A 256,182-nucleotide genomic window follows, 5' to 3' on the forward strand; every position below is an offset into this window, starting at 1 on the left:
CCACGTGCATTCAATTATTTAAATACAAAAATAAATAATTAAATATTTCTTAAAATTTTTAAGAAGAATTTTATAATTTATGAATATAATTGAATTCTTGGGACGAATTTTAATAAAAAAAATTTTTTTTAATTCTTTTGAGGAATTTTATTTAAATAGTAAATATTGAAAATAATTGAATTCATTAAACGTTTTTAAATTAATTCAATTTCTACGAACAAATTTAATAACATTTTTTTGATAATAATTGAATTGTTACGAAGAATGTGATTGAAATTATTGAAAATAATTAAATACTTTCAAGAAATTTAATTAAAAATGTATTAAAAACAATTATTCAATTCTAATCAACAAATTATATTACAATTTTTTTGAATAATTGAATGCCTGAGAAGAATTTTATTATTTATAAAAATAATTGAATTCCTGTTAGAATTATATTATTTATAAAAATAATTAAATGTTTTCAAAGAATTTTACTAAACATTTTTTTTAATAATTGAATTCTTTGAATTTTGACAAATTTTTTAAATTAACTAAATTTCCGCGCACAGTTTTGTCAAAATTTTTTGAAAATAATTGAATTTTTACGAAGAGTTTCATTACAATTGTTCAAAATATTTAAATTCTTTTAAGAAATTTTATTAAAAATGTATTGAAAATAATTATTAAATTTTAATAAATAATTTATATCAACATTTTTTAGAATAATTGAATTCCTGGCAAGAATTTTATTAGTCATAAGAATAATTAAATTCTTGTGAAGAATTTTATAAAAATCTTTTCAAATAATTAATTTTTAACGAAAAATTTTATGATAATTGTGTTTAAAATAATTGAATTCCTATGAAAATTTTATTATTTATAAAAATAATTGAATTCTTTCAGAAAATTTTATTACAAAATTCGTTTATTCATTCATTCTTTTGGAAATTTTATTTAAATACCTAGTAAATATTGAAAAAATTAAATTTCGACAAATTTTTTAAAATAATTAAATTTTGTACCACGAATCTTATTTAAATTTTATTGAAAATAATTAAATTCTTACATTTATTTAATATAATCATCTGAAAATTACCAGAGTTCTAGTAGGGACTGAACCCTACACAATCCTGAAGAATAGAGAATTTCATTTCAATTTTTTAGTAGTAGCAGGTCCACCCGTACGCCATCAGACAATTAAAATTTGGTAAAAACGAAAATAAAAATTTATTTTAACCAAATTTATTTAATCTAATCATCTGAAAATTACCAGAGTTCTAGTAGGGACTAAACTTTACACAATCCTGAAGAATAGAGAATTTTATTTCCATTTTTTAGTAGTAGCACCCTCACCCGAACGCCATCAGACAATCAAAATTGGTAAAAACGAAAATAAAAATTTATTTCATCCAAATTTATTTAATCTAATCATCTGAAAATTACCAGAGTTCTAGTAGGGACTGAACCCTATACAATCCTGAAGAATAGAGAATTTCATTTCAATTTTTTAGTAGTAGCAGGTAAACCCGTACGCCATCAGACACTTAAAATTTGGTAAAAACGAAAATAAAAATGTATTTTATCCAAATTTATTTAATCTAATCATCTGAAAATTACCAGAGTTCTAGTAGGGACTGAACCCTATACAATCCTGAAGAATAGAGAATTTCATTTCAATTTTTTAGTAGTAGCAGGTAAACCCGTACGCCATCAGACACTTAAAATTTGGTAAAAACGAAAATAAAAATGTATTTTATCCAAATTTATTTAATCTAATCATCTGAAAATTACCAGAGTTCTAGTAGGGACTAAACCCTACACAATCCTGAAGAATAGAGAATTTTATTTCCATTTTTTAGTAGTAGCACCCTCACCCGTACGCCATCAGACAATCAAAATTTGGTAAAAACGAAAATAAAAATTTATTTCATCCAAATTTATTTAATCTAATCATCTGAAAATTACCAGAGTTCTAGTAGGGACTGAACCCTACACAATCCTGAAGAATAGAGAATTTTATTTCAATTTTTTAGTAGTAGCAGGTCCACCCGTACGCCATCAGACAATCAAAATTTGGTAAAAACGAAAATAAAAATTTATTTCATCCAAATTTATTCAATCTAATCATCTGAAAATTACCAGAGTTCTAGTAGGGACTAAACCCTACACAATCCTGAAGAATAGAGAATTTTATTTCCATTTTTTAGTAGTAGCAGGTCCACCCGTACGCCATCAGACAATCAAAATTTGGTAAAAACGAAAATAAAAATTTATTTCATCCAAATTTATTCAATCTAATCATCTGAAAATTACCAGAGTTCTAGTAGGGACTAAACCCTACACAATCCTGAAGAATAGAGAATTTTATTTCCATTTTTTAGTAGTAGCAGGTCCACCCGTACGCCATCAGACAATCAAAATTTGGTAAAAACGAAAATAAAAATTTATTTCATCCAAATTTATTCAATCTAATCATCTGAAAATTACCAGAGTTCTAGTAGGGACTAAACCCTACACAATCCTGAAGAATAGAGAATTTTATTTCCATTTTTTAGTAGTAGCACCCTCACCCGATCGCCATCAGACAATCAAAATTGGTAAAAACGAAAATAAAAATTTATTTCTTCCAAATTTAACAAATCTAATCATCTGAAAATTACCAGAGTTCTAGTAGGGACTAAACCCGACTGAACACTAGCATGTGTATCTTAACACTTTTAAATAATTATTCTAAAATAAAAAATTATACAATAGGTATATATTGTATTGAGGAAGCTAAATGATCATGAAATGATCAACTTGTTTAAATTATTTTTATTAAATGGCATTTATATTTTTAGGTATTTACATAAAAAATCAGTGGTTAGATAATAAATTTTTAAAAATATTTTTGAGATATATGTACCAATAGATGTAAAAAATTGAAAATAATTCGTCTTTAAGTTAACGAAAAAGTTCGGATAGTAAAAGTTCGGATAAAATGATTTACAGTTCGAATTACAGAGAATTCTGATAACACAGGTTCGAAAAATCGAGGTTCCACTGTAGTAAGTTTTCGTAGGTATGAACGAAGCCTAAGAGTGCTAGAGTATATAAATTTTACTAATTTATTAAAATAAAATTTTCATTCTTTCAATTTCAACAATTTTTACAGAATTCTACATATCCCTCTCGATATTTATCACACACACACATCACTAAATCACAAGTGCAAGAAAAGTGATGAAAAGGGGTAAAAAAGATGGTTCACCTTCTAATATCTCAAAAACGAGCCACGAATTTCGATCCTGCTCCTCTGCTTTTTCTTTGCTAGAGGGTGCGAATCGAGCTGTTCATGGACAGAGTTTAAGGGGGTGGGTGAGAGAGCGAGCGTGGGTGGGTGGAGATGGAGAAAGGGGCAAGGGGGTGAAGATTCGAAGGGATCCAGGGCGGCATAAATTTTCCGAGGTTGCGCGACGATGTGTTCGGGTCGGAAAACGGAGCCGGGAAGGAATATACCCGGCAGATCAGTTCGTTCGAGTTCAGTTCGTCCCGCGCGAGCGTCGGTCGCTAGGGTTTCACACTACTACTATTATAGGTGTTTTCAACATTTTTTTTTTCTTCACAAAAAAAGAGAAAATCTTTATCGAACATTCAAAACTTGAAAATTAGCAATTAGCAAATTATCACGCTAATTTTATTGTATTTAAAGAAATAGTTATACAACTGTTCATTGACGAATTGTCGTCATCATCATCATCATCATAATATTACAACCTTAGGAGATTATTAATTTCTATCAAATTTCTCTCTTTGAGTAAGTCTCTTTTTATTTTATAAAATAATAGTTCGCTAATAGTTTACTCTCCACCTACTAGTTGTCAATGTCACGACATTATGTGTTCGCTTATCCATAATGTGTCACTTATCTTTTATCGAATAATTCATTGTCGAGGTCAATGTTGTAACAATTCTCTGTAATTCCAAATATACACTTTTTACAATGTCATTGTTCAATTCGCCCCCGATTTATCCTTTTACGACAACATTTCATCTTTCAAATTTATTATATTATAAAAGAAATTATAATTAAATGAAAATTTTAAAATTGAGCACAACAAAAATTCGCCTCTTCCGCATATAATTTTTTTTTTTTTTTTTTTTTTTTTTTTTTAAAGCGTTAAGAAAACTTTAAAAGGTTTATATGCAATGTTTGACGAATAGTGTAATAATAGTTTCGATTACGATGAGAGTCAAATTTTCAGTTAAACAAACTGGAAAAAAGTAAATAGCAAACAAAATAAACACAATGAAGAATTAAAAAAAGAAACTTTTTTTTTATAAATATTGATATATGAACTTTAAGGGCAGTTGTACAATGAACGTATTGACACAAAGTAATGAAACGTAAATGATATATATGAATATCGAACACTTGGTTGTTTACATTTCATTCACATAATCTATATCAAGTGTTACATAACGACTTTGTACTTACGCTTCCGGAGTTAAAGTACTTGTGAAAATTGTACTTACACAATTATGTATTGTACGCTATACTTAAGCATTTGCATACATTATTATAGTGCTTAATGGATTTTAATCACAAGACTTAAAAAATGCATTGTCCCGCTTGTTTATTTGAAATTTTTTCCAATTCTAGAACAAGGGCATACAAATCAATGATTGTTCACGTCAATGCAACATTTGATGTCCCTTTAAATTTTCATGAATAACACTGAACATTTATTTTTTAAATATTAATCATATTAACTCTTTACCCGCATCATCAATATAAAATCCGCTGTGTGTGTGTGGATTAACAAAGCAACAAATATCAAGTATTTAAACATTTTCGTTATTTTATTATTAATTTTATTAATGCTATTAGTGTCATTAAAGTGTCATTATTTATATTAGTGTTATTAGTGTTATTAATTTCTATTTCATAAAGAATTCTTTTTTTAGTTTCATAAAGAAATAAAAAAAACATGCTGCAGTATTAATTTCTATTTCATAAAGAATCCATTTTTTTTTCTTGGTTTCATAAAGAAATACAGGGTTGCCACAACTCAGGGAAATCAGGGAATTCAGGGAAAAGTCAGGGAAAGTAGAATTGGTCAGGAAAATCAGGGAAAAGTCAGTGATTTTTATTAAAAGCGCTGGAAAAAATTAAATTTGTAGAATTCATAAGAAAACTCTGAATTTTTTATGACTTTTTTCTTTTTTGTTTGCCTCATAAACTATGAAACTACCACGAATTTTAATAGGAAACCTTCAAAATTTTTTTCTAATTCTGACTAGAATGCATTTTTTTAATATTATTCAATTATTTCAAAAGTAATAAAATTCTTCGAACAAATTCAATTATTTTTTAAAAATGTTAGTAAAATTCTTTTCAAGATTTCAATTATCTTTATAAATAGCAAAATTCTTTGCAAAAATTGAATTATTTTCCAAATTTTTTTAAAAATTCTCATTATGATTTCAATTATCTTTATAAATAGCAAAATTTTTCGATAGAAATTCAATTATTTTCAAAAATTTAAATAAAATTCTTTGCAAAATTTCAATTATTTTCAAAATTTTTTCGCAATTCAATGATTTTCAATATTTACTATTGTCATAAAATTTATCAAATAATTTAATTATTGAAAAAAAATTTTTTGATGCAACTCTACGTAAACATTCAATTATTTTTATAAATGATAAAATTTAATTTAGGAATTCAATTATTTTCATAGCAGAATTTTCCATATTTTTAATACAATTTTAAATGAATTTAAGATTTAAATAAATTCAAATTTAAGAAACATTCCATTATTCAATAAAAGAATAAAATTCGTTGCAATACTTCAATTATTTTTATAAATAACTTTTCATTTGTCACAGGAAATTAATTATTTTCAAAAATTTGTAAGTAATTCTGCAAAAAAATCCAATTATCTTGATAAACAAAAATTTGTTCCACATAAAATCAATTATTTTAAGGAAATTTAATAAAATTCTTTTTCCAAAATTCAATTATTTCGATAAATATCAAAATTCATCATAAAAAATCAATTCTTTTGAAAACTAATAAAAGTACCTTCTAAAAATTAAATTATTTTCAAATTTTTTTAAAAATTCTTCGCAGGAATTCAATTATTATCCAAAAAATTTTAATAAAATTCGTTGCAGCAATTCAATAATTATTTTTAAATAATTTAACAAAATTTTTCCAAATTTCAATTATTTTCAAAAATTTTAATAAAATTCTTGGGAAAATTTCAATTATTTAAAAAAAATTTAATAACATTCTTCGCAAGAATTCAATTATTTTTAAAAATTTTAATAATATTCCATTTTAGAATTCAATTATTTTTATAAATATTTAAACTCATCGCAGGGTTTCAATTATTTTTAATACAATTTTAAAAGATATCTGCGAAAAATGTAATTATATTTAAAATGAGTTTGATATAATTTGTTTATTAGTATTTAATCATTCTTTCCAATTTCATTTTTAATTATATATTTCTTGAAAGAATTTAATTGTTTTCGAAAATTTTAATGAAATTCTTCGGCAAAATTCCATTATTTTCACAGATAATAAAATTATTCGCAGAATTTCAATTATTTTCAGAAATTTTTATAAAATTCTTTCCAAGAATTCAATTATTTAAAAAGAATTAATAAACTTCCCAACAATTCAATTATTTTTAAAAATAATAAAAAATTCTTCTCAGGAATTCAATTATTTTAAAAAATTTTAATAAAATTCTTCAAAAAGTTTTCAATTATTTTCAAAAATTGTTATAAAATTTCTTTAATATGAAAAATTTCAGTAAAATATTAATTAAATTCCTTAAAAGAAATTGATAATTTAAAAAAATTGTTAATAAAATTCTTTGTAAAAATTAAATTCTAAGAAACCTTCAATTATTCAATAAATAATTTTTTTTCTATTTAAATAATTGAACTTTAGTAGAAATTTTTAATAAAAATTGATTTAAAGATGAATTTCATTTAAAATTTTAGTCAATAATTAAATATTAAAAGCATTAGGGGGGAATATTTAGAAATAATTGAATTTTGAAAAGGTTTCGAATTCAAATCTTTGAAAATCAGAATTTTTCGTACTTTTAACTAATAATTCTTCTAAGAATTAATTTTATTTTATTATTAATTCACTGGGTTATCTTAAATTATTATTAAAACATGAGGAAATCGATTACTCCGACTCGGCGTAATCGATTTCTTCATTTATAATAATATTCTTATAAGTTATTGAATTTCAAAAAGGTTTGAATTTGAATCTGTTGAAGAATTTTAATTTCTATGGAAAAATAACAGTGATTAAATATTTATTTAGAAAAGAAGTTGTTGATGTTAATTTTACTTTTGAAGAAATTTGTAAATAAATGTCAGAACATTTTTTTGAGTATCTAATAATTTTTAGAGTAAATCAGAATATTCTTTTTTGTTCAGGGAAAAACGAAATTAAATTTTTGTGGTAACCCTGAAATAAAAAAGAAAACATGCTGCAGAATAGGCTATTAAAATAAATGCTCTATAATGAAAATAAAAATGACAGTACTTTAGTGTAATAATACAGAGTCTAACGGAGTAAAAGAGTGATCAAGGGACTTGATACACCTTAATTCCATAATGTATATTTGAATTTAATATTTTATGTTATTTACGTACACGAACTTACATTTATGCTCGCATTTATGACTTTCTTGTGTACATACACAATGTATTTATATTTTATACACGAAACATGGAGTAATAAAACTGATAAAATTTATTATCCTAATACACAGTTTTCTTTAAAGTATCAAATTTATACAAAAATTTTTCATTTTGGGTTCAAAATAATGCGAAAAATGTGGATCAATTTTTTATTTGATCCACATTTTTGGTGTCAAGTCGTTGCAATTTGATTCTTTTTAGTTAACAGTGTATGTGTTAATTAAAACCAAAGGATACTAGACATATCTAAAATTTTTTTAACAGAAAAATTTTAACCTATTAAGATATAGAACTTTTTCATGTATTGAAACTCTTCAATTAGTTCTAATCTGATTAAATTAATTTAGTTTCTAGAGAAACAATTTTACAAAATTGCCTTGAAAATCTTTTTGTGATATCACGAGACTCTGTCAACGTCATTACATATATGTATTTAGAAAATGTCATAAATGTCATAAATGTCATGAATGTCATGAATGTCATGAATGCTCATACGGAGGCAAGTTTGTTTCGCCCTTTTTTACACGAAGAGAAATTACACTAAATATTTTAATAGACATAGTCTGCAGGTTATATTGTGTGTATAGATATAACTAGAGCCGATCATATAAAATATATATAGGTATTGACACAATTACCTTCCGTATAGCTTCCATTTGTAACTTAAAAATAAATCTATTAACCTTGAGTACTTCGCATGTTAGTTTTTTTTTCTTTTTTTTCCCTAATAGTATATGACGAGGGAAAAAAAAACATTCGGAACAATTACTTATTTGTGCACCCACCCACACTCGCACACACACACACAAAAACGAAATTATACAAATTAATCCATACAAACACATGATAACCCATTTCTCTAGGATGATAAACCATCCCCGCGGTTGACACATTTATACCATTTATACGCATATCTTTTTTTTCCGTGCATGAATTTTAATCCTTTAATTAACATTCATTTTATCTTGCGATCATGTATCATTCACCTCTACTCTTTCAGCTTATACTGAAACGTAAGCTGAAGCGGGTGCTTTCATTCGAGAGCACGCAGAAATATTAACTTTGTAAAATTTATCTATTCAGTGTTCGTGAAAACGGTAGATTTAAAAAAAAAAAAAAGGTCGAAAGCTTGAAAATCGGATAGGTTTATATTTGTGGAACATAAACTTGTTGGGATGAAAAAAGCTACTCAATTGTTTGATTTTTTATATGTAGAAATCTCTTATGGATCCCTTATAATTATCTCTTATAAAACCATTTTTTTTTTTTTTTTTTTTTTTTTTTTTTTGAATAAACATTTTCTCAAATATGTCTCTTATTGTTCGAATTCGAATTGTTCGAACTGCTACAAAAAGGGGATTCCAACTTTACATCAAAAACAAAAAACTAGAACGATGTTGTATGAATGCTGAATGCTCGCATTTCATTAGTTCAAAATCTATAATCAAATACAAGTATTCATACTTTTTTTTTTTTTAGACTGAAACTATATAATTTTCAGCTATTTTCTACTTGTTTTATAATAATTAAAGATGCCCGAGTTATAAAATCGTTATTTTATATTATAAGCATATATTGTTACTGTAAGTTCTTCAAAATGATTTTGAACATTTCAATTCAATTATTTTCTACAATTTTTAACTAAAATTCTTCTTTAAATAAATAGTTTTTGATAATTTTAGAAAAAGTTCTAATTTTCAAAAGCATTTGTTTACAATTAAATTTTACGAAATTTTGATTATTCGAAAAATTCTTCAATTAAATATATATTAGAAAATAAAAACTTAAAATAATATAAAAAAATTCAATTAAACTTTTAAAAACAAAATTAATTCTACAGAAATGATAGTTAAGGGCATTTGAAACATGATGACGTCACAGCTTTAGAACACATGCTTTGCACAACCTGTGACGTCATAAAGGTTTAAATGCCCTTAAAAGTATGAAAAATTCAGATTATGAAACATTATTAATTTGAAACCTTTTCAGAATTCAATTATTTCTAAAATATTCATGCTACGATGCTTTTAATATTCAATTATTATTATAAAATATTAAATGAAATTCATTTTTAAATACATTTTTATTAGATAATTCTACGAGAATTAAATTATTTAAATACAAAAATAAATTATTGAAAATAATCGATTTACAGAAGAATTTTAGTTAAAAATTCTTGAAAATAATAATTGAATTGATTTTATCACTCGGTCGTCTTTAATTATTATATTAAAACATGAAGAAATCAATTTAATGAATATTTATCAGAAAATTCTACGAGAATTCAATTATTTATTTATTTTACAATCAATTAAATACAAAAATAAATAATTTCTTGAATAATTGAATGTTTTTTAAAATAGAATTCTCATAAAGAATTTTATCATCAAACTTTTAAATAATTGAATTCTTTTGACGAATTTTAATAAAAATTTTATGAATAATTACATTTTTCGAGAAATTCGATTAAAATTGAATTAAAAATAATTGAAATTCTGCTATGAGTTCTTATTAACTCTGAAAATAATTGAATTCAAAAAAAAAAATTTATAATTTACGAAAATAATTGAATCTCTGTAAAAACTTGTATAGTTTATATGGAAAATAATGAAATTATTTGAAAGAAATTTCTAACAAATTTGAAAATAATTGAATTGTTTGTAAATAAAAGTAATTGAATTCCTGTGAAAATTTTATTATTTATGAAAATAATTGAATGTTTGTAAGGAATTTTATAAAATTTTTTTAAAATTATTAAATTCTTTTGTGGAAATTTTTTATAAAAATATAGAAATTCAGAAGATATTGAAAGTAATTGAAAAGTTTGAAAGAATTTTATAAAATTTTTTTGAACGTTTCGAAGAAATGTATTAAAATTTTTTTAAATAATTGAATTTTAAAGAAAAATTTTATGATAATTGTGTTTAAAATAATTGAAATCCTGTGAAAAATTTTATTAATTATGAAAAAAATTTAGTTCTTGCAAATATTTAAAAATTTTTAAAAAGTAATTGAATTTCTGCGAAGAATTTTACAAAAATGTTTTTAAATTTAAATAATTGATTTTTTTCGAAAAATTATATGAAAATTGTATTTTAATATTTTAAATAATTGAATTTCTGTGAAAATTTTATTATTTATAAAAATAATTGAATGTTTGTAGGAAATTTTTATAAAATGTTTTTTTAAATTATTAAATTCTTTTGTGGAAATTTCGTATAAAAATATAGAAGATATTGAAAATAATTGAATGGTTTGAAAGAATTTTCTAAAAATTTTTTGAACGTTTCTAAGAATTATATTAAAATTTTCAAAAATAATTGAATTTTGGAGAAAAATTTTATTATTTATAAAGATAATTGAAATTTTGACGAGAATTTTTTGAAATTTTTGGACATAATTGAATTTTTACGAAGAATTTTATTTCTTTTGAAAATTATTGAATTTCTGCAATTATTTGTAACTTTTCCAAAATTTAATTTTTTTTGTGTTTTTAACTAGAATTCTTTCGTTATTTTTAATAATTAATGAAGTACCTACATACATTAAAAAATTTAACTAATTTCAGATGAATTTGAAACGTTTTCCAAAAAAAACCTCTTAACAGCATGTGTCTGTTAAAAATTCAATGGTAATTTTTTCGACCACTTTTCTCTTTAAATATTTAATAAATTGAGCTGAAATTTTGTACGAAAGTCTAAAATACAATAAAGAAGGTCAGTGATGTGTAAAAGTTTTAATATTTCCAAAAGTAATTATTACAAATCACTTATTAAAATTATCAGTTGTCACGGTCACTCTTCTAATCAATTTCTCGTCTTAACCGATTTCAAAGTGTTTTATTATAATTAATTTTTAAATTATTAAAACTTTCCCACATCACTGACCTTCTTTATTAAATTTTAGACTTTCCTACAAAATTTCAGCTGAATTTATTAAATATTTAAAGAGAAAAGTGTGGTCGACAAAATTACCAGTGAATTTCAAACAGTCACATGCTGTTTAAAAGATGAAAAATTTTAAATATTTCATAAAAAACATAAAAAAAAATACCTATAGCGTATGATTGGTTGCAAGCTGTAAACAGACTGAACTTTTATAACCTTATTTGCCAATACCACTTTCTTTAGTGTGCTGGCACCACCATGCATCTAGTACTAGTTGAAATACCCGAACTGTTTGACTGTAAGTTTCATGATATGCAGGAATATAGAATCTAGATTCCCTTGGGTATATAGATGCATACATGGCACTATAGATATTTTATCAACATGGTAGTAATGCTCGAGATGCTGTACTATATAGCGACCGCATTGTGCCTTAGAACATATACACATAAGCCTACACATATCTCCTTTACTCGTATCAAATAGTGTTTTTAGTTTAAAAAAGGGGATTTTAATTTTTAAAAAAAGGGATTCAGTTTAAAAAGAGTTAGAGTAGGATTTGTGAAAAGAATGATCTTAACTTAAGATTTTCTTATTTCTGTATACGTGGGGAGGAGCAAATTTTCCGAGAGCATTTCTAATATTTTCATTAGCAACATTTTTAAGCAACTTTCCTTATGTTGAATTTATTTTCAAATGGATTTTACATTTATGCTGATTTTAAAATAATGTCTTTTAAAATCTGCAGCTCATGATGAATTTAATAATAAGTACCTAGAATTCATGATTCGTGAAATTAAATGCCTTATATTCGGAAATAAATCGACAGATTCCTATCGTTTCATTCGTTTCGAATCGTAGGTAATGGAACTGTCAATATTAAAAGAGTTTCTCATTCATTATCATAGCTCGACACATATATTATAACAATATTACTAAAGACCTATTACACATTAATTATAATCTCTATAAAAATAGCATTTTTCATACATTTATAGTTTCAAAAAAATATTACGAAAAAAAATTAATATGCAAATTATGCAACAATTAATTTTTTGCCTGAAATCCTGAAAGAATGGAGCACGTGCTTCATAATAAATTTACGGCTACAATTAACGAGCATTTTAATAAGGTAGTCGCTTAACTCGTGCATTCTAAGCAGAGGTTAAATCCAAATGTTAATTTTACTATTTTATTTTACATTCATTAAATTAATTTTTCCCTCGAAAAGCGTATAAATTACAAAGAAAATCACAATTAATGATATAATATTCTTACGCAAAAAAAAAATTTTTAATTATTATTTTCTTTCTTTAGAAATAGATTTCAGAAAAAATTAAGAACATATATTGATTTAGAAAAAAAAACTTTGCGATTTTATATTGAGGAATTGAGGAGAGAAAAATAGAGTTGACAAGAGCATTAAAAATGAAGGAGAGAGAGAGAGAAAAAATGTGGTTAAAAACTTGCCAAAGAGACAAGAAAAAATGTATATAGTATGCTAGATGCAACGACGGTAAGACCCAAAGAATAGCTTGAAAATTGCGAATTACGATCCACCACTACTCTTTATAGAGACTTGTATTTTCTTGCTTTATTGCTTCACACTTTTTTTTTTGTTCATAAAAAAGAAAAGCTCATCGACTTTATCATATGCAGATATTATAACATTTTAGCCTCGCTTTTAAAAAAAAAAAGATAAAAAAGCACGATCCAGGTGCCTCGAATTTTCCGCATGTTTTAATCATATTTTCTTCTACATTAATGCTCATCCAATAAAAAATCTAAGAACGTGCGCAAAAGAAAAAGAATTCAAATTATAATTTATTGAGTTTTATAATTAAAACGTCAATTTTCGCGTCTTTCAAAGAAAAAACTTCTTTAAAAGAAATAATTAATACCAAATGTATCGATTTTTAAACTAATTAACATTCACTTTAGAGTTCTACTATTGATTTTTAAAATCATTTTCTTTCTTCAAATACAAAGCAATTTCAATAACAAGAATAATTATAATAATAATAATGATACTAATAATTATTATTATTATTATTTATAATAATGATAATAATTATTATTATATATTTAACAGCATTAAACTTAATCAAGCAAATAATTTTGTCGAATATGTAGAATTAAATCATAGAATTAGTCAAACTACTAATACTAACGATGCAATAATTGAATGAGTAATCTAAGCACTGGAAGACAACTCCAATCAACGAATATAATTTTCACCGATTTTCGATTACATAATTAGTGAATTTTCAATTGGATATTTATAAATAATTTTTCCTTATACTCCAATTATGGCGTATTCTTAATAAATAGTGTTAATATTAATTATTAAAATTAACGAACGCTATCAGACAATCAAAATTTGGTAAAAAAAGGCACTAACAATTTATTTTCTCTAAATTTAATAATTGTAAGCTTCTAAAAATCACCTGTGTTCTAGGAGGTACTGAGCCCTACACAATCCTGAAGAATAGAGAATTTTATTTTTATTTTTAAGTAGTAGCACCATCACCCGAACACTATCAGACAATCAAAACTTGGTAAAACATATATTAAAAATTTATTTCTTCCAAATTTAATAGTTCTAATCATCTGAAAGTTATCAGAGTTTTAGAAGGGACTGAGTCCTACCTAATCCTGAAGAATAGCGGATTTTGTTTTAATTTTTAAGTAGTAGCACCCTTACCCGAACGCTATCAGACAATTAAAAATTGGTAAATAGTCATTAAAAATTTATTTCTTCCAAATTTAATAATTCACATGATAAACAGTGTTAATATTTATTATTAAAATTAATCCTACATAATCATTATAATTTAATTAAATATTTACACAAATTTCAAAATTCAAATCCACATTTTTTTCTCTAACTTTAATGAAAATAAAACATTTGTATATCAATTACGAAATGCTTCAGTTTTTTTTGTTTCAACAAAGGCAATACACTTATATTCAACAAAGAGTAGAAAAAAAGAAGAAATATATATTAAATGCAAGGTAAAAGAACCTTCATAAAGTTTTCACCTCAAACGATCCACTCTCTCATAAAAAAGGAAGGCAAAAGAAAACTGCGTCAAAAAAAGAACCAATTTTTATTGCCTCTTCAAAATTTAATATTCTCTTCTATATAAAGAGAAGAATTTTTAAAAATAACAATAAAATTCTTGAAATCATTAGCGTGTTTTAATGAGTTTTATATATATATTTATATAATGACAAAGATGTAAAATATAATTAAAAATTCTTTTCTAATAAAAAAAATTTTTAAACAGAAAAAACAAAGATAAGGGACATTAAAAAAGAAAGTGTCATAAAGAAGAAAAAATGTTCTACACAAAGAGATGGAAAAAAGATGTGGAGAATAAATAGAAGTGGTGGAAATTTAAAATACACAATGGATGAAATGGATATACATAACAGAAAGACACAATGTATACAAAACTCAATTTTCTATTCCGTTTGCATTTGTTGATTTCAATTGAATTGTGCAAAACCTACTCTCGGATACAAAAGAGTCCCTTTAACTGATGTATTCACAATTTCTAATCTAGAAAATAGGTTTAGTTTCTCCTGATATAATCACGAATGCTCGACAAAACTTTTACACTCAGATAGCAAATTATTTAATATTTTCCTCCATTTTTCGATTTACAGACAATTTGAGAAAATACAATTTTTTTTCAATAATATCAATTTGGAAATAAAAAAAAAGTATCAGTGTCATAAATGTTCGTATAAAAGTTACAAATACTCGCACATTATTTATTTACAAATAATGAATAAATAACAATATTTTTTTTACGATTTCCTATACTATTTGGATACTTTTTTTTTAGATTTGTGACAGTAAAAGAAGCTACTTTTTTTTTAGAATTTACACTACTTTAAAATCCTCTAATAATTAACATAAAGAAATTATTCTCAAATATTTTAATAAATTGTTAGAAACACCTTAAAATTTTTTAATAAAATTCTTAATTTAATTTTTTTAAATAAAAAACTACTGAAATTTGTGCAAATTTACCGACCCTCTAAAGGTTAAAAAGCTATACTCAGTGTTGTGTTGCTTTAAATTAAAAATATTTTTAATGAAAGAAAAATATTAATTTTTTTCTTCTTTTGAATTGAGAGGAGACAATATTATCAATTTCAAATGTATATCGGCTATTCTTCGTTTAACTTGTCCGCCCACTCAGAAATTAATGTTTACGAAGGTATGAACGCATTGATTTTACGTCAACAAAGGCTTTTTGCACTCCCCCAAGGCCCTAACTAAAAGTCCTTATCGTAATCTATCAACGAATATTTATTAAGCTTAACCCCATCATTTACCGAAATTTTTCACATCATCTATAAACCCCTTTTACTTACATAAGAAAACAGGCCTTTAGTTATTTTTCAAAAATTTCGAAAAAATTATTCTTTCGACAAATATTTATATATAGAAACATAATTACGTTATATTAATTATAAAATTTAACTTTATACTCAAGAATATTTATTTTTGCTTCGTGATTTATACAGTTATAGTAGAAAGAAGATTACTTTGCAGAAAACTTGTTTTCGAATAACAAAAGAGTAAAAGAGGCAATCGAGGTCAATTAAAAACTTGCAATCAACGTGACAAACTAAGAAAAGATGTAATTCAATTGCAAGTTTTGTTGTCGCGCGGGCTAACTTTCAAGCGGTGGGAATTAAATCTCGAGATATAAAATATATTAGAAAAATTTATATTATAAAACTTTTGAGTATGGTAGTCAATTTAAAAACAAATTTATTTTATTAAAAAAGTATTCCACTCTTTTAGTCGTATGAAAAATATCTTCAAAAAAATTGTTTTAAAAATAATTCATATATACCTAATAATTTTCATTTTCATTATATTATCTAAAAATTCTATTTTAAAAGAGAGCTGCAGAATATTGAAATCTATATTCGTTTTATTTCTTTTTAAAAAATCTATGAACTGTTAATTGGAATATATTCTTTTCGTTTTATTTTTATATTTAACGAGATAGGGGAATAAATAGAATAAAAAACAAATGTATGGAAAAATTGCGTTTTTAAGTCTGTCTGTTGCATGCGTATCATTTTGCAATTAGAAAAGAAGATGTAAGTGAATAAAGAGTAGAGAAAAAAATTTCGTAAAAATAATATATAGTTCAATTTTTAAAATAATAGAAACTGAGAAGATTTTAATTACATAATTACTTATTTAATTATTCATAATTATACCAAATATTATTTTTTTTAAATCGGCTTTGCTACAAAAATTGGATTTTATTTTTCAATGATTTCCTTGATTTTTCTGACCTGTGTAAATCCTGTTATAAATTGTTATGCACACACACTCTTTAACAAAAACTTTAAAATATTTAATTAATATGTACAACACGATTTTCATTATTCTGTTGCTTGTTCATAATATTAACGCGTTCCGTGTGTAGCTAAAATTTATATATATAAATATTTATTAAAAATAGCGGATAAAATATGACCGATAAGAAATATAGAAATTATTGAAATTCACTTGAGAGTTTTTAGGGTCTTTAATAGTCAAAATAGTCAAAACCAAAAGTCACAATTCGATATTATTTTTAAACGAAAAACATTTTTTTCAATTATTTTCAATATCTACTGTTTCAATGAAATCTTACAAAAGAATTCAATTATTTATTAAAAAAAATTTGATAACATTTGTTTATATAAGAATTAATTTATTTTCAATACAATAATTATTATTTTCCTCAAAAGTATTTAATTATTTTCAAAATTCTTAATCAACACTTCTTCACAGGAATTCAATTCTTTCAAAAAAGTTTAATTAAATTCTTTGAAAACATTCAATTATTTTCAAAAATAATAAAATTTTCACAGGAATCCAATTTCTTAAAACACAATATTAATTAATTTTTTTTCAAAAATAATCAATTATTTAAAAATATTTTTTGTAAAATTCTGCGCAAGAATTCAGTTACTTATTAAAAAAAAAACTAATTCGTCCCAGGAATTCAATTATTTACAAATTTTTTACATATTTCTTCGCAATAATTCAATTATTTTCATAAATAATAAAACTAATCGAAGATATTCAATTATTTTTAATACAATTTTAATCGAGTTCCTCGAAAAATGCAATTATTCTTAAAAAATTTCTTAAAATTTTTTGAAAGAATTAAATTATTTTTTAAACTTTTGGTAAAATTTGTTTACAAGAATTCATTTATTTTCAATACAATTACAATTTATTATTTTCTTCAAAAAAATTTAATTGTTTTAAAAATTCTTATTACAAAACTTTTCAAAAAAATTCAATCATTTAAAACAATTTTAATAAAATTCGTTGCAAGCATTCACTTATTTTTTATAAATAATAAATTTCTTTACAGGAATTAAATTCTTCTAAAAAAATTTGAAATAATTTGTTTATTAGAATTCAATGATTATTTTAAATACAATTTTAATTAAATTTCTTGAAAGAATTTAATTATTTTCAAAAATTTTAATGACATTCTTCGTAACAATAGGAAAATTATTATTTTCAGGAATTCAATTTTTTTTAATATCTACTATTTTAATAAAATCTCAGAAAAGAATTCAATTATTTATAAAAACAATTTTAATAAAATTCTTTGCAAAAACTCAAATTATTTTCATAAATTAAATTAATAAAATTTTGACAGAAATTCAATTATTTAAAATACAATTTTCATTACATTTTTTGAAAGAAATAGATTATTTAAAAAAATTTTTATGAAATTTATCGCAAGAATTCAGTTTTTTAAAAATAAAATTTAATAAAGTTATACACACAAAAATGTTTCCAATACATTAATTTGTGAATATCTTCCATTGATTTAATTATATTTGTATTTTTCCACAAAAATTAATATTTTCAAAAAATTTCAAACTTAAAACCTTTAGTTTTCGTAAAATTTCGTAATCCTTAAGTGATCCTTAAGTTTTTAAACATTTAAATGAACGAAATATTTTTTTATTAAAAATATTTACAAAAATTACTCATTACAATAATAATCAAAAATTTTTATTTTTCATTTAGGAACTTTACGAATAATTTTTTTGACAGTGACGCAAAATTACTATGTAACAAAAATTTAATTTTACAGAAGAAATAAATAAATTTCTATCATTCAAACGTTCAGAACTTTGGGATAATATTGCATTTCAGAATTATTTTAATATCAGGTGAATTTTCCTTTTTTCTTTGAATAATTGAATTCTCAAAGAACCTTTCCAAAAAAAAATATAAAAAATAATTGATAGAGAAGAATTTTTATGTTAAAAATTTTATTTGATAATTGAATAATTTAAATAATTGAAAAATATAAGCTAAAAATTCTAGAAAATAATTATTTTTATTTATAATTTTAATTAGAAGAATTTTAGTTGAAAATTCTTCTCAAATTCAATATTATTTTTAATAATTTTTAAGGAAGTTCTTTATTATCATTTCTAGTTATGATAAAATTTTATAAACATTTTTATCACTGTGTTTTCTATAAATAATTTGTATTTTACTCTCTAAATTTGAATTAGTAATTTTTTACTAATGGAATAATGCGGATTAAATAGTAAAAAATAAGAAGAGATTGAAAATATTCCAAAGATTAAAAAATCCAATATTCTAAATCTCTCTAAAAAGACCTTGTTCTATTTTTAACAAGAAAAAGTAAAATTTTATCGTTTCTTTCAAGATAAAACAATGTAATTTTATCCCTTTTTTGTCAAATAGAACAATGCTTACTGAAAATTATATAGCAAAGTTTTAGAAAAATAAAAAAAAAGAACAGTTTTCCGAACACAATGAAAAAGTTAATAAATTTGAAAATATAAATTAAACCCAAAAAAAAAAAAAAAAAAACGTTACAAATTTTATGAGGATCAGTAAAACTTGTTTCTAGTTAAATGTGCACTCTAGTCTCTTTTATTTGTTTCAGTAGAAGCTTTTTTATTATCTTTGCTTTTGGTGGTTAGTACCGTGAAGTTAATTAGATACAGGTACCTAAATATACGATACTTTTTAGAAATAGCTATACACTGTGTTTTTTATAAATATTTTATAAATTATATAATATTATAATAAACATAATATTATATTTATTTATTTTTTTTTTTGCGTTATTTATTCATCTTCTTCTTTATTGTTATCATTTTTCTTTTCGAAGTGTAATCTATTAACTTCCAACAATAAAATTCTTGAAAATTGAAAATTAAAAGATTAGATATTGAAATTCTATTATATTTATTATTATAATATTCATAAAATAGTTTTTTAAATGTTTCCCCTTTATTAGCGAACAATTTTTATCTACCAGAAATTTGTATTCTGTGCGACATTCGGATGTAATAAAAAAAAAATTTAATATCCAGAGGATATGAAACAACCGAAAAAATAATTTTCATACACTACGTATTTTAAAACTTTATTATTATGTTGAATGCATATTGTATATTCAATTAAAAAAATTTTTCTAAAGTTTTTTAATTAAAAACATGAGTTTTTCTCCGTTCATTTCAAAATGGAAAATATCTTTAAAAATAACTAATTTTTTTAAAAAGCTGCTTATTCAACAACTTTTTTTCAAACCAAAAGAAGAGTAGCATTTAAAGTCGTTGGATGTAGTTGCTCAACGAATTTTGCATATTCAGTTTTTCTTATCGTATAACAGAGTATCTTTTTTTCTCTCTATATTTTCTCTCTAAGCTCTATCATGCTGCCTTAACTTTTCACATATTACATTTTTCCTCCCTAACACAAATATAATCTCTCAAGTGAATTCTATATAAAATATATATATATTTCTAGATGACATGGGTACGTATAATGTTATTCAGAAAAAAAATTCTCGTTTCTTTAAAAAAAAATATATATATATATCTTTTCAAAAAACTGTCTTCTTTATGTTTGGATGGCACAAGACTTACTCCAACCAAGTCCCGATTAATGTTTGAAATTTGCACCACACGGTCGCACATGTCGAGTTTTATGACGCGAGTAAGCTTCTAAAGACCGACCAAGCAGGGCCAAAGCTACTGAATCTCGACATAAAGTCGATAAAATGACTTTCTCTATACCTTTGCAAGTATTGCATTCTCGATATCGACTCTATTTTCTTCAATTCTTGGCCCATCAGTTTCTGTATTAAACTTATAATTGAAAGGAAAAATTTTTCAAACTTGCAAAAAGAAACTGATTGCAAAAATCAACAATTTTATTTCCCTGACTTTTCCCTGATTAGATACTCAACAAAAATGTTTCATTACATTTATTTACGAATTTCACTAATTGTAAAATTATTCGAAAACAACAATAACTTCTTTTTTAAATAAATATTTAATTATTATTTTTCCACAGGAATTAATATTCTTTAAAACATTCAAATTCAAACCTTTTTAAAATTCAATAACTGATAAAAATATTATTGCAAAACTTGAAGAAACTTCATGTTTTATAATAATAAAAGATGACCGAATAATAAAATCATTATTTTATATTATAAGAATACTGTAGTTCCTTCAAAATTATTTTACTTTCAATTCAATTATTCTTTTCTACAATTTTAAAAATAAAATTCTTCTTTAAATCAATTATTTATCACAATTTTTGAAAAACTTTTTTCAGAATGTTCAAATCCTCTTGTTTACAATTTAATTTTACGTGAAATTTCGATTATTCGGAAATTCTTCAATTAAATATAAATTAAAAAATAAAAACTTAAAATAATTTTAAAAATTTTCAATTAAGTTGATTGAAAAAAATTAGTTCCTAAGAATTTTTAATTAAAAGTATGAAAAAATCAGATTTTTAAAGAATTTAATATGAAACCTTCACAAAATTCAATTATTTCTAAAAATTATTAGTGAATTCTCCAAAATTCATTTATTATCTAAAACTTTAACTGAAATTAATTTTTAAATCAATTTTTATTAAAAAGTTCTATACGAGAATTCAATTATTTAAATATAAACTCTATAACTTCTTCAAAATTATTTTCATCAATTCAATTATTATTTTTTAGAATTTTTAACTAAAAGTTTTCTTTAAATCAATTATTTTTAATAATTTTTGAAAAAGTTTTTTAATAATTTTCAAATCCATTTGTTTACTGAAATCCATTTTTTAATTAATATTTATTAGAAAATTCTACGAGAATTCAATTATTTATTTATTTTACAATCAATTAAATACAAAAATAAATAATTTATTGAATAATTCAATGTTTCTTAAAATTAAATTCTCACAAAGAATTTTATCATTAAACTTTTAAATAATTGAATTCTTTCGACGATTTTTAATAAAATTTTTAAGAATAATTACTTTTTTTCGAGGAATTTGATTAAAATTGAATTAAAAATAATTGAAATTCTGCTATGAGTTTTATTATTTATAGAAATAATTGAATTTCAAAAAAAATTATAATTTACGAAAATAATTGAATCTCTGTAAAAAAAACTTTATAGTTTATGAAAACAATGAAATTATTACAAAGAAATTTCTAACAAATTTGACAATAATTGAATTCCTGTGATATTTTTATTATTTATGAAAAATAATGAAATGTTTTCGTATAATTTTTATCAAAATTTGTTTTAAATTTCTTTTGCAAAATTTTTATTAAAATAGTAGATATTGAAAATCATCGAATTGAGGAAAATTTTGTGAAAATAATTGAAATTTTTTCTGGAAATTTATAAAATTTTTTTAAAAATAATTAAATTTGAGAAAATTTTTATTATTTATAAAGATAATTGAAATTTTGACAAGAATTTTTTGAAATTTTTTGGCATAATTGAATTTTTACAAAGTATTTTATTACTTTTGAAAATAATTAAATTTCTGCATTCATTTGTATAACTTTTCCAAAATTCAATTTTTTTTTAGTGTTTTTAACTAAAATTCTTCCATTATTTTTAATAATTAATGAAGTACACGTGTTAAAAAATGTAACTAATTTCAGAAGAATTTTAAATTATTACATTTTTTCAAAAATTTTAAGTTCTTTAAAATTTCTAATTAAATTCATTCAAAATTGAAGTTTTATAAAACTTCAAATTAATACCTTTTGAAGTTCATCGATTTATAAATGGAGTTATTTAATTAGAAATTATTGTCAGAAATAGAAAAAATTGAAGGTTTCTTAGTAATTTTATAGTTTATGAGGCAAACAAGAAAATACAAAAATTATAAGAATTTTCTTATGAATTCAAAAAATTTAATTTTTTCCACTACTTTTAATAAACCCTAACCAATTCTACTTTCCCTTACTTTTCCCTGAATTCTCTGATTTCCCTGACCTGTGGCAACCCTGAAAAATGATATTATTTCAAACGATTAGAAATTAGAATTATAACTTTATTCCAAAAGTGAATTTAATTAAGGCCAAAAGGACCATAGTGGAAAATAAAATTTATAATTATATTCTGAATGTATAATTAACTGTGAATGTGTGATGCAATTTTCACCTTCATGTTAAATGATTAAGACAAACAAAACGTTTGCAATAATACATCGATTAGAAGTTCTTAATGAATTTGCTCACGACATCACTTTTACTTAATTAAATCACTATGGGGACGTTGGTTTATTTACAGCGCAGAGTGTTCCCTCTCTCTCACTCTCTTTCTCTTTCTACTCTCTTTGGAATAATTATTAGGCCATAAATTTAAGAGGAATTCAAAATTACGACTTAGGATGGTATTGCAACATCACCATTTGAAACGTTCACGCTTATCTAGCTGAACGAATTCGATCGAGAAATTCTGATAAGCTGAATGAACGCACCACCAGAACATGCAAGCTGATCATTACCCTCAAAATATATATATAATCTCAAATTGCCTTTCAGTACAATCTGTTACGCAATAATCAAATTGGAAATGTTGTCCCAGTTCAATGAGACTAGAAAATTATTTTTCTATTATTGTTAAACGCTTCGTTTTAAGGCAAAAAAATCCATTTAAATTTCAAACCTCGGATCGATTTTAAGCAAAAAAAAAGCAGGGTTGCCACAAAAAAATAATTTTTCCCCCTGACTTTTCCCTGATTTCCAGACAAACTTTTGACTTTCTTCCTGACCCTAAAGAATATTCTGATTCACTATATAAAAATAATTACATACTCAAATAAAATGTTCTATTATATTTATTTACGAATTTCTCTAATTGGTAAATTTTTCGAAAACATCAATAGTTTTATTTAAAATAAATATTAAATCATTATTATTTTTCCATAGGAATTAAGATTTTCAAAAATTTCGAATTTAAACCTTTTCAAAAATTCGTCGAAAGAATTTAATGATTTAAAAATTTATTGATAAAATTGTTTATCAGAATTATATTTTAAGAAAAATTCAATTACTTATTCAATAAATTATTTATTTTTGTATTTAATTGATTGTAAAATAAAAAATAAATAATTTAATTTTCGTAGAATTTTTTGATAAATATTGATTAAAAAATGGATTTCAGTTAAAATTTTAGATAATAATTGAACATTAAAAGCATTTCTGCGTAAAATTCTACGAAAACATTTAATTATTTTCATAAATAATAAAAATATCACAGGAATTCAATTATTTACAAAGAATTCAATTATTTTCAAATTTGTTAGAAATTTCTTCCTAATAATTTCATTATTTTTATATAAACTATACAAGTTTTTACAGAGATTCAATTATTTTCGTAAATTATAATTTTTTTTTTTTTTTTTTTAATTCAATTATTTTCAGAAATAATAATAACTCATAGCAGAATTTCAATTATTTTTAATTCAATTTTAATCGAATTCCTCGAAAAATGTAATTATTCATAAAATTTTTATTAAAATTCGTCAAAATAATTCAATTATTTAAAAGTTTAATGATAAAATTCTTTATGAGAATTCTATTTTAAAAAACATTCAATTATTCAATAAATTATTTATTTTTTTAATATTGATTTGAATTTATCACTCGGTGGCATTTAATAATATTGATGAATTTATCGATCACTCCGAGTCATTCAGAATGACTCGGAGTGAATGACTCGGAGTGATCGATAAATTCATCAATATTATTTATTTTTTTATTTAATTGATTGTAAAATAAATAAATAATTGAATTCTCGTATAATTTTCTGATAAATATTGATTAAATTGATTTCTTCATGTTTTAATACAATAATTAAAGACGACCGAGTGATAAAATCATTATCAATTCAATTATTATTTTTAAGAATTTTTAACTAAAATTCTTCTGTTAATCGATTATTCTTAATACTTTTCGAAAAAGTTATTTGACAATTTTCAAATCCAATTGTTTATTCGTAAATTCTTCAATTAAATAGGGGAATGTAGTCAAGGTTGGCCTACTGTCTAGGTAGGCCACTCGCGTTTTTTTGTCAAGTTCACTAGCGCCACCTACGCGCATTTTTGTCGAAGCTTGTCTTAGTGAAACCTAACTTTTTGTTCAATTACATTTTCGGAAAATCGAAAATTGTGTTTTCTGTGACGTCGGTACAAAAAAAGCTCAAAAAAAGTTTTGTGCATAATGTGAAAAACCATTAATAAAAGATAAAAAACAAATTGAATCCTCAAGGCAAGTATGCAGAAAATTTGTGGGACTCATGGTTGAAAGGAAAACAAAGTAAAAATCGAATCCCGAAACGTATTTCTTTATGGTTACAACAATTCGGTAATGTTACTTACTGTCAAGGTCGGCCACTATGTGTTTAAAATGCGCAAAGTTGAGGACGAGCTACTTCATTTGCAAAAACTGCAATTCTGTATAACTCATAATATAATTGATCATCTTATTAATATTTTTATTTAATTTTATTAATATTTTAGTTCAAAACTTTTTTTTATTTATATTTATTTTTTTATATTGTTTATTGTTATTATTTTGTTATTTCATTAAGTTACAAACTGTAAACAATAAAGAATCAATTTTCCGTAACTCCAAACATGTTATTTTATTTTTTAACGATTAATGCCCTTTGAATTTTAAACATGGCCGACCTTGACTGTAATGGCCAACCTGGACTACAAATTTTTTTTTTTTTAAATCTTTATAACTTTTTCATTTTTAAACCTGTCAATTTACTTTGTACAGAAAAAATGTTCCTATTAAACAGGACTTTCCAACCATATACTTCAATTGTCCAAATTCATTTTTAAAAAAAAGTTATAAACAAAAGTCAAAAAGGTGGCCGACCTAGACTATGTTCCCCTAAATATTAGAAAATAAAAACTTAAAATAATATAAAAAATATTCAATTTTAACTTTTTCAAAAAAATTAATTTCATAATTCAATTATTTCTCAAAATTCACGTTATATTGCTTTTAATATTCAAATATTATCTAAAATTTTAACTGAAATTTACTTTTAAATCAATTTTTTGTAGAAAATTCTATGAGAATTATATTATTTAAAAAAACAATAAATAGAAATTGAATAATTGAATGTTTTTTTTTATAATTCAATTCTTATAAAGAATTTTTTCAACAATTTAGAGCAATTCTTTTTCAAATAATTGAATTTCCAGTGGAATTTTTATTATTTATGAAAATAATTGAATGTTTGCGTAAATATTACAAAATTTTTTTTAAATAATTGAATTTATTTGTAAAATTTTATTAAAATAGTAAATATTTAAATTATTAATAAAAACGACACATTCGGACAACAATGTTACTTTTTATTTTTTAAAAAATTTAAAATCCTTGAATTGAGAAATATTTTTGAAAATAATTGAAATTTTGTCAAGAACATTAATAAAATTTTTGAAAATAATTGGAATTTTTGTGAAGAATTTTGCTATTTATAAAGATAATTAAAAAATTTGACGTGAATTAAAAAAAAATTCCTGAAAATAATTGAAATTCTACGAAGAATTTTCTTACTTTTCGAAAATAATTGAATACTTTCGATAAATTTTAATAAAATTTTTAAGAATAATTACAATTTTCGAAGAATTCAATTAAAATTGTATTAAAAATAATTGAATTTCCGCGATGAATTTTATTACTTTTAAAATAATTTGAATTCTTGTGGTCAATATTGTTATTTAAGAAAATAATAGAATTTTTTCAAAAGTTCCTAGAGAATTTTCAAATTACAAATTACAATTCAATTTTACGTGAAATTTCGATTATTCGGAAATTATTCAATTAAATATTTAAGCAATAAAAACTTGAAATAATTTTTTTAATAAATTCAATTAAACTTTTTCAAAATTCAATTATTTCTAAAAAATTTAAGCTATACTGCTTTTAATGTTCAATTATTATGTAAAATTTTAACTGAAATTCATTTTTAAATCAATTTTTATTAGAATATTCTACGGGAATTCAATTATTTAAATACAAAAATAAATATTTTATTAAATAATTGAATGTTTCTTAAAATTGAATTCTGAAATTTAATTAGTTAATTAATTTAATTTATCAACAAATTTTTAAATATGTAATTGAATTTTTTTCGACGAATTTTAATAAAATTTTAAGAATAATTACATTTTTCGAGGAATTCAGTTAAAATTATATTAAAAATTATTGAAATTCTATGATTTTTATTATTTATGAAAAATAATTGAATCTCTTTGAAATCTTTTGTGTTTTATGAAAATAATTAAATTATTGCGAAGAACTTTATAAAAACTTTGTAAATAGTTGAATTTCTGTGAAATTTTTATTATTTATAAAAATAATTTAATGTTTGCTTGGAATTTTGTAAACAAAAAAAAACAGACACCGAAATTCAGAATTTTCTTACGAATTCTAAAAATTTAATTTTTCCATTACTTTTAACAAAAATCCCTGACTTTTCCCTAAATTCCCTGACCTGTGGCAACCCTGAAAAAGTTGCTTTAAATTAAAAATACAAAAATGCTATTAAAAAAATTCACTCACCGATTCAGGAATTCTCATCACATATTCCAATTCACATTTTGAAACGTCGTTCAATTTTCCAACCATCCTCTTTTTCCTGTTCTTCAAACAGTCTGAAAAAAATAAAATAAAAAAAAATTAGAATATTTAAAAATAAATGTTAAAATTTCTCATGCAAATCGGTTTTCTACCCTTAAAAAAAATTTTATTTTAAACGTAAATAAAATAAAATGTTCTATATTTAGTGTCAAGAGAAAGTCATGTCAGTGGCAAAAGAAAAATTTTAATCAGGCAACACTTAAAATTCAAATGGCGACTGAAAATTTTACACGCATACACATTTATAAAAATAACAAAAAGAGCAAAAAAAAAAAAAAAGAAATTTAAAGTCGCTTTTTTAATTATAAAACATAAAATTTTTCCAACGTTAAAAAAATCTGTGTGTTTTCTTTTTCTAAAAAAGAAGCGCATTTCATAATTTATCGAATAATTTAAAGCTCCTTCAACAACTTGGTCCTAAAAGACATTGATGTTCGTTTATAGCTTCACTGAAGATAACTACTCGGGTAAAGAATTTTCCAAGTCTCTTGTACTCTTCAATGCTAAGACTCAAAAGTGGGACACCTAGTATAAAGAAGTGTTGGATGAATAATATTTTACGTTGCGGAAAATATAAATTCTGCGGAGATATCGCAGGAATTTTTTTGAGAAAAAAAAAAGAAACCATTATACACTTCAATTAATATTCGAAATATAAATGAAAATTACAATATGTTTGCAAAAAATACATAATAAAATAAACATTGAAATTTTTTCAATTTGGTCGACGGAAAAATAATTAAAAATTTGTTTTCATTTTTCCAGGGAGGGTAGAATGTCAGAAGAGCAACCACAGTACAAATTAATATATTTCAATGCAAGAGGAAGGGCGGAACATATTCGTTATATATTCGCCTACGCTGGCATCGATTATATCGATGAACGAATTCCAAAAGAACGTTGGCCGGAAAATAAAAGAAGTGCGTATGATCTGTTTTCATTTATAAATAACTTCAAAACAATGAAATAACTACTAATTCAAAATAACTACTAAAATATTGAAAAAAAAATTAAATATTAAACTTCATCTCGGATTCAATTAATTTAAATAATTTTCTAAAAGTTCTTCTAGAATTCAATTATTTAAATACAAAAATTCAATTTTTTTTTATAAAACAATTCTAATAATTAGTTTTTAAAAATATTTTAATGTAATTTTTCGAAAATAATTGAATTTCTTAAAAGAATTTTTGTATAATTTAAAAAAACTAATTAATTTTTTGATGAATTTTAATTAAAAATTTTAAACATGATTTTTCATCAAAATTTTTGATATTTCAATTATTTTCAATTAAATTTTACAAAATTTCAACTATTCAAATAAAATTGTATTATAGATATATTTGAAAAATGATTCAAAAACAATTTTTGAAAGATTTGTTTATAGTTATTTTTCGCATTATAAGAATAAAAAAATTGCACTTTTTAACTAAAAATTGTTGTATTTTGTTGCAATGTTTGGAAGAAAAGTCGGACAAGTCGCAATTTTTGAAAATAAGTCGAAAAAAGTCTCAATTTTTTTTAATTTCCCTGGCAAAAATTTTTTTCCTGACATTTCCCTGACTTTACTGACAAAAAATTAGTTTCCCTGACATTTCCCTGACTTTACTGACAAAAATTTTGTTTTCCTAACATTTCCCTGACTTTACTGACTTTAATGACATGTGGCCATCCTGTATTTATGATAGAAGTAAAAAATATATTAAAATATTTGTAATATTGTTTTTTAAAAACGTTTTAATTTATTTAAATAAATTTATTAAATTTAAACCTTTTGAAATTCAATAACTTTTAAGAATATTATTATAAAACATGAAGATATCGATCACTCCGAGTCTTCGACTCTGAGTAATCGCTTTCTTTATGTTTTATAATAATTTAAATTTTGTATAAAATTTAAAAAAGAAAATTAAATTATTTACAAAAATTTTAATAAAATCTCAAAAGAATTCAATTATTTTCCTAAATAATAAAATTCTTCACAGGATTTCAATTATTTTTTTTAATACCTACAATTTTAAGTAAATTCTTCGAAAAATGTAATTAATTTAAATAATTTTTATTAAAATTCTTCGAAAGAAGTAAATGAACAATCATCAATTATTTTAAATTTTTTATCTGAAATTTTATTAAAAATAATTAAAATTCTATGATGACTTTTATTATTCATGAAAATAATTGAATCTTTGTAAAAAAAAAATTTATTATTTATGAAAATATTTGGATTATTACGAAAAAATTTATAAAAAATTTGTAAATAGTTGAATTTCTGTGAAATGTTTATTATTTATATAAAATAATTTAATTTTGAAGAAGAATTTTATTATTTTTAAAAATGATTGAAATTTTAACTAATTTTTTTTTTTTGAATTTTTGAACAAAATTGAATTTTTGCAAACATTTATAACTCCTCTAAAATACAATTTTTTTTAGTGTTTTTAACTAAAATTGTTCTAGACTATAAATCCATATGATTTTTAATAATTAATTAAATATGTATTAAAAAATAAAATAAAACTAATTATAAATCCTGCAAATTTAATTTTCTCCAGTACTTTGATAAAAATCTCTGACTTTTCCCTGATTTCCCAGACCATTTCTACTTTTTCTGACTTTTTCCTGAATTCCCTGACCTGTGGCAACCTTGATTTCTCTTATGAATTATTCATATTTTTTTTTATTTATTTAATTCGATAATTTTAATTCCAAATTGAATTTAGTAATTCCTTATGGAATGCGTACGATTTGTTTTCATTTAAAACCACTTTTTTCAATAGAATAAAATTCAAAACTAACATATTTTGAAAAAATCCAAATATTACAATTATTATAGTAATAAATGTTATAATTACTAAAAATATCTTTTTTTTTCTTCAAAAACGAGCGAATTTTGATTTGATAATTTTAATTCCGAATTGAATTTAGCAATGCCTTATGGAATGCTACCAGTATTACAAATTGACGGAAAATTGATAGCTCAAAGCAATGCCGTTGCCCGTTATTTGGCACGTAAACATGGTCTTAATGGAAAAGACGAGTGGGAAGCTATGTTATGCGATGTTCTTGTTGACACCCTCGGGGATCTTAAACATGGTATGTATATGAGAATAGTTATTTTCGTAACAAGGGCGCAAAATAGGTGATTGCGACGATGGCGAAATGAAGGGACCGAGGGGACACAATTTCGCGCCCGAGGCGAAGCCGAGGGAGCGAAAGTGTCCCCGAGGTCCCGAAATTTCGCCAAAGTCGTAATCACCTTTGCGCCCATGATGCGAACATAATTTTTTGTCCTAACTGCATGGAAAGTATGGCATTGAGGGCACGCACGATTAAACTCTCATAGTAGTTAAAAATTAAGCTTTATATAAACATTATATTGAATGAAGTCTCTAATGATAGAAGTTTTAAAATAGAAATAAAAAACAATGTATTCTGGAAACATAGTATTTATTTAGAACGTAGTAATTAATAATTAAACAAAACTGAAACAGGAACTTTTAAAATTGACAATTTTGATAAACGAAATGGGAACAAAACCAAATATCTCATTATTTTTTTTAGAGAAAATAAAAAAAAATTGCAAATTTTTATAGACAAAATAAAACAAGTTGAAAATGTTTGCAGTTTTATAGTCAACATAAAAAGAAAGTCGAAAATGTCGCATTTTAATGAAGAAAATCAAATAATTAACAAGCGGGCGCAAAATACTTTTCAGCCCGCTTCTCCCACTCCCGGGCGTAATGTGTTACTTTGCGCCCGCCTTAAGTGCCCGAAATGACATACTTTCCGTGCAGGTAGGACAAAAAATATTTTTTTCTCTTCTTTTTATATTCCACCCCCATAAACATTCACTTTTCATATTATTTTTATTACTTAAAAGAATTCAAAAACCAGCAATATAAATTTATTTTCTAACTTTATTCATATAAATCTTTCTTTACTAATTTTATAAATACTCTCTAAATTTAAAACAGTAAAAATGTTTACTTTAAATTAATGAGCAACTTTATGCCAAAGTAACATAATTTACTCAAATTTATAAGTACTCATTAATAGCATTCATGTAATTTTACTTTCAGAATTATTTCAATACAGAACAGAAGAAGATATGTTTAAAAAAGAAGATAAAAAAATAAAGCTAATGAAGGAAACCATTCCATTTTATTTGAATAAATTCGAACAAACAATTGCTGAAAATGGTGGCTACGCTGTTGGCTCAAATGTACGAATAAAATTCTTTAATTACTAAACTCATCTAAATTTTTCTTTTAAAATATTATTATATTATTGATTAATATTTACTTTTTGTCAAGTTTTTGATTTATATTTAATTAATAATTATCTATTTTATAGACAACATGGGCAGATTTTGTATTCGCAGTAGCATTGGAAAATTTTGAGCAAATTTTTGGAAGCAACGCCCTAGAGAATTATCCGGCCCTTCGCTCATTAAAACAACGTGTTCACGAAATACCTGAAATCGTGACCTGGTTAGCGAAAAGACCACAAACTGAATTCTAAAAATCTTGTTAAATTCAAGAAAGTCCATCACTCTCAAATTTTCAAGTTCAAATTTCATCGATGAAGAAAATTTTCGATTAACTGTTACAAATAATATAAAATTAATACAAAAAAAAGAAAAAAAAACAATATATGCATATCTGTGAGCACATGCAGACGATTTTAACTGGATTGGCGTGAGTCTTGTTAAAAAAAAAAAGAAAAAAAAAGGATCGATTTCAGAAACGAATAATGCGACCCGCATCGAATTGCAAAATAAAAAACGCTATTTATATAAATAAAAAAAATTGTTATTTAAAGAAAAAATTTAATTAAAAAAAACAACTAAAGTATCTATCCTTTTCTTTTAACATTCGACATTCGCAAATCCTCTGAAAAATTATCATTTCAGTCAATATTTCATAGACAATAAGAGACGATCTATTTATTTAAAAGAAATAAATATAAATAATATATATTTGAAAAGAATACTGTAAAGTAATTTCAAAAAATGCAATGTGTATTTAAAAAAAAAACTGTTTCACATTAAATATTTTAATAATCGAATGTTTCAAAATATTATAAAGAAAAAAAAAGATGTGTAGAATATATCTATTGTATCTAAATGATTTGTTTATTATACACTGGAAAAAAATTTGGTTCATTCAAATAAACGACTATTTGTCTATTATCATATAATTGTTGATCAAATAAATTTTGAATCAAATAATTTTTGATCAAATAAATTTTAAGTCAAATAATTTTTGATCAAATAAATTTTGATCAAATAAATTTTGAATCAAATAATTTTTGATCAAATAAATTTTGAATCATATAATTTTTTATCAAAAAATTTTGATTCAAATAATTTATAAGTCAATTGAATGGTATTTGCTTCAAATACTGAAACTATTGAGTCAAATACAATTTATTTGATTCAAGTAAATATTTATTTGGTAAAGTAATCGATTATTTGAATCAAATAAATATTTTTTCACTGTATTGAAAATTACAGAAATCAGAGATTTATTTTTCCGATTGTTAGATTCCATAATTTTATAAAATATCAATTAATAATAACATTTATATAGAAAATAAAAATGAAGCGAAAGTATTTTCAAAATAAAAATCTTACTAAGTCGGTTCTAATGAGAAAACTAGGTCATCAAATTATTATTAATTTTCAATTATGTACTTAAACTAAATCAAGATTATAATATACAAATTTGGATGTATGAAAGATACTCACTGGTTGTGACAGGTCAACAAGTGAATGCAAATTATCATTTTAATTAGATAATTATTTTCCCTATACTTTTAATTTTATATACACAAAAACCATCCAAATTTTGTATTTTTATTATTTTCTTTCCATAAATTTTATCTTTATTTATAATTCAAAATATAATTATGTAATTTTAAATTGAATTTTAAATGTAATTTTATTGAAACGATAATCAATTAAAGAAATTGTATTTTAATAATTATAATATCAATTTTTGAAAATTGTGATATATTTATCTTTTTGCAATAAAATTTTAACGAACGGAGTAAAAACCAAAAAAAAAAACACACACACCTATAATAACCCATCAACAAAAATATAAAAAAAAAATAGTACTGTATTTTGTTTTGTGAGGATCTACGAAAATCTTGTGTCTTTATAAATAGAAAAAATTAGAAGGGGTTTAATTATAAAAAAGACTCTAATAAAGTTTAAAAAAAAAAGACAAAAAGATTAACTATGGTTAAATGTATAGATGTTATCAGTGTAATGTTGTCATATATAAAAGTTGAATCGATGAAATAGTGTAAGTTTCTATAATGGAAAGTCTAACAGAAAATTTAAAAAAAAATTACATTTACAAATTTACTTGTAAAAATTAATTTTGTAATTAATTATATGTCAAAAGAAAATAATTTTCTTAAAGACAATCCAACATTCATTTCAATAATTCAACTTATATAATATTTATATAAATATGCTAAATTAAAAAAAGAAAAAAAAACAGTGGTACAAAAAAAAGGTACTGATTATTCAAAAGAAAACTATATAAATTTTTCATTTTTGCGATTTTTCTTTTCATAATTTAAAAATAAGAGAAAAATGTAAAAAAAAATTATTACATAATAATAAAGAAGAAAAATATCACAAAAAAAGAAAAAAAGAATCACAAAAAAGAAAGATAAAAATTATTCTCTAATTAACGACAGATAATGTCAAGTGATTAATAAGTCATTTTATTATTTAACCCTTTTTATACGAAAAAAAAAAATTGTCAATAAATTAAAGATAGTTGATAATTAAAAGAATGTTTCCTTTAAATGTAAAAATCATTTTCAAAATAACATTAGTTTTGTGTTTTGTAAAAAATAAATTATAGATATATAAAAAAAAATCACACAAAATATATAAAAAATAGTTAATGAAAAAAATATAATATATATATTTGAAAAAGGCATCTGAAATATATACCTATGTGCTTCATAAATTCATAAACAAGGAAATTTTAATTTTTTTTTCTCGAGAAAAATAATATACATTATCTCGATAAAGAGAAGTGTTCAATGCTTGTTGCATTATCAGTGTGCTGTATGCGAAATAGTTAGAGATTATAATTAAAAATGTGTGATTGCTAAATAATAATAATTAAAAAAGAAAAAAAAAGAAATTGATATATTAGTGACGATACTACTGTCAAATGTATAGAAATACACAAATTATTTACGAATTACGCTTAATAAATTTTCATTTAATTTTTATTTTTACTTTATTTATTATTACTTTAATTTATTACTTTAATTTATTACTTTAATTTTTTAAATACTTTTTGTAATTTTCATTTTATCATAATTTATTTCTTTTTTAATTTTTGCTTCTATTTTAATTTTTATTTAATTCTATTTTTAAAAAATAAAAATAGTTATTTATTTTTATTAAAATTTTTCAAAATGTTCCGTAATAGTTATTTTTTTATGTTTGTGTATAAATTTTTGTTTTAATTGTACATGCAATGCAAAGTATAAAAATAAAGATAATATAAATATAAAATAATATATACAATACAGAAGGCAAAATGTTTGTTATAGAAATATATTAAATATTTTCTTGTGGAGAAAATAAAAGATTAATAAAAAAGATGAGAAAAATTATTTTATTTCCCCGCATTGATAATAATAAATCACAATGAGAAAATAATTGACTCACCGATCACGAATTCGTATTTCCGTTGTGTAAATAATGGCAATATTTCATCTCTCTGAACCTCCAGTCGTTTTTGTATTTAGAAAATTATTTCCTCTATTTTCCTCAAAATGTTTTCGAACTGCCTGAAACAAAAATTGTTACAAAAATTATTTAATTTTAGAGAAATTACAATAATAGTAATTTTTGGACATAATTGAATTTTGAAAAGGTTACAAATATAAATCTTTGGAAAATCAGAATTTTTCATACTTTTAATTAATAATTCTGTAGAACTCATTTTTTTGAAAAATTTTAATTTTAATTATGTTATGAATATAAAAATTATAATATGAAAATATTATTCCTAGAAATCCAATTATTTTTATAAATAACAATATTCATCACAAAAAATCAATTATTTTCAAAAGTAATAAAATTCTTCGCTAAAATTCAATTATTTTCAGAAATTTTAATGAAATTCTTTTCAAGATTTCAATTATCTTTATAAATAGCAAAAATTCTTTGCCGAAATTCAATTATTTTCAAAAATTTTAATAAAATTCTTGACAAAAATTCAATTATTTTTAATACAATTTTAATTGAATTCTTCGACAATTGTAATTATTCTTAAAAATTTTATTAAAATTCATGGAACGTATTCAATTATTTTCGAAAAGTAAGAAATTTCTTCGTAGAATTTCAATTATTTTTAGAAATTTTTTTTCAATTCACTTCAATTTTTTAATTATATTTATAAATAACAAAATTCTTCACAAAAATTCAATTATTTACAAAAATTTTATTAAAGTTCTTGAAAAAATTTCAAAAATTTTCAAAAATATTTCTTTACTTTAGAATTTTAAATATTTACTATTTTAATAAAATTTCCCAAATAAATTCAATTATTTTCATAAATAATAAAAATTTTACTAGAAATTCAATTATTTGAAAAAGAATTGGCATAAATTGGTGAAAAAATTCTTTATAAGAATTGGATTTTAAAAAATATCCAATTATTTAATTTTTACTTATTTTCTTTTTAAATAATATAATTCTCATAAAATTTTGCACAAAAAATTGATTTCAAAATAAATTTCAGTTAAAATTGTAGATAATTAAATAATAAAAGCAATATAGCGTAAATTTTTAGAAATAATTAAATTTTGAAAATAATTTTTTTTGAAAAAGTTTATTTGAATTTTTTTGATATTATTTTAAGTTTTTATTTTCTAATATTTATTTAATTGAAGAATTTACGAATAATTAAAATTTCGTAAAATTGAATATTGTAAACAAATGAATTTGAAAATTGTCAAAGAACTTTTTCGAAAATTATTAAGAATAATCGATACATCATTTTATTTTCAAAAATTTTAATAAAATTTTTGGCAAAATTCAAATTATTTTCAAAAAATTTTCTCAATTTAGTGATTTTCAATATCTATATTGTAAAAAAATTTCTAAAAGAATGCAATTCCTTAAAAAAAATTTTGATAAAATTGATCGCAAAGATTCAATTATTTAAAAAAGAATTGGTATACATTTTAAAAAAAAAAATCAATTGTTTAAAAATATTTTTATAAAACTTTTCGCAATAGTTTAATTACTTTCATAAATACTGAAATTTTTTACAGGGATTCAATTTTAGGAAACATTCAATTATTCAATAAAAATTATTTATTTTTGTACTTAAATAATTGAATTCTTATAGAATTTTCTGATAAAAATTGATTTAAAAATGAATTACAGTTAAAGTTGTAGATAATAATTGATTATTACAAGCATTTCTTTCAAACAATTGGATTTGTATTTTTACCAATTTTATTATTTTTATCTAATATTTTCATTAATAATATAATTTTTACAGGAATTCAATTAATATATAATTAATTAAATTAAATTTAATTATTTAATACTAGAGTTAAATTTTAGGATATGTTTGCTAATAGTTTTCCATAGTTTCCAACTTATTTTTATTCGAATGCCCAAGTTAAATTAATGTTTAAAATATTTTATTTATTACAAAAATATTTAAATACTCGAGAATTAAATTTGGGGTTATGTTAACGATGTTAATTAAATTGTTTTTCGATTTTCCATTGTTAAAAAATTGTTATTTTTATTTAAATGCAAGTTAAACTGTTCAAAATATTTTATGTAATGAAAAAGTGTTTTTAAATATAAAATAAACACTGAACACTAGAGTTAAATTTTAGGTTATGTCAGCAAATTGTTTTCCGGTTCTCATATATAGCGAAAACTAAATTAGTTACAATTTTGCTTATTTTTTTACTTCCGGAATCCAAAAAAATAGTTTTTCTGTTACGTCCATTCGACCTTAATGAAAAAAATATTCCCATAGAAAAAATTCTTTCGGTTTTTAAAACAAGATTATTTTCACTTTCCCTAAGAAATATTTTCACTCTTTTTTATTTTTACGATTAACAAAATCAAAATTTTAGGGAAAGATCAATTTCATAGTCGCCGGGAATATTAATCAATATATTTACTCACGTATATATTTTCTTCCTTATTTTCGAATAATATCTAACGTAATATTTACAAAAAAAATAGATTAAATAATAAGAAATCTACAATTAGGAGAAACACATTTGCATTTTACACACTTACTCAGAAACAAAATGGCGTCTCGACGTCTTCTCTCCGCTTATGAACAGTGAGTGGAGGGGGAAGGAAATTTTTTGCAACTTATTCATGAATTTTAGGAAAAATTTAATCGTTGTTGGGTTGTTGCGGATTGTCACACCTGTAAACAAAGAAAAATATGCATTTTAATTACATTTTGCAACAAATAGTGCAAAAAAGAAACACAATTTCTTGAAGCACAACGCTGAATGACGCCAAAATGAAAACCGAGTTGACAGTCATTTTAATTGATAATTAAAAGTTTTGATGTCGAAAATCATATTGCAAATGATTATTTTCTTTTAATACTTGATTATTTTCAAACATTTTTTAATAAAGAAAGGAGGATTATTCACTTTTTTGTGAAACAAACAGACGAACTCGGTCAAGTCCCACCTGTTCAATGCAGCAGCCATCGCCCGAATGCCATGAAGTTAGTCGCATCCAGTCGCATCGACTATCGAACTTTCGATGAATCGATATTCATCGAAAGTTACTTTTTGATCTCAGCGCTCACGTCGATGGCAATTTTTGGAACTAACGAATAATTCAGAAACGCCACATGATTTTATATTATCAGTTTAATTAATGACGATAAAACTGCCGCATCTGCTCTGTATACGTGTAACGCGGTGTCAGTGTATGTTTGACATTTACATTCTTATCCATCTGTTAGTCTGTTACTAATTTTACTCCGATTTTGCACGTTTTTTATATACTTAATTTTTGCTCTTCGGATTTATTTTTAATTTAATAAATATGACAGCAGATTTGGAGGATATAAAACTTTTCCAAACAATTGGATTGAGTGAACAAAAAGCAATAGAGACGCTAAAAAATGCACAAGTTACTAAACATTTAAAATTTACCATCGCTGAGGTAAGCATAACCAATAAATATGTTAACATTTCGTCATGTTTTTCATTAAATATAATTCGCAAAGTATAATAATTATTATTTAGAAAATCGATAAATATTACAAGTTTAGTAATTATATTTTTAAGTTACTATAGGTAACTGCAATTCTTTGTGTATCAATTAATGTTTAATTAAACAATTAATGTTCCTTTATCAATTAATATCATTGTTTAAGATAATTAAATTTTTCAAATATTTCTAAAAAAAATCTTTTTAAATAATTGAAATTTTGTAAAATTTAATTGAAAATAATTCATTTTTTCAAGTATTTTATTACAATCTTTGAAAATAAACTTTTGAAAAATTAATGCAAATTTTGAAAATAAATGAATTATCAAAAATGTCAATAAAAAATCTTTAAATGTAAATTTAAAAATGAAAATTAATGAAACTTAGCTTCTAATTTTTTTAAATTCAATATTTTCAGAATTTTCAATTTCTTTTTGCCGAAAATTCAAACACATACAAAAAATAATAACATTTTAGAATTCTTTTTAACATTTTGGAGAAAAAAATCATGTTCAAAAATTTTAATTAAAATTGAAATAAGTTTTATATTTTAAAAAAATTTATATTTTTGCTTTTAAACTTGTGACCACCCTGACAAAACAAACAAATTTATCTACTAATGTATATTTTTAGGCTTCAAAGCACGGAACTGTTAACAACGAGAATGGAACTTTACTGTATCACTTGGCAACAAAAATAAAAGCTCAAATAATAGACAAAGTACCATTTATATCTGAATCGATAGTGAATAAAAAATTGGATACAGTTCAAAGGGTCGACGCAGCTTTAAATTATTTTCTAAGCAACATTAAAGAAGCAATTGATATTAAAGCTTTCGAGGAAGCATGCGGTGTTGGAATTGAAGTAACTCCAGAACAAATTAAACAAGTCGTTGAGGCAATAATTGCAAAGCATAAGGATGAAATTATTGAAAAGAGGTATCGCTTTAATGCCGGGCCTTTAATGCAAAAAGTACGCACCGATTTAAAATGGGCCGATGGAAAATTAGTGAAAAGTGAATTTGATTCACAGTTAATTCATTTATTAGGTGAAAAAACGGCAGCTGACTTGGCCCCACTTCCGAAAGAGGGGAAAAATAAACAAAAAGCACCGGAGAAAGAGGCTAAAAAGAAAATCGAGAAGGAAAGTGAAGCTGTGAAGGATAAAATTGGTGCACAAACGATAAGTGAACTGATGAAAACGAAAGTTAATTTTCACAAGACTGGAGAAAATTACAAAACGGAAGGTTACGTGGTTACTCCCAATACTCATCAATTATTAAAGGAACATCTTCGCATCACTGGCGGAAAAGTAAGAACGAGGTTTCCACCTGAACCAAATGGAATTTTACATATTGGACACGCTAAGGCCATTAACATTAATTTTGGGTACGTACTATAAAAAAATCGAAAGACAAAAAGAAAAATTTTAAAAAACGTGTCTTTTACAAATTCTTCATCGGAAAGTCTTAGATTTTTAGTTTAAGATTAAAGTTCGTGACTTTTTTTTCCAGTTATGCAGCTGCTTACGATGGTACTTGCTACTTACGTTACGATGATACAAATCCCGAAAAAGAGGAGGAAAAATTCTTCGTTGGAATTCGAGATATGGTGGAATGGTTGGGTTATAAACCACATAAGATAACGCACTCTTCTGATAATTTCCAACAATTGTACGAATGGGCAGTGAAACTTATCGAAAAAGGTATGGCTTACGTTTGTCATCAAACCAGCGATCAAATGAAAGGTTTCAATCCACCGCCGAGTCCATGGCGTGAAAGACCAATTGCAGAAAATCTACAATTATTCCAGGTAATTAGAATTTCCAATTATTAAAATTAATAATCGTTTACTAAAATAAATTCTATTCGTTAAATTTAAATCGTTTTTTGATTTCCAAAAATTGTTATTATCGTTTATATATTTTTTCATCGTAATTATCGTTTCGATGTTGAACTATTAAATATATTTAATAGTCTATTTAATCTCTATTTATTAGGATATGAAAGAAGGTCTAATGGAAGAAGGAGAAGCGACTCTCAGAATGAAAGTGACACTTGAGGAAGGAAAGCAGGATCCAGTTGCTTACAGAATAAAATACACCCCTCATCACAGAACTGGCGATCAATGGTGTATTTATCCGACCTATGATTTCACTCATTGCTTGTGTGACAGTATAGAAAATATTACTCACTCGCTTTGTACGAAAGAATTTCAATCGAGAAGATCATCGTACTATTGGTTGTGCAATGCTCTAGATATTTATTGTCCCGTTCAGTGGGAATATGGAAGACTCAATGTTAGTTACACTGTTGTGTCGAAGAGGAAAATCGCTAAACTAATCGATGAGGGAATCGTTTCCGACTGGGATGATCCTAGGTAAAGAAAAATCATATTTTCAAAAATTAGAAACAAAAAATATAATGTTCAGAGTTGTCAAAATTGGGTCTGGAAATCAGGGAGAGGCAATATTAAATTTTTGTGAATTTACCTTGATGTTGTTTTTGAATTAAGTGGTGTGTAAGTCTAATAAATATTTATTATTTTTCAGACTTTTTACTTTAACTGCTTTGAGAAGACGTGGATTCCCCGCGGAAGCAATCAACAATTTTTGCGCTCAAATGGGAGTGACGGGTGCTCAGGCAACGGTTGATCCCGAAGCTTTGGAAGCATCGGTTAGAGATGTTTTGAATCTCACAGCACCTCGTCACATGGTTGTTTTAGATCCATTGAAAATTACCATTTCTAATTTCACTGGCGATTCGTCGATTAATATTTCCGTTCCTGATTTCCCCAACGAGCCAGAAAAAGGACAGCACAATATCACCTTCGACGAAATTGTTTACATTGAAGCTTCCGACTTTAAGGAGGTTGGTATATTAATTAAAAAACAATAATTAATTAAAAAACCATAATTAACATAATGTATTGTAAAATATGAAATAAATATTCAAAAAATGCAATATTAAAAATAAATATTTTCAGAACGAAGAAAAGGGATTTCGAAGACTGACACCGAAGCAATCGGTGGGTTTAAAACACACGGGCGTTGTTATTACTTTACAGTCTGTGGAAAAAGACTCAACTGGTAGGATTACGAATATAATTGCCAAACAGGAGCCAGTTTCAGATAAAAATAAACCCAAGGCATTTATACATTGGGTTTCGAAACCATCTCTCGCTTCCGTCAATCTTTATAGTCGATTGTAAGAATTAAGGCTTTTTATTAAAAAAAAAATGTAATTTAAATTTGAAAAAAGAAGAATATTTAAAGAACTGTTTTTTTTTCTTCTTTGTAGATTTAAACACAGAAATCCAGAAGACACGAACGAAGTGCCAAATGGATTTCTCAGTGATATAAATCATGATAGCAAGAAAGAAGTTGTCGCCTACATCGATTCGTCTCTAGAGAAAGTTTCGAAGCCTTTGGACAAAATGCAATTTGAGAGAATTGGATTCTTCTGCGTGGACTTTAATTCTAAACCCAACAAGGTAAGAAATATCCAACAAAATAGTTTTTAATTTTAAATTAATATTTCTGACGCTCTCCAAAGAAAATAAAAATTTTATTTACAAAACAATTTTAAAGTAATTGAATTTCATGAAGAATTTATTTATTTTCAGTAATTGTAATAAAATTCTTTAGTCAATTTGTAAATAATAAAAATAGTAAAAAATTAATTCATTTTTATATAAATAATAAAATTCTTATCAGGATTTCACTTATTTTCATGATACAATTTTAATTAATTTCTTCGAAAATTTCAATTATTTTTAAAAAATCTTGTAACAATTCTCCTAGAAAATTTAATTATTTAAAAAATAATTGAATGTTTCGCAAGAATTCAATTATTTAAAAAAGTTTTAATAAATTTTATTCAAGAATTGAATTATTTTTAAAAATAATGAAATTTTCGCTGGAATTCAATTATTTTAAATTCAATTTTAATTCAATTCCAGTGAAAATTAAATTATTTTTAAACATTTTTTTTTCAATTCTTCGATAGAATTCAATAATATCAATAAATAGTAAATTTTTCACAGAATTTCAATTATTTTTAATAAAATTCTATTCAAGAATTTAACTATTTTCATAAATAATAAAATTTTGACAGGAATCCAATTACTTAAAAGACAATTTTCATGAAATTTTTTTCGAAAATAATCAATTATTTAAAAATATTTTTGTAGAATTCTGCTCAAGAATTCAGTTACTTATTAAAAAAAATTTAATTCGTATCGGGAATTCAATTATTTACCATTTTTTAAAAATATTTGTTCGCAATAATTCAATTATTTTCATAAATAATAAAACTTATCACAGAATTTCAATTATTTTTAATACAATTTTAATAAAATTCTTCTCAAAAATTCACTTATTTTTTAAAATTTTCCAATAATTCAGTTCTTTGTAGAAATAATAAATTTTTTCGCAAGAATTCTATTATTTAAAAAAGTTTTAATAAAATTCTATTCAAGAATTCAATTATTATCAGAAATAATTAAATTGTCGATGTACTGAAAATCATTAAATTCTTGTAAATAATATTTATAAAAAAAATTTGAAAATAATTGAATTCATTCTATTATTTCAATTTATATTTCAATTTTATTCATTTCAATTCTATTGAAAATATTTTAATTCTTGGCAAGATTTTTATTAAATTTCTTTAAAAACAATTTAATTCTTCTAAAGAATTTATTTCAATTTTCTTGAAATTAATGGAGTTTTTTAAAATAATTTTTACTGAAACTTTTGAAAATAATTGAATTTTAAGAAGAATTTTATTATTTACAAAAATAATGGAATTCTTCTCAAGAATTTTACAATTTATAAAAATAATTGAATTGTTTCGAAGAATTTTTTATCAGAATTGTTGAAAGTAATTGAGTTTTTATTAAAAATCATGAAAATAATTGAATTTAAATAATATTTTTAAAAATAATTGTATTCTTTCGAGAAATTTTATTAAAATTGTATTGAAAATATTTAATGGAATTCCTCCGAAATATTTTATTATTTATGAAAATAATTGAATTTTATTATTTATGAAAATATTTTGATTATTGCGAAGAATTTTCTTTTTTATGAAAATAATTGAATTCTTACGGAGGATTTTACAATTCATAAAAGTAATTGAACTGTTTCCAAGAATTTTATCTGAATTTTTGAAAATAATTGAATTTTTTTGAAGGAATTTGATTAAAAATTTGGAAAATAATGAGTTTTTAAAAAGAATTTCATCAAAATTGTTTAAAATAATTGAATTTATATTAAAATTCTTGAAAATAATCGAATTCAATTAATATTTTTAAAAATTCTTGCGAGATATTTTATTAAAATTTCGTTATTAATAATTATTAATACGAAATCTTAATTAAAAGCCTTCTTAGGTAGCTTTCTTTGAAGAGCGTCACATTTTTGTTGTGAAAAATTATTATTATGTGTATTAATATGATACAATTATTTTCTAGGTTGTTTTTAACAGAACTGTCACTTTGAAAGAGGATGCAGGAAAAGTCTAGAAAAAACTAATTGAATATGTTATTTTTTTTGAAAAATGGCGTAAGTTCAAAATATTTTTAATGTACGCAATTCTCGATTTTCTATTTAATAAATTTATATTTATAAAGTACCTATGTAAATAATTATCAAAGTTATTTCTTTCATAGAAAATTTTCAATTTCTTCTTGTTTCGTTTCTTTTCAAAACATTCTTTTTTCTTTAATTCATAACGCATGATTCATAAGTTGGGACCATATATTTGATATTTATAAATGCATCCTCACCGCCGTATCTTTCAAGAATTTCCAGTGTTTCCTGAATTAAATCTGATGGATTTTCACCTCGTTGCTGAGAATAGTCGATTCCTTCTCCAAGATTTACTTTAAATAGAAGAATTAAAATACAAGAATTAAAAATACAAAGTATATTTTTTTATTATTCTTTTTACTGAAAATTTTTATCAATTTACCATTTTTGTCTTTGAGCAAATTAGGAATGGGGAGAATTTGACGAAAATATGGTACCAAAGATTCTCCTATGCATTCACCGGAACGAACTAATCGTTGAATTGCTCTCATTGTCATGCAGATTATTTCTGGAATTTTCGTGTTGAGTGCTTCTACAATTGATAAATTTTTTATTTGAGTGATTTCTGAGTCACGGTGAGAAATTTAATTGTAATTAATTGATTAATAGATTACTTTTAATTGGAATAATAAGTTGTGGTACGACTGGAAGAATTTTTGGACCGCCATGTTCAAGCATTTCGGTTGTTCCTTGTTCGACGAGAAATTTATAAGGAGCTTCAGTTTCAGTTAAACCGTCGAAAAACATTGGAAGATAATAATGAAAATCCAAATCCTCTATTCTGACTTTCCAACTGATTCTTTGTCCGTTGCTGTCGTCTTCAAGGGCAATTGGAAAAGCTCCTCTCTCGTAATATTTTCGGAATGTTGATGTCTTCGGTGGTTTTGGATCGTAAACTCCAATTTTCGGCGGTTTCGCTACTATCGTATTTTCCTGAAATCAGGGAATTTTTTTTAAATTAGTAAATTCAAATTTAATTTTTAAATAAAATCGTGTTTTTTAAAAAAAAAAAGCAAAGTTTTTCGACTTTATTTTCGAAATTTGTGGTTTTTTCCCAAATATTGCAATAAAATACAACTTTTTTATTTGGTAAGTATTAAATTATAAAATTTGCTCTGAGTGTAAATTTAAGGAATGTTTTAAAAATTTAAATAATGAACTTACTTGCATTGCTTGAATTGTGAATGCAGGAACGACTCGTGGTTTTTTCTGTTTATATTTTGGCAAATTTTTCCGAATTTCCGACCAAAATTCCCGTTCGTTCACCATTGTGTGCAAAAATGTAAACAAATATGCAGAATTAATTTTAATTATAGTATTTAATAGTAGTATCGTATAAATTTTCTCAAAAAATTTTAGTTTCTTTTACTTTTTTTTTTTTGCTTTTCATCTCCTGAAAGTGCCTGAAAGTCAAAATATGTAAAATGTAAAATTTCGATAACGTTCCTAAGCAACGAAGTTTGATCAATAAAAAAGAGACGAGCTAAACAAATTTTCTTTGAATACTTTTTTTAAAGTAAAAAGTAGACAATTACAAACATTGATACAAACTAATAATTAATCAAATTTAACACCTATTTATTCCTACATTTTTTTTTACAAAAATTTACTTTACAAGTATTTTAAAAATGCATAATTCAACATGAAGTTTTTATCTACAGTAAATTATGTTTTATGTTCGCATTTTTCGGTTTAAAAATGACAAACTTAAACTTATAATATAAGTATTTATAAATTTGTGCAAACAAAAATTTAAATTCTCCTTCAAGACTTTTCTCCATGGAATTGAGGATCGTCGAAAATCAGACTTCTTTTCTGTGGTTCATCTTTGTTAGCTGTATTTTTCTATTAAGGAAAATTTCAATTCAAATTCGACTAAATTAAATTAAAATAAATTACTTAGATGTAGATTTAATTTTGGTTTCTAGCAGGGCTCGAACAAGTGAAATTATTTTAAAATACGGACTTTACAGACCAAATTATCAATTATTATTTTCAAGAATTTGTAACTAAAATTCTTCTTTAAATCGATTACCTATATTAATTTTTAATAATTTTCGAAAAAGTTCTTTGACAATTATTAAATCCATTTGTTTACAATATTCAATTGTACGAAATTGAAAAAAAAACTTACCTTTACAGACTTCAAGCAAATTTACGGATCTTTACGGTATTTACGGACGTAGTTCGAGCCCTGAATTTCTAGTTAAATTAAAATTAAATTAGTTAGAAAAGGATATTTGTGAAGAAGTTTGAAAATTCCTGTTCCAACAGGAACTTGAATTCCCATGATTATTGATTCCGAAACACCGCAAATTGTATCCTTTTGTCCATAATAAGCTGCATCGAATAAATGATCGGCCGTTTTTTCAAACTGAAAGAAAATATTTTTATTTGCCAATATTTCAGTTTTGCTCAGCAGTTATTTTTTTTTTAAAAAAGAAGAAGTTAATAATTACCGAAGCTAAATTTAAAACGGATTCTTTCATTTTCGCTAAACCTTGTCTTGTAATTCCAAGAACTTCTCCTCGGCTTGTCATTAAATCGGCAACTAACATAGGATGACGTCTATCGATACTCATACCATGGTTCTCCATTACCAATTTAATTTCAGTCATAATTGTCGCTCTTGCAGCTTCGATTCCCAATGTTCGAAATACCTGAAATAATTTTCAATTTAATCTACAATAACCAACTTATTCTTTCCTTCTTTCTTTCTTTTTTTTGTCTCTCTTTTTTCCTTTCTTTCTTTCTTACTTTCTTTTTTTCTTTCTTGAAAAATATTGACAATCAAGAAATAATTGTAAATAATTAAAAATATAACACTATGTTAACAATTAGTATTTAAATTGTAATTTATTATTGCAAACTAACTTCAATAGTATTATTTGAAGTTGTCTTCTTCCCGAGAATTCCGGGTGTCGCCATTACTTCTCGCATGTTGTCACCTTCGACGAATAATTTATATTTCGTTTGTCCACTTGCGTCGTCATTGTGAATGACCGCTCGATTCACCGAAGCAAGACCCTGAAAATTATTAAATTAAAAAAAAATTCAAACAAAAATTTATTTTCTATTATTACCTTTATAACAACATTGCCCAATTGTTCTTTTAAAGTTGTTAATGCTACACTTAGACTATGTTTTTGTTTAGACGGATTCACCGTAAGTATCGAATCTCCCTGAACATTTACCAATTTCGGATTGATTTTTAACTTCGAGGTGCAAATTCTGAAAGAAAAGAATTATTTCATTCAATTTACAGGATTTTAATTAGTCAATTATTTTCATTATAATTTGAAAACGAAGCCTGAAAATAATAAAAAAATACTTACGAATATCGAATCGATTCGGCGTCAACTTCAAGTTTTAGTAAATTAATTCTATCCGTATCGAGTTTTATTAAAAGGAAACAATCATCTGGCAGGTAAACTTCTTCAATATATTCAGAAACTTCTCCTAATGTAGTCTTTTCTATCCTTCCCTTCACTCTCCTTGCAAACTCTGGATCTGTGTCATCTTCCTGGAAAGAAAACGAAAAATAGAAAACAATTTCTAACAAATTAGAAGAAGTTTAATTCTATTAACCAGGAATCGATAGTTAATTAACTTATATCGATAGTTAATTTACTTTAAGAAGAAACGATTGAAAATTCTCACCAAAGCGACGGTAATGATAGGTGTACTAATTTTTGGATTGGCATTAATAATCTCCTTTATTCGAGGTACACCCTGAGTGATATTCATAGAAGCAACACCGGCAAAATGGAAAGTTTTCAATGTCATTTGAGTTCCTGGTTCGCCAATACTTTGAGCTGCTAATGCTCCAACAGCCGTTCCTGGTTCGACAGTTGCTCTCATGTATTTCTCCTTGCACGTGTGAATAAATTCCACTAATTGCGAAAGAGTCAAACGTTCAAGTTCCAATTTCACGGGTGTTTTTGTTGTCATATTCGATCGAATTTTACCAACTTTCTTCGCCACTGACGTCATGAATTCTCTATGAAATTTATAGTTAAATTATTTTTAAGTAAATTTAAATTAAATTTAAGTAAATTATCAAATATTTAATATTTGTATTGAATTGAATAAATATTGAATTATTTAGAATCTAAATAATGAGTCAAAATTACTTAAGTTCATCCTTAAACTCTTCGCTGAGACAGGAATATTCTTCATTTTTCAGTAGTTCCTCGGCGGCTTTTTTAATTTGTATCGGTTCGAGTGGTTCTTCGTCTCTATAGAGCGACATTGCTCTCACGTGATCAAGAACTCGTTTATAATCGACTGGACAGTCTTTACCTGAAAAATTTAAAAGAACGTTATTTTTCTTCGTTTAAGGAAGACAAAAATTTATAGATTATGTTTACGATCCTTAAGCTCAAAGGAATTAAAATTTTTTTTTAGCATTTTGCAAAGGAACGATCGTAGACTTAATCTATTGTTTTTGCTTCTACGGTTGTTTGTTTTGTTTTCTAACGAAAGGAAATTGAATTTTACCTTCCATGTAAGTTGGATCGAGACCATCGGCACCGTATTTAAATTGAACAATATCTCCGACAGAATTTCTAACAGTCAAGTCATATTGTAAACACAGGTCTTCTAAACTCTTCACTAATCGTCTTTGCATGTAACCAGTTTCGGCAGTTTTTACCGCCGTATCAACAAGACCTTCTCTGCCTCCCATGGTGTGAAAAAAAAATTCCGGCGGCGTGAGTCCTGAATAAAAGGAATTTTGCACAAATCCTTTCGCTGCCGGTGTCTTGGAAAATTTCTCAAAATGAGGCAGTGCACGATCTTCAAATCCATCGGGTACACGTTTTCCGCTGATGGCTTGCTGTCCCACACATGCTGAAAATTAGCAAAAATTAATATGATTTTATATTATAAGAATATTGTTACTGCAAATTTCTGAAAATTATTTTCATGATTTCTATCCAATTAATATTTTCTAGAATTTTCAAATAAAATTCTTGTTTAAATTAATTATTTTTAATAATTATTGAAAAAGTTCTTTGCGAATTATCAAATCCATTTGTTATCGAAAATTATCAAAAATTCGAAAAACCGAACTTCTTAAAAATCAACATTTTTCTTCTCTTTTAGAGCTTTTAGCTTCAATATTTTTGGGCTCTTCAAAAACACTTTACTCAATTAATAGTCTCCAACCTTTGATAAAAAATCTAAAATTTTCAAAAATTATCAAAAATTCGAAAAACCGAATTTCTTAAAATACAACATCAGGGTTCTTACAGAAATCCGAACTTAAAATTCCATTCCTTTTCCATGATTTCCTGGTCAAATTTTTATGAAATTCCAGTGGAATTTTAAATTTAATTTCCACGTCGTATAATAAACATAATTATATTATATCTTAACATTTCTTATTGAATTTCTATTGAAGAGAAAAAATGGAAAACAGGAAAAATTTAGAAACTTTTAAAAATTCCAGGCCTTTTCTTTAATTTCCTGATTTCCAGAAGACTTTTAAAAATCCCATACCATTTACATGATTTCCATGATTTCCAGATTCTGTATGAACCCTGATTAAGTTATTTAAAAACAAACTATTGTCAAATATAGAAAAAATTGAAGGATTTGTATTAGAATTCGTGGTAATTTCATAATTTATGAGACAAACAAAAAAGACACAAAAATTTGGTTTTTTCTTATGAATTCTAAAAATTTAATTTTTTTTTCAGTACTTTTAATTAAATTCCCTGAATTTTCGCTGATCAATTCTACTTTCCTTGACGTTTCTTTTGATCTTAGACAACCCTAAACTTTTGATTGAATAAGTATTTAAAAAAAAATTTTTAATTCCTTTATATTACCTATCATTTGAGATATGTTGATAAAACTTCCTTTTGAGCCAGAGAGGGCCATGACAAGTGGACTGTTGCTTGGATGAAGTTCTTTTAAACACGCTTTACCGGCATGATCACGAATAACAGAGAGTTCCTTCAATATAATCGCTTCGAGGGATTCCTCTTCGGAACAACCTGGTTGACACGGCAGACGTCCTTCCTCCATTTGATGTATATACTCGGTACATTTTGAATAACTGAAAAAGTAATAAGGTAAATAAAAAAAAAAAGAAAAGTTAAGTAAAAGTAATAAACTGTTATAATTTAAAAACATTTTCTGCAATTTTTTCTTTTTACATACCCAGCTTGTAGGAGTTCGTGTTTTGCCTTCAATAAACCCTGACCAGGTGAAACGTCACCGATTCCAATCGAAAAGCCTCTATTCATCAGAAAAAGACTCGCCATTCTCGATAAACGCCACATTGCTATAGTTGCCGCATCTTCGCCCCAATCGCGTAATAAAACGTAGAAAATATTTTGCTTTGATCCAGAACCCATGATAGTTTTGTCCATCGATCCAGCAATAAGCTCTGAATTTCGAATTATTACGTCTAAAAATTAAAGATTAATGTAACGTCTCTTCTGTTATATTTTTTTACTGTTTATTCTCACAAAGTAAAATTTTATCGAAAATACAAATAAAAACATTGTTGCTACTTCGATAACTTTTTAAAATTTATTATCGTTTTTAATAACACTTTTTGTTCGTTATCACTGACGGCGGTTCTATTTAGAAAAGTGAAAATACTCACAAGAATCGTTAATACATAATTCCTCGTTACAAGTGTAGGCTCTTCCTTTCGTCTTGAGATTTGCTTTAATAGTGCCATTTTGATTAGGTTTTAAGATTAAACTGAAAATTTGCTTTCCAGTCCACATTTCGTGGGGCTTAAGAATCGCAGGTCGTGGTAAAGTAATCTCTAAATCAGAATCAAGTCCCGACACTAAGCAACCTGCCAATTGATAAGCTTGTGTTTTATTCAAAAAAGTGTCCTTTTGCGTCAGCAAATAACCACCGGTTATAAAATCTTGCGTCGCTGCAATGATTAATTCTCCATTTCGAGGAGTTACCAAATTTGATTTATTCTGAAATATCAACAAAAAAAATTATTTTTAAATACTCATTTTTTATATAAAGAAGTAATGTTAAAAATTATAAATTTACCCCCATTAAGACAAGCGCTTCCGCTCTCGCTTCTTCCGTTTGGGGCAAATGTAAATTCATTTCATCGCCATCAAAATCTGCATTGTAAGGAGTACAGACACATTCATTAAATCTAAATGTCCGATGATCTAATACTTTCGCTTTGTGAGCCATTATCGAAAGTTTATGTAAAGATGGTTGTCGATTGAAGAGAACTACGTCGTCATCTCGTAAATGTCTTTCAATTATATCACCGTACTAGAAAAAAACGATTTTTTTTATATTTATATTTAAATATTATTATTACAAGTGAATAAGAAAATTAGAAACCTACCTGCAGGTCTTGGGCGATTTTTTGCTTATTACCGTATCGCAAATATTTTTTCACCTTACTTTTCGAATGTTGAATAAAATTAGCACCAGGATGAACGTCAGGACCGTTTTGAATCAATTTTCGCATTAGTTCGATATTCGCTTTATTTACTCTCTCCGGATAAGTGAGAATTTTCGCCACATGAACTGGAACTCCAACCTTTTATTAAAAAAAACGAATTGTTACATTTTACAGTAATAAGAATTAAAATTTTTATAATAACAAAATTAATAATAATTACTTGATCAATCCGAAGATTTGGATCTGGGGAAATGACAGTTCTGCTCGAAAAATCAACTCGTTTTCCAGACAAATTTCCACGGAAACGTCCCTGTTTTCCCTTTAAACGTTGAACTAAACCCCTTCCTGATTTTTTCGGCTAAAACAAAATAAGAAGATAAATAAAATATAAACAGAAGATTAACAAAATAAATAAAAGATACTTCCTCTATGAGGAAGTAATTAATTAAATTATTAAATTTGATTTTTATGGACTATATTTAAATTCGTATTTCGGCATGGGCTTTTTATTATTATTTACAATTATATTATAAATATTATAAAATAGTTAAGATGCATAAAACGAAACTTACTTGCATATTAAGGGGAATTCCAGACACTTCGCTATTAATATAAAGAGCGCAGTGCAATTGTAAAAATTCCCATGCTTCATTGTACATTTGCACTCTTGATCCACTAACTCGATGCTTCTGAATAATATCATTGATAAAAACAATTTCACTAAGTTTCATTGTGAGATTATCCTCATTTGTTCCGGCCTTCAAGTCTGATTCAACTCCAGGACGAATACAAATCGGTGGCACTGGAATTCGGGTTAAAATCAAATCTTTCGGATGCGCATAATTTTGATTCATCAAAAGAAGCGGTACATCGTTCTCGGGAATGCGCTCAAATAAATTTTGTACCTTTTAAAAGAAAAAAGAGAAATAACAAAATATTAATTAAAAAATGAAAGTTTTGAATTACAGGCTTCGCACTTAAAAGAATAATTCAATTACTTCGAATAATTTAATTAAAACTGTATTAAAAATAATTGAATTCTTGCAATGAATTTAATTATTTATGAAAATAATTGAATACTTATAAACAAACATCAAAATTTTAGAAAATAATTAATTTTTTCCACAGTATTCTATGTAAATATTTTAAATAATCGATTCCTTTCAAATTTTTTTTTTTGAAATTGTATTTAATTGAATTCCTGTGAAAATTTTATTATTCATATTAATTGAATTTTTGCGAAGTATTTTATTAAGGGATTTTCGAAAGTTTCGATATTTTATAGCTTCTTTACCTCTAATGGATTTAAAACGTTGACGAGTCCACTTTGTAAAATACTTTCCAATTCTTTATTATCCTCAACAGCATTTCTGTATTCTGCTAATTTCTCCTGTAGAACTAAATCAGTACTTTTTTTGCCCTTAAATTTTTCATGAACAATTTTCAATAAACCGGCTTTCTTTACAGTTCCATTTTGTTCACCGCATGATTGGCAAATACTGGTTTTCTTCGCCTTCTCAAGAATCTGTTTCCTTAAAGCTTTGCGACTTAAATAATCTAAATTTGGGTTTAGAACACGATTTAAATAAGTCTTTTTAATATCTTTGGTTAACATTACAGTTGAACATTTCTGCAAAAAAGAAGAAAGAAAACGTTAGTAACTTTAACGTCCTTCGATATTTTATAATTTAAAATAAGAATTGAAATATTATTTACTTTACAAATTGACTGCAAGATTCCAATGATCGATCGAAAATAACCGATATGAAAAACTGGCAATTCAAGATCTATGTATCCAAAATGACCAATACATTCATTTAGTGTTTTATTACAAGTTGTACAATTGGTTGAGTTCGACGAAGTACCCTGAAAATTAAAATTCTCTTTTTAAAATCGTTTTTTGGAAAAATATAGACGAATATTGATTGGAATTTGTAATTACCATTCTTTTATCGAGAACACCGTAAGTGACAGGTGTTCGATTACCATCTTGACAATATAAATTCTTGGCGACGACGTGAAGGTGAGCCTGTTTTCCCATATTGTGTCGACTATCAACACCGAAAGATACCTCCGATCTGAATGACAATAAATTATAAATTTAATCAAAAAAACTTATAGATTTTTTGTAAATTAACTTATAAATTAAACTTATAGATTAAAATTTTAAAAATACACAAAAATCACAAATAATTTATAGAAAAAATAGTAGAAAATCGTACATCTTTCGGGCGACGTCAGTTTCTCGGTACAATTCCTTAACCATTTTGAAGGTTATAACTTTTCCCTGTATACGATTGTGAGTATTCAATCAAAACAATTTGAATAAATTAATAAAAGTCCTTTCTGTACTACCTATATATTACTTTATCTTGAAAAGGCTGTAAAACTTTGTCATTTTTACATTTTTTTATTCAAACAAATATGAACAAATGCAACAAATGATCGGAACCACAACCACCACAAGCACGTTTTTCTAAATGTGTTGACTACGGTTGGGAAGGTGTGAACTAACGTTTTGTAATTTGCGCAGTTCTTTACGTAATTTACCGTACTTTTCAGATTGTGACAGAACAGTGTGACAGCACCTTTATTTGCATTCGCCATGAAACTACGGAAGCGCCTATACGCCACTGTAACCGAATCCCGTATGTGTGCATAAAGTAAGGTACAAATACAAGAATTGCGTGCGAGGGACCCCCTTAGGCTAGCTGAAATTCCCTAGAATAGAATTAATTGCGAGCGAGCCTACCCCTTAGGCTAGCTGAAATTCGTTAAAATTAAACGACTGTGTGAAAAGGAGGTTATGTTTTCTTTCCTGAAACATTAATTAAAATTAATTTTTTTAAACATTTCTTTTTCACAAATTGAAAAAAAGAAATCTTGTGAGGTAATAAGTTAAATTTATTTGGAAAAAAAGTAAAATAATTTTGAAGTTAAATTGATAATGTGTCTACAATTATTCTGATCCATTTTACAAAAAGAAAATTAGTTGTGTTATTTATGGGAAATTTTAAACATGAAATATTTATATTTTTTTAATATATACATACAAATATGTAAGTTAAAACAAAATCGAATTTTAAAAAACAGACCATTGTAGAAACTATTTAATAAGAGTTGAAAAATTATTAATAAATTAATTAAACATAACTTTTTTACAGAGCTAACAATTATCAATTTAACCTCAAAATTATTTTACTTTTTTCCAAATAAATTTAACTTATTACCTCACAAGATTTCTTTTTTTCAATTTGTGAAAAAGAAATGTTTAAAAAAATTAATTTTAATTAATGTTTCAGGAAAGAAAACATAACCTCCTTTTCACACAGTCGTTTAATTTTAACGAATTTTAGCTAGCCTAAGGGGTAGGCTCGCTCGCAATTAATTCTATTCTAGGGAATTTCAGCTAGCCTAAGGGGGTCCCTCGCACGCAATTCTTGTATTTGTACCTTACTTTATGCACACATACGCGATTCGGTTACAGTGGCGTATAGGCGCTTCCGTATGAAACTGTGATCGGGACTTGATATATTTGGCGGCAATTGAGCAAGTTATCCAACCCTGATTCGCATCGCAGTTATGGCAGTTATCAACAATTTGTTGACAAAGCAAAAGAAATAAAAAAATATTCTTGTAATTTAGTGTTTATATATGTAAAAAAAATACAAACATTTATGTGATTTGAAACTTTCACTATTTAGGAAATCTTTCATTAGAAAAGTGGTGGAAACGATTAATCGTAGTGACCAAGAATTTTTATTATAACGACGTTGATTAGAATTTTTAGGTTATAATAAAATGGATGATTTTTCGGCTACTCAACTTTGCGAAAGTAGCAAAAGCCTAAGTGAATTGTCGCAAACACAAACTCCTGAAGGTGACAGGAAAAAGCAGGTAAGAAATATGAATTATTTACATGTTATTGTCTTATCAACAATTTTTTACTTCTATTTAATTTCTTTGCTTCTTTCGAACTATTTCCTTACTATAGTAACTTAGTAAGGAAGCTGTCGGCCTTGTGGTGAAACCGATCTTTGACGGTCTTGATACTTTTTAATAATATTAATATAATTACTAATTTACTACTATTACTAATTACTCTAATTACCAGGCCTCGGACATGATCGTTTATTTAAACGTTCAATTTAATTAAAATAATTAATTTTAGAAGGAAATTTGATAAAAAGTTTAGAAATAATTAAAATTTTTATTATTTTTAGAAATTATAAATATTTGAACGAATTTTTTTAATTTAATTTAATTAAAATAATTAATTTTGGAAGCAAATTTGTAGAAAAGTTTGGAAATAATTTAAATTTTGTAATTTTTATAAATTAATTTTTGAACAAATTTTTTTCTTTAATTTAATTTAATTAAAATAATTAATTTTTTAAGGTAATTTTTGAAGAAAAGTTTGTAAATAATTTAATGTTTATTTTATTTAATTAAAATAATTATTTTTGGAAGGAAATTTGTAGAAAGGTTTGTCAATAATTTAAATTTTGTAATTTTTAGAAATTATTAACTTTTAAACAAAGTTTTTTAATTTTAATTAATCAAAATAATTAATTTTAAAAGGAAATTTGATAAAGAGTTTGGAATTAATTTAACTTTTTGTAATTTTTAGAAATTGTTAATATTTGAACGAATTTTTTCAATAAAATAATGAATTTTGGAAGCAAATTTGTAGAAAAAATTGGAAATAATTTAAATTTTGTAATTTTTAGAAATTCATGTTTGAACAAATTTTTTTAATTTAAATGATCCATAAGTTTTGAACATTCACGTGAACGAAATATTTTTTATGTAAAATATTTTCATGAATTACTGATTGCAATAAAATTAAAAAGATCCAAATTCCACTTAGAATCTTTAAAAATTGAATTTTATTTCTAGTGATGGAAAATTATTGTAACAAAAATTAATTTAAGCAAAAAATAAATAAATTTTGTTCATTTGAACTTTTAAAACTTTAGGACCATTAATTTAATTTGATTTAATTTAAATAATTAATTTTTGAAAAAAAATTTTAGAAGAAAAATTGAGAAATAATTTAAATTTTGCAATTTTTAGAAATTATTAATTTTTGAACGATTTTTTTAAATTTACTTTAATTTAACTAATTATCCATATTCCAGATCGGAACATTAAAAATAAGAAATAAAGAATATCCAATTTATATTGGAACAAATACTCTTGGCAGACATAATTCGAATCAGATTATTATTAAAGATGCAGTAAGTATTATTCAAATTACTAATTAATTCTTTAAAATTAACAATTTTTAATTTGTACATAAATTTTCTATATATATAATTTTTTTTATTACAGTCAGTTTCAAAGCATCATGCTGAAATCGAAGGAAGGAAACGAAGTTGTTTCGTGACAGATCTAAAATCCTTAAATGGAACTTTCGATCAATTTAAGGTAAGTTTTTAAATTAATACAAAAAAATTGTAACAAATAAAAATATTATTATTCGATTTTAGGAAAAATATCTAGAAAATAAGGCGTACATGTTAATGAATGGATCCACGGTAAAATTCGGTCAAGTTGAAGCAACTTTTAGACATTTTCGCTCTGAGGGCAATGTCATAAGAACTCCAGTAAGTGCAAGGATAAATCAACTTGTCGCGAGTACACCGCAATCTGCTTTGGTATGTTTCAATTTTTTCCTTTTTTCTAATAATTACGTTGTAATTTTTATTAAATTCGTATTTAATTTTAAATTCATTTTAATTTCGTTGTTTCTTTTTTCTCAATTTAATATCAAATTTGCTTTACAAATCTCTTGTAAAGCAATTAATTTATTGATTTTTTCGCAATTATTTGATGGTTTAAATTACACGAGTTATTCTAATAAAATTTCTTTTTATTGTGTTTCTTATCTATAACTGACACTAAACCCTATAATTGAAAAATTCTTTAAGACACTCGAAAATATTGAATTCTGAATCCATTTGTACAGAATAGCACCCACGATGAATCGTCGGTAGTTTATGGAACGCAAGCTGCCCAAGAAATTTCAAGTCCTTGTTCAAGTAAATTTGTCAGGCCAAAGAATTTACAAAACGAGTTTTCGAAAATTGAGGATAATTTAGGTGAAATTGAAGAAGAATTTCATAAAGAATTCAGTGTAAATATATCTTCAGCTAATGAAGCAGTTAATCATGAGAATTTAAAACATCAAAATTCAGCAGATCTTGATTTGTTTTCTCATATTTCAAGCAAAGATATTCCAACAACGTCCTTTAAAAATATTGAAGAAGAACCCACACAGGCATTTATTGTAAAAAAACGTTCCGAAACTTTCGATAATCCAAATATTGTGCCTGAATCTGATTCAGATTCAGACAGTGATCACGAGAAAAACATTTCCAGAGGAGATAAAATTTTTGAACTCGAAACTCAGCCAGTTGCGAATTTAATAGATAAGAAAAATACTTCAAAATCATTTAAAAATAATTCAAAAAAAGCAGATACAGATGATGAGGATGAAATTTTCAAACAACAAACACAATTAGTTGACAAAAAACTAATACCAAAAGTTGATAAAATAAATATTTCCCTAAATTCAAGTAATATTCATCTCGAAGTAACACAAAGTTTCGAAAAAGAAGAAGAAAGTAGCGATAAAAATGTGTCTGCAAATTATTCGAGAGTCAAGGATTCCGATAAAGAGGTTTTTAAAGAAACGGTTAAAAAAATTCCCGATAAAATTGATGATATACATGAAAATGCGACTCAAGTATTTTCTACAAAATCAAATGATGTTCATGAAGTGAAGACTCAAGCATTTTTAAGTCCATCTACCCGCGTGCCATTGAAATCGAAAAACACCGCTTTAGCAAAATTGGAAGATTCCGATACGGATGAAGAAGGAATTTTCGAAGGTTCAACACAAAAGGTCGAGGGAAATTTAGATAACATTCACGAAGCAATCACACAAGCGAGTTCGAAATCAAAGGACAATGAAGATTCCGAAACCGATGAGGAAGGAGTTTTTAATGAACCGACACAAAAAGTTTCTACAAAAATTGATGACTCAAAGAATTTAGATTCAAATACTAATAAAGACGTTTCATCTGAATCAAATAAACAACTTTCCGATCACAAAACTACGGCTCAAGTATTTTTAAAACCGGACAATATCCATGAAAATGAAACACAAGCATTTTCCAGTGCCACGAAAATATTACGCGAAGAATCTAAAGATCCACAAGAATATTCGGCGAATTTCGAAGCAGATGAAATTGATTTTGAAGGACCGACTCAAAAACTCCCTCGTCACGTTCGTAATATTCACGAAGATTCGACTCAAGTTTTTGCAAACAATAAAATTCATGAAGATAAAACACAAGTATTTTTGAGTCCATCGAGTAGAAAATTACCTGGAAAATCGAAGAAAGATATAAAAGAAAAACGAAATGAAGATCTCGAAGAAGATGCGAGAAATTTTCAAGATGAGACAGATTTTGAGGGACCGACTCAGAAATTCCCGCATAAAGTTCGTAACGTTCATGAGGACGCGACTCAAGTATTTGCCACGAAATCGGACAATATTCACGAAGATAAAACTCAAGTATTCTCGAGTCCTCCACCAAGAAAATTACACGAAAAATCTAAAGATCTAAACGAAGATGTACACGAATTTTCGAGAAATTTTGAAGAAGATGATATAGATTTTGACGGACCGACTCAAAAAATACCCGAAAGAGTTGAAAAAATTCACGAGGACGCGACTCAAGCATTCGCCACGAAATCGGAGAATATCCATCAAAGTAAAACTCAAGCATTCTCGAGTTCTTCGACAAGAAAATTAGACGGACAATCTAAAGATCTAAACGAAGATCTGAACGAAGATGTAAAAGAATATTCGAGAAATTTCGAAGAAGATGATATAGATTTTGACGGACCGACTCAAAAAATACCCGAAAGAGTTGAAAAAATTCACGAGGACGCGACTCAAGCATTCGCCACGAAATCGGAGAATATCCATCAAAGTAAAACTCAAGCATTCTCGAGTTCTTCGACAAGAAAATTAGACGGAAAATCTAAAGATCTAAACGAAGATCCAAACGAAGATCTAAAAGAATATTCAAGAAATTTTGAAGAAGACGATATAGATTTTGACGGACCGACTCAAAAAATGCCCGAAAGAATCGATAATATTTACGAAGACGCGACTCAAATATTCTCAAAAAAATCAGATAATATCCATGAAGACAAGACCCAAGTATTCTCGAGTCCGTCAATAAGAAAAATATCAAAAAAAGCAGATCTTTCGAAATCGAAAGCAGATCGAGAAGAAGATTCAAGAAATTTGGAAGCAGACGAAATAGACTTTGAGGGACCGACACAAAAATTACCCGAAAAAATCGATAATATTTACGAGGACGCGACTCAAAAAATACCCGAAAAAATCGATAATATTTACCAGGACGCAACTCAAGTATTCTCGACAAAATCCGAAAATATCCATGAAAGTAAAACTCAAATTGTTCCCAGTTCTTCGGGAACAAAATTACTGAAATCAGCCCTCAAAACACATGCAAGAAAATCTCTAATAAAGCACTCGTCTGTTTTTGAATCAAACGAAATAGATTTTGATGCAGAGACGCAAAAAATTTCGGACAATATCCATCAAGACGAGACGCAATTATTTTTAAACTCTAGGAAAAAGTCGAATATTCTCGAAACAGATGAAATTGATTACGAGGGTCCAACGCAAAAATTAATTACGAAGTCTGTTAGAATTGATGAAGCGGCCACTCAATTTATAGGTTGTCAATCAGAGAAGGAGGATTCTGATACTGATGAAGAAGGAATTTTTGAAAATTCCAAAGAAGATGGGAAAAAGGAAGATATTCACGAGGCGGAGACTCAACTTTGTGATAAATCAGAAAAAAATGATTCCGATACTGATGAGGAAGGAATTTTTGAGAATTCTAAAGAAGATGGGAAAAAGGAAGAAATTCACGAGGCGGAGACTCAACTTTGTGATAAATCAGGAAAAGCTGATTCCGACACTGATGAGGAAGGAAATTTTGAGAATTCTAAAGAAGATAAGAAAAAGAAAGAAATTCACGAGGCGGAGACTCAACTTTGTGATAAATTAGGAAAAAATGATTCCGATACTGATGAGGAAGGAATTTTCGAGAATTCTAAAGAAGATGGAAAAAAGGAAGAAATTCACGAGGCGGAGACTCAACTTTGTGATAAATCAGGAAAAGATGATTCCGACACTAATGAGGAAGGAGTTTTCGAAGAACCTAAAGAAGAGGCAAAAAAATCGAATGAACTCGAGGCAAATACGGAAATTTGTGATAAATCAGGAAAAAATGATTCCGACACTGACGAGGAAGGAGTTTTCGAGGGTCTTCCGAACGAGAAATCTACGAAAAATCCAGAGACCACGACAGAAATTGAAAATTCGAGTACAGCAGAAACTCGAAATGAAAATGCGTCAAATTCAAAAATATCATTAGCAGACAATTCAAAGGAAACAAAAATTGAAAGTTCAAGTACAGGAGAAACTCGAAATGAAAATGCGACGAATCTCGATCATTCAAAAATATCATTAGCAGACAATTCAAAGGAAACGGAAATTGAAACTTCGAAATTGCAGACTTCAGTTTCAGGAGAAAAAGAAAACGAAAAAGAAAAGGAAAAAGAAAAGGATAAAGAAAAAGAAAAAGAAAAAGAAAAGGAAAAAGAAAACAAAAAAGAAAAAGAAAAGGAAAAAGAAGAGCAAATAGTTATAGATTCTAAAAAGGCAACTCCAACTTCGAAAAGAAGAAATAAAATTCAGCAATCAACTAGTGATTCGACCTCAGCGTCAACAGTTTCGAAAAAGAAAAAAAATATCTCTGAATCAAAAATCAATACGACGAATATTTCAGAAAATAAAACAAAGAATTCTGACGTTTCTGCAATGCCGGATGTTGCAGAACAAGAGAAATCTAAAAACACCAGTAACGAATCTGATTTTTCCGGATTCAGTCCAAGACGTTCTCGAAGATCCACCGTCATTCACGAAAAAGTCGAAAACTTTCTTAAAAAGTGTAAAACTAGTTCATCAAAATCGAAAACTAAGACCGAATTAAAATCACCGGATAATTCGGAGTCAAACGTAGAAACGTCAGAGAATGAAAATTCAAAAGTATACGAAAATTCCGACGCCGAAGTCGAAGGGATATTCAAGAATAAGAAAGATTCTAAAGAAACTAAGAAAGAGGCGAAACCAAAAAGAAATATTCAGAAAAATTCTCCGATTCCCTCGACGAGCAAACAATTGGAAATGGAAATTAAAAACGACATCGACATCGAAACTTTGAAAGGAAAACTCAAGAGAAAACTCGTTTCCCAGTCTTCGACACGTGAACAAAAAATTTCCAAAACAGTTGAGAAAGAGAAAACTCAAATAGCAAGTTCTAGAAAGTCTCTCAGACTTGACAAAAATATTAAGAAGGATAATGAATCGCTAGCGAAGGAAAAAATTCCGGAAAAATTAAAGAAATCCGATTCGGAAGAGAAAAAGAAGAAAACTTGGAAATTTATCCTACCGTTATCAGCCGATATTCCCCAAAATAATGAAACAAAAGAATCTTCCCCAACAGACTACGAAATGAATTCCCGATTGGCAAGTGTCGAAAATTTAGAATACGAAACATCGGCCACACAACCAATGGACGATATTGCAAAATCTCAAGAGAAGAAAATTTTGTCGTCCAGTCCAAAGAAAGAGAAATCGACAATTAAATCACCAACAAGAAAATCGTTGAGATTGATTGACACCATTGAAGAGAATCTAAACGAAATGTTCGAAGGCGCATCTGAGGAGATTGAGGAACCTCATCAGATGTTAACGCAACAATTGGAGAATATTTTGGAAGCAAGTCAATTCAATTGTGATCAACAACCATCAACATCACGTGGGAGAGAATCAACCGGACGATCACCTAAGGTTGGTAAATTTCATTTTAAATCTTTACAATTCGCTTCAAATGAAACTGAATCATTTGATGAGAGCGACGATGAATTTGTTCCATTTATGCCAAAGCGAGAGTATTTAAATTCAGTGATTAGTTCAAGTTTCAAGGGCCTTTCACATTTAGCGAGAACTTTAGCTTTAAAAAAACAGCTTTCTACTTCCTCGGAATTTACAGAGAGTCCAAATTCAAACTCGAAATCATTCCAAACAGATGAATTTCAAAAGAGAAAGTTGAAATCAATTGAAAATTTCTCCATTCCCGAGGAAGTGGAAAAGCAACAGTCAATTCTTGAAGATGATGATTCGGAGGATTCTGATTTTGAGGATCTTAAACGAATGGCAAATCGGGTTTTAGAAGTGAAAAGTGTCTATGTTAATAATAAGAGCGCGATAGAATTAAAAAAAGTACGCATATGTCTTGAGAGAGTAAATATTCATAGATCCTCTGATTTTCAGGTTAACGTTGTCGGCAATCATTCCCCGAGGATGTCCCAGTTGAATATTCAAGTTGAAAGGCCATTGAAAAAGCGCGCACTAAGAATAAGTGATAACGAAAAACACGAAGAAACAATAATTCAAGTGAAGAATAAACGCGCCAAGCAGGATGAGAATTCTCCCGACGGTATTGTGATTTCGAAAACAAAACTAAGATCCAAAGAGAATGTTAATTCGTCAACCGAACAAGTGACAACGAAAAAGGCGGAGGAAACTATAAAAGTCCCGGCAAATCCAAAAAGTAGAGCAATTTCGTCGAAACTCGAAGACTCTTCAAGTTCCATGACTGAAGATTCTCCAACTACGACGAAGAATTTAAAGGTCCCGCAAAATCCAAGGAGTCGAAGAACGAAGAGAACGAATTCGCCGAAAAATCAAATCATCAATTCCTCGGGTTCCATGGCTGAAGATTCGGAAGACAATTCGATTTCGAAAAAATCGGTTCCGATAAATTCGAGAAGTAAAAGAATCAAGAAAAATTCTCCAAAGATCGATGTTACCAATTCTTCAAGTTCAATACTCGAAGATTCGGACTCGACTTTAAAAGATGAGAAAAAAAATTCAAAACTACCCGTAAAGAGAACGAATTCAAGAAGAAAGGCTAATGAATCTTCAACGAACGATTCGGCGAATATTTCGAACCAAGCGAAAGAAACGATACCGAATCCGAGAATTTCTAGAAGAGGAAAAATTCCCACTACTTCACCTTCAACTTCTTTGATTGACGAAACAATGAAAACTGATCCGAATTCATCAGTCGCATCAAGCTCGAAAACAAATTTGGCAGACACTTCGACGAAGGAATTGGTAAAAGTGAATCCAAGAAGAGGAAGAGCTAAGAAAACGAGGAATGAGGAAGAAATGAACAATACCTCAATGTCGTCGAATTTAAATGAAACTTCTTCAACGACACTCGAGAAAACAATTATCACTGAACCAAAGAAAACTCGTGGGAGAAAAACAAAAACTCCTAATCAATCTGCTAATCAAGAAAATTTATCTGCGAGTTCAACGATTCTTTCATTGCCTGACAGCGATTTGAATTCTTCAACTGCTTCAACTCCGACCAGGGCAAAAAGATCCAGACAGAGTTCTCCTCTCAAGCATAAAGTGCTTTTTACTGGAATTCCCGTTAAGGACTATCAAAAACAATTGACAAAATTAGGTAATATTTTTATTTATTCTTATTATTGTTTCTGGACTTCTTGAAAATTTTATTTACTTCTATTATTACATTCTTGACAAAGTGAACGTCTCTTATTCATCAAGTTCGTTTGGCAAAGACTATATTTTTGACTTGCATTTGTAAATTTTTCAGGATTAAACGAGACAGATGATGTGAACAAATGTACGATTTTAGTTACTGATAAAGTGAGGAGAACTTTTAAATTCCTCTGCGCCGTATCTCGAGGGATTCCAATATTGTCTGTAAAGTGGATTACGGACAGTGCAAAGAAATCAAATATTCAAGACTTAGAAAATTATGTTATTAATGATCCGACCGCAGAAAGTAAATTTAACTTTAATTTGAAGGAGAGTTTGCAGAAGGCTAGAGATCGAAAGATGTTAGAAGGTTACACAGTTATACTTACGCCAAATATTAATGCTCCACCAGTAGCAGAACTGAAAGGTAATGAATTTAATTTGTTAATTAATTACTTATAAATACTTTAATGAATAATTTAAATATTTCAAAATTAATTGAATTTTAAAAAAGTTGCGTTTACCAATTTTCATAAATAGATGAACTTCAAAAGGTTTCACTTTAAAATTTTAGAAAATTTTAATTTTTAATTAATTTAATTAGAATAGTTTTTTGAAAAATTTTAAAAATTCAAATTCTTCGGAAATTAGTTAAATTTTTTAATATTATGTTTAATTAATTTTTAAAAATAATAGATTTATAGAAGAATTTTAGTTAAAAACAATAAAAAGAATTGAATTTTAGAAAAGTTACAAATTATTTCAGAAATTCAATTATTTTCAAAAATCATCGTCAATTCAATAATTTAAATATCTACTATTTTAGTAAAATTTTTCATGAGAATTCAATAATTATAAAAAAAATTTAATAAAATTCGACGCAAACATTTAATTATTTTCAAAAATAATAATAATTTCCCAGGAATTCAATTATTTAGAAAAATGTTAATAAAATCCTTCGCAAGAATTCAATTATTTTTGCAAATAAAAAAATCTTTCACAGGAATTTCAATTATTTAAAAAAAATTTACTGAAATCTTTCGCAAGAATTAAATTATTTTCATAAATAAAAAAAATATTTCATTGAAAATTCAATTCTTTTTCGCAATAATTCAATTATTATTTTCATAAATAATAAAATTCTTCTCAGGAATTCAATTATTTAAACAAATTTACTGAAATTCAATTCACGAATTTAATTCTTTTTATAAATAATAAAATTCTTCACAGAAATTCAATTATTTAGAAAAATTTACTGAAATTCGTTTCAAAAATTCAATAATTTTTATGCATAATAAAATTCTTTACAGGAATTCAATAATTTCAAAAATTTAAATAAAATTCGTGGAGACAATTCAATTAATTTCATTAATATTAAAACTCATCATTCGAGGAATTTTAATCAAATTCCTCAAAAAAAGCAATTATTCTTAAAATTTGTATTAAAATTGTTCAAAACAATTCAATTATTTTAATAAATTTTGATATAATTTGTTTATTATTATTATTTATTTATTATTTGTTTATTATTATTTCTAATTTTGAAAGAATTTTATTTTCAAAAATTTGAATTAAATTCTTCGTAACAATTTAATTATTTTTAAGAAATTTGGTAATTATTATTAAAGGTAATTATTATTATTAAAGCTTTTTCAAAAAGAATAAACCATTTATCTTCAAAATTGAGAAAAGTCCTTCTTCTGCATAATTACCAATTTCTTTTCAGGAATTCAATTATTTTGAACAATTTTAATAAAATTCGTTTCAAGAATTCAATTATTTTCCTAAATAAAAAAAAAATTTTCACAGAAATTCAATTATTTAAAAAAAATTTTACTGAAATTCATTTCGAGAATTCAATTATTTTCATAAATAAAAAAAAATTTTCATAGAAATTCAACTATTTAAAAAAAATTTTACTGAAATTCGTTGCAAGAATTCAATTATTTTCATAAATAATAAAATCACAGAAATTTAATTAGATATGTAAAAAAATGTAATATATAAAAATATATTTAAAAAAAATATTATATTTAAAATATTTTTAATCCGTTGGAAAAACAATAATCATTAAATATTTATTTGGAATTGAAGTTATTGATGTTTTCAAATAATTTTAATTTCTAACAAAAATTTTATTTCTTTTTGAAGAAATGGTGACGGCGAGTGGTGGGAAAGTGGTATTACGACCACCAGCAAAGTGGCTAAAGGACACTATCATTGTTTCAAATGATCAAGATAAGGAAAATGCTAATAAATTTATGGCAAAAGCTCCAAAAACAGTGTCGCTTCATTCCACAGAATTTTTATTGACTGGAATATTAAAGCAAGAAGTTGATTTAAAGAGTTACTTGCTAAAGTTTACGTAAAGTTTAATGTATATACATATATTTATCGTATCACTAAAAAATTCTCTATTTTTTTCTATTAAAATTATAAAATGTTCTTTAAATTACCTATAATAATTTTGTAATAAAGTTTTTTGTAAAAACTTACTGTAGATTAATTATTGTTTTTCCATTTCGACAAAAACCCTTAAAACCTTCGCGAGTAAGAAGTTTTAAGTGAATTTGTTTAAAAAGTAATTGTAATTGTTAGTATTTTTTGTTTCTTTATTTTAATTAAAAAATGGTTTTTTAAATTAAAAATAATAAAAAAAATAATTACTGAAATGATGAAAAGGAAGTTTTTTCAAATAAAACATAAGGGTGCTTAAGTTCAGTTCACAATGAAATTGGCGCGAAATTTAAATTTAAAAATTGTGCAAAAACCGGATGTGGAAGCATAATTAAAAATATATATAATCTAATAAGAAAACAATAAATATAAATGTACTAAAAATATCAGTAAATTAATTAATATTTATAATGTTTAATAAAAAAGTCAATTTCAAATAAAGGAAACAAAAATTGTGAATATTGATTAACAAAAACGTCCGACAGAGAGCGCTAGCGATAGTTTATGGCGGGAATTAAGGAAATGGAAAAAAACACCGGAAATTCAAGGTTTTAGTGTGAGTTTTGCTCGGCCGGCGGTTGCGCGTGGTTTCTAAATTTGGTGCGTCGCCACCACGAAGATGGCGGATGCAGAGCATCGAACAAAGGAGGATTCAACGTCGGCGTCTAAAGAAACGATGGTGAAAGAAGAAAAACGTGAGAACAGTTTAACAAATGGTGGCAAGGGTTCGGGGGACGATGCAGACAGTCTCGAGGAATTGCCATTAGATATTGGAGAGCATTATTTAGTACGAAGATCCGATGATTCTTGGCGTAAGTAAATCTTCATTTTGAGTGTGTAAGCCATTTTCATTTTGTATTCGTTCTTTCGATGTCTTGCTTTTTACCCCCCTCCCTCCCACCTCGGTAATATTCGACCGGTTCCGGTGCCGATCGTCATTTCCACGCGGTACGCCTGACCTATCAATTTCTTTTCTTACAAATTTCACTTTGTTTACTATAAAAAACATGTACAAACAAGTTAAATAGAGGAATTTTCAAAAAAAAAAATTTAATTTCTCTCTTGTATTCCACTCACGAAACTGGAAGTTATTTGAAAAAAGACAATTATACGAATTACGCAATACTTCCATAAATGACATAATTTGCGTATTTTTTTCGCTATTTTTATCAAAACAAATTTATTATATTTTTTTTTCAAAATTTCAACTACTTTAAAATTTAAATTCGCTAATAGTTGAAGTAAAATAATTAAATTATTTATTAGTAAATATTCTTCATAGAAACAATTTAACATTATTTACAAGAATTCAATTATTTTCACAAATAATGAAATTCTTCGATGAAATTCAAATATTTTCAAAATCTACAATTTTAATAAAATTTCTCAAAAGAATTTAATTATTTAAAAATAAATTATACCTAATAATTTTTAACAAAAAAAATTTTGAAAAAAAATCAATTTAAAATATTTACATAAAATCCTGTGGAAGAAATTAATTATTTTCTAAAATTTTAATAACATTTGTTTATATGCATTAAATAATTTTCATAAATAATTAAATTATTCCATGTAATTGAATAATTTTTTTAAATTTTCATAAAATTTTTTAAACAAATTCAATTATTTACAAAAAATTTTAATAAAATCATTCGCAAAATTAAATTATTTTTACAAATAAAAAACTTTTTCACAGAAATTCAATTATTTCAAAAAAATTCGTTGCAAGAGTTCAATTATTTACATAAATGATAAAATTCTTCACAGAAATTCAATTATTTAAAAAAATTAACTGAAATTCTTTGCAAGAATTCAATTATTTTAATATAAATAATAAAATTCTTCACAGAAATTCAATTATTTAAAATTAATTAATGAAATTTGTTGCAAGAATTCAATTATTTTTATAAATAATAAAATTCTTCACAGAAATTCAGTTATTTAAAAAAATTTACTAAAATTCTTTGCAAGAATTTAATTATTTTAATATAAATAATAAATTTTTTCACAGAAATACCTACAATTATTAACGAAGATTTTAATAAAATTCTTTAAACAAATTCAATTATTTACAAAAATTTTAATAAAAGCCATTGCAAGAATTCCAATTATTCTAATAAACAATAAAATTCTTCACAGAAACACAATTATGTAAACAAATTTACTGAAATTCAATTCACGAATTCAATTCTTTTTATAAATAATAAAATAATTCTTCATAGTAATTCAATTATTTTCATAAATAATAAAATTCTCTAAACAAACTCAATTATTTACAAAAATTTTAATAAAATCCTTTGCAAGAATTTAATTATTTTCATAAATTTATTACTTAATTTCAGTTTGCACCTGGAGATTTATTTTTTTTTAATTCCAATTATTTCCGGTTAATTTTCGAAAATTCAAATATCTGAAAATTTAATTTGAATTGTATTTTTAAAAATTTCAGATCCTGCCGAAATTATTCAAACCCGTTATAATGAAGGGGAAAGTCATTATGAATATTACGTTCACTATGAAGGTTACAACAGACGATTGGATGAATGGGTTCCTAGAGATAGAATTATGTCCAGTAGATTTGACATGAGCGATCGTTCATGGAAAAATAGCGATAGAAATCCAGCGACTGATTTACTAGCAGATTCTACAGATCGAAAAATTACGAGAAATCAAAAAAGAAGACACGATGAAATTAATCATATACAAAAGGTTAACATTTCTTTTATTTTAATATTCTACTTATAATTTCCAACTTTTTAATCTTTATATATTTTCGAATCTTTTAGTCTAGATATTTTCAAATTTTTTAATCTTTTTTAATCTATACAAATATTCGAACCTTTTAATCTATATAAATTTTCGAACCTTTAAATTTATGTATATTTTTTTCTTTCCTGTAATAATTGACGAAATTAAAAATATTGTTTATTGTTTTTTTCTTTTGCTTTAGACTTATGCAGAAATGGATCCAACTACTGCGGCACTGGAAAAAGAACACGAGGCCATCACCAAAGTTAAATATATCGATAAAATACAAATAGGTAAGAGTTTATTTCCGTTTTGTTTTCTTGATAACGTAATTGCATTTTATGAAAGAACCTCACGATTCTTAAAAGTGGCCTTTTAGGTAAATATGAAATTGACACCTGGTACTTCAGTCCTTATCCGGAAGAATATGGCAAGCAACCAAAACTTTGGATTTGCGAATACTGCCTCAAGTATATGCGCTTGGAAAAGACCTACCGTTATCATATGGTAAGTTTTTTTAATTTCTATTGCTAGTAATTAATAAATTTAATATTTAAATAATGAATAAATGTAATATTTTAAATAATTAATAACTTTGATATTTTAGTATAATCATCAACTTTGATTATTACAGAGCGAATGTATACACAGACAGCCAGTTGGAAAAGAAATTTACCGCAAAGGAACACTGAGTATTTGGGAAGTGGACGGAAGAGAGCACAAGATTTATTGTCAAAATTTGTGTCTACTCGCAAAATTATTTTTGGATCACAAAACATTGTACTTTGACGTGGAACCATTTCTTTTCTACATATTGTGTGAAGTCGATAAACACGGAGCACATATTGTCGGATACTTTTCCAAAGAGAAAGAATCACCGGACGGCAATAATGTCGCTTGCATTTTAACTCTGCCACCATTTCAACGTCAGGGCTATGGAAAATTATTAATTGCCTTCAGTTATGAATTGAGTAGAATTGAACAAGCCGTTGGCAGTCCCGAGAAACCATTGAGCGATTTAGGAAAACTCTCTTATCGAAGCTATTGGAGTTGGATTCTATTGGAGATTCTCCGTGATTTTAGAGGAACACTCAGCATTAAAGATTTAAGGTGAAAAAAAAATTGTCAATTATTTAAAAATTAGCAAATTCTTTAAAAAATTTGTTTTTAACGAAATTTCCTAGTGGCTGAAATCTGAAAAAAATACCAAAATTGTAGCACAACGTAAAAAAAAATAGTAAATAATAGGTTTTGATAGACGAGTGCGAAGCCTGGGATTTTCGGGAATAAAATCATTTCAATTTAATAAAATTGAATTATTTCTTAAATTCTCTGTCTTTTCGTTACTTGAAGAAATTTTGTTTTTTTACAGTCACATGACGAGCATATCGCAAACGGACATAATATCAACACTTCAAAGTATGAATATGGTGAAATATTGGAAAGGACAGCATGTTATTTGTGTAACGCCGAAACTCGTGGAGGAACACATGAGGAGTAGTCAATACAAAAGGCCAAGATTGACAGTTGACAGTAGTGCTTTACGGTGGGGAGCGCCATTGCGAAAAAATATTAAACCAGGAAAAAAATAGCGTGAAAATCAAAACCAGGATTTTTATTCTCAAATTTACAAATTAAGCGTGCCTAGCGGACGAATATCTTTGGCCAGATAATCGTGAGAAAATCTCAAAAATCCATTAGTGCTCGCTTTAATCAATTTTTCGCTGTCTCTCTTCGTGCCCGGTGAAAAGAAAAAGAAAATCATCTCTTTCGGACGAAAAAAAAAAGAAAAATTCTTGAAAGAATTTCAAACAGCGTTTTACGTGCGAGGCTTTGTTTTCCTTTTTTTGATCTTTCAATAGAACAAAAATTTCCACAAACGCTTCTTTTAAAGTCACGTATTATAAATATCTGTGCTTTGTGAACATTGTTTAATTCACAGATTCTCAATTTATTTTTCTCTATTGACTAAACTTCTGCGAATCATTTAATTTCCGACCAAAAATGAAAAATAAAAAACCAGTTGTAAAATCACGCGCGATTATTGCGCATCGCTCGTGGTAAAATTTACAGATGGACGACTTTCTCACCCAGTATTACTGCGCAGTAGTGATTTTCTTGTATAAATTCAGAGTGAAACATGTTTTTTTTTGTCAATAAAAAAAATGTCTGTCTTTTAGAAAGTTTTGTAATTTTCATTTTTATCGAAAGCAATGAATAGATTTTTTTTCTTACTTTTCAATTAAAGTCGAGAGGAGGACAGTCGATGAATTTCTTTTGCAAGTTCAACGGCATATTTTGACGTTCCTGGAGCTGTGGAAATGCCATAACCACCGTGACCGTAATTATGGACCACCTGCAAAATTTAAAAGTAAAAATAGAAGAAAATTTTTATAAAAAAAGAGAGGAAAATTAAACGTGGAAAAAAAGATCATTACTAACATTACTAACATTTTCAAAAAATTTAAAAAAACTCATCAAAAAAATTTAATTTAATTTTTTAATTAAAAAATAAGGGAATTTTACAAAAAAAAATACTGGAAAATAAATTCTCGTACCATTTTTGAAACGAGACCATTAGAAATGCGTTCCAATTCAACACGAACGTGACCCTCGCGATGGGGTCTCAATCCCGTGAGATGTCGTAGAACTTGAGCTTTCGACAGTGATGGAAGTAATTTTAAGCATCTTTCTCGAATTGCTGCCGCATCGTGAGGACAAACTTCACGATTAACTGATTCGAATGATCGAATTCCACCCAGAGTGCAAATACCATTGAATCCTGGAATGATGTAAGTATCATTCTCTCCGTAAAAGAAAGTCTTTATCCATGGAGCTTTCACCTTGAAAATTTTAAATAAAAATTAATAATAATTAGTGGAAATAATAAAAAATTTAAATTCAATAATTTAATCATTAATTAATTAATTAATTATTAGTAATAATTATGTATATAATTAATTTACTTTTGTAACTTGACCCCGAATTGGAACCATGTGTCTATCGTTGCAAAGTTCACGAGCTCCGAGTCCTGAGCAATTTATTATCAAATCATAATCAAATAAATCTTTCAGCGATTTTACTGTTTTTTCAATCGTAGTAACTCCATTTGAATTTAATCTGAATAAAAAAAAATACTAAGTACAATTTTCTCTCACTCAATAATTATAAACTTTCGATAAATTAAAGTCGATTTCGGATTTTTGGAAAAAAAATTTATTTTTAAAAATATTTGATAAAAAAAAAATTCGCGATAAATTGAATTTTATTCTTTGAGATTCAATTTATCGAGAGTCGACTGTATTTAAAAAAAACTCATAGTAACTTACAAATTTTTTATTTCTAAATATCAACTTCAATTCTCGAATAATTTTATATTATACAAATTTTTAAAAAATCAAATAACAAATTAACGAATTATTATTATTTATATTCAAAAATTTTAATAAAATTCTTCCCAAAAATTCAATTAATTTTCATAAATAATAAAATTTATTGCAAAAATTCAATTTATTTTTATAAATAATAAAATTCTTCGCAAAAATTTTTATAAATAATAGAATATTCTTCGTAGAAATTCAATAACTTTTAAAAAGTTTGATATTTGTTTACAAAAATTCAATTATTTTCAATTAAATTTCTGGAAAAAACTCAAGTATTTAAAACATTTTTAATAAAATTCTTGACAAGAATTCAATTATTTTCATAAATTAAGAAAATTCTTCGGATGAAATCAATTTTTTCAAATACTTTCAATAAAAATCATCGGAAAAATTCAATTATTTTTATAAACTTTAATAAAATTATTCCCAAAAAATTAATTAATTAGATTTTTGTAAACAATAAAATTCTTCGCAAGAATTCAATTATTTTTAACACAAATTTAATTCTTAAATTTTTCAAAAGATTTCTAGTATTTTCAAAAATTTCAATAAAATTTTTCCCAGAAATTTAATTATTCTCATAAATAATAATAAAATTTTTCTGATAAATTCAATTATTTTTAATATAATTTTATTAAAATTTTCCACAGAATTTCAATTACTTTCATAAATATAATAGAATTCTTCATAGATCATTTAAAAAAAATTTCCTTAAATTTCAATAATTATTTTCAAAATTTTTTAAATAAATTTATGCAAATATGTAATAATTTCCGATACGAAATTATAAAAAATTCCAAAAAGTAATATAGAAATTAGTATTAATAGTATTAACATTGTAATATTGAACTAAGAATATTAAAATTTTCAAAAAAAAAAAATAAATACTTTTGTTTTGCCCATGGAAGATGAATGTTGGTTTGATTAAGAATCGTTGTAAAATATGATCCATATTTCCAATTTCCTCCAACAATTTGGAATTCCTCAGGAGTCACTTTCCTATAAATTGGAACTAGATTCTCCATCCATTGATTCTTAATTTCACATTTATATGAAGTTGAGATTGTTTTGATTTGAATCATATGAAAATTAGATCGAATCATTGAATTAGAACAATTTACAATTAAATTAATATATATCTATAAATTAATTAAATTCCGTATCTATTTAAAAAATATCTTTAAAAAAAAGAATATTTCCTTAAATGCCCACCTTTACAGCATTTGGAGAAGAGTTTGCAAATATATAGCCAGAGACATTTGTAATACCGGCTAAAGCAGCTTCGTCCGATTTTCTAATTTCATCATAATATTCATAGGAATCTTTCACCCATTTCCTGAAATGTAAAAAATGGAATTATTTCTATTTTAAAATAACAATCAATTGGTTAATTAATTTTATAATATAAATTAAATTAAATTTATAATTTTATAAAATTTTATTTTATAATATAAATTATTTTTAATTATTTGTAATTTTATTTTACACTATAAATAAAATAAAATTATCTACTTGATAATATTACATAAAACATAATTAAATTCGTCGAATCAAACTAAATGAAATTAATATAAAAATAAAATTTATCCGCTTGCACGTGATTTTTAATATTATCAGTGAATTACCAAGTTATCTCGTCAGTGGGTCCAGAGAATGATGTTCCAACTCGGAAAATACCAGCAGCAACATGACTTGTCGTATCTTCAAAACTACTAGCGAAAATTGTAATTTTTGAATCTCTAAATTCATTCTGTAAATTAAGAGCCGTTGATAAGCCAGCAATTCCACCGCCGACAATCGCGACTTTCATTTCTAATTCAATTTCAACTATTTATTGTCACAATATGAAATGAAACGCATCAAATGATTCATACTCACAGTATAATAACAATAATATCCAGATGCGCGCGATTTTCAAATAATTAAAGATAAGATAAATCGTAGAGTACAACATTATTTTTTCAATTATTTATTTCTACTTATATGCAAATTTTTTTTACCTGTTAATAAATTTCATTCCTATTTTCTCACTTTCCTTTTCTAATAATAGTAAAAATATGTTTGCTATTTTAGAAAATATTTTTAATACTAATTTTGATTTGATAGTTAATTAATAATAATAATAGTTCATTTAATTATAAATAAAAAGAATATATTAATTGGTAATAATAAATATATTTTCTAAAATAGTAAAAATATTTTCCAAAATATCAACAATAAATTTTTCAAATAGTAAAAATATTTTCCAAAATATCAAAAATAAATTTTTCGAATAGTAAAATTATTTTCTAAAAAAAAAACAAAAACTAACTAAAAGTTTACATCATTAAATAAAATCGTTTCTAAAACGAAACTACCAGGAAATAAATGCAACTATTCTTTTATAATATTCTGATTGTTTATTTACATCTCACTGTAAAAAGATGAATCCTTTCAATAGTTCTCATCACGAATAAATAATACTAATTTCTTAAAATATAACAATAGTTTACCTTCATAATCAATGAATTATGAGCAATAAATAAAAAAAAAAAAAAAACTTCTTTCGAATACAGAAATTAAGCGCGCTCATGTCAACGAAACACTTAGAGACGAATTTTTATTTCTTTTATGTACACTTGCGCCTCTATGTAAAAATAATATTGCTTTTAAACTTATTAGATTTATCCCTAAAATACTTGACACTCAAAATGTAACAGAAAAAGAAAAATTTGTTTTTTAAATAAAAAATAATGAAAAATTTCCACGAAGCTTTAAATTTACAATCATCTCTCCAAAATGGAAAACGAATTTCTTTTTTAATTGCACGAAAATCGTTTGCTTTAATTCTAAAATTAGTAATTTAAATGTGACTTTAAATGTAAATATAAATTTAAATGTGAATTTAAATAAAATGTAAATTTAAATTTTGAATAAAAATTTAAATTAAGACAAAAAATACAAAATTTTCAAATTTATTAAACAATTAATGTATGAATTTAAAAATTATGTTATTTTTTCCATTTCTAAAAAGTGAGTAAGAACTTTTCCGATTCATTTCTATTTTTCATTTCTTGTAAATTTTTTCAGCTTCATTGAAATTTTCGTATAAAAAAAGAAAAAAAAATTACCTCAACATAAATTGCGTATGTTTAAGATTTATTTAGAGAATTTTCTTTGCACAAGTATCGACTATATTTTTTTAATGAGCAAAGAAATTTGAGTATTTGAAAAAAAACACGTAAATAATAATTAGTCTAGTGTTTTAAAGTAACTCATCTTCACACTCTCCTGCTTTAAAACAAAAATACAAAAACTTAAAGAGCTAAAAAATATTAATACAATTTTCTCGATTTTATAAATATTAATATTATAATTATTAATAATACATTTATATTAATTTGTACAAAAAATCTGGTAACTAGCAAGTTTTTAGCAATAAAATCCAGTAAAGAGAAATGAAAATGTAAAAAAGAATCGAGTAAAAAAATTTAGTTGAAAAGTTTCTGTAAAAAGGATAAGAATGGTAAAAAAATAATGCTTGTAAACGAAAATAAAACTTGCCGTTAAAAAAGAAAATTGTGTTAATGGAAATTTGTTTTCTATTTAAATTTACGGGTGCAATTTTAATTTCAATTATATATAATTGTAATTTCGATTCATTTATATATAATTGAAGTTAATATTTAATTTTATATAATCGAAATTCCGTGTTCAATTTTACATAATCGAAATTATATTTCTATTCAATTTTATAATTGAAATTCGATTCGATTTTATATAATTAAAATTATATAGTCGATTCTAAAGAATTGAAATTATATATTCAATTTTATAGAATTGAACATATGCATTCAATTTTTAGAATTGAAATTAAAAAACTACATTTCGTCGGAGAGAGTGAGAGATCGTTACCAAGATTCACTGTGTTTTTTCATTTTCTTTTTTTTTTGGCGAACGTAATATTTCTGAAAACTACGTGAACACTATTGATAAACGATGGGACCCGGAGAAAGGTCGAAATACCCGCGAAAGCGTGTCATTTTCTTATATTACTTTGTAATATTACTTTTTTGTCTATGTACAAAAAAAAGGCTGTTTTCTTTTATCCACCTGAACGAGTGTTGTCAAAATATGAGTTCAACTCAAGGCTTTACTGCAAGGCTGAATTGTATAATTAAGAGGAGGTGGTGGTACCAGTAGTGGCAATGGCGTTGGCGGTGGTGGCGGTTGAGCAGGTGGAGGCAGTGGATTTGACGTGACAGTTTTCAGAGCTGCATTGTAAGCGGCAAGATAGCTCGGCCACATGTGAGGAGGCGGCGGGGAACCAGGAGGCGGTGGCGGTGGTGAACGATCGTCCGCCTCATCCGAATCCTCCAACATCAATGCAGTCAATGGCGTTATACGTGGTTTCTTCAGTTTTATTATTTTCACCTTTAGAAAAAAGAAAACAGTTTTAATTCACTATTTTTAAATTCACTTTTTGTAAAATAAATAAAAATTCAAAAAAGAGGAATACAAAGCGGAAATTTAAAAAAAAATTAGGAAGCAAAGAAAGCAAAGATAATCAACCAACTAGAAAGTGAATACAAAGATTATTAACAGAAAGATTATTTTGATAAAAAAAGGAAAGAGAGAATATTTACCTTAACCTTCTTCTTCGTTTTCGATGATTTAACCCGTTTCTGCTTCCTCCTGCTCTTTCTGTATCGTGACTTTCTGATGAGTTCGAGTACACTTTCTTTGGAGATTGCCACTTGCGTTGGAGGTGGTGGAGATGGCATTTCACCCTCACCACCACTTGGACTAGTACCCTCGCCAGGCCTTATTCCATCAGCGAATTGAACATTTTTCTTCGTACGCTGAATTCTTCGTGATTTCTTCTTCTTCACTCGCATATTTACCTTCTCATCGTCATTATCTTTATTCTCTTCACGATTTATGTTTTTCATTTCTTCGTCATCCTCCTCCTCTTCGGGTTTCTCTTCGCTCTCATCTTCGGAAGCATCCGCATCACCGTTCGATAATCCACTGTTAAAAGAAATAAATGTCAAAGTGCTTCTTTTTTGGTACTTTTCCCCTTAATATTAAAATAAATAAAAAAAATCCAATACTCCAGGCCTCGCACTCAATAATTAATTTTAAAGAAAGTGTCAAACAGAAGCTTTAAGAGTAAAAAAAGTAGTAAAAAAAGTAGCTATCGAAAAATTAAATTTTACGACTAAAAAACACGTTTTAAATTAACAAAAATTACAAAATAAAAATTTGATTCTGTATTTCTCTAAATTCTATAAAAAAAATATTCACTTTTCTTCTTAACCTAGTAATAACTTGAATTTTAAATTTTTATGAAATTCAATTATTTTACAAACTTTTAGTTAGAATTCTTCAAAAATTCGATTATATTTCAAAATAACTTTTAAAAGTAAAAATATAAATTTTTTTAAAATATAAAATTTCAATTACATTTGAAAAAACTTCCAGTTAATTGGAAATTTAAATTAATATTTTTTTATTTTTGGGCTCTTGAAAAACAGTTTACTTATTTCATATACTCTACCCTTTGGTAAAAAATCTAAAATTATCAAAAATTCGAAAAAATTCAAAAATTTAATTTTCTTAAAATTCAACATTTTTTCTTCTCTTTTATGGCATTTGGCTTTATTATTTTTGTGCTCTTGAAAAATACTTTACTTATTCAATAGTCTTCACTTTTTGGTAAAAAATTTAAAATTACCAAAAATTCGAAAAAATTCAAAAAACCGATTTTCTTAAAATTCAACATTTTTTCTTCTCTTTTGTGGCTTTTGGCTTTATTATTTTTGTGCTCTTGAAAAATACTTTACTTATTTAATAGTCTCCACTTTTTGGTAAAAAATCTAAAATTATCAAAAATTCAAAAATCCAATTTTCTTAAAATTCAACATTTTTTCTTCTCTTTTATAGCATTTTGCTTTATTATTTTTGTGCTCTCGAAAAATACTTTACTTATTCAATAGTCTCGACTCTTTGGTAAAAAATCTAAAATTATCAAAAATTCAAAAATCCAATTTTCTTAAAATTCAACATTTTTTCTTCTCTTTTATAGCATTTTGCTTTATTATTTTTGTGCTCTTGAAAAATACTTGACTTATTAAATTGTCTCGACTCTTTGGTAAAAAATCTAAAATTATCAAAAATTCAAAAATCCAATTTTCTTAGAATTCAACATTTTTTTTTCTCTTTTATGGCATTTGGCTTTATTATTTTTGTGCTCTTGAAAAATACTTTACTTATTTAATAGTCTCAACTTTTTGGTAAAAAATTTAAAATTACCAAAAATTCGAAAAAATTCAAAAAACCGATTTTCTTAAAATTCAACATTTTTTCTTCTCTTTTGTGGCATTTGGCTTTATTATTTTTGTGCTCTTGAAAAATACTTTACTTATTTAATAGTCTCCACTTTTTGGTAAAAAATCTAAAATTATCAAAAATTCGAAAAAATTCAAAAATTTAATTTTCTTAAAATTCAACATTTTTTCTTCTCTTTTATGGCATTTGGCTTTATTATTTTTGTGCTCTTGAAAAATACTTTACTTATTCAATAGTCTTCACTTTTTGGTAAAAAATCTAAAATTATCGAAAATTAGCAAAAATTCAAAAATCCAATTTTCTTAAAACTCAACATTTTTTTTTCTCTTTTATGGCATTTGGCTTTATTATTTTTGTGCGCTTAAAAAATACTTTACTTATTTAATAGTCTCCACTTTTTGGTAAAAAATCTAAAATTATCTAAAATTCGAAAAAATTCAAAAATCCAATTTTCTTAAAATTCAACATTTTTTATTCTTTTTTGTGGCATTTGGCTTTATTATTTTTGTGCTCTTGAAAAATACTTTACTCATTTAATAGTCTCCACTTTTTGGTAAAAAATCTAAAATTCGAAAAAATTAAAAAATCCAATTTTCTTCAAATTCAACATATTTTCTTCTCTTTTATGGCATTTTGCTTTATTATTTTTGTGCTCTTGAAAAATACTTGACTTATTTAATAGTCTTCACTTTTTGGTAAACAATCTAAAATTATCGAAAATTAGCAAAAATTCAAAAATCCAATTTTCTTAAAATTCAACATTTTTTTTTCTCTTTTATGGCATTTGGCTTTATTATTTTTGTGCTCTTGAAAAATACTTTACTTATTTAATAGTCTTCACTTTTTGGTAAAAAATCTAAAATTATCAAAAATTCGAAAAAATTCAAAAATCCAATTTTCTTAAAATTCAACATTTTTTCTTCTCTTTTGTGGCATTAGGCTTTATTATTTTTGTGCTCTTGAAAAATACTTTACTTATTTAATAGTCTCAACTTTTTGGTAAAAAATTTAAAATTACCAAAAATTCGAAAAAATTCAAAAAACCGATTTTCTTAAAATTCAACATTTTTTCTTCTCTTTTGTGGCATTTGGCTTTATTATTTTTGTGCTCTTGAAAAATACTTTACTTATTTAATAGTCTCAACTTTTTGGTAAAAAATCTAAAATTAGAAAAAATTCAAAAATCCAATTTCCTTAAAATTTAACATTTCTTCTTCTCTTTTATGGCATTGGCTTTATTATTTTTGTGCTCTTGAAAAATACTTTACTTATTTAATAGTCTTCACTTTTTGGTAAAAAATCTAAAATTATCAAAAATTCGAAAAAATTCAAAAATCCAATTTTCTTAAAATTCAACATTTTTTATTCTTTTTTGTGGCATTTGGCTTTATTATTTTTGTGCTCTTGAAAAATACTTTACTCATTTAATAGTCTCCACTTTTTGGTAAAAAATCTAAAATTATCAAAAATTCAAAAATCCAATTTTCTTAAAATTCAACATTTTTTCTTCTCTTTTATAGCATTTTGCTTTATTATTTTTGTGCTCTCGAAAAATACTTTACTTATTCAATAGTCTCGACTCTTTGGTAAAAAATCTAAAATTATCAAAAATTCAAAAATCCAATTTTCTTAAAATTTAACATTTTTTCTTCTCTTTTATAGCATTGGCTTTATTATTTTTGTGCTCTTGAAAAATACTTTACTTATTTAATAGTCTTCACTTTTTGGTAAAAAATCTAAAATTATCAAAAATTCGAAAAAATTCAAAAATCCAATTTTCTTAAAATTCAACATTTTTTATTCTTTTTTGTGGCATTTGGCTTTATTATTTTTGTGCTCTTGAAAAATACTTTACTCATTTAATAGTCTCCACTTTTTGGTAAAAAATCTAAAATTCGAAAAAATTAAAAAATCCAATTTTCTTAAAATTCAACATATTTTCTTCTCTTTTATGGCATTTTGCTTTATTATTTTTGTGCTCTTGAAAAATACTTGACTTATTTAATAGTCTTCACTTTTTGGTAAACAATCTAAAATTATCGAAAATTAGCAAAAATTCAAAAATCCAATTTTCTTAAAATTCAACATTTTTTTTTCTCTTTTATGGCATTTGGCTTTATTATTTTTCTGCTCTTGAAAAATACTTTACTTATTTAATAGTCTCCACTTTTTGGTAAAAAATCTAAAATTATCAAAAATTCAAAAATCCAATTTTCTTAAAATTCAACATTTTTTCTTCTCTTTTATAGCATTTTGCTTTATTATTTTTGTGCTCTCGAAAAATACTTTACTTATTCAATAGTCTCGACTCTTTGGTAAAAAATCTAAAATTATCAAAAATTCAAAAATCCAATTTTCTTAAAATTCAACATTTTTTCTTCTCTTTTATAGCATTTTGCTTTATTATTTTTGTGCTCTTGAAAAATACTTTACTTATTTAATAGTCTCCACTTTTTGGTAAAAAATCTAAAATTCGAAAAAATTCAAAAATCCAATTTTCTTAAAATTCAACATTTTTTCTTCTCTTTTATAGCATTTTGCTTTATTATTTTTGTGCTCTTGAAAAATACTTGACTTATTTAATAGTCTTCACTTTTTGGTAAAAAATCTAAAATTCGAAAAAATTCAAAAAAATTCAAAAATCCAATTTTCTTAAAATTCAACATTTTTTCTTCTCTTTTGTGGCATTTGGCTTTATTATTTTTGTGCTCTTGAAAAATACTTTACTTATTTAATAGTCTCAAATTTTTGGTAAAAAATCTAAAATTAGAAAAAATTCAAAAATCCAATTTTCTTAAAATTCAATATTTTTTCTTCTCTTTTATGGCATTTGGCTTTATTATTTTTGTGCTCTTGAAAAATACTTTACTTATTTAATAGTCTTCACTTTTTGGTAAAAAATCTAAAATTATCAAAAATTCGAAAAAATTCAAAAATCCAATTTTCTTACAATTCAACATTTTTTCTTCTCTTTTATGGCATTTGGCTTTATTATTTTTGTGCTCTTGAAAAATACTTTACTTATTTAATAGTCTTCACTTTTTGGTAAAAAATCTAAAATTATCAAAAATTCGAAAAAATTCAAAAATCCAATTTTCTTAAAATTCAACATTTTTTCTTCTCTTTTATGGCATTTTGCTTTATTATTTTTGTGCTCTTGAAAAATACTTTACTTATTTAATAGTCTCAACTTTTTGGTAAAAAGTCTAAAATTATCGAAAATTATCAAAAATTTGAATAACCGAATTTCTTAGAATTCAACATTTTTTCTTTTTGCATTTAGCTTCATTATTCAGGGTGGTGAGTTTTTTAAAATTTAAATTCCCGGTCATTTTCCAGTTTTTCTTTGTCAATTTTATAAAATTTCCCGGTCATTTCCCGGATTCCCGGTCAGCTCGCCAATTAATTTTTACTTCAAATTAACTACATACATTCAAAAAATTAAAATTTTTCAAAAGACTAATTTTTTAAATAATTTTTTAACTATTTGTCCGAATGTTTTTGTTTCATTCTCCTTTACTATAATTTTTTAAATTAAATTATTCATACTTGAATATTTTTTGTCCAAAAAATACATAAATAATTACTTATTTTTCCACAGGAATTAAAATTTTTGATAATTTTAATGTAAAGGTTTTTAAAATTTACCTATTTATAAAAATTCTTACTAATAACGCATTTAATATTAAATAATAATCTTAAATTTTAAATAAAATTCTTTTTTTAATTAATTCTTATTAGAAAATTTTACAAGAATTGAAGTATTTAAATCCAAAAATAAATAATTGATGGAATGAATGATTATCTCTTAGAATTGAATACTTATAAATTATGTTATCGAAATTATGTAAATAATTGATTTTTTTCTAATAATTTTAATAAAATTTTTGAAAATAATTTCATTTTTCGAGAAATTTATTTAAAATTGCATTAAAAATAATTGAATTACTGTGAAGAATTTTATTATTTATGAAAATAATTGAATTCTTGCTAAGGATTTTATTACAATTTTTTTAAATTTTTGTGTAGTATTTTATTAATTTTTTTCATAAGTAATTGAATTCTTTTCAGAAATTTTATTAAAATTGTAGATTTGGAAAATATTTGAATTTCAGCTAAGGATTTCATTCATTTTATTATTTGTGAAAATAATTGAATTCTTGTAAAAAATTTCTGAATTGTTTCTAAGAAGAATATTTATTAATAATTAATTAATAATTACTTTACTTCAACTATTAGCGAATTTAAATTTTAAAGTAGTTCAAATTTTGCAAAAAGAATAGAAAAAAGTAGCTTTTAGTGTCACAAAATTAAAAAATGTATCCAAACAGTAGCTAATGGTAAAAAAAATAGTAAATAGTAGGTTTTAATAGATGAATGCAAAGCCTGATACTCAAAAAAATGAATATTAAAATAAATACTTTTCTATTATTACACAAAAAAAGTATTCCGCTACGCTTTGAACTGCGGACAGAATGAATATTAAACTCACCCGAAACCGGGACAGACGAGAATTCCTTTCAATGGCGCCGGAGGTAAGGATGGCCATTCTCTGGCATCGACTTCCGGTTGGACGGCCTCCTCAGATTCGGCGGCAGTGGCAACGTCGTCCGATTGTGCCAGTCGACTAGATTGTTTATCTTCGTCTTCCTCCTCCTCTTCTTCATCCTCCTCGTCGCCTTCCTCTTCCTCCTCTTCCTCGTGTTCGTCTTCCTCTTCGGCTTCTTCCTCTTCTTCGCCCTCGTTCGCTGCTTTTTCCACATTTGCAATCGCACTCTCATTCTTTTCCTCCCCTTCCTCCTTGTCCTCCTTCTCCTCCTTCAAATTTTCCTTTGTACATTCTGCTTTTTCCGTTTTCTCATCCTCTAGCGATGCCAAAACATCAGACACTGTCACCTCTTCAGTAGGTTGATTCTTTTTCAATTGTTCTAATTTCTTCAACTCGGAATCATTATTACATTTCGAGAGGAGTTTTCTTCCTAAAATTTTATCAGCTCGTCTCTTGGCACGTTCCATTTTTCTTCGCTCCTTCTCTCTCTTGCGTTCCTCGCGAACTCGTTTACGTTCCTCCTTCTCTCGTCGACGCACCTCGAGAATTGCTTCATAATCGTAAACCGCCATTGCTGGTACTTTAGCAAAATAAAAAATAATTAAAAAATTTATTTTCATCAATTAATAATAATTAAATCAATAATTATAATTATTAATTGTAATTCTTTTTTAAATAATTAATTGTAATAATAATTATATAATTATTGTTTAATTATGAACAAGATAAAATAGAAAAAAATGAAAATTACCTTGTGGTGCTGCGGGTTTAGTTTTTGGTGGTGTTGTGATATTCGCGGGAATTGGTAATGGAACGGGAAGACTCAGGGGATTTGTAAGTGGCAGAGTGACGGGTCCAGTAGTTACGGCGGTAATGAGACCTTGGGGATTAACAGCAACAGGACCGGGTACGGGAAGTGGAACTGGAATTGGCACAGAAATGGGAGTATTAACGGGTGAGGGAGGAATAATAACCGGATATCTCGTTGTATTTTTACGATCGATTGAAGATTGAGGATTATTACTCCAATCAATTGTTGTTGTAGGCACGACCTGCAGTACATTGCCAACTCGAACAACTTTACTCGCACCCGCTGGCGAAGTCACAGGCACTTCATTTCTCATCGCTCCCGATGTTGACATTCCCGCAAAATCTCCAGGTACCACTTGCAAAACATTGCCAACCTAAAAGAAAATTATTCAATGAAAAAAATTATTAGAATCATTATATAATAAGAAAACGTTATTTATAAATCCATATTAATAAAATCAGACCTTTGCCCTGTACATTCTTAGAAATTAATTGGTTGACAAAAAACTAATTTTGTTTTTCCCTAACTTTTCCTTATTTTCAGACAAGATTTTAACTTTTTCTCTAAAGAATATTCTGACTCATTCTAGAAATTATTATATACTCAAAAAAATGTTATATTGCAAAATCAAAAATTTCAAATTCAACATCTTATAAGAATATTCTATTATAAAACATGAAGACATCGATTTTTTAGAGAAATGCGATTTAAATTGTATTAAAAATAATTATTAAATTCTAAAAAAGAAATTATATCCAAATTATTTAAAATAGGACAATTAAATTTTTTTTGAGGAATTTTAATAACATTTTTAGGAATAATTCACTTGTTTCGAGGAATTTGATTAAAATTGTATTAAAAATAATTGAAATTCTGCGATGAGATTAATTATTTATGAACATAATTGGATTCTTGCAACAAATTTTATTAAAATTTTTCAAAATAATTTCTGAGGAGAAATTTATTAATTATAAAAATAAATGAATTCTTGCAAAGAACTTTAATAATTCTTTTTTAAATAATTGAATTCTTTTGGTTAATTTTATTAAAATATAAGAAATTATAAATAATTTAACTGTTATGAAGAATTTCATTCAAATTTTTGAAAATAAAATTCTTTCAGAAATTTAATTAAAAATGTATTGAAAAAAATTATTAAATTCTAATAGACAAATTTATATCAATATTTATTAAAATAATTGAATTTTTTTGAAGAATTTTAATAAAATTTTTAAGAATAATTGCATTTTTTGAGAAACTCATTTAAAATTATATTACAAATACTTGAAATTCTAAGATGAGTTTTATTATTTATTAAAATAATTGAATTTCTAACAATTTTATTATTTATAATAAAAATAATTGAATCCCTGTAAAAATTTTTAATATTTATGAAAATAATTGAATTTTGCAAACAATGAAAAATTTAGATTTTCAAAGATTAAAATTTAAAACCTTTTCAAAATTCAATTATTTCTAAAAATTAGGTTTTTTAAGCTGGCTCCACAACTTTGCGAAGAAATTTATAAAAAATTTGATTCAATGTTTTGAACATTCGAGGAGTTGAAAAAAAGTACAAAAAAATTAATTTTACCTGCAAGACTGTAGGTGGCTGATGAAAACCTCTTTGATGCTGAATCGAAGGGGAATACGTATTACAATTGAAATTTCCAGGATTGTAATCTCCAGAAGGTGTTGGTTTCTTTATTCCCAATTCCAATTCAAGTCTGTATTTAAATTCGAAAATATTAGAAATTTATTTAATGAAATAATCACAACATAAGCCTACAGATTTCGCACTCGTTAATAAATAGGAGAAAAAGCAAAAAATAGTATTTACAAAATATTACAGAAGATGAGTGCAAAGCCTGATTATAAAATAAATTGGAAGGAAAATGGAATACGTTACACAGAAGGAAGTTTCTTGACGAAGTCTGGAGAGAGGATGAGGGTTTTTTTTTTTTTTTTTTGGAAAAGAGAGCGTTTAAAAAATAAATGTTTTCATTGATTACCTTTCGTCAAGAGACAGACGCTTTGGAGACGATGGTGTTTCGTCGATACGCGGAGGATAAGTGAGATTATTCCTAGAAAAGTAATTATACTCGTTACCAGTTTCAGTTTCATTGGGATAACGAAAGTGTGAACTATTCATATTGTCAACACTTTCATTGGCAATTCTTTCCGATTCCATTTGAGTGGGGTCAGTCGCGGAATCGTTGCCACCAGTTAACTGTATTATTGTCTCCATGCGCCTGTCTCTATCGGGACAAGATATCGTCGATTCCAAAGGCTTTAGCCTGACATCGTCCTCCCTTAACCTTTCCATATGAACACGTCTTCCTCTCTCCGGTGTCAACGATCTATTATTTCGGAAAATTTTTCATCAAAATTATCATTTTTATATATTTTAAAAAATTACATTTGAAAAAAACGCTTATCAAACAACAAATATAATTATAATAATAATAATAATAATAATAATAATAACAATAAATAGGAAATAATAATAATAATAATCCAAATTATATCGTACAATTTACGAGCTTTTCGTCTTTTCTCAATCAAATTACGGACTTTACGGACCTTATTTTTAAAAAACTGACTTTTACGGACTTCAAGCAAATTTACGGACCTACTTCGAGCCCTCTAATAATAATAATAATAATAATAATGATTATGATCCAGACCATCAGTAAAAAATTATATTATCCGAGGCCTGAAATAATTAATACTACATACCTCGATCTTGACAAAGATCTAGGACGACGATCCGGACTTCTCAGTCTCGCCCTTGATCGTGACAGAGAACGAGATCTACTTCTGGATCTTGTCAAAGATCTCGATCTTGATCTCGTTTTGGACCAAGAGCGAGAGCGTGAGCGCGAACGAGAACGAGAGCGTGATCTTGATCGTGAATCGTATCTAGACAATCGTGCCGGCGATCTTCGTCGTAATGGCGAACGCCTCATTGGGAATTTGTCACCCCTACGTGGATTTAATCCCAAATCAGGTGACAAACGATTCTTCTCCCATCCTCGATCTCTCCTCTCGATACTTCTCGCTCTACTTCTGTAATAACAACAATCACAACAAAATTTAAATACCTCTCTTACTTCAAAAAAAATTTTACCAAATAAATATAGTTTATAATGATTAGAAAAAAAAAAGATTTAGAATTAAGAATTAAAATTACAAAATTAGAGGGAAGAAACAGGGAAAAAAAATAAAAAAAAGTCAAGAATTTTGAAAAAATATATACCTGCATGCCTTAATAGCTATTGGACTTGACATAGGATCATCGAGATTTCTGTCTAAACTTCGATTTTTAATGAAGGATTTCTCTTCGTAATCTAATGCACAATTTTTTCTACTTTTATAAGAGTCTAATGATTCTTCGTCATCTCTTCGACAATTATCATCACCAAATCGCCAATAAGATTTTTGAGATTCGTCTTCATTTCGAAACCTTAAATAGACATGATTCTAAATACTGTACCTTTATTATTTCACAGAAAAAAGAAAATAAATTCGCTCGAAAAAAAAAATTTTTTTTTTCCTACAATCATACCTGTTATTTCGTAGTCTTTCTGGATCTAAACTTTTTTCTCGCAAAATTTCCATTGGATCGTAAGGTTTTTCCCTCTCGCGTTCCATACTATCCTCGTATCTTCTCTTTGGCCGATCGCGCTCACTTCTCAGTGGTGATAATCTTTGTAGAGGTCGTTTCCGATTTTCTGTAAAATGACAGAAAGGTTTTATTTAAATTCAAAGAATTGGAATACTAAAGAAAATTATTTTAATTCTCTTCTTGTGATATGTGATATTCAAAAGGAATTTTCGCAATAACTATAATACATTTTTTACAATAACAGTTTAAAAAATTGTGTTTTTTTATACAAATTCTGTACCAGAAAATCAGTTTTTTCAAGAAAAAAAATTCAATTGTTTTTAATTAACAGAATTTTAGAAGATTTCAATTATTTCAAAAATTTGCCATAACTAATTTATAAATATTATACAACGATTATTAATATAGATTATTATTATTAAATTAAATTATTAAATAAATAAAAGAAATTATATTACCTTTATACTTAGGTGGACTTCGATTTCCCCTGTCTCGACGATCGCTTGTGAATTTGTTACTCTTTGAAAATCGATCATCTTCAAACTTCTTGTCCCTGTCTCTGCTGTCATCCCTTCTTCTTGGACTTGGACTGAAACTTCGAGTTCGACTACGATCCTTACTTCGACTGCGACTTCTCTCATTTTCCCAAGGACTTCCGCCTCTAATCGTCCTTCCTCGATTACACAGTGGACTCGTCGCTCGTCGTTTAGCATCGTGCACTGGTTTCGTACCTCGTTCCTTATCACTTCGACTCTTCTCCTTATCTTTAGTATCACTATAGTGCCCTCTACTTTTAGCTCGATCGTCACCTTCTCTCTTATCACGATCCTTTCTAGGACTTCTTTTTTTCTCCTTAACCGGTGACTTTGATCGTTGAGAATCCGAATCTTTGTCCCGTTTACTCGACACTTTATCACGTGGTTCACTCTTTCCCTCAACTTTCTCAGATTTTACAGTTACTTTCTTCTCTGCTTTTTGATTTTCAATTTTTTCGTTCTCTTTGGCGCTTTTTCCTTCTTCTTGTGCTTTGGAATTTTCCTCATAATCGGAAGGATTTTCAAAAACTTGTTTTAAATTTGAATCGAGATTTGCTGAGGAATCGATTGGTCGACGTATGAGAAGTGGTTTTGACACAAGTTTCAGGGAAATTTTACTCTCGACGATATTTTCCTCCTTTGGAGTATTAACCAATGGAACTTGTTCATCGACTGATGATTCTTTATCGCTTGTTTCGTTAAGTTCAGTTTCCAAAATTCCCGGATGTAAATCAATTATATCCTCATTCTCAGGATTTAGACTATCCAATTGTAAATCATTATATTTGTCCGGATCGTCGTATTTCTTTTCCTCGAGGCGAACTTTTATTTCCTCCTTCAAAAGTGTGGGAGTTATTAAAGATTTAGCTAGTACATCGGTTGGCAAAGGAATGTTACAAAGTGGACCTTTCACAAATCCAGGTAATTCCCCTTTTTCCTTCTGCTTCTCGCCTTCGCTCGAAATCTGTAATTCGAGAAATTTTTGAATAAAATTTAAAGAATTTTTAAATTGAATTATTTAATGCTTCAATGATTTTGTAACATTATTTAAAATAATTATTATTAATTGTTTTTTCGTAAGAATTATAAAATTTTCAAAAATTACAATTTCAAATCTTTCGAAATTTAATTATTTCTAAAAATTACAACTGTAATAATACCAAAATTAATTAATTATTTTCAAAACGTTTTAACTAAAATTTTCTCTTTAACAATTATTTTCAGTACTTTTGAGAAAATTTGTTGAGAATTCATTTATTTATTTATTTATATAAAAGGAAAGTTCATTTAAAATAATAAAATAATTTTAAAGTAATTTAATTTAATTAAATTTAAAATGAATTAAAAATTAAAAAATTTTAATTTAATTAATAAAATTAAATTTAAAATAATTTAATAATTGAATCAACCAAATAGTACTGTAGAAAGAAATAAAAAAAATCTCACCTCGGATTTTTGCGAAAGAGCCGGAGAACTGGGACTGTAAAGACCAATATTTTTCGCCTCCTGATTTTGTAGTTCGACAATCGACTTGAGTTTTATAGTTGCTTCCGTCTCCGATTTCTCAGTCTCCTTCTTACAAACAATTCCCTCCTTCTCAAGATTACCTTCCGCGAGCCAATCGTCCGCCAATCCCATTTTCTGCAATTTCTTCTGAAACACATCCGGCGAATCTGTAATATGAAAATCCTCCAATTTTATTTTCTCCGGAAGATTCTCTAGAATGGGACTAATTTGTTCTTTGACTTTAGCCAAATGCAGTAGGGCTGATTCAGTACCAGAAGTCTTTTTCCAATCCGTACCCTCCTCCTCCCACATAACCGGCGTCATATTAATATCATCCTTATCCTCCACTTGATTTCCAACGTCCCATCGACTTTTCTTTCTCCTCCTATCGCCACTGTCATTCTTCTTTCCCCCCTCATTTTCAATATCAACACTCTTCTCACTCTTATTCTCGTCTTTCAAATTATTCTGCAGCAAATCGTCCGTATTTATTTCCACACTGCCAAATGAGTCACTCCTCGTGAATTCATTCTCAATGTCCCAATTTTGTATTTTTGATTTCTCTTCAATGAGGAACATTTCCTCCTCCCTGTCGCCTTCTTCTTGCTCCTCTTCCCAGATGCGAATTGCCGAGAGTCTCTCCTGTTTTTTCTTGTTATCCCGGGCAACTTCTCGTTCGACAGAAATGTACGTGTCCGTTTTCACGTCGTATTTCACCTTCTCATGGCGCATGGAACTTTTCTTTCGGGACTTTGCATCTCGAATTGATTCGAGACTATCGACTTCCCACTCGTCGGCTAGAATATCACGTTTTCTCGCCTCATCGAGATGAGAGAGTTGCGTCACATTCAAAGGCTCGGTGTCGATTAATTTCAAAACGTTGGTTATTCTTTGACTCTCCTTTTCCCATTCGGTGAGAATTTCAGTCTCTTTCTTTCCGATTTCTTCCGGTTTTTGTTTTTCATCTAGTGTCAAAATTTCTTCCACAACATTTTCTGGTAGAACAATCTCTTTCTTCTCTATTTCTTTTTTCTTCTCCTCCTCCTCTTCTTCTTCTTCTTCGTCGTCGTCGTTTTCTTTTGATTCTTTGACCTTTTCTTCCTTCTTCAAGGCCTCTTCTCGTTTTTTCGCCTCCTTTTCTTCTCGAATTCTTATTTCCTCGCGTTTCTTTAGTTTTCGTTCCTCTCGTTTCTTCGCGTCTCGTTTCTCCTTCTCATCGTCTTTTGCTATTATTTCCTTCTCGGAACTATCGTCGGAGGTTAATTCGTGCTCGAGACTGCCTTCAATTTGCCGTGTCATCAATATTGATTCCTTCTCCCATTCGGAGAGACGATCTTCACTCACTTCGCGCTTCTTCTTCTTTTGCTTTCGGGCCTGTTCCTGAATGAGATTTTGCTCCTTACCGGTGTCGCATTCCTTCAATAGAACACTGTTTGGCGAAAGTGCCTCGGCGAGAATTCTCTTCTCAAGATCGCTGGTTAGTTTTGTGCGTTTCGATTTTTCAATTCGGCGTTTTTTCTTACGTTTCAAATCGTTCTCGATTTTTTCAATATGAAGACGCTTGAGATTTTTGTCACTACTCAGTGATCTTGTGGATGATTTTCTCTTTCGTTTGCGTGACGTCTCCTCCTTGACTTCGGACAATTTTTTCTTTAATTTCTTCTTCTTGAGGCGTTTCTTCTTTTTTGCGTCGTCTGAATCGCTACTTGTCGAAGCGGCACGTTTTCTTGAGCGTTTCTTTTTCGCTTTCTTCAATGACTTCTTCACTCGCTTCTTTTTCTTCTTGATGCGCTTTCGTTTCTTTTTTCGTGTATCGTCCGAACTTGATGACTCACTCGAACTCGAATCACTACTGTCCGAATCGCTACTCGACTGTACGACTCTTTTCTTTCGACGTTTTTTCGTTTTCTCTTTCTCTTCGGAGTCTGAAGAACTTGATGAGGAACTCGATTCACTGCTGGTTGAATACGATCGTTGTTTTTGCTTTCGTTTCTTCTTTACTTTCTTTGTCTCAACATTCTCGTCACTTAATTGCTCAACTTTAATACGAACGTTTTCCCAATCACTGGGAATTGATCGCGAATCAGAATCTTGATCCTCTTTACAATTCTTCTTCTTATTAATTTTCTCCGAATATTCATGAATTTTGGTAACTTCGTCTCGTTCAATATTTTCCGTTTCTTCCTCCATTTTTTCACTCTCTGGTAATTTTCTTTCTTTATGAATTTTTTTCTCACCCTTCTCGATGGGATTTGAAATTTTTTCTCCCTTTTCGTTTGTAGCCAATGTTTTTATTTCCTTTTCGGAAATATTTTTACTTACAATTTTTTCATTCATTTTTTCATCGGTGGGAATTATTTCTTCATTGGAAATTTTCTCCTTTGCTTGTTGTAAATTTGTGGTTTCGTCAACAATTGACGATTGATCGATAAATTTACAATCTGCCGGTTTAACTAATTCTGAATCGAGATTAAATTCGTCGTAATTCGAAGGTGAAATTGTTGGTGTAATTTTTAATGATCTCGAGGGACTGTCATTAGATACCATTTTCATGAATTGTTCATATTCGGAGGCTAATTTTTCATTTCCTAGTGATTTTTCTGAATTTTGGGAAACATCCTTTTTTGTTTCGTTATTATCAACTTTGTCATTGTCGTCTTCAGTTTCATCTTCACTTTCATCGTCGCTATCGTCCTCATCGTCATCGTCTTCTTCGTCGTCATCGTCGTCGTCATCGCTGTCTTCTTCCTCTTGTTCCTCCTTATCAACTGACACTTTCTGAACTTCCTCTTTTTTATTCGCATTCTTTTCCTTTACCTCCTTATTATTTTTCTCTTCATTCACAGTTTCAGATGAATTCGGCACGGGTTTTGCGTCTGAAACAAAAAATTATTGAAATTGTTATTTCAAAATTCAATTATTTCTAAAAATTCACGTTATAATGCTTTTTCTATTCAATTATTATCTAAAATTATCAAAAATTCGAAAAAATTCAAAAATCCGAATTTCTTAAAATTCAACATTTTTTCCTCTCTTTTATGGGATTAAGCTTCATTATTTTTGTGCTTTTGGAAAATACTTTACTTATTTAATAGTCTCGAATCTTTGGTGAAAAAAACTGAAATTAACGAAAATTCGAAAAAATTTTCAAAAATCCATTTTTCCTAAAATTCAACACTTTTTCCTCTCTTTTATGAGATTTAGCTTCATTATTTTTGTGCTTTTGGAAAATACTTTACTTATTTAATAGTCTCGACTCTTTGGTGAAAAAAACTGAAATTAACGAAAATTCGAAAAATTTCAAAAATCCGTTTTTCTTAAAATTCAACACTTTTTCCTCTCTTTTATGGGATTTAGCTTCATTATTTTTGTGCTTTTGGAAAATACTTTACTTATTTAATAGTCTCGACTCTTTGGTAAAAAATCTAAAATTATCAAAAATTCGAAAAAATTCAAAAATCCGTTTTTCTTAAAATTCAACATTTTTTCTTCTCTTTTATGGGATTTAGCTTCATTATTTTTGTGCTTTTGGAAAATACTTTACTTATTAAATTGTCTCAACTCTTTGGTAAACATCTAAAATTATCAAAAATTCGAAAAAATTCAAAAATCCGATTTTCTTAAAATTCAACACTTTTTCCTCTCTTTTATGGGATTTAGCTTCATTATTTTTGTGCTTTTGGAAAATACTTTACTTATTTAATAGTCTCGACTCTTTGGTAAAAAATCTAAAATTATCAAAAATTCGAAAAAATTCAAAAATCCGATTTTCTTAAAATTCAACATTTTTTCTTCTCTTTTATGGGATTTAGCTTCATTATTTTTGTGCTTTCGGAAAATACTTTACTTATTTAATAGTCTCGACTCTTTGGTAAAAAATCTAAAATTATCAAAAATTCGAAAAAATTCAAAAATCCGATTTTCTTAAAATTCAACACTTTTTCCTCTCTTTTATGGGATTTAGCTTCATTATTTTTGTGCTTTTGGAAAATACTTTACTTATTTAATAGTCTCGACTCTTTGGTGAAAAAAACTGAAATTAACGAAAATTCGAAAAATTTCAAAAATCCGTTTTTCTTAAAATTCAACACTTTTTCCTCTCTTTTATAGGATTTAGCTTCATAATTATTGTGCTTTTGGAAAATACTTTACTTATTATATTGTCTCGACTCTTCGGTAAAAAATCTAAAATTATCAAAAATTCGAAAAAATTCAAAAATTCGATTTTCTTAAAATTCAACATTTTTTCCTCTCTTTTATGGGATTTAGCTTCATTATTTTTGTGCTTTTGGAAAATACTTTACTTATTATATTGTCTCGACTCTTCGGTAAAAAATCTAAAATTATCAAAAATTCAAAAAAATTCAAAAATTCGATTTTCTTAAAATTCAACATTCTTTCCTCTCTTTTATAGGATTTAGCTTCATTATTTTTGTGCTTTTGGAAAATACTTTACTTATTATATTGTCTCGACTCTTTGGTAAAAAATCTAAAATGATCAAAAATTCCAAAAAAATTCAAAAATCCGTTTTTCTTAAAATTCAACATTTTTTCTTCTCTTTTATGGGATTTAGCTTCATTATTTTTGTGCTTTTAAAAAATATTTTACTTATTAAATTGTCTCAACTCTTTGGTAAAAAATCTAAAATTATCAAAAATTCGAAAGAATTCAAAAATCCGAATTTCTTAAAATTCAACATTTTTTCCTCTCTTTTATGGGATTTAGCTTCATTATTTTTGTGCTTTTGGAAAATACTTTACTTATTAAATTGTCTCAACTCTTTGGTAAAAAATCTAAAATTATCAAAAATTCGAAAAAATTCAAAAATCCGATTTTCTTAAAATTCAACATTTTTTCTTCTCTTTTATGGGATTTAGCTTCATTATTTTTGTGCTTTTGGAAAATACTTTACTTATTATATTGTCTCGACTCTTCGGTAAAAAATCTAAAATTATCAAAAATTCGAAAAAATTCAAAAATTCGATTTTCTTAAAATTCAACATTTTTTCCTCTCTTTTATGGGATTTAGCTTCATTATTTTTGTGCTTTTGGAAAATACTTTACTTATTATATTGTCTCGACTCTTTGGTAAAAAATCTAAAATTATCAAAAATTTAAAAAAATTCAAAAATTCGATTTCCTTAAAATTCAACATTTTTTCCTCTCTTTTATGGGATTTAGCTTCATTATTTTTGTGCTTTTGGAAAATACTTTACTTATTATATTGTCTCGACTCTTTGGTAAAAAATCTAAAATGATCAAAAATTCCAAAAAAATTCAAAAATCCGATTTTCTTAAAATTCAACACTTTTTCCTCTCTTTTATGGGATTTAGCTTCATTATTTTTGTGCTTTTGGAAAATACTTTACTTATTTAATAGTCTCGACTCTCTGGTGAAAAAAACTGAAATTAACGAAAATTCGAAAAATTTCAAAAATCCGTTTTTCTTAAAATTCAACACTTTTTCCTCTCTTTTATGGGATTTAGCTTCATAATTTTTGTGCTTTTGGAAAATACTTTACTTATTATATTGTCTCGACTCTTCGGTAAAAAATCTAAAATTATCAAAAATTCGAAAAAATTCAAAAATTCGATTTTCTTAAAATTCAACATTTTTTCCTCTCTTTTATGGGATTTAGCTTCATTATTTTTGTGCTTTTGGAAAATACTTTACTTATTATATTGTCTCGACTCTTCGGTAAAAAATCTAAAATTATCAAAAATTCGAAAAAATTCAAAAATTCGATTTTCTTAAAATTCAACATTTTTTCCTCTCTTTTATGGGATTTAGCTTCATTATTTTTGTGCTTTTGGAAAATACTTTACTTATTATATTGTCTCGACTCTTCGGTAAAAAATCTAAAATGATCAAAAATTCCAAAAAAATTCAAAAATCCGATTTTCTTAAAATTCAACACTTTTTCCTCTCTTTTATGGGATTTAGCTTCATTATTTTTGTGCTTTTGGAAAATACTTTACTTATTATATTGTCTCGACTCTTCGGTAAAAAATCTAAAATTATCAAAAATTCGAAAAAATTCAAAAATTCGATTTTCTTAAAATTCAACATTTTTTCCTCTCTTTTATGGGATTTAGCTTCATTATTTTTGTGCTTTTGGAAAATACTTTACTTATTATATTGTCTCGACTCTTCGGTAAAAAATCTAAAATTATCAAAAATTCGAAAAAATTCAAAAATTCGATTTTCTTAAAATTCAACATTTTTTCCTCTCTTTTATGGGATTTAGCTTCATTATTTTTGTGCTTTTGGAAAATACTTTACTTATTATATTGTCTCGACTCTTCGGTAAAAAATCTAAAATGATCAAAAATTCCAAAAAAATTCAAAAATTCGATTTCCTTAAAATTCAACATTTTTTCCTCTCTTTTATGGGATTTAGCTTCATTATTTTTGTGCTTTTAAGAAATTCTTTACTTATTTAATAGTCTCGACTCTTTGGTGAAAAAAACTGAAATTAACGAAAATTCGAAAAATTTCAAAAATCCCTTTTTCTTAAAATTCAACACTTTTTCCTCTCTTTTATGGGATTTAGCTTCATAATTTTTGTGCTTTTGGAAAATACTTTACTTATTATATTGTCTCGACTCTTCGGTAAAAAATCTAAAATTATCAAAAATTCGAAAAAATTCAAAAATTCGATTTTCTTAAAATTCAACATTTTTTCCTCTCTTTTATGGGATTTAGCTTCATTATTTTTGTGCTTTTGGAAAATACTTTACTTATTATATTGTCTCGACTCTTCGGTAAAAAATCTAAAATTATCAAAAATTCAAAAAAATTCAAAAATTCGATTTTCTTAAAATTCAACATTTTTTCCTCTCTTTTATGGGATTTAGCTTCATTATTTTTGTGCTTTTGGAAAATACTTTACTTATTATATTGTCTCGACTCTTTGGTAAAAAATCTAAAATGATCAAAAATTCCAAAAAAATTCAAAAATCCGATTTTCTTAAAATTCAACACTTTTTCCTCTCTTTTATGGGATTTAGCTTCATTATTTTTGTGCTTTTGGAAAATACTTTACTTATTATATTGTCTCGACTCTTCGGTAAAAAATCTAAAATTATCAAAAATTCGAAAAAATTCAAAAATTCGATTTTCTTAAAATTCAACATTTTTTCCTCTCTTTTATGGGATTTAGCTTCATTATTTTTGTGCTTTTGGAAAATACTTTACTTATTATATTGTCTCGACTCTTCGGTAAAAAATCTAAAATTATCAAAAATTCAAAAAAATTCAAAAATTCGATTTTCTTAAAATTCAACATTTTTTCCTCTCTTTTATGGGATTTAGCTTCATTATTTTTGTGCTTTTGGAAAATACTTTACATATTTAATAGTCTCGACTGTTTGGTGAAAAAAACTGAAATTAACGAAAATTCGAAAAATTTCAAAAATCCGTTTTTCTTAAAATTCAACATTTTTTCCTCTCTTTTATGGGATTTAGCTTCATTATTTTTGTGCTTTTGGAAAATACTTTACTTATTAAATTGTCTCGAATCTTTGGTAAAAAATCTAAAATTATCAAAAATTCGAAAAAATTCAAAAATTCGATTTTCTTAAAATTCAACATTTTTTCCTCTCTTTTATGGGATTTAGCTTCATTATTTTTGTGCTTTTGGAAAATACTTTACTTATTATATTGTCTCGACTCTTCGGTAAAAAATCTAAAATTATCAAAAATTCGAAAAAATTCAAAAATTCGATTTTCTTAAAATTCAACATTTTTTCCTCTCTTTTATGGGATTTAGCTTCATTATTTTTGTGCTTTTGGAAAATACTTTACTTATTATATTGTCTCGACTCTTTGGTAAAAAATCTAAAATTATCAAAAATTTAAAAAAATTCAAAAATTCGATTTCCTTAAAATTCAACATTTTTTCCTCTCTTTTATAGGATTTAGCTTCATTATTTTTGTGCTTTTGGAAAATACTTTACTTATTATATTGTCTCGACTCTTTGGTAAAAAATCTAAAATGATCAAAAATTCCAAAAAAATTCAAAAATCCGATTTTCTTAAAATTCAACACTTTTTCCTCTCTTTTATGGGATTTAGCTTCATTATTTTTGTGCTTTTGGAAAATACTTTACATATTTAATAGTCTCGACTGTTTGGTGAAAAAAACTGAAATTAACGAAAATTCGAAAAATTTCAAAAATCCGTTTTTCTTAAAATTCAACATTTTTTCCTCTCTTTTATGGGATTTAGCTTCATTATTTTTGTGCTTTTGGAAAATACTTTACTTATTAAATTGTCTCGACTCTTTGGTAAAAAATCTAAAATTATCAAAAATTCGAAAAAATTCAAAAATTCGATTTTCTTAAAATTCAACATTTTTTCCTCTCTTTTATGGGATTTAGCTTCATTATTTTTGTGCTTTTGGAAAATACTTTACTTATTATATTGTCTCGACTCTTCGGTAAAAAATCTAAAATTATCAAAAATTCAAAAAAATTCAAAAATTCGATTTTCTTAAAATTCAACATTTTTTCCTCTCTTTTATGGGATTTAGCTTCATTATTTTTGTGCTTTTGGAAAATACTTTACATATTTAATAGTCTCGACTGTTTGGTGAAAAAAACTGAAATTAACGAAAATTCGAAAAAATTCAAAAATCCGATTTTCTTAAAATTCAACATTTTTTCCTCTCTTTTATGGGATTTAGCTTCATTATTTTTGTGCTTTTGGAAAATACTTTACTTATTATATTGTCTCGACTCTTTGGTAAAAAATCTAAAATGATCAAAAATTCCAAAAAAATTCAAAAATCCGATTTTCTTAAAATTCAACACTTTTTCCTCTCTTTTATAGGATTTCGCTTCATAATTATTGTGCTTTTGGAAAATACTTTACTTATTATATTGTCTCGACTCTTCGGTAAAAAATCTAAAATTATCAAAAATTCGAAAAATTTCAAAAATCCGTTTTTCTTAAAATTCAACACTTTTTCCTCTCTTTTATGGGATTTAGCTTCATAATTTTTGTGCTTTTGGAAAATACTTTACTTATTATATTGTCTCGACTCTTCGGTAAAAAATCTAAAATTATCAAAAATTCAAAAAAATTCAAAAATTCGATTTCCTTAAAATTCAACATTTTTTTCTCTCTTTTATGGGATTTAGCTGCATTATTTTTGTGCTTTTGGAAAATACTTTACTTATTATATTGTCTCGACTCTTTGGTAAAAAATCTAAAATGATCAAAAATTCCAAAAAAATTCAAAAATCCGATTTTCTTAAAATTCAACACTTTTTCCTCTCTTTTATGGGATTTAGGTTCATTATTTTTGTGCTTTTGGAAAATACTTTACTTATTTAATAGTCTCGACTCTTTGGTGAAAAAAACTGAAATTAACGAAAATTCGAAAAATTTCAAAAATCCGTTTTTCTTAAAATTCAACACTTTTTCCTCTCTTTTATGGGATTTAGCTTCATTATTTTTGTGCTTTTGGAAAATACTTTACTTATTATATTGTCTCGACTCTTCGGTAAAAAATCTAAAATTATCAAAAATTCGAAAAAATTCAAAAATTCGATTTTCTTAAAATTCAACATTTTTTCCTCTCTTTTATGGGATTTAGCTTCATTATTTTTGTGCTTTTGGAAAATACTTTACATATTTAATAGTCTCGACTGTTTGGTGAAAAAAACTGAAATTAACGAAAATTCGAAAAAATTCAAAAATCCGATTTTCTTAAAATTCAACATTTTTTCTTCTCTTTTATGGGATTTAGCTTCATTATTTTTGTGCTTCTGGAAAATACTTTACTTATTAAATTGTCTCGACTCTTTGGTAAAAAATCTAAAATTATCAAAAATTCGAAAAAATTCAAAAATCCGATTTTCTTAAAATTCAACATTTTTTCTTCTCTTTTATGGGATTTAGCTTCATTATTTTTGTGCTTTTGGAAAATACTTTACTTATTTAATAGTCTCGACTGTTTGGTGAAAAAAACTGAAATTAACGAAAATTCGAAAAAATTCAAAAATCCGATTTTCTTAAAATTCAACATTTTTTCTTCTCTTTTATGGGATTTAGCTTCATTATTTTTGTGCTTCTGGAAAATACTTTACTTATTAAATTGTCTCGACTCGAATATTGTTATTTATGAAAATAATTGAATTTTGAAAAAAAATTTATTAAAATACCTCAAAATAATTGAATTTTCGGGGGTAATTTTTTTATTTATCTTTAATAATCTTTAATAATTTTTCTTTCGAAAAATTATTCGTGTAAATAATTGAATTCTTAGAAAAATCTTATTAAAATTGAAAAAATTGAATTATTTCAAAAAAATTTAATTAAAATCGTATTTAAAAGAATTAATTTCTTTCGAACAATTTTATTAAATTTTTTAAAATAATTATTCAATTCTTCCATAGAATTTAAAAAAAAACATTTTATAAAATAATTTATTTTTTCGAGGAATTGAAATTAAGTTTTTAAGAATAATTAAAATTTTTGAGCAATTCCTGTAAAATTGTATTAAAAATAATTGAAATCCTGCTATGAATTTTATTACTTATGAAAATAATTGAATGGTTTTTAATTTGAATAGAATTTTATTATTATTCTCAAAAATAATTGAATTACAGAGAAGAATTTTATTATTTTTGAAAATAATTGAATTATTGCAGAAAAGTTTATTAAAATATTTAAAAAGAATTAAATTTTTGTAAAAATTTTATTATTTTTGAAAGTAAGTGAATTCTTCATTAGAATTTTATAAACATTGTTTTAAATCATTATTTTTTTCGAAATATAATAAATATCATCAAAATTTTATTATTTTAAATAATTGAATTCTTGTGTAAAAACTTTATTTGTGAAAATAACTGAATTTTTCGATTATCCTTTCTTAAAAAAGACATGGAGTGGAAAGGTCGAATGTATCGAAAAGTATCGAAGTAAAGAATGGGCAATGAGAATGTAAAATCTTAATAGAAGGGTGTTTTTAAAATTGTTTGTACATGTGAAGGTGGCGCTGCAGTCGTATGTTATTTAAAAAGAGCGCGAATATATAAATTTTATTTTTTTTAAGAGAAAGTACTCATAATAAATCTTATTTTGCATTGTCAAAAAAAACGTCAACATTTCAAATATAAATAAGCAAATTATTAACTGAAAAAATTTGAATATTATTATTAATGAAATAATGGACTTGGACAATGGACATATAAAAACTAGCACCGTAGACGGCCGCTTGCGGCCGTCGGAGGAGCTAGTTAATTTAAAATAGTAATGAAAATAATTGAAATTCTTCGATGAGTTTTATTATTTATGAAAATAATTAAATTCTTGCTTAGAATTTAATGAAAATTTTTTTTTAAAAATTGACTTTTCATGAAAAATTTTATTATTATTGACAGTAATTAAATTATTGTGAAAAATAAATTGCATAAAATTTTGTTAAATAATTGATTTTTACGAAATTTTTTTGAAAATTAGCGAATTTAAGGTAGTAAAAATTCTCTAAAAAAAATATTATTTATATTCTTTGTTCAGAAAGTTGAAGATTATTTTTAATTTAGGTAATTAATATCAATTTTTGAGAAATTCAATTTACCTCGTACAAGAAGTTTTCACTTTTGAAAATCTGATGTAAAATTTGAAATTAGTATCAAAATTTGTTAAATTTTTTTTATATACTTTAAAGTTTAAAAATATAATATAATTTGAAAATTTAATTCTAATTATTAGTTTTTTAGTTATGTGTCATAATAAGTATTTCTTTAAAAATTACATAAATTAAAATGACTGGAAATTGTTTACAATAAACATTGCAATACAACATTCCCGCGCGCTTGCGCGCGGATAATTTGTCTAGTATTTTTAATAATAATTGAATTTTGATCCAAAAAAATTGTTTCAAATTTTAAAAATTAATTGAATTCTTTAGAAATTTTTCATTATAATTGTATTGAAAATCGTAAAATTTTTGCGTAGAACTAAAGTTTTTTTTTAAATTTAAATATTAATTAAATTAAAATTTTTTAAAATAATAAAATTTTTTAAAGGAATGTAATTAAAATTTTATTCAAAATAATTGAAATTGAACATTTAATGAAATTATTTGAATTCTTGACAAGAATTTTTAACAATTTGAAAACAATTGAATTGGTTTGAAGATTCTTTTTAAAATTTTTGAAAATAATAATTGAACAGTTAGCAAGCGATTTCTTCTTAATTTTGAATCAGAAAATTGTTCAAGAATTGAATTCTTTCTAAAAATATTATTAAAATTGTTTTGAAAATATTTGAATTTTTGTGAAGAATTTTTACTTTTCATGAAAATAATTAAATTTTTCCGAGAAATTTAATTAAACTTGTATTCAAAATACTCGAATTGTTTCAAAGAATTTTATTAAAATGTTTAATAATAATTCAATTATTAAATCAAAAATTTTATAAAGATTTTAAAAATTACTTGAATTCTTTAGAAATATTTTATTAAAATTGTATTAAAAATAATTTAAATTCTGTGGTAAGTTTTATTATTTATGAAAATAATTGAATCCCTATGTAAACAATTTTATTATTTTTGAAAATAATAGAATTATTGCGAAGAAATTTATAAAAAATTTGTAAATAATTGAATTCCTGTGAAATTTTTCATATTTATGAAAATAATTAAATCTTTGGGTAGAATTTTATCAAAAATTTTTTTAAGTAATTGAATTCTTTTGGAAAGTTTTATTAAAATAGTAGGTATTGAAAAACATATAATTGTTGAAAATTTTCGAAAATAATTTAACTTTTGCCAAGAATTTTATTAAATTTTTTGAAAATAATTGAATTTTGGAGAAGAATTTTATTATTTATAAAGATAATTGAATTTTTGACGAGAATTTTTAAATATTTATTAATATACTTGAATTTTTGCCAAGAATGTTATTATTATTAAATTATTTATTTGTTTTTCATTTATTAAAATTGTTAAAATTATTTAAAGTTATACAAAATTAGGTGAAGAGCTTCTCATGATATATTTATACAATTTTTGGAAAATTCTCAAAAATATTGCAAAAATCGAGAAAATATTCTAAATTTTCTATAACAATTACATTATTATTATTATTAAATAAATAACTGTATGAATTATTATTTCATTCCTGCAAGAGTATTGAGACAATTTTTTATAAAAAAAATTTTATAAATTGAATTTTTCGAATATCTCCAAGTGTTTTGCTTCAAGTCTATAAAAATTGGTCTGTTGACATAACCTAACCTACATTCACTTCTTTGATTACTCGCGTTTTTTTCCCCTTCTTTAGAAAAACCAGTGTTTGCCTGTCAGATTCAAAACAAACACAAGTCGTTTCTAACAAAGGATAATAAATTCGACATTTTTTTCAACAAACAAACGAATTTGTTACATATAAATAAACACTACAACAACAAACAAACAACCTTGGTCCTAGTGTCATAAAAAAACCAAAAACATCAACATTAACCATTTTTTCTAAATTCACAATTGAAAAAAAAATTAAATTGAGAAAAAACGATTGAAACATCAACAAAGATTGTTCGTTAATTAATAATAACAACAAGAAAAATGTAGTCAAATTGGCAATGAAAATTGTCCGTTAATTAAGGGGTAAATCCCCTTCTAAATAGTCATTTTTTTCACTTCTTTTTTACACTAATATTGAGAGATAAACATAGGGAAATTAAAAAAAACATCTCGGTCCATTCCCCACCTTATAGAGTTTAAAAAATTTCACTTTTAATAGCACGTGCGACAGGAGCGCAGTGATTGAAAACAAAACATTGAACCAAGTACTCTACTTACGTTTTCTAAGTAATTCCTGAAACTTTAGAAGGAGATCAATATTGTAATCACGTATTTCTGCACCTGACTTATTACTCAACATTTTTGGAAATTTATTTTATTTCCTGTCATGATTTATTGACGAATACAACAAATAATGAACAAACAACACAAAACGGGGTATAAACGCCAAGCCGCACACAATTTTTTAGTTCGATTCCAGGAATTCGCGGTAGAATGTAAGTGTCTCTCTCTAGCGGCGAAATATTCAAATTAGGAAGAATTTTAACTCCATCGCGGTAAATTTAAAAAAAGGAAAATAATGAATATCAAATGAAAAAATTGGTAATAATTCTGTATATTGTTTAAATAATAAAGTTAAATCAAATAAATAAATAAAAATTAAATAATAGTATTTAAATTAAATAAATAAATCGTAGTTTTTTAATAAAAATTTGATCTAAAGTTTCGAAATCGACATGATTCTCTTATCAGGGAGTGTAGCAAATGATTGATTAATCATTATTCAGTAATTATTAAATATTAATGAACAACAAGAATTAACAACGAACAAAAAATTAGTAAATTAGTATAACAATATTAAAAATTATAATAATTAAGAATAATAAGTTTTTAATTGAAAATATTTGTTTTACTTCGTAAACCACAAAAAAAAAAATTTCAATAAATTCAAAAATAATAAAAAATATAATCGAAGTCAGAATCTATAAAAATAATTATAAACACATGAATAAATTTAATAAATAAAGATAAGAATAAATAATTAGATATTAAGAAATGCAAATTTTAAATATAATTAATAAAAAAGTAGAATAAATAAAATAAACAAAGTAAATGAAATAAATAAAATATGCAAAAAATAAAATAAACCAAAACAGAGGAAATAATCCATTTATTAGTAAAAAAAATATATTAAAATAATAACCATTTATTATGGAAAATGGAAATAATCCATTTATTAGTAATAAAAAAATAAATTAAAATAATAACAAATAAATAAACGAAACTTTGGAACAAATTTTTATTAAAAACCAATTATCCTGTATTCGTTTTATTATTTTTCTATAATTTAAATATAATAAACAAAAAATAATTTTAATAAAAATTACGAAAAAAATGGTACATAATACGGACTTCACAACAAAAAATATTAATAAATATTAAGTTCAGAAAAGGAAAATTAAGAGAAATTTAGATTTTAAAAAAGGAGAGAAATATGGAAAAATTTTAAATGTGCATTTTCTAGTTAAATAATAGATTTGATTAATAAAAGTGTATTTTTGCCAATTTACTAATTAGAAATATTTTAAAAATATATGTTTAAAATTTTCAATTATTTGTTTATGAAAATACAATAATCTTAAAAAATAGAAATGGAATATTTGCAAAACTTAATTTTTCCGTATTTTTTAAATGATTTCTCAAAACTTTTATTAAAAAAAAAAATTCGAAGCTGTTTATTCATTTATCTTCTTAAAATTAACTAATTAGTAAAAGTTTAAATTGAAATTCTTTCAAAACTAAATTATTTTAAATGTACTTTAGAACTTTTAATGTAAAAGTAAACATTTTACATTAAAAAAAAAATACATTTGATTCTGACTCTTTGTAAAATTCAATTATTTATCAATTATTAAATTAAACTTTGTTGAAAATTCCATATTTCTAAAAATCTCTAAAAAAAATTCTTTAACAAATTTAAATATTTTCAATTACATTTCACAAAATTAGAATTAATTTGATAATTGTTCAATAATTAATTTTTTTTGAATACTTGAGTATCATTATAAAATTAAATTAAAATTTCCCAGAAACCTAATTTGTCTAGAATTTTAAATGAAATTATCGTAAACTAAAATAATTTTTTAAATAAATATTTAATTCATAATTTCTTCACAGTAATTGAAATTTTCAAAAGAAAAAACAAACAAAAATATATTTCATTTTGACTCTTTGTAAAATTCAATTATTTATTAATTATTAAATTAAAATTTTTTGAAAATTCCATATTTTTAAACATTTTTAAAAAAAATTATTTAACAAATTTAAATATTTTCAATAAAATTTTACAAAATTAGAATTAATTTGATAATTGTTCAATACTTAATATTTATTTTTGAATACTTAAGTATCGTTAAAAAATTGAATTAAAATTTCCCAGAAATCTAATTTGTTTAGAATTTTAAATGAAATTATCGTAAACTAAAATAATTTTTTAAATAAGTATTTAATTAATAATTTCTTCACAGTAATTGAAATTTTCAAAAAAAAACAAACAAAAGTACATTTCATTCTGACTCTTTGTAAAATTCAATTATTTATCAATTATCAAATCAAAGTTTTTTAAAAATTCCAAATTTTTAAAAATCTCTAGAAAAAATTCTTTAACAGATTTAATTATTTTCAATTATATTTCACAAAATTAGAATTAATTTGATAATTGTTTAATACTGATTTTTTTTTGAATACTTGAGTATCGTTAAAAAATTGAATTAAAATTTCACAGAAATCCAATTTGTTTAGAATTTTAAATGAAATTATCGTAAACTAAAACAATTTTTTAAATAAATATTTAATTAATAATTTCTTCACAGGAATTGAAATTTTTAAAAGAAATTCAATTATTTCTGAATATTGCAACAGATTTTAACTAAAAAATTTTCGAAGTTCATTATAATTGATGTTTTTAGAAAATTTATTCTAGAATTTAATTTTTTGAAACACTTTTAAATTATTTACAAAAATAAAAGAAAACGATTAGAAAGATTGCAGTTGTAATTTTTAGAAATAAGTAAATTTCAAAAGGTTTTACATTGAAATTACTTGAAATTTTCAATTAAAATAAACTATAATAATTTTTTAAATAGTTTAACAAACATTATTGAAGTTTTGAATGTAAATGTAGAAATTCTAAAAAAATTAGGTTTTCAAAAAATTGTAATTAATATTTTTTTTTTGAAGATAATTGAATTCTTGAAAATAATTAAAAAAATTGAAACAATTAAAAGTTTTGTCAAATTTCATTGAAATGAAGGATAATTTTATATTTGTAAGAATTTAATTTTATTACTTTTAGAAATCATTTCCTTTATTCAAGTTTAAAAATAAAATAGAGAGAAAAAGGAAAAAAGGGGAAAAATTGATTAAAAATTGGAGAAAAGGTAATTTTTTATAATAGAGGAAAATGACAAGCGCTGTGAAGTCTATACATCAAATAATTTTAAATAAAAGTTTAGATAATTTAATTTTAAATGAAATTTATGTTAAAAAAAATTGCAGATGATATTTTAATTCAGAGAATTTGAATTTTGAGAAAAAAATAAGCAATTAAAAATAAAATTTAAATTCTTACCAGATTTTGCAGGCGTTGCAGAGTGTTTATCATTTTGTCCCTCCTTTATTCTCGGAGTTCCTTGAGTTTCATTTTCATCAGCAATTTCCCCTTCTTCTGCCTCACTGTCCCATTTTGATTTTGGAAATTGAACATTAATCGAAGATTGAACCTTCGTTGAGTCCGCTGTACGATACCAACCTCGATGTTTATTTCCTTCCTCACTATCTGCAGTCACAATTCTAAAAATTAAAAATCACTTATAAGCTTAATATATTTTTCTCTTAAGTGTTTTCGACCTAAAATCGAATTTTCTTTAATACAAAACAAATCCGATCGGTTCAAATTTCAACCATTTGGAATTTCTCAAAAAAAATTTTCCTGTCAAAGGTGAAAAATAATTCCAAGAAGCAAACAGAAAACAGAAAAGAAAAAAAAATAGAAACTTAATTCAAAGAAATTATATTTTTAGACATAAATAAAGAAAATTTCTGAAAGAAACAAGAATTTATTTAAGAAAATAACTAAACTTTAATATTTGTTAACAAATTCGTAAAATGTATAACTTTTAACAAAAAAAAATAAATTCATAAAGTAAAGAAAAATGTTTTTCAAAGAAGCAAAATAAAACTAATAAACTGACTTTATATGAGTTGCTTCACAAATATCGCCCATTTTTTCTCGCCTTTCAGGTGGAACGACGTTTAACACTTGTCGACGATCGAGAAGAAGTGCAACTTCCGGATTTTCTGAATAAAGAATTTGAGGTCGTGCTTTTGTTACACGAACAGTTTCCGGTGGATATTCTTTTGGTCCATTCAGTCCATCCGCGACGTATGAACTACGATGTTTTCGATGATCACCAAGTAGTAACATTTGACCAAATAAATCGGCAAAATCCTGCGGCGTTCTAATAAGTAAAAAATTGACAATTCAAATTAAATTCAAATTTAAAATAATTAAAGAAAAATTTAGTTGTACTCAAACGTTTATTTTCTTCTTTTTTAAATAAAAAAGAAAATTAGCAATTATGCAAATTTTTTCCTTTAATTTCTAAAAGAAAAATTGTGATTAAAAAGAGTACTAACCTTGCTTTCTCGGACTTTTCCACGCTCTCTCCTTTTTTAATCCGAGTAACTTCATCAATCGATAATCCAACTTTTCTCAAATCTGCCCACGAATTACATTTACTCAATTCTTTCTCTTTATCTCGTTTTCCTTTTTCTTTACTCGATTTATCTCTCGTCTCTTTACTTCTTGATTCTCCTCTTTTCTCTCGTTTCTCATCGGTTCGTTTACTCTTTGTTTCATCCTTTTTGCTCTTATCATTCTCTCGTTTTTCTTTTGTGTCGTCGCGTTGTTTCTCTTTATTCTCCTCTTTTGCTTTAATATCGTCTCTTTTTTCTTTCACTTCACCAACACTTTCACCACGACTCTCATCTCTTTTTACTTTTAAATCAGTTTTTTCTTTCGAAAATTCATCATTTTCGAAATTCTCATTTTTCTCCCTCTCATCCTTCTTATCTTTTTTCTTCGTATCTTTATCAGAAGATGGCAATTTTTCAGTGGAATGTTCTTTACTTTCTTTACGATCTTTCTCATCTTTCGCTGAACGCACGTCTGTTCTCTCTCTACTTCTCGGACGTTTTCTAAATGAATGGAAATTCAGAAAATTGCTTTAAAATATTACAAACTAAAAACTATAATGAAAATTGAATAAATATTCTAAAGTAAATAATAATAATAATTGACAATTGTTTCGTGGAAAATAAACAATTTAAATAAATATATTTAAAGTTATAAGTTGTAATAAAAGGGTTGCCACAAAACTTTGGTTTCATTTTTTCTTAACTTTTTTCTAATTTCCAGAAAGAATTTAACTTTTTGCCTAATTGCTAAAAAAAAATTCAATAGGAGTTCAATTACAAAAACTAAAAAAGATCATTTTTAGAAGCACAAATTTAATTTAAAACATTAAGAGAGTCTAATAATAAGTATATTTTAAAAATAAAAAATAAAATTAGCTACACTTCCTTTCATTATTTTCAAAAATTAGAGTAAAATTATTTAATGATTCAATTATTTCTTATCGAATTCTAGGAAACTTCAATTATTTTAAAAAATTTCAATTATTTGCTTATCCAATTCAATATTCTATTTCAATTTAATAATTTTTTTAATAATATGTAACTGGAATATTTTAAAACAAAATTATTTAGTACCTAATAATCAATTTTTTAAAGTTCGAGCAGTTTTAATAATAAGAAAAATAATTTTTTAGAACTTAAAATAATATTTTTACAAATTTTAATCCTTAAAAACAAGCGGGTAAATTTAAATCTTTTTCAAATGAACTAATTAACAAAAATTCAATTGTAATTCTTTCAAAATAAAATTATTTTAAATGCAATTTGAAATTTAAATTGTAATCTAATTAATGCCGATTTTTACACTTAATTCTCTTCAAAGAATTGAATTTAAAATATTCTGAAATTCAATTATTTTTGAAACTTGCAATTATTTTCAATTCAATTTCACAAAATTTCAATTAATTTGACATTTCTTTGATAAAAATTATTTTTAAAAATCCAAGTGTCATTGAAAAATTGAATTAAAATTACTCAGAAACCATAATTTTATGAGAATTATAAATGAAATTATTTTAAAGTTAAATAATCTTTTAAATAAATATTTAATTATTTTTTATTTATTTTTTGATTTAATCTATTTTTAATTAATTTTTATAATCTTTGAAGAATAGAACTTAAATATTTTAAAAACCTAAATTTACTTAATTTTATACGAAATTATTTAAAATTTAAATAATTTTTAAAATTATTGTTAATTACTCGGTAATTATGAAATTCAATTATTTCTGAAAAATTTCCGGTTTGCTTTTTTCATTAAATTTTTTTCTTAATTAATTACAATGCAAATCTAGAATTAAATTAACTCTGTAAATTTGAATTATTTATTATTTGTTCCAAATTCTTTGCAAATTTAATTATTTAAAATCTCTAATGAAACTCAAATTTATTCAAAAATCTTTGAAAATTCAATTATTTAAAATCTCTAATGAAATTCAAATTTATTCAAAAATCTTTGAAAATTCAATTATTTAAAATCTCTAATGAAATTCAAATTTATTCAAAAATCTTTGAAAATTCAATTATTTAAAATCTCCAATGAAATTCAAAATTATCTACTCAAAATTCTTTGAAAATTCAATTATTTAAAATCTCTAATAAAATTCAAAATGATTTACTCAAAATTCTTTGAAAATTCAATTATTTAAAATCTCTAATGAAATTCAAAATGATTTATTCAAAATTCTTTGAAAATTGAATCATTTAAAATCTCTAATGAAATTCAAAATTATTTATTATTTATATAATTATTTTCTATTCAATTTTACTAAAAATTTCAATTAATTTGATAATTCTTTAATAATACTTGTTTATAAATTTGAGTAACGTTAAAAAGTTGAATTAAAATTTCTCAGAAACTTAATTTGTTTAGAATTTTAGATGAAATTATTTTAAAGTTAAATAATTTTTTAAACAAACATTTATTATTAATTTCTTCACAGGAATTGAAATTTTCAAATGAAATTCAATTATTTCTGAATATTGCAACAATTTTGAATTAAAATATTTTCTAATTTAATTATAATTCATAACGTTTTTAAAAAAAATTTATTTTACAATTTAGTTTCTTGTAATAATTTTAATTATTTATAGAAATGAGAAAAACCGACTTATTTCTAAATCATTGTAATTCAAAGTTTGTAAAGTTGAAAAAATATTCAAGACCAATTTAAAGTTTTCAAATTTTTCAAAATTGTTTTTAAACACCAAAAAAAACCAGAAATTTTTGTAGTAATTTTTGAAATTCGATATTTTTCCCATATTTTTAATAAAATTCTGTGAAATTGCCTGATTTTCCTAACTTTTTTCGATTTCGATGAATTTCGTCAACTCGGAATAAATTAATTATTAATTTTTTTTTTGGGTAATTAAAAAGTACTTACCTATCGTTGTATTTTCTGTCTGAAGATCTGGAATGATAATCGTTTCTTCCCTTTCTTTCTCTGCTGTTTGATTTTCTTCGGTAACCCAATAATCCCCGTCTAGCTCGATTACTTCGTTCATCTGATTAAAAAGACCAAAAATTCGTAAGGAATAAATAAATAAATTCAATTTTAATTAAATAACAATGAAGTGGAAAAAAAGATTGAAAAACGTGATTAAATTGTTTTATAAACAATAATAGATGACAAAAACTGAAATCTGAATTTAAAAATTGTTTCTTTAAAATCTAGAAATACATTTAGAATTTTGTTGAAATTAATTTCGACTATTTAATTTTTACAATCATATTTAATTAAATATGAAATTCAATCATTTAGATTAAATTATAGGAAAGGATTAAAGTTTAGATTAAAGTTACGCTGAAAGTTTTATTTAATTAAATTAAATTAATTAAATTAAATTAATTTAATTAAAATAATTAATAAATTATTTTTATTTTATTAAATTTTTTTTAAAGAACTTAATGAAAGAATCACCCTGAGTATTCTCGGGTTAAATCGTTAATTTAATAGGGAAGTTAATTTAATAAGAAATTAATTAAAAATCTAGAAATTATTCGAATTATTAAATTAACAACCTGTTAAACTTTGAGCAAGAAGCAATTTATTTTTGCTCTCCTCCCTCACAATTTCTTCAATAGCCAACACCTTTTCTGCTTCTGAAACAAACAAAATTTTGAAATAATCTCAAATTTTTCCATTAATTTCAAATTTTTTACAATTCAGTTAAAGCTGAAAGAATTGTTCTTCTCTTTTTTTTCCATCACCTTGACTTCAATGTTTTATTATAATAAAAATTCTTGAAAAAAATAAATAAATCTAATTACTTTTGCTTTTATTCTCCTCCGCATTCTTTTTATTGTGACCTTTGTGCTTCAGTCTCGATACTTTTTGCAGTGGATTAGGAATAGCAGTGTAATTTTTAACAAATGCCATTAACCGTTTTTTAGCTTGTAATTTACCAAGAACAGGCTTAAGGGGTTTGGGACTTTCTGTTACTGGTGATTCAAGATCACTCGTTTGATTTCTGCTGTTATCCGGGGTCTGCGGTGTTGGAATATCCGACAGCGAGACATTAACATCTGCTGTAGATTCTTCCACTGAATCCGCCATTGGAAATATAATTTATTCTCTGCAATCAAAATAATGTCTAATTAACGATTTCAAATTAATAAATAAAATAAAATATTTCCCCCAAACAAAAAAAAAAAACAAAAATTAAAAATTAAATTTAGAAAAATTTAAAAGTTTTTCTAATTTTCTAAAATTTAAAACAATAATTAAAAAACATATTTTATATCAAAATATGATTTCAAAATGTTTAATTTAAAAAAACTCATGTGATAATTTTTCATGCAAAAATTAAAAATAAGTCGAAAATGATTTCCAAGAAACATAAATGGAGTAAAAAAAATATTTTATTACATTATTATTTTTCGTAACAATTCGTAACTTTTGTAAATATAAACAAATCTTGTCATGGAAAATAAAATCCGGTAATTTAAAATTTACAACTTTACAGAAACTTAACTTTATTTTAATTATTAATAAATTAATTTTTTTTAATTTATAATTAAAAAAAATCAATTTAACAAATCAAAAATAATAATTAAGTTATAAAAAAAATCTTCATCTTAAAAGTCAAAAGAATAAACTCAACATGAAGGGACAAAAGGATATTTAAATTAATAAAACTCTAATTAATTAATTAATTAACAATTAGTATTTTTTTCTCTCTTTACTAAAGAAAACATTTTTTTTTCCTCTGAAAATGACGACACGGAGAAAGTTTTTTCGTCTTTTCATTTAAAAGAAATTGAAAAATTGTAAAATTTATTAATATAACGTGACTGCGTCATTAAAGAGACAATTAGAGGGAAGAGACCGATTAACGACACAAGATTAAATAGCAAATATAAGCCGGAAGCACTGTTTGCAAATCGAAGCAATCAGCAAAGGCGGCGAGGTTTCTCAGCCCCTTACCTCGTTCTGCGAGGAGTCAGGAAATTGAAAAATCCAAAAACCTCATTATTTTATGTCGTGCACTAGCGATGGGAATTGTCAATTTCCCAAGGTGTATCTTCAGTATAATTTGCGATTTATAAACAAACTATTTAAACTAACACAATACACAACACAAAATAGAAATTCCGACACTCGTTGATGATGCAGACATAGCAGACATCTTGGTCATGCAGGATGACAACTGAGAAACGTGAAAAATTTCTTTCTTTTCTCACTACACTAATTTTTCAAGAATCTAATTTCAATAATTAGACATTTGATTCTTTTAATTATTATTTTTCTTACTATTCACTAATTATTGCGAATAAATTTTACAATTATCTATCTAGAAGATATAATAAGATAACTAAACGAGATGGATATTCTAATCGGAAATGTGTGCCCCGTCAGTTATTAATTTGACTACTTTTGTTAAATAAACATAACCTAAAAGTGTTGATATTAGACATGAAATAATGACATTTTAATTGATCTCGGAAATAGAAAATGTTAAATAAACAAAGAAATAAATTATTAAAACTTTGTAAATAATTGTCTACATACCTTTAACATTATTTATTTTTAAAGATAAACTACAATGAAAAATTACACTAGAGCAGGGTTTTAAATTTATTTTTCATTGACTGCAGTGCAGCCAAGTTGATTTTTTATTATTTCAGGTTGGCAGTAATGATAGTGGACAAACTTGTCCAAAAAGGAAGATCCAATCAGAATTTACATTGCAACCTAAAGTCTAGTTCACACGACTTATTATTCTTACCTACCCATCCCTGGTTTTATACGTAAATTAACACATTTTTTACGATTTTACTTGCGTAATTTACGTTTTGAAAAAAAATTCAAATTTAAATTGTAACGACAAAACAGTTTTTTCAAAAATCAAATTTTTTAATTTTGAAATAAATTAACCAAAACAATAATTATTTCAAATTAAAAATTTAAAACATTAAAAAATTCACTTTTAAACTGATATTTATTTATTTTCAAAAATGTTGAAAAAATTCGTAGCAATAATTCAATTATTTTCAAAAATACTAATAAAATTCGTTATAAAAATTCAATTATTTTTAATATGTAGGGGAACATAGTCTAGGTCGGCCACCTTTTTGACTTTTGTTTATAACTTTTTTTTAAAAATGAATTTGGACAATTGAAGTATATGGTTGGAAAGTCCTGTTTAATAGGAACATTTTTTCTGTACAAAGTAAATTGACAGGTTTAAAAATGAAAAAGTTATAAAGATTTAAAAAAAAAAAAATTTGTAGTCCAGGTTGGCCATTACAGTCAAGGTCGGCCATGTTTAAAATTCAAAGGGCATTAATCGTTAAAAAATAAAATAACATGTTTGGAGTTACGGAAAATTGATTCTTTATTGTTTACAGTTTGTAACTTAATGAAATAACAAAATAATAACAATAAACAATATAAAAAAATAAATATAAATAAAAAAAAGTTTTGAACTAAAATATTAATAAAATTAAATAAAAATATTAATAAGATGATCAATTATATTATGAGTTATACAGAATTGCAGTTTTTGCAAATGAAGTAGCTCGTCCTCAACTTTGCGCATTTTAAACACATAGTGGCCGACCTTGACAGTAAGTAACATTACCGAATTGTTGTAACCATAAAGAAATACGTTTCGGGATTCGATTTTTTACTTTGTTTTCCTTTCAACCATGAGTCCCACAAATTTTCTGCATACTTGCCTTGACGATTCAATTTGTTTTTTATCGTTTATTAATGGTTTTTCACATTATGCACAAAACTTTTTTTGAGCTTTTTTTGTACCGACGTCACAGAAAACACAATTTTCGATTTTCCGAAAATGTAATTGAACAAAAAGTTAGGTTTCACTAAGACAAGCTTCGACAAAAATGCGCGTAGGTGGCGCTAGTGAACTTGACAAAAAAACGCGAGTGGCCTACCTAGACAGTAGGCCAACCTTGACTACATTCCCCTACCTATTTTAATAAAATAACCCTCCACAATTCAATTCTTCAATAATTCTTTTTATAAAAATAATAAAATTCTTCGCAGGAATTCAATTATTTTAGATACAATTTTTAAAGTTTTTCTAAAGAATTCAATTATTTTAAAAAAAATTGCAACTAATTAATAAAATTCTTTTAAAGAATTAAATTCTTTTCTAAAAATTTAATAAAATTCTTTATAAATTTTCAATTACATACTTACAAAACAATTTGAAAAAAAATTCTTTGCTGAAATTCAATTATTTTTATAAATGTTAATAAAATTCTTTATAGAAATTCAATTCAATTCTTTTTAACACAATTATATAGGAATTCAAATTAAAATAAAAAAAATAAATATAAAAATAATTGAATTTTTAGAAAGAATTTTATTAAAATGTTTGAAAATAATTGAATTCTTGCAAAGAATTAAATTAATTAAATAAGTTTTTAATTTATATTAAACGTTTATTTAATTTGAATTCATACGAAGAATTTAATAAATGAAATTCTTTGAAAAATTTAAATAATTTTCAAAAATTTAAATAAAATTCATTATAAAAATTCAATTATTTTTTACACAATTTAAATAAAATTGCTTGCAAGAATTCAATTATTTTTATAAATAATAAAATTCTTGTTAGGAATTTAATTATAAATTAGTTACAATTTTTAATTAATTCTTTATAACAATTCAATTGTTTTTAAACTTTGTAATAAAATTCTTCGAAACATTTTAATTTCTCAAAAATGTTAATAAAATTGTCTACAAGAATTCAATTTATTATTGTAAAGAATTTAGTATTTTCAATATAATTTCAATCAAATTTCTGTAATGAATTCAATTTTTTTTAAACATTTTAATAAAATTCATCGAAGTAATTAAATTATTTTCAAAAAAGTTAATAAAATTCTACAGAAAAAAAATGGAATTATTTTCATAAATAATAAAATGCATAAGAATTGAATTTTTTTCATTAATAATAATTCTTCTATAAAAATTACTCATTTTTTAAAATTTTAATAAAATTCATTGAATGAATTAAATGATTTTTAAACATTATAATAAAATTAATCGAAACAATTCATTAATTTTCAAAAAAGTTGAAAAAAATTCTACATAAATATTCTTTTAAAAGATGTAACTCGTTTTCAAAAATTTTAATTAAATTCCTGGAATTAATTCAATTATTTTTAAACATTTTAATAAAATTCGTTGAAACAATTAAATTATTTTCACAAAACTTTATAAAATTCTACAGAAAATATGGAATTATTTTCATAAATAATAAAATTCAAAAGAATTGAATTATTTTCATTAATAATAATTCTTCTAAAAAATTTAATCATTTTCTAAAATTTTAATAAAACTCGTCAAAACAATTCAATTATTTTAATAAATTTTAATTAAATTCTACTGCAAAAATTAAATTAATTATGTAAGAGTATTTTTTATTTAATTTTTTTATATTATTTACTTTTTGAAAAAGTAGTTTTTTAAAATTATTCATTCTTTAATTTTCATTATTTAGTATTTTTAGTAATTGAATATAATTATATAAATGAAACGTAATAAATTATAAAATTATAAATCAGAAAAAATAATGTTAATATATGTAAATAGAAATCTCTTAATCGAAAAATTAGCCCAGTATTCGATTATAAGTGATTAAGAAAAAGTAAGGAAGCATTGAATATTTTTTTTTAATTCTATTGATAAAATTTGTTGAAAATAAATTATTATTTCCGCATAAAATCAAATCTGTACACTCCCATATTGCACTAATTGCACTATAGTTTCTATATTATGAAAATTAATTTTTATAATTCACACATTCGCCTCATTTTTTTAAATATATTTCCCACATGTATTTATATTTTTTTAATTATTTGTAATTAAATTGGTTGATTATGAAATTGTTCGTCAGGCGTAACGAGACTACCAAAAACACGTTGTATATTAGTATCTTTCGATGAATTAGAATTATTCTCATTAATTCGTGAACGTGAATTTGTTCTCGACAATAATTTTACATCACGATAATTATCATAGGAATTGTGATAGTTTGTTGTTGTTCTTGTTGTTGTTGGAAATGGTGACGACGATGTTAATAATGGAAATGGTGCAGTCGGTGTTTCAGATTCAGCAGAATCAGGAGCTGACATGTTGCCACCCTCTAATAATGATTCACTCAAAATAGAATCTGGAGTGCCATTTAAAGATTGTACATTTGAAAAAACAGGTCCACCCATGATGTCATTTATTTTCGACGCATTTCCCTTTATTGCCTCGGGTACTGTTGACGTACGTCGTAGCGTCGCTCGTTTCTGGCTACTACTGCATTTTAATTAACACAAGTTGTTCACCTTTTAATAGTGGTAAAAAAATCCAATTTTATCAAAAACCACACCATTCCAAAATATTTTTCATTTTTTGTTTGCTGTCACACTTTTGTTTCAATTCGATTCTCATAATGCTAATAATTAAATAAATAAATAAATAGCTAATAAATAAATATTAGGAATAAATATTATAAATAAATTTAACTTAAAAATCTAAACTTAAACTCTTAATATCAAAATTAATTCCTAATTCCTAAAAATAAATTGAAATCAAAATATTTAAAATCTATTCTTAAAAATGTTCAAAATAAAAAAAATGTTCAAAATGAACCGAAGTTTCAATAAATTCATTCAAAAGATATTTGTTATTTCTAATTGTTTGAATTCTAGTGAGATTTTATTTTACTGAATAATAAAAAAATAAATTATTTTACTTTTTCAATCTTTGCGCAACCAAATAATTGAAAACTCATCGAATAGAAAATGAAACAATTTGAATCGAATCGTCTAACATGCAATGCAATTTTACACAAAAAAGTGCACAATAAAGTTTATAAATTGTGTTTTGCAAAAAAACCAATATAATCAAAATTAAAAATTTAAATCGAATAAATTTAAATAAAGAAAAGTGAAAAATAAAAAATTTTAAAATTCGTTTTTGTAGAGAAAATTAATAAGCCCCAAATAAATATTTAAATAAAAATTCAAAATGAAAAGTTTACAAATATTCTTTCTTGCAAAGAAAATCAATATAGAAATAAATATTTTGTTATTAAAAAATCTACCCAATTCGTTAAATTAAAAATAAAAAATAAATATAAACCTTCTTAGAACAAATTTAACGAAATAAAAAAGAAAATGCAAATTTATCTTAAAATATTATTGAAAAAAATAGATAAAAGAAAAACTACTCACCGACTTCCGTTAACGGGAGAAATTATTTGATCCGGACTCGCAAAAGATTCGTTTCCATTATCCCAAGAATTATGACGACGATGATGACTTTTATCTTTATAGGCCTCGGCAATATTATTAACGCTACCAATAATTCGTCGTTTGTCCAATTCCTTCAATACCTTCTGTGGCATAACACTCCCGTATTTAGAAATTCCATTTGCGTCTAAAAGATCCTGAAAAAATAGAAAAAATTTAATTAATGAATTCACAGTAGTTAAAAAATTAATATTTTTTTACACAATTCTTTATGCAATTTTTTTTACTTCACAAAAATGAATGCAAATAAATAAATAAATACAGGAATAAATAATAATGAATAATTCTCCAAATAACAAATTTAAATCAAATGAACAAATTTTAGTTCTTAAATAACAAACAAACACAACAAATAGTTTAAAAAAAATTATGAGAATCGAATTAAAAAATTGTTACATATTCAAATTTTTATTTATCGAAAATTGTTAAACGAAAATTGTGTTATATTCAAATTTTTACGCAACATAATTTTAAATTAATCGAACTTTTATTGCAGATCTTTAATGGAAGTAAGAAAGAATTTTAAAACGAGCTAAAATGAAAAAAAAGAAGCAAATCATAAATTTACGCCAGTAACGTGGCTTAAATTAGAAAACACGATGTATCGCCCATGATTTATTGAAATTCGCTCAATGTAAATCATTCGGTTATAAAGTTCTCTCTCGAGTAAATCGATTATAATGAGTTATAAAAAATTATATATGCACCTATAAATGAATTTCATCGTACAAAATTTCATTAATGGTGTACTATAAATGATCGACATTTTGATACAACAATTTAAAAAAAAAAATATAAATTTCCATATTTTTAATGACTTTAAAAATTTACATTCAATACTTATTTCAATTTAAACAAATTTTTTGTAAATAAAATGTTCAAAAAATAAAATAAAAAAATATTATTTAAAATTTAACAACAAAGAATGAAAGAACTAAATGAAAAAAAAATATAATTAAAGAACTATTACTATAAATTTGGTAAATAAATAAAAAGTAATCTAACTTTAATTAAAGTTTTAATGTTAAATAATTTTTCCAAATTAAAAATTGTCCAATTGGGTTTTGAGAAAAAAAGCAAAATTTAAAAAATAATAAAGTTGAAATACCCTGGAGACGGAAAAATTTGGAGAATTTGAGTGAGCATTTGGGTTGGTCCATATATTCGTGGAATCTGGAAGATCATCATTATTTGCGTCATTAAGCATTTCCGAAGAATAAGTTGGTCGTGCCGGTATAATTGGTGAACGACAACAAACCCTGCAAATAATTATTAATAATTAGTCACTGTATATAGCACGTAACTTCAAAATATTCTCTTGATTCGAATTCAATAATTAAGTAAATAATAGTAATCATAATAATAATAATGATAACAATAAAATTAAAAAACAATAAAAACTTAAAAATATTATTACTGTGCCATATTATTATTATAATTACTTTATTATGTAAATTATAAAATTTGTTATTATGTCAATTTCAATTTTTGAATTATTTCAGATTCATCACAGGAATTCAATTATTTTTATAAATAAAAAAATTCTTTGCAGGAATTTAATTATTTTTAATACAATTTTAATTTTTTAATAACTATTTCTAGAAAGTAATTATTTTCAAGAATTTTATAATAAAAATATAAAAATTTATTTATTTTATATTACAAACCTACAATGTTAATTAAATTCTTCAAAAGAAATAATTTTTTCAATTTTAATAAAAGTTTTAGAAAGAAGTTAATTATTTTCATCTATATTAATAAAATCAGACTTCTGTCTGTTCATTGCTCCAAGCTTGAAAATTTTTATATATTTTTTCGTTTTGAGGCATTAGAATTCGAAAAACGTAAAAAAAATATCTGTCTGTATGCAAAACTTTGTTCGAGCATCAATTGAAAACGGTTTAACCAATTACAGTGAAACTTAACAGTCTATTAGGTATTAACGTAACTTAAAATCATAGCCTTAACCGATTGAAAAATATTATTAAATTATTTAAGAAATTCGAATTTTTGAATTTTTTCGTATTTTTGATAATTTTAGATTTTTTACCAAAGAGTGGAGAATATTAAATAAGTTAAAGTGTTTTTCAAGAGCACAAAAATAATAAAGCCAAATGCCACAAAAGAGAAGAAAAAATGTTGAATTTTAAGAAATTCGAATTTTTGAATTTTCTCGAATTTTTGATAATTTTAGATTTTTTACCAAAAAGTGGAGACTATTAAATAAGTAAAGTATTTTTCGAGAGCACAAAAATAATAAAGCCAAATGCCATAAAAGAGAAGAAAAAATATTGAATTTTAAGAAATTCGAATTTTTGAATTTTTTCGAATATTTGATAATTATAGATTTTTTACCAAAGACTGGAGACTATTGAATAAGTTAAGTTTTTTTCAAGAGCCCAAAAATAATGAAGCTAAATGCAATAAAAGTGACGAAAAAATGTTGAATTTTAAGAAATTCGGTCTTTCGAAATTTTGATAATTTAAATAGTAATATTTTCCTACCGAAATAGCTAATGGTAACTAATTATTAATTTTCCGGTCAAATCAAATTCCCGGTTATTTTCTGATTTTCCAGATTGGTAGAAACACTCTTAAATGTATTGGTAGAAACTAAAACTCGTCGAAGACGGGTACGACAGCTAGTAAATAATAAATCTCTTCGCAGGAATTCAATTATTTTGAATACAATTTAAATAAATTGTGTTGTGAAAATGCAATTATTTTTGAATAAATAATAAAATTCTTTGCAGGAATTTAATATTATCTCCAGTAAAATTTTTCCAAAGAATTTAATTATATTTTTGAAAATTCTAACAAAATTCTTAAATAAAATTCAATTTATCTTCAATAAATTTTAATAAAATTCTTTTTAACAATTCAATTATTTTCAATATAATTTTATTTAAATTCCTCGAAGAAATTTAATTATTTTTGAATATTTTAATTAAAATTCTTTGAAATAATTCAATATTATTTTTTTTAATTTAAATAAAATTCTTTGCCAGAAGTAAATTATTTCTGATTTAAAACTATAAAAAGTTATACAAATTGTAACCTTTTTCTTTAATAAATATGTTTTCTTTTAGGATTAGAAAAAAAGTCACACTAATTTTAAACTTTAAAACATTTAAAAAGAAAAATATTCCGATAAAAAAGGAAACAAAAAAGGAATTAAAAACAATTAACATTAAATTTCGAACATACATCCGGAATACAGTGATTATTATTTTACTAGCCAAACTATCCGCGCGCAAGCGCGCGGGAATGTTGTATGGGGCTGCTTATTTTAAACAATTTAAAAAATTTTAAAGAAATAATTATTATAACCTAACAAAGAGATTTTACTAACTAAAATTCAAATAATTTCACTCAATGGTCTCAATTTAAATAGAATTTACATTACTAGACTTAAACTATGGCTAGAACAATTACAATTAGTATCTGGGTCATCTTTTGCATTGCTTATTTTATAAAGCCATTTTAAATTAAATACTTTTTAAAGAAATAATAATTATTACACACTGAAAAAAGTTTTACTTGAAATAGCGATAAGTTTCTCTAGAATAACGAAAGTATTAATTAAAGCACTGAAAAATTTCGCTACTAAAGTGAAATCTGTAGTTCATCCAGCTAAATATTTTTTGCCTTGCATAACGAAAAAAGAATTAAATTAACATCAGATTTTCTACATTCAAAAAAAACGAATTCAAATAGAAATTAATCATTTTACAACTTAACCAAATTCACCCCAGAAATCACTGAATTCGATAATTTACAAGAAAGTCAGACAAAAGCAGGGTTCCTACAGAATCTGGAAATCATGGAAATCATGAAAATGGTATGGAATTTTTAAAAGGCTTCTGGAAATCAGGGAAATCATGGTAAAGGCCTGGAGTTTTTAAAAGTTTCTAAATTTTTTCAGTTTTCCATTTTTTCTCTTGAATAAAAATTCAAATAATAATAAAGCTAAACCAAATAGTGGAGACTATTAAATGAGTAAAATATTTTCCAAAAGCACAAAAATAATGAAGCTAAATGCCATGAAAAAGAAGAAAAAATATTGAATTTTAAGAAATTCGGTTTTTTGAATTTTTTCGATTGTTTGATAATTTTTGATTTTTTACCAAAGAGTCGAGACTATTAAATGAGTAAAATATTTTCCAAAAGCACAAAAATAATGAAGCTAAATGCCATGAAAAAGAAGAAAAAATATTGAATTTTAAGAAATTCGGTTTTTTGAATTTTTTCGATTATTTGATAATTTTTGATTTTTTACCAAAGAGTCGAGACTATTAAATGAGTAAAATATTTTCCAAAAGCACAAAAATAATGAAGCTAAATGCCATAAAAAAGAAGAAAAAATATTGAATTTTAAGAAATTCGGTTTTTTGAATTTTTTCGATTTTTTGATAATTTTTGATTTTTTACCAAAGAGTCGAGACTATTAAATAAGTAAAGTATTTTCCAAAAGCACAAAAATAACGAAGCTAAATTCTATAAAAGAGAGGAAAAAATGTTGAATTTTAAGAAAATCGGATTTTTGAATTTTTTCGAATTTTTGATAATTTTTGATTTTTTACCAAAGAGTCGAGACTATTAAATAAGTAAAGTATTTTCCAAAAGCACAAAAATAACGAAGCTAAATTCTATAAAAGAGAGGAAAAAATGTTGAATTTTAAGAAAATCGGATTTTTGAATTTTTTCGAATTTTTGATAATTTTTGATTTTTTATTAAAGAGTCGAGACAATTTAATAAGTAAAGTATTTTCCAAAAGCACAAAAATAATGAAGCTAAATCCCATAAAAGAGAAGAAAAAATGTTGAATTTTAAGAAAATCAAATTTTTGAATTTTTTCGAATTTTTGATAATTTTAGATTTTTTACCAAAGAGTCGAGACTATTAAATAAGTAAAGTATTTTCCAAAAGCACAAAAATAACGAAGCTAAATTCTATAAAAGAGAGGAAAAAATGTTGAATTTTAAGAAAATCGGATTTTTGAATTTTTTCGAATTTTTGATTTTTTACTAAAGAGTCGAGACTATTAAATAGGTAAAGTATTTTCCAAAAGCACAAAAATAACGAAGCTAAATTCTATAAAAGAGAGGAAAAAATGTTGAATTTTAAGAAAATCGGATTTTTGAATTTTTTCGAATTTTTGATAATTTTTGATTTTTTACCAAAGAGTCGAGACAATTTAATAAGTAAAGTTTTTTCCAAAAGCACAAAAATAATGAAGCTAAATCCCATAAAAGAGAAAAAAAAATGTTGAATTTTAAGAAATTCGGATTTTTGAATTTTTTCGAATTTTTGATAATTTTACATTTTTTACCAAAGAGTCGAGACTATTAAATAAGTAAAATATTTTCCAAAAGCACAAAAATAACGAAGCTAAATTCTATAAAAGAGAGGAAAAAATGTTGAATTTTAAGAAAATCGGATTTTTGAATTTTTTCGAATTTTTGATAATTTTTGATTTTTTACCAAAGAGTCGAGACTATTAAATAAGTAAAGTATTTTCCAAAAGCACAAAAATAACGAAGCTAAATTCTATAAAAGAGAGGAAAAAATGTTGAATTTTAAGAAAATCGGATTTTTGAATTTTTTCGAATTTTTGATAATTTTTGATTTTTTACCAAAGAGTCGAGACTATTAAATAAGTAAAGTATTTTCCAAAAGCACAAAAATAACGAAGCTAAATTCTATAAAAGAGAGGAAAAAATGTTGAATTTTAAGAAAATCGGATTTTTGAATTTTTTCGAATTTTTGATAATTTTTGATTTTTTACCAAAGAGTCGAGACTATTAAATAAGTAAAGTATTTTCCAAAAGCACAAAAATAACGAAGCTAAATTCTATAAAGAGAGGAAAAAATGTTGAATTTTAAGAAAATCGGATTTTTGAATTTTTTCGAATTTTTGATAATTTTAGATTTCTTACCAAAGAGTCGAGACAATTTAATAAGTAAAGTATTTTCCAAAACCACAAAAATAATGAAGCTAAATCCCATAAAAGAGAAGAAAAAATGTTGAATTTTAAGAAATTCGGATTTTTGAATTTTTTCGAATTTTTGATAATTTTACATTTTTTACCAAAGAGTCGAGACTATTAAATAAGTAAAGTATTTTCCAAAAGCACAAAAATAATGAAGCTAAATCCCATAAAAGAGAGGAAAAAATGTTGAATTTTAAGAAAATCGGATTTTTGAATTTTTTCGAATTTTTGATAATTTTTGATTTTTTACCAAAGAGTCGAGACTATTAAATAAGTAAAGTATTTTTTAAAAGCACAAAAATAACGAAGCTAAATTCTATAAAAGAGAGGAAAAAATGTTGAATTTTAAGAAATTCGGATTTTTGAATTTTTGATAATTTTCGGTAATTTTAGATTTTTTACCAAAGAGTCGAGACAATTTAATAAGTAAAGTATTTTCCACATTAAAAAGTTTGACATTAAAAAATATATAAAAAATGCCAATACTTAACCCACAAAATTAAATTTTCAAAACAAACAAATGAATGCAGATAATTTGCTAACGGAAAGGAAACTTACGATTATTATAATGTATGTATATGTATATGTATATGTATATTTCTATTTTCTATCAAAACGTATAAAAAACAAAAGAATAACTATAACTAACTTCAAGTGTGGACAGAGATCCGGAAATCTGGAATCACGACGATTATTATATATAATTTTTTTTTATTATTATTTATTAAATAAATAAATAAAATAAATATTTTTATAAAAATTTTTAAATATTAATTAATTAATATTTAGAATTAGGTAGACATTGGTCTTTAAATTCTTCCTGATAAAAGAAAATTGCATTTAAATTCGAAGTGAATATTTTATTATTTTTAAATAATTTATAAAAATGATCGTAGAAAAAAGATTGCATATATATCCGTAAGTGCATCGCGTATATAGAAATCAATATTGTTTCTATATATTATGTGTTGTTGCACAAAGTAACAACTTTATATGCAATTCATAATATTGATAAAAATTATGCGCCAATAAATAATTTTGTTCACATTCCGCACTTATTTTTACAAAAAATTAATAAATAACTAAATAAGTAAATAAATAATTAAATAAGTAAATAAATAACTAAATTAGTAAATAAATAACTAAACAAGTAAATAAATAAATAATAAGTAAATGAATAAATAAGTCAATAAATAGAAAAACGAAGAAATAAAAAAGAAAAATAAATATTCTTTTAATTAAATTTCCGCTCAAACTCGTTAAATAAAATTGTTCAAAATCGATCAATTAAAACAATAAAAACAATTGCAGAAAAGATAATACAAATTTAAAATCGAAATTATTAAAGTAACAAATTAAAACAATAAATTTAAAAACAATCGGAACTTTAGAAGGTTTAAAAAGAAATTATATTTGAAGCTTATTAATTTTTTCTTCTCTCCTTCTTTATTTTTTCTGTAATTATTTACTTATTTAGCAATGAGGTATAAATAATAAACGGGTTTTTACTATAATTTAGCAATGAGGTATAAATATAATATAAGGAATAAAACAAAAAGGAACTTACGAATTGACGTCCTCTAATTTTTTCAAAAGCCGCTCGTTTTCTCTGCAAACAATTTCCTGATCCCTTATCACCTGCTCGTGTGTCGAATAAAGTTCAGCGTTTTCACGTCGCAATGCTTCATTCTCATTAATGTAGGCGCGGACCAATTGGCTGAGCTCGGAATTTTCAAGTTCCGCCAATTTATCCAAATCAACTGGTGGAGTTTTTGGCACACGGCTTTCAGCTGAAGGAAATAATTGACACAATCATTTCAATTATTCAATAATTTCACGACAAGCAAATAAGTGAATAATCAAATAATACGAAAATAGACCAAATAAAACGAAAACAGACCAAATAATATACGAAAACAGACCAAATAATACGAAAACAGATCAAATAATACGAAAACAGATCAAATAATACGAAAACCGACAAAATAATAAGAAACCCGTCCAAATAATAAGAAAACTGATCAAATAATTAAAAAAAGAGATTAATAATAAAGATAAATTTAATAATTAATAATAAAAAGATTTATAACTCTGAATTGCATAAAAAAATGAAATTAAACAAAATTAATAATTAAAATAAATGAATTAGCTTTTTCCTGAGGCGTGAAATTTATTTTTCAAAGTTTTATTTATTTTTTAAATTTACCTTTAGAATCATTTCGATTGCTACTCGAGGAATCATTCCCAAGATAAAGAGCTGCTCTGAGACTATTGTTTTCCATTTGTAATGCGTCAACTTCTCTCTTTAAACTTAAAATTAACGCCTCTCTAGGATCCTAAAGGAATAAAAATACAAAATTTAAGAAAATTCATTAAAAAGACGCATTTTAAAAAAAACCTTTTGCGCAATTGCAATTTTTCCGGCAAATGCTCATACCATTACAACAATGGGTTTGGTCCGAATTTTTTTGGCTCTTGATGCATAACGTAATGTATTTATCGTCTCACTGGCATTGGAACGAGCCGGCGATATACAGGCAATCTGCAAAAATTGCAAAAAAAAAAAAAAAAATTACTAATAAATCACACACTCGAATAATAATAAAACTCTAATGATATTCAATCTCATAAATTATGCGAATAATAAAATCTCTAATAGACATTGTTAGTAGAACAAATAAACAAAAACTATAAAAGTAAATAAAAGTAAATATAATAAATATAAATAAAAATTGAAAGATGGCTTCGCCCGTGTATTTCAATAAATAAAACTAATAAATTATATGAATAATATAAAGAACGTTTAATTGATTAATCAATAGACAAATATTATTTCTTTTTTAAACTCACCATCAGGGAGACTCCGTTTCCTGCTAAACTATCAGCTAATAATTTAGTTAATTTGCTATCTCGATATGGAATATGAACACCTTTCTTTCTACCATCACTTAAAGACGCAATACAGTAACCTGTTAAAAAGCCATATTAATTTTATTAGCGAGAAAATTAGAACCAGGATTTAATTCAACAAAAATAAAGAAACCACAATTCCTCAATAAAAAATATTTTACAGACAATTTTTCCTTTTCATGAATTTTTCTATTAAATTATATTAAAATTATTCATGGAAAATTCAATTCTTTTAAACAATTTTATTAGAGTTTTTGTAAATAATTACATTTATTTTAAGAATTTCATTAAATTTCGTAAAAATAATGTAATTTTTTAAAAATATTTTTAATTGAAAATTTTGAAAATAATTGAATTATTTTGAAGAATTTTATTAAAAACTTTTGAGAACAATTGAATTGTTTAGAAAAATTTTATTACAATTTTTAAAAATAATTGAACCTGTTAGAGAAATTTTATTGAAATTATCTTAAATATAATTGAATTTTTTCCTAAAAATTTTATCAAAATATTTTAAAGTAATTGAATGTTTTTAAGAACCTTTATTAAAAATTTTGTAAATAATAATTTTTTTAAAAGTATTTCATTAAAATTGGCGAAAATAATTGAATTAATATCAAAATTCTTGAAAATAATCGAATTTAATTAACATTTTTAAAAATAATTGTATTCTCTCGAGAAATTTTATTAGAATTGTATTGAAAATAATTGAATTGCTCTAAAAAATATTATCATTGATGAGAATAATGAAATTTTTTCGAAAAATGTTATTAAAAGTTTTGAATAATAATTCTTTAAATCAATTAAATTTATTCATTAATAAACAATTAATTAATTAAGAATCAACAATTAATTAAATAACTAATACCTAAATAGTATCATTAATATTATTTATTCTTAAATTAATTAGATTTACTCAATAATTATTTAAACTAATTGAATTATTTTATCCGTAAATTTTTAATATCGAAAAAACTTGACTAGAATTAATGAAAAAGAAATTTTGATAAGAATATTAATTGAATCGTAAACATAAACGCAAAATATAAAAAAATGTTGCCCTTTTTCTTTACACAATTTAAATAAATTTTTAACATTGACATAGCGCGACAGACGTAGATAGTTAATAACGTAAGAGCAATTTGTTATTTTTAGACTACTTGTAATTAAGTAAATCGATAATCATGGTCTAGGTAAAGAATTTTATATATAATAAATTCAAATTGATCACTTAAAAGGCTAAAGAACAGGAAAAAAAGAAGTTATCATTTATAATCGAAATGAAAATTCTCCATTTTCTATTTTTTTCTCATTTTATTTAATTAATTAAACTTTAATTAATCCGTGAAAGTAAATTTTTCAAAAATTACCCACACGAAAGAAATAATTAATTCTAAATGTAATTTTTTTATTTTTTCACATTAAATAAATAAATAAATGAAAAATAATTGAAAATATTTAAAATTAGTTTCTTTGAAATATTCAAGAACCAAAAAATATTCTCTTCAATGAAAATTACTGTCGAGAAAAGAGAAGAAAACAAAAAATAAATAAAAAATAGTTGAAAATAATTTTTAAAATATTCAAGAAATAAAAAATATTCTCTTCAATGAAAATTACTGTTGATAAAAGAGAAGAAAACAAAAAAGTATTTATCGATCAACTAAATATCGTAAATAATTGATAAGCAAAAAAAATTCGCATTTTCACTTGACAGGCAAGAGGAAAAAAAATGTCTAGGAAGAACTTCAATTCCTTAAGGAGAAATAATTTATTGCTAATCGATTGTACTATCGATGTTTTAAGTAAACCATTACACGGAAATTTTTTTTTCTATTTTTTTTTTTTTTGCATAAAAGACGAATCAACTGACAGAAAATGGAATCGTGCAATTTTTATCAGAAGTGCAATTTAATCAAAACTTTTTTTACTCCAAATTCATAGAATCTTAATTTTTTTTAAGTTCCTTTAATTAAAATTTACTTTTCATAAATGAAAATTCTACTAAATGAATTTAAAAAAAGCATCAAATAGAAGAAAGACAATCGTCAAAATGTATATGAAAATTTCTTTAAATTTACATTTCCCTTTCTTTTTAATTATTTAATTCCTTTTTCTTAAATTTAAAATCAATTAAAAAAAAAAATTAATTAACTTTTTTAAATTATTGAAATTTTTAAACTAATAAATTTAATTAATTTGATTTGAAAACTCACCTAAAACCATCAGACTTTTGTTAATGTTGTTCGCCTCCTCGAGTGTTTTACCCTCGCTATGAGTTTTTTTCGTCATTTCACTACCGGCTAGATCGACGAAATTGATTTTCCCCTGCCTCGTAATGAAAACGCCATTCTCCATCTAATGAAAAAGAAAAATAAGATGAATTGGAAATAAATTATAAACTAAATAATTAATCATAGAGGAAGTCAATTATTATATTATATAAAAGACAATAGAGTAATTTAGAGGTTCACCTGCTGCTCGGAAGTGATGTGAACAGTCAGTATTGTATGGCTTCTACTGGAATGATCGTTCATATTGTGCGAACCGACAGCTCTGTTTCTCATTCCTTAAAAAAAAATAAAGAAATAAATTAATAAATTATTTATCTACAACTAAAATTTTCAATTTATATAAATTATAAAAATCAAAAGTCAATATTGGAAAATTTTTATGTTTCAAAATCAATTTTTAGTTTTTTTATTTGCAATAATTTTTGTTAATGATACTAAAATATTAATTTAATTTAAGTTAATTTAATTAATTAATTTACTTATTTATTAATTAATTAATTAATTAATTTATTAATTTATTTATTAACATGTAAATTTTAATATTATTGTAATTTTCTATATTTCTTTTTATAAAAACGAAAAAATTCCAAAGGCAAAATAATTAATCGTACGAATGTGCATTTAAATAAATAAATTTTATTTTAAAAATACTTATGAGAGCTGAAGGTAGAAATTTTTGTTTTCGCACTTACCTTCTTCTAATACTGCTAAAAGATCGTCAAGTTCTTCACACTCAACAGTGAAAAGATTTTCGACAAAAAAACCACGTGATTTCTTACTCCATCGAACGGCGAGAGGTTTTCTCAAACCTGGATTTAATAAATCTATAACCTGCAAAAAATGTTTATGGTATTAAAAATTTTTAATTAGAAATTAAATTAATTATTGAATTCAATTTAATTAAAAAAATGTTTTTTTAAAAATACTTAGTATTTTTTTCATTCAATTTTTTTTCATTCAAATTAGATAAATATCAATATTATTAAATTACGAGAAACTAAAATTGAAATAAAATAAAGAATAACAAAAAAAAATACAATTTATGGAATTAAATTTTATATGAAAAATTACTATTTAAAAAAAAGAATTTTATTAGTTCGTTATGCACATAAATAATAATTTTGAAAAAACAAACCTTCTCGTTATAAATTTCCAAAAAAGAAGCTTTCAGGACAAAATGACATTCATGTCGTTCTTGTAGGAGTTTAAAGAGGTAGACAAATGAGCGGAAGACCAATCCATGATCCTCTGAATAGGGATTCATTTTTAAAAACTGAAAATAAAAATGTCAATTATTATTATTACTATACCTAACAAGTAACAAATTATTTTCAGAAATTTTAATAAAATTCTTCCAATTATTTTCAATACAATTGGAATAAACTTTCTCGAAAGAATTCAAATATCTTTAATGCAATTCGAATAAAATGTCAGGAAAGAATTTAATTATTTTCAAAAAAATTTAGTAACAAAAATTAAATTATAACAATTAATAAAAATCTTCTACTGAATTAAATTACATATTTTGAATACAATTCTAATCAAATATCTCGAAAGAATTTAATTACTTTCAAAAATATTATATTAATAAAAATAATTAAATAATAATCAATACAGAATTAAATATTATTTTAATTTAATAATTCAATTATTTTCAAAAATAGTAAAATTTTTCGAGCATTTAACGTTATATAAATTAATTAATAAACTAAATTAATGAACGAAAATTAATTTCTTTTATGATTTAAAAAAAGAAAATTAATTTCATTAAAGAAGTATAAATTCATAAGTCAATTAATAATTAAAAGTGAAAAAATAAAAAAAAAAAGTAAAACTAAAAGAAAAATTGAAACGCTAACTATTAAAATTAAATGAATCAATTTAGCGAAGAAAAGAAAAAAAGGAGAAATTTACATTTGGAAATATAATTGTCGATTGAAATTCGTTCAATTCATTGTGATTAAAAATACAGTTACACAAAATAGTCTTAAAGCAATAGGTTTGCGTGTCATGTTGATATGCGAGATAAGTTCAAACTATGTTCAACTTGTTCGATCGATTGTCACTTTCACATATGTTTCCTACATATACATCTGTTTCTTAATAAATGTTTTATATATAAAAACAAAAGTTTGAAAGAATAAAAGTAAACGAATTTATAATTTTAAATACTTAAAAGTTAAAAATCATAAAATTTAAATTTAAATATATAATGAATTTATAGACTTTTTCCTTTCTTTTATTTTAATTTTTATTAAATTTTAATTTTATTAATTTTATTTCCTTTTTGAAATACATTTTTAGTGTAATAAAAGTTGCAAATTTTCTCCTTATAATAAAAACTACGACATTTCAAAAATTATATTAAAAAATATAAACTTGTTATACCAAGTTGAAGTCCACAACGTTGATCAACGAAAAAAAATTGTTCACTAAGTAAATTAATTAAAAATGACGCACCAATATTGACACAAAAATATGTAGAAAAAAAAGATTGATGCTTGTGTTTTGATAATAATTATTTAAATATTAAATTAAAAATAATACTTGATTGCATTAAATAATTTTTTTTCGTTGATCAACGTTGTGGACGTTCTCACAATATTTCGGAGAAAATAGAAAATTTTAAAACTTTTTTTTTATAATTTCTATAAACTTTTCAAAAATTTTCTTTCTTTTCGATGAAAAAAAATAAAAATTGTAATTTTATTCTTTTTTCAAAGTGAATTTAAAAAGAAAAATAATGCAAAAAAATAAGTTAAATAAAAATGTGACAAGAGGGAGGAAGAAAAAAAATATATTTACCAGTCCAGGTGGTCCCGTAAGAGTATGCGTTTTCCCACTTCCGGTTTGGCCGTAACAGAAGACAGTACAACTGAAACCCTCAACTGCCATTTCTATTAGCTTTTTAATTCCGGAATATAATAAAATATCCTCCTGAGTGGCTGCAGGCTCAAAGACAGCATTATATGAAAATAACTTTGCCTTCTTGTCCGTACTGTGCGAGAAGCCATCACACTATAAAAATGAAAAATTACATTTTTTTAATCACGTTTATTTATAATTTATTTTTTATTAAAATTGATTTTTCAGTGAATTTAAACACTTTTTTCAAATTTATAGTTCAATTCATATTTTATTTTTTTAAATATTATTATAATGTAAGAAATTGAAAAATTAATATTTATTTATTTGATAAACCAAATTAATATTATTATTACAACTAGCAAGTGTTATGCAAATTACAGAATTTTTAATTTTCAAATATGAATTTTTGAATAATTTCAGATTCAAACTTTAAAAACATTCAATTATTAACTAATTTACTAATTAATTATTCTTGTTTATTTATTTCAAAAATTTTAATAAACTTTTTTGCAAGAAAATTTTTTCTGTCATCTTGAAAAAAATTGTTCATAAAATTTAATTATTTTCAAAATTTTTAAAAAAACTTCATTACTTTAAAAATAACTCAATGAAATTCTTCAAAAAGAATTTAATCAAAAAACTCTAACTTCACGTGAGGACAGAATATCTCGATTATTATTATATAATATAATATAATAATAATAATATAATATTATTATTATTATTTCCTAGGGTTATAGTATAAAAATTTTTTTATTTTTAAATTAAAAAAAAATGACTGTAATAAATTTAATAAAAATATTGAGATAAAAATGGAAAATTTTATGTACAAGAAAAAAAAATTTTCCAATACGATCAATAAAGTGAAGTTATACTTTTCGTCTATTTCCGTTATAAAACAAATAGTTTTGTTTTTATTCAAGTTAGGTCAAACAATACTTTTCCTCTTTCTCTATTTAAGTAAATGACAATATTTCTCCTTTCATTTTGTTATTTGAGTTTGTGAATAAAAAGGAAAATGTGAAAAGTAAAAAAAAAATTCGTCGAAAAAAAACATACATATAGGACTCTTTATCAGATTAATTTTCTATATAATTTGACATTTGTTATTAGATGCATATTGTATAAAACCTATAATAGGAGGCTATATACTGTTATATATAAAGATTGCAAAGGTAAATCGAGTCAGAAATGAATGCTTACGTATATCTGTCCTCCGCCAGGAAATTGAACGGCCATGTCATCCCTGGCTTTAATTTCCTTATTACTGAGCGGACGCACTCTGCAAAAGAAAGGGAGAAATTTTTTAAATTTTTTATTTTTTATTTGAAATACTGGTGATAATTAACAAAATTATAACTTAATTCTAATTTATAATAAAATTTTCCATTCTATTCATATACATTTTCTAATAATACTTTTTTTTAATTTTGTATTTAAAAAATTAAGTAAATAAAATTAAATAGAATTTTCTTTTTATCTTCTCTCTAATTTAATTTAACTAATTTAATTTCAAGAAATTTTCAAAAATATTTTTGAAGATAAGACAAATTATATTTATTAGACTATTAATTATTTAAGTAGACAATTAAACTAATTGTATACTTATTACTTAAATAATTAATAGTCTATAATAAATATAATCTAATAGTCATCTAATTAAAAATAGCTTGGAAAAAAATCACTTTTGTCAGAATTCGAACCTCATGGATCAAAATTAATAAAAACAAGTAATTTACCACGTAGCCAATGAATAAATTTTTCAAATAACTATTTTTTTCTCTACTATTTAAATTTATTTCCTGTAATAACTGTTTAAAAAAAAATTACTGTTTTGAAGTAAAAATGATCAATTAAAACAAAAATAAATGTTCAAAGGCAAAAATTCGGAAAAATAATAAAAAATTACAATAATTTTGATATAAATAACATACCTAATGACGACATTGATATTATGGTCTGGAAGCAAATGTTTCGAGGCAATCGCTCTTCGATCTCCGACATTTAGTTTTTCTATACTCCCAGTTCTGTAAACAATTTAAAATTCTGTTAATAATAATTATAAAATTTAATTTTGCGAACAATTAAAATTAAACTCTATGAATAATTAAAATTAAACTCTGTAATTAATTAAAATTCAATTTTTCGAACAATTATAAAATTAAACTCTATGAATAATTAAAATTTAATTCTCATTTTCTAAAAAAAGAATTTTTTCTTCTTCATATTTTCTTTTTTTGTTTCGTTTCGTGTTTTTTTCTCTGTGACAGAAAGGAAAGTTTTTCTGAGCGAAAAGGAGACGACAGAAATAGGAATTACTCATATGGAAATTTTTATGCGTCTAAAGAAAAAGGGTTATATTCAAAGCGAATTTTATTTAATAGCTCATCATTATAAACACATTTTTCCTATGTCAGTAAAAATGATTCTAGAGTGACGATTTTCAAAGTGGCCAATAAAAAAGAAAACTTCGTAAACACATTTTTGTGAAAACAAAGTTTACTATTTCATTTTATTTACGCCACAAATTTATTTATTTATTTAAAGGCAACATTCAATAAATTGCATATTATTAAAAAAAACAAATTATTCAACTGTCGATACAACTCGGAGACAATTTTTATTAATATTTTATTAATATTTTTATTAACATTTTATTAATATTTGTTTGTTAAATATTTTATAAAAAAAATGTATTTTTCTTGTTAAATAAATAAATAAATAAATAAATAAATTATTAGGATTATTATTTTTACCGAATAAAAAAAGGGAAAAATAGTTTATATAATTTCTCTAATTATTGATAATTTGAACTAATCCAAAATATTTAAATTACTTGGATAAATAAATTAACTAACAGACAGATAATGAATGAATGAATGAATTAAGAACAAAGGCAATGATTTTAAAATAATATTTATTAATTTAATTTTAAGTAATATTTATTAATTTATTTTATATTTATATTTGTTAAAATTTTTCCTTTTTAACTAAAGTGGAAATTTTTTTCTCAAGTCTCTAAAATAAAAACTTTCTTTTCTGGTCATTGCACTTTTAAAAGTTAAATCTTACAAGTCGTGTAGTAGTTTTATATATAGCTTTGCAAAGCTTTTGAACTATAAGCGTGTACACTCACATGTGAATAAATATATTAAAGTCTTAAGTGTAAATTAGCTGAAAATAGATTAAAAATATATTTTTTCTCAAGCCATCAAAAAGTAATAAATTACAAAAAAAAAGAAAAAAAATATATAATATTTTATACTAAATATTGTCACATTTAAATTTTTTGCTCAGCAAGTATTGAAAATAATAAATTTGATAAAAAACTATTAGTTCTCCAAATGGCTTTTTTGTTTTTTTATTTATTTACTTTACAAATTTACGGTTTTCTACTTTTTTAATAATTTTTCCTTTTGAATGTTTTAAATTTTAAAATTAATTTTTCCAAAATCATTGAATTCTTGCAAAGAATGTTATTAAAAAATTTTTTAATGTTTTTTTAAATGTTTTCAATTTTCAAACTAATTTTTTGAAAATCCTAAATTTTTTTGGAGAATTTCTTTTTGTTTTAAGTAATGAAATTTCTTTAATAATTTTAATTGAAAATTTTAAAAGTAATTTAATTTTATAGAGAAATTCTTTCAAGTTTTTAAAATAATCGTGTTTCTTAATAATTTAAATTAAATATTTTATTATTGAATTTTATTAAAATTTCCAGAAAATAATTAAATTCTTCTCAAAATTTTATTGTAGAATTTTTCCAAATAACTTAATTTATTCCTAAGGAATTTTATTAAAATATTGAAAATAGTTGAATTCTTTCAATTAAAATCAAAAGATTTTGACAATAATTGAATTAATAATTTTTACTATTAAATTCTATTAAAATTGGCAAATTAAACATTGATAGAAAATTGATAGAAAATTAAATTCTTTTAAACAATTTTATTAGTGTTTTTTTGAAAATTGAAAAAAATTTAGTTCTTTTAAAATAATTTTTATTGAAAATTTTCAAAACAATTGAATTAAACAAAGAATTTTTTTCAACCTACTAAAATAATCGTGTATGTTAATAATTATAGTTCAAAAAATTGATTATTGAATTTTATTGAAATTGTATTGAAAATAATTCAATTCCTGCAAAGGAATTAATATCATATATATAAATATTTTTTAAAAATAAATGTACAAAAAATAAAAAAAATTAAAATAATAATAAAATCGAAAAAAGCAAAATTTACCAAAATAAAAAATAAAATACGCGAATAGAAAAGTTTGGGATAATTTTCTAAACAAAAAAATAATAAAATTACCATTAACGTCAGTTGTATAATTAAGACGCACTTGAGGTGCGAACGGTCACCCTTCAACAATACCCACCCTCTCAATTGTCATATTATAGAATTAGAATATTAAAAATAAAAAAAAAAATGTGTCATTTCACTGAAATAATTAGTCAATTAATCATAATCAAGCGTATCGATAAGTGTCACCTAAGGGTAAATTACAAGCGACAATACTTTATATATTTTATAAATTATTTCTCGTTACGAATGCATATAGGTAAAATAAATTTATATTTTATTATCAAAGGGCAATTTCTGTTTGCATATGCGTGAAGAGGCGCACAGCACTGCAACTTCTCGTGACTACTTAATGATTACTATCGTAACAGAAAATAATCATTACGAATGACTGGATCGAAACTTTTATACATAGACAAAATTATAGAAAGTTTTTTCTTTAACACCTGCCTTTTATATTCGTTACGATTACAAACTACAATAATATGTAATAAAATATTGAAAAATAAAAGACTGCTCTTCAGTTTCTTTCATCTCAAGAATAAGTCATAATTTTTTGAGAATATTCAATAGAAAAATTTACAAATTTAAAAAAATTTTTTCGCAATTAAAAATCTCACAAAAATACCAATTGAAAATCTATTTTATTATATAGTAAATATTACGAGCTAATTTCGGTATTTAATTTATTATTATTATGCAAATTATAAAAAAAATGTAATTTTAAATACAAATTTAAATTTTTAAAATCGAAATTAAAAAAAAATCCACTTATTAACTGATTATTATTATTATTATTATTATTTATTGTAATGAAAAATTTTAATAAAATTCTTCGCAAAAAATTCAATTATTTTCATAAATAATAAAATACTTCGCAATAATTGAATTCTTTTCATAAATAAAAAAATTCTTCGCAGGAATTCAATTACTTTCAATTCAATTTTAATTTAATTCCTCTAAGGAATTTAATTTTTTTTAAAATTTTAATAAAATTCTTCAAACGAATTCAATTATTTTTAAAAATTTTGATAAAATTCTTTAAAAAAATTCAATTCTTTTCAATACAATTTTAACTACTTATAATCCTCGAAAGAATTTAATTATTTTCAAAAATTGAAATAAAATTCTTCGAAGTAATTCAATTATTATGCATAGACAAATATTTTAATTAAATTATTCGAATGAATTTACTTATTTTCAAAAATTTTAATAAAATTCTTGGCATAATTTCAATTATTCTCAAAAAATTTCCCTAATTCAATGATTTTCAATATTTTCTATTTTAATAAAATATTCTAAAAGAATTCAATTGTTTAAAAAAAAATTTAATTTCACAGACATTTAATTATTTACAAATTGATTATAAATTTCTTCGCAATAATTCAATTATTTTCATAAATAATTTTTTACATGCATTCAATTATTTTTATGAGGAATAAAATTCTTCGTAAGAATTCAATTATTTTTATAAATAGGAAAATTTTATGCAGGAATTCAATTATTTTCAAAACAATTTTAATTGAATTCCTCGCCAGAATAAAAAAATTTTCAAATATTTCCATAAAATATAATTATTTCCTAAAATTTTTAAAAATTCTTCGAAACAATTAAACTATTTTTATAAATACTAAAATTCCTTGCCGAAATTAAATTATTTTTAATCCAATTTAAATTCAATTATTCGCAAAATATTTTTAAAAAATTCTATATGAAAATTAAATTATTTTCAATGCAATTGAAAAAAAATTGAAAGAATTTAATTATTTTCGAAAATTTAACTAAAATTCTTCGAACAAATTTAATTATATTATTAAAAATTTAATTATTTTCAAAAATTTATTGAAATTTTTAAAATTTGTGAGAATTCAATTATTTTCATAAGTAAAAAATTCTTTTCAGCAATTCAACTATTTTTATGAAATAATAAAATTCTTCGCAGGAATTCAATTATTTTTAGTACAGTTTTTATAAAATGTTTTTACAAAATTAAAATATTCAAAGAAAATTTTGATGAAATTCTTTTTTAAAATCCATTTAATTTCAATACAATTGCAATTAAATTCGAAAAATGAATTTAAATACTATAAAAAATTTTAGTAAAATTATTCGCAGGAATTCAATTATTTTTAGTACAGTTTTTATAAAATGTTTTTAAAAAATTAAAATATTCAAAGAAAATTTTGATGAAATTCTTTTTTAAAATCCATTTAATTTCAATATAATTTCAATTAAATTCGAAGAATGAATTTAAATACTATCAAAAATTTTAGTAAAATTATTCGAAGCAATTCAATTATTTTCAAAAGTTTTAATTCAAATTTTCAATTCCATAATAATTTAAATAAAATTTCTCTCAAGAAGTCAGTTAGACGCTATTAAAAATTTTAATTGAATTGTTCGAAAGAATTGAATTATTTTCAATAATTTTGATCACTGCTCTCTATGAGAGTTCAATTATTTTTAATAAAATTGTAATTAAATTCCACGAGAGAATTCAATTATTTTCAAAATTTTTAATAAAGAATTCTTCGAAATAATCTAATTATTTTCGAAAATTTTAATTAAATTCAATTATTTTCAAAATTTTATTCAAATTAATTATAAGAATTAAATTATTTCAGATTCAAAGTTACATTCTTTCTTTCCAGTTTCTTTTCGAAAAATTGTTTCACAATATTTATATTCTCTAATTTTGAATTTCAAAAAATTTGAACTAATTATAACAAAAAGTAACAAGAAATTTTTATAAACCTAATTTTATTTTTAAAAATGCGACTAAAATACTATAAATTTTTTCACAATATTCTCAAGTAATGAAAAAAAATTCTGACACTAAATTTTCCACTTTATCTCCAATTGAAACTTTTTTAATATAATTGAAACTAAAGGTGTGTAAAGAAACATTTTATAAGAGGTGAATAAATATTTTTCGTCACATATTTTTTATGCACATTTTACCGACATTGTAGAGAAATGTCATCAAACTATAATTAATATTTCATATGAAATTTAAAATTGGAAGAAACTTAAAAACTATAGAAATTTTTTCAAATATAAAATAGATTCCACTTGAAAGTTTTCCTAACCAACGAAGCAGTGCGAAGTATGTCACAATAAGTTAAAAATTTAATTGCATAACTCAATCTATTTTATGTATTATGTCCACTATGTCAAATCGAGAGCAAGGTTCAAAGTTTAACGAATTGAAAATGAAACAATTTTCCCAGAAAAAGAGAGAAGAAAAATTCTTTCTTTATTATTATTATCATCATCGAATCAAACACCAAATTTTTTTGTTTTTTTATAAAAGTTCAAATGAACGAAATTTATCTATTTCTTCTTCAAAGTCAAATTTTGTGAATCGTTTAAAAAAATTAAAGTTTCTAAATGTTAAATTTATAATTTCATTTAATTTTTAGTTTTTAATATTTTTTGCAATCAGTAATTTAAGAAAATCTTTTTAATAAGAAATATTTCGTTCATTTGAACATAAAAAACTTGAGATTTCTGTTTTTTAAATATAAATTTGTTTGTAACTTGAATTATATTCAAAAAAATTCCAACAAATTTATATTTATTTATTTATTTTATTTTTAAAATAAAATAAATAAATATAAATTTGTTGGAATTTTTTGAATTTAATTCAAGTTACAAAGTTGCCACGGAAATTTTGATTTTGTTTTTTTGTTTTTCAGACTCAGAATATTCTGAGTGCTGCGATAAAATTTCCTAATTTCCCGCAACTCTGGACATGAAATATTTATTCCAATTATAACTCACTCGCTTCCTCTGGATCCTAATGATGGACTTTTTCTTAAGCCCTTTGAGTATAAACTACTTTTTCCAGGACTACTGCCACGTGATCCTGACGATTTTTCACTTGGACTAACACCCCTGGAATTTCGACCTCCTTTTTTTTGTTCGAGTTTTCTTGAATTCTTCGGCGGAGTTTCGCCTCGAAGCGGTGATGGATTTCTCAGCATCACCATCCGTCAATCTGCAATAAACAAACGGGAAAATTAAAATTGGGAAATTATAAAATGTGGAATAGAATTTATCAAATAAAAAAAAAAATTTCAAACTATTTGCAACTTTTTTTACGATTTGCTACTATTTGGATAATGTTTTTAATATTTGTAAAACTAACAGCTACTTTTTCTCTTTCTTGAAAATTTGCACTACTTTTAATTCACTAATAATTGAAATAAAAAAATTATTCTCAAAAATTATAATAAAACTCTTAGAAACACTTCAAAAAATTTTAATAAAATTCTTTGAAAACATTCAACATTTTTCAAATTCAAATATTTTCAATATCCACTATTTTAATAAAAGTACTTCTAAAAAAAATTTAATTACTTAAACAAAATTGTGATAAAATTCCTCGCAAGTATTATCATTTATTTTCATAAATAATAAAATTTTCACAAGAATTCAATTATTTTCTTGCAAATAATAAAATTCTTCGCATGAATTCAAATATTTTCATAAATAATAAAATGGTTTGCAGATATTCAGTAATTTTATCAAAAAATTTGAGAATAATTGAATTTCTTCGAAGAATTTTATTATTTATGAAAATAATAAATTGAATTCTTACAAAGAATTTTATTGCAATTTTTGGAAATAATTTCAATTCTGCGGAGAATTTTATTGCAATTTTTGGAAATAATTTTAATTCTGCGAAGAATGTTATTGTTTATGATAATAATTGAATAGTTACAAAGAATTTTATTGGAAATTTCAAAAATAATTGAATTCCTGAGAAGAATTTTATTATTTTTGAAAATAATTGAATTCTTACAAAAGAATTTTATTTTAAAAAATTCGAGAACAATTGAATTTTTTCGAAGAATTTTATTATTTAGGAAAATATAATTGAATTCTTGCAAAAAATTTTATCAAAAAATTGGAGAATAATTGAATTTTTTCGAAGAATTTTATTATTTAGAAAAATATAATTGAATTTTTGCAGAGAATTTTATCAAAAAAATTTTTGAAAATCTTAATTAAATTCCTTTGAAGAATTTCTTTCAATTTATTTATTTGAAATTTTTTTGAAAATTTTGCCAGTAATTCAATTTTATAAACAATTTCTTTTAAGTTTTTAAAATAATGTCGTTTCTTAATAATTGAAATTAAACAATTAAATTAATGAATTTTTTTGAAATTTTTAGAAAATAAGTGAATTTTTTTGAAAAATTTTCTAATGAATCAATAAAAAAATTGAATTCTGTCGTAAAATTTTATTTAAAATTTAAAAAAATTGAATTTTGCAAAAAATTTTACTATTTAGAAAATTAAATTTTTTGAAAATAATTGAATTCTTCTGAAAAATTATTTTTACCAAATTAACTAAATTTCTTTAAAGAATTGAATTAATTGAAAAACTTTAATATAATTCTCTGTAGAATTATTGAAATTATTTCCAAAAATTTTAATAAAATTCTCTGCAAGAATTAAATTATTTACATAAATAATAAAATTCTTCTCTGAAATTCAATTATTTTCAAAAATGTTAGTAAAATTCGTCCCAATAATTCAATTATATAATTCATAAATAATAAAGTTCTTTGCCGAAATTAAATTATAAACACATATAAATAAAATAAAATAAACCAATTTAAAGAATTTATCACAATATAATTTTATATTTAATTAATTAATTATATTAATCTGATAATTCTGTTATTTATTCTGTTCGCAGTTTGAAGTTTGTCTTTAGAGTAAGCTTTTTTTTTTCTAAAATGCAGGACAGATCGAAATTATATACAGTTTTCCGATTTATCAAAACTCTCTATAAATTTGAATTAATAAAAATTATTTTTATTTAATTTATTTTTAACAATTCTAAAAAATATTTTTAATAATTTAAAACAATTATTTATTTTCAAACTTTTTTCTTTATTTTTTATGAAACCTGAATTATTGTTAAAATATTGTCATTGCGAAGAAAAAATTATGCCATTTATTTTCTTTTTTCAAAAAAAAAATATATAATCTTGTAATAATGTAAAAACAATAATTAACATATCAAGATCATGCAAATTTGTTTCATTTCAAAAAAGTTTTGTTAAATTTTGTCTGAAAGATCGAAATTATACATTTTTTTTTATTTTTAAATAGATAAAAAATATTTTATACATATTTTTTTAATAAACTTTTTTAGCAAGTGTAATTTATTAATGAGGATTTCTTTCAAGTTTTGAGCAATTAGTGAAAGTCGATCAGTGTTTTATTGTATATGTAATTTGTTGTTAGAATTTTCATTATGTTTCCTGATGTATTTGCTGTTAGGAATAAGGATTGCATGCGCTTTTTTAAAGACGTTAATTGCCAAGTAATTTTATGGTAACAAAGTGAGAGGAGGATTTATCTTGTGTGAATGAAGATGTTACTACTCAGATGGAACGTTTAATATACACACATAGAAAATCAACTCATTTATAATAATTATTCCGATTTATTATAAAAATAGTTTTTTTTTTTAATGAAGTCTGTTTATTATTAGAATTTTTAAATTAAAATATAGTAAATATTTAAAGCGGTAATAAAGAAATAAATTTCACTGGAGATTGAATATATTCTTATATCGTGATGGTATAAGTAATAAGTAATTGTTTAAAGTCGTTGACTTCTGAAAGATTTTCCAGATTATGAGAAGAATATAAATCTTTAATGAGACGGATTTTTACAATTTAAAAAAAAAATTAATTATTAAATTATAATTGAGTTTGGTTTAAAAATCGAAAATTATTTTCTTTAAAATAACAAGTGGGTGCATAAATTTCCGTCGATTTACTTGAAAGACCGGAAAGATGCGTTAGAGGATAATAAGACATCCTGGACGCCTTTCACTTGCCAGGTGCCATTGCCTATTGTCATTATAATTAGTTTGGTGAATTTGTTTTTGCGTAAAATATGCCGTTAACAGTTGTTATGTGCTTAGTGGTAGGAGATTTGTTTTTATTTTCATACAGGTGCAATTTATCATATACAGGTTCGCAATCGATAAGTAACTTTAAAAAAGTAGCTTTAAGACTGAAAAACTACATATAGTAAAAAGTAGTAATTTTTATTTTAAAGTTAATATATTAATAATTTTTAGTATTTTTACAAAGAAAAATTTATATATTATTAGTTTTACAATAATTAATTTAATTTAATTCTAATTTATAAATAATTAATCAAAAAATCATTTAATAATAAATCGATTCTTAATCAGGGTATCTACTATTTTCGTTCAACAAAATTCCCGACTTTGTCCTAATTTTTCCGGATGTTTTTTTCTCATCTTTAAATTAATTTGATTTCGAACATAAATAAATCTACAAATGGCTACAAAACTTTTTTATTAGTTTTTATGAATCAATTACATTCTTTTGACGAGTTTCTTCAAATTTTTTGAAAATAATCCTTTTTTTTAATAATTTTAATTAAAAATTTGGAAAATAATTGAATTAAACAAAGAATTTTTTTCAATTTCTTAAAATAATTTTGTCTGTTCATAATTATAAGTGAAAATTTGATTAATTCTATTTTATTAAAATGTATTGATACTAATTGAATTTCTGCAAAGAATTCTACTATTTATAAAAGTAATTGAATCCCTCCAAAGAATTTTATTACATATTTATGAAAATAATTGAATGTTTGCGTAGAATTTTATTAAAATTTTTGAAAATAATTGAATTGTGGAGAACAATTTAATTATTTATAAAGATAATTGAAATTTTAAGGAGAATTAAAAAAAAATTTTTAACATAATTGAATTTCTGCGAAGAATTTTATTACTTTTGAAAATAATTGAATTCTTTTTTAGAATTTTATAGAAATTTATGAAAATAATTTGAATTCTTGTGAAGCATTTCTTTTTTTAAATAATATTGAAAAAAATTTAGTAAATCTTAAGAATTTTTTCTATTTATGGAAATAATTGAATTCTTGAGAATAATTTTTTTTTACAATTTCTAGAAATAATTGAATTCTTTTGACAAATTTTAATAAAATTTTAAAGAATAATTACATTTTTTGAAGAATTCGATTAAATTATTGTATTAAAAATAATTGAAATTCTGCAATGAATTTTACTATTTTTGAAAATAATTGAAATTTTGAGGAGAGTTTAAAAACATTTTTAAACATAATTGAATTTCTGGGTAGGATTTTATTACTTTTGAAAATAATTGAATTGTTTTTTAGAATTTTATGTAAATTTATTAAAATAATTGAATTATTGTGAAGAATTTTTTTTAACAATACTATTTAAAAGAATTTAGTTAATCTTAAGAATTTTCCTATTTATGGAAATAATTGAATTCTTGTGAAGAATTATTTTTACAGTTTATTATTTAAAAAAATTGAAAACTTTGCGAAAATTCAATTTTATTAAAAAATTTTAAGGGTGTATCATTTTTTAAATTAACAAATAAAAATTTTAATTATTAATCTTCGCACTAAGAAACATGAATACATTAGAATGTGACTCTTTATAAAATTCAATTATTTATCAATTATTAAATTAAAATACTTTGAAAATTCGATTTGTTAAAAAGTTTTTAATGAAATTCTTTAACAAATTTAATTATTTTCAGTTGAATTTCACAAAATTTATATTAATTCGATAATTTCTTTTAATTTATTTATACATATGTATATTTTTTTAAAATTATTTTTAATTAATTTAGGTAGTACTAAACTAATTCAAATTTAGAGAACAGTAAAATATCTATAAAAATTGAAATAAAAAGCGATTCTTTAAAAACAAGTTAAAATAATAATACTTTTTTAAATTTAGAGAAAAAATCCCTGGTATTAAATTAAAATATTTATTAAAAGAATTAAAAAATTATTATAAATTAAATTCTTTTGTATATTAAATATTTCTCTTTTATATAATTTAATAAATCTATTATAAATTATATTTCGCAAAAAAATAGTTGGTAATAAAATATTGTATATAAAAATTTACATTTAAATAATAACTCACCAAAGATTATCTGCACATTAATATTATCACGTTCATTTTTCCAACTCCTTTCAATTCGTTATTATCACACAAAACGAATAAAAAACGGAAAAACTTTTTTTTAAAATTAATTGCAAATAAAATGTAATAAAATTAAAAATTTTGCTATCTAAGTAACTGAGGGTCAAAGTATATAAAATTGGGGGGTGAGTAGTAAACAAGTAATGTATGTATATGTAAAAAGGCTTAATCCATGCTATGGACACGATTGCGCGCACTAGACTAACTCTTTATGTGACATGAAGGTAGACTTGACCCTCGGGGGGGTTGTTTTCTATAGGTGGTCAAATCGATCGAAATCGAGTGTAATGTGCATTTTCATAAACATGTTCATGTTTATATAATAAGACCAACTGTCCATTGACAGTTGCAATACAATCAAGAAATGCACGTGCACTCGCTTTAATATTTGTATATTTATATACGGTATTCGGATTTACGAGTGAACTTGACACCTGATGAAAAAGGGCCAGTGGCAATACCATTCACGCCTATATACAAAATTGGACAAATTTCTTCCTGTCGCTTGTCAACAAACGACCGTAGCATAAACTATCCCTTATAAATAATTCATGCAATCGAATTTTGACTTTCCCTCTTCGCCTCTATAAAGTATTTAAACAGATATTTTTAAATTTATGCTTTAAAAGTTTTATAAAAAAATTACTATTAAACTTCAAATTTCCGAATTTTCTGCTAATCATCAAATTTTGTATTTCCCTTATTTTGTTCTAAATTATTAATTTAAAACAAAATTTATTAATTTAAAAAATTTATTAATTGAAATCGTTTTTTGGAAACGATTCAAAAATTTTTTGCAAGAATTTAATTATTTTCACAAATAATGAAATCCTTCGCTGAAATTCAAATATTTTCAAAATCTACAATTTTAATAAAATTTATCAAAAGAATTCAATTATTTAAAAACAAATTAATAAAATACTTCGCAAACACTCCATTAATATCATGAATAATAAAATTATCACACGAATTCAATTATATGAAATATAATTGCAAAAAAAAGTTTTGAAAGAAATCAATAATTTAAAATATTTCCATAAAATATTGTGGAAGAAATTAATTATATTTTCTAAAATTTTGATAACATTTGTTTATAAGCATTACTTAAATTATTTTCATAAATAATTAAATTCATTGCAAGAATTCAATTATTTTTAATATACAGTTTTAATTAAATTATTCCAAGTAATTAAATTATTCTTTTAAATTTTCATAAATTTACAGAAATTTTAATAAAATCCTTCGCAAGAATTCAATTATTTTTACAAATAAAAAAATTGTTCACAGGAATTCAATTATTTAAAAACATTTACTGAGATTCGTTGCAAGAATTCAATTATTTTCATAAATTTAAAATTCTTCACAGAAATTCAATTATTTAAAAAAATTTACTGAAATTCGTTGCAAGAATTCAATTATTTTCATAAATAATCAAATTCTTCACAAAAATTCAATTATTTAAAAAAATTATTTACTGAAATTCGTTGCAAGAATTATTTGCAAAAATTTGAATAAAATCCTTAGCAAGAATTAAATTATTTTTATGAATAAAATATTTTTACAGAAATTCAATTATTTACAAAAATTTATTGATATTCGTTGCAAGAATTCAATTATTTTTTATAAATAATAAAATACTTCAGAGAAATTCAATTATTTAAAAAAACGAACTGAAATTCGTTGCAAGAATTCAATTATTTTCATAAATAATCAAATTCTTCACAAAAATTCAATTATTTAAAAAAATTATTTACTGTAATTCGTTGCAAGAATTCAATTATTTTCATAAATAATAAAATTCTTTAAACAAATTCAATTATTTACAAAAATTTGAATAAAATCCTTAGCAAGAATTAAATTATTTTTATAAATAAAATTTTTTTACAGAAATTCAATTATTTAAAAAAATTTACTGAAATTCGTTGCAAGAATTCAATTATCTTCATAAGTAAAGAAAATTCTTCACAGAAATTCAATTATTTAAAAAAATTTACAAACATTTGTTGCAAGAAATCAATTAATTTCATAAATAATAAAATTCTTTAAACAAATTCAATTTTATATTAAAAAATTTACTGAAATTTCTTTGCGAGAATTCAATTATTTTCATAAATAAAAAAAAATTCTTCACAGTAATTCAATTATTTAAAAAGAATTTACTGAAATTCGTTGCAAGAATGCAATTATTTTTATAAATAATAAAATTCTTCACATATATTCAATTATTTTTAATACAATTTCAAATAAATTCCTCGAAAAATGTAATTATTTTCAAAAATTTTATAAAAATTTTTAGACAAAAATCAATTATTTACATAATTTTGATAACATTATTTATAAGTATTCAATTCTAAGAGATAATCATTTATTCTATCAGTTATTTATTTTTGTATTTAAATAATTTAATTCTTGTAGAACTTTCTAATAAGAATTAATTGAAAAATGAATTTTAGTTAAAATTTTAGATTACAATTTAATGTTAAATGCCTTATAGTATTAACTTTTATAAATAGGTAAATTTTAAAAACCTTTACATTAACATTATAAAAAAATTTTAATTCCTGTGGAAAAATAAGTATTTTTTTTAATTGAATAAAAATTATTCAAGTATGAATAATTTAATTTAGAAAATTATGAAAAAAATTAGTCTTTTAAAAAATTTAAATTTGAATTTTTTGAATTAATTTGAAGTAAAAAATTAAAAGTATTTATTTAAATTTATAATTACTTGAAAGTTTTTTTAAATTTATTTGAAATAAATTTTATATTTACAAAAAAAATTATATTTTTACTTTTAAAAGTTATTTTGAAATATAATCGAATTTTTGAAGAATTCTAACTAAACATTTGGAAAATAATTGAATTTCATAAAAATTTAAAATTCAAGTTATTACTATAGGTTAAGAAGAAAAGTGAATATTTTTTATGCAAGTCAGCGAAATAAAAAACAAATTTTGTTGCTGTAATTTTTGTAAATTTAAAACGTGTTTTTTAGTCGTCAAATTTAATTTTTCGATAGCTACTTTTTTTACTACTTTTTTCACTCTTAAAGCTCTACTATTTGCCACTTTTTTAAAATTAATTAATGAGTACTAAGCCTGGTATTGTAATATTTTTAACTATTATTTAACTATATTTGTTCCGTTAAATTTGAAATATGGTCTTTAATAATGATTCAGTTGAACTAAATTTTCAGTAATCGTAGCATTTACTCATTCCTTCTGTCGGTAAAAAAAGGGAATAAATATAATTATTCAAAATACTATATCGAAGGGTAAATGCTCTCTAAACATCATAATAATATATCAATAATTCATAATGACTTTATCAAACATTAATAATTCAGAAATTAGTGTCAATTATTAATCGTTAAAGGATTATCGAAAAATTAGGAACATCATCAAAGACCATTACTACTAATAATTAAGAAAGAAATTTATGCGCATTTTTCATGAATTGTAAAAATTTTCTCAGAATTGAAAAATTTACTTTTGTACAAATTTTTGTACTTAAAGAATTATCTGTATAAATTTCTTCCGCAGGTAATAACATAAGTGTTTTACTCTTTTCATTATTAAAATCTACTTTTGTTATTGAAAAAATAAAGAACGCTACTTTAATTCGACTGTCTTATCTTCATAATATATGCAAAACTATTTCCTTCCGGGTGTAAACTATTAAATATTAAAATTCTTCATCACTCATTTATACGAAGGCAACTATAATTTTAATATAATTCGTTTTTCTCGTGTCAAAAATCCATTATAACTTTTTCGGGTTATTAGACTGAGAAAATATCCACTTCAACCTTCTCAATTATTAATGAGAACAAAACATTTCTTCTGCACCTAAAGTCTTTTGACATTTCAACTCTGTTAACAGATCGAAAAAGTATATACATTGTAATAAAAGTTCATTGCCAGGGTCATGAAATACCGACTCTTACAATGTCTTACAATTAGAAAATTAGTATACAGAAAGGCATATTTCTTTTTCTAGATTTTAAGCCGCAAATTTTTTTTTTATAACCGATTTTGTAGAAAATCTATACATTTACTGTTTAAATAATAATAATTTCGAGGGATCGATGAAATTTCAATTTACCTAAACTCACGTTGTTTAGGGTTGTCAAATATTTAATTTCAATTTATTTTTTATTATTTGTGTTAAATAAAATAATTATAATAACACAGGCACACAAAAAAAAAGTTTCGTGGCCGAGACACTACAGTAGTATATTCCCATATGTTTTTGGTCGCTGAATCCGAATCTGAAGTCCGAATGCTCAAATTGGTTCTTTTTTTTTAGTTATACTCAAAAAACGACTCAAAACACGATTTTGAACCAAAAAAATTAAAAATTTTTTTTGTGACATGACAATAGCATATTTCCATGTATTTTTTCCCGCTGAATCCGGATTCGAAGTCAGAATTGACAGATGTGCTCAAAATTATGAGCTAAACTCAAAAAACAGATTTAAAATGACGAAAATGAAAAATTTTTTCTGTGACACTGCAAAAGTATATTCCTATGTATTTTTTCACGCTGAATCCGAATTCAAAGTCAAAATAGACAGATTTGCTCAAAATTTTGAGATTTACTCAAAAAACCACTCAAAAAAGACTCAAAAATCCGAATTAAGATGAAAAAATTTTTTATGACACTTCACTACTATATTCCCATGTACTTTTTTCCGCTGAATCCGAATTCGCAGTCAGAATCGACAGATTTGCTCAAAATTTTGAGATAAGCTCAAAGAACTGATAAAAAAAGCGATTTAAAATAAAGAAATGGCAATTTTTTGCTATGACACTACATTACAGTATTTCCATATATTTTTACACTCGGATCTCGCATTTGAAGTCAGAATTATTCTAATGGCTCAAAATTTTGAGACACACAAGAAAATCTGTTAAGTTACAAAAATTAAAGTCAAGAAACTCTACTTTTCTTGCTAGTACACTACATTAGTATATTCTCATGTTTTTACATCTGCTTCTAAATTCAAAGTTAAAATTATTAAATTGGCTCAAAATTTTAAGTTAAATCCAAAAATGCTCAAAATTTAATTTAATGCAAAAGAGTTCATTTTTTTGGTATTCGGTAGTGTATTCCCATGAATTTTATATACGCTGAATACAAATTCGAAGTTAGAATTATCAGAATGACATAAAATTTTTTAGAACTCAAACCCTGGTTACAGGTACAAGCATGCATGTTTTTGAGCACTTTTAATGAAATCCAAAATTTTGAGCCACTTTGAAAATTCTGACTTTGGAATCACAGTGAAAAAATACATGGGAATACACTAGTGTAGTGTCATAGCAAAAAATTTCCTTTATTCATATTAAATACATTTTTATCAGTTTTTTGAGTATATCTCAAAATTTTAAGCAAATCAGTCAGAAATCTGTCAATTCTGACTTTAAATGCGAGATCCGATATGGAAATACTGTAATGTAGTGTCATAGCAAAAAATTTCCATTTCTTTATTTTAAATCGCTTTTTTTATCAGTTCTTTGAGCTTATCTCAAAATTTTGAGCAAATCTGTCAATTCTGACTGCGAATTCGGATTCAGCGGGAAAAAGTACATGGGAATATAGTAGTGTAGTGTCATAAAAAATTTTTTTCATCTTAATTCGGTTTTTTGAGTCTTTTTTTGAGTGGTTTTTTGAGTTTATCTCAAAATTTTGAGCAAATCTGTCTATTTTGACTTCGAATTCGGATTCAGCGTGAAAAAATACATAGGAATATACTTTTGCAGTGTCACAGAAAAAATTTTTCATTTTCGTCATTTTAATTCGGTTTTTTGAGTCGTTTTTTGAGTATAACTAAAAAAAAAGAACCAATTTGAGCATTCGGATTTCAGATTCGGATTCAGCGGCCAAAAATACATGGGAATATACTATTGTAGTGTCTCGGCCACGACACTTTTTTTTTGTGTGCCTGTGTAATCTAAGTAAAATGTCATTTCTGTCAAAATATTTTTAGTTCATAACATGTGAATAAACATGCGTATGTCACGAACTAAGAATATTTGATAGAAATGACAACAACTTTTCAAAATTCCGTCAAACCGGAATTTGCTGCCTTTTTTTTAAATCTGATGTCAACTTTGAAATTAGTATCAAAATTTGGTTAAAATTTTTTTATATACCTTAAAGTTTAAAAATATAATATAATATAATTATAATATAATTTTACAAGCCACCTGGATATACAAAGTGTAAATTAAATTTGACCTATTGTAAATTCTAAAAGATATTCTAAAACAAACCTTCCTAAAAACTCGTGTACTTATATGTATAAACATATTTTGTTATACAACCGAACTATTTCACAATGTTTCTTCTATAAAAAATAAATAATATACATTACATCATAATCGTGCATCTTGTAAATATACATATACGTACATCCAAGATTCACATTGTATATAAATTGAATAGAAAACTAGCTTGATAATTCACTTTACTTTTATAAGCAAAATTACGAACTTCTCTCTGATTTTACAATCTCTCTATTCAATGAAAGTCGTGACGCGAAGAAGAATCCTTTATTTATATTATGTTACTTCAGAGAATGAAAGTAACATTTTGTTGCAACCTACAAACTATATATACACGATTTGACATTATAAAGTCTGGTTTTCTACATTCAAAAACGTGTGAAAAAATTTTCGGACTGGTTTACACACACAGCATGAAACACGTGGCGAATTATAAATGGCTCTCATTCAATTAATTGGCTAATAAAAGAAACGCGCTTTGAAATACTTGACATTATCGATATGTTTGCATATATGTACATACCTAAAAATAGAAGTATTAATATTTAGAAATTAAAATATTCTGTGAAAATTTGTAATTACAGTTCCGAATCTTATGCTCTTTTGCGGTAGATACTTAATATTCAGATTTCGCACTCGATAATTAATTTTACACCCAGAGAAAAATGTTATTTAAACCAAATATATTTTATTTTAGTTAAATAAACGTATATTTGTCTCAGAACCAACTAGACTGCTTATTTGTTTTAAATAAAAATTTTATTCGAGATAAATAAAACATATACTTTAGAGAAATAAATTTTTATTTAAAACAAATAAAATTTATTTGAAACAAATAAAAAGTCTAGTTGGTTCTAAGCCAAATATACCATTTCTCTAGGTGTAAAAATGTAGCTTTCTTGTTTATCTTGCTAAGAAATTGAATTCCTGCAAACGAATTTTATTATTCATGAAAAAATTTAAAAATTAATAAAAATAATTTAATTCTTGCGAAGAATTTTATACAAATTTTTAAATAATTGATTTCTCTTGACTACTTTTATGCAAATTCTAATTTAAATAATTGAATTCCAGAGAAATTTTTATTATTCATGAAATAAGAATTGATTTATTAGGGAACGTCCATAAACTACGTAGACCAATTTTTTGGAAATTTTAACCCCCCCCCCCTCCCCTAGACGTGCTACGTAGTTTATGAACGTTCCCTTACGAAGATTTATACAAATTTTTTTTTAAATAATTGAATTCAGTTTAGAAATTTCATGATAATAGTAGAAATTCAAAATCATTGAGTTGCGAAAAATGTTTAAAAATAATTAAATTTTACAAAGAGTTTTATTAAATTTTTTGACAATAACTGAATGTTTGTGTGGTATTTTACTAAATTTTTTTTTGAAAATAATTGAATTCTTAAAAAGTATTTTATTATTTATGAAAATAATTGAATTCTTGTTAACGATTTTATTAGAACTTTTGAAAATAATTGAATTTTCAATAAGAAATTTATTACATTTTAAAATAATTGAATTCTTGTGATGAATTTTACTAAAATCTAGAAAAATAATTGAATTCATCTAAAAAATTTAAAAAAAAACACTTTTTTTAAATAATTGATTTTCTTGAGGAATTTTATTAAACGATTTGAAAACAATTGAATTCCTGTGAAAAATTCTAATATTTTTTGTAAATAATTGAATTCTGACAAAGAATTTTAAAAAAAACATTTTTTTAATGTAATTGATTCTTTAGAGGAATTAAAAATTAAAATTTTAACAATTACATTTTTTGAGCAATTCCTGTAAATTTGTATTAAAAATAATTGAAATCCTTCGATGAATTTTATTATTTGTGAAAATAATTGAATAGTTGCAAAGAATTTTATAATAATTTTTAAATAATTTACTTCTTTCATCTAATTTTATGTAAATTCTAATATAAATAATTGAATTCCTGAGAAATTTTCATTCTTCGTGAAAAGAATTGAATTCTTATGAAGATTTTTACAAACAAATTTTTAAATAACTGAAATCTGTGTGGAAATTTTTTGAAAATAGTAAAAAAAATTGAAAATCATTGAATTGCGAAAAGTTTTTCAAAATAATTAAATTTTACAAATTCTATTAAATTTTTATTAATAATCGTTGTATTCCGGTAATCTGTTCGCAGTTTGAAGTTACTTGTTTTTTTTCTAACTTTTTTAATAATTTTTCTTTTTAAATATTTTCAATTTTAAAATTAATATATTAAAAATCATTGAATTCTTGCAAAGAATTTTATCAAAAACTTTGAGAATAATTGAATTTCTTCGAAGAATTTTATTATTTATGAAAATAATTGAATTCTTACAAAGAATTTTATTGAAATTTTTGGAAATAATTTAATTTAAATAATAATAATAATAATAATAATAATAATTTTAATTTTATTGTTTATGATAATAATTGAATAGTTACAATGAATTTTATTAAAATTTTAAAAAATAATTGAAATCCTGAGAAGAATTTTATTATTTATGAAAATAATTTAATTCTTGCGAAGAATTATTTATAAAAAATTTGTAAATAATTGAATTCCCGTAAAATATTTATTATTTATGAAACTAATTAAATGTTTGTGTAGATTCTTATAAAGAATTTCATCAATACTTTTGAAAATAATTAAATTCTTAAAAAATATTTGTAAAAATAATTGAACTATTGCGAAAAATTTTATTAAATTGTTTAAAAAGAATTGAATTTCTGTGAAAAATTTTGTTATTTTTGAAAATAATTAAATTCTTCATAAGAAGAAATAATTAATTTTTTCGATATATAATAAATATTATGAAAATTTTATTTTAAATAATTGAATTCTTGTGAAAAACTTTATTTGTGAAGAAGATTTTTATTAAAATCTAAAAGAGTAATTGAATTATTTTAAAACAATTTAATTTAAATTGTATTAAAAATAATTGATTTCTATTGAACAATAATATTAAAATTTTCGCAAAAATAATTGAATTCCTGGGAAGAATTTTATTATTTATAAAAATAATCGAATTATTACGAAAAATTTTATTCAAATTTTGAAGAAGAATTGAATTTCTATGTATAATTTTGTTATTTTTGAAAATCATTGAATTCTTCATAAGAATTTTATAAACATTGTTTTAAATAATTAATTTTTTCGAAATAATAATAAATATTAAAATCTTATTTTTAATAATTGAATTTATGAAAATAATTGAATTCTCACTTAGAATTTTATCAAAAATTTTTTTAAAAAATTGAAAATTGAATACCGTAAGTGAGGCTAAATTCGCTCAATTTTTCAATTCTTTTTTAAATAACTTCGGGAAACGATGAAAATAAACATTGGCACTGAAAATATATAATCTTTAATCCTTTATGTTTCCTATTACTGCATAAAGAAATTAAAATATGTTGCAGAAAATTATTTATAAGCCGTTTTTTGTGAGCGACTTTACCTTTAAATGATGGGTAAATTCGCTCACCATTATTATTCTGGCAAAATATATTATAATCTGCAAAAATGAAACTAAATATTCTTTAGAATCAATAAAGAAAAAAATTAAGAACAATATACAAAGTTATTGGAATAAATATTTAATATTGTTTTATCAATAAGTAATTAGATTCAATCATTCAATCAAACGTACTCATAACCATAAAAAACAAGGTTAAGTTTGACAGTTTAGTGCTTAAACCGTTTTAAATCGTTTAATTTTCAGTTATAAGAGTGCTATTATTTAAAAAAATCGAATTATAAATTAAAGTAATTAACATACTTGAAATATCCAGGCCCAAACATCTTTTTTGTAGATTTATTTCCTGAGCGAATTTACACAACAAATTTAAATTTTTTTTTAAATTGATTTTTTGCAGAATCTGTTTATTGCTTAAATTTTTGTGCTTTATGAAAATCATGTTGGAGATACAGGAAATGTAATGTTCAGAAGTATTCAACTTAAAAATTTTGAAGTAAAGCTTTATTCCCTACTTTTTCATACTACTTGTTCAATATGAAAATTATTCACTTGTGTTTTAAATATAATTTCTACTGAAAGTTACCAATGAATTTGCTGCAAATAAATTTTAAATTAAAGTTTAGCATTTATATTAACCAAAACAATTGTAAATCTTAAATATTTCTGTCTAAAAAGTATGTTAATCGAATTTTAAAAAATAGACATCGGTTGAGCGAATTTACCCTACATGAGCGAATTTAGCCTCACTTACGGTACCTACTTGATATTAAAAATAATTGAATTTTTGAATATATTTTGAAAATAATTGAATCATTTTAAAGAATTTCATTATAATTTTTGAGAATAGTCTTTTGATTTCTAGTATTAGTGAATTTCTTTTCTAAATTTCTGTCATCATAAAAACATTAATGATTTTTCGAACATTAAAACTATTGTACTATCTTCAATTTTAATCCTCAAGCATCGAATACCTTTTTTTATTGACTATTTTTCTTACCTTGATTTCAAAAATCATCGGTTTTGTAGATAAGAACAAAAACCAAACGAAACACAAAGTACCAAATACAAATATGTTGCATATATAAGAATCAATAATGAATTTACCAGATAGAGATGAATAAATGAAAGAAATCGTGAAAGAGACTTTATACGAGAGTCTAGACAGGAAATAACAGTGGAAACTATGACGAGAGAGAATACAACTTACTGTAATGAAATTATACGACCTCTTATGAATTTCCATATAAGTGTGCAGTATAAAGATACAATCTTGCTTCACATACAACTTGTCCTTTTTATGAGAAGTTAATTTTTTTCTTTTTCTTTTAAATAAAAATTGTATCTGTAATTTTTTTTCTCATCACGTAAATAAAAATTTTGTTATTAAATTTCTAATTACAAGTAAAGTATATAGTTGACGATGCTATACCAATGTTGCTGCTATTAATCAATTTTGTGAAAATACCCGACGCGGGAAAAATATATTCAATATGAAAATAGCAAAAACCGGAATTGGGAATTTGTTATTATTAAAATTATCATCACTAACACTAATGTGTATATGAAAATTTATTACATCAAGAAAATAAAATTAAAATATCCTTACTGGGGGTAGAAAAAAAAAATCTTAGCCATCTTCTCTCGAGAAACTCGTTTATCGTCATAAAAAGACATGACCAAACGCGTATATCTATATTTGTTATCTGACATGCTCACTTCCGGGGAGTGTCGTAATTACTGATTACAGTTCCCTTCTATTTGGAATATAGTGGTATATGTGTATTTATATACATATAAATTTTGTTATTTGCTTAATATTTTTGATTATGTTGATATTTGTAATTTTCTCAAAAAAAAATCACATTCACCTACTTTTAGCTGTTTTAATAGGTGCTTGCCTAAGTGTTATTCTTATTATTATTATATTGTTTCTTAAAAGACTTTACATCATTTTGTCACGGCTAGTGGAGTACGAGCTTTGGATTTTAAAATAGCCCTACTTTGCCTTTACTACACGCTCTTAGTTCAGGTTGTTAACCTACAATTCAAACTTGTTACGAAAAAACATTCTCCATTCACATGGGACAAGGGGGAAAAATAGAAGACTAAATTATAGCACACTGCAGAATGCCAAGTTTCTGGAGAAAAAGAAAAGAATGATAATAATAATGTGTAGGCACATTCCAAATATGTGTGTAGAAAAATATGGATCATGTTATACGAACATAAAAAAAGGAAAAATATTTTACTATTTAAGGAATAAAGATGATAAATGATTAGATTTAGATTGAAAGAATACAGAAGAAAGACAAACGGATTTTAAAACAAAAAAAAACTAATTGAAGTCCTAATGACGAATCTTTTTTGCTTGTCGATGTTTATAACTATTTCACCTACCGACAGAAATCAAGTTGATGATCGAATAAATTTGACAAATGGTTTATGTTACAATACCAGTTTAAAAATACTCTACAGTGTTGTTTCTTCAGATTTACAAATGTATACCCAGGGTTGTCACGCTTTTGCTATTTTCAAATTCCCTGATTTTTCCAGGTTAAAAAACGAAATTTTTCCAGGTTTTTAAAATATATTTTGTATTTTACCAAATTAAATAATTCCCTGATTTCAAGAAAAAACTTTGACTTTTTTTCTGACTCTAAAGAACTTTATTTTTAAATAAATATTTAATTATTATTATTTTTTCATAGAAATTAAGATTTTCAAAAATTTTAAATTCAATATAAGAATATTATTATAAAACATGAAGATACATTATAACTTCTTTCTTCATGTTTTATAGTAATTAAATCTTGCTCCTTTGTTATTGTAATTTCTTCAAAAATTTTTTTCATTATTTCGATTATTAATTTCTAGAATTTTCAACTAAAATTCTTCTTTAAGTCAATTTTTTAAAAAGTTCTTTGACAATTTTCAAATCCTTTTTCTTACAATTATTTAATTTTACGAAATTTCGATTATTCTGACATTCTTCAATGAAACATGAATTTTGCTATTTATAAAAATAATTAAAATATTGAAGAGGATTTTTAAAAAAGTTATGAAAATAACTGAAACTTTTTAGATGAATATTATTATTTATGAAAATAATTGAATTTTACAAAGAATTTTATTGAAATTACTGAAAATAATTGAATTTTGTAGAAGAATTTTCCTATTTATAAAGTTAATTGAAATCATGGGGCGAGGATTTTAACGATTTTTTTTTAAATAATTAAATTTCTGCTAAAAATTATATTACTTTTCAAATAATTGAAATCTTAAGATGAATTTTCAACTAAAATTCTTCTCTAAGTCAATTTTTTAAAAAGTTCTTTGAAAATTTTCAAATCCTTTTCATCAGAATTTAATTTTACAAAATTTCTATTATTCCAACATTCTTCAATTAAATAAATTAGAAATTAAAAACTTGAAATAACTAAAAAAAATATTCCATATTAAACTTTTTGAAAAAAATTAATTCTGCAAAATTCTTAATTAAAAATATGAAAAGTTCAAATTTTCAAAGATTTTAATTTGAGACCTTTTTAAAATTCAATTATTTCTAAAAATCTACGCTATGATGCTTTCAATATTCAATTATAAACTAAAATTTTAACTGAAATTCATTTCTAAATCAATATTTATAAGAAAATTCTGCGAGAATTCAATTATTTAAATACAAAATAAATAATTTATTAAATAAGTGAATGTTTCTTAAAATCGAATTATGGTAATAAAGAATTATGTCAACAAATTTTTAAATAATTGAATTCCTAGCTTCAACGAATTTTAATAAAATTTTTAAGAATAATTACATTTTTTAAGGAATTCGATTAACATTGTATTAAAAATAATTGAAAGCCGGCAAAGAATTTTATTATTTGTGAAAATAATCGAATTCCTAAAAGAAATTTTATTATTTAAGAAACTAATTGAATCCCTGTAAAAAATTTATTATTTGTGAAAGTAATTGAATTATTGCGAAGAAATTTATTAAAATGTTTGAAAATAATTGAATTTTGGCAATGAATTTTGCTATTTATAAAAATAATTGAAATCTTGAAGAGGATTTTTAAAAATGCCATGAAAATAATTGAATTCTTGAGATTAATATATTGTTATTTATGACAATAATTGAATTTTGCAAAGAATATTATTAAAATTACTGAAAATAATTGAATTTTGGAGAAGAATTTTCCTATTTATAAAGTTAATTGAAATCATGGCGAGGATTTTAACAATTTTTTTTGGTAAATAATTGGATTTCTGCAAAGAATTTTATTACTTTTAAAATAATTGAATTCTTCAGATGAATATTGTTGTTTATGAAAATAATTGAATTCTTAAAATAAATATTGTTATTTATGAAACTGATTGGAATAATTCTTGATATGAATATTGATATTTATGAAAATAATTGAATTTTACAAAGAATTTTATTAAAATTCCTGAAAATAATTGAATTTTTCAGAAGAATTTTTCAATTTATGAAGATAATGGAAATCTTGACGAGGATTATCAACAATTTTTTGAAAATAATTGAATTTCGAAGAAGAATTTTATTATTCATAGAGATAATTGAAATTTTGACAAGAATTTTTGTAAATTTTTGAACATAATTGAATTTCTGCGAAGAATTATATTACTTTTGAAAATAATTGATAGCTTGAGACGAATTTTATTAGAATTTCTTTTTAAATAATTGAATTTTTTTGTGAAATTTTATTGAAATAGTAGACATTGAAAATAATTGAATTTTGATAAAATTTCTTGAAATTATTTTGAAAGAAATTTAATTTTGTTACAAAGAATTTCATTACAATTTTTGAAAATAATTGAATTTTTGAGAATAATTTTACTATACTTTTGAAAATAATAAATTTTACTTGATTTCAATCAAAATACTAATGTTTCTTTTGACTTCAGCATATCTTTATGATAAATTATTAGAATACTTAGAGTACCTTTATGCTGAATTATTAGAATAAAATTAAGCATAACTTTATGCTAAATTATTAGAACAAAAATAAAAATGAATGGTGCATAAATTTATTTTTCTATTATATTTAAATTCTCTATGCTCTTTAGAACTATAATATTGATGCAATAGCATACATGCAACAGTGTATTAACTATTAAACCATAAAAATTGAACAACTCGATAAGGAACGTAATATTTTAACGATACTAATGGATCAACAAACATAATTAAATGACTCTAAAACCAATTAGTCTTATGTTTAGGAATTTAAAACCAGTTTGGAAAAAAATAACTTCGAAGGAAAAAATGCTTCATATTTCCCCTTATTTTTAGAACACAAGATGCTGAATAAACAAGATCAAACGCTAATTACTATATTCTCTAATTGAAGTATTAGATTATGAGTATCAAATAATCAGTTGGTGATAGATACGCTTTGCAATTTACTAGACTAGATATAACTTGATTAATAAACCTACATTATCCGACAGGGGAGAAACAATTCATCACGAACTAACTAAAGTAACGCACATTTTCTTATAAAACAAAAAATATAATTTCTTTTGAAATATTTCTTTAGCACAAATGTAAATCAGTATTCTTTAATTATATCCAAAGTTATGCATTAATTAAGACTATTGTAGTTAATTTCACACTTACAAAAGCTTGAAAATAACGAGTTCTGTATTATAAGAACATTTATGGGAAAACATTTTTGTCACACTGCTTCTCTAAATAGCAAATAATTTCCTGTTGTTCTTTGGCAACAATAATAATTTATATCCCATGGAGAAACTTTTGTTACATTTACAGGAGAATTAGCATCTCATGTTTGTAATTTCACGCACATGTGCGAATACCGTACGATAATGATAACAAGATATGTAGCCTCACGTCGTATTAAAAATATAACAGACAAATGAAACGTGAGACGATTTGTGCCTTTTTCTATAGGTTAAGAATCAATCGCGAAACAATTGAAATTTCATCTATGCATTACCTATAAACATATCCATTAATTTTTGATTCTGAAAATTAGGCGAAGTTTATAACTTCTTTTTTTAATGAGCAAAAATTAGGTAATTACTAATTAGGTAAAACCTGAAGAATAGAAAGAAAATAAGAAAGCGAGAGAAGAAAATAGTTGGTCAAATGTTCGGAAACTCGGAAAATTTGTCGAAGTGTGTCTATACCTGCATTGAGGATAAAAAAAAGATCTTTTGTGGAGTATTTTCAAACAGGTAGACACACAAGGCACACAATAATACTTATTGTATGTCAATAATTTCCAAGGATCAAAGGGAAGTGATTCAACAAAAGATGCTTTTGATATTTGAGTTGTTGTATTATTCGAACTCGAACTATAAAGAAGCCTCTCTCGTGTCTGTGAGGATGTCGAGCACACACGCATTTTCCATATGCCTTCCCCGTTTTCTGATCCTCCACCTCTTTTGCCACTTCGTCTTCTTCAGTCCATCGATGGTGCGTGTATAGGAAAGCAACAACCAGCAGAGGCTAAACAGTTTCGTATGTGGCACCGTAGAGAACACTGAACAGACATTTAAGAGACTCCAGGCAACTGGTGCGTGTGTGTTCATAAAGTTAGTGCAACGTGTTCTCCAAAGGAGTTCGCCATTGCCACCTTCAAAAAGCCGGCCTCGAACAGACCACGAGGTTTTCGCTCCACCAAAGGCGAATTATACGCACGGTCTCCGCATGTAATCGGCATCGAGCACTCGGTGGCTCTTGGGCATTTGCAAGCGTCACTCCTTCGCGTAAGCAAAACACGTCCGGTATAGAAAAACACACACTCATAAACATTGTTCTCTTACTTAATTTTGGTTCAGTGTGACAATAAAATAAAAAATCATCCATTGTTACTAGCTATTGAAAAGTGCTTTTTTGATTTAATTTCATACCGATATTCAACAGTGATCATAAGGATATTGTTCATTGTGAAGTTTACTTTTGGATTGCTTACATAGTCGAAATCATTTTAGGAAATAAGAAAGGTGAGTCCTTTTTTTGTAACAATGACGTCATTTTCGCTGTCTGAGACCTTATTTAGCGGAATTCAAAACACATCTAAAACAAATCGAAACTTTTCAAAAAGTTGAGAATTGTTCTCCAAAAATAATGTCAAAAATTAAGATAACAAAGAACCAAACTCACAAAATGACAAAATCTACTAAAATATACAAAAATGTTTTCTAACTGATCTTCTTAAACAAGAACCAAAAATCTCTTTCGAAAAAACGAAAACTGATCCTAAATCTAAGCATGCACAATGCTTGAAATATTTTGTTTCAGCCTAAATCCTAAATTTGTTTTATAGAAGAATTTTTTACAAAAAGTAAAAACAACACCTGATTCTAAATCAAAACAAAAAGACCCAACTACTTGTAATATTTTTTCCATTCTAAATTGTAGAAAAAAAATTAAGACAGAAATTAAAATATTTCCTGTGACATGACAGTGTTATTTAAATAACAGATTATCTCTTTGTTATAAATGGTTAAAAAAAACAACCAATTGGCAATGGTAATTAAAACAAAAAAAATAGTTCTTTAATGTATTATCAGTCGTGTAAAATTTCTTTTTTCCGATTGCTACAAGAAAAATGATTAGCAAAATTTAAAGAGAAACATTTAAAAGAAAAAAACAGAAATATTTTACAGTATTCTGTAATTAAATTTATTACGAGTAAGAGACTACGATCAGCAAAAATTGCTTGATCAATAATAACTGGTGCTTAGTAAACTGCTTTCTTTTTCCCCGAAATATAATGATGCGCATTTTATAATACTAAAAATTTATTCCCTCATCAACAAAATTTGATTTCATTAAATCGACAAATTTTCATTCACTTCAAAAATATTTGAATGGTAATTTTATTACAATTTTCACTAAATTCTACAAATAAAAAAAAAATTCAATTTTACTTTCTGCTTATAATTATAATTAGTAGTTATAAAGGGTGTCTACTATTTTCGATCAACAAAATTCCCGGTTATTTCCCGGCGTTGTCCTAATTTTTCATCAAATTTAAATTTATTTGATTTCGAACATAAACAAATCTACAAATGGCTTTAAAAATTTTTATTAGAGTTTTTATGAACAATTAAATTCTTTTTGATGAGTTTCTTTAAATTTTTTGAAAAATAATGTTTTTTTTAAATAATTTTAATTAAAAATTTGGAAAATAATTGAATTTAAACAAAGAATTTTTTCAATTTTTTAAAATAATCTTGTCTGTTCATAATTATAGTTGAAAATTTGATTAATTCAATTTTATTAAAATATAATGATACTAATATTGAATTTCTGCAAAGAATTTTACTGTTTATAAAAGTAATTGAATCCTTCAAAAGAATGTTATTATTTATATGGAAATAATTAAATGTTTGCTTAGAATTTTATTACAATTTTTGAAAATAATTGAATTCTGAAGAACAATTTAATTATTTTTTTGTAAAAATAATTGAAATTTAGAGGAGAATTTAAAAAAAATTTTTTAAATAATTGAATTTCTGCGAAGAATTTTATTAGTTTTTTTCAAAATAATTGAATTGTTTTTTTAGAATTTTATGGAAATTTATGAAAATAATTGAATTCTTGTGAAGAATATTTTTTAAAAATAATATTCAAAAGAATTTTGTAAATCTTAAGAATTTTGCTATTTATGGAAATAATTGAATTCTTGAAAAGAATTTTTTTACAGTTTCTAGAAATAATTGAATTATTTTGACGAATTTTAATAAAATTTTTAAGAATAATTCCATTTTTCGAGGAATTCGATTAAAATTGTATTAAAAATAATTGAAATTCTGCGATGAGTTTTACTATTTATGAAAATAATTGATTAAGTATATTATCCGAAGAAATTGTTAAAAATAAAATTATAATTACGGTGACTAACTTCCCTTGATTATTTTCGAAAAATTTAAATAAAATTCTTGAAAAGAATTTAATTATTTTTATGATAGAACGTAAAGAAATTTCAATTACATATTTAAAAAATTTTCAATTATTTGTTTTTAAAAATTCAATTATCTTGAAACAACAGAATTGAAAAATTTCAAAAATCTTATTTTCAAGAATTTTTAAAAAAACTTTGCGAAAATTCAATTTTATTAAAAAATTTTAAGTGTGTATCATTTTTTAAATTAACAAATAAAAATTTTAATTGTTAATCTTCGCACTAAGAAACATGAATACATTAGAATGTGACTCTTTATAGAATTCAATTATTTATCAATTATTAAATTAAAATACTTTGAAAATTCGATTTGTTAAAAAGTTTTTAATGAAATTCTTTAACAAATTTAATATTATTTTCAATTGAATTTCACAAAATTTTTATTAGTTCGTTAATTTTTTAAAAATTTATTTATTTTTATTTATTTCTATTTATTTTTTCCGGATTTCCCGGTTAGTAGACACCCTGATTAGTTTTTATAAAAATTCTAATAATTAAAAAATATTTTTTTTCCTACATTTAAAATATACTTTTTTTAAAAAATTTTTAATGCACAAATATTCATAATAAGAAAATTTCCAAATCTTATCGAGTTACTTTTTTTTTTCTTGGTAAATTGAATCGAAATACTCATTATCTAGTTAAGCAAATACTATTTTCAGAAAATCTCTCATTTATGTGACTCAGTTCATTAAACCAACAATCATTTATTGTTTTATGTTTATCCGCGTATAAAAGTTGATATCGCCATTAAAAAAAAGAAGAAAAAAAAAGAACGATTGCCATAGCAATATTGCAAAATAGGCCATAATTCCCAAGAAACTCGTTCTTTCTCATCGTAAAATAAAAACGTTTTTCCACAAGGACACGTGTTTAAAGAACCTTTTGGAGACATTAACATCTAGGTCGTGACTCACACAAATACACTGAGAGTCAAGATCGATGATGATAATATCTTCATGGATTCATGCATAGAATTTGGCAGGATTCAATGTCATGTTATAACCTTCCAAATATACGATTTAAAATGAAAACCACATCAATTCTAATTATTTTCTTTATCACAGATAAATTCAGTAATTTTTTTTTTTATTATTTTATACTCTATAAAAAACCATCATTTGGCCTTAGATAATAAAATAAAAATTAGTGTCAAAGTAAATTTAAAAACTTTCATATTATTAGTCACACTTTTTTAGTTGACGAATTTTAATTACAATTTTAATGTTTTCAAATTTTTTGATAATCGGTAATGAAAGGTTTAACGTTAATTATCGGTTCCATTTAGTATAAAGAATTTTCTGCTTTCTTGTTCTTACTAAAAATATTTCAATAATTAAAAAATTATTTATTATAGTTATTAAAGAATTTCTGTAATTGTAAAATTAATCGAAAACATCAATTATTATTTTTCCATAGGAATTAACATTTTCAACAATTTCACATTCAAACCTTTTGAAAAAAATTAATTCTAATTGTTATATAGTTAAAAATATGAAAAATTCAGATTTTCAAAAATTTACTTTGAAGTTCATCTATTTATGAAAATTATAAACGCAATTCTTAAAATTAAATTAATTTTTAAATATTTAAGTAAAATTAATCATAATTTATGAATAATAACTTTTACGACATTTGTTAAAGATAATTAAATTATTTAAAATAAATTATTGTCAGAAGTGGAAAAAAAGAAAGTTTTGTATTAGAATTCGTGGTAATTTCTTAGTTTAAAAAAAAACAAAATTCAAAATTTTCTTATGAATTCTAAAAATTAATTAGAGAAAAAAAAATTTAATTATTAATTACGATTATAATATTGATAATGATCGAGTTATTATTTAATTATAGTTTAGAAACTCTTTCGTTATATTTTTACTCTTTTCTTTATTATTCCTTAATAATTTTTTTTCTTTTGCAGTAAATTTTCTGTTGACGAAAAAGGAAATAGAAAATTTACAAAATAACTAAATTTTCTCTTTTGTGATAATAATTATCAAATAAATCTCGAATAAAATAGATATAAAAAAATGCATTCCAGTAAAAATGAAAAAAAAACTAAATTCATAAAGCAACTTAATGGATTTGATATTATCTTCCGATCTATAAATTTTATTGCGACCGATTTTTATTGTCATATTATTGATGGTAATATTAAGAAGAAAAAAAGGGATAAAAATCTGTGAGTCATGTAATTTTTAAGGAAAAATTTCTTTCTGAATTTTTTGTTTTATTGCTATTTTATTTTATTCCGAATATGAAAAATTATATCTTTTAATAAAAATGTTACTCGATTTAAAAAATTACTTCCTTGGAAATTTTTTTAATTTATCTAATGGTAGCATAATAAATGCAACAAAAATTAATTTATAAAAAAAAGTTTCGATATTTTTAATGTGGAAAAATGTACGTTTTACATTTGTTTTTTTTTACTTTATCCTTTTATTTCGAGGTCAAGATATAGATTTTTTTTTTTTTTTTTTTTTGAGTTTCGCTTTTTCCTGCGGGCATCTAAAATAGCAGATAAGTGGATCGTAAAAGCATCGCAAGCCTATAGAGAGCAAAGAGTAGCGATCAGTTTGTGATTCTGCGAAGAAAACAGAAGCATCGGGCGCGGACCAGTGAAACTATCTTCTGAGAACACATGCTAACATAGAAACGTGAAAAACTTTTTCGCCAAGAATGGAAAGAGAGCTGTTAACTCTCTTTGTTCAAAAAGGATTTCTTTACTTGAGTAAAATGCGAGCGTTTAAGTTGTTAGCTAAAACCATATTTCAAAAAAAAAAAAAAAAATAGAAGAAAAGAAAAGTAATTTTGCTAATGGCGGAAGAAATATATTTTTTAAATCTATTATTTAAAAATTAAACATTTTATTTTACGGTATATTTTTTTTTCTCGATAATATTTAGTTAGGAGTATTCTAAAATAATTAAATAATGAACTAATTTTTTTTCCTTAAAAAAAAATAAAATTATTCAAAAATTCAATTAATTTTAAGAAATAGAAATAGAAAATTTTTAAAAACTTTCAGGATTTTAATTTAACATTATTTTAAATTCAAAAACTGTGAAATTTCAAATTCAAACCTTCTGAAATTCAATTATTTATAAAAATTTTAAACGCAACTCTTCTAAAATTCAATAATTTTTGTCATTTTTAAGTAAATAATTTTATAATAGTTCTTCAAGAATTAAATTTGTTAAAATAGATTCAATTTCATATTTTGTAAAATTTAATTATTGTAGTAATTAAAGAATTTAACAATTTTTATTAAAAATTTGTGGTGATTTCAAAGTTTATAAGACAAATAGAAATAAATTCAAAAAGTATTCAATTTTTTTAATATTTTGAAAGTCTTCTGGATATAAAAATCTAGAATTTTCTTATGAAGTCTACAAATTTAATATTTTTCCAGTACTTTCAGTACTAATTTCAGAAAAAATTTTAATAAAAAAGTTTCAAAAACTAACTTCTTTAGGATTTTTAATTCGAATTATTCAAAATTTCAAATTGATTGATTTATTTCTTCTTTAATTTCTTTTTGTTTGCTTTATAAATTTCGAATTTTAATAAAGAACGTTAAATTTTTTCTATTTCTGCGAAAATAATTTTTTTTAATTAATTAGGGTGTCTAACCAGGATTGAGAAAATAATTCCCTGACTTTTTACTAATTTTTCTTCTCTTTTAAGGCATTTACCTTCACTATTTTTGGGCTCTTCAAAAACACTTTATTTAGTTAATAGTCTCCATCCTTTGGTAAAAAATTTAAATTTATTAAAAATTAACAAAAGTTCGAAAAACCGATTTTCTTAAAATTCATCATTTTTTCTTCTCTTTTGTGGCATTTAGCTTCATTATTTTTGGGTTCTTGAAAAATACTTTACTTATTTAATAGTCTCCACATTTTGGTAAAAAATCTAAAATTATCAAAAATAATCAAAAATTCGAAAAACCGGATTTTGTTAAAATTCAACATTTTTTCTTCTTTTTTATGGCATTTAGCTTCATTATTTTTGTGCTTTTAGAAAATACTTTACTTATTCAATAATCTCTATCCTTTGGTAAAAAACTTAAAATTATTAAAAATTATCAAAAGTTCGAAAAACCGGATTTTGTTAAAATTCAACATTTTTTCTTTTTTTTTATGGCATTTAGCTTCATTATTTTTGTGCTTTTAGAAAATACTTTACTTATTTAATAATCTCCACATTTTGGTGAAAAATCTAAAATTATCAAAAATTCGAAAAACCGGATTTTGTTAAAATTCAACATTTTTTCTTCTTTTTTATGGCATTTAGCTTCATTATTTTTGTGCTTTTGGAAAATACTTTACTTATTTAATAATCTCCACATTTTGGTGAAAAATCTAAAATTATCAAAAATTCGAAAAACCGGATTTTGTTAAAATTCAACATTTTTTCTTCTTTTTTATGGCATTTAGCTTCATTATTTTTGTGCTTTTGGAAAATACTTTACTTATTTAATAATCTCCACATTTTGGTAAAAAATCTAAAATTATCAAAAATTCGAAAAACCGGATTTTGTTTTAATTCAACATTTTTTCTTCTTTTTTATGGCATTTAGCTTCATTATTTTTGTGCTTTTGGAAAATACTTTACTTATTCAATAATCTCTATCCTTTGGTAAAAAACTTAAAATTATTAAAAATTATCAAAAATTCGAAAAAATTGAATTTCTTAAAATTCAACATTTTTTCTTCTTTTTTATGGCATTTAGCTTCATTATTTTTGTGCTTTTGGAAAATACTTTACTTATTTAATAGTCTCTAATTTTTGGTAAAAAATTTTAAAATTATCAAAAATTGTCAAAAATTTGAAAACCCGAATTTCCTAAAATTCAACTTTTTTTTCTCTTTCATGGCATTCAGCTTCATTATTTTTGGGCTCTTGAAAAACACTTTACTTATTTAATAATCTCCACATTTTGGTAAAAAATCTAAAATTTATTATCAAAAATTCCAAAAACCGAATTTCTTAAAATTCAACTTTTTTTCTTCTTTCTTATGGCATTTAGCTTCATTATTTTTGGGCTTTTCAAAAACGCTTTACTTATTTAATAGTCTTCACCCTTTGGTAAAAAATTTACAATTATTAAAAATTTTAAATTATTCAAAAAACCGAATTACTTTAAATTTGAACATAGAAACAAACGATAATAAAAATCTTCTAAGTTTTGTTAGATTAAAAAAATTTGTTATTCAGAAAAATTTTAATTTTTGTATAAATTTTTAGAAATTTCCCTGGCTTTTAACGAGATTCTCTGACATTCCCTGACTTTTCCCTGACCGTTAGACATCCTGATTTAATAATAAAATTTACTGGCTTTTCCGTAATTTCTCTGACATGTGAGACTCAACTCTGAGAAAAATTAAGTAAAAAATAAATTTTAGAGAATGTTCTCTCAACTTTTTAATTATTGTTGTCTAATTAATTTTTATTATTCGTTAATGATCTATTATTTATTCTTTTAATATTTAATTAATTAATTAATTATTTTATAAACTGTTCTCTTACCTCATCATTCTTTTTATCCATCCATTTACATACATTCCTAAATTTCTTCTTTGGTAAAATTAAAATTATCCAGGTAGAAATTTCTCCCAAATTAAATATTTTTCTGTACGTAAATTTTTTCTTCTTTCTTTTTTTCATCACCAACATCTCGAGAAAAATGTTTCTGTAACAAAAAATAATGGAAATAAAGTTGAAAAAATTGTAAAATATAATTTATTGTAATCTAAAGAAAGATTGAAAATTTCCACACATTCTGGAATACTTTTACAGATTCAGAAAATGATCAGAAAAAAAAAATTTTAATAAAAGAAATCTAATTTTTTTTCATACAAATTTCTTTGATATTGTAATAAAAATTCTTAATTCCCATAATAAATTCTCAATTTTCCAAATAATTGTTATTCGTTGCTTCTCGATACACAAGAGATTAGGTGAAATAAAAGTTTATCTCTCGTATTTTAAAGAAAGACGCTTTTACATTGCACGTGATAAATGAATTTTAATATTTTTAAATTTTAAATAAAAATCTCAAAAATACTAGTTTAAAGAGATTAGAGTTTCTTCTCCGAAAGTTCTTTGAAAAACCGGTTGTGAGTTCTGATTCAGCTCGACCTTGAATCAGTCAGCGTGGACCCAAGGAAGTTCAGGGTTTTCACGGCACTCTGCCATGAACATGAACTTAATAAGCAACGTTGGGAGCGACGATTGCCCCGCGTAATAATAAATTAGTACATTTTAAGTATATTTAAAATTCACCGAGTTGAAACTTTCCAAAAGTCTCATTATAATAAACCAAACAAAAAAATAAAGAAAAAAAAAATTACCCACCAGTCCAAAAGAAGAAATTCTCATTTATTCTCCTCAAGTTTATAATTTACAACATTTAAAGTTTCTTTTTTAAAATTTTATTCTCAGTTACCTATTTTTATAATTTTTTTTTTTTTTGCAATTAAAAAAAATAGTTGGACAAAAATCTAACGATTCTTATCGAAATTTTAATTAACACGTCTTTTTTCAAATTACGAGTTCGACAATTGCGTTAATTAAAAATTGTTTTCAAACTGATATCTTATTTCTCGTGAAAAATTCACGTTTGATTAGATTAAATTTTTTTTCCCGCTTCTAATACTTATTAGTAATTGCAAATTCGTTAGAGAAAGAAAAATTTACTTATTCTCTATATCAGAAACGTGTGTTTACAGAAAGAATTTTTTTCCTTTTTTTAAATTTTTTTGCTCTGCGATATGTGTGTGCGGGATATTTTCTGCTTTCGCGCCAAGAGCCTTAAAATAATGAACTTTTGAATAATATTCTGAAAAAAGGCGAATAAGAAAAAAAAATTAAGCAAGGGCAAAGACTCGAGAGTTATAACCGAAATAAATTCGAATCTATTTTCAGTTTGAAACGTTAGACTTGGAAAGGCGAGGGAAGAAAAGCATCTTATCTTTCTAGACGTTTAAACACACGTTTATAATGGAGTCATAAAAAAGTATCTAATTTTAGTGAATTAGTCTTTATAATATACAAGGGAATTAATTTTCAACTCAAAGAAATTAACCAGAAAAAAAAATGAAACGAGAAAAAAACAAAATAATAACAAAAAAAAATTAAGAAATTGGGAATTTTATAAACCTTGAAAAAACCTGGAATTATTTTCAAAAATTTTCCTCAATTCAATGATTTTTAATATCTACTACTTTAATAAAAAAAATTCTAAAAGAATTCAATTATTTATAATGCAGCGTTGCAACCCTGCATTAATTCAAATTTCAAAATGGCAGATCCAAAATGGCGGATAAGAAAGAAAGAATTCTTTTTGAATCTAAATTCAATAACCAAAGTAAAAAAAAAGTTCCTCCACTCATTCTAGTAACTGTAAAAGTAGGTCTTACTCATGAGGCTTTATAATACAATTCTCAATAAGGATAAAAAAGGAACAACATATTTCCCTTAAACGGTGAATTTTTTTTCCTCTTACACTCCTTTTTCTTTTATTCCGAGAGAATAGTTTCAGACGATAATACAATTAACTTCCTTGAATATGAGAAAGTTATGTTGGCCTCAAGAAAATAATTCCATAATATAAAAAGAGGGTAGCATCATGTGACGTGAGATTTCTCACAATTTGTAAAAATACTCGTATATAAATATAAATTTAAGTATATTTGAGTTTGTTGCCAATATTAAAAACCGGAAATGGTTAACAATGAACAATGGTAAAGCGCGTGCCTTTTCCACTATCTTGTACATAGAGAGATAACAAGAACGGAATTGTCAGTTGAGTGGACAGTACACATTTTATGCAAAGAAAAAAAAGAAAAAAAGAAAAGAAACAAGCCGGAAGTTTTTAGAGGTTAACGTGCGAGCATTACAGTCTATTATGTTGGATGTATATGCGATAACAGTAAAGACGTATGAGCATTATTACTGGACTAACTTCCATCATAGATTAGAATAATTGCCATAATTTTGTCAACTCGTTGACTTTTCAAAGTTTGTTCACGAAATAGTTTATAAGCCAAATATTTACTACAAAGAAAATTTTCAGTTAGAAAAATTCTTTTCTGACAATTCATATTTAACCAAATTTAAAAAATTTTGAATACTATTTAAATGATTAATTATTAATTAACGCCTTAGAAAAATCAACAAATTAGGCAATTTTCTGAACTGTCCCAACTTTTGTTTTGTTGAAGAAAATTAAGATCTTATATTTTAGTACAAAATATTTAAAGACTGCTAATATTGGTTTGCGACAAAAATTAAATTTTGTTTTTCCCTGATTTCTAGACAAAATTTTGACTTTTTACCCGACCATAAAAAAAATTCTGATTTACTCTGTAAATTATTAGATACTAAAAAAAATTTCTATTACATTTATTTACGAATTTCCTTAATTGTAAAATTATTCAAAAACACCAATTGTAATTACAATAATTAAAGGTTACCGAGTGATAAAATCATTATTTTATATTGTAAAAAATTTAAAATATGGTTACTGTTTATTAATAGAAAATAAAAACTTGAAATAATTTTAAAAAATTTCGATTAAGCTTTTTGAAAAAAATCAGTTCCATAAGAATTTTTAATTAAAAGTATGAAAAATTGAAATTTTCAAAGATTATAATTTGAAACCTTCACAAAATTCAATTATTTCTAAAAATTGTTAGTAACTTCTCCAAAATTCAATTATTATTTAAAACTTTCACTGAAATTAATTTTTAAATCAATTAATTGATTTTTAATCAACTTTATTACAAAATTCTACGAGAATTCAATTACTTAAATGCAAACATAGATAATTCATTGAATAATTAAATATTTCTTAAAATTGAATTCTTAGACATAATTTTATCAACAAATTTTTAAATAATTGAATTCTTTCGACGAATTTTAATAACATTTTTAAGAATAATTACATTTTTCGAGGAATTTTATTAAAATTTTATGAAAAATAATTTAAATTCTGCAATGAGTTTTATTATTTATGAAAATAATTAAATTACTGCGAAGAATTTTATAAAAAAAAGTTTCAAACAATTTATTTTTTTTGGAAAAAATTTATGCAAATTCTATTTTTCATAATTATATTCATGTGAAATTTTTATTATTTTAGAAAAGAATTGAATATTTGTGTAGAACTTTGTCAAAATTGTTTTTGAATAATTGAATTCTTTTGGGAAATTTTATTAAAATAACAGATATACAAATTATTGAATTAAGAATAATTTTTGAAAATAATTGAAATTTTGCCATGAATTTTATTTAAATTTTTGAAAATAATTAATTGAATTCTCGTGATGAATACTATTATTTATATGAAAATAATTGAATTTTGCAATGAATTTTATTAATTTAAAATTCCTGAAAATAATTGAATTGAGATATTCTTTTATAAAGATAATTGAAATGTTGATGACATTTCTTTCTTTCTTTTTACATTTTAAAAAAAAAAAATTGAATTTCTGCGAAGAATTTTATTAATTTTGAAAATAATTGAATTCATGTGATGAATATTGTTATTTATGAAAATAATTGAATTTTGCAATGAATTTTATTAAATTTCCTGAATATAATTGAATTTTGTAAAAGAATTTTGCTATTCATAAAGATAATTGAAATGTTGACAAAATAACTTTTCAAAAATTTTCGAAAATAATTGAAATGTTGACAATAACTTTTTAAAAATTTTTGAAAATAATTGAATTTCTGGAAAAAATTTTAATATTTATTAAAAAAGGATATTGGATCCGAGATTTTTAAATTTGCACTTCACATCTTAAATTTGTTTCTAATTCATTGATTCAAATAAAGTTTGTTATTATGTATAATTTTTCTTTGTTGTAGAAAATAAAAAACATTATTTATTTGCTTCTTCAACTAAACACAATTAAATCCAAATTCGTAAAAATTCATAAAAAGCATTATTTATTTTCTTCTTCAGCTAAAAGGAACTGAATAAAAATTCTCATAAAAGAAAATTCATTTATGGATTAATAAATTCCATTAAAATATCTATTATTTTGTCACATACACTATGGTTTAAAAAGCTATCGATCCATTTATATAGGATTACGAAATGACAAACTGTGCCACAACGTTGTGAATATAAACGTGACCCTAATTGCTTCATGACAAAAAATGCAGTAATCACTTTGTCACAGTCTCTTCTATGTACAACATTTAATTGTTCACATCGTCTGATAAAATGTCAACTGATATTTGTCATCTTCAAATAAACAAGAAATGCAGGTATATTAATTGCTAAATTTCCCTTGTTTTGAAAAAAAAACACACACATCAGGGTATTTGCACAAGGCATAAATTACAATTAAAAAAATTTCCTTTTTCTCATTAATAAGTAACCAAATAATAAATAACGAAATAAAAATTATTGGATAACAATCGAATAAATAACAAAACTAAAGATTTTCCAAATTGAAAATTATTGTTTCCTAAATTCAATTTTCTAAATTTCGTAAAAGGGAAAAATATTAAATAACAACTAATAAAATAATCGAGAGTATTTTTCTCTTTGTTTCACGAGAGTTAAATTTATGAATGACTTAAGCAATAATAAAATATAAGAATGGACAAATGAAGCCTCTTGACTTTATAAGCATCTAGTTAACTTTCACAATAACTGAAAGAGATTTTCTTAGTCACACACCAGGGCAGGTTCATGAACACGTGAGTGACTCAGCTTCTGGAAGCAGTATCTTTTACATCTACTTCAAAAAAAAAAAAAAAAAAAAAAAAAAAAAAAAACACTTTGTCTTACAAATGCTACTTAAACGGATGACTTTGCTAAATTTAGAGTCGAAATCCACTTCATAAATCACAAAAGTACAGAAATAAAGACACAAAGAATTCACAAAATAAAATTTTTTAATTATCAAAGTGCTAAAAATTTTATTTTCAATTTAAAATTTTTTTTTTCGTTCCTTCAATTATTTGCTACAAAACGGGAATATTTTCAAAAACGAAAAAAAGTAATTCGAAATTCTAGTGTCTCGAATTTTATTAAAATTCGTTTTATTAATTTTATTAATTTAATTAATTTAATTAATTTCATTAAAATTGTCTTTAAGTAAATTTTTTTGTCTCGAATTTTATTAAAATTCGTTTTATTAATTTTATTAATTTAATTAATTTAATAAATTATTTTAATTAATTTAATTAATTTCATTAAAATTGTCTTTAAGTAAATTTTTTATTTTTATTGATATATTTTATTTATTCAAATTTTTATTTTCATTCTATCGAATTTTCCTTCTGTTAAATAATTGACATTTAGCAGAATATTGGTAATTAACTAAATTGGCACAAAATAATTAAATTTGATCGAAAAAAAATACTTTATAAATTCGTGACAAAATTTTGTAACATATAAATCTGAAATTCTAAGAAAATATTAAATAATTTTACAATTTGAGCATAAAAAAAATTATAGGAAGTTACTCTAAAATTAGGTGGGAAAAAAAATTATTCACACCATTTGCTTAAAAAAATTCCTACTCGTTAAAAAATAAGGTCAAATTTCAAGCAATTGAATCTGACAAAGCAAAGTTCCTTATATTATTCTTTTTGGTCCAATTTTTCCAAAGTGAAAAATTCAATTTTTTAAAAAAGTTCTATAAAATTCTATTTGAGAATTCAATTATTTTCAGAAATAATTAAATTTTTGATGTACTGAAAATCATTAAATTCTTGTAAAGTATTTATAAAATAATATGAAACTAATTGAATTCATGTTAAGAATTTTATCAACACTTTTTTTAATAATTGAATTCTTTCAGGAAAATGTAATTAAAATTGCATTGAAAATAATTTAATTCTTGTCAAGATTTTTATTAAAATTCTTTAAAATAATTGAATTGTTTGATAAAGAATTCGTTTTTAAATTATTTCAATTTCCTTAGAAATAAAGGAATTTTTAAAAATAATTTTTACTAAAAATATGGAAAATAATTGAATTTTAAGAATTTCTTAAAAATTTTTTTTTTTAAATTATTCATAGAAAATTAATTATTCTTTTAAACAATTTTTTTTAGAGTTTTTGTAAATAATTACCTTTTTTTAAGAAAAATTGAATTCTTTAGAAAAATAAATTTTATTCTAATTTTTAAAAATAATTGAACCTTTTAGAGAAATTTTATTAAAATTGTATTTAAAATGATTGAATTTTTCAGAAGAATTTTATTATTTACAAAAATAATTTAATTCTTGACAAGAATTTTATAATTTATAAAAATAATTGAATTTTGCAAAGAAGTTTTTATTAGAATTGTTGAAAATAATTTAATTTTTATTAAAACTCTTTAAAAATAATGGAATTTAAATGATACTTTTAAAAATAATTATAATATTCTTTCGAGAAATTTTATTAAAATTGTATTGAAAATAATTGAATTCTTATGTAGAATTTTATTATTTATGGAAATATTTTAATTCTTGCTAAGAATTCTTTTATTTATGAAAATAATTAAATTCTTAAGGAGGATTTTATAGTTCATAAAAATAATTGAATTGTTACGAAGTATTTTTTCTGAATTTTTGAAAATAATTGAATTTTTTTTAAGGAATTCTTTAAAAAATTTTGAAAATAATGATTTTTTAAAAAGAATTTCATCAAAATTGTTTAACACAAATTGCAAAAAATAAAAAAATGTTCATTTGAACATTCGAAACATTAAAATCACGTTTTTTCTATTTCAAATGTTAAATATTTATCGACAATAGTAACAATTAGTTTATTGTTAGATCTAAAAGAAATAATTTTTATTCTTTTACGGTCTATAAATAAAAATTCCTTTGTTCCAATTCGTCACGCAAATAAAATGTATATGTATACAATATTTTAAATGAACTGTTTTTTCGTCTGCATAGATATCAATAATATGGGGTCACGAAATAAATGCTTTTGCAGATATAATTTTCTTTTCAGTCGTCTCGCGTTTACAACATAAAACTAAAGTCGTAAGAGACCTCGGAAGGCCAATTTCATTTTGTTTATTAAAAAAAAATTACGTCCAATTCCTAAATATAAAAAAATAAATAAAAAAAGTAAAGAAGTAAACTGACCTTTGAAAATTAATAAAATTCGACGTAAATTTTTTAAAGTTGATTAAAATCAGAATTGAAAATCAATTTTTTTTTCTCAATTTGTATTATAAAAAAAAAAATAAATAAATAAAAGAAAAAAAATAAAACACGCCAATGTACATTTTTATCGTAGTGACAAATTTCCGTTTAATCTGATTACATTAATTAACATCAATTTGTTGAAATTTAATAGCCGCATGATTTGTATCGATAAAATGAAATTGGCCTTCGTATGAAGAGAAGTTTCTTCTGTCTCAGGTGCGGTGATAAATCTTTTATTATAATATACAGTAACAATAATTACAGGTGTAAGAGAAAAGAAACTTTCGTGATTGTGAATATACACTTAATAATTATAATAAATTATTCAACACCCCCGCGAGCATTTACTTATACTACATAATTAAGTTGATTTTTCATATTTTATACCTATATTTATAAATAAACAAATTTTATAATTGTTTTTTAAAACTGACTCATTTTTGTGTATAATAAAAAAAAAAAAATTTTAAAGCGCGCGCGAAATTTTACAAAAAAAAAATTATTATCATGTTATGTAACAATAAAAGTGATATATAAGTAAAACAATATTTGTGTATTATATAAAATATTTTAAACAAACTGACGCAAAAAGACAAGGAAAAATATGATTCAAAGGTAAATTGATTACATCTAATAAAATAATGATTTTTCAAATAAAAATATTTGAAAATATGATTATAAAATTGCCCCCTATTTTTGTTGTTTAATAAATAAAATTTTTTAATAATAAGACAATTTAATAATATTTCTCTATTGTTCAAATAATTTTACTAATTAGTTAATAACTATAATCGTATTCCGAATTTCTGTTCTAAGTTTGAAGTTTAGTTTTGTTTTCTTTTTTGTTTCCTATCTTTTTTTTTTGATAATTTTTCGCAGAATAACTGAATCCTTTAGAAGAATTTTGTTAAAGTTTTTAAAATAATTCAAAAGAATTTTTATTTTAATTTCAGTGAAGAAAATTTATTAAAATTGTTCTGAAAATAATTGAATTCCTGTGAAAAATTCTATTATATTTATATTTCCAAAAAATAATTTAATCCTTCTACAGAATTTTATTTAAATTTCTAAAAATCCTTAAATTGTTTCGAGAAGAATTCTTTTAATTCTTTTGTAAATTATTTAAAACTGTGCGTTAAAAATAATTTCTTTTAAAAATTTTAATTTTTACATTCTTAAAATTTCTTGAAACAATTTAATACTGTAGAGAAATATTTATTTTCTACAAAAAATAATTTAATTCCTGAGAAGAATTTTATTATTTACAATGCAATTTAATTCTTGCATAAAATTCTATTAAAATTTTTAAAAGTCATTGAATATTATTTCGGAGAATTTTATTAAAATTATTTAATTTAATTAAATATTTTATTTAATTATTTAGTTTTTATTAAACGGCTAATCCCGTTAATAAATAAATAAAATTTTTGAAAATAATTGAATATTTTTAAAGAATTTTATTAAGATTTATTATTTATGAAGAATAATTGAATTTCTGCAAATAATTTTATTAAAATTTTTGAAAATAATTCAATTCTTTTTTTTTTAAATTCTATTAATTTTTTTTCAAAAATAATGAAATTCCTGCGAAGAATTTTATTATTTACGAATATAAATTACAATAATTCAGTTATTGCGAAGATTTTTATTACACTTTTGGAAAATAATTGAATTGTTTCGATGAATTTTATTAAACTTAATTAATTAGTTAAGAAATTAATTTTGGTAAATTTCAAATTTGTAATTATTGAAAAATTGAAGTTGATATTTGTATAAATAAAATTTTTTTACCTAGTTTGCATAATAATAAATTCAGACAAGTGGTTTTTAATAAAAATACGAAATTTGAATACTTTTTGATATTTTCAAATTTAAATGAACTTTTTATTCTTAATTTATATTGTAATATTTTATATTTTTATTTGAAATATATTGCTTTCAATTTATTAATTTTTATATAGACTTTGGTAATTTTTTTGTTTCATCAATTTTAATTGTTGTTTGTGACAATTTTTTTAATTGACTCCCTGAGGAGAAAATCAATTAGTTTTTGAAACTTTGGAGCATATGTATTTTCATTCAAAACCACTTTGTTCGATATTCGTTTTACTATTTTCCTGCAACAAAATAATTGTCTTTTAATAAAAATAATAGAAATTATAGAAAATAATTGAAATAAAAAAATTAAACTTATTTTGAATTTAATTTAAAAATTAAAAAAAAAATTCAGATAAATAAAGAGGTAAAGAGACAAGTGAAAAAAAATAATAAGTGGGAGAAGTTGAGAATATAGAAGAAGTGACAATCTGTTCATTCTAAATTTAACCCTTTGTGAGGAAGGTTTATTATTCGTGCGCAATTTGTGATTTATCAATGCTAACTTTTTTTCTTCAATCAAAACATTTTTTTCCGAAAATTATTAATAACATTTATTATATTAATAGTTTAATTATTTTCCTCATTAATATTATTATCATAATTTTTTTTTATCAAACAATTTACAATTTGTCACCAAATTCTTTACATCTGCTTGTAAACATTTCATTTTTTTTTCTTTTACATTACTAAAGAATTACATCTATTCAGCAATTAAATTTGAACATTAAAAAAGGAGTGAAATTTTACAATAGTAAACAAATTTTTATTATTCATTTGCGTGATTTATTATTTATATATATTTATAGACTTGAGAATTAATTACAAGAAAATATATAATAATAGAAGTGTTTACAAGTAAACGATAATTCAAAGAATTAATGAGAATTGTTTTTTTTTCTTATTTCACTAATAGTGCAAATCGAAAGTTTTTCTTTTACATATTCGCCTGTTAAAAAAAGAGAGGATATATATATCACGCGGGTGTGGTGCGCGCGGACTGCAAAAGAAAAAGTGATCTAGATCGTAAAAGTGAATTTGCAATTGCATAATTTCACGGATCGTTGTGCGCAACGAGTAATCGAGAATCTAACACATTTATGTTTGTATTATTCTCCTCAGAAATGTTTGAGAAAAAAACAATGACATGAAATTATTTATTTTTATTTTAGAAAAATGTAAAAAAAATAGAATTACTTTCTCTCCTTTTATTTAGTAAACATTTTTATTGTTTACAATAAAAACTGTTTTTACGAAATAATTACAAAAAAACGGTTCCAACGAAAAGCTAATATTTTTAATTTAATTTAATAATTAATAGGTATTTATAATTTTGACGCATTTTTAATTTGTTTAAACAATTATTATTTTTTATTTTCAAATATCAACTTCAACTTTTGAATACATTAAACTTTCAAATTTTATTAAAATTTCTCTTAAGTTCAAATAATTATTATTGTTTATTATTTTCAAAATATTTAATAAAATTCTTATGCAAAAAATTCAATTATTTTCCTGAGGGAAAATTCGTCTGCAAAAAAATCTCAAAAAGGGTGGATTATTGATAATTTTTTTTGCAATTGAATTAGAAAACAATCAGTTTGTCCGGCCAATCAAGATAAATTTTTATACCACGTAAATGCATATCTTATCTTAAGACGATACATTTAATGTTTGGATCTTCTTTAGTAGAGAAAATTAATATTGGAATCGTCAGTGTGATAATCGCGCGAGTACCCTCGAGATTAAATGTGAACAGACAGAAATCCAATTAATCCACATTAATTACATTTGGAATTCATTATTCGAAAAAATGGGGTGAGTGCAAAACGATAAAGTTTATAGTGAATAATCGAAAAAAAATTTAATTAATTGACCCTTGTTAAGATAAAAAGCAATTTTATCAATTTTAATTCAAGCCATTGATTAAAATTCTTTTTAATCAGTATATTATTATAAAATTTACAAAATTTTATATCTCTACTGATCTATTAAATTTTTTCGAAAAAAATTGATAAATAATCGATCTTTTATCCCAGAAAACTTCGATTTTAAAATTCTATAATGGAAATAAAATTTAATTAGAATATTTTTTCAATTAAATCATAATTACAAATTAATTCATTAAATTTAATGATATAATTAAACTGTAATTATATTTATAATTAGATCCAAATTTAAAATATACGAGAATATAAAAATTAATTATATTAATATAATATTAAAATATTAAAATTAAATTAATTATGTTTATATTTAGATGTAAATAAAAGTGTTATTGACAAACATTGCGCTAAAGTACATTAAGTTTCCATAAGTTGGAGATAATTATATATTTCAACATTATGTAATAAATATTTTCAAATAAATTGCCAAGAAACAGTTTATTTTGTACTTGAATTTTTTTACAACTACCTGTTCATATCAGTGGCTTCGTATATATTATGAACATTTCCAATATTGTATCTAATCTACAGCTTATCGCGAATGTCCACAAGGACGGGTTAGAAGTTTGCATGAAAGCAAATATAATAAATGTTTTCTATGTTAAAAGTTCAATTTACCCTCCTAATGAATATAGTTTTCAAGATCGAATTGCCCACTCGACTTTAATCATTTCAATAAAATTTATCAACAAAAATTTATTAAAATTATAATTTATTTGAATACAAAAAACCTCAAGTTTAATAATTTAATAACTATTTATGCTATTTATCATAATTATATCATTCACACTCTGATAATAATTATTACAAAATAGTAAAAATTAATTAAGTAAAGTTTATAAAATAATTAAGTTAATTTAATTAATTATTAATTAAATAAAGTTAATTGACGATTAATTAAGTTAAGTTAAAAATTAGTTAAGTAAAGTTAATAATTAATTAAGTAAAGTTTAAAAAATAATTAGGTTAATTTAATTAATGATTAATTAGATAAATAGAATTAAATGACGATTAATTAAGTTAAGTCAATAATTAGTTAAGTAAAGTTAACAATTAATTAAGTAAAATTAATTAACGATTAACTAAGTACAGTTAATAATTAATTAAATAAAGTTAATTAACGATTAACTAAGAAAAATTAATAATTAGTTAAACAAAGTTAATTAACGATTAATTAAATAAAGTTGGTAAAATAATTAAGTTAATTTAATTAATGATTAATTAAATAAAGGTAATTAACGATTAAATAAGTTAAGTTAATAATTAATTAAGGAAAGTTAATTAATAATTAATTAAGTAAAGTTAGATGATTTAGCAATTTAATTATTTTTTAAAAAATTTTTATGCAAATATTTTTGAAAACGCTTTTCTTGTAATTTTCATAATGAAAATCAATAAAACAAAATATTAATTACTTACGAAAGATATTTTTTTTTCTTGAAAAAAATTCTAAATTAAGAAACTGTTGTCACAAGAATTTGATTTTGAATTTCTCTGATTTTAAAATTTCCCAATAAAATTCTTTAAAATATAAAATTTATTAAAATTTATAATAATAAAATTTCGACAATTGGAAATTTCGAAGAAAATTGTAATTGAAATTGAAAATTTGAAAATTTTTTAATTATTTTCGAAAATTCAATTATTCTCAAACAATTTTAATTCAAATATTTCAAAAATCTAATATTTTGTTATATATTTTAATAGCTATTATTTTTTTCCAATAGAAATTGATTTTTTTTTAATCTTAAATTTTAAAACTTTTTGAAATTTAATTACATATTTCTAAAAATCAAAATTGTAATTCTAAAAAATTTGAATTATTTTCTGGAATTTTTAACTAAAATTACATCTTTAATAATTTGTTTTAAATAAATATGAAAAAATATTTTAAACTTCTATAGCAATTGATATTTTAAAAAATTTAAATTTGAAACCTTTTGAAAATTATTAACAAAAATTTCAACTAATAATTCTTTCAGTATTCAACTATTTTTCTAAAATTTTCAACTAAAATTCGACTCTAAAATAATTATTTTTAATATTTTTTAGAAAATTCTTCGTGAATTCAATTATTAAAATACAAAAATTAAATTATTTATAAAAAATGCAACTGCAACTCTTCAATAATATGTTTAAAGTGAGAAAAAAAAGTTTTTAAAGTGAGAAAAAAATTCAAAGACAATTTGAGATTTTCAATATTTTTAAAGAATTAACAAAGACCAGAATATTTTTGTTTTTTTCACAATAAAGTGAATAACGAGATTTTCTATTTACTTTCTTTAATTTATTTTTTTTTATTTATAAAAAAAATTATTCTTTACATTAAAGAAATTAATTTACAACTAAGTGAATTTTAGTAAAGTAATTTTTAAAAATATTTAAACAGAAAAAAATCAAACAATTTTTTTTAAAAATTCGGCCACAACGACTTTATTTGAAATATAATAGTCTGACCCTTTAGTAAAATTATTTTTTACAAATATTAAAATGAAAAACAATTTAATAAAATTATTTTTTATAAATATTAAAATGGAAAAAAATTTTCGTTCACTTGAAACATTGAAAACTTCAAATTGCTTGCTTTTAATTAGTTTTTACATTCATTTCCAGGCATTGAAAATAATAATAATTTTTGCCAAAATAAGAGAAAAATGAAATTATTTCCTGTATATAAAGATTTAGTGACTAATGACATTGATACAGAAGAACTGTGGCAATTTAAGTCGACACGCAAGTACTTAAGTCGGTGTCAGACTCCACGTGTGGTTTAAAGTTCTTCGTTTGCAATACGAGTATAATGGGGCATGAAAAATTATATATATGGTAAACTAACCGAGAACAGTCACTGAACTCAAAAAGAGTCAACGACTACCTTTAGATCTAGTATAAATAATAAATAACTACCATTTTTTATTTATCTTCTATTTTTCGGTTTTTATTTTCTTTATTTTTATTTTTATTTTTTTTATTTTTAATTCGTCCCAATTCTCTTCGGGGGAAATATAAAAAAAAAAGTTCTCTTTGTCACTTTAACGATATATTCTGCGCGAGTTGAATACTAATCGGTTATTTGCTACTGTTACTCCTGACTCACAATGTCATGATTTTCTTTTTTTTTTTTTTTTTGTGTGTGTATGTTCTCAATGCAATAAAAATTGTTTAATTAAGACAAGACGAACGGTGTGTTTCTTAACGGTATCTCTCGTTAGGTGAGAAAGTATCGCGCTCTTTTCTTCGATTAATTAACTCTAAAATTGAATGTAAAATATTTTTAGATAAATGATTAGTGGTATTTATTTATTTATATACATTTTCCACTCTCCTTTTTGGAATGATTTATTATTTTCATTTCGAAAAAGAAATAAAAACAATTATTTTATAAGTATTTAAATATTTTGTACAATCGATTAAAATTATAATAATAATAATTATTATAATGATAATGTAATAATATAATCTTCATACAGGGAATATTTTAATTTTTCTCTCATTTTGGCAAACAATATTATTAAATATTCAAGATATTTAATTTAAAATATTTTAAATATTTAAAAATGTATTATTTAAAATATTTCGTTCAATGAAAAATGAAAAGAATTAAATGCTTCGAAAATAATTGTTGCCAATCACAGAACACACTAAATTAATTAATTAATTATTATTTTTAATATAAAAAAAATTTTTTATTGTCTTTTTTAGTGAAGATACTGTTTCACCGGATTCGCCGGATAATTTTTCCGGTTTTAAACCGGAAGTTTACCCTGAAAAAAGACAATCAAAAACCATGGAAAGAGGATTACATGAAAGAGATCGTGTTGGAGTTCAGGATTTTGTTTTATTAGAAGACTACGAAAGTGAGGCAGCTTTTATTGAAAATCTACGTAGAAGATTTCGTGAAAATCTTATTTACGTGAGTAATTATTTTAGAAATTAAAATTATTCTCCAATTTTTGTAAATGGAAAAATTTTTGAATAAAAAAATTACTACAATAAAAAATATTCTTATTGAGCCGAATTAATTTTTTTTCTATTCAAATACATTTTATTTACTTCAAATAAATGTTATTTGCTTCAAATAAATTTTATCTACTTAATAAATAAATGTTTTATTTGCTACAGATAACTTTTATTTACTTCAAATAATTTTTACTTGCATTAAATTAATTTTGTTCAAATGAAATATTTGTTTGGAATAATTTTGTTTTGTCTCAAATAAATTTTTTACTTTTGTCAAAAAAATATCTTTAATTCGAAACAAATTTGTTTTGAAGAAATATTATTTAATTTAAATAAAACATGTTTCTGAATGTAATAACAGAAACAAAATTGAACTTGAAAAACTTGATTAAATTTATAAAAAAGAACTAAACAGAAATTGTTTTCATTACAGACCTACATTGGACAAGTACTAGTGTCAGTGAATCCATATAAGAAACTACCAATTTACGATCAGGAAACAATTGAATATTATCAAAGAAGAAATTTTTTTGAAACTCCTCCACACATGTAAGAAAATAATTAAATTAAAAATATTTTACATTTTTAGCTAAGATGAATATAGAATTTTTTAATATAGGGAAAATATTAAAGTTTTTTAATTTGAATTAATTTTGAAAGTGATAATAAATTAATTTCAGAAATTTACTATTATATTCAAAAGTTCTAAAGTGAAAAAATATTCAATTAAACTTGAGAATTTGCAAGTATTTTTTTAATTTAAAAATTAAAAATTTGTAATTTAAATTTAATTTCTAAATTGAAAAAAAAATATTTATAATTTCTCATTTAAATTTCTATTTGAATTTCTCTTGCAGATTTGCACTTGCAGATACCGCCTACCAATCACTCACAAAAGAAAATCATGATCAGTGTATTTTAATCTCAGGTAATGTTTACACAACTAACGAGAAATATCGAAAATAAAAGAAAGAAAGAAAAACAAGCAAATACAATAATTGTATTTAATTGTTTTTCATAATAAAAATAAGAAAAATCATAAATATAAATAACAACAATAATTGATAAGTTAAAAAAAATGTATCAACTTTATTTCTCTCTCGACGAAAGAAAAATACGTGAATAATTCAAAAAAGAAAGAGAAAAGTCCTATAAAATATCATTAATTAAACTTTACAGGTGAATCTGGGTCAGGAAAGACTGAGGCGTCGAAAAAAATTTTAGAATTTATAGCAGCTGCAACTGGACACAAGAAAAAAGTCGAAGCTGTAAATGTCAAATTGATTGGCAGTAATCCAGTTCTAGAAGCTTTCGGAAATGCGAAAACTAATCGCAACGACAATTCCTCCCGATTTGGAAAATATATGGATATTCAATTCGACTTTCATGTAAGTTAAATTCATTTATTTTTTAATTAACTAACTAAATTGTTAACTAACAAAGTAATTTATTCATTCATTATTAAAATAATTTATTCATTAACTAATAAAATAATTAACTAAAAAAATAATTTATTAATTAACTAACAAAATAATGTATTAATTGACTATCAAAATAATTTATTAATTAACTAACAAAATAATTTATTTATTAACTAACAAAATAATTTATTTATCAACTAATAAAATAATTAACTAGCAAAATTGCTATAAATTAATTTAATTTCAATTTATTAATTGACTATTGAAATAATTTACTAATAAAATTAGTAAAAATAAAAATTAAAACAATTTATGAATTAACTAATAAAATAATTAACTGATTGATAAATTAAATGGTTAATTAAAATTAATTTTTGTTTCTTGAAATAAAATTCCCCGCAGTCCATAAAGGACCATAAACAGGTAACAAAATCTTATAATTGTAATTAAATAATTACGTAAAAAATAAAAGCAAAGTAGTAATGCAATTTATTAATAGCAACAATCAATTTAAATATTTTCACGTAATAAACGAAGCACTATCGATTTAGGCACTCGGGAAACTGACTAGAAAACGGTAAACAGATTTTTATCACAATCGAATTGTTATTAATTTTCACAAATTGTTAATTAATTAATAATTAAGGAAATAATTAATTTAGGTAGTTTGTTAATTAACTAATTAAACAACTGACTAGTTAATCAATTGAACTAATTCAATATCTAGTTAATCAAATGTTTAATTAATTAAATAATTTTCTAGTTAATAAATTATTTAATTGGTTAATTAATTAGTTAGATAAGTAATTATATTATTTTTACAATAAAAGTAATATTAGTTACTTATTTTGTTAATATTCTTCTTAGTTAATTATTTTCCTTAATTATTTTTCTCAGTTAATTATTTTTCTTAGTTAATTATTTTCCTTAATTATGTTTCTTAGTTAATTATTTGCCTTAGTTAATTATTTTCCTTAGTTAATTATTTTTCTCAGTTAATAATTTTCCTGAGTTAATTATTTTCCCTAATTAATTATTTTTCTCAGTTAATTATTTTCATCAGTTAATAAAATTTTCTTAGATAATTATTTTTCATAGGGAATTATTTTTCTTAAATTTTTTTTTTTAGTTAATTACGTTTCTTAGTTAATTATTCGGCTTAGTTAATTATTTTTCTTAGCTAATTATTTTCCTCAGTTAATTATTTTTCTCAGTTAATTTCTTGAATTGATTAATTTAGAGTCGTAGTAATTAATTTGAGAGAAAAAATATTAATTTTACCAAACGGATTATTAATTAATTTACAGGGTGACCCGGTTGGTGGAAATATTCTAAATTATCTCTTGGAAAAGTCAAGAGTCGTTCATCAATCGACAGGAGAACGGAATTTCCATATATTTTATCAACTTTTATCAGGAGCAAATGACGACGTTTTACGTAATTTATACCTCAAACGTAATTTGGATACATACTACTATCTAAGTAGCGGGGTAAGATTTCAAAAATTTTCAAAAAGTTTATAATTAATTTTCAATTCATAATTTTCTTCTTCGAGAGGAAATTTTTCTTCTTTTTCATTTATGCAAATAATAGTCGAGAATTATTTTTAAATATAAAACAAAACAAAATTTATTTAATTATTTATTCAATTTAGACGCGGGCAAAAATAAAAAATAGAAAAGAAAAATTGTTTCCATTAAAATAATAAAAACAGAGAAATTAATTCTCTCCTCATGAAAGAATTATTTCTTTATTTGTGTTTTTGAAAAAAGAAAAATTTTCCCCAAAAAAGAGAATAATTATATGAAAAATAAAAAGAATAATAAAATGAAAATAATAATTTTAGACTAAAGGTGCAATAGATACCATCGACGATGCTAGTCAATACAGAGAAGTGATTGAGGCCATGAAAGTAATGGAAATCTCTCAACAAGAACAAGATGATCTTTTTGCAATTGTCGCTTCTGTTTTACACGTGGGAAATGTTGGTTTCACTGAAACTGAGGGTGTTGCCACTATTCTCAAACCAGCCTCAGTCGAAGCTGTCTCCAAGGTAAATTAATATTTCCCATCTAGAACAAAAAATCAAAATAATTAAATAACAATTATAAATGTCACATAAAGTAGACAGTAAATATTTCTATAATTATTGTCAAAAAATATTTCAAATTCAAAATAATCTGATAGAAAATAAAATTTTTCCTTCTCAAAATTATTTTCTGAATAAAATTGAAAATTTAGATAAATAGAAATTCGTACTAATTATTTGGAAATTGTAGGAAACGAAAATTCAGACGAATAAAAGTTTGAATAAGGAAAAATTCGAATAAATAAAAAAAGGGTTCGAATAAAAATACGAATAAATGAAAATTTTCTTTTCCAGTTATTAGGATGTGACGGGAGGGATTTGGCGAAGGCGTTTACTCATCGCACAATAGACGCACACGGCGATGTTGTAATTACACCATTAAACAGAGAATTGGCCATTTATGCTCGCGATGCATTGGCAAAGGCAGTTTACGATAGATTATTTACGTGGCTAGTGACCCGACTCAATAAATCCCTACAACCTTTAACAAAAAATCAACGAACAGTAGTTATGGGAATTTTGGATATCTATGGTTTCGAAATATTCCAAAAAAACAGGTCACTTTAAATTCAAACCAAATTTAATAAAACTTAAATTCAAAATTATTTCGTGGTACAAAATTTCTATCTCAAAAAAAATATTTCAAAAAAATTATTATACAATTGAAAAAAAACAAAATAATAATAAAATAACAAAATAAAATTATTTTGCACCGCAAAATAATTTTTATAATCTGTCAGAAATTATTCTAATAATTGAAAAAACGAAACAAAATAATAATAATAAATACAAATAAAATTATTTTGTACCACAAAATATTATTGACAAATATTATTGAATACTATTGACAAAATTATTATAAAATCGAAAAGAAAAGAAAATAATGAAATTTTTGTAATTTTCAGTTTCGAGCAGTTTTGCATTAATTTCTGTAATGAAAAATTACAACAACTTTTTATTCAATTGACATTAAAATCGGAGCAAGAGGAATATTTAAGAGAAGGAATCGAGTGGGAGCATATTCATTATTTTAATAATAAAGTTATCTGTGATCTCATTGAAGAAAAGTACAAAGGTATTTTTTATCTGAAATTAAAAAAAAATCTTTTGCAATTTTTAGAAATAATCAATTAATTTATCACTGTTTTTTGTATTTAAATAATTCCATTCTACAACTTTTTGATAAGAATAGATTTTGAAAAAGAATTTTTAGTTAAAATTTGAAAAAAATATTTGAAGAATTGAATGAATTGCAATTCTAATCTTTAAGAAGTAATTAAATTTCAAAAGGTATTGTAAGTATTTGGAAATTTTAATTCCTCGTCGACAAATAAATAAGTATTCAAATATTTATTAAACAAAAATTAATTTTTACTTTTAAAAATTGTTTTGAAATATAATCGTATTTTAGATGAATTATATTTCGAATATATTTCGATTATATTTTTCTAAAAAATAATAAAAAATAGAAAATATTTATAAATTAAAATTGCAATATATCGAAATTTCAATAAAATTTCAATAAATCGAAATAAATATTTTTTCAGGAATTATATCTCTAATGGATGAGGAATGTTTACGGCCCGGTGATCCAACTGACATGAGTTTTCTCGAAAAATTAAATTCCAATTTAAATAGTCATCCGCATTATATCAGCCACATGAAAGCTGATATTCAGACTCAAAAAATTATGGGTCGCGACGTAAGAATTGACATAAAGAAAAGAATATTTTTCATTCGAGTCAAAGAAATATCTTTAAATAATAAAAATTCTTTTTCAGGAATTTAGATTAGTTCATTATGCTGGAGACGTTACGTACAATGTACGAGGATTTTTGGAGAAAAACAATGATCTCTTGTTTCGCGATTTGCGCGAAGTTATGTCCCATACGACGAATTCAATAATAAAGGTAAATCTCCAATTACTATAAATTTCATTCGCATAATTGTAAATTATTTTTCAAAAGTGTTTCAAAAATTGGATCTACAATTTTTGAAATTTAGTTTGAAAATTTTATTTTACAAATTGTAATTTTGATAATTTAGTTTAAATTATAATTTTACAAATTACGCTAAATTTTAATTGTTTTAAAAAAATTTAATTGTTTAATTTTACAAATTGTAATTTTAAATTCACTTTAAAAGTTGAATTTCAAAAATTATAATTTTTTTCTCCTTTGAAAGTGTAATTTCGTCCAATTATGCAAAAATAAACGTTTTCTTTTTCTCCAAACAGACAGTTTTCGATGTCAAGAAGGATTTATGCAGTAAAAAACGACCAGAAACGGCAATAACACAATTCAAGAACAGTTTAAATAATCTCGTTGATATTTTAATGGGAAAAGAACCGTCTTACGTTCGATGTATAAAACCAAATGATTTTAAAATGTCGAGTAAGTGATTTCTTATCTAATAATAATTCAATAATTTGGAATACAAAATAAACATTTTTTTTGTTTTAAAATTATTGAAGAACAAAATTATAAATTGAAAATTATAATTTAATTTTTAATGGAATTTGAAAATTTTACAGATCAATTTAATGACAAAATTGTTTTACACCAAGTCAAATATTTGGGATTAATGGAGAATTTACGAGTTCGAAGGGCTGGTTTTGCGTACAGAAAACCTTACGAACAATTTTTGCAACGTTACAAATCACTTTGCTCAGAAACATGGCCTCATTATGATGGCACTGCGAAGGACGGTGTTCAAACTTTAGTTCGACATTTGGGTTACGATTGTGATGATTATCGAATGGGCAAGTAAGCGACAACAAATTTTCCTCTCTTTTGAAATTGAATTTTCAATTTTAATTCTCATTTCTCGAATTTAATTTCTTTGGAAAGTTGTATTTATTTAGTATTTTTAATTAATAACACAAATTTATTTATGAAAAAATAAGTATTAAATAAATATTAAATAATTATATTAAATATTGAACAAATATTAAATATAGAATCAATATTAATTATTGAATCAATATTAAATATTAAATAAATGCAGTAAATATTTTTTGTTAATATTTTTACAAAAAAATATTTCTGCACAATTCCAAAGGAAAATTCTAAGAAATAGAAATTATTGATAAAAGAAGAATAATTAATTGAAAAATTGTAAAAAGCGAAAAAATGTAATTTCTTTCAGCACAAAACTATTTATACGCTTTCCTAAGACTCTCTTTGAAACGGAAGATGCCTTCCAAATGAAGAAGCATGAGATCATTGCAATTATCCAAAGCAAATGGAAAGGTTTATTGCAACGACGAAAATATCTCGAGATGAGAAAGGCTGCGATAACAATACAGAAGAATATTCGCAGGTGGCAAGCTAAACGCGAAGCAGAAAGAAGAAGAAAGGCTGTGATAATTATTCGAAGGTGAGAATCTGCAAAAAAAAATGAAAGAAATATTTAAAATCTCAAAATAATTTCTAAACTAATTTTTAAAAAAGACTTTTCTTAAATATTAAAATTTCAATAATTTACCAAAAACGATAAATATGCCGGTAAAAATTAAATAAATAATAATAAAAGATTTATCAAAATTTCTAAATTTTTCATTCTCTATAATATCGATTTACATTTTTTCAATAATTTCCGATTCAAAATTTAAAATAATGTACTTATTGAATAATAAATTTTTATTATTTTCAAAATATTCAAAATTATTTGAAATTTGAATATTCAATTATTTTGAAATATTTTAATAAAATACTTCGCAATTTTCAATTAATCTCATAAATAATAAAATTATTTGCAGGTACTTTTGTAATTTTCAACTATTTTCAAAAATAATAAAATTCTTTGCAAAAATTCAACTATTTTCAAAACAATTAAAAAAAATTCTCGAAAAAAATTAAATTTCGAAAATAATTGAATTATTATCAAGAATTTTATGATCTACAAGTTTTGAACGTTAAAATAAAAGAAATATAGTCAATGAAAAATATTTTCATAAACTACTGATTGCAAAAAAAAAAATTAGAAACTTAAATTTTACATTTAGAAACTTTATAATTATAATTAATTCTTTTTATAGAGAAGCAAAATTATGTAATCCAAATTTAATTTAAAGAAGAAATAGATAAATTTCGATCAAAAGTTTAGCAAAATTCCCTTGAAATTATCGAGTTCCTTCGAAGAATTAAATTAAAATTATTAAACAAATACAATTGCTTTAACAATCTTTTATTAACATTCGATTGAAAATAATTAAATTTCTGTGAAGAATACTATTAATTATGAAAATTATTGAATTCCTCCAAAGAATTTTATTATTTATGAAAATAATTCAATTATTTAGAAGAATTTTATAAAAAGATTTTTAAATAATTACATTTTTTTGAGGAATTAATTAAAATTTGTATTGAAATTGAAAATAATTAAATTCCTACAAAGATTTTTATTAAAATTTCTAAAAATAATTGAATTCTTATGAGAAATTTTATTAAAATTGTATTAAAAATAAAATTCAATTCTTGCTAAGAATTTTATTATTTATGAGAATAATTTAATTTTTAACAAGAATATTATTTTTTTAGAAAACAAAATAAAATCCTTTGGAGGAATATAATAAAAATTGTATTAATTAAATAAATATAGAAAATATGGAAAATAATTGATTTCCTGGGAAAAATTCTATTATATTTGAAAATAATTAAATTCCTTTGAATGAAAATATTATTTAGAAAAATATTTGTATTTTTGCTACAAATTTTATTATTTATAAAAGTAATTATTAATGAAAACAATTTAATTTTAGCAAAAAATTCTATTATTAAAAAAAATAATTGAATTGCAGCAAAGAATTTAGTTATTTATGAAAATAATTTAATTCCTTCGAAAAAGTTTATTATTAATAAAAACAATTTATTTCTCGCAAAGAATTTTATTATTTAAAAAAATAATTGAATTTTAGCGAAGAATTTTAATTATTTATAAAAGTAATAATTGAATTCTGTCAAAGAATTTTAATTACAATTTTTTGAATATAATTGAATTCTTTAGAGGAATTTAATTAAAATCGAACAGCGCATTTGCTGGTATAATAATTATTTTTCAGAAATAAATAATCAATTTTTTTGAAATTAAAGATTCATTAATGGATTCATCACCAGAAATGGATCGCCAAACGGTGACAATGAGGCATTCATTGAACTCGCCAAATGTCAGTGGCTAATAAGACTTTCAAAAAAATTGCCAAAAAATGTTTTAGACAACAGTTGGATGCCCTGTCCTCACACTTGTCGAGAGGTAATCGATCCTATTAACTGTAATTAACAATAATTAATTAAATTCAACAAAAAGAACTATTTTTTCAACAATTAATTCAATTTAAAATTAATTTAAATTCAATTCAAAATAATTTAATTAATTAAATTAAAAAAAAGGGGAAGTATAAAAAATAATTTTGCAGGCATCGGAACACTTGAGACACATTCACAAAAGGTGGTTGGCAAGAAAATACAGATTGTCCCTATCGAAAGCAGATAAAGAACAATTTGAACTAAAAATTCTCGCCGAGAAACTCTTCAAGAATAAAAAGAAATCCTACGCAAGAAGTTTAGGACCTAAATTTGAAGTTGATCGATTGGGCGAAGATTTAAGAGCTCTCAAACAAGTTTTTGTCGCCAATATTATTCCAAGTGGTGAGAGTATAATGGTAAGAAAGATGTTTTTCTTTTCGCATATAAATTAATTGAGCGTCTTTGGATTCAAATTTTAGAAAATAATATTTGAAAATAATTTCAGTATGCGACACCAGTCATTAAATATGATCGTCACGGTTATAAGCCGAGGGAAAGGGTTTTAATTTTAACCGAAAAGGCTGTTTACATATTGGACACAATTAAAACATTTAAATTGAAACATAGACTGCCTTACAAATCAATCGAGGAATTGGTCGTTACTGCAGAGTCTGATAATTTGTTGATTGTCAGGATACCGGCCGATTCGAAAAAGGACAAGGTATTTTTAAATATTATTTCTCATTTTATCAAATTTACAATTAATTCTGAATGAAGAATTAATTTCATTAACTGAATTCGAAAATTTGGAATTTTCCTTGGTAAATAAATTTGGAATTTTATTTTTTAAATAAATGCAGTATTTTAGTTTCTGAAGTTAAAATTTTATTTAGTAAATAAATTTAGAAGTTTTTTTTGGAAATTGAATTTAAAATTTTAGTTCGTAAATAAATTTAGAATTTTGAGCGATAGTAAAATTTGGAATTTTGTTTGGTACCTAAATAAATTTATTATTTTAGTTTCTGAATTTAAAATTTTACTTTGTGAATAAAATTAGAATTTTTGTTGGTAAATAAATTTAGGATTTTTGTTGGTTAATAAATTTATAATTTAACTTTGTACATATATTTAAAATTTTAGTTTCTGAATTAAAAATTTTACTTCTTAACTAAATTTAGAATTTTAATTTGTAAATAAATTTAGAATTTTAGTTTCTAAATAAATTTTCAATTAATTTAATACCAAAAAGTTTTTTTTGAATTTAATAAAATGAAAATTAATCTTGACAAATAAGTAAATAAAAATAATTTTTATTTCAAGGGCGATTTAATTTTGGAGGTTCCTCACATAATAGAAGCTTTAACGAAAGCCATTGATATTACTAGTAATCCCGAAATTCTCAATATCGTCAATAAAGAATCGTAAGTAGCTTTTAACCGTCGTAATGAAATTAATTACAAAAAAATCACAATAATAATAAAATAGTAGTTATTGTCTAATAATTGTAAATAATTACTATTGAGAATTCATTTTCGTGTAATTAATTGCAATAATAAAGTGAATAACAATTTAATTTTTCAAGTCAATTAATTAATTAATCAATTAATGAATTAACTTAAAAAATTAAAATCAGATTGAAAAAAAATACTTTTTATAATAACTGATTTTTCTAAATCATCCACTATTTTTTTAGAGTGTCACACAAACTAGTCAGTGGAAAGGAAGGTATTATAGAATTTAAGACAGGTTCGACACCGGCAATTAGTAAATGTAGACAAAATGGTCATCTGCTTGTAGTAAGTACGTGTTTTTACTAAAATTAGAATCCTTTCTCCCTCCCCAGTAAATTAACTGAAAATAATAAATAATTTAATTTTTTGTTGATCAAGAAATATTTTAAGAAAAAATTTTGTAGCCAAAAATTTGAATTTTTGTCTAAAAGAGGTTTTTATATTTTTATGACTCAAAATTTTAAAAAAGAATCAAAACAAAAAACCTAAACAACTACCTATTAAAATAATGAAGTAAATAATTATTTCATTTTTGCAGGTAGTGTCACCTTAGAAAAATCCGAAGGAGGCTTATGACGAAAAATACAAGAAAAAAAATTGTTAATTCTATAAATATTACCTAGTACTTAATGAAAAAAGCGCACATGCTTAAAAAATCTGCATGTCAACCAACGAATCATTTTTTTTGTGATTTATAATAAAGTAGACTATTAAAAATAATATATATTATTAAAATATTAAGACACCGAAGGTATGTTAATAATATTTTTCTTCAAATTCAACTAAAGTCTTCCAATAGACTGACCTTCAAACTGCTTTTAAATATAATTAATTAATTATTAATAATTAATAATTAACAATTAACAATATGATAATTGTTAAAGTTAAAAGAAATAAATTCATCCCTAACGATATTAATATATTGGTAAAAATTATTACCATATTCATAGTAAAAAACACTAATATATATATTTTATTTATATTTTTTAATTCGAGAAATTTATTCTTTTAATAAATAAATATTTATTTATATAATACATTCCTAAATCTATTATATAAATAAATCTAATAATTTTTAATAGTTTTAAAACTTTTAAGATTTTTTATTTTTTTAATCAAATTATCTTTTGATAACTTTTCTTTACTGTTTAATTTTCTTGTTAAAAAAAAATAAATATGTTAATAATTTATAAATAAAATATATATAATTGAATCGAAAAAATTCTTTCAACGAGGAAAAAATGCACTGTGCCATTTAATGGAAAAAAATATTTAAAAAGTTCTTTTTAGTTTTCCATAAGTAACAGAAAAATTACGCTTGGTATGCAGTTAAAATTATTTATGTAAAGAAATTCTATATTTTGACGCTTTTATCAAGCAGAATATTCTTTATCATCAACTAATGTACAATATTAATTATAGAGAATTGTGAAAATAAACTATTTTTTTTCCTATTTCCGAAATTTGTTTTCCTTTCTCCTTTTTTCCAGCGTTGATTAATTAAATAAAATACTTTTCATAGTAAAGAAAATACGACGCAATTTTAGAGAACGTAGTTTCGGTGGATAAGAATTGCGTTTTTTATATAAAATTATGTTCCAAAAGTTTTGAACGTTCAAATTAAGGAAAATTTATTTATTTCTTCTTCAAATTTTCAATTTATTTACTATAATAAAGAATTTTATTGCAATTTTTTTTAAATAATTGAATTCTTTCAAGAAATTCTATTAATAAATACAATTGTATTGAAAATAATTAAATTCCTGCGAAGAATTTCATTATTTATGAAAATAATTGAATTCTTAAGAAAAATTTTATCAAACTGTAGAAAATAATTGAATCCTTTTGAAAAATTTTATTGAAAATTTTAAAAATAATTGAATTACTTTCGAGAAATTTTATTAAAATTTTAGAAAATAATTGAATTCTTGAGAGAAATTTTATTTAAATTATATTAAAAATAATTCAGTTCTAGAGAAAAATTTTAGAAAATAATTCAATTCTTGAGAGAAATTTTATTAAAATTATATTAAAAATAATTCAATTCTAGGGAAAAATTTTATTATTTCTAAAAATAATTGAATTCTTTTAAACAAACCTACTAAAAAAATTTAAAAATCATTGATTTCTTTTGAGAAATTTTTTAAAAATTGTATTGAAAGGAATTGATTTGTTGTGAAACATTTTTATTAAAATTTTATAAAATGATTATATTCTTGGGAAGAATTGTATTACAATTTTAAAAAATTGAATTCTTTTAGAGAATTTTATTATTTACGAGAATAATTGAATTCTTGTATAGAATTTTACTAAAGTTTTTGAAAATAATTCAATATGTAATTGAATTATTTTCAAAAATTTTATTACTTATATGCAAATTGATAATTGAATTCTTACGAAGAAATTTAATGTAATTTTTAAAAAATATTCTTTTGTCTCGGAAGAAGTTTATTAAAATTGAAAATCATTAATTTTAATTTTGTTCCAAAATTTTTTAATAAGACTATTTTAATGAAAAATATTTCGTTCATTTGAACATTCAAAACTTGTCGATCAACATAAAATTATTACTTATTCATAATATTTTCATATTAATTTTATATTTTTGTCTTTTTCAGTTTTAGATAAAAATGAATTTTTTCCAGTTAATAAAATTCACAATTTCGAAGTAATTTTTGTAATAATTATTTATTATTTAAATAAACTCTATAAATCATTGTCCTTTTTTCCCTCCATTTTCTCATCGATGAAAAATTATTTTAACGTAACAATACTTACATTATTATACAAAAAATTATCATTTTTTCGTCGATTCGGATTTTTTCTTATTAGTTAACGACATTTTTCCATCCATTGCTTTTTCTCTCAATTCATTTTCCATCGCTGTATTTACAGTCTTTGAAATTATTTTCTTCAACCTGTGTGCTTCTTGGAATTTTGCTTTTTTGGATTGGATTGGCGCATCTGAAAAACATATTTTTCATTAGTAATAAATAATAAATAATAAATAATTTTAGGGGAAAAATAATAATAAATTCATAATTTCTCTATTTCTCAACGATTTCTATTTCTATTTTTTTCTAGTTTTCTTTTGAAATAATTAATTAATAATTATTGTTTTTTCTATTTCTGTTTTCTTCCCAAATAATTAATTTTATTAGTAATAAATAATTTCAGGGGAAAATAAATAATAATTAATTAATTTTCTATTTCTAGTTTTTTCCAATATTAATTAATTAATAATAAAAAAACATTTTTTTTTTTGGAAATATTCTGTAAAAATTGCAAATAAATCAATAGAAGTAAAAAAGAAAAAAAATTGATTGAAATATTTTCTCTAAATAAAATTGCGATTTAAATTTTTGCGCTTCGAGTTCGCGATTCAACCGTGTACTATGCGAAATGTAAAAGGTAGCGTTCATTATCATATCACCAAGCGCAACACAGCGAAATCCACTCGAGGGTCTTTGAAACTGATAATTCCAAATCGCTTTAAATATAAAATTCTTAAATTCAACTTTCCCATCTACAATCGAATTGAATAATCAAAATATTTCATGTTTATGGAGTTATTTACACGACGACGAAAGCAAAATTTCAACTCAATACGCAATTTATTCATTGTACACATCAGAGTTAAGAGGGAAAAGAAGTGAGGAAAAAAAACAAACAAAATGGGAGTCTGTAGTGCAGAAGGATGTCAAAATAAAAGTTACAAAGACTGTATGCTCTCATTTCATAGGCAAGTGTTAACTCTTTGATAATAATTTACAACAGAGTGATCCATTTTTAATAACCTTGCTCATATCTTTTTTTTTCTAAATATAATATTGAAATTGTAAATTTTCTTCCCTCCATTGTTCAAAATTTATCTCGTTCTTCATAAAGAAAAAAAAAAGAAAATGGAAAATTCCAAAAAATGTTTCACTTTTTTCCCCTTCTCTCCTTTCTCTCGACAGTTTTCCACTAGAGGACCCTATCAGATTAAAAAAATGGCTCCAAGCAATAAACAAGGAAAGTTGGACACCCAAAAAGGAGCATCGCGTTTGCAGTATTCATTTTCAGCCAGATGATTTTCGAAGCAGTGGGAAACGAAAGAGACTTCGAAAGGAGGCAATTCCGTGTCTTAATTTACAACCAACTGGCGTTAGTATTTTTTTTACTTTTCCATTTTTCATTTTTGAAAGTAAATAAGAATAAAATGAATTTTTCCTAAAAATGTTGACATTTTCGTTTTTTTTTTTGTCAAAAAGTGTTTTGAATTTTTTTTCTTCAAGGTGGATAATACCGCAGAAATGACAACAAGTTCAAGTGTAAAGACAAATAAAAGTGAGACTATTATCTGCACAACAACTGAAAACGATGATAAGAATAATATATTGAAACTAGATTTTTCCAATTTAGTGATTAAAAAAGAAACGGATGTAACGCCAATAAAGCAAGTAACGAGCGAAAAGCAAAAAATAATAAAACAAGAGGTGAAAAATATAATGGCAGTCAATCTTTTGCGTAATGTCAAAACAAAGGGGAACGTGAAAATGATTCTCTGCAAACGTGGTCCAAATCTCGATGCTGGAACAAGTGGAAGTTCAAAGATTACTCAAAATATCACAACAGACACAAAAATGGTTAATTTTCATCACATTTTTCGAATCAAAATTCAATTATTAATAACACGAAATATATTTTCTCAAAGGATCATAAATTTATTCATAAATATTTAGAAATTCATTTATTTACTAAATAAATTTTATTTTCATTATATAATTAAATTTATTTACAGTAACTAAATAAATTTACTTTGATAAAGTTCACAACGTTAATCATCAACGATTGAAAGAAAATAAATATTTTCCTCGCCAAAAAATAAAAATAAAATATGTTTACAAATTTTTTTTTTCGGCAAAAAAGTATAAAAAAGAAAAATATTGTTTCTTCTAAATCGTTGATTACAAACGTTCATCTTTATCTAGAGACATAAATTTATAAAAAGTTAATAATAATTTTCATATTATTAACATTTTAATTAAATGAAAAATAATATTGAAAATTATTTCAAGTGAAGAAGAAATTAATTTTTCGCTTTCCAACAGATATTACCGACAATGAAATTAAATTCAAAGCAAGAAATCATGAGACTAAGAACAAGTAATGAAGAACTTTTGAAGAAAGTTAAAAATCTGGAGAAATTGGTGACAATTAATGATAAACTTACAGAAAGAGTCAAGTACCTAGAGAAATTAGTACAAGATTTACAAACAAAAAATAAAGTGGAAACCAAAAATGATGAGGTAAGAATAATTGTAAATGACAAAATTCTAATCGAACGAGAAAAAAATAAAATTATCCCTCTCCTTCTTTTGCTATAACTAACGGCACAATTTTGAAAAAAAAAACAATCGATCACAATTTATTTTTTTAAATTAATTTCTGACAAATATTATTTGACAAAAATTAAGAAATAATTTTAATGAATTTCGAACTTATTTTCAATTTGATAATTCGGTAAAAAATTAATTCGACAGGGTTTCTAGGTTTTTACAAATTTTCCCTATAGCAAAATTCAATCATTTTCATTCATAAATTAAACATTAATATTTAATCAACATTAATGAAAATGAATTATTTTTGAATATAATTTTTCGATTCGTCAAAAATACGATTATATTGGAAAACAATTTTTAAAATGAACTAAATTTAATTCTTTCAAATATAAAATTAATTGCAATGAAATTTGACAAAACTTTTAAATGTTTCAATTTTTAGAATTATTCTCGAGAATTCAATTATCTTGAAAACAAAAATTTAATTACAAATTGTTTTTATAAGAATTGAATTTCTGGAAAGGATTTTACTATTTATAAAAATAATTGAATTATTGCGAAGAATTTTATTATTTATGAAAATAATTGAAATGTTTCATAGAATTTATTAAAATTTTAAGAAATAATTAAATTGTTATGAAGAATTTTATAGGAATATTTAAAAATAATGAAATTTTTTCGAGAAATTCAATTATAGTTGTTTCGAAAATAATTGAATTCTTTTAATTTTTTTTTAACGAATATATTTAAAAATTGCATTGAAAGTAATTTAATTTTTATATAGAATTTTTTAAAAATATTTTGAGAATAATATTGAATTATTTTTAGAGAATTTTAAATTCTGGTTGAAATTGAATTTTATGGAAATTTTTGAAAATAATTAAATTCTTTCGTGTAATTTTATTTAAATTGGATTAAAAATTATTTAATCCCTGCAAAGAATTTTAGTATTTGTAAAAATAGTTTATGTCAAAAAATTATTAATGTTCAAAAATTTAAAAATTGAATATCATTCTGAGTTTAGTACTAAAAAAAATTCCCTGTTGAATTAAAAATATTTTTGTTAAAAAATATCCCTGAGAAATTTTTATTTGAAATTGAAAAAATCTCTAGTTCTTTATTTTTAATTTTTTTTAAAATATATTTTTCTGCTTTTAATTTTTTACATTAAATTAATTTTCATTCCCAATTACAGATATCGACTGATCAAAAGCTAAAAGGCCAAATCGTTGGAATTCCGAGAACCGAATTTTCCGTTTATTCACTACAAAAATACGTTGACAGTGATCATTGTTACAGTAGTTCACCAAAAACATTAAAACGAAAGATATTGACAGGTTTGGAGGGTTTACGTGAGAAAAAAAAGAAAGTTAACACTTGGCAAAGACGTATCTCAAGAACGGCCATCAAACACGATAAAATAAAACGAATCGTCAAAGATTCACCCGATTAAAAATCAATCGACAGAGCAAAAAAAAATAATTAAAATATCCAGTGATAAACTTGATTAATTTCAATTAGAAGAAAAATTTTAAAAAATTTTTATTTTCTTTTTTTTAAATCAATATGATTGATATTACAAATATATTCAATTCTCTTTATTTGAAAATTAATCTAGAAATTAGAAATTTATTGTTCGTTATGAAATTAAAGTTTATTCTATATTTTTTTTATATATAAATATATTATCTGAATTTAAAAAATATATTATACATAGTCGAAATTGGCAATATTATCCATAGTATAAAAAAATAGTTTCAATTCTATTTTTCTTTAAATTATCAAGTTGAAAGAATTGATATTTTAAATTGAAAAATATATAAATGTTTTCTAAATGTTTCTCATGAGAAATATTTGGCTTTAATTGTAAACATATTTGACTGTTAGATTAATAAGAATTTTTTTATGAAATTGATACGGAAAAATATTGTAATATAAATTTTCAATATTCAAAAAGATTCATTTTATTGAATATTGGAGACAAAAATAAAGTAACAATAATAAGCCAAGTATTTCTTTAATAAAATATATACAATCTAAACTAATATTAAAAAAATAATGAGCATTTGATAAACAAACTATATTGTTTATCATAAATATATATAAAATAGAAGACTTGAATATATTGTGTGAAATATTTGAATTTCAAAAAAAACATTTTTATCCAAATTTAATTCAATTTTTTCCAAATTTAATTTTTTTGAAATTCAATTGTTAATTTAAATTGACAAAATAGTTGAAAAACATTTTAATTTCAAAAAAATTAAATTTGTATTAAAACAATACAATTTTTCCAAAATAAAACACTTTTCCAGGAATTAAAAAAAGCAACAAAATTTGTACAAAATGTCATAATTAGGTTCCATGTAGATTTTGTGATTTAATTATCAGCACATTAAATTTGTCAACAATTATTAATACAATTATAAGTGAAATAGAATTCATTGCAAAGAGAACTGTGTTTATTTACCCCAATTACCTTAATTCTTAATATCAAAAACCGAAATAATGTTTCCGTTAAAAATAATTTTTAATTACGAAAAATTGTCATAAAGAATTTTTCGAATTTTTATAAAAATCTTTTCATAAGAATGATAAGAATCAACAAAGTAGTAAAAAAAAGAGTTTTAATTACTTCCAGTAATCAATAACTAATTGATTTTGTGATATTTCTAATTAAAAGTCAACTTTGATTTCGGATTTCAAAAAAAACTTTTTATAGGTTATGTTCGAAAATACTCTGCGCCGCGAAATATATATTCAACAAAAAAATGAAAATATTAACTATACAAAACTATTGTTGGTTCAAGGTCATGAAGTGCAAAGGAAGAAAAGAAAATGCGTAGATTAGATGAAATATTATATATAATTAACTCACTTCCTCTTCGTTGGGATGCTGGACCTTTTTGTTTTTTTGACGCTTTAGTTTTCACAGAAGCCGGTGTTTTCGTCTTTACTTTTAACTTTCCCTGAGCCATTATTTAATCTTTGTTACAAATTTTACTTTCACACAAAAAATCAATGTAATTGTTGTAAATTATAACCTAATAATATAGGATGTTCACACGTGCGGTGATGATGGTGTCAAAATAAAAATGAATTTTCCAACAATGCCGGATGAAGAATCACAAGAATGTTTTTAATTAGCGACGCCCATTGGTCGTTCACGTGTTATTCCAACATCGTCAGCCAATCAGGCGTCACGTATTAACAATTTACACTTGGCGCGAAACAAATGTAATTTTGAATCTCAAATGCAAAAAAAAAAATGAAAAATTCAATTAATAATATAATTGAAACAATAAAAAATATTAATTATTTTTACAGCAGACGAAAAATATTATTTTTGTTGAAGAATAATTATTTAGATTTTAAAAATGTGGCGGGAATTGAAAAACAATCAGTGCCACCTGTATACTTTTCTCGTGAACTTTTTGACACATTTTTTTTTGTAATTGTTTGTAATGTTTTGGGATCAATTTTGTCAACATTGCAAACAATTTTAAGGTGATATAAACGTTTTAAAAGAAAAATATTTAATGAAAAAGAAGATGAAAAATAAGTTCTTTTAATTATAATTTTAATTAATACTAGAAAAAAATTGGTCAAGTAAAATGTAAGTATTTCAATTTTCATAGGCAAATATAACCTCAAAGATTTATTAAATTTTAAAAAATAAATCCAGCATCCAGTATTAAAGTTTATAAATAAATAAATTGACAATTACACTATTTTCTACGATTTCTAAACGAGAAATCTAAATTTTCTCCTTTTGTTTAGAAAATAAGGGAAAAAACATTTTTAATTTATTGTTTTCATCCGTTTTAAATTTTTATAATCAAATGTTTACTCTGTAAAATTTACTTTTCTAATGAACTTTTTTGAGTATTTAATTCATGTAAATTGGTAAATTCAGTAAATAATTCTTGCCTTGCAGAAACAAAGACAAAATGTCGGATAAATTAAACTTAGAAGAGGAAGTTTCGTCTCCGGATTTGTTTTCGGACTCGGATCCCGGATTAAATGAATCTAATGTTTTTTCTTTTAATAAAGAAGAAGAGTTAGTTTCCAATGAAGCAAATACTTCGAATTCTTCACCAGAATGGAAAGGAGTCAGTCTCGATGAAATTTACAAAGGTCGAAGACCATTTGAATTCCAAGAGTTGCCCCAAATACATTCTTCAGCATCACATACTGTTTTATTTGCGGTAAATTTTGTTCACCTTTAATTTTTAAACGTAAGAATTAGGATTCTAAAAAAACCTTAAATTTCTTCTTTTTCTGGCAATAATTTACTTTAAAAATTCTTCGCTAAAATTTAATTATTTTCAGGAATTTTTAGAAAATTCATTGCAAAATTCAATTATATAAATAACAATATTCAACACAAAAATTCAATTATTTTCAAAAATTTTTCTTAATTCAATGATTTTCCATATTCTACTATTTTAATAAAATTTCCTAAAAGAATTCAATTATTAAACAAAATTTTTGATAATATTCTACATGAACATTAAATTATTTTCCAAAAAAATAAAAAATTCACTGGAATTCAATTATTTAAAATAGAATTTGCATAAATTTTTTCCAAAAAAAGCAAATGTTTTAAAATTTGGCATTAAATTTCTCGCGGTACCTAATTCAATTATTTTCATAAATTTTAAAATTCTTATCAGAGATTTAATTATTTTCATAGATATTAAAATCATTCGGAGAAAGTCAATTATTTTCATAAATAACAATATTCATTACAAGAATTCAATTTAAACATTCTCAAAAGAACTTTATCAAAAATTATTAAAAAGAATTTTATTTAAAAATTGCAGAAAATAATAATTCAATTGTTAAATTTTGCACCTTTTTTTTTGTTTAATTTTATTTATCTTTTGATAATTGCATTACAGTTGCCAATACCAGATCATGGAGTTCCGAAAGCATATCCAGCGAATGCTATAGACAAATGGTGTACCGGTTTTGTTAGAATGCCCCATTCTACTCATAGTTTATATTCGATAGAAAAGGTAAATTTTTTTTTGAAAAATTTCCATTGTTGAGAATTCAATGAAATTCGAAGAATTTTCAAAAACCGAAGTCCGGACATAAGAGAAATTATTTCATCAACTAAAGAAATATCAAATTACTACGCTCAGTTGTGTAATTTTTTCAAATTTTAAATTTACAGGAAGGTAAAAAGAAAGAATTACGATGTCGATGGGAAATAATTCAAGAAGCGCTTCTACAAAGTTTTACCTCAAGCTTTCAATTGGAGGCGGCAATTTTTTCCTACAATGATAAATACGCTCAAAGATGGAATTTTTCAGCTTTACATCATTTTTTTTCCGAGGTAGGTATAAATTTTCTGGAAATCTCATTATATGAAAAGAGAAGAGAGTCATTAAAATAATTATTATTTTTCTCCTTTTTTTGAAAGGTTGTCGATGAAGATGAGTCAGAGGCATTTTTTACAGGACTATTGCCAAAAATAATTGCATTGGCTCTACAATTGCCTACTTTAATAACAGGGGCAATTCCTCTATTAAAACGTCATACAAATGCATCGATAAGCTTGAGTCAAATACAAGTTGCATCCTTGTTGGCTAACGCATTTTTGTGCACATTCCCAAGGAGAAATTCCACAAATCCACAATCGGAATATGCCAATTATCCGCATATTAATTTTAATAAGTAAGAATTAAGTTACAATTTTAATAAGTAAGGAAAATTATAATTTTAGTAAGGAAAGTTATCATTTTAATAATAAAAATTACAATCTTTAAAATTAAAAATTAAAATTGAAAATAAAAATTGAAATTAAAGATAGAAATTAAGAATGAAGAATTAAAATCGAAAATAAAAATAGAAAATAGTAAAAAAAAAACCTTTTTTTGCAGACTTTTCTCTGCCTTTAAGGAGAATCGCCAAGACAAGTGCAGTTCAGTGTCGGAGAAATTGAAATGTATTTTCCACTATTTCAGAAGAGTGACAACAAAAGGTTGATAGAAATTTTTACTAAATAAAAAGTGCAAGATTTTTTATATTAAATTGAAAATTACTTGAAATTGATAACTTTTTTTTTGTTTCAGCCCCTGAGGGTACTATCACAATACAAAGGAAATACATTGCAAAAGAAGAATGTCCCCGATGGGATCGACAATCAGAAAAATTGCCCCTGTTGCATATTGCAAGCAATGGTACAATTGAAACCGAGGGAGCTGGACTTCTTCAAGTCGATTTTGCCAATATGTAAGTTATTATTAAACATCAGATTTTATTTAAACCTCAAACTATATTAATAATCATTGTATTACAAAAGTCTATTAGCCATTACAAGTTACTTGTTTATGTTTGTTTTTTTTGTTTTCTAATTTTTATAATAAATTTTCAATTTAAATGCTTTGAATGTAAAAAAAAATTAAATTCTAATTTAATGTTTGGAAGATTTTCATTCTAAGATTAAGATTTTTAAGTTAATTAAGTTAATAAGGTTAATTAAGATTTTCATTTAAAAAAAAACATTAAATTAGAATTTAATTAAAAAAAAAAAATTAATTACAAAAATTATTTAAATTTAAAAATCTTAAATTTAATTTTTAATTCAATTAAACATTTTGAATTCCTGCTAAGAATTTTATTATTTACGAATTTGTTTGTAAAATAATTCAATTATTTATAATAATTTTCGAAAAAGTTCTTTTGAGAATTTTCATATCCATTTGATTACAAAATAAATAATTTATTAAATAATTGAGTGTACCTTAAAATTGAATTTTCATAAAGAATTTTATCAAAAAATTTTTAAATAATTGAATTCTTTTGACGAAATTTAATGAAATTTAATAAAATTAAAAAAAAATCTATTAAAAATAAATGAAATTCTACGATGAGATTTATTATTTATGAAAGTAATTAAATTCCTAAAAAGAATTTTATTATTCATGAAAATAATTGAATTCCTGCAAATAATTTTATTATTTACGAAAATAATTCAATTCTTGTGTGGAATTTTATTAAATCTATGTAAATAATAAATAATATTAGTTAATTAGTTATTAAGTGAATTTTTTAAAATTTCAAATCTAAAATTATTCAAAAATTGAAGTTGATTATTGAAAATAAAAAATTTTGTAATTTGCATACCTAATAATTATAAATTGAATACTGCGTTAATAATCATTAATTTTGTTAATTAATAAAAAGTATTTTATATAATTTATTAATTATTAATTTAACAGGTACGTTGGAGGCGGTGTTCTTGGCTGGGGTTGTGTTCAGGAGGAAATTCGTTTTGTTATTTGTCCCGAATTATTTGTGACAATGTTGGTAACGGAAGTGCTCGACGATACGGAAGCATTGGTTATTAGTGGTGTTGAGCGATTTAGTAAATACGAAGGTTATAGTAGTAGTTTCAAATGGATTGGAGATTTTGTCGACGAAACACCAAGGGACAATAGTGGTCGTCGAAAAACATCAGTCGTTGCCATTGATGCCCTATTTTTTAAGCAACCCAGCAGCCAATTTAAAATGAGTAACGTTATTCGTGAACTCAACAAGGTAAAAAAAGATCCTAAAGTTCAAAATTTGTAGATAATTGTTTTTTATTCTGTATTTGTGAAAGAAATTAATAGTTTCTAAATTATTCTAAAATTATTCTTTTTTAATTTTCAAGCACGTAAATTTAAAGAATTGAAAAAATTCTTAAATTAAAATAAAAAAATGAGAATTGTAATAATAATTTCTTTTTTAGGCTTATATTGGATTTAAGAGTAACATTACTCAGAAAGAAAACGTACCAGCTGTAGCAACCGGAAATTGGGGTTGTGGCGTTTTCCACGGAAATCCACAATTAAAGGTCTTATTGCAATTAATGGCAGCAGCTTCCGCGGGTCGAAATGTTGTTTATTTTACATTCGGCGATGCTGAATTAAGGGACAGTGTCTCTGACATGTACTGGCATTTAGTCCAGCAAAACATTGACATTGGTACGAATTTGAATATCTAATTTTATTAATTTTATTAATTTTCTTATCAAACTCTAATAACTTTTTTCAAATTTCTTTCTTAATTTCAATTTTTCCACTTTCTAAAAATTTAATTATTTTAATTACAGGTCAATTATTCTCTCTCCTCTCACAATATCAAGAATCAATGTCAAGATCCGATCGGGATTTTTATCGTTTCTTATATAATCGATCAAAAATGAAACCAATTACAAATTACTTCAAAAAATTGAATACCCACGTAAAAAATGTGAAGACACCGGAGAAAAGAAAACGTGAAAATAGTTTAACATCACCTGAACAAAATGAAAAAATTAATGACGAAATAATAGCGAAATGGATTGAAAATGAGGACGCAAAATTGAAAATAATTAAAATCAATTCGAAAGAAGAGAATGAAATAATAAATAATGACAGTGAGGGGAAAAAAATTGACTTCCCATCGAGGAATAATTCAAATGAAACAAAAGTTGAGAAAATTATTAAAAAACCAAATTGTAATCAAGATTCTGATACAAATAAAACAACATCATCATCATCATCATCGTCATCGTCACCAATAAAAAAGAAACTTTCACTTTGGGATTTACCAATGTACGAAGATTCGAAGAAATCGAATAAAAATTCAGAATCAATCTCTGAATTGCATAATTCAAACGAGGAGAATCAATTGGAAATTATTAATGTCAAAAAACTGGATGATAAAACAATACCCAGCGTTAAGAATGAAATGAAGAAAAGTAAATTGGAAGAAATTGTTGCAACGTCAACTAAAAAGACACTCGGACAAAGAAAGATATCGGATTTTTTTCTTTAGAATTTTGTACAAAAAAAAAAAACATTGAAATTTAACTGTGATTTGTATCGATTTTTTTTTGTAAATAAATGTACCCATATTAATAATAAAAAAAAGAAAAGTATAATAAAACGGAAATAATAATTTTAATAAAACAGAAATTTAAATTACAAATTTTTCAAATCAGGAAAAATTTGATTTAAATAAACGAAATTCAAAAAGGCAAACAAATTACAAAATTGTAAAGTCATTGAATTCAAAAAAAAAATTTCAAACTCGAATTTTAAGTCACAACTTCAAAAATGACACAATTGTAATTAACAATTACGAATATAATTATTCACAATTTTTTGCAATTATAGAATTTTTTGTAATAAACAATTTCGAATAATTACTATTTTGAGATTTAAAAAAATTTTAAATATTGAATATTTTAAACTTGTAAATTGAATATTTTAAAATTGTAAATCGAATGTTTTAAATTTGTAAATTGAATATTTTTAATTTTCAATTTGTAAATTGTAAAATTACTGTTTTTCCATAATAAACGATGATAAGTTGTTCAAACACTGATTTCTATTTTGATTTACAATTTATTTTGATCAAATTTATTAATACCTACTTTTAAAAATAATTAAATACAAACGAGAAATTTTATTAAAATCGGATTGAAAATAATTAAATTATTGAAAAGATTTTTGTTACATTAATAAAAATAATTGAATTTTTTCGAAGAATTTAAATAATAATAATTATGAAATAATTTAATTTCTTTTTTTTAACAAATTTATTACAAATTTTAAAAATAATTAAATGCTTACCAGAAATTTGATTAAAATCAGATTGAAAATAATTAAACTATTGAAAAGATTTTTGTTCTTAATAAAAAATAATTGAATTATTTCAAAGAATTTTGTTATTTATAAAAATAATTCTAAAATATAATTTTTTGTTTACCTTTAGAATTATATGTCCTTTTGAAGAAAGCACGTTTCCATTTTCATTATAAAAAAATATCTTGAAAAATAGGGAAAATTTCCATTTTTGATTCATTTTGGCCATTTTGGCTAATGTAGTATTATATATTGTATATATATATATTCATCAGCTGTTTTTCACGTGCTTTTTAAAGAGGTTATGTTTCCCATCTAGTTGCTTTATGCGAGTAAACGAAGTAAACGCTTCAAGTAAACGTTATAGTCAAAAAGAGTCTTTTCTTTAAAAATTGTTTCAAAAAAATCGCATAAATATGTCTGGAGATTCAGGTGATATGAAAAAATCATTGAAACGTAAGAAAAAACGTTCACATAATCAAATAATGAAAAAAATGGCACGAAGTCGAAATTACGCTGGTGAATTGGAAACTGATGCCTATCAATACATGTTACGCGTATGGGAAATAATAAGAAATGATTTTTCAACAATAGATGATAAATTAGTTTTTGCAAATAATGTTTATGAGCAAACAATCGATCACGAAGTGGATTATGCGAGAAATCAAATTGGATCGCGAGTAATTGAGAGTCTCATGGATTACGCAAATTTGGAGACAATTAAAAGAATGATATTGGCTTTTCAAAATGATTTAAGACCCATGTGCAGCGATAGATTTGCGAGTCACGTTCTACAGAAATTAATTTGTGTTTGCACCGAACGAGGTAGTTGTGAATTAGAAAAAAAGTCAACTGATCTAATTAAGGATGAAGAGAAGGAAAAATATAATGACATGTCTTTGAAATTATGTAAATACGTGATAAATAATATGGAAGAATTCGCCTGGGATACGTATGCAAATCATGTACTTAGAACTGTTTTTCAATGTTTAAGAGGTGTCGTCGATAAACCGGATCACAGTAAAAAAAAATCACTCATCCCTTTGGAAAATGTGCGAAAAGTTGATCAATCTTTTCACGATTTACTCGTCGATAGTAGCAAAAGAATGCATAAGTAAGTAAAAAATAACAAGAACAGGCTTCGCACTCAAAAATTACTTTCAAAAAAAGTATCAATAAAAGTAGATTTAAGACTGAAAAAAACAAAAAAGTAGTAAAAAAGTAGCTGTCGAAAAATTAAAATTGACGTCTAAAAAAACTCCTTTTAGTCGATACACAAAAATTTGATTTACAATTTTCTTTCTCCTGATTTCCATAAAAAAAAACATTTACGTTTTTTCATACACTGCTAATAATAACTTCAATTCTAAATTTTTCTGAAATTCAATTATTTTCCAAATTTTTATGTAGAATTCTTATACGATTGTATTTAAAAATAATTTTTGAAAGTAATAAAATAAAATTGTTTAAAATATAAAATTTATTTCAATTAAATTTGACAAAATTACTAATTAATTACCTAAATATTGAATTCAAACTTTTTAAAATTATTTACGGGAATTTAAATATAATTTCGAAAAAAATTTTAATTACCTAGAATTTTCATAAAAAAAAGATGAAATTTTTCATAAACTCTTGCAATTAAATTATTTAAAAATTTAATAATCTTTGTTAAAGAAAAATTTAAATACTTATTTATTTTTCCACAGGAGTTAAATTTACTAATAATTCTAATTTAAACACTTTTTGAAATTTAACTATTTCAAAAAAAAAATAACTCTAATTCTTGAAAAATTCAATTGTTCTTTTTTTGGAACTTTTAACTAAAATTGTTCAAACTTAATTAATTTTTTAGGAAAATAATTAAATTGTTTCGAAGAATTTAAACAAATTTGAAGAAAATAACTGAATTCTTTTGAATAATTTTAATAAAATTCCTGAAAATAATTGAATTTCCGTGGAGAATTTTACTTTATTTATGAAAATAATTAAATTCTTCCAAAGAAAGTTTTTTATTTATGAAAATAATTAAATTTTTGTAAAGAATTTTCTTTTTTCAATTTGGAAAATAATTGAATTCTTGCTGAGGTTTTCAGTATTTTTAAAAATAATTGAATTTTTGTGAAGAATTTTTGTTAAATTACATGAAAATAATTGAACTTTTCTAAGAATTGAATGATTTATGAAAATAATTAAATTTCTGTGAAGAATTTTCCTTTTTCAATTTGGAAAATAATTGAAATCTTTCTGAGATTTTCAGTATTTTTGAAAATTATTGAATTTTTGCTAAGAATTTTATTATTTTTGAAAATAATTGATTTTTTGTGGAGAATTTTAGTATTTTTGAAAATAATTTAATTTTTGTGAAGAATTTTTGTTAAATTACATGAAAATAATTGAACTTTTTCTAGGAATTGAACAATTTATAAAAATAATTGAATTTTTGTGAAGAATTTTTTTTTTAATTTCAGGAAATAATTGAATTCTTCCGAAGAATTTTATTACTTATGAAAATAATTAAATTCTTCCAAAGAATGTTTTTATTTGTGAAAATAATTGATTTTTTGTGAAGAATTTTGTTAAATTACTTAAAAATAATTGAACTTTTTCTAAGAATTGAATGATTTATGAAAATAATTGAATTTATGTGGAAAACTTGATTTTTTTTGAAAATAATTGAATTTCTGTGGAAAATTTTATTATTTATTTAATTTAATTTTTCTTTTTTTGCAGTTGGCCTCAATTTTTAGAATTTGGACATCACGAACTCACGTCTGGACTATTACAAACAGTTTTACATTCACTAAAAGATGTCGATTCTGATCTATGTTCAACGATCGTGAAAAAAATAATCACCGAATCATTTACAGCCGACGATAGTGGAAATTTAACCGGATTTCTTGAAACCGAATCATCGGCAAGATTAATTGAAGTTTGTCTCGTCGTCTCGAATGCTAAAACATTTAAGAAAATATACAAACGTTTTTTCATCAATAAATTGGGAGAGTTGAGCATAATGGGAAAGGCGAATTTTTGTGTTCAACGTTTACTCGAAAATTGTGGTACAAAAGAAATTTTTGACGACATATTCGACGAGATTTCAAATCATTTTGAAATGATTTTACAAAGGAAATTTACCGGTGTCTTATTTAGTGTGGCGGAAGCTTGTTCGCGATTACATACAAAACAGGGACTATTCATTAATTGTTTGATGAAAATTCTGCATTGTGAAGATGCTGCAAGACAAGGACAAATTGCACGACTCACTGCAAGTTTGGTAAATTTTGAAAAATTGGAACAAGCAAGAAAGGAGAAACAAATTGTTCCTCTACAATTACATGGAAGTTTGATTGTTCAACAGATGTTGAATTTTAATAAACCTATAAAAATTGTTAATTCACTTTTAGAAGCTGACGCTGAGGAACTTGCTTTTATTTTCAGTGATATGCACGGTAGTCGAATTGTTAATTGTTTTATGAGTAGTCAATATATTGGGGAGAAGAGTCGTGAAAAATTGGCGAAGAAATTGCAGGGCTATTGGGTTGAGTTAGCTTGCAGTACACATGGTTCGAGGAGTTTGGAGAGAATTTGGGAGAAGGCGAAGGAAAATCAGAGAATTATCATTATGGAGGAATTAACAAAAGCCGGAGAATCACTTCGATCGAGTAAAACTGGAAGGATTATTTCGACAAAATTCAACGTTCCTCTATTTGCAAGAAGCAGGAAAGAATGGTCGGAATCACAAGGGAAGGATGAGAAAACAAAAGCATTGTTTGCTGATATCGTCAATCCAGATGTAAAAAGTGAATGTAAATAACATTGTTTAATATCAAATCTGTTTAATTTTTATTTAAACAGTTTCAAACTTACATTTGTTTGGTTTCCTTATTTCGAAAGGAAATAATTTTCCCGTTCTAAAAAGAAATCTTTGTTTCTTATTTTCTTATTTTTGTACCGACTATAATTTAACTGTATCGTTTTGTTAAGTACGGAATTTAAAGTGAATTGAAACTTTAGTGATCCAAACTTTATTAAACCTTCCATTATGTATATTAAAAAAATAAATTGTGTTATGGCTAAAAATGTGTTCATACTTTCATCTATTGCTTCTTTTATTAACATGACAAAGATTTGTAATTACTCTTTTTTTATAATGATAATTATTACTGTTTTACGAAAATTCATAAAATTGACGATCTAGAGAATATAACCTTTCATTGCATGTGCAAGAATTTATCCCATTTTTTCAATATTTTTCAATTGTCAATAAAGTTTTCAGGTACTTACAGGCTAAGAAGATTGGTAGCTCACTGAAAACCACTTAAAACACTCAAAATTGATCGAAAATTCGTTTAATTTTGTAAAATTTCTCGCAAAAATGCAACTGAATGGAACACTGATTGAAACTGAATGTTGACGACGACCCGACATACATGTGACTGGCAAAAATGGCGCCAATTTCAAAAGGTATACCAACTGCAGATACCGCCTCAGCAGGTACATTATCCACAATTTTTATTTTCAACAACTAATTATTTATGATGATAAGAAAAATCCATTCTTTTGAGAAGAACGAGAACGAGAAAACAATTGTTAATTCATAAAATTTAATTTAAACCATTTAAACTTATAAACAATTTTTAAATTGTAACGTTTCTCGAGAAATCTTAAGATGTCGTTACTCACGTTCCTAACCTAACCTTACATTACGTCATCATCAAAATGTCAGATGTACGTTTGATATTTTTTTATAGACGTCACTTAACTCTACGTTGTCAGTGTGCATTTTATTTATTTTTTTATAGTTTCCAACTTTTAAATTAAAAATATCAACATGGCCATCTACACTAGTTGACAATTTTTTATTAATTAATCAAATATAAGTGTTAAATTTTGTAAATAAGTTATCCAAGAACAATTATAAATTTTATCAGTGCTATCTACGTAATTTTCCTTCATCTTTCAATATATATTCGTGTAATTAATTCAACTTAACACTATAATCAGCAAAAATGACGATAAATACTGATGTGTACGATGATTTGTACTTGTGAGTATTATTTCATATCATCTCGGTTAATAAAAAAATTATAATTTATACGAGAGACGCATTGTCATCTTTAATTTCTAAAACTATTGATTTTTCAGTCTTTTTTTTAACGAATTTGTTTTTTCAAATATTTTTTAGGTATGCAACTCCTGAAAAATTTTACATAGAGCCAGTAGGAACTAAAGTATTACTTGTAGTTGATAGAGTTAGTCAACAAATTTACACACAAGGTAAGAATGAGTACTATTGTTTTACTATTATAATATAATGAAATCTATTGTATTATTTTCAACATTAGGACATAAAAGAGTCTATTGTGAACTTCAAAAGTTTCAGAGTGACCACATGTCATTAAAGTCAGGGAAATGTCAGGAAAAAAAATTTAAATCAAAATTTTTGTCAGTAAAGTCAGGGAAATGACAAGGAAAAAACATTTTTTGTCAGGGAAATTAAGAAAATTGAGACTTTTTTCGATTTATTTTCAAAAATTGCGACTTTTTTTACTTTTTTTCCAAATATTGCAACAAAATACCAAATTTCGTGTGAATTAAATTATTTTCAAATTTTCAATATAATTTTAATAACATTTCTCGAAAGAATACAATTATTTTTAAAAGTATTAATTAAATTCAATTATTTTCAAGAATTTTAATATAAATTCAATTATTTTCGACAATTTTGATAAAAATCTGGTTAAAAATCATTATTTTCAAGAATTTTAATATAAATTCAATTATTTTCGACAATTTTTATAAAAATCTGGTTAAAAAATCATTATTTTCAAAATTTTTAATAACATTCCTTCACAAATAAGAAAATTCTTAGCAAGAATTAAAATATTTCCATAAATAATAAAATTCTACAAAAGAATTCAATTATTTTCCTAAATAATAAAATGTTTCGGGAGAATTCAATTATTTTCAATACAATTTTAATAAAATTTCTCAAAAGAATACAATTACTTTTAAAAATATTAATTAAATTTAATTATTTTTAAGAATTTTAATATAAATTCAATTATTTTCGACACTTTTGATGTAAATCTTTTTAAAAAATCATTATTTTCAAAATTTTTAATAAAATTTCTCAAAAGAATACAATTACTTTCAAAAATATTAATTAAATTCAATTATTTTCTAGAATTTTAATATAAATTCAATTATTTTCGCCACTTTTAATGTAAATCTTTTTAAAAAATCATTATTTTCAAAATTTTTAATAAAATTCCTTCATAAATAAGAAAATTTTTCACAAGAATTAAAATACTTATTTATATAAATAATAAAATTCTACAAAGGAGTTCAATTATTTTCAATACAATTTTAATAAAATTTCACGAAAGAATACAATTATTTTTAAAAATATTATTTAAATTCAATTATTTTCAAGAGCTGTAATAAAAATTCAATTATTTTCATTACAATTTTAATAAAATTTCTAGGAAAAAATTGAATTATATTCAAGATAAGTTTAATTATTTTTAAAAATTGCAATAAAATTTTTCTAAACAATTCAATTATTCTCAAAAGTTTTTAATAAAATTCTTTGTAAATTTTATTTCATTAATTTTAAAATTGAAAACATTTAAAGAGGGAAATTATTTCAAAAGTTAGGAAACAAAAAAGCAAACTGCGAACAGATTACCGGAATAGAACGATTATTAATATAGATTTTAAAAAAATTAATTGTAAAAATTGCTTTAATATAATTTTTTGAAAATATTATATCTTAATAACTTAAGAAAAAAAACATGGAAAGTTTTGAGTTTTTGTATTTAAATAATTAAATTCTAGAAGAAATTTCGTAAAATTATTTAAAATAATTGATTTAGAGATAAATTTCAGTTGAAAATTGTAGAAAATAATTGTATTCAGGAAGGATTATAATTGTAATTTTTAGAACTTGTTAAAATTTATAATTTTGGCAGGGAAAATAATTTTAATTGCATTAAATTGTCAGAGAAATTGATAAACTGAAAGTTGTGATCACCCTGAGTTTTTACATCAGAGTAAAAATGTAAACTGCTAAAAAATAAGTAGATATTTAAAAATTTTCGATAATTTGAACAAAATATTTATTTTCAGCTGGTACAGCGAGTCAAATTCCCCAAACGGCGAGTAGGCGAAAAATATGGGGTATCGTGGGAACTATAAGGCTATTAGCCTCTCGTTATCTCGTTGTCATTACGAGTGCAGAAAGAATTGGCACGATAGCAGGACAAACAATTTTCAAGATAGTTTCAACCGAAATTATACCCTATGCAAGATCGTTGCTACATTTAAATGAACGACAGAAGCAAAATAATGCCACGTATCTGGAGATGATCAAATCCGTGTTAAATACACCTCACTTTTATTTCAGTTATACGTATGATCTCAGTCATACAATGCAAAGGTTACACAATACGAATCCAGAATTTTTACAGGTATTCTTAAATTTTTAAACCAAATTATTTGAAATATTGTGAAATCGGTTTAAAATTGATTTAATATCGTTTTTCCTTTATTTTAGATGCCACTTTACGATAGAGCAGATCCTCGATTTGTATGGAATTCGTACATGTTGCAGGAATTAACTTCCAGACCAGAGCAGCATAAATTCTGCTTGCCAATTATTCATGGTTGTATCCTTTTTCAAAAAAAAAAAAAAAAAAAATGATCAATATAACTGAAAAATGAATAGTACAGGTAAAAAAAGAAAAAGGTGTTTTTTTTGAAATTTTTGTGATATAAAATAGTGAACCTTAACAAGAATAAATAGTTGTTTCATTGAATACGATTGTGATCAATGGCATTGCATTTAACTGGGGAATTATTTCACGAAGAAGTATTCAACGAGCTGGTACAAGATTATTTTCTAGGGGAATAGATGGAAATGGCAATGTTTCAAATTACGTTGAAACAGAACAATTAATCGAAGTGAACGGCGATCGGAGTTCCTTTGTACAAACTCGTGGATCAATTCCACTTTATTGGCAACAAGCGCCAAACCTCAAGTACAAACCAAAGCCACAATTAATTCCTCATGAAGATCATCAAACCGCATGTACAAGACATTTTGAAGCACAAATATTTCATTATGGAAAACAAATTCTAGTTAATTTGGTAATTATTTCTTTTTCAACAGACTTTTTTGGCTTTTTTCAAAAAATTGCTAAGTTGAAATATTAATCAATTTATCTCTATTCTAGATCGATCACACTGGAGCAGAAGGTGAATTGGAGAGAGCATATCGTGATATTGTGAATCGAATAGGACATCAGGATGTGCGACTTGAATCCTTTGATTTTCATGCCGAGTGTCGAAAAATGCGATGGGATCGACTGACGATTTTGATGGATCGATTGGCTCATGATCGAGAGCAGATTAGTTATTTTTTATTGACTAGAGACGGTGCATTGCTCTCGGTGCAAGATGGTGTTTTTCGCACTAATTGCATCGATTGTCTGGACAGAACGAACGTCGTTCAAAGTATGCTCGCCAAGAGAGTACTCACTGATGCTCTATCTAAACTGAAGGTTCTCAGAAGTGTGGAGGAACATCCACAGTTGGAAAATTTATTCAAACAGGTAAATATATGTAATTATGTTTTTTCTATAGCAGGCTTCGCACTCAATAATTAATTTTAAAAAAGGGGCAAATAGTAGCTTTAAGATTCATATTCTTAATTTTCCAAAGAAATTAAAATTTTTGATAATTTTAATGTAAAGGTTTTTTTAAATTTACCTATTTATAAAAATTCGTATTAGAACGCATTTAATAATAAATTATAATCTAAAATTGTATTAAAAATAATTGAATTTCTGTGAAGAATTTTATTATTCATAAAAATCATTGAATTCTTGCAACGAATTTCAGTAAATTTTTTTAAATAATTGAATTTCTGTAAGGAATTTTAATATTTATGAAAATAATTGATTTCTTGCAACAAATTTCAGTAAATTTTTTAAAATAATTCCATTTCTGTGAACAATTTTTTTATTTCTAAAAATAATTTAATTTTTGCAAAAGAATCTTACTAAATGTTTCTAAATAATTTGATTTGTTTAAAGAATTTTATGAAAATTAAAAAGAATAATTCAAGTATTTCCTATAATTCACTGAAAACTGTATTAAAAATAATTGAATTCTTGCAATGAATTTTATTATTTATGAAAATAATTGAATTCTTTCAACGAATTTCAATAAATTTTTTTAAATAATTGAATTTCTGTGAAGAATTTTATTATTTATGATAATAATTTAATTCTGTCAGCGAATTTGAATACATTTTTTTAAATAATTGAATTTCTGTGAAGAATTTTATTATTTATGATAATAATTGAATTTCTGTGAAGAATATTATTATTTATGATAATAATTGAATTCTGTCAACGAATTTCAATAAATTTTTTTAAGTAATTGAATTCCTGTGAAATTTTTTTTTTATTTATGAAAACATTTGAATTTTTGTGAAGAATTTTGTTAAATTACTTAAAAATAATCCAATTATTTCTTAGAATTGAATGATTTATGAAAGTAATTCAATTTATGTGGAAAATTTTATTTTGTATAAAAATAATTGGATTTCTGTATGGAATTTTTTTTTAATTTTCGAAAATAAATTAATTCATGCTGAGAATTTCAGTTTATTTTTTAATTAATTGAATTTCTATGAAAAATTTTGTTAAATTATTTGAGAATAATTGAAATTTTTCTAAGAATTGAACGATTTATGAAAATAATTGAATTTATGTGGAAAATTTTATTTTTTATGAAAATAATTTGATTTCTGTGAAGATTTTTTTTTAAATTTACGAAAATAATTGAATTTTTGCTAAGAATTTTATTATTTTTGAAAATAATTGAATTCTTGCAATGAATTTTATTAAAATGTGTTTTTGAAGAATTTTTTTTTTTAAATCTTAAATATAATTCAATTACTTTCTGGAATTAAATTTCATTAATTGTATTTGAAAATAAATTAATTCTTATAAAAAAATTTTATCAAAATTATTTTAAAATATTTTCATTCGGAGAATTTTATAAAATTTTTTTCATTAATTTACTTATTCATAAAAGTTAATGAAAATTGTATTTGAAATAATTGAATTTCTGCGATATTTTTATTATTTATGAAAAGAAATTTAATTTTTTGAGACGAATTTTTTTAAATTATTGAATTCTGTTGTAAATCTTTATTAAATTATTGAATTCTTCTGAATTTCAGCAATGAATTTTATTACTTACGGAAATAATTGAATTGCTGTAGTCTTGTACTGGAAAAATTTTTCTGAAAACGGGAACTGCTTGTTAAAAAGTTCATGCTTGATAATTTATCGTAATAATTTATTCTTTTTTTGTACTTTTACTCCAAAAATTATAAAGATAATAATTTTAAACCTGAAAATTTGGTTTAATTACATGCATTACACGAATAATGTATAAACTATAAATTATTAAACTAACATCTAATTTTTTAGGTATGGGCCGACAATGCGGACATAATAAGTATAGAATACTCTGGAACAAGTGCATTGAAAACGGATTTTACTCGTACAGGTAAACGTACGAAACTTGGGGCAATAAAAGATGGCATCAACTCGATGACGCGATATTATAAGAACAATTTTGCTGACGGTTACCGACAGGTATTTTACAATTGACTTTTTCGAAAACATTAACATTATTTTGTTATGAATGAGATTACTAATTTTCGAAATGAATTTTTTTTTAGGATTCAATTGAACTCTTTTTGGGACGTTATGTAATTCAAGACGACGAGTGTTCAACGAGAAAGTGTCCTCTCGAATCAGAGAGAAATTGGCGTTACGCTACATTCCCACTTGTTCTATTGGTCGCATCGGCCATGCTAGTTGCACATGTTATTCTACCGTCGCGATATACGACGGAAGTCTTACTTTATATGCTCTTTTGGGGTGGTATGGTGGCTGGAACATTTGCAACGATTGTCCATCATGGAAAGCAATATGTCGACAAACCGAGACTCACTTAGTATTTTTTGCGAAAAAAATTATCGGTTCATTCGAATTGTTGAAGGAAATCATGGTATATTGTAATTATGTGTCATGGAATCATTGTACTTTTTTTTGATTTATATAATATAATATATATACAGGTTATACATGTTAAAATATTATTTTTAATTTTCAATATATTTTTAAATAGACAATTCATGCCTCTAACGATAAATAAATGCAATTATACAAAAATAACGAAAATAAATGTGAATCATCATCATCGGGTACTTGAAACTTTATCAACCGACATGAATTTTAAATTACTGAAATCGCCCCTTAATGGAACAGATATTTTTTGTCTTTTAGATTAATTTTATTTTTTATTATTTTTATTTTTTAGTATCAAATTTTCATATATATTTTCATTTTGAAAGTTTTGAATTTACATTCGTAAATTCAAAACCTTCACAATGAAAATATATAACAACGCTTTTACAATACTTTCAGGTTGTAAATTCTTGCTGGCAATTTTAAAGAAGAAACCTAAAAATCTATTAAAGTTCGAAATATGTATTTAGATAATGATATTAACCTGCATTTTTATATTTTCCATTTGGTTGATTCTTTGGACTTTGAAATTTGATAAAAGCTTTTTTTGCGATTTTTGCACTTTCTAGAATTGATGTTGGGAATTTCGGTCCCTTCTGACGTGAGTAGATTATTCGATAGAATAGCTTTGACAACACTTTTATTTGGATTTTTGCTATTTTCATCAACGTTGAATTCCATACTATCAGCGACAAGAATAATATTGAAGAATCTGATGATTTAATCAATTCACTGGAAGATTTAAATATATCGAAAATCGTACCCTATTTATTTTCCGATTTTCGTAAGTATATATTGTGAAAAATATTCTGATTCACTCTAAACATGATTATAGATACTCAAAAAAATGTTCTATTACATTTATTTACGAATTTCTTGCATTGTAAAATTATTCAATTATTTTTAATTTAATTATTGAAAAAGTTCTTTGAGAATTTTTAAATCCATTTGATTACAATTCAATTTTACGTGAAATTTCTATTATTCGGAAATTCTTCAATTAAAATGTATTTTATAAAAATAAAAAATACAAATAATTTCCACAAAAAAAATTCAATTAAACTTTTTCAAAATAATTAATTCTACAGAATTGTTAGCTAAAAGTGTAAAAAATTCAGATTTTCAAAGATTTTAATTTGAAACCATCTCAAAATTCAAGTATTTCTAAAAATTCAGGCCATAATGCTTTTAATATTCAATTATAATCTAAAATTTTGACTGAAATTCATTTTTAAATCAATTTTTGTTAGAAAATTCTAGGAGAATTCAATTATAAAATACAAAAAAAATAATTTATTGAATAATTGAATGTTTCTTAAAATTGAATTTTCATAAGGAATTTTATCAACAAATTTTTAAATAATTAAATTCTTTTGACAAAATTTACTTAATAAAATTAAAAAAAAATTTTTAAAAACATTTTTCGAAGAATTCGATTCAAATTGTATTAAAAATAATTGAAATTCTGCGATGAGTTTTATTATTTATTAAAGTAATTGAATTCCTAAAAAGAATTCATGAAAATAATTGAATTCCTGTGAAATTTTTATTATTTACGAAAATTGAATGAAAAATTCTAATTTTCAAATATTTTAATGTGAAAAATTTTGAAAATTCAATTATTTCTAAAAATTCAAGCTGTAATGTTTTAATATTCAATTATCTAAAATTTTAACTTCGATCTATTTTTAAATCCATTTTTATGAGAAAATTCTACGAGAATTCAATTCTTTAAATATAAAAATAAATAATTTATTGAATAATTGAATGTTTTTAAAAATTGAATTCTCATAAGGAATTTTATTTAAAAAAAAAATTATTAATTATGAAAATAATTATTCAATTGTTGCGAAGAAATTTATAAAAAATTTGTAAATAATTGAATTCCTGCAAAGTTCTTATTAAAATTTATGCAAATAATTTGAATCCTTGTAAAAAATTTTATTATTTATAAAAATAATTGAATTATTGCGAAGAAATTTATAAAAATTTTTTTTATGAAAATAATGGAATGTTTGCGTAAAATTGTATATTAAAATTTTTTTAAATAATTGAATTCATTTGGAAAGTTTGATTAAAATAGTAGATATTAAAAAGAACCGAATTGAGGAAAATTTTGAAAAATAATTGAAATTCGGTTTTTCAAATTTTTGATAATTTTAAATTTTTTACCAAAGGGTGGAGGATATGAAATAAGTAAAGTGTTTTTCAAGAGCCTAAAAATAATGAAGCTAAATGCCATAAAAGAGAAGAAAAAATGATGAATTTTAAGAAATTCGGTTTTTCGAATTTTTTCGAATTTTTGATAATTTTAGATTTTTTACCAAAAAGTGGAGACTATTAAATAAGTAAATTATTTTTCAAGAGCACAAAAATAATAAACCCAAATGCCACAAAAGAAAAGAAAAAATGTTGAATTTTAAGAAAATCGGATTTTTGAATTTTATCGAATTTTTGATAATTTTAGATTTTTTACCAGAAAGTAGAGACTATTAAATAAGTAAAGTATTTTTCGAAAGCACAAAAATAATAAAGCCTAATGCCACAAAAGAGAAGAAAAAATGTTGAATTTTAAGAAATTCGGTTTTTTGAATTTTATCGAATTTTTGATAATTTTAGATTTTTTACCAAAAAGTGGAGACTATTAAATAAGTAAATTATTTTTCAAGAGCACAAAAATAATAAACCCAAATGCCACAAAAGAGAAGAAAAAATGTTGAATTTTAAGAAAATCGGATTTTTGAATTTTATCGAATTTTTGATAATTTTAGACTTTTTACCAGAAAGTAGAGACTATTAAATAAGTAAAGTATTTTTCGAAAGCACAAAAATAATAAAGCCTAATGCCACAAAAGAGAAGAAAAAATGTTGAATTTTAAGAAAATCGGATTTTTGAATTTTATCGAATTTTTGATAATTTTAGATTTTTTACAAAAAAGTGGAGACTATTAAATAAGTAAAGTATTTTTCGAAAGCACAAAAATAATAAAGCCAAATGCCATAAAAGAGAAAAAAAAATGTTGAATTTTAAGAAAATCGGATTTTTGAATTTTATCGAATTTTTGATAATTTTAAATTTTTTACAAAAAAGTGGAGACTATTAAATAAGTAAAGTATTTTTCAAGAGCACAAAAATAATAAAGCCTAATGCCACAAAGGGAAGAAAAAATGTTGAATTTTAAGAAAATCGGATTTTTGAATTTTATCGAATTTTTGATAATTTTAGACTTTTTACCAAAAAGTGGAGACTATTAAATAATTAAAGTATTTTTCGAAAGCACAAAAATAATAAAGCCTAATGCCACAAAAGAGAAGAAAAAATTTTGAATTTTAAGAAATTCGGGTTTTCAAGTTTTTGATAAATTTTTATAATTGTAAATTTTTTTACCAAAGGATGGAAACTATTAAATAAGTAAAGTGTTTTTTAAGAGCTAAAAAATAATGAAGCAAAGTGCGATAAAACAGAAGAAAAAATGTTGAATTTAAAAAAATTCGGTTTTTCGAGTTTTTGATCATTTTTAATTTTTTTTGTTTTTAAATAAAACTCTTCTGTAAATCCATTATTTTTAATAATTTATTAAATATATATTAAAAAATGTTATTAATTTCATAAGATATTGAATTATTAAAATTTTTCATTAATCTAAGATCTTTAAAATTTCTAATTAAATTCATTGAAAATTTAAGTTACAAAATTTTGAATTAAGTCCATTTGAAGATTATTTATTTATGAAAATGGTGAACGCAGCTTTTTAAATTCAATTAATTTATTTGAGATATTTAAGTAAAATTATTCATTAAATAATTTATTTATTTTATGATAGTTGTTCAAGATTTAAGTTATTTATGAAAATAAATTATTGTTAGAAATAGTAATTTCATAGTTTATGGGGCAAACAAAAAATACACAAAAATTAATCCATAAATAACAGAAATGGTTATTTGCGATTGTAAATTATTGCGAAAAAATTCCAAATGTTGCTATTAAAATATATGATTCATGTTTCATTTATCATTACTTTTGGCAAAATATACCCTAAAAATGATCATAAATATTAAGTTGGAGAAGAAAACGAAATTTTCGTGACTGTTCACTGTTAAGTTTATTCTTTGATAGAGAACAGTTTTAGTAAAGTCCTAATCTTTATTGCCCCTGTTTTATGATAAGCAAAATCGATCACTTGTGCCTTTTCGTTCAATTTTTTTTTTTTTTTTTTTTTGCATTAAAAACTTTATTCCCGCACTGAAATAAAAAAGATATGAAATATTATTTTTCAAACTTTCAAAATTCAAAATAATAAATGTAAAAATTTAAAATTTACTATTTACACAATTTATAATAATTATCAATTTACAATTATCAAATTACAATTTAAAATTTACAATTTACAATTTACAATTTTCAATTTTCAATTTACAATTTACAATTTACTATGAATTGCAAAATTTTATTGTTAATAGAACTCTTTAAATTGAAGACAATTGAAGAAGCGACTCATTTACAATGTTGAACAGAAGAAAGGCGCAAGTTTATAGGAAAAGTTAAAAAATGTTGAGAGTTGATGAAATGCATGCTCGCCTCCAGAGAGAGAGAGTGAGAGAGAGAGAGAGAGAAAACAGATTTTCAAGAGGACAAAAAAAAAGGATTATCACTTTTGTTGTTCGTATTTCATGGAAGAGTGAAAGTTTCTCAAGATTTTCCAAGCTCATTCTTTTCTCAACTATATAGAATAATAGAGCTATTTTGGACTATAAAAAGTATGAAGTATGAAGAATGAAGGAATGATGAATGTGGAAAATAAAAGCAGCATATTTCGGAAGGATTCTGCCAGTTTCACTCCACTGGACTAAGCAATTATGGCAATAATTGCGATGCCAATTCGGTGGCTTTGATTGAACATTACTCTCAAAATGGATCGTAATTCTGCCCGGATATATATATTTCGGAAATTGAAAATAGACCTTGCATTTACTGGAGAATTTTAATGGTTGGAAATAAAATATGAATTATTACTATAGTAGTGTACACAGTGAAATTCTAGAGAGCATTGTTATATAGTTTATAGTACCTGATAAAGATAAATTAAAGTTCAAATAATCATTAAATTAGTGTTTTAATGTGTCTTTTATATAAAATATTAAATTTTCTTTTAAATTCTTTACCTTAATTTTAAGTCTAAAAATTAAATAGGTACTTTTAAGTTCACTTTTAATAGGAAATTTATTATTATTATTTTAAAAATAGTAAAACTACATATTTTGAAAATGAAGTTTTCTCTTTGAGTGACTTTTGAATTTACAGTAGAATTGTCATTTAATAAGGATTCCAATTAAAGTTCATTGACTTGCATACGTCGTTTACTCGTAACCGTATCAACATCGTAAACTTGTCGAGCAAATGCTGTCGTCTTCTTCACTTTGAAATTAAATGAATCCCCTACGTGCTTCCAACTTTAGACGGTCACCTTTCTCGTATATAGAATTAATTTACATGATAAGGATTATTAGTTTGATGAACGAATTTTCTTTTTTAACTCTTTACTAGTTTTACTATTATTATTATTATTACTAGTACTGATACTATTACCAGTACCAGTAGTAACAGTAAATTTTAGTCAGACGTAGGATTAAATTTTTAATACATTTTCTAAATCAGTTGTAAAAACAAGTTTCAGTCAGACGTTACATCAAATTTTTGGTGCTTTTTCTATACTAGTAGTAAAAACAAGTTTTAGTCAGACGTTAGATTACATTTTTAGTACTTTTTCTAAATCAGTAGTAAAAGCAAGTTTTAGTCAGACTAGATACTAAAAGTTTTCCACATTACCTGATTCAGTAGTAAAAGCAAGTTTTAGTCAGACGTAGGATTAAATTTGTAATATTTTTTATAAATCAGTAATAAAAACAAGTTTCAGTCAGACTTTACATCAAATTTTTGGTGCTTTTTCTATACTAGTAGTAAAAACAATTTTTAGTCAGACGTAAGATTACATTTTTAGTACTTTTTCTAAATCAGTAGTAAAAGCAAATTTTAGTCTGACGTAAGATTCGATTTTAGTATTTTTTTTCTAAATCAGTAGTAAGAGCAAGTTTTAGTCAGACGTTGCATCAAATTTTTGGTAATTTTTTCTAAATGAGTAGTGAAAGTAAATTTATATCAGTAGTAAAGACACGTTTAAATCAAACGCAAAACTAAAATTTTAGTACTTTTTCTGAATCAGTAGTAAAAACAAGTTTTAGTCAGACATAATACTAAATTTGTCATACTTTTTTTAAATCAGTAGTAAAAACAAGTTTTAGGCAAACAATATTCTTTATTTTTCCACACTTTTACCTAATTAGTAGTAAAAGCACGTTAAAGTCAGACATAATACTAAAGTTTTCTTTTATTTCCAGATTCAGTAGTAAAATCACTTTTAAATCAGACGGAATACAAAAATTTCCCTACTTTTTCTGAATCAGTAGTAAAAATACGTTTAAATTAGATAAAATACAAAAATTTTCAGTACTTTTTGTAAATTAGTAGTAAAAAAATTTTTTAGTCAGACATAATACTACATTTTTTAAGACTTTTTCTAAATCAGTAAATTTTCTCCCTTTTTTTGAATTAGTAGTAAGAGAAAATATAAATTAGACGTAAGATTCAATTTTCAGTATTTTTTCCAAATCAGTAGTAAAAACAAGTTTTAGTCAGACGTAACAATAAATTTTTGGTAATTTTCTCTAAATCAGTAGTGAAAGTAAATTTAAATCAGTAGTAAAAACAATTTTAAATCAGACGTAATACTAAAATATTCGTACTTTTTCTGAATCAGTAGTGAAAACCCGTTTAAATCAGACAAAATAGAATTATTTCGGAAATTTAAGTCCAGTTTTTATACAAAAAGTTTCCTACATTTCCAGATTACGTAGTATAAATACGTTTATATAAGACGTAATACAAAAATTTTCATACTTTTTCTGAATCAGTAGTAAAAGCAAATTTAAGTCAGTCGAAAGAGTCAATTTTTATGACTTTCTCTAAATCAGTAGTAAAAACAAGTTTTGTTCAGACGTTACATTAAATTTTTGGTAATTTTTTCTAAATCAGTAGTGAAAGTAAATTTAAATTAGTATCAAAAACACTTTTAAATCAGAAGTAATACTAAAATTTTTGTACTTTTTCTGAATCAGTAGTGAAAAATAGTTATTATCAGACATTATATTTTATGTTTCGCACTTTTTCTGCATCAGTAGTGAAAACAAGTTGTAGTCAGATATAAAACTAAATTTTTCATCCTTTTTTTAAAGCAGTAGTAAAAACAAGTTTTAAGCAGAAAATATAATATATTTTTCACACTTTTCCCTAATCAGTAGTGAAAGTACGTTAAAGTCAGACGTAATTTTAAAATTTTCCTTTAATTTCAGATTCATTTTAAATCAGATGTAATACAAAAATTTTCCTACTTTTTCTGAATTAGTAGTAAAAACACGTTTAAATCAGACAAAATATTTTTGTAAATCAGTAGTAAAAACAATTTTTAGTCTGACATAATACTGGATTTTTCATATTTTTTTTTAAATTAGTAGTGTAAGTAAATTTAAGTCAGACTTAAAACTATATTTCTTCATTTTCGAGGATTTCAATTAAAATTGTATTAAAAATAATTGCTATTCTGCTGTGAGTTTTATTATTCATAAAAATAATTGTATTATTGCGCAAAAATTTATAAAAAATTTGTAAACTATAGAATTATTGAGAAATTTGTATTATTTATGAAAAATAATTGAATGCCTGCGTAGAATATTATTCAACTTTTTTTTCTAAATAATTGCATTTTTTAGGAAATTTTATTAAAATATAGTATAGATATTGAAAATCATTGAATTATGAGAGGAAATTTTTGAAAATAATTGAATTCTTATATTGTTATTTATGAAAAAATTAAAAACGATGAAAAATTCTAATTTTTTAAATATTTTACTGTGAAACCTTATAAAAATCCAATTGTTTCTAAAAATTCACGCTATAATGCTTTTAATATTCAATTATTGTCTAAAATTTTAATTAAAATTCATTTTTAAATCCTTTTTTATTAGAAAATTCTACGAGAATTCTATTCTTCAGATACGAAAATAAATATAAAATTAATTAAATAAAAGAATGTTTCTTAAAATTCAATTCTTATGAAGAATTTCATTAACAAATTTTTAATAATTCTTTTGATGAATTTAATAAAATTTTTAAAAATAATTAAATTTTTCGAGGAATTCGATTAAAATTGAATTAAAAATAATTGTATTTTTGCGATAATTTTTATTATTTTTGAATATAATTGAATTTTGGAGAAGAATTTTATTATTTATAAAGATAGTTGAAATTTTGACGAGAAAAAAATTCTCCTTAAATTTTTTTTTACATAATTAAATTTTTGTAATTATTTGTTGATTCTTAAAAATTAAAATTTTTTTAGTGTCTTTAACTAATGTCCTTTTATAAATCAATTATTTTTAATAATTAATTAAATGTATATTAAAAAATTGACCTTACTAATTTCAGAAGAATTTGTATTATTAAAGATTTTCAAAAGTTTAAGTTCTTTTACATCATTTAGTCATCCTCATTACACAATTTTTGGTACTAATTTCTAATTCAGTAGTGATGATAATGTTTAGTCAGACATAATAGTAAATCTTTAATATTTTTTCTAAATCAGTAATGAAAGCAATTAAGCAAATTTAAGTCAGGCCTAATATACTCTATTTTTTGTACTTTTTCCAAATCAGTAGTAAAAACAGGTTTAAGTCAGACGAGCAATTAAATTTTTGGTAATTTTCTTAAAAAAGTAGAGAAAATAAGATAAAAGTTAAAATAAGAAAACTAGATTCAATAAAGAAATTACAGTAGAAGCATTAGAAAATTATTTTTAAAAATCCACTTTTATTTTGTCGTTGTTAGATAAATACTTTTTTTAGATACATATTACAATTAGATGCACCGAAAGTTACATTCCGGAAGAATAATCATGGTTGTCATTGATATTTTTAAACATGCATCTTGATCATAAATTGTATATCCATTGGCACAGTTATCTAAAAACAATTGAGGTAATAATTATGAATATTTTTCTTTTATTTATTGCCAATAAAAACGACTTTTATGGTTCATTTTTAGATAAAAACAAGAAATAATTAATAAACAAAAAATATTTATAATAATAAAGTTTTCAATTTACCTTGAGCTTCTTGTAATGTTTTATAATATTTTAAACGCCGTGGAAGTTTATTTTCTTCTGGTTTAGGACTTATTTCATTTTTTCCTGCAACACTGATTGAATTGACAAATGCAAAACATAAAGTACAGAATAAGAAGAAGAAGAAGAATGTGAAAACATTCATATTGATTTTACAGAATTTATAAAAATTTTTATTTTTTAATTTTTAGTTACTATATATGAACTAGATAGAATTATACAAGACAGTATGATGAAATAAAGTAGAGTGAAGACATTTAAATACAAATGATTCAAGGTTGCCTTATTGTTATTCAAATTTTTACTTTTAACAATGTATTCAAATATATTTGTCAGGTGCAATCTTACAAAAAGTTTTATTCAAATATTTAAATTCTTGTTCAATGATGACATATACATATATATAATTCTTCAAAAAAAAATTATATTTAAAAATAATTTTTAAAAATAATAAAATTAAATTCTTTTAAATAGAATTTTAATGAAATTTGACAATACTTTTAATTCTTTCAATTTTTAAAATTATTTTCGGGAATTCAATTATTTAAAAAAAAAATGTTAATATTGCAATTTTGCAAAAACCTAATTTTTTTTTAGTTTCTACATTAAATTAGGTATTTAAATTTCAATAATTTTTTTCAAGCAAATATTTAAAAAATTATTATCATTTATTTATTTTAATGAAATTTGATATAATTTCCTATTTTTTAAAACTGTTTTTGCGAATTCAATTACAAAAAATTCTAATTACAATTTTTTGATAACTCCATTCTTGGAATTTCTAAATAAACTTTTTCAAATTGTATTAATTTTTGTTCAATCTATTTTATTAGAATATTCTACGAGAATGCAATTCTTTAAATATAAAAATAAATAATTTATTAAATAATTAAATGTTTTTAAAAATTGAATTTTCATAACGAATTCTATTTAAAAAAATTTTTAATAATAATTGAATTCTTTTGACGAATACAAAAATATATAAAATTAAATTAATAAAATATAAAATTTTTAAGAATAATTACATTTTTTGTAAAATTCGATTAAAATTGTATTAAAAATAATTGAAATTCTGCGACGAGTTTTATTATTTATGAAAGTAATTGAATCTTTTTAAAAAATTTTATTATTTATAAAAATAATTGAATTATTCTGAAGAAATTTATGAAATTTTTTTAAATAATTGAATTTGGAAGCAGAATTTTAATATTTATAAAGATAATTAAAATAACGCTTCTAATATTCAATTATTTAAAAAAATTTCAACTAAAATTCTTTTTTGAATCAATTTTTTATAAAATTATTTTTAAAAATAATTTTTTAAAGTGGGAAAATAAAATTCTCTGCAATAAAAAATTTATTTTAATGAAATTCGAGAAAATTTCCTTTTTTTTGATATAATTTCCTTTTTTTTAAAACTGTTGTTGCGAATTCAATTACAAAAAATTTTAATTACAATTTTTTAAAAACTTCATTTTCATTTCCATTTTTAAATATTTTTTCTATTTAAAATGCTCTGTTTATAATTAAAGTTTATTGTAATAAGGGAATTTAAAGGTTTTGGTAATTTTTTCTAATAAAAAAATTAAAATTAAAATTCATCAAGGTTAGGCCAAAATATTTTTTAAATTGAAATTTCTTTGGTAATAAATTTTTTTTTCTTAAATTGAACAGTGATAAATCGATTTCTAATGATTTTAATATTTTGAATTTGTGTCTATCTAATTTTTTTTTTTTGAAAAATGGTTATATCAACTTTTGAAAAATTGCTCCTGAAATTATAATTTGAAAATTAAAAAAAAAATAATCTCGATTACTATTAGGTAATAATAATAATTGTTAGGAGAAAATTATAAAAAGAGAAAAAAAAATCGCAGTATGCCCTAGAATTTTTAGTATAATATCAAACGAGAAGTTCAATTGTGTATATTACAAAAGAAGTTCCCTTTTGAAGAGTATGAGTTTCTAAGAAGCTTTTATAAAAATTACACCCGAAAAAAGCCGCAGGTGATCGACTGTGAACATTTCAGTTAGGAAATGGATCCACCTGCTACTTCCTCTACACCGCTCTGTCAAGGAAATATAGTAACTATAAGATAAAGTCGCTATAAAAGATTAAACTCGACTGTTTCCGAGATATTTCTTAAAAAAAAAGTTTATCTCTTTCTTCACAATAAGAAAAAAATTATTTCTGCATTCATACTTTTTTTTAGAACAGAATTTTATTGTAATTATTAAAACTTTAATTTAAAAAAAAAATAAATTATAATTTAAAAATTAAACAAAAATAATTTCGATTATTATTATTATTATATGGAATAATAATAATAATCGAGATTATTTTTGTTTAATTTTTAAATTATAATTTATTTTTAACAAAAATAATCTCGTTAGGAGAAAATAATTGAAATTCATATACATATATATTTATTCAAAAGGTGTTAATATACAGATACTTGTTAAACGGAAATAACGTTTTCTTCAGCATTTGACTCTTTGATAAACGGCTAAAAGTAATTGCAGCCGTTTTATATATAAAGTTTCAACGAAACCCGGAACAGCGGGTTTCTGCCATTAATAGGAGATGGTAGCGAAAATTGTAGGGGGAGACGGGGGTCGTGATTAATTTGATTCAATTACAAACCGGAGCAAATCCGGGGCATCGATTTTATTACGGTTTCAAGCCAGCCATAGAATCTTTTCCTTTTTATATTTTTTCTTCCAACACCCCTCTCTAGACGGAAAAAAGTAATTACTTCGCTTGCATGAGCAAACTCTTTTGTTAATATCTGATCACTTTATATAGCTTCATTAATTTCAAAAAATAGCTCGTGAGCCAAAACCAATATTGTTATATATACTATACCTTTTGCAAAAAGAGAAAGTAACTATAAATTTTTAGTATACTTTGCTGCATGTATGTAAAATAAAAGAAACTGAAAAAACTCCTTTTTTAAGGTCTTTATATGTAAAACTATCTAAACTTAAATAATATAAAACAACCAATGGGATTAAAAATTATTTTTAAAGTTTGGAAATAATTTTTTTGTAGAGCGTGTACGTGGGAAATTATTTAAAGCTTTTTTCTCAATTAGTATAGTTAAAGCACTATTTATTCGTACATTATTTCTGATCTTGATTATTTTTTCTAAATCAGTGATGAAAGCAAATTTCAGACAAAAAAACCAGTAAATTTTTTGAACTTTTCCTCGATCAGTAATAAGAGAAAATATTTAGTCAGACGGAATATAACATTTCTCGTAGTTTTCCTGAATCAGTAGTTACGGCAAGTTTAAGTCAGACGTAAATAAATTCAGAAAAATTGTGGGGGATTATTTTTATTACACACTGGATTCAAATAAACTACACAACACTTTAATCCATCCAATAATTTATTTTTCCTAATGGTTTACAAGTGAAATTTCGTACTTCTTATCAATATAAGTAGTGATAAAAAATTTAAGTCAGACATAATCGTAAATTTTTCGTTTAAAACTTTCCTAAATTTCCACATTTAGTAGTAAAAACACGTTTAAATTAGAAGTAATACGTAAATTTAATAATATTGTCTCTAAATTAGTAGTAAGAGCAAGTTTTTGTCAGACGTAAGATTCAATTTTGAGTACTTTTTCTAAATCATTAGTAAAAACAAGTTTTAGTCAGACCTCATATTAGTTTTTTCGTATTTTCACAAAATCAGTAGTGAAAACAAGTTTTAGTCAGACGTTACATCAAATTTTTGGTAATTTTTTTCAAAATCAGTAGTGAAAACAAGTTTTAGTCAGACATATCACTAAATATTTCGTACTTTTCGATAATCAGTAGTAAAAGCAACATTTCGTCATCCTCATTACACAATTTTTTATGCTAATTTATAATTCAGTAGTGAAAACAAGTTTTAATCAGACGTAATACAAAAAAAATCCTAATTTTTCTTAAATAGTAGTAAAAGCACATTTAAGTCAGACATAAGACTTAATTTTTCCACTTTTTTCGATTCAGTGGTGAAAACAAGATTTATTCAGGAATAATGCTATATTTTGCATACTTTTCCTAAATTAGTGGTAAAAGCATGTTTAAGTCAGACATACCATCCTTTTTTTCATATATTTTTCTAAATCAGTAGTGATAATAAGTTTTGGTCAGAAATAATACTCCAATTTTTTTTAATCAGTAGTAACACCACGTTTAAGTGAGATATACGTTTTCAGATTCAGTAGTAAAAACACGTTTAAATCAGACCTAATAGAAAAATTTTTATACTTTTTTTCAATCAGTAGTGAAAACAATTTTTATTCAGACGCAATACAAAAAAATGACTTACTTTTCCTGAATCAGTAGTGAAAACAAGTTTTAGTCAGACGTAACATTCAATTTTTGGTACTTTTTCTAAATCAGTAGTAAAAGCAAGTTTTAGTCAGACATTTCGTACTATTCTATAATCAGTAGTAGAAGCAACATTTAGTTATCCTCATTACACAATTTTTGATACTAATTTCTAGTTCAGTAGTGATAATAAGTTTCAGTCAGACATAATATTAAATTTTTTATACTTTTGCTGAATTAGTGGTAAAATCACTTTTATGTCAGATGTGTAAAAGTTTCCTACATTTCCAAATTCAGTAATAAAAACACGTTTAAAGCAGACGTAATACATAAATTTTCGAATTCTTTCTAAATCAGTAGTAAGAGCAAGTCTTTGGCCGTGAAATTTAATTTTTAATTATTTTTCTATATCAGTAGTAAAAATAAGTTTTAGTCAGACATAATACTAAATTTTTCATAACTTTCCTGCGAATCAGTAGTAAAAACACGTTAAAGTCAGACGTAATACAAACATTTTGCGTATTATTCCTGATTCAGTAGTAAAAATAAGTTTAAATCATACGTAAAACAAAAATTTGAAAGTAATTTTTTTTTAAATCAGCAGTGAAAACAATGTGTAAGTCAGACACAACAAATATTTTGTACTTTTGCTGAATCAGTAGTAAAAGTACATTAAATTCAGTTGCAATACAAGAGTTTTTCGTACTTTTCCTGAATCAGTAGTAAAAGTAAGTTTTAGTTAGACGCAAAATCCTGTTATTTCGTAATTTTTCTAATTCAGTAGTGAAAACAAGTTTTAGTCAGACGTTTCATTAAATTTTTGACAATTTTTTCTAAATCAGCAGTAAAAACAAGTTTAAGTCAGACGTAACACTGATCCCTAATTAGTAAAAAAAACACGTTAAAGTCAGACGTAATACTAAAATCTTCCAACAGTTCCAGATTTAGTAGTGAAAACAAGTTTAAATCAGACAAGATAATAAATTTTTTGTACTTTTTCTGAACCAGTGGTAAAAGCAAGTTTTAGTCAGAATCAAGAAAAAAAATAATAAATACGCGAAATAAGAAAACTAGATTCATTTAAGAAATTGGAGTGGAAGCATTAGAAAATTATTTTTTAAAAATCCACTTTTATTTTGTTGTTATTAGAAAAATAATTTGTTTAGATACATATTACGATTAGATGCACCGAAACTTACAATTCGGAAAAGTAATCAAGGTTGTCAAAAATAAAACTAAGCATGCATCTTGATCATATATTGTATATCCATTGTCACAATTATCTAAAAACAATTAAGATAATAATTATGAATATTTTTCTTTATTTTTGTTCATGTTTTAGATAAAAACAAAAAATTAACAAAACATATTTATAATAATAAAGTTTTCAATTTACCTTGAGCTTCTTGTAATGTTTTATAATATTTTAAACGCCGTGGAAGTTGATTTTCTTCTGGTTTAGGACTTATTTCATTTTTTCCTGCAACACTGATTGAATTGGCAAATGCAAAACATAAAGTACAGAATAAGAAGAAGAATGTGAAAACATTCATATTGATTTTACAGAATTTATAAAAATTTTTATTTTTTAATTTTTAGTTACTATATATGAACTAGATAGAATTATACAAGACAGTATGATGAAATAAAGTAGAGTGAAGACATTTAAATACAAATGATTCAAGGTTGCCTTATTGTTATTCAAATTTTTACTTTTAACAATGTATTCAATTGTATTTGTCTGGTGCAATCTTACAAAAAGTTTTATTCAAATATTTAAATTCTTGTTCAATGATGAGATTATTGATATATTTCTTCAAAAATACAATTATATTTAAAAATAATTTTTAAAAGTAATAAAATTTAATTTTTTATAAAATATAATTTTAATTAAAATTTGACAAAACTTTTAATTCTTTCAATTTTTAAAATTACTTCGGAAATTCTATCTTTAAAGAAATGTTAATATTACAATTTTGCACAAACCTAATTTTTAAAAATATTTTCTACATTTTAAATTATTCAAATTTCAATACATTTTCTTAAACAAATATCTAAAAAATGATATTGCTATTTATTTTAATTGACGATTCAAATAATTTCCTTTTACCTTTTGGAATTTAAATTATTTCTAAAATAATAATTACCTATAATAATTATTTTTTAGAATTATTGATTAAAATTTATATATTAATACTATTACGGCGATTAAAATGTTAAGATTTCAATTTGAGAACCTATTAATAGTAAAATTTATTAATATTTTTTCTAAATTAGTAGTTTAAGCAAATTTTTGGCAGACGAAAGATTCAATTTTCAGTACTTTCTTTAAATCGGTAGTAAAAACAAGTTTTAGTCAGACGTTATATTAAATCTTTGGTAATTTTTTCTAAATCAGTAGTGAAAGTAAATTTAAATTAGTAGTAAAAACACTTTTAAATCAGACGTAATACAAAAATTTTCATACTTTTTCTGAATCAGTAGTAAAAACAAGTTTTAGGCAGACATTATACTATATTTTTCTTACTTTTTAAAAATTAGTAGTAAAAACACTTTAAAGTCAGCCGTAATAGTAAATTTTTCGTACCTCTCCTGAATCAGTAGTAAAAACACATTTTAGTCAGACGTAATACAATGATTTTCGCACATTTTCTGAATCAGTAGTGACAGTAAGTTTCAGTCAGACACAATATAGAATTTTTCTTAATCAGTAGTGAATATAAGTTCTAGTCATAGACATAATATGTATTGTATCTAAATTGCATTATTCTTATTTCGTAACACAGTAATCTATATTAATAAAATTTTTCAATATATTCTCTTGCGTTGTAAAAAAAGTAATTTTTAATTTTTTTAATTTTGCGAATAGAATATACTTTGGGTATTTTCTTTTTCTTATTAAAAATATCATCATTTATTTTGAAAGTCATGTTTACTGAAACCTGATGCTTAATATTTTTTTATCCCGTGGTATTAGGATGATAAATTGAGCTGTCCATCGCTGTTGGATCAACCCTCGTTCTAAAGCTTCAATGCCTTGCATATACGAACCCCTCATTCTCATTCCGAGTTTCCGACATGTAATATTCCTTGGCTTCTGAGTTATATTACTTTATGGTTGACAAGTAATAACTTGCCTCACTCTTTGTATAGTTTAACTATCACGTGTATACTTGACACACAATTGTGCTGTCTGACAGGGTATGACATTAATGTTTCTAAGCCTCGAAACTAATTTTATATATGACATACATCTTGTTATTGGTATCAAGACAGAAATTTGATTTTTCACGGAATTGAAAATAATATTATAAAAAATAATAGGTATAGTGCGAGAGACGTAGAGATTTCACTGTATGGAACGAATTTATTTAAAAAAAAATTGTTCTCTATTTTTCCTACAGAACCATAAAGTATTCTTATGTATGAGAATTTTTTATTATTCGTTTCGTTTTTCTAAGGATGTCAAATTGGGACAAAAAACGAATCAAAACGTTGCTTTGCAACATTTTTGATTCGTTTTTTGTCTCAATTTGAGAAAAGAAAGGTTTACATCAGACGTAATACAAAAACAATTTCGTACTGTTCCTGAATCAGTAGGGAAAACCAGTTTTAATCAGACATTATACAATATTTTCCTCACTTCTTAGGAATTAGTAGTGAAAGCACTTTAAAGTGAGCCATAATACTAAAATTTTTCTACGTTTTCTGAATCAGTAGTAAAAACAGTTTTAAATCAGACGTAATACTACATTTTTTTCATTTTTTCTGAATCAGTTGGAAAAACAAAGTATATTTAGAAATAAAACTACATTTTTCATATTTTTCCTAAATTAGTGGTAAAAATTCGTTTAAGTCAGACGTAGTATCCTTTTTTTCGTAATTTCTCTATATCAGTAGTGTAAATAAGTTTTAGTCAGAAATAATACTACATTTTCCATCTTTTCCCTAATTAGTAGTAAAAAAAACGTTAAAGTCAGACGTAATGAGTAAAATTTTTAAACAGTTTCAAATTCACTAGTAAAAACACGTTTAAATCAGAAGTAGTAGTAAAAACAAGTTTTAGTCAGACGTTACATGAAATATTTGGTAATTTTTTCTAAATCAATAGTAAAAACAAGTTTAAGTCAGACACAAAACGAAATATTTCGTAATTTTCGATAATCAGTATAGTAGAAGCAATATTTAGTTATCCTCAATACACAATTTTTTATACTAATTTCTAATTCAGTAGTGATAACAAGTTTTAATCAGACATAATATTAAATTTTTTATACTTTTCCTGAATCAGTAGTAAAAGAACATGAAAGTCAGACGTAATACAAGAGTTTTTTGTACCTTTCCTGAACTAGTAGTAAAAACACATTTAAATCAGACGTAATACAAAAATTTTTGTACATTTTCAAAATCAGTAGTAAAAACAACTTTTAGACAGACATTTACTATATTTTTCTCACTTTTTACGAATTAGTAGTGAAAACACTTTATAGTCAGACGTAATACAATAATTTTTCGTAATTTTTCTAAATCAGTAGTAAAAACAAGGATTAGTCAGACATTACATCAAGTGTTTGGTAATTTTTTCGAAATCAGTAGTGAAAACAAGTTTAAGTCAGACACAACAATAAATATTTCGTACATTTCAATAATAATCAGTAGTAAAAGTACATTAAAGTTTTGTCGTAATACAAGAATTTTTCGTACATTTCCTTAATTAGTAGTAAAAACCCATTTAAATCAGACGTAATACTAAAATTTTTGTACATTTTCTAAATCAGTAGTAAAAACAACCTTAAGTCAAACGAAATATTCTGTTTTTCGTATTTTTTCTAAAATAAGTAGTAAAAACTAAATTTAGTCAAACAGAATTCCATTTTTTTAAACTTTTTTTCAAACAGTTGTGAAAGCAAATTTAAATCAGTAGTAAAAACAATTTTTATTTAGACGTAATAAAAAAAAATTATTTACTTTTCCTGAATCAGTAGTGAAAACAAGTTTCAATTTGACATTATATTATATGTTTCGTCCTTTTTCGAAATCAGTAGTAGAAACAAGTTTAAGTCAGACGTAGTACAAGAGTTTTTCGTACAATTCCTGAATTAGGAGTAAAAACACATTTAAATCAGACGTAATACAGAAATTTTTGTACATTTTGTGAATCGGTAGTGAAAACAAGTTTTAATAAGACAACTAAATTTTACCTACTTTTCCTAAATCAGTAGTAAAAGTAAATTTCAGCAAGTCGTAAAATTTTTTCTTACTTTTTCTAAATCAGTAGTAAAAACAAGTTTTAGTCAGACGTTACTCTACATTTTTGGTAATTTTTTTCTAAATCAGTAGTGAAGACAAGTTTTAATGATACAACGAACTTTCACTAAATTTGTCATACTTTTTTTAAATCAGTAGTAAAAACAAGTTTTAGGCAGACAATATTCTATGTTTTTTCACACTTTTACCTAATTAGTAGTAAGAGTAAGTTTTAGTCAGACATAAAATCCTGTCTTTCATACTTTTCTAAATCAGTAGTAAAAATAAGTTTTCATCACACGTTTCATTAAATTTTTGGCAATTTCTTTTTTAAATCAGTAGTAAAAACTAGTTTAAGTCAGACGTAATACTAAATTTTTCATACTTTTCATGAATCAGTAGTAAAAGAACATTAAAGTCAGACGTAATTCAAGAGTTTTTCGTACCTTTTCTGAATTAGTAGTAAAAACACATTTCAATCAGACGTAATATAAAAATTTTCGTATATTTTCTAAATCAGTAGTAAAATCAACTTTAAGTCATACATTATACTATATTTTTCTCTCTTTTTACGAATTAGTAGTGAAAACACTTTAAAGTCACCCGTAATAGTAAAATTTTCCTACGTTTCCAGATTTAATAGTTTGTTTTTTGATACGTTTTGATAGAAAATATTATACCACTTTCATTTGTTTAATTTATTTATATTATTTACATTTTTTAATTAATTCAAAAAATTCTTTATTATTTAAAAAAAATTATTAAATGCTTTTATTGATTATTCTATTTTTTTTGCGTTGGAGTTACAATTTATACAATTATGAAACAGAAATTCAGAAAATTAATGAAAACTTGGAATATTGTTAATAAATTGTCATTAAAAAAAGAAATCATTCAAAAAAATTTCATTTTTGTAATATAAAAAACTTATTTGTTTTGCAAATAAAAATTGAGAAGCTCTCTTTTCTTATCATTTAAAAAAAAAATTAAAAAATTGTTAAACAATTAAGATTAGGGCATAAAAAATATTTTCTATATTTTCTGTTGCTCAATCGCAATTATCTTTACAAAATTAGGAGTTTCCTTTTGAAAAAAAAAAAATTTTTGCAAAATGCCCATTTCTAATCACAATTTTTTTTTAACAAAATCTGTATTTCTTTGAAAAATGGAAATAATAATTTGCATCATTTCTCAGAAAATTTTTCAGTTTTTTTTTGAAAAAATTTTTATTCGTTAATTACAATTTTAACGAAATATATTAATTTTTTTTAAATAAATGAAAAATTTTATAATTTCTATTTTATAATTACAATTGTTGTACAAAATTTTCTGTTTTTATAAATATTACAAATATTTTTCACATGTGCACCTTTTTTTTATTAAGTTTTCGTACTTATTTAATTACTATGGACATTTATCTATATAAAAATTTCAAAAATTGATTTTTGGCAATTGTGCTGTATATTTATTATGTAAAGCAATCTCTTGCAAAATTTCAGAACACGATTTTAGAATTCTAGAACTTTATTTTAAGTTTTAAGTTTCTTTAAGAAAAGGAATTAAAAATTTTGGAATATTCCTATTTCTATAATCACGATTTTTTAACAAAGTTCTGTTTTTTTTTAAAAGGAAGTAATTTGCACTATTTTTATTTCTCAATTACAATTTCTTAACAAAATTCGAAGTTTTTTAGAAATAAAGAAAAAAGATTTTTATGAATCGTATTTTTTCGAATGTTTTAAATTTCTTTTGGAAAAAAAGGAAGAGCATTTTCAAAATTTCTATTTGTTAATTACGATTTTTAACGAAATTATTTAGAAAATTTACATAACTTCTATTCATCACAATTAATTAATGAATTAATTAATGAAATCTCGAGTTTTATTTTTAATAAGTGAAAAAAATTTACATAACTCCAATTTTTAATCACAATTTTTAAAAAATTCTTTTTTTGCAAATTTTTGATACGTTTTTTGTCTCAATTTGATATCCTTAGAAAAAATGTGTGAACTCTTAAAATGCTTTCTAAAAATATGAATATGTGAATATCTATAAGAGAATGCTATTAAATAATATAAAAGTTTATTTTTTTATGAACTTAAACTTGAATGTTCATATATAAAATAAATGTATTCTATACACTGATTTTTGGTGCAGCAACAGCAGCAGTATCAGCAGCACGTATCGGTTTTGCCTCAATGGAACCTCATTTCTCATTCTTTACAAGAATAAAATTCTTCCTGTATTGTGTGAATAGTATTCCATCCGTTGGAGGGTCTGTGTATACAAATTTGAGAAAGGTGAAAATAGTGAGAATAGTGAGAACTGTGAAAAGCTGAATCTGATAGAGAACAGGGGTTTTTATTCAAAAATTTCGTATATCTGCAAGGTATATGTATTACACACGTTGGTTACATACCTACTTACAGAAGGTTTGGTGATACATGGAGATCGCACCTAAATTTCCCCTGGGAGTCATACGTCTCTCTCTTTTTCACACTCTCTCTCTCTCTCTCTGCTTCTTCGCCCCTTACATCACACCACAGACCCACCACTCATGAATGAACCTTTTGTTATGTCCACAAATCTATTTTTTAACCTCTTCTTTTTTTTTTTGATTTATATTTTCATGTATAGTTTTCCCATTTTAAAGTCACGTCCAACTCTTTTGTTTATGTTTAGAATTCACTGTTATAACTCAATACAATATCAAAATGCAATATCAATTGAAATGTTTCGTGTTGTGTCTGACTTAAACATGTTTTTACTACTGATTTTGAAAAAAATACCAAATAATTTGATGTAACGTCTGACGAAAACTTGTTTTTACTACTGATTGAGAAAAAGTAGGAAAAACCCGGATATTAAGTCTAACTAAAACTTAGTTTTACTACTGATTCAGGAAGAGTAAGTAAAATTTAGTTGTCTGATTAAAACTTGTTTTCACTACTGATTTCGAAAAAAATACCAAAAATTTGATGTAACGTCTGACTAGAACTTGTTTTTACTACTGATTTAGAAAGAGAACGAAAAACGGAATTTTACGTCTGGCTAAAACTTACGTTTACTACTGATTCAAAAAATGTACGAAAATTTTTTTATTACGTCTGATTTAAATGCGTTATTACTACTAATTCAGGAAAGGTACGAAAAACTCTTGTATTACGTCTAACTTTAATGTTCTTTTACTACTGATTCAGTAAAAGTATGAAAAATTTAGTATTACGTCTGACTTAAACTTGTTTTTACTACTGATTTAAAAAAAAAATTGCCAAAAATTTAATGAAACGTGTGATGAAAACTTGTTTTTACTACTGATTTAGAAAAGTATGAAAGACAGGATTTTATGTCTGACTAAAACTTACTCTTACTACTAATTAGGTAAAAGTGTGAAAAAACATAGAATATTGTCTGCCTAAAACTTGTTTTTAGTACTGATTTAAAAAAAGTATGACAAATTTAGTGAAAGTTCGTTGTATCATTAAAACTTGTCTTCACTACTGATTTAGAAAAAAATTACCAAAAATGTAGTGTAACGTCTGACTAAAACTTGTTTTTACTACTGATTTAGAAAAAGTAAGAAAAAATTTTACGACTGGATGAAATTTACTTTTACTACTGATTCAGAAAAGTAGGCAAAATTTAGTTGTCTTATTAAAACTTGTTTTCACTACTCATTCACAAAATGTACGAAAATTTTAGTATTACGTCTGATTTAAATGTGTTTTTACTACTAATTAAGGAAATGTACGAAAAATTCTTGTATTACGACAAAACTTTGATGTACTATTACTACTGATTATTATTAAAATGTACGAAATATTTATTGTTGTGTCTGACTTAAACTTGTTTTCACTACTGATTTCGAAAAAATTACCAAACACTTGATGTAACGTCTGACTAATCCTTGTTTTTACTACTGATTTAGAAAAAGTACGAAAAATTCTTGTATTACGTCTGACTGTAAAGTGTTTTCACTACTAATTCAGATAAGGTACAAAAAACTCTTGTAGGGGAGCGTGGGGTAATGGAAGCTTTTAAATTTCACGTACTTAAAAGCCTTCAAATTCGCTGCAATGTCTAGAAAATCTTCTATAACCTTTGTTTATATCATTCTAAAACAAACGATTACATTCTTGACAAATTTTTAGTAAAGACAAGGGAAAATGTATTTTTTGCGTTTTCGTTGTAAAATGCCAAATATTTCTAAACATCACCATAAGTAGTTAAAATCGTATTATTTAGTTCTGTTTTTTCATTATATTATAGGTGAATATATGTAGATATGTATACTTGTATAAAAATTGAAATAATAATAAAATTTATTTATGTTTTAATTTTTTTATTCAAATTTTGGCCTGTAAGAATTCTGTGGGGTAATGGGAGAATTAGTGTCAGACCAAAGAATTTTCGTTACTATGTTGCGTCTTTCGTTATTTCTTTCAAAATTGTAAAATGTATCACCTTATGAAAAAACTTTTAATTAAAAAATAATTTTTGGTGGGAAAAATGAAAAATTTAATTTTTTTTCAAAAATTTTTTATTTAATTATAATTTAGGAAAAAATTTATTCTAAGTCTAAAGTTTTGGCTTCATTGTAAGTATTAACACTTTTTTCTATTAGAAAACAAAAAATATTCCTAAAATATAGAAATTTTTTAAATTTCAAGTGAAAGCTCCCATTACCCCACAAATTGGGTGATTGCAAAAAATGTATTTTTTTTTGAAAATTTTTTTTTTCCAATTTACTTTCTCTTTTTAAGTTTCTAATTAAACATAATTAAAGATAAATAACGGAATAAGTAGGAAATGACGAAAATAATGTATTATTATAAAGATAAGTTGGTTTTTTTAATAATTTTCCTTAAGGGGCTCCAATTCCCCCACGCTCCCCTATTACGTCTGACTTTCATGTACTTTTACTACTAATTCAGGAAAAGTATAAAAAATTTAATATTATGGCTGACAAAAATTTGTTATCACTACTGAATTAGAAATTAGTAGAAAAAATTGTGTATTGAGGATAACTAAATATTGCTTCTACTATACTGATTATCGAAAATTACGAAATATTTCGTTTTGTGTCTGACTTAAACTTGTTTTTACTATTGATTTATAAAAAATTACCAAACATTTGATGTAACGTTTGACTAAAACTTGTTTTTACTACTGTTTCTGATTTAAACGGGTTTTTACTACTGAATCTGGAACTGTTTGAAAATATTACTCTTACGTCTGACTTTAACGTTATTTTACTACTTATTAGAGAAAAGATGGAAAATGTAGTATTATTTCTGACTAAAACTTATTTACACTACTGATATAGTGAAATTACGAAAAAAAGGATACTACGTCTGACTTAAACGAATTTTTACCACTAATTTAGGAAAAATATGAAAAATGTAGTTTTATTTCTAATTTCTAAATATACTTTGTTTTTCCAACTGATTCAGAAAAAGTGAAAAAAATTTAGTATTACGTCTGATGTTTTTCTAAAGATATGAAATTGAGAAAAAAAAACGTATAGAAATTGACAAAAATTAAAATTACCAATTTTTTTTTAAAGTCTTTAAACTTTTTCCAAATTTTTGAATCAAGTTCGAACACTTGTATGTATAGAATATCTCTTTGACAAATTTTTCGCTGTTACACACGGGACATTCCCCCCCCCCACGTTGTTTCCTCATTGAATTCAGTCATTTTAACAATTTCAGAAATGTTAAACCCTATTACAACGACGACAATTTCAAGTTGAAAAAAGTGGTTTTGCGGTATAAACTGACATTATTCGCGTTCAGAAGAGAGGTTGCAACTTTTATGGGCTTGTGAAGTATAAAAGCAGAAAATGCGGCGAGTCTGTTGGATTTTTATGGTTCGGTATAAAAAGCTTATGTGTTCGTGTTTTATGGCATGTTTTTTTATTAATGTAACTGGGAAAATATAGGGAGGGGAGAATTGTCTCCGCACAGATGGATGTCGATACGTTTTTGTTTTTTAAGGTTAAACAACATATTTTCAAGCTGCATAGGGGAAATGCCTCTAAAATGCTTTCAACTTAATGTTTATATTATTTCGTTTAAATATTAGTTTCTTCAACTGAAAAAAAAATTGTGGTTCAGGGCTCGAACCAGTGAAAGTATTTAAAAATACAAACTTATAAAACGGAAAAAAAATGAAAAACTATGAATCATTTACGGACCAATTACTGAAAAAAATATAACCAGTCCGAGTCAAGTAAGAGAATATTTTACTTAAAACTATAAATTAAATCTTCGACTCGGAGTGATCGATTTCTTCATGTAAATAAAGTCGACCGAGAGATAAAATCATTACTAATTCAATTATTATTTTCAAGAATTTTTAACTAAAATTCTTCTTTAAATCGATTATTTTTAATAATTTTCGAAAAAAGTTCTTTGACAATTTCCAAACCTATTTGTTTACAATATTCAATTTTACGAAATTTCAATTATTCGTAAATTCTTCAATTAAATAAATATTAGAAAATAAAAACTTGAAATAATATAAAAAAAAATTTAATTAAACTTTTTCAAAAAATTTATTTCAAAATTTAATTATTCCTAAAAATCCTCTCTATCACGCTACATTGCTTTTAATATTCAATTATCTAAAGTTTTAACTGAAATTAATTTTTATATCAATTTTTATTAGACAATTCTATACTAGAATTCAATTATTTAAATACAAAAATAAATAATTTATTGAATAATTGAATGTTTCTTAAAAATCCAATTCCCATAAAGAATTTTATCAACAAATTTTTAAATAATTGAATTCTCTCGACAAAATTGAATAAAATTTTTAAGAATAATTACATTTTTCGAGAAATACGATTAAAATTATATTAAAAATAATTGAATTTCTGCAATAATTGTAACTTTTTCAAAATTAAATTTTTTTTCGTGTTTTTAACTAAAATTCTTCTATAAATGCATTATTTTTAATAATTTTTGAAAAAGTTCTTTGAGAATTTTCAAATTCATTTGTTTACAAATTACAAGTCAATTATTCTAGAAAATTTCAATTACACAGCCACACAAAAAAAAAAAAAAGTTCTGATCTGGGGGTCTCACTATGTAGACTTTATGTTTTTTGGGTCGCTGAATCCGAATCCGAGGTCCATTTAACCTCATCAGATCAGGATTTTGACATAACCTCAAAAAACCAATATGGCGGACACATTTTTGAAAAGTTCATTGGATTCGCTTAAAATTCGTTACTCGGGGGTTTTTTGGGGTCGCTGATTACGAATTTGAAGTCTGATTTCAAAAATTCAAAATGGCGGATCTAATATGGCGGACACGTTTTTGAAAAATTCATCGGATTCGCTTGAAATTCGTTACTCTGGGGTTTTTGGGGTCGCTGATTACGAATCTGATGTCGGTTTTTCAAAATTCAAAATGGCGGATCCAATATGGCTGACACATACATATTGGATCCGCCATTTTGAATTTTTGAAATCTGACTTCAAATTCGTAATCAGCGACCCCAAAAACCCCCGAGTAACGAATTTCAAGCGAATCCGATGAATTTTTCAAAAACGTGTCCGCCATATTGGATCCGCCATTTTGAATTTTTGAAATCAGACTTCAAATTCGTAATCAGCGACCCCAAAAACCCCCGAGTAACGAATTTCAAGCGAATCCGATGAACTTTTCAAAACTGTGTCCGCCATATTGGTTTTTTGAGGTTATGTCAAAATCCTGATCTGATGGGGTTAAATGGACCTCGTATTCGGATTCAGCGACCCAAAAAACATAAAGTCTACATAGTGAGACCCCCAGATCAGAACTTTTTTTTTTTTGTGTGGCTGTGTTATTCGTAATTTCTTGAATTAAATATATACATATTAGAAAATAAAAACTTCAAATAATTTCAAAAATTAAAATTCGTAATTATACTTTCTTTAAAAAAATTAATTCCACAGAATTGTTAGTTAAAAATATGAAAAATTCAAATTTTTAAAGATTTTAATTGGGGAAATTTTTTCAAAATTCAATTATTTCTAAAAATTCATGCCATAATGCTTTTAATATTCAATTATTATCTAACATTTTAACTGAAATTAATTTTTAAATCATTTTTCATCAATATGAGAAATAAATAATTTATTGAATAATAGTTACATGTTTTCGAAAATTGAATTATCGTAAAGAATTTTATGATCAAATTTTTAAATAATTGAATTCTTTTGACGAATTTTAATAAAATATTTAAGAATAATATAATTGAATTAATGCGAAGAAATGTATAAAAAATATGTAAATACTTGAATTTCTGTGAAAATTTTATTATTTACGTAAATAATTAAATGCTTGCGTAGAATTTTATTAACATTTTTGAAAATAATTGAATTTCGGTGACGAATTTTATTATTGATAAAGATAATTGAACTTTTAACAAGAATTTTTAAAAATTTTTGAACATAATTGAATTTTTGCGAAGAATTTTATTCTTTTAGAAAACAATTGAAATTTTAAAATGAGTTTCATTATTTATGAAAATAACTAAATTCCTATAAAGAATTTTATTATTTATGAAAATAAATACAACCTTTTAAAAAATTTTATTATTTATTAAAATCATTAAGTTGAGGAAAATTTTCGAAAATAATTGAAATATTGAGAAGAATTTTATTATAAAATTTTTAAAAATAATTGAATTTCGGAGGAGAATTTTATTATTTATAAACATAATTGAAATTTTTACGAGGATTTTTTTTTAATTTTTGAGTATAATTGAATTTCTGCGAAGAATTTTATTACTTTTGGAAATAATTGAATTTCTGCAATAATTTGTCACTTTTTCAAAACTATTTTTTTTCGTGTTTTTAACTAAAATTCTTCTAAAAATCCGTTACTTTTAATAATTAATTAAAAATATATATGAAAAAATGTACCTAATTAATTTCAAATTTTGAATTATTAAAATTTTTTTAAAATCTAAGTTCTTTAAAAAATGTTAAATTAAATTCATGCAAAATTGAATTTTTAAGAAATTTCAAATTAAACAGATTCTTAAAATTCAATTCTTTTAAGAACTATATATATCAACAAATTTTTAAATAATTGAATTCTTTATACGAATTGTAATAAATTTTTTAAGAATAATTAGGTACATTTTTCGAGGAATTCGTTTAAAATTATATTAAAAATAATTGAAATTGTTTGATGAGTTTTCTATTTAGTTATTTAAGATACTTATAAAATTGTAAATAATTGAATTCCTGTGAAATTTTTATTGTTTATGAAAATAATTAAATATTTACGTAGAATTTTATTAATTTTTTTTAAAAATAATTTAATTGAGGAAATTTTTTGAAAGTATAATTGAAATTTTGTCAATAATTATAAATTGTATTCAAATTTTTGAAAATAATTGATACAAAAAAACTTTGAAATTAGTTAGAAAAATTAATTTTCATTTTAAAAAAATTGAATAACAAGTTTTTAGCATATTTTTAACCTAAAAACAGTTTTTTTTCAAAACAATGCTTCAAAAATTGTAGAAAACAATTTTTTTCATTCGGTAATTTTTTTGTTGATAAAAGAAATATATTTTCTGCAAAATTGAGAATGGATTTTAAATAATTTTTAAGAAAAATAGAAAACCAAAAAGAGTACAAAAATTAGTATAGATAAAAAATGAAAATAATTTTATGGAAGATTTAAATTATTTTCTACAGTTAAAAATGTTGTCTTGCCTTAATATCAAGAAAATACAGGCGAAAATAAATAATGTGAAAATACCAATCATTTTTTTATACATTACCTACTATATTCACTGCGTCTCGAGATAACGTCTGGATCACCAGCACACATCAATAAAATTACATCTGTCAAATAAAGAAGAAAAGGGTTGATTTTTCAATTTCTCATGCAGAATAGAAATTCCAATGGTGTTGGAAAATAACTCTCTTTCATCATTCTCTCTATGGATACGATTGGTGACTCCAGATGTGGGAATGATGAAGAAACCATCTTTTTGTTATAGATTCAACCGGAATATGGGGGGATAGAGAGAAAATGAAAGAAAAAGAAAAAAAGAAGTCAAAGAGGATATAGTCTTTTCTACATGGGGAAAAAATGGGACTGGAAACGTAAAAGCTTGAGAGGCAGAAATGAGGGAAAAGTCCTGCAATTTTCCAAGGATCAACAGACTCAGGCTTATTTATTTTTATGAGAAAAGAGACGTCTACAGTAAAAAAAAAAAAAGAAAAAGGAAAGTAAGTTTGATACCATCCTCTGTGGAAATAATATTTTAGTCTCAAAATCGAGAGAAGGGTGTGAGAAGCAACTTGAGAAAACGACAATCGTGATCCTCAAGAATCGAAACCACCCCTCCCTCCCCCCCCCCGAAATGTTATTAGCCATCTTTACTCTTTACCCTTCTCTCATTTCATTTCCAACATTTTTTACGATCTTTTTGTGTTGATTCCCACCTTTATTCTGTCCACTAAACTCTCATCCCTGCCAGTAATTTGTGGACGATCTTCTTCACCTGCAATCTCATGAATTAAAGAACACACTTTGATGTATTTCTCCTCCCCCCTTTCCATCGTTCCTCTTTTTCGAACCTTTCTTTTCTCTCCCATTTATTGAGAGAACACAATTACTTTTGACTCGATTATTCGTGCTCTGAATATAATTCACGAGAAAAACTTTTAATGTAAATTTATTGTCATACATAAAAGAAGAAAAAAAAGTATTTTCAAATTTAAATAAATCAACATTGAAATTCGACACCTACATTGAAATTATTGAAAGATTTAAAATTTATTTACGGAATTTTTTTTCACTTATTTTCAATTCGAGTAGATTTAAAAAGAAATTATATACTTTTGCGTAATTAGGTTTCTTTACTTTCTCGTGAATGAAATAGAGAACTTACAAAGTCAAACTCAAAGTATTTGCAAATATTTAATAAGTATTCTTAAAATATTGCGTAGTATTAAATTTTCATTGATTTAGAAGATGAAAGAATTTATTAAAAAAAACTCGGAGCAAACTGTTTTTTTTCCCCCCGTTAACGAGAAAAGAAAAACTTTTCTTTACTGCTAGGGTATATTGAATTTATTCATTTATTGGAATAGCGAAATCATATTGTGGATTGAATCTTTTTTTTCTTTACAATTACCGTGACGTTAATTAATGAGCAAATGTCAAGCTTACGTGACCTACCATATAGCCTCGATACATATCTAATTATACATAGTTGACATTACGAACTGAATGTGAACTATTCGGTGTATATTTTGTATTTTTATACTGTTGTTACATTTTTTTCCAACCAAATGTTTTATGAAATGTCGAGATTAGAAAAATACTTGTTATAATGCATCATATATGTGGACTTGCTACATACTCATTTGCATGCGTCCGATAATGCAATTCGCCGTACTCAAATTGGAACTAAAAGTTAAATATAAATTTTATGTCTTGTATTCTTTAATATACGAAAGAGTTTTAATTAGAGATTTCCTGATTAAAGCATTGTCACGTTAAAAATACGACGTATACTGTGTGGAAAATTTATCCCCAACTGAAACGCAAGCAAACTTGGAAGAATCGTATATAGAGAAATAATAATATCTAACTAAAAACAATTAATTTAAATTATCATTTATTTATTACTGGCAATTATTAAAATATTTTTCAAAATTAAGCCGAATCTGTACAGAGGTGGAAATTTTCGAGATTGTTCTTATTCGGTATTTACTTTTTTTTATATAAAAATTTACCAAAAGAATTGAATTATTTAAAACAAAAATTTCATTAAATTCCACGCAAACATTTAATTTTTTCTGTAAATAGTAAAAATTTCACAGGAATTTAATTATTTACAAATTTTTTATAAATTTCTTCGTAATAATTCAATTATTTTCATATAAATAATAAAAATTTCACAGGAATACAATTACTTATAAATTTCTTTTCAATACTTCATTCTTTATGGAAAAAATTCTAAATTCTTTATGGAAATTCAATTAATTTTAATAAATAATAAAACTTATTACAGAATTTCAATTATTTTCAAAAATATTAAAATTCTTCTCAAAAATTCAATTAATTTCATAAATAATGAAATTCTTCGCAAAAATTCAATTATAATCAAAAAATTTTTAAAATCCTCGTAAAAATTTCAATTATTTTTGTAAATAATAAAATTTTTTAAAAGGTTTCAATTATTTTCGTAAATAATCAAAATTTGACATAAATTCAATTATTTACAAATTTTTTTAAAAATTCCTTCGCAATAATTCAATTATTTTGATAAATAATAAAAATTTCAAAGGAATATTCAATTACATATTAATTTTTTATAAATTTCTTCTTAAAACTTCAATTATTTTCATAAATAATAAAATTCTTTATGAAAATTCAATTAATTTTAATAAATAATAAAACTTGTTAAAGAATTTTAATTATTTTCAAAAGTATTAAAATCTTTCGCAGAAATTCAATTATTTTCGTAAATAATAAAATAGTTCGCCAAAATTCAATTAGAATAAAAAATTTTTTTTAAAAAATCGTTTAATTTTGATAAAATTCTTGTCAAAATTTCCATTATTTTCAAACATTTTCCTCAACTTAATGATTTTCATAAATAATAAATATTTTTAAATAAGGTTTCAATTATTTTCAAAAATTAATAAAATTCTTTATGGGATTCAATTATCTTTTTAAAAAATAAAATTTTTCCCCGACATTCAATTATTTTGTAAAGAATAAAATTCTACAGAAGCATTTAATTATTTTCGTAAATATAATAAAAAATTTCACAGAATATCAATTATATTTACAAATTTTTTTATAAATTTATTTGCAATAATTCAATTACTTTCATAAATAATAAAACTTATTACGGAATTTCAATTATTTTCAAAAGTAATAAAATTCTTTACAAAAATTCAATTATTTTGTTAAATAATAAAATTTTTCTCAGAAATTCAATTACATATTAAAAAAATTTTAAAAAGTTCCTCGTGAAAATATCAATTATCTTTATTAATAATAAAATTCTTCTCTGAAATTCAATTATTTTCAAAGAATGTAATTCTACACAAGCATTTAATTATTTTCGTAAATAATAAAATTTTCATAGAAATACAATTATTTACAAATTTTTTATAAATTTCTTCGCATTCATTCAATTATTTTCATAAATAATAAAATTCTTCTCAGAAAAATCAATTATACTAACAAATTTTAAAAAATCCTCAGAAAGTTTCAATTATCTTTATAAATAATAAAATTCTTCTTCGAAATTCAATTATTTTCAAAGAATATAATTCTACACAAGCATTTAATTATTTTTGTAAATAATAAAAATTTTAGACTGAAATTCAATTATTTACAAATTTCTTACAAATTTCTTCTCAATAATTCAATTATCTTCATAAATAATGCAATTCTTTATAGAAATTCAATTAATTTTTAATAAATAATAAAACTTAATTACAGAATTTCAATTATTTTCAAAAGTATTAAAATTCTTCACAGAAATTCAATTATTTTTATAAATAATAAAATTCTTCGCAGAAATTTAATTATACTCCAAAATTTTAAAAAAATCCTAGTAAAAATGTCAATTATCTTTATAAATAATAAAATTTTTTGAAAGGTTTCAATTATTTTCGTCAATAATAAAATTTTTCTACACAAGCATTTAATTATTTTCATAAATAATAAAAATTTCACAGAAATTCAATTGCTTATAAATTGTTTTCAAATTTCTTTGCATTAATTCAATTGTCTTTATAAATAATAACATTTTTTACAAGGATTTAATTATTTTCATAAATAACAAAACTCATTGCAGAGTTTGAGTTTGAAGCAAATACCATTTAATTGCCTCAATAAATATTTTTTTTTTTCAAATTAAATATTTAATTGATAATAGTCAAGTAATTGATTATTCGAATCAAATAAATTTTTTTTTTCAGTTTATGAAAATAAAAACTTTTTCAAGAAAAAATGACTAAGAGAGGTAAAAATTTGTTTTTCTTTTAAATATATACTCAATTTCTTGACAAGTTTATGAAATTCTGATACGCGACTTTTACGTCGCATAAATTGCCAAATTGCATCCTCTATAGAAGAAGAAAGTTGGAGGACTGCGACCAGGTTGCGCCCTCGTTATTTAAAATTTAAGTGGAATTTAAATTTCCACTTAGGGAAGGTCTGTGGTATACGATTGGTCAATTTCAAATTTATGGTTCATTTCACTTTTTAGACTTTCTTCCATATCTTTTTTTCTTTTCAAAATTAGTCTACCGAAAAAGAAAAAGAAATTTAATACCTCTTAAAATAATGTTCTCCTCATATTAGAAAATCGAAGTTATACGCACTATGAAAATGGAAATTTATATTTGATTGAAAATAGCCGATTATACTTTTCTATTATCAAATGAATATTTATTCGAATTAAATTAATATTTATTTAAACCAATTAAGCGTGAAATTTTCGTTGCCATTATTACTTCAAAATCATTTTCTTTTTTATGAAAATTCTTCAATTTTTAAAAAATATAATTTTTCAAACAGTTTTTCTATAAATTTTGAAAAACAATTATTTTTAAACGATTCTAATTTTTTTTTTTTTTTGAGAAACAAATTCTTTCGGAATCTCTAAATTAAATTATTCAAAATTTCAATACTTTTTGTTAAACAAAAACTTATTATTATATTTATATTTTCACAGGAATTAAAATTTAAAATAATTTCAATGAAAAATCTTTTGACATTTAATTATTCCTAAAAACTGCAACTGTAATTCTTCCAAAATTCAATTATTTTTTTAGAATTATTGAATAAAATTATTCAAAAGTTG

The 256,182-nt window shown here is 23.7% G+C and overlaps 15 protein-coding genes across 28 annotated transcripts; 9 read left to right on the plus strand and 6 right to left on the minus strand.

The window, feature by feature from the left end:
• The first annotated feature begins 3,445 nt into the window (after positions 1-3,445).
• Positions 3,446-32,767, plus strand: LOC122505623 (glutathione S-transferase-like). The gene is made up of 5 exons (XM_043617406.1): positions 3,446-3,781; positions 28,361-28,515; positions 30,521-30,688; positions 31,675-31,817; positions 31,949-32,767. The coding sequence occupies exons 2-5, from the start codon at positions 28,371-28,373 to the stop codon at positions 32,114-32,116; spliced, it is 624 nt and encodes a 207-aa protein (XP_043473341.1). The 5' UTR covers positions 3,446-3,781; positions 28,361-28,370; the 3' UTR covers positions 32,117-32,767.
• A 5,796-nt stretch (positions 32,768-38,563) lies between these two features.
• LOC122505216 (probable glutamine--tRNA ligase) lies at positions 38,564-44,490 on the plus strand. The gene is made up of 8 exons (XM_043616743.1): positions 38,564-38,807; positions 39,489-40,243; positions 40,369-40,666; positions 40,854-41,233; positions 41,406-41,724; positions 41,840-42,060; positions 42,154-42,346; positions 44,330-44,490. Exons 1-8 carry the CDS (start codon positions 38,688-38,690, stop codon positions 44,378-44,380), a joined length of 2,337 nt encoding a protein of 778 aa, XP_043472678.1. The 5' UTR covers positions 38,564-38,687; the 3' UTR covers positions 44,381-44,490.
• Positions 44,463-45,899, minus strand: LOC122505546 (parkin coregulated gene protein homolog). Its single transcript, XM_043617288.1, has 4 exons — positions 45,612-45,899; positions 45,062-45,380; positions 44,830-44,979; positions 44,463-44,740 (listed from the first exon to the last, which is right to left on the minus strand). The coding sequence occupies exons 1-4, from the start codon at positions 45,714-45,716 to the stop codon at positions 44,580-44,582; spliced, it is 735 nt and encodes a 244-aa protein (XP_043473223.1). The 5' UTR covers positions 45,717-45,899; the 3' UTR covers positions 44,463-44,579.
• A 105-nt stretch (positions 45,900-46,004) lies between these two features.
• On the minus strand, positions 46,005-54,336 carry LOC122505129 (DNA-directed RNA polymerase III subunit RPC1). Its single transcript, XM_043616631.1, has 20 exons — positions 54,075-54,336; positions 53,795-53,930; positions 53,569-53,718; positions 53,147-53,482; positions 52,425-52,757; positions 52,073-52,210; positions 51,793-51,990; positions 51,480-51,716; positions 51,067-51,400; positions 50,616-50,865; positions 50,282-50,511; positions 48,948-49,298; positions 48,581-48,749; positions 48,108-48,447; positions 47,783-47,970; positions 47,531-47,678; positions 47,322-47,474; positions 46,907-47,107; positions 46,688-46,821; positions 46,005-46,284 (listed from the first exon to the last, which is right to left on the minus strand). The coding sequence occupies exons 1-20, from the start codon at positions 54,116-54,118 to the stop codon at positions 46,212-46,214; spliced, it is 4,143 nt and encodes a 1,380-aa protein (XP_043472566.1). The 5' UTR covers positions 54,119-54,336; the 3' UTR covers positions 46,005-46,211.
• An 863-nt stretch (positions 54,337-55,199) lies between these two features.
• On the plus strand, positions 55,200-67,041 carry LOC122505066 (mediator of DNA damage checkpoint protein 1-like). The gene is made up of 8 exons (XM_043616518.1): positions 55,200-55,749; positions 56,994-57,092; positions 57,187-57,282; positions 57,345-57,512; positions 57,824-62,821; positions 63,305-64,508; positions 64,662-64,973; positions 66,698-67,041. Exons 1-8 carry the CDS (start codon positions 55,654-55,656, stop codon positions 66,913-66,915), a joined length of 7,191 nt encoding a protein of 2,396 aa, XP_043472453.1. The 5' UTR covers positions 55,200-55,653; the 3' UTR covers positions 66,916-67,041.
• A 510-nt stretch (positions 67,042-67,551) lies between these two features.
• Positions 67,552-71,934, plus strand: LOC122502048 (histone acetyltransferase KAT8). The gene is made up of 6 exons (XM_043611951.1): positions 67,552-67,815; positions 69,453-69,712; positions 69,954-70,044; positions 70,131-70,258; positions 70,386-70,861; positions 71,124-71,934. The coding sequence occupies exons 1-6, from the start codon at positions 67,623-67,625 to the stop codon at positions 71,341-71,343; spliced, it is 1,368 nt and encodes a 455-aa protein (XP_043467886.1). The 5' UTR covers positions 67,552-67,622; the 3' UTR covers positions 71,344-71,934.
• On the minus strand, positions 71,341-75,022 carry LOC122502125 (D-aspartate oxidase). The gene is made up of 6 exons (XM_043612072.1): positions 74,760-75,022; positions 74,347-74,470; positions 74,023-74,168; positions 72,718-72,871; positions 72,310-72,594; positions 71,341-72,107 (listed from the first exon to the last, which is right to left on the minus strand). Exons 1-6 carry the CDS (start codon positions 74,942-74,944, stop codon positions 71,994-71,996), a joined length of 1,008 nt encoding a protein of 335 aa, XP_043468007.1. The 5' UTR covers positions 74,945-75,022; the 3' UTR covers positions 71,341-71,993.
• A 1,229-nt stretch (positions 75,023-76,251) lies between these two features.
• Positions 76,252-113,943, minus strand: LOC122505771 (trichohyalin-like). Of its 3 annotated transcripts, XM_043617634.1 has the most exons (18): positions 113,714-113,943; positions 112,558-112,862; positions 112,309-112,389; positions 111,671-111,791; positions 108,729-109,289; positions 108,284-108,550; positions 107,662-107,882; positions 90,435-93,370; positions 88,911-89,952; positions 88,393-88,558; positions 88,084-88,290; positions 87,564-87,893; positions 86,837-87,184; positions 86,419-86,551; positions 84,765-85,197; positions 83,957-84,593; positions 77,760-78,144; positions 76,252-77,547 (listed from the first exon to the last, which is right to left on the minus strand). In XM_043617634.1, exons 2-18 carry the CDS (start codon positions 112,841-112,843, stop codon positions 77,254-77,256), a joined length of 8,448 nt encoding a protein of 2,815 aa, XP_043473569.1. In that variant the 5' UTR covers positions 112,844-112,862; positions 113,714-113,943; the 3' UTR covers positions 76,252-77,253. The 3 variants fall into 3 exon arrangements, with proteins under 3 accessions (XP_043473569.1, XP_043473625.1, XP_043473697.1); XM_043617690.1 differs by lacking the exon at positions 88,084-88,290; XM_043617762.1 differs by lacking the exons at positions 107,662-107,882; positions 108,284-108,550; positions 108,729-109,289; ... (2 more) ...; positions 112,558-112,862; positions 113,714-113,943 and adding an exon at positions 104,310-104,507.
• A 3,483-nt stretch (positions 113,944-117,426) lies between these two features.
• On the minus strand, positions 117,427-189,611 carry LOC122506251 (kinesin-like protein KIF12). 5 transcript variants are annotated; one of them, XM_043618542.1, is made up of 17 exons: positions 189,477-189,611; positions 170,762-170,924; positions 141,224-141,440; positions 135,068-135,160; positions 134,337-134,415; positions 133,071-133,283; positions 131,401-131,538; positions 130,958-131,096; positions 130,446-130,540; positions 130,188-130,329; positions 127,912-128,030; positions 127,499-127,603; positions 127,268-127,397; positions 126,629-126,851; positions 120,176-120,326; positions 118,990-119,204; positions 117,427-118,066 (listed from the first exon to the last, which is right to left on the minus strand). In XM_043618542.1, exons 3-17 carry the CDS (start codon positions 141,430-141,432, stop codon positions 117,628-117,630), a joined length of 2,490 nt encoding a protein of 829 aa, XP_043474477.1. In that variant the 5' UTR covers positions 141,433-141,440; positions 170,762-170,924; positions 189,477-189,611; the 3' UTR covers positions 117,427-117,627. The 5 variants fall into 5 exon arrangements, with proteins under 5 accessions (XP_043474477.1, XP_043474296.1, XP_043474415.1 ...); XM_043618361.1 differs by having other exon boundaries at positions 117,427-118,069; XM_043618619.1 differs by having other exon boundaries at positions 117,932-118,098.
• LOC122505935 (unconventional myosin IC) lies at positions 162,735-197,374 on the plus strand. Of its 6 annotated transcripts, none has more exons than XM_043617867.1 (23): positions 178,237-178,327; positions 178,625-179,023; positions 181,973-182,101; positions 184,843-185,055; positions 185,932-186,142; positions 186,623-186,738; positions 187,047-187,117; positions 187,369-187,577; positions 188,918-189,100; positions 189,457-189,663; positions 189,994-190,256; positions 190,605-190,774; positions 191,247-191,401; positions 191,481-191,609; positions 191,936-192,092; positions 192,233-192,464; positions 192,847-193,077; positions 194,793-194,952; positions 195,116-195,361; positions 195,451-195,666; positions 196,266-196,366; positions 196,639-196,745; positions 196,995-197,374. In XM_043617867.1, the coding sequence occupies exons 4-23, from the start codon at positions 185,030-185,032 to the stop codon at positions 197,030-197,032; spliced, it is 3,228 nt and encodes a 1,075-aa protein (XP_043473802.1). In that variant the 5' UTR covers positions 178,237-178,327; positions 178,625-179,023; positions 181,973-182,101; positions 184,843-185,029; the 3' UTR covers positions 197,033-197,374. The 6 variants fall into 6 exon arrangements, with proteins under 6 accessions (XP_043474190.1, XP_043473802.1, XP_043474106.1 ...); XM_043618171.1 differs by having other exon boundaries at positions 196,639-196,741; XM_043618097.1 differs by lacking the exon at positions 184,843-185,055.
• Positions 189,544-204,883, minus strand: LOC122506611. Of its 2 annotated transcripts, XM_043619023.1 has the most exons (3): positions 204,659-204,883; positions 199,235-199,420; positions 189,544-189,682 (listed from the first exon to the last, which is right to left on the minus strand). In XM_043619023.1, exons 1-2 carry the CDS (start codon positions 204,756-204,758, stop codon positions 199,254-199,256), a joined length of 267 nt encoding a protein of 88 aa, XP_043474958.1. In that variant the 5' UTR covers positions 204,759-204,883; the 3' UTR covers positions 189,544-189,682; positions 199,235-199,253. The 2 variants fall into 2 exon arrangements, with proteins under 2 accessions (XP_043474958.1, XP_043474881.1); XM_043618946.1 differs by lacking the exon at positions 189,544-189,682 and having other exon boundaries at positions 199,118-199,420.
• Positions 199,963-203,303, plus strand: LOC122506490 (THAP domain-containing protein 1-like). 2 transcript variants are annotated; one of them, XM_043618825.1, is made up of 6 exons: positions 199,963-200,198; positions 200,416-200,602; positions 200,734-200,785; positions 200,861-201,084; positions 201,550-201,747; positions 202,976-203,303. In XM_043618825.1, the coding sequence occupies exons 1-6, from the start codon at positions 200,131-200,133 to the stop codon at positions 203,231-203,233; spliced, it is 987 nt and encodes a 328-aa protein (XP_043474760.1). In that variant the 5' UTR covers positions 199,963-200,130; the 3' UTR covers positions 203,234-203,303. The 2 variants fall into 2 exon arrangements, with proteins under 2 accessions (XP_043474760.1, XP_043474679.1); XM_043618744.1 differs by having other exon boundaries at positions 199,969-200,198; positions 200,734-201,084.
• Positions 204,884-205,221: 338 nt separating the features above from the next.
• Positions 205,222-210,701, plus strand: LOC122506771 (poly(ADP-ribose) glycohydrolase). Its single transcript, XM_043619110.1, has 10 exons — positions 205,222-205,396; positions 205,718-205,988; positions 206,685-206,801; positions 206,963-207,124; positions 207,212-207,465; positions 207,672-207,772; positions 207,864-208,023; positions 209,013-209,331; positions 209,525-209,759; positions 209,888-210,701. The coding sequence occupies exons 2-10, from the start codon at positions 205,731-205,733 to the stop codon at positions 210,592-210,594; spliced, it is 2,313 nt and encodes a 770-aa protein (XP_043475045.1). The 5' UTR covers positions 205,222-205,396; positions 205,718-205,730; the 3' UTR covers positions 210,595-210,701.
• A 1,003-nt stretch (positions 210,702-211,704) lies between these two features.
• LOC122506836 (nucleolar protein 9) lies at positions 211,705-215,489 on the plus strand. The gene is made up of 2 exons (XM_043619231.1): positions 211,705-212,520; positions 214,140-215,489. Exons 1-2 carry the CDS (start codon positions 211,823-211,825, stop codon positions 215,221-215,223), a joined length of 1,782 nt encoding a protein of 593 aa, XP_043475166.1. The 5' UTR covers positions 211,705-211,822; the 3' UTR covers positions 215,224-215,489.
• A 631-nt stretch (positions 215,490-216,120) lies between these two features.
• On the plus strand, positions 216,121-222,577 carry LOC122503037 (phosphatidylinositol-3-phosphatase SAC1). The gene is made up of 8 exons (XM_043613481.1): positions 216,121-216,456; positions 216,595-216,686; positions 218,541-218,881; positions 218,968-219,079; positions 219,217-219,560; positions 219,647-220,024; positions 221,918-222,085; positions 222,172-222,577. Exons 1-8 carry the CDS (start codon positions 216,419-216,421, stop codon positions 222,448-222,450), a joined length of 1,752 nt encoding a protein of 583 aa, XP_043469416.1. The 5' UTR covers positions 216,121-216,418; the 3' UTR covers positions 222,451-222,577.
• Positions 222,578-256,182: the final 33,605 nt, after the last annotated feature.

Source organism: Leptopilina heterotoma, unplaced genomic scaffold (assembly GCF_015476425.1).
Source record: "Leptopilina heterotoma isolate Lh14 unplaced genomic scaffold, ASM1547642v1 Lhet_0, whole genome shotgun sequence".
NCBI lineage: Eukaryota > Metazoa > Arthropoda > Insecta > Hymenoptera > Figitidae > Leptopilina > Leptopilina heterotoma.

What these genes read in the sequence shown, in the direction of transcription:
- LOC122505623 (XM_043617406.1), top strand. Translation starts at nt 28,371, where the DNA reads ATGTCAGAAGAGCAACCACAGTACAAATTAATATATTTCAATGCAAGA. An exon ending in TTGGCCGGAAAATAAAAGAA is followed by an intron (nt 28,516 to 30,520) that starts GTGCGTATGATC and finishes AATTGAATTTAG; the next exon opens with CAATGCCTTATGGAATGCTA. An exon ending in CCTCGGGGATCTTAAACATG is followed by an intron (nt 30,689 to 31,674) that starts GTATGTATATGA and finishes TTTTACTTTCAG; the next exon opens with AATTATTTCAATACAGAACA.
- LOC122505216 (XM_043616743.1), top strand. Translation starts at nt 38,688, where the DNA reads ATGACAGCAGATTTGGAGGATATAAAACTTTTCCAAACAATTGGATTG. An exon ending in TAAAATTTACCATCGCTGAG is followed by an intron (nt 38,808 to 39,488) that starts GTAAGCATAACC and finishes GTATATTTTTAG; the next exon opens with GCTTCAAAGCACGGAACTGT. An exon ending in TTAATTCTAAACCCAACAAG is followed by an intron (nt 42,347 to 44,329) that starts GTAAGAAATATC and finishes ATTATTTTCTAG; the next exon opens with GTTGTTTTTAACAGAACTGT.
- LOC122505546 (XM_043617288.1), bottom strand. Translation starts at nt 45,716, where the DNA reads ATGGTGAACGAACGGGAATTTTGGTCGGAAATTCGGAAAAATTTGCCA. An exon ending in ACTTATTATTCCAATTAAAA is followed by an intron (nt 44,980 to 45,061) that starts GTAATCTATTAA and finishes TATCAATTGTAG; the next exon opens with AAGCACTCAACACGAAAATT. An exon ending in TTTGCTCAAAGACAAAAATG is followed by an intron (nt 44,741 to 44,829) that starts GTAAATTGATAA and finishes TTCTATTTAAAG; the next exon opens with TAAATCTTGGAGAAGGAATC.
- LOC122505129 (XM_043616631.1), bottom strand. Translation starts at nt 54,118, where the DNA reads ATGGTTAAGGAATTGTACCGAGAAACTGACGTCGCCCGAAAGAT. An exon ending in GAGTTTAAGGATGAACTTAA is followed by an intron (nt 48,448 to 48,580) that starts GTAATTTTGACT and finishes TAAATTTCATAG; the next exon opens with AGAATTCATGACGTCAGTGG. An exon ending in ATTTTCAAACTTCTTCACAA is followed by an intron (nt 46,285 to 46,687) that starts ATATCCTTTTCT and finishes ATAGAAAAATAC; the next exon opens with AGCTAACAAAGATGAACCAC.
- LOC122505066 (XM_043616518.1), top strand. Translation starts at nt 55,654, where the DNA reads ATGGATGATTTTTCGGCTACTCAACTTTGCGAAAGTAGCAAAAGCCTA. An exon ending in AGATTATTATTAAAGATGCA is followed by an intron (nt 57,093 to 57,186) that starts GTAAGTATTATT and finishes TTTTTATTACAG; the next exon opens with TCAGTTTCAAAGCATCATGC. An exon ending in GTACACCGCAATCTGCTTTG is followed by an intron (nt 57,513 to 57,823) that starts GTATGTTTCAAT and finishes CCATTTGTACAG; the next exon opens with AATAGCACCCACGATGAATC.
- LOC122502048 (XM_043611951.1), top strand. Translation starts at nt 67,623, where the DNA reads ATGGCGGATGCAGAGCATCGAACAAAGGAGGATTCAACGTCGGCGTCT. An exon ending in AAGATCCGATGATTCTTGGC is followed by an intron (nt 67,816 to 69,452) that starts GTAAGTAAATCT and finishes TAAAAATTTCAG; the next exon opens with ATCCTGCCGAAATTATTCAA. An exon ending in TATCGATAAAATACAAATAG is followed by an intron (nt 70,045 to 70,130) that starts GTAAGAGTTTAT and finishes GTGGCCTTTTAG; the next exon opens with GTAAATATGAAATTGACACC.
- LOC122502125 (XM_043612072.1), bottom strand. Translation starts at nt 74,944, where the DNA reads ATGAAAGTCGCGATTGTCGGCGGTGGAATTGCTGGCTTATCAACGGCT. An exon ending in CTTCTCCAAATGCTGTAAAG is followed by an intron (nt 74,169 to 74,346) that starts GTGGGCATTTAA and finishes TGTGAAATTAAG; the next exon opens with AATCAATGGATGGAGAATCT. An exon ending in CTTCCATGGGCAAAACAAAA is followed by an intron (nt 72,872 to 74,022) that starts GTATTTATTTTT and finishes TTTTTTATTCAG; the next exon opens with ATTAAATTCAAATGGAGTTA.
- LOC122505771 (XM_043617634.1), bottom strand. Translation starts at nt 112,843, where the DNA reads ATGGCGGATTCAGTGGAAGAATCTACAGCAGATGTTAATGTCTCGCTG. An exon ending in TCTTGCTCAAAGTTTAACAG is followed by an intron (nt 111,792 to 112,308) that starts GTTGTTAATTTA and finishes CTTTTTAATCAG; the next exon opens with ATGAACGAAGTAATCGAGCT. An exon ending in AGATCTTTGTCAAGATCGAG is followed by an intron (nt 87,185 to 87,563) that starts GTATGTAGTATT and finishes CCGAAATAATAG; the next exon opens with ATCGTTGACACCGGAGAGAG.
- LOC122506251 (XM_043618361.1), bottom strand. Translation starts at nt 141,432, where the DNA reads ATGGTGATGCTGAGAAATCCATCACCGCTTCGAGGCGAAACTCCGCCG. An exon ending in TTAGGATCCAGAGGAAGCGA is followed by an intron (nt 135,161 to 141,223) that starts GTGAGTTATAAT and finishes AATTGTTTACAG; the next exon opens with AACTGGGAGTATAGAAAAAC. An exon ending in TGGAAATTTATAACGAGAAG is followed by an intron (nt 131,097 to 131,400) that starts GTTTGTTTTTTC and finishes CATTTTTTGCAG; the next exon opens with GTTATAGATTTATTAAATCC.
- LOC122505935 (XM_043617867.1), top strand. Translation starts at nt 185,030, where the DNA reads ATGGGGCATGAAAAATTATATATATG. An exon ending in CAGTCGAAGCTGTCTCCAAG is followed by an intron (nt 189,664 to 189,993) that starts GTAAATTAATAT and finishes TTTCTTTTCCAG; the next exon opens with TTATTAGGATGTGACGGGAG. An exon ending in TGGTCATCTGCTTGTAGTAA is followed by an intron (nt 196,746 to 196,994) that starts GTACGTGTTTTT and finishes TCATTTTTGCAG; the next exon opens with GTAGTGTCACCTTAGAAAAA.
- LOC122506490 (XM_043618744.1), top strand. Translation starts at nt 200,131, where the DNA reads ATGGGAGTCTGTAGTGCAGAAGGATGTCAAAATAAAAGTTACAAAGAC. An exon ending in TCACAACAGACACAAAAATG is followed by an intron (nt 201,085 to 201,549) that starts GTTAATTTTCAT and finishes GCTTTCCAACAG; the next exon opens with ATATTACCGACAATGAAATT. An exon ending in TGGAAACCAAAAATGATGAG is followed by an intron (nt 201,748 to 202,975) that starts GTAAGAATAATT and finishes TCCCAATTACAG; the next exon opens with ATATCGACTGATCAAAAGCT.
- LOC122506611 (XM_043619023.1), bottom strand. Translation starts at nt 204,758, where the DNA reads ATGGCTCAGGGAAAGTTAAAAGTAAAGACGAAAACACCGGCTTCTGTG. An exon ending in AGCATCCCAACGAAGAGGAA is followed by an intron (nt 199,421 to 204,658) that starts GTGAGTTAATTA and finishes TATGTTTTTCAG; the next exon opens with ATGCGCCAATCCAATCCAAA.
- LOC122506771 (XM_043619110.1), top strand. Translation starts at nt 205,731, where the DNA reads ATGTCGGATAAATTAAACTTAGAAGAGGAAGTTTCGTCTCCGGATTTG. An exon ending in CACATACTGTTTTATTTGCG is followed by an intron (nt 205,989 to 206,684) that starts GTAAATTTTGTT and finishes ATTGCATTACAG; the next exon opens with TTGCCAATACCAGATCATGG. An exon ending in CCAGCAAAACATTGACATTG is followed by an intron (nt 209,760 to 209,887) that starts GTACGAATTTGA and finishes TTTTAATTACAG; the next exon opens with GTCAATTATTCTCTCTCCTC.
- LOC122506836 (XM_043619231.1), top strand. Translation starts at nt 211,823, where the DNA reads ATGTCTGGAGATTCAGGTGATATGAAAAAATCATTGAAACGTAAGAAA. An exon ending in AGTAGCAAAAGAATGCATAA is followed by an intron (nt 212,521 to 214,139) that starts GTAAGTAAAAAA and finishes CTTTTTTTGCAG; the next exon opens with TTGGCCTCAATTTTTAGAAT.
- LOC122503037 (XM_043613481.1), top strand. Translation starts at nt 216,419, where the DNA reads ATGACGATAAATACTGATGTGTACGATGATTTGTACTT. An exon ending in CGAATCCAGAATTTTTACAG is followed by an intron (nt 218,882 to 218,967) that starts GTATTCTTAAAT and finishes CCTTTATTTTAG; the next exon opens with ATGCCACTTTACGATAGAGC. An exon ending in AACAAATTCTAGTTAATTTG is followed by an intron (nt 219,561 to 219,646) that starts GTAATTATTTCT and finishes TCTCTATTCTAG; the next exon opens with ATCGATCACACTGGAGCAGA.